The 264,724-nt window shown below is 45.3% G+C and overlaps 5 protein-coding genes, 3 non-coding genes and 2 pseudogenes across 22 annotated transcripts; 3 read left to right on the top strand and 7 right to left on the bottom strand.

The window, feature by feature from the left end:
- Positions 1-35,941: 35,941 nt before the first annotated feature.
- Positions 35,942-78,080, top strand: NDRG4 (NDRG family member 4). 5 transcript variants are annotated; one of them, XM_045988171.1, is made up of 17 exons: positions 35,942-36,067; positions 56,567-56,661; positions 60,929-60,973; positions 68,062-68,167; positions 68,388-68,508; positions 68,598-68,660; positions 68,802-68,862; positions 70,375-70,461; positions 70,568-70,624; positions 71,091-71,194; positions 72,038-72,094; positions 72,183-72,234; positions 73,199-73,246; positions 73,436-73,471; positions 73,582-73,633; positions 75,036-75,074; positions 75,919-78,080. In XM_045988171.1, exons 2-17 carry the CDS (start codon positions 56,590-56,592, stop codon positions 76,071-76,073), a joined length of 1,155 nt encoding a protein of 384 aa, XP_045844127.1. In that variant the 5' UTR covers positions 35,942-36,067; positions 56,567-56,589; the 3' UTR covers positions 76,074-78,080. The 5 variants fall into 5 exon arrangements, with proteins under 5 accessions (XP_045844127.1, XP_045844122.1, XP_045844123.1 ...); XM_045988166.1 differs by lacking the exon at positions 35,942-36,067 and adding an exon at positions 36,519-36,666; XM_045988167.1 differs by lacking the exons at positions 35,942-36,067; positions 75,036-75,074 and adding an exon at positions 36,520-36,666.
- A 1,247-nt stretch (positions 78,081-79,327) lies between these two features.
- SETD6 (SET domain containing 6, protein lysine methyltransferase) lies at positions 79,328-83,854 on the top strand. Of its 2 annotated transcripts, none has more exons than XM_045989221.1 (9): positions 79,328-79,415; positions 79,610-79,711; positions 79,798-79,942; positions 80,020-80,161; positions 80,296-80,490; positions 80,617-80,737; positions 82,014-82,194; positions 82,357-82,499; positions 82,648-83,854. In XM_045989221.1, exons 1-9 carry the CDS (start codon positions 79,389-79,391, stop codon positions 82,948-82,950), a joined length of 1,359 nt encoding a protein of 452 aa, XP_045845177.1. In that variant the 5' UTR covers positions 79,328-79,388; the 3' UTR covers positions 82,951-83,854. The 2 variants fall into 2 exon arrangements, with proteins under 2 accessions (XP_045845177.1, XP_045845178.1); XM_045989222.1 differs by having other exon boundaries at positions 79,329-79,415; positions 79,610-79,687.
- Positions 83,855-84,530: 676 nt separating this feature from the next.
- On the bottom strand, positions 84,531-191,296 carry CNOT1 (CCR4-NOT transcription complex subunit 1). 8 transcript variants are annotated; one of them, XM_045989212.1, is made up of 49 exons: positions 191,146-191,296; positions 163,574-163,849; positions 149,149-149,256; positions 148,458-148,556; positions 148,045-148,128; positions 147,908-147,962; positions 147,451-147,654; positions 145,639-145,807; positions 143,486-143,612; positions 143,227-143,337; positions 139,922-140,092; positions 139,194-139,321; positions 137,149-137,389; positions 135,259-135,378; positions 133,703-133,825; positions 133,358-133,509; positions 122,697-122,847; positions 121,302-121,503; positions 119,924-120,070; positions 118,664-118,788; positions 117,902-118,188; positions 116,482-116,560; positions 113,326-113,556; positions 112,869-113,009; positions 111,778-111,957; positions 110,111-110,227; positions 109,663-109,773; positions 109,015-109,092; positions 108,666-108,843; positions 107,715-107,845; positions 105,831-106,127; positions 105,020-105,160; positions 104,819-104,923; positions 103,662-103,781; positions 101,949-102,140; positions 101,191-101,333; positions 100,589-100,697; positions 100,315-100,484; positions 99,429-99,681; positions 96,767-97,015; positions 95,646-95,809; positions 95,338-95,455; positions 93,856-93,957; positions 90,509-90,682; positions 89,181-89,330; positions 87,975-88,155; positions 85,978-86,110; positions 85,042-85,176; positions 84,531-84,883 (listed from the first exon to the last, which is right to left on the bottom strand). In XM_045989212.1, exons 2-49 carry the CDS (start codon positions 163,673-163,675, stop codon positions 84,805-84,807), a joined length of 7,167 nt encoding a protein of 2,388 aa, XP_045845168.1. In that variant the 5' UTR covers positions 163,676-163,849; positions 191,146-191,296; the 3' UTR covers positions 84,531-84,804. The 8 variants fall into 8 exon arrangements, with proteins under 8 accessions (XP_045845168.1, XP_045845172.1, XP_045845171.1 ...); XM_045989216.1 differs by having other exon boundaries at positions 99,450-99,681; XM_045989215.1 differs by having other exon boundaries at positions 119,939-120,070.
- LOC123931945 lies at positions 110,961-111,098 on the bottom strand. The gene has a single exon (XR_006816363.1). It is a non-coding gene; the product is annotated as a small nucleolar RNA SNORA46 (small nucleolar RNA).
- LOC123931946 lies at positions 122,261-122,396 on the bottom strand. The gene has a single exon (XR_006816364.1). It is a non-coding gene; the product is annotated as a small nucleolar RNA SNORA50 (small nucleolar RNA).
- Positions 128,886-130,030, bottom strand: LOC123931169 (annotated as a pseudogene).
- A 27,268-nt stretch (positions 191,297-218,564) lies between the features above and the next one.
- On the bottom strand, positions 218,565-230,475 carry SLC38A7 (solute carrier family 38 member 7). Of its 3 annotated transcripts, none has more exons than XM_045989256.1 (12): positions 230,438-230,475; positions 229,703-229,841; positions 227,986-228,407; positions 227,110-227,308; positions 226,729-226,873; positions 225,645-225,743; positions 224,964-225,021; positions 224,630-224,744; positions 223,139-223,286; positions 222,561-222,760; positions 221,803-221,857; positions 218,565-220,516 (listed from the first exon to the last, which is right to left on the bottom strand). In XM_045989256.1, exons 3-12 carry the CDS (start codon positions 228,253-228,255, stop codon positions 220,414-220,416), a joined length of 1,392 nt encoding a protein of 463 aa, XP_045845212.1. In that variant the 5' UTR covers positions 228,256-228,407; positions 229,703-229,841; positions 230,438-230,475; the 3' UTR covers positions 218,565-220,413. The 3 variants fall into 3 exon arrangements, with proteins under 3 accessions (XP_045845212.1, XP_045845213.1, XP_045845211.1); XM_045989257.1 differs by having other exon boundaries at positions 230,442-230,462; XM_045989255.1 differs by lacking the exon at positions 230,438-230,475 and having other exon boundaries at positions 229,703-230,417.
- A 4,714-nt stretch (positions 230,476-235,189) lies between these two features.
- Positions 235,190-263,726, bottom strand: GOT2 (glutamic-oxaloacetic transaminase 2). The gene is made up of 10 exons (XM_045988983.1): positions 263,529-263,726; positions 250,375-250,531; positions 248,560-248,688; positions 245,614-245,673; positions 244,914-245,075; positions 244,585-244,689; positions 243,113-243,263; positions 242,466-242,631; positions 237,202-237,352; positions 235,190-236,406 (listed from the first exon to the last, which is right to left on the bottom strand). Exons 1-10 carry the CDS (start codon positions 263,615-263,617, stop codon positions 236,284-236,286), a joined length of 1,293 nt encoding a protein of 430 aa, XP_045844939.1. The 5' UTR covers positions 263,618-263,726; the 3' UTR covers positions 235,190-236,283.
- On the bottom strand, positions 252,213-253,088 carry LOC123931605 (annotated as a pseudogene).
- On the top strand, positions 256,861-256,979 carry LOC123931949. Its single transcript, XR_006816367.1, has one exon. It is a non-coding gene; the product is annotated as a small nucleolar RNA SNORA38 (small nucleolar RNA).
- Positions 263,727-264,724: the final 998 nt, after the last annotated feature.

Raw genomic sequence — 264,724 nt, 5'->3', positions numbered from 1 at the left:
AAGGGACTACCTAGTCCTCCTATTTAACTGACTGCTGTGTCCCCAGCTTCTGGCACATGTGGACCCTGAAAACATTTGTGGAACGAACGAATTTTGAATTTCTGAAATTTGTCTCTCTCATTCAAAGGTACACCATGGACATCCAGTCATGCCATCTAGCTCATTCTTTTTATGGCCGCATCGTGTCCTACAGAACGTGTGCGCCATTGTTGAACCAGACATTGGGCTGTCTGTGTGTTTTCAGTATTCAAAGCCTCAGCACCTGGGGGTCTGTTTCGTCACGTGGCAAAGGCCTTGCAGGTGTGAGGAGTTAAGCCTCCTAAAATGGGGCGCGCCTCCTGGATTGGCAGATGGGCCCCATGATTATAGGGTTCTGTGTAAGAGGAGTTACAGCAGGTGACAGGAGAAGAAGCAGGGCTCGGAGGATTGGCCTTGCCAGAAGGAGGCCACAAGCCAGTAGAACACAGACAGCTTCTAGAAGCCAGGAAACGCAGGGAAACGGCTTCTCCTCTAGAGCCTCCAGAAAGAATGCAGCCTTGCAAGCCTAGTTTGGACTTCTGACCTCCAGAACTGTAAGATAATCAGTTTGTGGATTTTTTTCAGATTTTTTTCCTGCAGTAAAATATGTGTAACGTAAAATTTACTATCTTAACCGTGTTTTAAGGATCCTGTTTAATGGCATTAGATACATTCATAATATTGTTCAACCATCAACACCATCCACCTCCAGAACTCTTTGGCTGGTAAAACAGAAACTCTAGACCTTCCTTCCCCCCCTTCTCCCCTTCCCCTTCCTCCCTCCCCACTGCCAACCCACATTTTTCTGTTTCTCTGATTTTACTACTCTAAGAATCTCACGTAGTAGAATCCTATCGTATTTGTCTTTCGGGGGCTGACTTTGTTCACTTAACATAATGTCCTCAAGGTTCATACATGTCGTGGGGGGTCAGAGTTTCCTTCCTTTTTAAGGCTGAATGATATTCCATGGTGTGGTGGTGGATTTCCAGGGGAAACCTAGTCAGGCGTTCTTAGCTGAGACCCCAAGAGGGGCAGCTGCTTCTAAGCAGAAAAACCAGCTGACAATGTAAAGATATCCAGGAAAAAAAAAAATCAGTGACGATTTTATCTAACTTGTGATATTTAAATTTAACAAAAGGGTTTATTACAGTTTTTAGAAGAAAATCAAGTCTGTTTTTAGTTCTGTTTTTTAAAAAAATACAAGTGGGTTAGAGCAAAGCTGACTTGATGTAAAATTCTTAAAAAAGCACGTGGTAACTACTAGGGGGTTCTACCAGCCACTGGAGATGCAAACATACTTGAGAAATTCTGTGCTCTTGGTGGGTCAAGAACTAGTGTGTAAAATCCTGGAGATGCTTTAAACGTTGAAAGAAAGCAGCTCCTTTCCACAGATGTTCTATAGATTTTGGTAGCTGCGGATTCTTTTAATTGCTGTGCTTTTTTTTTTTAAGATTTTATTTATTTATTTGACACACAGAGATCACAAGTAGGCAAAGAGAGAGCGAGAGAAAGGGAAGCAGGCTCCCTGCTGAGCAGACAGCCCAATGTGTAGCTTGATCCCAGAACCCTGGGATCATGACCTGAGCCGAAGGCAGAGGCTTTAACCCACTGAGCCACCTAGGCACCCCTGCTATGCTTTTTTCAGCTTTAAAATGATCCACTTATCTGTAAGTGGACATTTGGGTTTCTTTTGTTTTAGTGATTGTGAATAATGCTGCTATGAACATGGGCCTACAAATAGCTCTTTGAGACCCTGCTTTCAGTTCTTTGGGGTATATATCCAGAAGTGGAATTGCTGGGTCATGCAGTAATTATAGCTTAAATGTGTTGAGGAACCTTCGTACCGTTACGGATAACGCCTATGCCATTTCACATTCCCACCAGCAAATGCATAAGGCTTCCAGTTTCTCCTCATCATTACCAGCACTTGCTGTTTCCTGGGTTTTGATAGTAGCCATCCTGATGGAGGTGGGGTGGGGTCTCATTGTAGTTTTGTTTTTTTTTTTAAAGATTTTATTTATTTATTTGACAGAGATCACAAGTAGGGAGAGAGGCAGGCAGAGAGAGAGAGAGAGGAGGAAGCAGGCTCCCTGCCAAGCAGAGAGCCCAATGCGGGGCTCGATCCCAGGACCCTGGGATCATGATCTGAGCGAAAGGCAGAGGCTTTAACCCACTGAGCCACCCAGGTGCCCCTCACTGTAGTTTTTTTTTTTTTTTTTTTTAAGATTTTATTTATTTGACAGACAGAGATCACAAGTAGGCAGAGAGGCAGACAGAGAGGAGGGGAAGCAGGCTCCCTGCTGAGCAGAGAGCCCAATGCGGGGCTTGATCCCATGACCCTGAGATCATGACCTGAGCTGAAGGCAGAGGCTCAACCCACTGAGCCACCCAGGCTCATTGTAGTTTTGATTAGCACCTCCCTAACCATGAGTAATGTTGCACATCTTTTCCTGTGTTCTTTGGCTGTGTGTTTACAAGTAGCCCCTGCTTTTCTAAAGTTCATATGATGCCAATTTTCTTTTATGAAACCCCTACATTAGCACCTGTTCTCACTAATCGAAAGAAATGTGAAGAGGCTTTTCGCTTTTACGAGAAAAGGCAAAAAGCAGAAATAGCGTTGGGCACGTGTTTTGCTGTGAGCCTTCATAAAGGCACCGTGCAGCTTGAACAGCTCACAGGGGCCCACCACACTCTTTCTCAGGGAACCCCACTCAGCATCCAGCTGACATAGCTTTGAACTGTGTCTCTGAGCATCTGCACTTTACTTCCATTTATTCTGCATATCCCCTGGCAAGATGTGTCCTAAGGTATCAGAAAAGCCTAAGGAGCATTATATTTTGAGTCTAGGCACGCTCAAAAAATTTTCCGTATGAATTAATGGTAACTGCTGCTTTGCTTTTTGCCACATTAGCTTCCGAAAGATTTCATGGGAAGGCTTACTTCCGAGTCATGGGGGAAAACCTGTATCATCTTCGGAGAAATGTCTATTCCAGAGTCTTTTTGCCCATTTTTAAAATCAGGGTTTTTTGGGTTGTTTTCTCTCTATATTCTGGATATTAAATCTTAACCATACATTTGATTTTCAAATGGTTTCTCCCATTCTTGTGGGTTGTCTTTCTACACTGTTGATGGTGTTTTTTGATGCACAAAATTTAACTTTCATGAAGTTCAGTTGATCTGTTTTTCCTTTTATTGACTCTATTTTCGGTGTCTTATCCAGGAAATCATTGCCAAATCCAATGCCATGAAGCGTTTGTCCTGTTTTTCTTCTAAGAGCCTAACAGTTTTTGATCTTACATTTAGGCCTTTGATCCCTTTTGAGTTAATTTTGGTATGTGATGTTAGGGAAGGGTCTGACTTCATCATTTTGCATGGGGACATCCAGTTTTCCCAACACTGTTTTTTTAGAAAAAAATTGTCCTTATCCTATTGAATAGTCTTGTTACTCTTGTCAAAAGTCTTTTGACTTTTGAGGGTTCATTTCTGGGATTCTAGCCTATTGTTCTATATGTCTGTCTTCAGGCCAATGCCACACTGTTTTGATTACTGTGTCTTTGTAGTAAGTTTTGAAATCACAAATTTCAAAGGAGCTGATTTCAGGTCCTCCAGGTTTGATCTTCTTTCTCAATAATGTGTTGGCCATTCCAGGTCCCTTGAGATTCCATATGAATCTTGGAATAAGATTTTCTTTCTCTGCGGAAACATCACTGGGATTTCAAAGGATTGCAATGAATCTGCAGATCACATGGGGTGGTGATGACCTCTTAGAGGTATTAGGTATTTTAATCCATGAACATGGGATGTGTTTACATTCATGTCTCCTTTAATTTTCTTTCAGCATCCTTTTGTAGTTTTCGTTGTACAGATCTTTCACCTCCTTGGTTAGTTCCTAAGTATGGCATTCTTTCAGATGCCATCGTAAATGGAATTTTTATAATTAAAGATTGTTCATCGTTAATGGACAGAAATGCAACTAACTTTTATGTGTTGACTTTATATCCTGCTGCTTTGCTGAGTTCACTTATTCTAATGGGTTTTCTTCCCTTGTGTAGCCTTTAGTGTTTCTGACATACAAGGTCCTATCGTCTATGACTGGAGATTGTTTTACTTCCTTCCCAATTTGGATGCTCTTTGTTTCTCGGCTAACACCTCTGGCTGGAACTCTCAGTACTGCATTGAATACAAGTAGTGAGCGCAAACATCTTTGTTCTTCTTCCTGATCTTAGAGGAAAAGCTTCCAGTCTTCCACCATTGAGTATGATGCTTGGCTGTGGGTTTTGCATACATGGTTTTTATTATGTTGAGGTAGTTTCCTTCTAGTCTTTAAGTGTTTTTATCATGAAAGGGTTTGAATTTTGTCAAATGCTTCTTCAGCAGCGATGGAGATAATCATGTGGTTCCACCCCACCCCCCAGCCTATATTCTGTTAATGTGGTATATTAATTATTGACCAATTTTTGTATGTTGAACCATTCTTGGATTAGAAGAATAAATCCTCCTTGGTCATGGTGTATAATCCTTTTCCTATGCTGCTGAATTCAGCTTGCTAGTATTTCGTTGAGGACTTTTCCACTAATGTTCATAAGGGCAATTGGTCCATAGTTTTGTTTTTGTTTTTTATTTTTATTTTTTTTGCTTGTAATTTCTCTGGCTTCAGTATCAGGGCAATGCCAGCCTCCTAGAATGGCTTAGAAAATAATCCCTTCTCTTCAAAAAAAAAATTTTTTTTGAGAAGCTTGAGGAAGACTACTAGTTCTTTAAATATTTGGTAGAACTTACAAGTGAAACCATCAGATCCAGACTTTTCTTGGGGGAGATTTTTGATTACTGATTTAGTCTCCTTACTAGATACAAGTCTGTTCAGATTTTCTATTTCTTCATAACTTAGTCTTGGTAGGTTTTGTGTTTCTAGGAATTTATCCATTTCATCTAGGTTTTCCAATTTGTTGGCCTACAGTTTTTCATAGTACTCTGAGTCCTCCTTATCTCTGTAAAATCTGTAGTAATGTCCCTTTCTTTCAGCTTTGATTTTCGTCATTTGTCTTTTTTTTCTTAGTCCATCTAGCTAAAGGTTTGTCAGTTTTGTTGCTCAAAGAACCAACTTTTAGTTTTGTTGATTTTTTCCCCTCCCCTCTATTTTTCTATTTTCCTTTTTATGATTTTATTTTTATTATTATTTTTTTAATTTTTATTTTATGTAATATCTATACCCAGTTTGGGGCTCAAACTCAGAACCCTGAAATCAAGAGCCACATGTTCTACTGACTGAGCCAGCTGGGCTGCCTCTTTCTATTTACTATTGTCCTTCTTTGTTTCTTATAACCATTTTTTAAAAATATTTTATTTATTTATTTTAGAGATAGAGAGCACAAGCAGGGAGGGAGCAGAGAGAGAGGGAGAGAGAGAGAATCCCAAGCAGACTCCACACTGAGTGCAGAGCCCAGTGCAGGGTTCATTCTCAGGCCCCTGAGATTGTGACCTGTGCCACAATCAAGAGTCTGAGGCCTATCGGACTGAGCTACCCAGGCACCCCATCTTATAACCATTTTTTATTTAAACTCACTTTTGTCTGATATTAGTATAACCACTTTATTCTCTTTTACTATTTGTGTGGAATACCTTTTTACATTTTTAATCTATTTGTGTCATTGAGTCTAAAGTAGGTCTCTTCTAGACAGCATATAGTTGGATCACGTGTATTTAGCCCTTTTTGCCAACTCCGTCTTTTGACCATTTAAAAGTAACTAGTGGTAAGGAGGGACTTCAGTCATTTTTGTTTGTTTTCTATACAACTTAGAGCTTTTTTTGGTCATTCATTTGTCCATCTCATGGTCTTCCTTTGTGTTGACTTTTTTTTTTTTGATTCCTCATTTCCTTTTGTGTACAATTATTTTCTTTGTGGTTGCCATGGGGATGACACTTGATATCCGAAAGTTATAACACTCCACTTTGAATTTATACTGGATTCTATAATATACAAAAACTCTGCTCCTTTACAGCTCCACCCTTAATGTTATCACAAAATTATACCTTTATACATTATCTACCCCAAAATATAAACTAATAATTATTTTTAATGCATTGGTATATTTTTTTAAAGAATTTATTTATTTGACAGAGAGAGATCACAAGTAGGCAGAGAGGCAGGCAGAGAGTGAGAGAGAGGAAGAAGCAGGCTCCCTGCCGAGCAGAGAGCCCGATGTGGGACTGGATCCCAGGACCCTGGGATCCCATGACCTGAGCCAAAGGCAGCAGCTTAACCACTGAGCCACCCAGGCACCCTTGCATTGGTATATTAAATCACACAGAAAACAGAGGAGTTCCAAGTCATTGTTACAATAATATTAGCTTTTATAATTGGCCAGGTGTTTACCTTTGAGATCTTTGTTTCTTCATCTGGTCCCAAATTACTGTTCAGCATCCCTTCATTTCACCCTGTAGGGCTTCCTTCAGCATTTCTGGCAGGACAGGTCTACTGGTCACAGACTCCTTCCATTTGTGTTTATCTGGAAATGTCTTCATTTCTCTCTCCCTTTTGAAGGACAGTTTTGCTAGATATAGGAGGCTTCACTGAGTTTTTTCTTTAAACACTTTGGATACATCTGCTCACTGACGTTTGGTCTCCAAAAGTTTCCGATGAGAAATCTGCTGATATTGTTATTGAGAATCCCTTGTGCATGACAAGCAGCTTTTCTCTCCTGCTGTTTTTGAGATTGTCTTTGTCTTTGGATGGCTCATGTGTCTTGACCTGGGTCTCTTTGAATTCATTTTATTTAGTTTGTTGAACTTCTGGGATATTTATATTCGTGTCTTCCATGCATTATTTCTTCCAACGTTCTCTCTGCCTTCTCCATACCCCCCTGCCCTACCCAACACATTCTTTTTCTCCTTTTCATGCTGGCTTTTCCTTCTGGGACTCCCACAATGTGTATCTTGTCCACTGGATGATATCCTACAGGTTTCTCAGTCTTTTTTCACTTTTCTTCAATCTCTTTCTGTTTCCAGACTCCATCATTTCCTTCGTCCTATCTTCAAGACCATTCAAGATTCTTTTGCCCACTTAAATATGCCTTTGAATCCCACTAGTGAATTTCTCAGTTTGATTATTGTAATTTTCAGCTCAAATTCTTTTTTTCTTAGGTTCTATCTTTTTATTAATGTTTGAATTTTGTTCATACATCATTTTCTTACATTTCTCCACGTCTTCCTTTTAGTTCTTTGAATATCTTTAAGATAGTTCTCTTTAAAGTGTTTTAAGACTGTGGTTTTTTGGTTTTGTTGTTGTTGTTTTGTTTTGTTTGTTTGTTTGTTTGTTTGTTTTTTTAGAGAGAGACCATAAGTAGGCAGAGAGGCAGGCAGAGAGAGGCGGGGTGGGAAACAGGCTTTGCTGAGCAGAGAGCCCGATGTGGGGCTCGATCCCAGGACTCTGAGCTCATGACCTGAGTGGAAGGCAGAGGCCTAACCACCCAGGCGCCCCTTAAGACTGTGGTTTTTATCTAGTATCTCTGCCACCAGGTCTTTGTCAGAGACTATGTTGATAGACTTTTTTTCCTTTAGAAGGACTGTACTTTTCTATTTCTTTGTAGGCTTTGTAATTTTTTAGAAAAACTTAGGACATTTGAATTTAATAATGTGGTAACTGTAGAGATCAGATGCTCCCCTTTCCCCAGGGTTTGCCGGTGTTTTGTTTTTTAACTTTTGTTTATAGCTTTTTTCCCCCCTGTAATTATTATAGAATGTCTCTTTGCTAAGGATCACCCTAAAGTATAAATTTAAGGTCTTGGGTCTTTTTTAAGCCTTTCTTTGGGTATGCATGGTCATTTTTCATTTTTCCCCGAATATGCAGTTGTTTTTGAATGTCTGTGATGGGTTAATTCCATGTGTCAACTTGACTATAATAAGGGATGCCCAAATTGTAATGGTATACATTATTTTTGGGTGTGTTAGTGAGAGGTTTTTGTTTTTGTTTTTGTTTTAAGAGATTAGAATAGGATCAGTAGACTGAATAAAGAAGATCAATCCTCACTGATGTGAGCAGGCATCATCCAATCCACTGGGGATCCAAATAGAACAAGTAGGTAGCAGAAAGCAAATTCTCTCTTTCTTGAGCTGGGATATCTATCTTTTCTTGCCCTCAGATATTAAACATTCTGGTTCTTGGGTCTTCAGACTCAAGGACTCACAACAGCAGCCCCCCACCTCCTTGGTTCTTAGGACTTTAGCCTCAGACTGAATTATACCAGTGACTTTCCAGATTCCCCAGTTTATAGACAGATCATTGGACTTATAAACCACCATAGCATGAGGTAATTCTTAGATACACATATATAGGAGCTTTATTATTTTTACAAGTAACACATTGGTTCTTTTTCCTTGGAGAACTCTAATACAATGTCCCAGTCTTAATATCTGGCTCCCAAGAGTAGAAAAAGGTAAAATGGAAGGAGGAGAGCTGTGAGAGGAAGGGTGCTGGGCCTTTAAATCCCCTGGAAGTTCCTTCAGCTGGAGGGGGTGGGGTTGCAGTAACGGGGAGATGCCGCAACAGTGGCTGTCTGCACAAAAGCAGTGATCGGATCAAATCTGATCAAAAGCTGTACTCAGTGATCAGAGCACAGGTCTCTGCTATTTAGAGGACAAGGTCCTTTTTTACCCTCTCCAACCCCCAAAAGGTTATATAAGCTATTCCAGGAATATGGGCACAATGGTCTACCATGGGGATGGGGGATGAGTGCTTCTAAGCTCAGAGCTGAAACTGACCAAATTAATTGCAATTTACCTGTCCAAACCTGTGTTCTGGAAGTTACAAGCCTTCAACAGACTCCAGAGTTACAAAAACACATCAGACAGATTCTTCCAATGCAACTGTCATCTAGATGGGAAGACCTACTTCACTCGGGTACCTCCTACTCTACCATCCTTCAGGAGTCCTCTCAGTAGGTATTGCTTTAATTGACCTAGTTGCAGTAATTTGTTATAGCAACAATGAGAAAAGAATTCAACAGGAGACCTGAAATGACATTGCTGGTTCAAAAGATAAGGTCATTTTTCCATTAATTTATCATCCTTCATGTAACCATGGTTTCCATCCCAGGCCCTCCCCTCCAGATAATTTCTAAGGTATCTGTGTCCTTCTCAAAATGTCAAAAAAAAAAAAAAAAAAAAAAAAAAAAAGGTCAGTTCCAGAATGACCCATCATTCCAGACCCTGCTGACTGGAGCAAAGTAAGCATTTGGTAGATTTGATCAGTGCATCTGGGAATCTCACATTAAATTATGCTCATCAAGCTGGAAATGAACTGAACACCTAAAACTACTAACATCACATCTCTTCTGTCCCGTTCTTGAATCCTTGGTCTGCTTTTGACTTTGGGGCAGGACTCGACTTTGATTCCTCCTAAACTCCATGTCATCTAAATATACAGTGAAATATTAGAATGTCCTGCATCATGCTACTGACAAGCTCTTTGTTGCCATTCCACGTGCTTTTGGAGAATGGAAAGAGTAGTTAGATTTGGGCTCTTAAATCTCAGAGAAAGGAAGCTAATAGAGGCAACATCATAAATAATAGAGTAGGTAAAAGCCTCTCTATTAAAAAAAAAAAAAAAGGGCTCAACTTGAGGGCCCAAGATGTGATTTATATGGGAAAGCTTTCTAGCCTAACATGCTCCTAGCCTTGTGTCTTTCTCCATTTGACCTCAGAATGGCAGACAGCCTCACTCCCCGACCCCCAGTACTCCATTCCACAATGGCCAGGAGGAAGTAAGTCTGAGTGGGCCCCTGTCAGGGAACATGAGCACGAGATTACAAAGAAGTAACAGGGCCTGCTACCGAGGGCCCTGGTTGTGTCTATTCTGAAACAAAGGTAGACAAGGATTGGGGCTGTAGAATCTGCCCTAGGTTCAAGTCCTGGTTCTTCTACAGTTTTGGCCTTGTGACCTCAAGCAGGTAACCAGGCTGGCAACACTCTGGCCTTGGATTCTGCTGACCCTCAACACTGTTTGCAGAGCCTGTACCCTCAAATAGCACACAAATGTGCCAAGACATGCCCAGAGTTTGGGGCTTAAGCAGCCTACAGAGAAGGAGAAATCCTCTGCTGCTTTACCAAAGTGGCTGGAGAAGGGCCATATCAACTCCAAGGGCTTTCCCCTGACTGCCATTAGAGTAATTTCTTGGTTTCTCCATCCACTGAACATTGATTCATTTAGCCCGGGGTAAGTGGGAGCCAGTCAGTCATGCACAAGGATCTGTGGGCCACAGCGGTGGGCGGGACAGCTCCTCCTTTCTAGAGCTTCTCCTCTCACTGCTCTTGAGGCCCTGGAGCCTGCAGCTGACTGGCCAGGAAGAGCAAGCAAGTCTCTGACCCTCAGGATCAAGTCCACAGGAGACGGAGAAGGGAGGGTTAGTAGCTGAAACTAGACCAGCATCTAGTGAACGTTAAGTATCTTGACAGTATGATTGTATAATCATTATATTCTACTAGAGCAATAAACCCCCTCAGGGCAGGCCTGATATCAGACTCTTTGGTCTACAACATGAGCTGGAAGTACGCTGAATTTAGTGGCGGCAAGACTCAAGTTCAGTGACTTTGCCATTCTAGTATGTAATCATCCAAGACTCTGGATTGGGTTCCCACTCTGCTGGAGCTACAGTGGTGTGCACAGCAGACAAGGTCCCTGGTCTTATGGAGCTCACACTCCATGGGGAGCAAGAACCCAAAAAGTAAGCACCTCAGTTAATTTCCGAGAGTGATCAGGGCGGGAAGAGCATATGATGGCAGCGCAGGCAACAAGCAAGAGGGGCCGTACTTAGCATGGTCCCTCAGTTGGCTGCACCCAGACCTGGCCCGCTCCAAGGGTCGAGGGGAGGGAATTGGTGAGGGGCTATACAGAGGTGTGGGCACAGGGATGCAGCCAGGACTAGCCCCACTGGGACGCCAGTATCTCGCCTGGCTGAAAGGTTAAGGAGCAGACACCGAGAACCAGGAAGACTTGCAGGAGAGGACTCAGCCCCGCCAGACCAGGCCTGGAAGGCAAGGCATCAGGAGATGATTCCCACCTCCCTCCATGTCCTCCTTCCACTCTCCCATCAGCCTTCCCATTGGCCGTAACTACAAAGCAAGGGAAGCTGGGTGATGGAGGACGCAGGGGTCCCACGGCCAGGGCACGGAGTAATCTGCGAATGGAGATCAGCAGATCTGGAGAGGTAAATGAAGACCCCGTCAAGTCTGGGGGCCGAGTTGGACAGATAGCATTGCATATATAAAACCAGATGGAGCCTCTGGAACATAGCCCTTCGCTCGCCTGGGCCTCACTTTCCTAATCTGTAAAATGAGGATTGGAACCCAAAGAGCACGAGTTACCCCCTTGTGCTTATCTCCCGGGGACCCCAGCTGCTCCCAGGACCTGGGCTTCTGCTCTCTGTGCCCTACTGCACCTCGCAGAGAAGCAGACCAGCACGTGTTTTCAGGATGTGTGGGCGAAGTTGGCGCTTGCCTGCAGATGAGATGTACTGAATTAAAAGACCATCACTGCAAACAACAACTTATCTTCAAACGCGGAGCATGTATAGAATGCCTGAGTTAAAATTATAAGAGCAGGTGAGCATTGCAAAGGCAGGACTGGAAGGAAAAACAACCACAAAGGCTAACAGCCATGGTCCGCAAGTATTTGAGTTGAGTGTGGGAAGAAAAAAAAAAAAATGAAAGAAAGAAAGAAGGGTCAGAAGGGAAAGGAAGGAAAGGGAAGAAAGGAAAGTAAGGGCAGGAGAGGAAGGAAAGGAAAGAAAGGGAAAGAGAAAGAAAGGAAAAGAAAAGGAACAACTCTCTGCACCTTAAGCATGGGTTAAAGAGCTCTCAGCTGGGGCCAAATGTCCAAATCAGAGGTGCTCCCCACCCTTCCCTCCTCCTCCCCCACATCCACCATGCTCTGAGCCTGAGCTGTGTGGTGTTGCTAGAAATGCAGTGACCCAGGACAGGAACCTCTTGCTCTATCACCAACAAAGAAGATCAAAGCCTTTCTCTCTCTTTTTTTTTTTTCTTAAGTTTGGAGCCCCTGCTACGTGGTTTCTGGTCTCAGACAGACAGTAAGGCAGTGGTGGCACTTGGCCCCGGTCTTGCTTCCCTGCGGCAGGTCTGGCTTCCACAAGCCGCGGTCAGCATGGAGTTCTGGCCCTCTGAGGGAGGACGGCAGAACCCAACACTCAGCGTGTGGGCTTGCAGCCAGGTGAGGCCAGGTTCAAATCCTGGCTCTTGCCAGCACAGTCTCTGAGCCCTGGACCTGTCCTGCACCCCTCCGGTTTTAGCATCCCCATCTGCAAAGCTGCACAGGGGGCCATGTGGGCGAGACAGGATGCGGGACTGGAGGAACTCGGCATGTGTCGTGGACGGGAAGTGTCCCCTAGGTTCATATGTCAAAGTGCTCCCCCCCCCAACACACCGGGATGATGGCATTTGGAGGTGGGGTCTGTGGGCGGGAGGCAGGTTTTGAGGAGGTCATGCAGGCAAGCCCTCATGATGAGATTCATGCCCTAATGGAAGACAGAGCTTGCGTCTCTCCTCCCTACCTCTTTACGCACACTTGAAGAGGGATCTGTGGGCCTGCCACGAAACGGTGGCCACCCTCCAAGCCCAAAAGAGAGGCTCAGAATGAAACCTACCCTGCCAGGACCTTGATCTTGGACTTCTGGCCTCCAGAAGCGCCAGATGTACACGTCTGTTGAAGCCGCGTAGTCTCTGGTATTTTGCTGCGGCAGCCTGTGCCACTGTGGCCCCGCCCCGGTGTGGGGATGGGGTGCACTTCCATGGACTCTGGCTCATTTCTTCGAATAGGTTCAGCCAGGGAGCTGCAGCCACTGTCCATGTTTCCCTGGGGCCAGTGACTGGCACCGCAGCGCCCCTCTGCAATCCAGCCTCTGCACCCACCTCACCGGCCACTTGGAGTTAGGCTCCCTGTGCACAGCCCTGAGTAGGTGGGGTTGGTACCAAGTTCCTGTCCCCACAAGCCCAGCTCCAGGGGAAGCCCACTGTAGGGCTCCCAGGGATCTGAACCCGCCCTAGCACTTTCCCCTCTCCCCCAAGTCTAAAGGATATCTAGAACCTGCAGGCTGTGTGTGTGTGTCCCTAGCAAAAGAGGCTGGGTTCTTTTCTGACATTTCACTCCAGACCAAGCTTTGCTGCAAAAGCAGAGGGGAGGTTGAAAGGGGCTCACCTTTAGGACAGGACCCGATTTCTAGAGGGTGAGAAGCCAGGTACTGGGTGGCTTTCTAGAGAAAGAGGCTCTCCCACCAGGCAGGGGAGCAGAACACAGCCACAGGGAAGGCACTCACCGTACAGGTATTCAGTGGCTGCTGTTTGCCAGGCAGGGGGTGATGGGGGAAGGGAGGCCCTGGGGCATAGATGGGTCACATCCAAGCCTCACTCCCCGACTTAGCCTCCACGAGAAGCCATCTGTTGTTTTCCGTCACCATTCTGTATCCGCCCTTATATCTCTACCCCTATTGTCCTCTGGGAGACCACCTCTGTGACTCCTGTGACTCCTGTGGTCCTAGACAAGCCTATTTTAAGCCTAATTCTAGGGACAGAGAGCGCAGGATCCTCCTTGGCCCAGGCCAGTCCATGCCTTCCATTCCCCTGACCATGACCGGAGAAGGGGTATCACCTATCACCGTGTCTGAGCCCTGGGCGCAGCCCTAGGTGTGTTCCTGTGGACCTGCGACCAGAGAGTGGGTAGGGGCCCGAACTCCTGAGTCCATCTGGCCACAAAACAAAACCCAAAAGTGAAGTGAACGCAGGAAAAGCACAAGCCAGAGAGGAAGAGAAGCCAAGGCCTGATGGCATTGGTGGCCCGGGGTTCGCCACCCCCACCTCCCAGCTCAATGAGCAGATTAAGAGCTTCTCGAAATCATTTTTTAATTTAATTTAATTTTTTTAAAATTTATTTTAGGGAGAATCTCAAGCAGATTCCCCACTGATCACAGAGCCTGACGCGGGGCTTGATCTCACGACCCCGAGATCATGACCTGAGCTGAAATCCAGAGCCAGATGCTTAACTGACTAAGCCACCCAGGCGCCCCTTAAATTATTTCTTAGAAGCCTGTTTGTTAGATTTCTGTCACATACAAGTGTTCTAACACACATATCCAAACGAATTGCAGATTTCTTAAATGGGAGCACAGACAAGCCCAAGGTATTGCAGGTTGTGCCTGACTGCTCGGGGTTGGCGGGGACTATGGATAAGGGGTAGGTCTGGGATCAGCTTGGAGACTATCTGATGTCAGCAGAAAAGCTGCTCACCTAAGTGGCACCCGCGCAAGCCTGATCTTTGCCCCCCGGTGAGTGGCCCCAGGCAGACTGGTTACTCCACGCTACTTGCAGGCCCCCTCCCCGAGAGCCTGGGATGGCCCCAGCTCCAGGCAGACTCACTGACCCCAGGATTAAGGCAGTCTACTCCTCCAGGAACAGGATTCTCAGATCAAGAGAGGGGCCAGGAAAGGTACAGAAGTTTTTAGATGGAAGTTGGCAAAATAGCCAAAGGCCTTCCATGTCCAGATGAGGAATGTCAGGAAGCTGCTCGATCTCTGTCAGCTAATGGGGCTGGCTGCTGTAGGTGCTCAGTAAACTGGTATTTCCAAAGACATGAATGAATGAATGAGCAGACCTCCCCGAAGAGCAGAGTGTGGAGGTGGTTATTATGCAGGGAATTTCCCAAGACCTCAGAAGAACTTGGAACGTCACCTCTGGTGTAGTATGTCTCACATCTGTCATTCAGATTTTTTTTTTTGCCACATTTCCATGCCACCAGTTTTATTGCAAGTATCCGGCTTTTTAAAAACTTAAATGTGTGGGATGCCTGGGTGGCTCAGTTGGTTAAGCGGCTGCCTTCGGCCCAGGTCATGATCCCGGAGTCCTGGGATCGAGTCCCACATCAGGCTTCTTGCTCGGCGGGGAGCCTGCTTCTCCCTCTGCCTCTGCTGCCACTCTGCCTGCCTGTGCTCGCTCTCTCTCTCCCTCTCTCTCTTTCTCTGACAAATAAATAAATAAAATCATAAAAAAATTTAATAAAAACTTAAATGTGCTACGGCAAGTGCCTCTACAACACAGAGGCAATAATTCTAAGTCAGTCTCTCTTTGTTAAGAACAACTGGCGAGGGGCGCCTGGGTGGCTCAGTGGGTTAAGCCGCTGCCTTTGGCTCAGGGTATGATCTCAGGGTCCTGGGATCGAGTCCCGCATCGGGCTCTCTGCTCAGCAGGGAGCCTGCTTCCCTCTCTCTCTCTGCATGCCTCTCTGTCTACTTGTGATCTCTCTCTGTCAAATAAATAAATAAAATCTTAAAAAAAAAAAAAAACTTTAAGAACGACTGGCGAGAGGTTTTAAAGACCGCCAGCGCCAAGTGGAGACTGTCCCTTTGTATGATCAGCACTGGAAGGAGTAACTTCCCATGAGATTTCGCGCCACTTAAAACCATCTTGTGCATCTTGTGTGTCCTAAGAGGTGTGTGCCTTGGGTTGCGGGGACAGAACAGCCCAGGAATAGAGGACACAGCAAATCCATGGCTTGCAGACTCCAGGCTGGGGCCTCCCCAGCTGCTCTAGTGGCCTGTCCTGCTGCCCCTCTGAGCTGCCCTTTGGGACCATCCCCTCCCTCTTTCTTTAGGTTGAGGTCCTGGTCCTGGATTTCTCTGCTTGATTCACTGATGATGGACGGCAGAGGTGTGGGGTCCATGCTGGGCTGCTCAGAGCCCACCTGTCCGGCTCCCCATCTTGCTACAGGCTTATTAGCTGCCATCATTTCAAAGCAGCACTGAACAAAGTATTTCAAATCATCTGCAACAACGGTCATGTGGCGTGAAATGGTCTGGTGGCCCTGGACGGGGGCCCTGGATGGGGGCCCTGGCACTGTTGACACAGGGTTCGTGCCTACAATCAGTTGCACTTAGAGGTTCGTGGAAAGAAAGGTGTAATCTTTTCTGTTCATTGGCATAAAAATCTACATAAAGTGTAGATTTTATTATTCAGGTAGAATAAAGGCAAAGGATTAGGAGATGATTGCCGCTGGAGGGGTAGTGTGTTCCAGATTTCGGGGGGGGGGGGCGGGCGCCAACAGGGAGGCACTGGTGTCAGTCAGGAGGCAGAGGGAGCAGAAGGCAACCGTACCCAAGAGCCTGTATTGGGGTTTGGGTGGGAGGAAGCAGTGATGCAGGATAGACAGCCTTGCTTACGATCATCTCAGCGGCTCTGAGCTGAGGGTTTCCAGTTGTCTGGTACCTGGCCCAGGGGAAATGAAGGCCTCGGAATAATGACCCTGAGAAAGAGACGGTTGGCTTATGGTTTTAGATTTATATGGTTTTTGATTGAGAGATGTACTCACAGGCCTGGCGTTTACCAGCTCTCGGAATTGGCTAACACTGGGAGGGGCAGTCTCTCCGGAGGCTCGGCAACTCCCCAGATGTGAAAACATCAGGAATACCTCCCGAATACAGCCATCCAAATTCACAGGCCCCCGAATTTGACCTGGGGTTGCCAGATTGAGGATCCTATCTGAGAAACAACCCCCAAATGCAAAAGGCAGCATTAACACCTGAAAGTCAGAGATGCCAAACGCAGTGGCAGTGCCGTATGAGCCGTGTGAAGGACAGCCAGAGTGGGCTGTGGCACTCCCGCCCCACAAAGGCCAGTTGCTTTCAGCCCCAGCTGGTGGCTCCCCAGTATTGCCCAATCTTCTGAGCCTTCGGAAGACCGATACCTAGACTCTGTGTTGTGTTGTGTGTGTGAGAGAGAGAGACAGACAGACAGAAGGAGAGAGAATCCCTGATTTTTAAATGTTTGCAATTATTTTTTTAAAGTGAACGTTGCAGAAATAAATAAGCACATGTCTGAGCTGCAGGAGCCACCAGCCTTGGTTTGCCCCTGACCCGGTCTGTCTGCTCTCCCTGGGCCTTTCTCATTCACGGGGAAAGCTCTCCTCTTGCTGTAGGAAACCGTGTCTCCGATTCTGGCTTGGTTTCTTGTGCCTATGGGGTCAAGACCTCAGATATTTTTCCAGGTGTGATTTGTCCACGGCATTCCTAGGAGCGAGGAGGGCCTGTGGGGTGATACAGCCCAGCGTTTTATAGAGATTTTTCCTTTTGACTCTTAGAAGTCCAGCTGCAGGTCTCTGGCTGTGGGTTTCCTCACTGGTATGACGCAGCCGCGGACGACAACCCCACCCAGGCGGCAGTAGCTCCTCATAGTGGCAGTAAATGGGCCAAAACTGATGAGAGCTGTGAGCTCTTCCAGGTTGGCTCTATGGTTAATCCTACTTCGCTGACAGGGAAGCAGGAAGACCATGGACCTGCCTGTTAGCATCGTGAGGCAAAGCCACCTGTGCAGCCCTGGGGACCGGAGCTGGGGGACAGGGGCTGGAAGGTGTCCACACACCCCACCCAGGAACCTCCCCCCTGGACCTGGCTCATACCAAGAGGGAGGTGGAAAGTGAACAGAGAGGCAGAGGCTTCGTCATAAATAGGAAGGATCATCATCAGCCAGCCTACACTTGCTCGAGGGGCGTCCTGATGCTGTTACCAAGGTGAGCGCCCCGAGAACAGCATCTGCCAGGGTGCACAATGGCGGCCGAGGCCCTGCTCTCTGGTGAGGCTATACCAGCGCATCAGAGTTGCGGGAGCCAACGTCACAGACCCGGGGCCTCAGATAAGAGATGTATTTTCTCATCGTGCTGGAGGCTGGAAGTTCAAGATCAAGGTGCCTGCAAGTTTGATTTCTCCCTCTCTGCTTGGCTTGTAGACGGCCGCCTCCTCCCTGTGTCCTCATACTGTCTTCCTTCTGTCTGTGTCCATGTGTCCTCTTCTCTTTTTTTTTTCCTAAATTATTTATCTATTTATTTACTTGACAGACAGAGATCACAAGTAGGCAGAGAGGCAGGCAGAGAGAGAGGGGGAAGCAGGCTCCCTGCTTGCTCGATCCCAGGATCCTGGGATCATGACCTGAGCCAAAGGCAGAGGCTTTAACCCACGGAGCCACCCAGGCGCCCCTGTGTGTCTTCTTCTTATAAGGACCCCACTCTTACTGGATTACAGACCACTCTAACCACCTCATTTTAACTTAGTCACTTCTTTATTTTTTAAAGATTTTCTTTCTGGAGCGCCTGGGTGGCTCAGCCATTAAGCATCTGCCTTTGGCCCAGGTCATGGTCCCAGGGTCATGGGATCAAGCCCTGCATCGGGCTCCCTATTTCACAGAAAGCCTGTTTCTCCCTCTCCCACTCCCCCTGCTTGTGTTTCCTCTCTTACTGTGTCTCTGTCAAATAAATAAAAAATCTTAAAAAAATATTTTATTTCTTTATTTGACAGAGCACAAGCAGGGGGAGCAGCAGAGAGAGATGAGGAAGCCGACTCTCCGCTGAGCAGGGAGCCAGATGACAGGCTCGATCCCAGGTCACCGGGACCATGACCCGAGCCCAAAGCAGCTGCTTAACCGACCGAGCCACAGCCAAGGCTGGTGCCCCTTAATCAGATCTTTAAAGACACTCGCATTCTGAGGTCCTGGGGGTTAGGACTTTAACACAGGAATTTTGGGGAGGACACAATCCAGCCCATGACAAAGGCACCAGAAAGTGACACCGGGGACTGCTCACCGTTCTCCAGGGAGGCACCCAGTGTTGGGGGGAGAAAGGCATGGAGGTGAGGCAGAGCAAAGCCTCTCCTGGCCCAGACTGCCTGGGGCTTCAACAGGATGCTATAAAGCCCTCAAGAAACCCACCACCTCAGCTCGGTCCCAGGCCAGCTCACAGTGGCTCCTCTCTCCAGGCAGGCAGGACGTTACAGACGGTCCCATGTGAAATAGGCAAAAGACTTGAGCAGAGCCTTTGCAAAAGAAGATGGACAGATGGCCAACAGCACGAGGGCTTAGCATTGCCACTCATCACGGCAATGCCCATTCCAACCACAGTGAAAAGCTAACCTGCACCAGAAAGGCTAAAATCAAGAGCGACAAGACCGAACGTTGGCAAGGATGTGGAGCCAGCGCGACTCTGATAACTAGTTTGCAGGAATGTAAAATGGTTCAACTACTTAGGAAAACAGAATGATGGTGTCTTAAATACCTAATTATATACCTACTCTATGACTCAGCAATTCCTCTTAGCTATTTAGCCAAGAGAAATGAAGACATATGCTCGCTCAAAAAAATTGTACAAGAATGTTTATAGCAGCTTTCTTCATAATAACCCCAAACTGGAAATGGCCCAAGTGGCCATTAACAGGAGAGTGGATAGAGCGTGGGGTAGCTAGACAGTGGAATACTGTTCCGCAGTAAAAGAGGCACGAACAGGGGCACGGGGGTGGCTCAGTCAGTGAAGCGTCTGCCTCGGGCTCAGGTCATGATCCCAGGCTCCTGGGATCAAGTCCCATGTCTCCGGCTCCCTGCTCAGTGGGGAGCCTGCTTCTCCCTCTGCCTGCTGCTTCCCCCTGCTTGTGCTCTCTCTCTCTTTTTCTCTCTCTCTGACAAATAAATAAATAAAATCTTTTTTTTTTTTTTTTAAGGCACAGGGGCACCTGGTGGCCCAGTGGGTTAAAGCCTCTGCCTTCGGCTCAGGTCATGGTCCCAGGGTTCTGGGATCAAGCCCGACTCAGGTTCTCTGCTCAGCGGAGATCCTGCTTCCCTCTCTCTCTGCTTGCCTCTCTGCCTACTTGTGATCTCTGTCTGTCAAATAAATAAAATCTTAAAAAAATAATAAAAAATTTAAAATTTTTTAAAAGGCACAAACAATGATGCAGAGAACAACAGGATGAATCTCATAAATGTTATGTTAAATGGAAGAAGCCAAATGAAAAAGAATGTATTCCAGGTCTCGGAGAGGCTAGCCAAAGCTCAGGGCAGCCTCAAATATCAAAGAGTCACTTGAACCAAAATCTTAGTAGCCCTGAGGTTGAGAACCCTCAACTGAACTAACTCATGGTGGGGAAAAAAAACAGCAGTGGTCGTCTCTGGGAGGTGGAGACAGGGATTGCCTGAGGCTAGGCATGAAGGAATTTTCTAGGCTGATGTTAATGTCTCATATTTTGACAGCAACTTGGGTTCCCCAAATGCATGCATCTGTCAAAATTCAGCAAACATATGCTGAACATTTTTGCATTTCATTGTAAAGTTTACATGAAGAGGGAAACCAGGGAAAAAATTGAAGTTTAATTAATGGCATGCATGCTTCAGTGTGAAGGGGGGCGGTCTCATGGATGCCCCGTTTCCCTTGAAAGACAATTAAGAAAGAAGATGGTTGGATGGATGGATGGGTGGGTGGAAGGAAGGATGGACAGATAGATACACCTAGTTATTTCTTTTCTTAAATTCTTTCTATTCAAGTAACTGATGTGGTTTCTATCTCGACGTGGACCTTCACATGCACTGAGCTGCTATTCTAAAAAGCACATATGATCAGGCCACTTTGCTGCTTAAAACCTTTTTTTTTTTAAGATTTTATTTATTTATTTGTCAGAGAGAGAAAGATCACAAGTAGGCAGAGAGGTAGGCAGAGGCAGAGGCAGAAGCAGGCTCCCTGCCGAGCAAGGAGCCCGATATGGGACTCGATCCCAGGACGCTAGGATCATGACCTGAGCCAAAGGCAGCCGCTTAACCAGCTGAGCCACTGCTCCCCATCTCCAACCAGATAAACTTCTTAGCGTGTCACCTAAGGCTCTCCACCATCCAACCAGGGCATGCAAACACTTACTACTATCCTAAATCGTCATCACTGTCAGCAACTGGCTATTTCATGAACACATTTCTAGCTTTCCTACCACCCCCTCCTAGACCCAGGCAACTCTGCACACCTTCTCTTTACTTGGAATATCTTCCCACCTTCTCCTCCTGCTAAACTACTCTGAGTGTCAGTTAACTTCTCTTTGAAACCTTCCTTGACTTTCCCAGGCAGAGAAAAAGACCACCTCGCTTCCCCAATGCCCTCCCAGAACACTCATCCGACCAGCTGCTGTTGGCATAACTGTCTCCCTCCCAGACTAGGACGTGCTCAGGCCTAGGGATCCATCCCCATTCCTTCCTGAATCCTATGAGCCTAGAACATTGCCTGGCACTGGGCGAAGTTCAATCCATATTTGTTGCATGAAAAACATACAGGGACAGATCCACTCTACAGTGGTAAAGGAAAGTCATATCTCAAGTTTAACAAACACAGTTAACATTTTAAAAACTTAAGTTCTGGGGCACCTGGGTGGCTCAGTGGATTAAAGCCTCTGCCTTCGGCTCAGGTCGTGATTCCGGGACCCTGGGATCTAGCCCCACATCCAGCTCTCTGCTCAGCAGGGAGCCTGCTTCCTCCACTCTCCCTCTCTGCCTGCTTGTGATCTCTGTCTGTCAAATAAATAAATAAAATCTTAAAAAAAAAAAAAAAAACTTAAGTTCTAGGGTGCTTGGTGGCTCATTTGTTTAAGCATCTGCCTTCGGCTCAGGCCATGATCCCAGGGTCCTGGGATCGAGATCCACATTGGGCTCTCTGCTGAGCAAAGAACCTGCTTCTCCCTCTCCCTCTGTGGTTCCCCCTGTTTGTGCGCTCTCTCTGTCAAATGAATAAATAAAAATGTTTAAAAAATAATAAAATAAAAGCTTGGTTCCATTTTCCATTTTTTGAAAAATATAACAATTATTTAGTGAACATAATAGTTAGCCTGGGTCTTGTTTCTCTTTTTAAGCAGAGTTGGGCTCACTTTCTGCTTCTCTAACTGGCTTTAACAAGTTCATAAAAGTTCATCTGACAAGTTTATGGAAGTTCATTTCACAAATTCACAAAAGCCAGACTTGCCTTGATGGTCTGTCTGAGGGTCTAAATAGATTCCTTCAGGATCTGATGCACATTATTTTTAATGATAGTAACTTTATTCTTGTTTTATTATTGAAATCATACATCCTTTTATGTAAAAACCATGGTAAGTTAAACAGAGAAGAGACACATAAGAAGAAACTAAAAATTCATTTAAACCTTAATCTCACAAAACAAACTGGGGGTTGCTGGGGGGAGGTGGGGTTGGGAGATGGGGAGGAGGTTATGGACATTGGGTAGGGTATGTGCTATTGTGAGTGCTGTGAAGTGTGTAAACCTGGCGATTCACAGACCTGTACCCCTGGGGATAAAAATACATTATATGTTTATAAAAAAAAAAAAATTGGAAGGGGAGGTGAACCATGAGAGACTATGGACTCTGAAAACAACCTGAGACTTTTGAAAGGTCGGGGGGTGGGAGGTTGGGGAACAGGTGGTGGGTAATGGGGAGGGCACGTATTGCATGGAGCACTGGGTGTTGTGCAAAAACAATGAATACTGTTACGCTGAAAAAATAAATAAATTAAAAAAAAATTAACCATTAAAGACATTGTCAGGAAAAAAAAAAAAAACCCACCACTCAGAGGCACCGGGGTGGCTCATCAGTTGAGCATCAGACTCTTGGTTTCTGCTCAGGTCATGATCTCAGGGTCGTGAGATCGAGCCCACATAGGGCTCCATGCTCAGCACAGAGTCTGCTGGAGATTCTCTCGCTCTTCTCGCTCTCCACCTCCCACTGCTTCCAGGGTCTCTCTAAAATAAATAAATAAAATCTGAAAAAAAAAAAAAAAAAAAAAAAAACCAAAAAAAAAAAAAAACCTACCACCCCAAAATAACCACTGTTAGCATTTGGTAAACCAAATGTACCAGTAAGAGCCCAAGCTGGTGCCTCTTTTAAAAATGATCCAATGCTTTTTATCATTTTATGATTTCAGACTGTCCTGCCTGGTTGCTGAGCCTGGGCACACAGACAGAAGAGCCCTTGGTGAACAGACACTCCAGTCACAAGATGCAAGTCCCAGCTCTGAAATCCGAAGGGCTCCTGCGAGCGTGAGTTCAAACGAAAAACAGCATCAGTGGGAAAATGTCTGGAGGGTAGTAAAATGACAAACAGCCCAATGAACACATTTTAAAAGTACATTCACATTTGAAAAACAAAGTTATTAAATTAGCAAGAGAGAACACATTAGACAGGGCAGAGCTGAGTTTCCAAATGTCTTTCTGGAAATAATTAACTTCTGGCGGCAGGCGCTAAGTACGTTCCCTGCAAGTGGGAGGTGGCTCTGGGGCTAGAAACTGGAAGGTGGCCCTGGCGCAGGGCTGTGCGGGCTGAGGGTGCGGGGAGGGGCGGGCCCAGGCTCCCAGCATCACGAAGCATTTGGGCAGAATGGTAAGAGCACGGGCTGGGAGATCTGGGCCAGTATCTGCTCTCCCACTTACCAGCCGTTAGGATTGCCAGCACGTTTCTTAACTTCCCCACGCCTTGGTTTTCCCATGCGGCAAACCCAGATAATCTAGACTGCTACTTCATTGGATAGTGGTGACCAATATACAGAAGATTGCAGAGGAATTAGCAGTCTGTGGTGAACACTCAAGGCTTGCAGGGGAGCGCTGTGGTTGCTCCTATCGTGAATGAGACGGAACAAGGGCAGGCAAGCGTCCAGGAGGTTTGCAGCTGATGCTGGAGAAGGACGGGACTGAGCACCACGCAGCTCACCAAAATGACTTGGAATCTTAGAATTAGACTCTTGCTGATTCACTATAGGCAAGAAATCATGCGGTGAGGTTCAAAGCCGCAAAGCTAGCTCAAGAGCCTCTGGGGAAATAGATTGATCCTGGTGAACTAGTCAGCTATTGCTGCAATATTGCTGGATAACAACCATCCCCAAGTTCAGGGGCTTACAGCCAGCAAGGGTTTGTGTTTTGGGTTGGTTTGCTTTGCTTTGCTTAGGGGTCTGCAGACAGGCTGGTACGGCTCTGCGCTGGTCCCCAGAGCCTTGCCAGGCCTGCTCCCTGTGTCTTATTCTGTTGGCCCTGGCCTGTAGGCAGTGGCTACCCAGTATGCGTCCTTTTCAAGTCAACAGGCAGGAGAGCAAGAGCCACACCCCCAACCTGAGAAGCACACGGGTGGCCTCTGCTGACATTGCATGGGCCAAAGGAAATCACATAGCCAAGCCTGAGGTCAGCAGGGAAAGGAAGTTACACTGCCCTGGGGTGGGGGAGGATGGAGGAGGGAAGGAAGACTTGGTGAACAACACAGCAGTCAGTTTCTCCCAGCTGGAAGAAGCAGCCCTGTGGACCAGGAGGTGTCTGGGTCCATGGAGCTGGCGGCACCAAGTGCCAATGCAATGATGATGCTGGCACCGGGGGCTCCCTGGATACTGACCACACAGACTGAGCTGCCTCGTTGCTGGCAGGCAGGCTCTTCAACCCGTGCTCCCTTCCTTCTGAGGAACAGCATGTTGTGGATCTAGCTCCGTTCACTCACTCTCTTGTGCCTCCCGAGAGGGACCTCTGCAAGGCAAATGTCAGTTGCCGTGGGTCCAGCACAGTTCTGGTGATACAGAATCCAGTGATGCTAAGTCAGAGGAAGGGGGATGTGGCAAGGTTTGGGGAAGCTCATCCCTTCCATCAGCAAGGTCTTAGGATGGAGGAAAAAGAGCCCGGAAGACAGGACTCTGGAAGTGTAGGGCTCATTCTGGAGCCATCTGGCACGCTCTCCGGCAGAGTGCTTGGTCTCGCATTTCTCTCCGTGGGCCACCTGCTTTGGAATCACTGGAGAAGCTGATTCAAGACACAGGTTCTTTGGTAGCCCTAGCTGATCCTAACCGGGATCCCAGGGTCAGAGCAGGGGCTGTGTGGGTCACAGCATCTCCAGAGGGTTCTGAGAACCTCAGCCAGTCTCTCAGGACCTGGGAGTTTTGAGCTTAAAAGCAGGGAAGAGAGGGGCACCTGGCTGGCTCAGTCGGTGTAGCCTGTGACTCTTGATCTCGGGGTTGTGAGTTTGAGCCCCTCGTTGGGTGTAGAGATTACTTCTTTAAAAAATCTTTGTAAAAGAAAACAAGCAGGGAGGAGAAACAGATGCCTGCTCTCTGGTTTTATGTGCTACTTCCTTTTCCAGCATTCTGTGGTGCTAGCCCCCACTAAACTGAGGTACTGCCCACTTTGCAGACATGGAGACAGAGGGGAAGTTGGTGCTGCTGGCACCTTGAGGCCAGCCAGCTGGGCCTGTGGAACCCTCGGCTTCTCCGTTCTTCTGGGGGCCCTTCCTCCCAAGTGCTTTGATCCAAACCCATCCTTCCTGGCCCACAGGAGGCAGGATAGGGGGAACTGTCAAGACATTTATCAGCGTTTACTGTCCCTTGAGCTCTTTGCCGACTGCATTATGTACATTGTCTCTTTTAGTCCCGTAAGGATCCAGTGAGGTCGTTAATGAGGAGGAAAATAATGTGCAAAGAGATGGAGCGACTTGCTCAATGTCGCACAGCTCCCGGCTGTGGGCTGCGACAGCCTTGGAGCATCTTGTCCCCAACCTTAACCCTACACCTGAGTGCCTCTCCCGGTCCCGGTGGTGAGAAGGAGGAGGAAGATGAACCTTCCTCACTGGGCTTTCTGCTCCAAGACCCAGAAGAGGCAACTCAGACATGCCTCTTAGTGCTTTATCTCTTTCCCCACCACACATCACACACACACACACACACACACACACACACACCCTGGTCTCACGACACACATGCACACGTGCGCATGTACACTCACCGGCGACCCACACCAGCACACACAGCGGCTGTGTTGGGTGGGGGACGGTGAGTTTGGGCTTTGCTGCCGCCACTGCTTTGCTCAGAAAGCTGGGAGCCTGCTCAAAGTGTCGACTGGCTTGCCAAAGAGGAAACGCTCACAGGGTGGTTCTTGTGGGTGGGAAGAGGGGACAGGCTGTGCCAGACACCAGGATCCTGCTGAGACCCAAAGAAGCTGCGTGGGGGGAAGGGAGAGAAGAGAGCGAGGATGAGGGCAAGGAGCTGCCCTTGGTCCCCTCCGGGGCACACAGCGAGGTCGTAGCTCTGGCAGGCAGCATCTGGGTGCCTGCAGGAGGTGAGTAATGGGTCATAAATAATGCATCAGGGTAAGGCAGGGGGCAGCTGATGGAGGAGAGAGACTCTGGACTTGGAGTCAGGAGAAAGCGGCGGGAAGCCCACCCTTTCCTCGAAAGGCTGGGCGCCTCCCTCTCGTGAGCTCTGTTTCCCACAGTGTAAGCCTGGGGCACTAATCCTAATGACCAGATACTAGGAGGACAGCGAGACAGAATGTGTGCAAACAGAAAGGTCTGATCCAAACGGGAAGCAGTGTTCCTGCTATTACAGTTATTATGACTTCTAGAAAGGCAGGAGGTCGCAGTGGGCAGTAACAGAGACTCTGAAGCCACACTGCCTTTGTTCAGTCCCAATCACTGGCTGTGTGAGCAGGCACGTGACTTTGCCTGTCTAGGCCTCAGTTTCCCAATCTGTATAATGGACATAATGATAGCACCCATCACATGGAGCTATCAAGAGGACTGAAGGGGTTCAGGATGCTTAGCACTTGGAACAGTGCCCAGTGCAGTGAAGTATACAAGAGCTGCCTGTTCCGTCCTCTGGCCGATGGGCACCCTCGTGGTACTTCCGTGCTGGGGCCCGTTAGGACTGATGGTGTGCCTGCTCCCCCCGCCATTCATATATTGAAATCCTAATCCCCGAGGTGAAGGTTGTAGGAGGTGGGCCTTTGGGAGGCGATAAGGTCATGAGGGTAGAGTCCTCCTAAGTGAGGTTTAGTGCCTTCATAAAAGAGACCCCAGAGAGCTCTCTCTGCTCCCCACCATGGGAGGCTGCTGCTGTCTATAATCCCGAAGGAACCCTCCCCAGACCCTGGTCTCACACCTCCAGCCTCCAGAACTGCAGACAAGCCACCCAGTCTGTAGTACTTGTCAGAGCCACCAGAGATGCCTAAGGCGGGGCGGTTGAGCTGACGTGAGCGTGGGGGCGGTGGTAGGGTGCGCTCCAGACCCTGCCCGGCCACGCGTGCTGTCCCTAATGATTACGGAGGCAGCAGGTGCATTGCCCAGAAACGGATCCTTAGGCCTGAGGCTGTGGGTGGTCCAGAATGCCAACTCTCCCTGCCCAGCTTCAGTGCTCACAGGCCAGCCAGGGGCTCTGTTCCCCTAGAAGGCCGCTAGTGTCTTCCCTGTGGCCCTACCCAACCCAGCCCGCTGAGCCAATGGCTTTGTCTCAGGATGGAACTCTAACCCATCTTCAGACTTGCGACCTCCCAATTAAGTTAAGCCTCTGATGTAATAAACCCAAAATACCAAAAAAAAAAAAAAAAAAAAGGCACTTTACGTGTCTTTTTGGATGGGAAGTTCAATGGTCACAGAGTAAACGACCCCCAGGTGTGGTCCTCGGTGTCGGGAGGGACTAGGCCAGTTTTGATTGCTGCTGGAACACTGAGTGCATTCAGGGCTTAGGGCCACACAGATGTATTTCCTTACAGATCTCCAGGTCCAAAGTCTGAAATGGGTCTCACTGGGCCAAATTCAAGGTGTCCGCAGGGCTGCATTCTTTTTGGAGGCTCTAGGGGAGTGTCCACGTCCTTGCTTTTTCCAGCTTGTAGAGACTGTCTGCTTTCCTTGGCTTGTGGCCTTCCTTCATCTTCGAAGGCAGCGGTGCCTGCAAGCCACATCCTTCTCCTACCACCATCTCTGCTCGCTCCTCCATGTTGAAGGACCCTTGTAATCACATCTTGACCCCTCAGAAAATGCAGGATAATCTTTCTATGCTAAAATCAGGTGGTCAGCAGCTTCATCTCACCTGCTACCTTTGTTCCCTTCTGCCAAGTAACGTGACCTATCCCCGGGCTCCCGGGATTAGGACGTGGACACATCGGCTTGGGGGGGGATCGGTCCGCCTACCGCAGATACTAGCATTTGTGGGCTGTTTATGGTAAGCCCAGCACCGGGTGGGTGGCTTATAAACATTCACTCCCTCTCTTATTTCTTCAACAATATTGGCATATGAGGCCCAATGCCGGAGGCTAAAGCTGAGCAGTCAGTGAGACACAGTCCCTGCCCTCAGGAAGCTCACAGGACAGGGCAGAGAGGGACCCGTGCATAGACACTGCTGTATGGGCTTTAGGGAGGGTGTTTGAGTCATTTACTTAATGTGTCTACACCTGTTTCTTCCTGTGTAAAATCAGAAAATTAGTCTATGGCCATACCACCCTGAACATGCTGGATCTTGTCTGGTCTCAAAAAAATAGAATGGCAACTCTCTCTCTAAATGTTGGGAGAATCAAAGAGATAGCCTATGTACATACCCTCTTAGCAGTGTGCCTCCCACACAGTAGGGGCTTAATGAATGGTAGACTATTAATACTGGTATATTATTATTAAGCATGTGGTATGGTGGGCAACAAAGGAGGGGAGTCAGGGAATCAGGGAGTCACATGAGATCCAAATTGGCACCCGAGAGATAAGCAGGATTAGCCAGGAGAAGTATAGGAAGTGAAAGAAAGGGTCCCCATGCAAAGAGAGTGCATGTGCAAAGGCCCTGTGGTGAACAGGACCCTCAGTCCTCATGAGACCCTCATACCACCCCAGGTCTCTTGCCGCTACGTATGTATAGGAGTTGTGCTCCCTCCCCAGAGGTCCAGAAGCTATAGGGATCCCCTGGATTCTTAGCATCTAGCTCCCAGGTGGCTGGATGGGTCACTATACCTACTTTACTCATCAGAAGGATCCTCACTGGCGCCACACTTTGTGGCCTGGAGCCACAAAATCTGGCATCCTAACAGCCACTAATCAGTGGGCCCCAACAAGGTGCCAGGTCCTGGACCGGGGCCTCTTCAGTGCACAACTTCTCTCCTCATGGCTTTATAGTTAGACCCATGTGCAAGAGGAGGAAACTTGCCTAACGTCATGCAGGGAATAGATGGGGGAACCCAAGGCTGTCTGACTCCCCATCAGGAGGCCCGCACAGGCCAGCAGCCTAGGCTTTGATGGCTCAGCCCCAGGCACGGAGGCTGGACAGAGAAAAACAGGCTGAGGCAGAGACTTTTGAAAAATAGCTAGTTTACCCTAGATTCGACTTGGGGGGTGGGGCGCAGAGCCTGGGGTAAAGGCCAGGGCAGAGGCCAGGGCATTTGTTAAAAAGAACACACTCCTCTCTTTCCCAGGATAAGTTGCAACAGCAGCAAGCCCCAAGATCGGAAAGGAGACCCTGGCTTGGACGCTCAAGGGAGAGTCCCAGACTGCCCTCCCACCCTCAGCAGAGCCTGGCCTTTCCCAAGGGCGGGGACATCTGATCTCGAGCTAGTGCAGGAGCCAGAGGGAGCCTCTCAGTTATCTGTTCTTTACCTTGGGACAAAGCTGGATGGACTAAAGGGAAAAAATGCACATGTAGGGTTCCTAGTAGAGGGCAGTGGCTCCTGACCCCTCGTCCTCAAAGCTAGCAGACTTGGGCCAACTGTTCTCTCTTGGGGACCCCTGACCTGTATCACATCATGATATCCAGCCTACCTTCTTGGAGTTAAACTTCCCCTCTTTCATGAAATCGTGCTGATACTAGAAGGTAGTTCGTGTACACATATAGCGAAATAAATGACTGGGATCTGTGCAGTAAGGGTTCAGCTCAGCAGGCCTGGGTTGCTCAGATCCTGCACATTCTAAAGAAAGGACTTGCCTTCCCTCCTGCTCCTGGGAGGTAGATAACCTCTGAGCCTCTGGAATGTTCTCCCTAATTGCAGCTTGGGTGCATCTGGGGCCACGGGCCACACTGTATGGGTTTTCCCAGGTGGGTGACAGTAATAATATGACTTATGGAGAATGCTGATTTGGGATCGCCGAAGGCCCTGGACCCTGCTGCATCGGTGGGCCTCTTGGGGCCCAGAGAAGGATCGGCTAAGCTCAGTCATACTGGTGCTGTGTTCTTATGGGACCAATAAAAACTCTGGACACCAAGGCTCGGGTGAGCCTGCCTGACTGGTCCTCTGCACACGTTATTGCTCCTGGCACCTAAAGTAAGCCTGTCCCATGTGACTCCACTGGCTGGGGGGTGGCGGGCGGGGGGGGGGGGGGTGGGAGGTGCCCCTGGAAACTCACTCCTGCTGGCCCCGCATGCTGCTCCTGCACATTTTCTCTCTGCTGATGTGGCTCCATGTCGTTTTGTGAAAATAAGTGGTAATGATGAGGGGTGATGCTTTTCCGAGTTCTGGGAGTTCTCTGTGCAAATTGCTGAGTGCGAGGGTGGCCCTGGGGACCCTGGTTACTTCCTCAGTTTCTAGCCTCTGGTCATTATGGGGTGGAGGACTCTGCAGGGACACCATGGCCTGGAGAGGGGAGACCACCCCCCTCCCCCCGCAGGCAGTCCTGCCACAGGGCCGAGTCCTCCCCAAGTGTAGGAGTGGCACCTGTCTCGTTTAACTCAAGCCTGGGTGGGGCTGGGACAATGACATGCAGAAAGGGGGCCACTTCTCCCCAGAACTTTGGGACAGAGGATCTTCCAGCCATGTGTGTCCTCTTTGGAGAGAAAAATGACACTGTCTCCCCCAGAGAGAGCATCTCAACTTTCGCCTGCTTCCTGCCAGACTCCGGTCTATCTGGAGCTCCCTGGAGCCTGTAGGAAATCTGCTTCCTTCTGCCCTTTGGGGGTTCCCCTGCCCCCTAGAACTGGATAGAGGACAGCCTGGAGGGCCACCCCACCAGCAGGGCTGCCTTTCCCTAGAACAGTTCTTACCCTTGAGGGAAACTGAGGCAAGCTCAACTAAGCCAAACTTAGCTCTGGTCCTTATGACAAACTAAAAACATTGGTTCCTAAGACTGGAGCCAAATAGCTTACCCCCAGGCCTGCCTCGGTTTTTTCTTTTTTTAACTTGCTATTTGAAATGATTATAGATTTATAGGAAGTTGCAAAAAAGTACAGGAAGTTGCAAAAGGAAAGTTCCTGTGTATTCCTCACTCAGCATTCTGCAATGGTAATATTTTACAAGATCAAAACCTCTGGCTTTTTTTTTTTTTTTAAGACTTATTTATTTGACAGAGAGGGAAAGAGAGAGATCACAAGTAGGCAGAGAGGCAGGCAGATAGAGAGAGGAAGCAGGCTCCCCGCTGAGCAGAGAGCCTGATGCGGGGCTCGATCCCAGGACCCTGAGATCATGACCTGAGCCGAAGGCAGAGGCTTAACCCACTGAGCCACCCAGGCGCCCAAAACCTCTGGCTTTAAAATGATATCGGCACAATCAGGAAAGTGAGGGCTGGCAACCAGTTCGTCGGTTTCACTGAATGCCCCCCAAGAACTTGCACAGGTGTGAAGACACTGAGGGCTTTTAGGCATGCCTTGTCTCCCCTCTGAGGATGGATGGGCTGGCATTGGCAGAAGACGAAGACCAAGTAGCCAGGCAAAACGAGGCTGCAGAGTGACCTTAGGAGGTCATCCAAGAGATGTGGGCAAAGCTGTCTTTGGGAGGATTAGGATTGCTTGCAACAAGTTTTCAATAATGAAAACTTGGAAACATCCTGAATGCTCGGTGATTGAGACTGGCCAAGAAGATAATGACACTCCCACACAGTAAAGATAATATAGCTATTGTGATTACATTGTAGAAGAATAACTTTTATCAGGGTAAATGTTCATGATATACTGGCAAGGGGAAAAAAGAGCAGCAAAAATAATACAGGCAGTATGATTCTTTGGGGGATAACACACACACACAGAAACTGCTAAAGGATATAAACCCCCAAGATATTAACATGTTAACACTGGTTATCTTTAGACAATGGCATTATGAGAAATTTTAATTTTCCTTTTGCATCTTATAAGTTTTCTATTAGAATTTTTTATTAGAATTCTTAAATTCTATTAGGACTATTAGAATTTTTAAAAAATATTGCCAGATCCACCCTTTGTCTTGATGTAGCACAAACTCAGGCTCTGTGTGTCTGGTGAAACTTCCGGTGGGGGTTGGTGGGGAGGGGTCCTGCTGCCCTCTGGGGTGGGGGAGGAGACGGTAGGGTGTCCAGAGTTACCTGGAGAGCAAGGGCTGGTCCTGCAGGAGAGGGTCTTTGCATGCAGGAAAGAAAGGGGGCAGCAACATTGCCAGTGCATGGTCCAGGGTGGCCCAGGAACAGGGAGCAGGTAATCTGGTGCCCGCTGAAATTCCAGAGCCAGGCTGAGGCCTAATACTCACTTTCACCCACTTCCTGGTTCTTTACCTTCTGCTCACACACACCCTGCATTCTCTACCACCTTTCAGGAACTCCTGGCAGGGTTTAGCTCTGAGCCTTCCTGAGCTTTGTGGAAGGCCTGGCTGACCTAATGGATGAAGGATGAATGGTGTCTCCCCCATCATCCCTTTTCCCATCTCCATCCGCTGACTTTCCACCTCTCAGATGCCTCTTCCTCCAGGAAGCTCTCGCTGACTCCTGCAGGCCCCCACCACGCTGCATGCTAACCTCAATCACGCATTCTAGCAGAGTTGGCCTAGTACCTAGATTATGGGACTCTAAGCTGGTTTCCTCCAGTGCATAAACCTGGTCCGCTCTGGTTCACCAGTGCGCGCCACAGCACAGGTCTTGGCACCACAGAGGCACTCAACCAACCCCATAAAAGAAGAGAAAGGATCCACTCTTCTCCCCCGGAGGCCCTTTGGCTCACAGTGAGTGGAGATTGTGAGTGGGGGGTGGCGGGTGGTTCCTGCCTCACCCTCCCTGCCAAGAGAGCAAGATTCCGTGGCCCCAGGCTCTTCTGTGCCTCTGACCCACCTGCTAGTTCTTTCACTTTACTTTTTACTTGCTCCAGTCATGGTCACGAGGGGACTGGAGAGGAATGGTGACTCAGCCCAATTCATCACCACAATGGAAAAACCCAGTCACCTGTCCTCCTGGCAACAGGACCGGAGCTGCCTCTGCGTCTGGAAGGGCAGCAAGCCATACAGCTTTCAAGGTCCTTTCGTCTTTCACCTGCTGAAAAATCAAAGACGAAATACGGAGGAGCCCCACCGCGGGCACTGTAGACCTGCAGCGCCGTGAATCTCGGCGACCTGGGCTGTTGTGTTCCCCACACGGCAGCCTCACCGCAGCTTCACAGGTCGGAAGTGCACACTGTCACGCTTTTGGCCACCATCACCGGAGTTGCCCTTCCTACAAGGCAGAGCCCACCTCCTCCTAGAGGATCACAGAGCGCCTTCTCCCAGCCTCCCTTGCAGCTTTGGCAGACGACCTGCTCTGGGTGCCTCCAATCAGACACGCCCATGCTTGACGGTGATTTAGAAACGAGTGGCACAAGGAAGCCAACGCCACATGGGAGACCATGCTGGCAAGGACACAGAAGCAGCAGCAGCAGCACCTGAAGCTTCAGAGGCAGCCCTGGTCCCGCTGGATGGAGTGCCCGGTGTCCTTGCCCGTGGGCAGCGCCAACTGCAGCAGCTGTGCCCACGGATGGCAGTGGTGGCTTTGACACCAGACCAATGCTGCCGCATTGGGCCAGAGCTGCCTGCCCTCCTTTTAGCAAAGCCTTTTCTGCTTCAACTAGCCAGCGTCAGGCTCTATTTGCTGCAGCTGCCCAGACTGCGGCATTAGCTGGAATTTCCAGATGGGGAAACGAAGGCTCAGAGGCATCTTCAGCAAGGCTGTGTCTCGTCTGCTCTCCTGCAGGCTGCTCTCCTGCCCATTTTACAGACGGCAAAGGGGAAGTCCAGCAAAGGCAGTGACTCAGGCCGCACCTTTCAGCAAGGCCAGGGGATGAATCTTAGAGGCTCCAGTCCCAGCCACCAGCTTGGCCCTCTGCCGGGCTCTGCTCTCCTCTGTTCAAAAGCCCTGCCATCTGGCCCGTCCTCAAACAGCACTGCCTCCGGCACAGGGTGTTAAAGATGAAGGGAGCCCAAGAGCAGAAGGGACTGAGAGCTGGCCCTTCTGCTGACTCAGTAGGGGCTCCTCCTTTCCTGGCATGACTACCATCCCGTCCAGAAGGGGCCAGGGCCCCCCCTCTACCTGCTGGTTCCCCAAGCTAAGCACCTATGCTTGGCGCAACAGCCCCCTGCCCCAGGGGTGGGGAGTGGGGGTTCTTGCAATTATATTTCTTCACCATCGATTAAGTGTCCACTTTTAAGGGTTCAGACCTGTGACCTACCCCACCTAAATGCTCGCCTGGGGTTCGTGAATTACCTGAGCCTCCTGGATCGTGTGTCCCAGTTCAAGGCCATGGCAGATGCCATTCTACACACAGACAGACATGTCATAGTGTCAAAGCTTCTGTTAGGCAGCACTGAGACCCTCCTGGGGCCTGTGTTCCCCCCAAGGAATTCAGAACAGGCCCCATGTTACTAGAATAACCAGTTAGTTTTATCTGATGACTAGGTGTGAATTTATTTAAAAGGGCGGAACTCAGGGAAGCCTGAATCTCTAATACAATCATAACAATTTAATCATCAATAACAGCAACTATTCAGTGATCACTTAAACCACGTGTCAGACCCCACACTAAGCATTTTCTTCATGAGCCATCATTTAACTCTTTTTTAAAGATTTTCAAAATTTTATTTGACACACAGAGCACAAGCAGGAGGAGTGGCAGGCAGAAGGAGAAGTCTTCCCACTGAGCAGGGAGCCCAATGCGGGACTCCATCCCAGGACCCTGGGATCATGACCTGAGCTGAAGGCAGCCGCTTAACTGACAGAGCCACCCAGGCACCCCCCCATTATTTAATTGTTACAAGAACCCTCTGAAAGTTCATCACCCCAATTTCAGAATATGGCGTGAAAGCTCAGAGAGGGTGAGTAGTTTGCTGGACATCACACAGCCAGGAAATTAACCACCCAGCCTGTGCTCTTAAGGACTGGCTCCAGACTTGTATGTATAGAACCACAGTCTCCTGGATGTTTTGGTCACACAGGTCCACTCTGTCACCACTGACATCACCCATCCCCTTCACAAAAGTGGAAAGTAAGAGGCAGGGATTTCCCCAAGGTGAGCCCCAGGGCTGTAAGGAGAACCCAAGTTTGCTGCCTTCCATGTGATTTTTATACTGTACCCCAAGCAGGAGCATGCACCCCATCTCAGGCGGCCAAGTCTTACCGGCTTCTTCAAGGCAGGAGAGTCAGTTCAATGCCATGGCAGACTCCAACATAGCCTGGAGCTGAGGGAAAGCCATGACCTTAGCCCAAGGCAGCCCAGACAAAGGGGAGGAAGTGCTGTAGGATCTTCTTGACCTCCCACCCAATGTCATCCTGAATCTCCCAGATGACTGGTCCAACTCACTAGCTCTGCAAAAAAATAGGCTGGAATCCCGGAGAAGGCAGATCCCTGAGCAAGGTCACCGGCAGGGCCTCAACAGAGACGCCGTCTCCACAAGCACTGTTCTGAGCTGTCTTGCCCAAGTAAATTCTTCCAGGTCATCAGATTTCCATTCTCCCTACAGTTGGACTCCATCTAGGGGAATTTGGCGCTGCCTCATTTGGGGTGACAGGTGAGAGCAACGTCACTGGGCCAGACCAGAGTGAGCCTGAGGAAGACAGGGCTGGGCCAGTTCCCCTCCCTGAGGAGAGCAGAGACGCTGACACTCTGGGGGCCCAGAACACCTTTACCGGGAGACCATCACCCCCCATGAGTTCCCCCAAGGAAACCCTGGGGCTCTGAAAACTGGACAAGGCTCCAGGGCCCCTGAGCACCAGGTTCTTTCCGACCCCCGGGGGTTTTTCCCAATCGGCTCCCAGGCGGCGGCGGGTGGGGCCAAGCCGCACGAGCTGACGGAGGAGGCTGCTGACCCCACCGGCTAGCTAGGCTTCCCCTCGGGAATCTAAACAAAGACGGACGCAAGGTCTCCCCCCTTCCCGGGAGCCCGACGCCGCGCGACCGCGGGGGGACAAGCGGAGCGGGCGGGCGGGGGCCTCCCACCGCACCCCGCCGGCACTCAACGGCGGGGCCCCTTTTCCCCGGACGCCCGCTGGGCGCTCCCGCCACCGCAGGTGGTGGAAACCCAGCGCCCGGGACCGCCTGGGGCGCGGCCAGCCAGCGGGGCTCAGGCTGGCGGCGGAGCGCCCACGCCCGCCACACCCACGTGGGCACGCCCCCCGCGGCGCACCGCCCCCAGCAGCAGCAGCGCGGCGGAGGGGCTCCCGGCTGCCCGCACCTGCACCCGCGCGTTGGCTGCCCCGGCGCCGAGGCCCCGCTCCCCGCCTGCGCGTCTGTCTCGCTCACATCACCCTCGGTGAGTCGGCGGCGCCCTCGACCCTTCTCCCCCACTCCCCCCTTGCCTCGGCGGCTGAGGCCAGTCCACCCACCCGGAGCCTCCTCCCCGCGGGCCCCGAGACTCGCCAGCCGCGCGCCCCTTCGCTCCCGCCACGTTTTGCTTACGAGGGTGGAGCCCCCTCCCTCCTTTCCCGCCAGGCTCGGGGACCCCGGGTGTCGCGGTGGGGGAGGCGCGGGCGGCAAGTCTTTGTTAGGGCTACAGGCGCTGGGGGCCCCCGCCCGCCGCCGCCGGGAGTGTCACCCGCACCCACCCCGCGCGCTCCCTCCGCCTCCCCGAGCTCACCCCGACCAGGTGGCGGCGCGCGCCTTTTAGGGGTGCGCGGTCGTGCAATTGGTGGATTTTTTTAACCCGTTTTGGAGGGAGGGGGAGCGCGGCGAGGAGGGGGGGGGGCGGCGAGAGCGCTCCTGGCTCCCGGCCGCTCCGCCTGCCTCGCTCCTGGCTCTCCTGCTGCTCCTCTCCTCGCCTCCCGCGCTCCTCTCCCCGCCCGGCAGAGCGCGCTCCCCGACGCCGCAGCGCGGAGATGAAGGTGCTGGGACACAAGATCGAACTACTGACAGGTACCGCCGGCTCTGCCCGCGGCCGCCCCGGAGCGCGGCCCTCGCCGCCTGCTACTTTCCGAGTTGGAGCGGGAGCCTGGCGCGCCGGCCGGGGTTTGGGGCGGCTCGGGCTCAAGCCGGAGGAGGGGGTGCGGATGCCAGCTGATTCCGAGCTTGTGCGCTGTCTGTTCCTGTGCGGAGCCCCGCGGCGGGAGAGGACGTGGGGCTGTGCTCCGCCTGGCTGTGCTCCAGCCCATGGGGCCGGCGTTTCGCCGGCGGGAGCGCGGGCCAGGGGAGCGGCCCCTTGGAGTCTCCGACTAGCCGAGCACTAGTCAGGTCATCGAAAGGGAGCTCAGAGCCCCTGCCTTCCAATCAGTGTCCCCTGTAAAAAAAGGCTCTCTGGGTTCTCACCAGGACCCCTGCCAAAGGCCTCATATTTCCTGCTCCGCCGTGACGATCTGAGCGCCTCTCCCTAACAAGAGAAGTTTCTTCCTGGGAGTAGAGGCCAAGTGGTCTGGGAAGTGGGAAGCGAGATGGGACCCAGCTGGCGGGGACCCTGGGGCCCTCTGGAAACCACCTCCAGGTTGCTGTGGCTGGAGATCAACAGAGGACACTGGGTATGCCCAGAAGTGGAGGCAGAACAGAGAGCAGGGACAGGGGAGCTAGCATCTGGAAGATGGGAGGGCTCTCCCAGGCATGAGGTCATGGAGACTCAGGCAGGGGGAAGGGGGCTAGAAAGGGAAACATCCTGGACCCCCCTGCCCCAGTCTCAGGGCCTGGATGGTGGAGGTGCTCAGTCAGTGTGTACTGGGTGGATCTGTGTCCTGTACCCGTCCTTTGGCACCTGGCAGGCTTTGGTTCCTGACCTCCAGGACTGAAACCGTCTGGTGCAAGAGAACAGAGCACAGGAACCCTGGTACAAGACCGGGAAGGGCGCAGCAGTGTGGGGGTGCACTCAGGAAACAGGTTGGAGTCTGAGGTCGCTGGAGGGAAGCAGAGAGATTTGAGCGCATGGCGGTGTTTGAACTAGACCCTAAAAGACCATTTCTGTTGCTGGAGAGAGAGGTGGCATTCCAGGCTGCAGATGGAGAGACCTGCTGATACACAGGCCCTGGGAGTGATGCGGAGGCTGGAGGGGCCGGAACAGGGAGAAGGAGGTCTGGTGAGCTTTCAGGCTGTGAGTGAGAGCTAACTCACCTGCGGCTCATGACCGCTCACAAGGGAAGCGCTGGAAAATCTGCCCAGGTGCTCAGTGGGGCCACGTCTGAGTCCAGTTAGCCACCGGGGCTGGCCCTCCCCTCCCTTACCAGCTTTTCCTTGTAGAGCTCACTTGAGGCGGGCCAGCCCACAGGACTTTAAAGGGAACCGCACAGGCCACTGCACTTGCTAATGCCCTTGAGGGAAGTTTTTATAAGCCCGTGGGTGTTTGAGCCCTACATGGAAGGCAGAACTTCTGGGTCCTCCCCTTCCCCTCTTTGGCTTCAGAAGGGCCTGGAGGAAGAATGCTCTCAGGAGGCATGTGTGGGGGCTCCAATGGGGGGCCCAGCTTTGGGGTCCTGGGGGCAGTGTGCTGTTATCTCCTGAGTACTGGGGTCAGGGCCCCTCCTCCCTCATCAGACAGGCTTGAGCGTTCTGGCAGACTCTTTAAGCCTCCTCCCTGGCCCTCCCCGCTGGCCAGCTGGAACAGGATCCCCTAAGGCACTGTCACAGACCCCCACCCTTGCACCTCCACCAGGGCCTGAAAACCAGTGCATCCCTTCGCTCTCTGCCTTGTGGTCTTGGCAGCCATCCCCCCAACTCCTTCCTGTCCTCTTCTTTGTCCCACAGACAAGGGTTCAGATCCCAACCCCACTGCTCGCCAGTTTAACCTCTATGACTTCAGGTTTCTCCTCTTGGAGATGGAACTTCTGGCCCCTTCCTCTGAGAATCGGCATGAGGCTCTCTGAGGTAGTAGCACAGGTGAGGGGCCTGGCCCCGGTGGGCACCTCTGGGGCTTCATCTTCCTCTGGTTCCTTAACCTTTGCTGTTGCTGTAATGGAGAGCCCCCCCCTTTCCCCTGGCGGGTTGGCCCCTAGGGAGTTTGGTCCTGTCCCTCCTCCACCTTACCCTGTTCACATGCATCTGTGAGATTTTGACCCATCTCTTCTGTTGGAAGATGAGCAGGTCAAGGTCAGCACAGTGCCTAGTTTATTGTGGAGGCATACAGCAAGTGTCTCATAATTGTCGGTGGAACCCAGGCACACCTAGCATGTCCATCTGATATGTCTCCAGGATAATTTCTTAGAGACCTGTAACTCCCTGCCCCCCACGTCAGCATTAGCGAATTATTTCATTAAACCTGTTGGCTGAATTCCTACTTCTCTAGCTTGTTTATAGTTTTCACATTCTCCCCATTTGTTATTACACCCATTTTCCCAGTGAGGTCAGTCCCTTCATACAGCTGGGAAGAGGTGGAGCTCAGCTTCAGCCCTGAGTCCTGAGTCATCCTGTGTGTTCAGACTGCCTGGCTTCAGGCCAGTCTTTGAGCTGCTCTACACTGCTCCCATCTGTAAAATGGGATCATCACAGTACCTACCTGCTTGTGTTCCTCAGCAGTGAGCTGTGAGAACAGGCGTGAATGCTGAGTGCAGTGTCCGGCAGGCAGTCAGCAAATGGCAGTTGTAGGGCCGATGTCCCCAAGTTTTCTCCTTGTCCTGGGGTCTCGTCTTCTGGAATGTTCCAGTTCTTTCTCTGGCTTCTCCACACAATCCAGATTGCCCTGAGATGTGCCCCTGGGGGACTCTGCTAAGATCTCAGGTTCCTGTCACATGGGACGAATTGGGGCACGGCATCTGGAGTGACATCACAGCTCTCACATCAGGTGCGGAAGGCCAGGTGCCCCTCCCCTGTGGGGTCAGGAAGGTGTCCGGAAGGTGTCATGCGCAGCCTGAGCATGTCTGTTTGTTGCAGAGAGAAGCGGGTGCTAGGGGCCTTTCTAGGAAATCTCACAGAGGACTGATGCCCACGGTGACCAGCATTTTCCAGATGCCCTCGGTGTCTTGACGGGTGCGGAGGGCAGGGATTTGGTGACCAGAGAATGTTACGTCAGGGTCTGCTCTCTTTTTCTCAGCTCCTCAGAAAATTCTCAATTTCTCTGAGCCTCAGTCTCCTGGCCAGCAAAATGGGAATAGGGGCCGTCCCTCATGAGCACTGTGAGAAGGAGCCCAGGACGCTGCCAGGCCCACGCACTAACTTGCTACTGTCCTAGAAGGCAGACTCTCGGTGCCTTTTGTGGTGGGGGCAAGCAGGCAATCAGTCTGCCTGCACGGAGGAAGGTGATGGCTCGTGTGCGTTTGTACGCAAACAGTATGCTTCCAGAGTGGCTTGGACACTAGAGAGAGCTCTAGCAGGGCGGATTTAGGTCCCTGGTGTGGTCCCTTGGGAGCCTTGATATTGGATGCTGGAAGTGGCTTAAAAATGCCCGAATTTAATCACTTGATGTGTGATTAAAAAGCCAAACTTTTGCCTGTTCTGTCTGGAATTTCGGTGTCGTTTTAATGCATGGAATATTTAGTCCCACGCAATTTAGTAGACGACCTTTAAATAGTGTTTGAGCCTTGGCAGGTGTGTTGACCCACATTTTACATGTGGGGGAAAATGAGAAGCATAGATTTATCCCAGGAGGCTGAAAATAGGATCCCCAAACCTCATCTCCCGTTCATCCAGTTCAGCAAACGTCGCGGCTTCGCTGGGGGGCAGGGGGACTGCAGGGTGGGTGCGGGGGACACCCAGACGGGTAAGGAGGCTGGTCTGCAGACAGAAGAGACTTTAGAGTCAGCCCAGGGCCCCAGGTTGGGGGAAGGGCAACTTTTATGAAGGGCACGTTGGCAATGATGTATCAGAAGTTCAAAAATCTGTGTGATCTGTGACTCAGCAGTTGAATTTTTGGGAACAAATAAAGATGTGTGCAGAGGTGTTTGTTCAAGGATGTTTATCCTGTAGTTGTTTAGAGAAGAAGAAAAAAAAAAACTGGAACACTATAAGTGCCTAACAGCAGAGAGGGTAAATGGATGCGAGTGCCCTCATACCAGGGAACCCCAGCAGCTGCAAATCATACTACCTAAAGTGATTGGGCCACCTGAGCAGACGTTCCCTTGCATTCCTAATGATAATAATAACAGTGATGACAGCTCACACCTGTATGGCATTTGGCACGTGCTGGGCCCAGCCCTGAGCACTTTCTGTATATTCTAACAACCCTTTCAGGCATGTGCTGTTATTTCCTCCTTTTTAGAGATAAGGCCAGTGCGGCACAGAGAGGTTAAATACCTTTCCATATGTGGCACAGAGAGGTTTATTACCTTTCCATAAGTCACACAGATGGTGAGTGGCTAGCTGGAATTTGAACCAGGATATCTGGCTCCAGAGTCCAAAAACATGTTTCCAAACAGTGCGGGGTTTTTTTGTTTGTTTGTTTGTTTTTAGAAAAATCCCTGTTCAGCATGTTGATCAGCAGTGAAAAATGATGAAAGGGCATAAGTAAAAATGTCGACGGTGGTTTCCTCTGGCAAGTAGGGATTATATGTGCTTTTTACTTTTTTTTTTTTTTTTTTGCTTTTCTGTGTCTCTGACTTTCCTCAGGGAATGTGTGTTACATGAAACTCGAGTTCTATTTTTAAAAACTAAAAATGAACAAGCGTAGAGGGGAAAGTGCTAAGTGCTGGGATTCTGATGAAATCAACCCAGTGGGAACTCAGAGGAAGAGCTGAAGTCCAGGGCTAGGGAGGGAGTGTGTTCTTGGAAAACTTGAGGGCAGAGCCGTCCTTCAAGGTGGATATTGAAGTCGGTTTTCCATAAGTTCAGGGAGGAGAAAGCCACCAAGTCACCTGGGGCACAGTGAACAGTCTGACACACACAAGGACGGCCAGACCACAGCAGGGGTAGGGAGTGCACTAGGTGAGTAACGGCCCCCAAAGATACTCAGATCCTAACCCCTAGATCCTAGGAATGTTACCTTATAGGACAAGAGACTTTGCAGGTGTGATTCAGTTAAGGCACCTGAGATAGGGTCATTCTCCTGGAATAGCCAGGTAGACCCTAAATGCAACCACATGTATCCTTACAGGGGAGCAGGGCTGAGGGGGATTTGACCGCAGAGTGCGGAAGAAGGTGATGGGGCGCCTGCACCAAGACTTCTCCCTTGCGCGCTCCTGACCTTGAAGGTGGAAGACAGGCCATCCATCTAGGGGCACAAGGAACAGGGTTCTAGAAGCTGGAAAAGGCAGGAAAGCAGATTCTCCCCTAGAACCTCCAGAGGCAGAATGGTCTTGTTAACACCTTGATTTCCACCCAGTGCGATGGAGTTTGGATTTCTGACCACCAGAATGATACGACGATAAATAGGTCTTGTTTGAAGCCTCCGAGGTGGTGGTGATTGGCTAGAGCAGCCCAGGAACCCAGGTCCGGCGTGCAGAGCCGACTCGGAGCCTCTGCGGAGGCTGGCAGCATAGGGGGGTAGACAGACTGTGGGGCTGGTTGGGGGGAGCTGGTTCTGATCAGCCCCGGCCCCGTGACCCTGAGCCAAGCCGGCAGGGTCAGCTGAGAGAGTGCCGTGATGCTGTTCTGTCAGCAGAAGACCACCCCATGAGCATTGACACAAACCCGTCTCTGCATGGGGACAGAGAGCTCTGGTGGCAGTCATCAAGCGCTCAAAACCCCAAACCACAGACGAAAGGCACGCTCCAGCCAGAGCGACGGCACATGGCACATCGTAAGCCCCACAACAAATACCTTTGAGGACCTAATTGCTTTTACAGTTCACCTTTTGGGAGAGATAAGGCCAGGCAGGTGCTGCATGCCTGGTGATGCACCCTGTCTCCGGCAGGTGCGATGGGGGGACCCTAGCCTCCTGGGGGACTATTTCTGGCCTGTCTTCTCGCTAGCCTGAGGGGGGTCCCGTAGCCAAGTCTGCAGTTTGTAGCCAGGATCTTGTCCTGTGCCGCTGCGAGCGTTTCCTGACAGTCTGCTCCGGGGCCGGGCGTGGGAGTGCCAGAAGTCTTCCCCGTGTTTGTGTTGAGAAGTAGAGATGGGCTGCTGGGACCCAGGGCCTGGGAGTGGAACAGGGAGGCCAGCTGGATGTCCACCAGGCTGCCTGGAGAATCCCGTCTGCCCCACCCTGAGTCCTTGCACGTGCTGTCCCTCATGCCTACGGTGAGAGCTCTCAGCCCATCTCTCCTAAAGGCCTGGCCAGTTCCAGAATATTTGCCGGCGTCCTGGGACAGGGTGGAGGGGGCTGTCGTGGTCACCCGGAAGTCCCTTGCAATCTCAAGTGGTCATCTAGAAGGCCTGGAGGCCCCAAGATGTGCTGGGCTGAAAAAGCCCTGAGCAGCTGGAGTGCACCGTGCCGTTGCCATTCGAGTGCAGAGATGAACTCCTGCCTCCAGGTCTGTGAGCCTCCGACCCCACACCCCAGCCCGGCTGCCCGTGTGTGAGCGCCGGACCATGTGGGGGAGAAGACCCTAGACGTTGTGTGAGGACTCTGCTTTGCAGAAACGGAACATAGAGTGACACCGAGGGAACTGGGGGGTGTCTGTGCAGCACAGTGGACCCAGGACACACAGGGCCACCAGACTCTCTCTCCCCTCCCCCCCAACTCCTACCTGTTCAGTCCTTTGGGCTGGTTAGGTTCTAAGTCAGTCCCTGCCTCAAGATGGCGAGATGGCGGGGGCGCCTGGGTGGCTCAGTGGGTTAAAGCCTCTGCCTTCGGCTGGGGTCATGATCCCAGGGTTTTGGGATGGAGCCCCATGTCAGGCTCTCTGCTCAGCAGGGAGCCTACTTCCCTTTCTCTCTGCCTGCCTCTCTGCCTACTTGTGATCTCTGCCTGTCAAATAAATAAATAAAATCTTAAAAAAAAAAAAAAAGATGGCGAGATGGCGGCGGGCTCGCAGACCATCATCCTCATCACCTCTCTACCCCTAAGGAGGCCAGCAAGGGCCTGGTCCTGACTGGAGCTCGCAGCCCTCCCTGTCTGTCTCTGAGGCCAGGCTCTCTGTTGCATTCACATGGTTCCCAGCCCCCGTCTCCTGCCTCACGCCTGCTTTCCCCTCTTCTCCTTTTTCTGGGCTCACTCACCCCCTAGCTGGCCCCATCGGGTCTCATGAGTTTGGGCCCCAACTCTGTGGTGATGTCAGCAGCCCGGACAGGTGTAGCTCTACCCACTCAAGGTTACACCTGTCCCCAAGCTGTCCCCCAGCCTCTTGTTCCCAGCTGTCTTCCTCCAATAGCAAGAGTCACTGTTGACTCTTGTCCCTCGCTCATGCCCCACGTCCATGGCCCACAGCTCCCACCGGCCCTGCCTTGAGGACGCACCCGAATCGGAGGACTCTCCACCTCCACTGTCACTTTCGAGTCCCTCTGGATCTTTGCAGCTGGTCTCCGTGTTCCCACCCCCATGTCTGCTCCACACAGAGCAGGTGGAAGGAGTCTTTGAAGTGCCAGAACGCTCCAGGGCCCCTCACTCAGAAACCAGAGTTCTTCCAACAACATTCAAGGCACCATATGGTCTGATGCTCCTGCCCTTACTGCTCTGTCCCCAGGTCCTTCCCCACCACCGCCCCTCCAGCCATGCCGGCTTCCTCGCAGGTACCTGCATGCCAGGCAAACGGCTGCCTCAAACCTCTGCCCTTCTCTCTGCCCTGAGGGCTTCTTCACGTCCGCAGGGCCCTCTCCCTTACCTGCGCCGTTCAGACCGCAGCCCCGCAGCCCCCCAGCCCCGCCGTCTGGTCCCTTCTCTGACACCGCTTCCTCGGATAACTTGGCGCATCTGACACACTGTATTCATTTACTCAGACATGTCGATTGCCGCTTCCACTAGAAAGTTCCCCAGAGGCAGGATGTCTTGTCTGTAATGGTCTCCAGTGCCTGGAATGGTGCCCAGCACACAGTAGGTGCTCAGTCAGTATCTGGTGAGTAAATGAATGCAAGAAGGACTTAGGTCTGAGCCACGTGGTTGTGTCTGGAGCTGTGGTTCTCCGCGCCTGAAGCCCACGGGTTGAGAATAGAGCAGGGGGGCTGTCTCCCAAAGAGAAACCAGGTGCCATGACAAGAAGGGACCTGGGTGCTGAGTGGGTCCGACAAGGTCCCTTCTGGAGACGTTGTGTCTGGAGTGGAAAGACGCTAGGAGTCGCGTGGAGTGAGCCCTTCTCTGCTAGGGGAATGCTGTTCCTGGAAACACTAATGCATGATGGCATTGTGGGGGGGGATCGGGGCTTCCTGTGGGAAAATGCCCAGGAAGAAAGCTTCTTATTCTCTCTTTAATTCAGACCATATTGCAGCCCCCTGAGCTGGATGAGGCTTGTTGCCTTAGCTTACCTCTTTAAATCTTGCACAAAGATCCAGGACAAGTATATCTTGGTTTCTGGGAAATTTGCCAAATGAGGCAGATACACAGCTGAATTCAAGCGCTGGTGTTAAATCAGCTTGAGAATCTGTGGGGAAAAAGAAAAAAAAAAAAAGCCAAACTGGGCTTTTCAGCTAATTAAGGTAGGTCATGGTTACCCATATCAGCACAGCTACTGTGAGCCTATGAGGGGTGGGGGAGAAGGGGCTGGCTCACTTGCTGAAGAGCGACGGAGAGGACTGCTTCATGGGTTATGCTCCCCCCAGGAAAGGGGAAGCTACAAGTTCTGGCTGAGCTCTAGCATCCCCCTGATTTCCTTTGGGCAAGCCCTTTCCTTTCCCTTTGCTTCCTGCTCCTTCAGCATGTTAGGGTGGGCCTCCAAGAAAAATGTCCCATGTTTAGATAGTTTGAACAGAATGGGACAGAAAACCCAAGATAATGATAGATTGACAGGATAAAAGTGTATTTATTTTGAATTTTTTTTTAAATTTTATTTATTTGACAGAGAGAGATCACAAGTAGGCAGAGAGGCAGGCAGAGAGAGAGGGGAATCAGACTCCCTGCTGAGCAGAGAGCCCAATGTGGGGCTCGATCCCAGGACCCTGAGATCATGACCTGAGCTGAAGGCAGAGGCTTTAAACCACTGAGCCACCCAGGCACCCCAAAAGTGTATTTATTTTATAAACAGCATCTGAAGATAGGCCATCCAGAATGATGGCTTCATGATTCTCAGGTACCCAGACTCCTTAGTATCCTACCCCAGGGTCCAAAACAGCTGCTGAAGCTCCCACCATCACATCTATATTCCAGTCAGTAGGAAAGGAGGTGGACTGAAGAATGGCACGTCTCCTCCCTTTAAATCACATGTTTCCATTTACATCTCTTTGGCAGAATGTTGTCATGTGGTCATAGATTAAGTTTTATCCCTGTGATCCACCTGCCCATCTGAAATGTAGGGATGTAGGAGCTCCCAGCTCAGTCAGTAGAGCATGCAGTTCTTGATGTCAGGGTCATGAGTTCAAGCCCCAGGATGGGTGTAGAGCATACTATAATTAAATGAATAAATGAATGAGTGAGTGAATGAATACCAAGTTTAAAAAAAAAGAAAGGAAAGTATAGGGATCTATTCTTAAGGAAGATGGGGAGAGCTGATATTGGTGGACAATTAGTCTCTGCCACAGTGGGACTCTCTTATTGGTTTCCTACAGCAGTTGCCCACGTGAAATGTGTTACTGGGATTCTAGTTCCATCTCTCCTTGGTCCTGGTCTGGGATTGGAGGTTTAGTATGCCTGTGTTTTATCCCTGGAGCCATGACGTGCACCGAATCAGAGCTTCCACACTCTTGCCGAGCCTCAGCAGAAGGAAATTTTATGAAAGAGTTCTGTTATGTCAGCTCCGAGACGCGTATCTTTTCCGTGCTTGAACATCTAAAATGCAGTCTGTGTTGGTGGGGCGGGCTCAGCAGCTGTCCTTGCTGCCTCCTGCATCTCCGAGTTCTCAGTGGGAGGAAAATCCTGGGGATGATAGGGAAGCCCTGATGTCAAATGCTGACGTCAGAGGAGCAGGGACTGTGTGGAACAGCATGCGGCTGCAACAACTTCGAGACAGAGTGACTTGGGCATCGGACCCTGAATGTAGAGAGGTTTTAGGAAGACCTTAAAGAACTTATTTCATGTGTATGTTCCTTTTTAATTTATAAGAGTGATAGATGCTTTTAAAAATCTGTATCTGGGGCATCTGGGTGACTCAGTCTGTTGAGCGTCTGACTCTTGATTTCGGCTCAGGTCGTGACTAGGGGTCCTGAGATCAAGCCCGGCGTCAGGCTCCATGGAGCCTGCTTCAGATTCTCTCTCTCCCTCTCCCTCTGCTTCTCCCCACCTTTCTCCCCTTCTCAAATAAGGAAACAAAAAGTTTAAAAATCTGGGTATGAGTCTAAAAGAGTAAAGGACAAAAAACTAGATAAAGTATGTACAAAAATTTCTGGATAATAAGAACTCATTATATGAGCAGGACTTCTAAAATTACTTCGTGAGGACGCCCGGGTGGCTCTGTGGGTTAAGCGTCTGCCTTCAGCTCAGGTCATGATCCCAGGGTCCTGGGATGGAGCCCTGCACCGGTCTTCCTGCTCAGGGGGGACTCTGTTTCTCCGTCCTCCCTTCCCCACCACTCGTGCTCTCTCTCGCTCTTTCCCCATCTGAAATAAATTATATCTTAAAATATATATATATATAATTACTTTGTGTGTATCCTAGGAGTGAACAAGTAAGCAAAAATATTATGGAGGATGAGGGCCAGACTTCTTACCATGGCAGAAAAAAATTACAAAAAAGGGGGAAATTAGAAAAAAAAAATTTTTTTTTTAGCATGCCACTCTTAATCTCAGGGTCATGAGTTCAAACCCCATGTTGGCTGTGGAGCCTACTTTAAAAAAATTAAAAATTTCTTTTAAAAAAACTAGTGTTGAGTTAGAATGGCCAAAATTAGCAAGACAGGAAACAACGTGTGTTGGAGAGGATGTGGAGAAAGGGGAACCCTCTTACACTGATGGTGGGAATGCAAGTTAGTGCAGCCACTTTGGAGAACAGTGTGGAGATTCCTGAAGAAATTAAGAATAGAGCTTGCCTATGACCCTGCAATTGCACTGCTGGGTATTTACCCCAAAGATACAGATGTAGTGAAAAGAAGAGCCATCTGTACCCCAAGGTTTATTGCAGCAATGGCTATGGTCGCCAAACTGTGGAAAGAACCAAGATGCGAATGGATAAGGATGGATGGATAAGGATGATGTGGTCCATATACACGATGGAGTATTATGCCTCCGTCAGAAAGGATGAATACCCAACTTTTGTAGCAACATGGACGGGACTGGAAGAGATTATGCTGAGTGAAGTAAGTCAAGCAGAGAGAGTCAAGTATCATATGGTCTCACTTATTTGTGGAGCATAACAAAGAACATGGAGGACATGGGGAGATGGAGAGGAGAGGGAGTTGAGGGAAACCGGAAGGGGAGATGAACCATGAGAGACTATGGACTCTGAAAAACAACCAGAGGGTTTTGAAGGGGCGGGGGGGTGGGAAGTTGAGGAACCAGGTGGTGGGTAATAGGGAGGGCACGTATTGCATGGAGCACTGGGTGTTGTGCAAAAACAATGAATACTGTTATGCTGAAAATAAACAAATAAAAAAAAAACTGGTGTTGAATTGGGAATTGAAGGTATCAGTATAAATTTCAGATTTGTGCACACACACTCGGATAGATACAGAAGCGTGTGTGTTAATGTACTGACATACATATCCTAACTCTGCCTGTTGAGACCACCTAGAACAGTGGCACCCCAGTGGCAGTGAGCATCCCTAGTGCCTAAATCTTGGTTTCTAAACAGCACCCTGCAGTACAAGGAGACTGGGCTCCCTGGAGAAGCGGTCGATTCCAGGATTCAGGCAGAGAAAATATGAAGTGAGTTTTGAACATCATAAGGGACTAGAAAATTAGAAACTACTCAGAAAGTAAATGGTGTGAATGAATGATGTGGGTTAAAGAACCCACCTTGGAGGTGCCAACGTTTGGAGAAGCCTGCCCCGCCATGGCCCAATCTGACACAGTTTAAACAATGAAATAATGATAGCAATGGATTACAACCCACTCCATACAATAACTATCCCTGAGTCCATATGGATGTAAACAAGTAATTGAATGAAGAAGTAAATGGAAGAGAAAGGAGAGCTCTTTCTCACAGGAGGACTCCAATTAATAAATAGAGAAGGGATGCTCGAAACAGAAAAGTATCCTAAGAAAACATGACAGTAATAACTGTCGGCAAGAGGCGTCCATGGCTGCTACGATTAGTGGGGGAAACTGTGATGGGAAACAGGAGGTTGCCTAGTCTGAAAGTGTCTTCCCACAAGATACTGACTAATTACAGAGAGAAAGTAGTAACTTCAGAGAAACCTACAGACACAACCTGAATCAAGGGGTCAAGGTCAGCATCCCCAGCAGTAAAACAGACTGACATCACCTACTTACTAATGGAATGCAAGGAGAAGGGCACATGGTGTCTGTTCTGTTCTTGCCAAAAATGCGTAACCTCGGCCTGAGCCTCAGGAAGTGACACGCAGGCCCGAAATGAGGGGCGTCCTGAAGAGGTAACCAGTCCGCATTCGTCACAAGTGTCAGCATCATGAAAGACAAAGACAGACTGAACGACGGCCCCCAAGTTGACAAGAACTACCAGCAACGTAGATCAGGGATTGGGACATAATTGAGAAGACTGTTGAAATTGATGCAAGGTCTGTAGACGACGTCACAACATCGTGGCGTGTTTTGTTTCCTGCTCTCTCTAGTTTCTCCTAGCTGTGTTACAGTCTTGTAGCACGGTGACATTAGGGGAAGCTGGGTGACGGGGGTGTGGGCAATTTCTGTGCTTTGTTTTTTCTTCACTTTCTCTAGAAAGTTGAAATTCTTTCAGGATAAAATGTTTAAAGTAGGGGATGGGTTATGTCTCAACTGGCAATGTTTTTTTCTCTTCTGTCGGTACATAAAATGTTAGTGTGACTTAGAATCAGTGGTATCTTACATTTGATCAAATCTGCCATGTGGAGTAAAAATCTCCTGCTCTACCTTCCAAACCATATCCTTCCCTAGAGACAAGCACTCTTACAGCTCCCCAGACTCAGGTGAGGACTTATTTTAAAAAGATCTTCTTTGTTGGGGTGCCTGGGTGGCTCAGTGGGTTAAGCCTCTGCCTTCGGCTCAGGTCAGGATCTCAGGGTCCTTGGATCGAGCCCCGGATCTCTCTGCTCAGCAGGGAGCCTGCTTCCCCTTCTCTCTCTGCCTACTTGTGATCTCTCTGTCAAATAAATAAATAAAATCTTCTTTTTAAAAAAAACTTCTTATTTGTTTATTTGAGGGAGAGAGAAAGAAGCACTGGCGGGGAGGAGGGGCAGAGGGGGAGGGAGAGGCAGACTCTCTACTGAGCAGGGAGCCCGATGTGGGGCTCGATCCCTGGACCCTGGGATCATGACCAGAGCTGAAGGCTGACTCTTTTTTTTTTTTTTTAAATATTTTATTTATTTGACAGAGAGAAATCACAACTAGGCAGAGAGGCAGGCAGAGAGAGAGGAGGAAGCAGGCTCCCTGCGGAGCAGAGAGCCCGATGCGGGGCTCGATCCCAGGACCCTGGGATCATGACCTGAGCCAAAGGCAGAGGCTTTAACCCACTGAGCCACCCAGGCGCCCCTGAAGGCTGACTCTTAACTGACTGAGCCACCAGGTGCCCCTGCCTTTTTTTCTTTTTTTAATTTGCAAATATATGTATTGTGGTGCACATATGTTTTGCTTAAATGGGTTTGTTTATACTTAATATTCTGTGATATCCCTTTTTATCTTGACTGCGTATTTTAGAATGCTTTCCCCATTTCAGCGGAAATACAGAAATACCGCATATTTTAAATAGCTTACGGTGCTCGGGGTATAGATGTCCCATTCTCCTGACAGTCATTTGGGTGTTTCCACCTATTTTCTCCTGTTCCAAACAATGCGTCCTTGCACACCCTGCCTCACCGTGTAGCCTGTAATTAGGATAAACACCTACAGACAGACTTGCAGAGTTGACAGATATTTCCATTTTTTATAAACTACCAAGTTCCGCTCCAAATAAGCTGAGCCCACTGCAGTGCAAGCAAGAGTATATAAATCCAGCCTTCGAGTCTATAAAACCCTGCGCTGTTTCCCCACAACCTCACCCATGCTGAATGCTATCCGTCTTTCGATACTTTGGAGTCTAAAGTGAAGAATCAGTCATTCATCTCATTCAACCAAAACATATCAGGTGCCCTCAGAAAAGATTCATGACTGTTTTTGGGGTCATGGAGGGAATGTGATGGAGAAAGGCCTTCCAGCTGGAGGGAACCGCACAAGCGAAGGCACGTGCTTCCTGTGGGTAGAAATGTGCCCACTGGGTCAGCTGGGGGCCTTAGTTGTGAGGGTCAGTATCCACATGTGGCTGCCTTAAGCCCAGTGGAATGTGCCGGAAGGGTGAGGGTGTGCGTTGTTAGGGTGGCCGTGGTTATGGGGCAATGGGAATTCATAGGCCCAAGTCAAGGGGAAAACAGTGCTGGCCTGGTCCAGGCTGGTATGAATCAAGGGACCATGGCCAGAGAGAAGATCTAGAAGCCTGGGCCAGCAATAAGTGCTATCCTCTGTATCCTGCTGTCGGGCATCTACCGAGGGAGGCAGAAGGTACATGGAGTGTGGGTTCAAGAGCACAGGCTCTGGGTTCCCTTCCTGCATTTGCCACAAGGGACCTACACCTGTCACTCCTGCCTTGCGCCTTCCTTTTTTCTCATCTGTGGAACAGGGATGCTGAAGGAAGGTCTCATCCTATCCGGGCTCTGTCCCTGGTGCTGTCCAGCCTTTTGAGGTCAACATGGGGACAGGGAGAGGGCTGGAAGGGGCCAGCTACGGGTATGGTTCCAAATTCCCTAGATAGTGCATTCGGGAGTGGAATTCCTCATTTCTGGGGTCGCCCCAGAAATTTCTTGTCCCCCGGTTTCTGGGGATTCTTTTCAAACTAGTTTGCTGGCATGGGGAGAGCGGTGGAAAGGCGTTTGGGTGCCCAGGCTTGGACATGAGTCACAAGTGCACCTTCTGCAATGTCATTGTCTGTCGGTGGCCCAGATTCCTCCCCAGCACCCCAGTGCAGCTGCCAGGCCCCCTCGGACTCTGCTCCTGGTTGCGACTTATTTCATTTGCTTGTGGCTTTTCCCATAATAATGGGATCTTATAACCAGGACTTTCAGGAATGCAGTATCCACAGGGAACCTTGGACCGTGACCTTGACCATGACCTGCTAGAGGCCCCCTCACTCTTAGAGCTGAAAGACTACAAACCATGGCACAATCCTGCCCCTTCTCTTTCAGTCCAGTTTCTTCCTGCCCCACAAGGTCTGGCTCACCTGGAGGGCTTCTCCTGCCTGTGCTGACTTCATTCTCTGTCTTGCCGTTCTGCGGCTTCAGTTCCTGTGTGGCTCAGTGGGACAGTGAGGGGTTTTCTGGGGTGGAGAGCGATTCTTCATCATGCAGCACTGTCCCCACATGGCTCCCTTCTCCTGTCTGGCTCCTGGGCACTAAACACTTGTAGGGGTCCCCAGTTGCTGAGACAACAAAGCTCCCCACAGTATATTTCCAGACATGCCCTTCCACTGTCTGAGCAGTGTTTCCATTCAGAAATTGCTTTATTAGTTGATGTAGCTACCGCTGATCACTTTAATGGACACATTGAATAGTTTCAGGAATGACCGTAGTAGTCACTTACATCTTATATATATATATATATATATATATATATTTTTTTTTTTTTTTTGAGAGGTGGGAGGGACAGAGAGCGAGAGAGAGAATCTTTAGCAGACTCCATGCCCAAGCCAGGGCTCAGCCTTACAACCCTGAGATCATGACCTGAGCCGAGATCAAGAATCAGGCACTTAACCGGCTGAGCCACCCAGGAGCGCACCCCCAATCACTTATATTTTTAACCCTAACTCATCTGAGGGTTTATAGAGCCCAAGCCTCAGCATAAAATCACATTTAAAGAAGCACACACCAGGAACCAAAAGTAATTAATTTTTTTAAAGATTTTATTTATTTATTTGAGAGACAGAGATCACAAGTAGGCAGAGAGGTAGGCAGAGGGAGAGGAGGAAGCAGGCCCCCCGCTGAGCAGAGAGCCCGATGTGGGGCTCCATTCCAGGACCCTGGGATCATGACCTGAGCCGAAGGCAGAGGCTTAAACCACTGAGCCACCCAGGTGCCCCGGAACCAAAAATAATTTAAAAGAAGTGCAACTCCTCTTAAAGAATCACCCCCATTCGCACTGCCCAGGAGCCCCTGTTACCACTCCCAGATCTCCTCTGTGCTGACAGGTCTCTGTCACCCAAAGAGGCCGTTTCCCTCTATAGAGAACATTAGTGTAGCCTCCCTGCCAGTAGGCAGGGATCCCTCCTCCAGCAGAAGACAGCAGGAAAAGAGCTCCAGGCTTGCCCTCAGTGTGCAGAGGAAGTAAAGGACGCCCCCAGTGCCCTATTCTCAATTCTTTTTGTCTCATCCTAATGGGTACCAAAATCTTCCTTTGAAAAAGCATTTTCTATCTACTGTCTCTGACGCACCTCTGAGGCAGGCAGAGGAACCAGGAACGCTCAGGTTCCCATTTTGCAGATAAGCATCCTTTCCATGATTCGCCCAAAATAAAGCTAGGCAGCGAGTGAAGAAATATCGGCCAGCGTTCCGATGACTCCAGGCCTCAAGATGGAGAGAGCACGAAAGCGGAGGGTTAGAATGGTCCCAGGCTTGTTTGGATCGAACACTCTGGGTTGTCTTTAGGGAATCAGGGATCAGAGGGGAGAAAAAAGGATGGGGTGAGAAGAACCATCACTGTTCCTTTCCCAGACCCCTGGGGTCGTCCCCCCACCTGCACCCCCAGCTCCGTGCACCGCCCCCACCACCTGCCACCTGAGCCCGGGCTTCCTCTGCAGGAGGTTGGTAGGAATCTCTCTCCTATCCCCAGCTTAACTGAGATAGAATTGCTATTTAATATTATGTACATTTGAGGTGTACACTGTGTTGATTTCATAAGGAATTACATTTTTCTTTAACTTAGCATCTAGGTGCTTTTCTTTCTTTTTTTTTTTTTTTAAATCATAACTTTCCTGGGAAGAAGCCTCTATGCCAGCCCAGTCGGAATGTCTCTGGTCTGCAGCCCCACATCACCACCTGCTGGGCTCTGGGCTGCCTGTGCTTTCCCTGGGCTGCCGCGTTCCCAGCTCCCTGGATTATCAGGTTTCTCTCCAGCCCCCTTCCCCACCACCCCCTCAATCCTGGGCCATCTGTCCCTTTGCTGCCCACTCTCAGTCCTCTGAATAGCTCCATCCTTGGGGAGGAGGGTTTCGTAACCGGCCTGGGTGAGGGGAGGGACACCCCAGTGCTGCCAGGGCGTTCGGTCGAGGTGGTTATTCACGGAAACTGGCAGCTAAAAAAAGTCCTAATGGGGGAAGAGTTTTCCAAGGAGGGGGCCCTTCTTTCAGCTCCCCGTCCCCGCCTCCCCCCCTCCACCATGGATGGATGAGTGTGCACACATCAGAAAGGATGGGAGAGAAAGGGGGGAGGGGAGAGGATGCCTTTCTAAAAATACAGCCCATCTGCCCTGTGTTAGCTGGTTTCCCCGGAAACCACTGGGAAGAGAGTGCACCCCGGGAGGTGCGGGACCTGGGGCCTGAGCGGGCAGGGACCTCCCTGTGCCGGGGACAGGGCTCTCCCAAGAGCTCTCTGTAGCTCTCCATTAGCCGTCCCCGTGAGGCCTGGGTGACCAGCAGCTCCCAGCCCAACCTCAGCCTATTTGAGCCCCAGACTAGGGTCCGGTGGGGACTCCCATGTAATCTCAAGGCACTAGCTTCCTAATCCTGATGCTTCCTGCTTCTAACAGGAGGGAAGGAAGCCCAGGGGAGGTCTGGAGCTGCATGATGGTGTCCTGACTGTCTGTCACAGAAATCGGTTCCATCTGAGGTCCTCTGTGCCCTTGGGTCCCCGGCACCCACCACGTCAACTCCGCAGTCACTGGGCCTTCTGCAGGGAGAAGGGACAGGCAGGGGCAGGCTGGGGTGGCGCCTTCTGACCCACCAGCTGGTGGGACTGTCAGCCTTTCCGGGCAGAAGGGAAAGTCTAAGGGCTTCCCCCTTGAGAAGATGAAAATAGAATTGAAGCAGGACAGACAAACGGGAGGAAGGCTAGGAATCCATCCTTCCTGGTCAGGGGGCTGTGGCCCCTAAGGAATGAGCTCCAGACCCAAGTAGGAATCCAAAGACCCCGTTTCCAGGCCTGGCCCCATCTGGGCATGCCGTGGAACCTCTTGGTTTCCTTATCTCACTTTCCTGGAGGGTGAAGTTAAATAGCACAAGGAAGTACTTCATGAGCTGTGAAATGCTTGCAAGAAGGAACTGACGATGCTCTTCATATCGTCTCTAAAAATTGCTGGTTTTTCTAGATTTCAGAGTGCGGACCCCTGTTTCCAGTCCTCCACCCAGGAAGGGTGCCCATACACCTTACGATGTGCATCCTTCCAGGCTTGTCTGCGGGGCTGGTCCTGTTTTGTCATCTCAATCATCTTGTATGTTTTATAACTTCTTCTTCCATTTATTAGAATACAGTAATTTCCCCCATGTTATTACATCATCATTCACAAGTGATTGACCCACAGTTTGTCTGGTGCCTTCTTCATGGACATTTAGCTTTTTCTAGTTTATTATTATTATTCGAGAAAGCACTGAGGTGAGCATTTTTACAGATAAATCACGAGGTACCCTGTCTGGTTTCCTTAGGAAATGCCTTCCAGGGAGAGGACTGCTGAGTCCCAGACCATGAACCTTTTAAATCACTTTAATTCATTCTGCAAAACTGCCCTCCAGAAAGAGGTAGCCGTTTCGACACCCACAGGTGGGACGCAAGAAGCGCTGGCTTCCATGCATCATTACCAGCACAGCCGACACTGTGCCAAGTCCATGGGCAAAAAAGAAAAAAAAAAAAAGTATCTTGTTTTTGTTTTAATTTTAATTTCTTTGACTTCTCATGAGCTTTATTTTCTCGTGTATTTATTGGTCAATTTTAATCATTTTACAGATTTCCATTTCACCTCCTTGGCTAATTTTTCTCTTAGTGCGTTCTAATCCGTGCTCTCATAAGATCCAAGCGAGGATCACGGGTGTGTGTGTGGGGGGGTGGTCTTTGGGGGGGCTCCACAGATTGACTCCTTCTCCCTCACCACGGCCTCCTCCAAATGTACACGCCCAGCCAGACATGCACACACACATGTGCACACGTAACCGTTTCCTGAGGTTCAGACTGAAGCCTTGGTCTCCCAGGGACACCCAGCCGTTAGGGGTTGGGCGCTCGTATCTGGGGGCTGTGGGTTGAGCAGTCATCCCTCCCTGTGGCTGGAACATTTAGCTCCCCAACCCCTCTTTCAACCTCACTGTACGCTCTGCCTGCCATGCTCCCAGGGCCATCCCCAGCCAGGCTTTTCCTCCCAAGCCCCAAGGCAGCCCTTGATTCTGTTCCTCCCTGTGCCCTCCAGGACCCCACTGTCCACTTCCAACCACAGGGGGCTTCTGTCTGCTTCTGCGCCTGCATTCGGCTTCCCCACACCCATCCCTCTTCATCTCAATGAATGCAGAATTATTCTTGAAATTGTTTTAAGAATCATCCTGTGGTGTTTTTTCTCTTCTTTATTCTTTCTTTCTAAGCGTGTTTTAACTTTTAAGAGCAAATAATGTAATGACAACCTCTGAGCTAAACAGGCGGGTCTTGCAAACGCAGCCTCTATGCCCCTGCGAAGCCCCGCGCTGAGGGGGCACTTAGGGACCAGGAAGGGAGGGGGTCCGGGGGTTCCAGAAATGAAGTGATGGGTGTTATCCCCTGCGCCCCTGCACGGTGCTTGTGCTGCCCTCCTCTGCGCCGGGGAGATTCAGCAGTAGGGCCCAACCGTCGTCCTCCCTCCCTAGGGCTCCTGCTCCACGACGTGACCATGGCGGGGCTGCAGGAGCTGCGATTCCCGGAGGAAAAGCCACTGCTCCGGGGCCAGGACGCTGCCGAGCTGGTGAGTGGCTTTTTGCCGTCCTGGGGTAGAGGGCGCCACCTCGTGGCCAAGAAGGAAACCACGTGCCTTCCCTCCAGTCTTGCTGATGGCCAGGAGCCCAGGGACCTCCTTGGGGAGCTGGGCGCCTGGAGTCCTCCCGCCACCCCGAGACCCAGCCCACTGCGCTGTGGCTTTTGCTGCCTTTGAGGTGGGGAGGCTCTTTAGGAGAGTTAGTCCCATTTCAGTGATGTGAAAACTGAGGCACAGAAAGTTAACTGACTTGGCCAAGGTCACAGAGCTGTTGGGAAGGAAGCCATGCTCAACTTGGTTCTGGAAGGCCATGGAGCCCCAAGAGGGTACCCGCTGGGCAGTGGCAGGGACTTTCCTCCTCTGCGGACTTCTCTGTCCTTCCTCACAAGCTTCTGAGGACCGAGGGCAGCTATAACCAACAGTGTCATCCGGAGCAGTGGGACTAAGGCACTTGAGATTGTTTTGTCCCCAAGGGTCCCCTCCCGGGCACTGGGTGTTAGACTCCAGAGTTGTTTGTACCCCACATTTTCTTGTTGTGGTGATGCCTGGCGCAGCCTCCTTTTCCCTCCCTGCAAAGAAAAGCTGTGCGTCCCCGGCTCAGAGAATCCTTGAGCGTGGGGCCCCCGGGTCTCTGCTGATTGTGCCGCTCACCCCTCAGTTTACAGGTGGGGAAGCCAGGAGCCCCATCCCCAAAACCTTGGCACACTGGTCTCTGCCCTGCCTTCTCATAGCCTCCGGCCGGGACCTCGTGCCAGAACGGCTGGGTGCCTTGTGCTGGGACAGAGTGGCTGGCTGGGGCTCCAGGGGCCCAACCACACCAGGCTGGCAGTCCCGCCCCTTGTCTTCAAGTAAGAATACTGAAGAATTCAAGTAAGAATACTGAATACGTGGGGGCAGCCCCCAGGAATGGTCAGGGAGTGGCTGGTGAGCTGCCGCCTTCCTTCTAGCTGTCTCTCTGGCCTGTTCCAAGGCCCCCCATCTCCTGTCTCGGGGCTGCCAAGAGCCTCCCTAGTGCTCTCCTTACCCTACAGCCTTTTAAAATACATGAGGTCACTTTCTGCTTAAAGCTGGCCAGTGCCTGCCACCTGGCTCGAGCTGCAACCACCGTCCTTCCCAGGCCCAGGAGGAGGTCTGCACCCCACCCCCAGTCTCCTCTCCTGCCCAGGGGCCAACTACTCTTCCTTGAATCAGCCACTCCTGTCCCCAGCTGCTGCTTTCCCCTGGGGTACCTTGCTCCAAACTTGTCCTCACTTGATTCAGGCTCTGTCCCAATGCCCCCTCCTCAGAGAGGCCTTCTCCAACTCCAGGTCCAATACTGACCGCCTAACAGGGATCCTGTCTGTTTTATTACTGGTCTCCCCAGGGCCTAGTGGAGCCTTGCACACCTAAGGCTCTCGGGTCATCGCAGATTGTGATGTGTCTCAGAAGAAGGAAGTTTCCCAGAACTTCCTGAAAAAGTCCCCCCCCCCCCAGCCACCCCCATTTCAAGGCAAGCAGAGCCTGGCCTGCTTGCAAGTCTAGGTGGGTAGACAGTGCCCTTGGGGACCCCTGCACCCTGCTGCAAGAGCTGAGGCATGGGGGTTCCGGAGCAGCTGCCCAGAGGCGCTGCCTGCAGGTACCAGGTGTCTGTGGGCAGCACAGAGATCTGAGGGTACCCTGGCCTGGCTCTCCCACCTTCCGCCTCTGCAGGACACCCCAAGAGATGCCCCCACACCCCTTCCCTGCCAGCCTGGCCCAGTCCTTACTGCCCCTCGTGCCCTGACTTGGTGAGCATGGCGCCTTTGACCAGCAGCCTGGCTCTGCCTTCTGTCTGCTGCTTTTGGTGTCCCCCTTCATCCCTCCTGGACCCGGACCCGAGTTTGCCACCGTGTCATGCCCTCCCTGCCAAAAGGAGGCGTGCGTTTCAGCCCTGAGCTCCCCACTGCTTCTCTCTTCCCTCGGCCTGGCACAAACCTCGTGCCCTAGCCCTGGTCACATGGGCATCAATGGCCCCCCCATCCCCAATCCCCGCCCCCCAGAAACCCGTGTGCTCCCAGCATGGCCACTGCAGATTCTCGTGACCTCACTCTTGGCCTTCCAGAGCTATTCTGGCTCTCTCTTTCCCAGCCGTTCCCCGTTCTCTCTCCTAGCTGCAGCGCAGGAAGGTGTCTGTCCCTTCGCTTCTTAAACCTTCTGAGGTCTGCTGGGTGCCAACTCTTTGCGTCCAGTGGGGAATGCAGAGTCCCACATCCTTACCCACCACCGAGCTCACCATTCCAGGCTTGCTTGCCTTGGAGGACCCGGACGCCAGGCGTGTCCAGGGCTCCGCAGGGGATTTGTTGCTCCTTCTGCCTGGGCCGTGTCCCCATCCTCCATCTCCCCCAAGCCGCTGCTGGGCCTCCTCCCAGCTGGGCCCTCTCTCCCACCTGTCTGCCTCAGACTGTTCGACTGTTCCTGCTCTCCTTCTAGGACCTCCTGGGCCCTGGGTTGGCGTGTATCATCGCTGCTCTTTCTTCGTTTAGCTCCTGACCCTCCAAGGCCTTCTCATCTCCCGGGGACCCCCCAGCCGGCTGGAAGTGCACAGCATGCCCCGCCATTATCTGCATCATCCTTAGTGTTGATTTTATTTTTCACAAAACTGCCTCCTCCTCTCCACTCTTAGGGTCTTGAGTCTAGAAATCTCTCCAATCTCCCTCCCTGCCCTCCGGCTTGGGTGTGACCTTCCAGTGAGAGGCTTCATCAGGCACCTGCCTCGTCCCTGACCCCCGTCCCCTTCCCGGAGACCACCATCCCCTCCCTCAGAGGTTCGGAGGTGCTCTCCACCCCTCCTGCAGGCAGAACCCCCAGGCCCTGGAGGAGCTGGGAGGTGAGGCCAGAGGACAGCCACTGTGTATGCGACAGTCCCGGCCAAGGGAAACCTGGCTTTCCTCTTGGGGTGGGAGACCCCCTAGAGCCGGCTCACTCTGTCCACCGCCCCCACCACCCTAACTGCCAGAAAGCAGGGGGTTGAACTTATCCTTATGTTGAGAGTAAAACATCTGAATTGCTGATTTTCATTCTTTTCCTTTTAACTCCCATGATTTGGGTCGTCTTCCGTCTTGTCCATTAGCCGCACAGCCCTTGTCTCGCCCTCCTCGGATAACATCCTGGTCCTGATCTGACTGTCTTATTTATCCATGTACTCATGGGTAGAGCCTCCTGGAGCTTGTGCAGCACAGAAGGTCAAGTGCAGGAGTATAAAGGACAGAGTGACCTCGCTTCTCTTTAATCCTCGCGGACATGAGGCCGTGAAGTGAGGTGGCCTGCCCTGTTTGTCACAGCCGAGGTTTCTAGACAGGCACAGCAGAAAGCAAGGCAGAGGGCCAGGGTCTTTGCTTTTCCTGGACATGTACCACTTCTCTCTTCACCTCACAAGGTTTCCTTCACTAGACCAGACCCAGAGAGGACACACACGTGGGGTTCTGGCCCCCTCTTCCACTCCACATTGTACGCTGCTGCCTTGCAAACAGTGGGTGCTTCCAAGCTGCTTCCCCTCATTTGCCAAAACAGACACTCACCCAGCTCTGTCTGGGTTTGGGGAGCCCATTCCGGCCCAGGCTTTGTGGGGAGAACAGAGCCGGACGGGGTCCTGCCCTCATGGGACTTGCAGCCCAGCAGGAAGGATGGGCACCAGCGACTCCCACTGTACGGTGTCAGTGAGCCTGAAAGCAGGGGACCTCTGTGCTTTGAGAGCACAAAGCAGGCAGGTCTGGAAAGGTGGGAGGAGCTGCGGACCCAGACAGAGCCTTTGTGCAGCTTGGAAAAGCCCCAAGTTCCTCCCTCGTGGGGCCTCAGCTTCCCCATCCCTAATGTGGGTGTGTTCGTCCTGCCTCCTTCTACCCTCCTTCTCTGACATCCTCTGCGGTGAGGCCCCAGTGGTCTGACCTTGGGGGGGCCAGCAGGGCAGAGGGACGCCCAACAAGGATTTGGTTCCAGAGTTCCCACCACTTTCTGGCCATGTGAGTCAGCCTCTCTAAGCCTCCCCCTTTCCCACCTGTAAGATAGACTTCTCCACATTTTCAGTTAGTAGGTAAAGTTGGTCTGAGTAGCTGCTTGTAGGCTTATCCACCAGGCACTTAACTTGCCCGCTGCCTGGCAAGCCCTGGGTCACCTTTGTTAACATTAAGCTGGACGCGGGAACACGGCAAGTAAGTCTGCTCCAGGCTGAGCCGCCTGAGCCCCTGGAGCCCCTGGGCCAGGCAGGGCCTAATGTGTCGCCCCTCTCTTTGCCTTCCCTCAGGAGAACTCCGACACCTTCCTCTTGGCCGTGGACACAGACTGGAAGGTAGGTCTCCGCTCCACTTCCCCAGATGGGGGACTGCCTGCTGCCAGCCCCTGACCTTGCCCAGCCTGGTCCCAGAGGAGGGTCACCGCCCTTCTCACAGCCTCCAGGACCCCCCCTCTCTTCACCGCAGCTTTCCCTGCTCCCTGCTTGGGTGGAGACAGGCCTCCGCTCCCCTGCTGGGACCAGAGCAAGGGTGAGGCCTGGGGGAAGCTGGCGTGGAGCTGGGATGCTGTCATCTGAGTCAGCACTTTCCTCCAGTGAGGCTGGCGCTCCGAAATAGCTCCCGTTTCCGTGGAAACCGTTGCCGGGACAACTGTGTCCTCTTGAGTTTGATGCCAGGTTCCCTGTGAAAACTGAAATTGTTCTTTGTGTTTATTCCTCTACACGGTGCCGTTCTTTGCCTCTGAGTCCTGTTGTCGCCCTATTTCCGGGCCTCAGAAAACATCTGAAGGCAGACGCGGCGGGAACCTTCACGGGTTCCAGAGCGCTGCTGGCCATCAAAAGCTGCTGAACCAAATCAGACGCTTCTAGGACCTTCCTTCTGGCTGGCTGGAACGGCCCTCTCCTGAGCCTGCCTTCAGTTCGGTTTGGTCTCAGAGCCCCCACCCCCCCCCCCCCAGCGTCCCGGTCTGGACGCCAGGGTGACGCAAGGTGGGGAGGCCGGCAGGCTCCTCCCCCCGGCACCCTGTGCTGCAGCAGGGACCCGGATCCCAGGCCTGTGCGTCAGACCCTGGGTCATGTGTCCCTTCAAGGACACCAGAGGAGGCCTCGGAGCAGCCCGTGTGCACGTGCTCCCTTCCCCTGGGAGCACCGGTTCCAAACACAAACGGCTCTGGAGCTGAGGACAGGATGGGGTCTGGGGAACAAACGGGAGCCCAGGAGCAGGGAGAGGAGGGATGTGGCCAGGAGATGGCCCAGACCCAGCTGGGGATCTGTGCGGGTGCCTCTAGGGGGACTTCTTGTTCTCCCAGCTCAGAGGAGGACAGGACAAACAGCCCCTTTTGCGCCAGGAGGGGGCTGAAGAAGTAATATCCCCAAGAGGCCAGGCTAGACCTGGCTGACAGCAGGTGGGACCCACCAGACCAGTAGTGTTGACCGCCAGCCCCAAATCACAGCTGGGGAGTACGAAAGGGGCCAGGGGAATCCTGGGGTCCTTTGCACCTGTGCCCCCATGGGCCAGGCTGAGCTGGCTGGCCAGCTGTGTTCAGGCCCCCTTGCTCCATAAAGGACAGCAAGTGTTAGAGGCTCCCGCCCCTCTACTCCACTTACACCCCCAGAGGCTGCCGCCTCTTTTTTCTTTTTCTTCCTTAGAAAAGCGGCTGAGAGGATGCATGGCCCTTATCTGGGGCCAAGGCCTGGCAGGAATTTTATCCCCTTTTCATTCCTTGCCTCAATGGACCCAGCCAGTGGGGGAGGCAAGACAAACAAGAGCCCAACAGACCTGGGTCCAGGGCCTGTCCCACCCACTTGTGGGTCATGTGACCTCCAGCACCTGTCACTACCTTATCTGCGCAGTGAGGACGGAGAGCTCAGATCTCCCCGGGAAGTGATGCCCGAGGCCCAGCACTCAGATCCCGAGCTCCCAGTGACTGTGGCCTCCAGAGCGTGGAGTCAGAGGCAGGCAACCTGGGTGTGGTCCCTGCTCCTGTGTGGTGTTGGGCAGGTGACAGAAGCTCTCTGTGCTTCATTTTCCTCACCTGTAAGGTGGGTGTTAAGGAGACAAAACAAGGTGACATGTGCAAGGTGTTTGGAAGAGGCTGGCAAGGGGGAGATACGCCAATAAGCATTTGCTGCCCTTAACAATGTGACCCCAGGCCCTGAGTGCTCAGGTGCTGGAAAGCTCCGTGCTGACTAGCTAAGTGGGACGTAAACTTCTCTGTGCTTTAGTTTTTCTATCCTTTTCCATAGCTGTGTGAGGACTATGTGTTATCCTTGCAGCTGTCTATGCAGACAGCACAGCTGTTCTCCCATTTACAGATGTGGAGGCTCAGAGAGGTTGACTGACTTGCCCAGGGTCACACAGCAGAGAAAGGGCAGAGATACAGCTGGAGCCAAGGTTTGGCTGGCTAGGACCTGACCCTGCCTTATCCGACCACAGTCCAGGGAAAGGACCACAGTGTGGAAAGACACACGATTACCCTGTTTCTCCCCTTAGGGCCTGGGCAGGCACGAGGTCAGCTCTGGAGCCCCTCGCAGAGCTCCTGCTTGTTTTCACAGCAGCTCTTCAGGAAGGCTGGATTCCTGTGTTGTGGTTGAACCTGAAGCACAGAGAAATTACAAAGCCTTACCTGGGGTTTCCCGGCTAATGGGTGGGGGAGCCGGGACTTGAACTCGGGTCTGTGGTTTTGAAGCCAGCGAGCTGAGCGGAAATGGGGGCCTTGGCTGGGAGTGGGCAGTGTCCAGGGTTAGCTTCTCACCGGGGACCAAGGGTGGCAGAGCCCCTCGGAGGTCAGAGGTTGGACTAGGCATAAGGTTGGATGGGGACCACAGAAGAGCAGTGGGAGGACAACCCTCGTCCCCTTTAAGGAGCAGGTAGGAGGAGTAAGTGAACAGGGCAGGGGCTGGGCTGTGCCAGAGTGGCCGTGGGGACCAGGGAGCATGGCCCATCTCTAAGGCGCAGGGGAACACCCCATTCCGCACCCTCGCTGTGCCGGGAGAGTGCAGAGTACGGGGTCCCCAGAGCCAGAGGGCACAGATGGGGCAGGGAAAGTTGTTGGTGCGCCCAGGGCAGAGGATGTGGCTGGGAATAGCACACATGGTAGGTGTCGACCAGGTCACTGGACGCCCAGAGAGGGGGAGGCGACCCCCTTGCCCCAGGGCTGCCAGCCGGCATGCAGGACTGGCAGAGCAGGCTGGCCTGAGTGGCGCGTTCCCTCATGAAAGAGACGGAATGAGGGCACAGGCGCCCAGCACCCTCCTCTGAGTCGTTCCTGCTTCTCTCAGTCCTTGGGCCCCCTCCTAGGCTCCACTCCCTGACCCATTTCCTCTCCTCTCCTCTGCCTCCTCCTTCCCAGTTTACTCTATCCGTGGGTCTCTAGCCAGCTCCCACACAAGTCCTTGCTGCTCAGGAGGACAGGGCACGGGCTGGCGCTGGCCGTGCGTCCTGCCAACCCCCCCCCACCATGGGTTGGCCCCAGGACAGAGAGCAGGGGCGTCTGCAGGAGGGGGGCATGGCCGCTTTGGCAGGCTGACTCCTGTTCCTCTTCTCCCATGGTGGCCCCCAGCCCCTTGCTGCAGGATGCAGATGGGAGGGCAAAGCTGGTGTGTGCCCACCATGCCGCTGGTCCTGCCAATGGCCCTGTGTGCATGCACGGGGCATACATGTGGATAGAGTGGGGGCTGCCCTAAGGGAGACCCTGGGGAGTGGAAGAGGAGCAGGCCCTGGAACAGGGTCACCACAGAAGGTTGCCCCAGATAGCCAGTCACCCCCCCACACCCCATCCTGTCAAGGTTAAGTGATCCAGACCTACCTGAGGTGGAGGCTGGGCTCCCAGCCCTCTCAGGCCCTCCCTGCTCCCCAGGGAACGGGTCAAGGGCTGTGCCATCCAGGGCATTCCTGTGTGCCCTGCCGTATGTTGGGGTGCGTGTCCATGAGCGGGTCCTGGGTCCCTGACACAGGACACACCTGTATGGGTAGATTCTTGTCTCATCTTCCCAGGATCCTGCATGCGGCTGGGGGGTAGGGGGTGCCTCTGTGCTGGGGGTGGGCAGGATGCAGGGCCTGGGGACCAGCAAGGATGCTGTGTTGCTGGGAAGCGGGGGAGCAGGAGGAGGAGCAGGAGCTGGGGTGAGCGAGGACTTTGGAAGCCAATGAGAGCCGGGTTCGTCTCCTGCCCGCCAATCTGGAGGCAGGGGCTGGGGAGAGCGAGTGGCTGCTCAGGAACCCCGCAGGGAGGCGGGGCGGGCCATCGCCTGGGCTCTGCATATAAATGGCCCAGGGAGCAGCACCCCATCACAGCACCGCCATCTCCCCCTCGCTCTTCCCCCTCCCTCTGGACCCGGTGACTCAGGCCTTTGTTTGCCCTGCCTGGTAGAGGCGGATCGCCTTCTCGCTCGGCAAGATGCCGGAGTGCTGGGATGGGGTGAGTGAGGGCTCTGGGGGCGGCCAGGTGGGTAGGGAGGAAGGGACAGCCCGGTGCCTCTGGTGGCGGAGGCACCTTGGGCATCACAGAGGCAAGGCTGGCGGCAGGTTCTAGAGTCCCTGATGCCCCTGGCCTGCAGCAGTGGCTAGGGGTCAACTGCTAGTCAGGGCCTGCGGGGAAGGGCCAAAAGCCACAGAAAGCGAAATGAGCTGTGCGACCTGCCTGCAAGCCTGGGCGCACGCACCTCCCACTGATGGTGTGCCCTTGGCCTGGCAGGTGCCCGGCTGGCGTCTGCCGCGGGCCTGTGACCGCCTCAGCCTTGCGGGAGGCTCTCTTCCCTGCACGTGTCAGGGTGTCACTCTTCCTGACCCCGCGAGGGTTGTCCTGGTTGTTTGGGTGGCTGCACCAGAGTGAGAACAGAAGGACGGCCTCTTCCTTCCTTCCTCTGCTGCGGTCCCCAGGGAACTTCGGTGCCAATCTGGTTGAGGCAGGGAGGTCTGGGCCGGCCGCTATCACAGCCTTCAGGCCGAGGTCCCTGCGAGAGAGGAGACGAGGAGGGGTTGCGGTGTCTTATTTAGAGGGTGGGGAAAGGCAGCGCTGGAGCCATGATCCTGCTGGGGTAAGGGCCCCGGGCAGCAGTGCCCAGGGTTACTGTTCTTCCTCAAAGAGGGAGAAGCCAGGGCCCTAGTCCTCCTCCACCCCACTCCCAGCCTGCCCTGCTGGGGCACAGCACCACTCCTCTCCCCCTCCGCTGCCCCGCACCCATGCAGCACGTCAGCGCCTACCGCAGGTGGTCGGCTCAATAGCTGATGTGGTTGATGGCATGAATGGTACTAGCCGCCCCCCTTAGCCCCTCACCCCGGCCCACATGCTGAAACCCAGCTGGGACCACCCGCCACCCCAGCTCTCAAGGTCATGAGCGAGGGGAGACGGACCCACCAAGAGAGGACGTCAGAGCCCCCGCCTCCAGGTGGGTGCCCGCCCTGCCGCTGCAAGGGAGGGGGCTCTGACGTCACCGGGAGCCAATGAGAGGGCTCGGCCCTGGGGGCTGGGGGCTCACAGCGCATCTGGCTGCGGCCCTCCTGTCGCCCCTCTGGTGCTGCACCCCGAGGGACGGGGACACTCGGCTCCTGTCTGGCAGAGCTAGGTCGGAGCTCCTGGGTCGGTGGGGGAGGGTACGTTCAGCCAAGTCACTGGGCCCCATGGGACCAGCCTTTGGGGGAGGAGAGCACTGTGCCTAAGTCCCGATGCCCAAGGTCTGCTGATGGTGATGTGCGGTCACACCAGGGCTGGAAGCGGGTAGACACCCCCACGCACAGCAACGGGCAGCGGAGGTGTGCGGGTGGATGACTACTGCCCTGGGGCCCTGACTGGTACCCCCGGGGCCAGCGCTGACCCCCACGGAGAACCGCCCTTCACGCCGCAGGAAGCGCATTGCAGCTCTTGTGTGCATCGGTGCCCCTCCTGCCTCCCACCCCCTGCCCTCCAGAGCTGAGAGAGTAGTGTGGGGGCTGGGGGATGAGGCAGAACGGCCGCCCAGCAGGGACAGGCGGCCGTGGAGAGCTGCCTGCTTGGAAATCTCTGGAGCGGAGCCTTCAGGGCATACTCCTGGCCTCGGAGGCTGGCACCTGGCAAGGCCCAGCTTACCCCTTCTGGGCTTGACCTTGAACAAGTCATTTCTCCTTTCCCAACCTCAGTTTGCTCCCAGGGCTTGGGTCCCTGTGAAAAGTAAATGAGACACACGATGGTCAGCCATCAGTGAGCAGGAAGTGTTCCTTGTTTTGTTGGCCCTGAGGACAGGCCTTGGATGTGGGGAGTCCGTGGTGGCCCTGGGCCCACTTAGAGGACATCAGGATTATTGAACAGGGCCTCACAGCAGAATTGTGGCTCCCTGGGTGTGGCCTTTGGCTGTGGGGTTGATGCCACCTTGTCATTCCCCGCTGAGACACAGGGGTCCTCTGAGCCCTGACCCAGGAAGACGAGACCCCAGGAAGCTGTCTCCTGCCTTGAGTTCCCCCTTTTCCATCAGGAGCAGGAGCTTGGCTTCTCTCTGAACCTAAGTGTCCTCCACGTGCAGAAGGGAAAAATGCATGCATAACATGCTTGGCACTTGGCGCACATTTGGGGGTCAGTCACTCTTGCCCTTGACCTTACTTAGCCCCACCTCCTGCTCACAGGGCCAACTCACACCCGTGGTGCAGGGCAAGGCTGTTAATTCAGCTCTGACAGACCCTCCTGGAGTCTGACCATCAAGTCACCAAAAGTGACTAGTTTGCAGAGAGACCAGTCCCCAGGGCAACTCCCTGAGTCTCAAGGATGCCTGTGCACATCGGCCTCCTCCTACAGCATCCAGCGCCTATTCTCAAAAGACTAGCAACCCCAAGCCACAAAATCAAGGGAGTGAACCAAGAGGATCCCAGAGTGGTCACTGCAGAAGGCCTTTGAGGTTGGGTTCTAACCACGCCCTGCCGGAAGCGAGGCCTTGGGGGTCATGGGGATGGGCATTCAAGGTGGAAGGAAAAAAACGTGAGCAAGAGTCTGGAGGTGGGAGCCAGGGACAGTGTGGGTGCCAGAGGCTGGGCTTGGCTGGGGGGTGGCGGCTGTGACTGCAGATTCCAGGAGGGGCTGTCCAGGCCATTGACCTTCAGCAGCAGCCCTGAAGGATTCTGAGTGGAGGAACACGGTGAGGGTGGGACTCAGGCTGGAGTGGCCGTGTTGTCCTGGAGGGGAGGCTGCAGTGACTTGGAGAGAATGAGCTTCACTGGACCCTGCAGGGCTGAGAGTGGCAGGGCCTGGGCAGTGGCAGGCCACCTCACTGGTTAGCAGACCTCCCTGTGCATGCCAGCCATCTAGGAAGGGTGCTTCAGCCGGTCTGCTCTCCTGGGGGGCTGCCTAGGGCAAGGTGGGGGGGTGGTGGTGGAAGGAGAATAAGATGCCCCCTGCTGGGAGGTGGGGGCCCCACCACAGCCAGGAGTAAGGGCTGCCCCTGTGCTGTTTTCCCTCCAGGAACATGACATTGAGACACCTTATGGCCTGCTGCACGTGGTGATCCGGGGCTCTCCCAAAGGGAACCGCCCGGCCATCCTCACCTACCATGACGTGGGCCTCAATCGTAAGTTCACCCCAGCCCCATCCTGCCTGCCTTGGCATTCCCTCCTTCCCCACAGGGCCGCCGACATCCCCACCCACGCTCAGCTCTGTGACGTTAGCCGTCTGGCCTCGGTGTCCCTGCTGGACCACGAGGCTGGTCGCCTCCACCTTGCCCTCCCTCTCAGGCCCACAGGCCTCCCCATCCCTTTGCCGAGCCACAGCTGCCACGTGTGTCTTTGCAGACAAGCTGTGCTTCAACACCTTCTTCAACTTCGAGGACATGCAGGAGATCACCAAGCACTTCGTGGTGTGCCACGTGGACGCCCCCGGGCAGCAGGTGGGGGCGTCGCAGTTTCCCCAGGGGTAGGTACTGGGGAGCACTCCCCACTCCAGATCGCCCCAGCTCCATGGTCCAGGCCGCGCCCGGCCCTGACTGCCCGCTCCACCCGCAGGTACCAGTTCCCCTCCATGGAGCAGCTGGCCGCCATGCTCCCCAGCGTGGTGCAGCACTTCGGGTGAGTCCCACCCAGACCCTGGCCCTGGGCTGGGGGCCCGAGGGTGCCCTGCGCCGCCGCAAAGCCAGCAGGCACCAGCTGAGGGCAGTCTCGGGCAGCACCTCCCCTGGCCCTGGAGTGACCAGCCATGCTCTCCGCCAGGTTCAAGTACGTGATTGGCATCGGAGTGGGAGCTGGAGCCTACGTGCTGGCCAAGTTTGCCGTGAGTCTCCCTCCCCCCAACCCCCTCCCAGGGCTGGCCTCTCCCTGCAATGCTTCAGCCACAGCCACAGGAACATTTACTCTTTCTTCCTGCTGCTCCCCCTCCCCCTGCTTCCTCTTCCCTTAGAAAATCCCCCCTTTTTTCTTTCTTTAATCCCAGGAAATTTAAAAAAAGTTATTTTTCCATACATTTCCTCAAAAGACTATAAATGATAACTTGCGTAGCCATTAGCCAAAACCCAAATTTCTGCAAGCCACAAACTCTACAACGAATTGGTCTAGCCACTAAGCAAGGGTTTTCCTAATCACTTGCACACAATTAGGGTAATATTTACCCTTTTACATTCCTTTCTTTTTTTTTCCAAAGATTTTATTTATTTATTTTGCAGAGATCATAAGTAGGCAGAGAGGCGGGGGGGGGGGGGGGGGGACAGGCTCCCTGCTGAGCAGAGAGCCGGATGCAGGGCTTGATCCCAGGACCCTGGGATCATGACCTGAGCCAAGGCAGAGGCTTAACCCACTGAGCACCCAGGTGCCCCATACATGGGAGTCATTTCTTAACCAAAAATTACACTTATGTTAAGTTTGGAAGAATTATTTTTTTTTTCAAAATGTCACATTCTAGTGGCCATTCTGATATTAAAGATTTTATTTATTTGTCGGAGATGCAAGCGCACAAGCAGGGGGAGAAGCAGACTCCCGGCTGAGCAGGGAGCTCCATGCGGGGCTTGATCCCAACCCCAGGATCATGAACCAAGCTGAAGGCAGATGTTTAACCGAATAAGCCACCCGGACATCCCAGTTTGGAAGGTTTAAAGGAAGTTGCATTTCAGAAAGATCACGTTGAGTAGGAGCCCATAGGCTTTTCATATCTGAAAACAAAAACGTAATTTTCGAGATTCAAAAATTTTTTTCTTTTTAAATATTTCTTTTTGCAAAAGAAAAGGCCATGCATTTTGAACTCCAGTGTGGTTTTCAGCACTTACCGCTTGTTAGCTGCCGACCGTTCCCTGTCCCCCCCAGGAACACTGACAGGATAGCAGAATCGTATGTATATCACTGCTTTCCACTGAAGAAATCATTCGAGTCTCTTTCACTTTCGAACACAACACAGGCTTTGGAAAGGTCGGTTTCCTTCTTCACTAGGGTTTTTTTTCTCTGTGAAAGCAAAGAAACAAAATGCTTCGTTGAAGATGTTTACTCCTCAGTTTTACATCAGCAACATAGTCAGAGACTTATTAAAAGGCGTGGAAAACAACGCCACAGACATAGATTCCAAATCAGTCAAAGAATTGTGAAAGGTTAGGGGAAGGGAAGAGGACGGGGAGGAGGATGAGCAGGGCCTAGGCGGGGGAGCCCAGGCAGGGCCCCAGAGTCCTCTTCTCCTTGGACCAACCCCCCCCCCCCCCCCCCCCCCGCCCCGCCACCTGCGACATAGGCAGGGCAGGCACCTTAGAGCCAGGCTGCCTCCACACCCTCCCGCCTCCCACGCGCTGTCTCCCTCTCACTGCAGCTCATCTTCCCCGACCTGGTGGAGGGGCTGGTGCTGATGAACATTGACCCCAACGGCAAAGGCTGGATCGACTGGGCGGCCACCAAGGTGAGCTTGGTCCTGGTAGACAGGGCTGCTGGTGCTGACGGCGCCCTGCGGGGGGTGTGGGGGAGGGTCAGCACTCACACGGCCTCCCCCCCCCCGCCCCCCACAGCTCTCTGGTCTTACCAGCACTTTACCGGACACAGTGCTATCCCACCTCTTTAGCCAGGTAAGGGGGTGGGGCCCCCGTGGGAGCCGCGCTGGGGGCTGACCTAGGGGTCTTGGGAGCCTCTAGAGGGCCTGGTTCCGCCCACTCTCCGGGGTGCCCAGGGATTGTACCCCCTCACAGCCAGGCAAGAGGAGGACGTCTGGGTGGGCGTTCTGGGGCATCTGACCTGTCCCTGCTTGGCTGAGACAGATGGGGGGGTCCTCTGACTGCCAGATGGAGCCCTCCCCTCACTCCACGAGGCACCGCCCCATCCCATTTTTTTTCCAAAATGTCACATTCTTGTCGCCATTCTGATATTAAAGATTTTATTTATTTGTCGGAGATGCAAGCACACAATTCCATGGGAAGAGGGCTGCAGGCTGTGCTACCTGCAAGCCCCCTCTGAGACCCCATCCCCATCTGTCCGTCTGTCCGCTCCCCTCCACTCCCCTCCACGCACCTCCCCTGTCTGTCCCGCGGGTTCCAGGAGGAGCTGGTGAACAACACAGAGCTGGTGCAGAGCTACCGGCAGCAGATCGGGAACGTGGTGAACCAGGCCAACCTGCAGCTCTTCTGGAACATGTACAACAGGTGCGGGCGGGGCGGGGCTCCGCCCTGTGGCCCCAGGCACTGAGCACTCGCTCCTGGGGCTCGGGGGAGGCGGCAGGCCGGACACGTGCGCTCCCCGGTCTGCAGGTGGGCAGCTGGTGCAGCTCTGAGAAGAGTCACTGCTGGCTCAGGGTCACCCCCCTTGAAGGGCAGACGGGGAGCAGGGCTGTGGACGGACTCGGGTGCTTGGGCTCTTCTGCGCCTTCTCCCGGGGGGCACTGCGGTCCTGCCGGGACGGTGAGGGATGCCAGCAGCATCCCTCACCCCCACAGCCTGAACCTCCGGGCTGACATCTGTAGGTGGGGGGGAGGCTGGATGAAGCCCACGGTTTTCAGGCTGTGCTCCTTGGAGCCCACTGGCCTTCCCTCCTTCCTTCCTCCTACTAACATTGATTAAGCTCCTGCTGTGTGCGTGGTGCTGGGGATACAGTGAGAGCCAGAGGACCAGGCCCTGCCTGCCTCTCTGACCTTGGGTCCGCATGCATGGGCGGTGGTACATGTCGGGGCCGTGCTAGGAGGGGTAGCGACAGCCAAATTGAGGGCCCACCTGGCATGAATTGGGGGGTCCAAGAAGTCCCATATGAGGGGGCGCCTGAAGACCCCCTATTTGTGCAAGCCATGTCCCTGTCTCCCTGTCTGTCAGCTGGGATCTGGGAGGCCTTTTCCATAGCTGAGACAATTCAATAACCAGAAGCCCCAGTTCTGGGCCCAGACGTGGACGTCGGGCCCTATTGCCATTGTGGGACGCTGGGGTGGGGCCTGGTGCACATGGCCCCTGGCATCCCATCCTGAGCTGCCTGTCTCTCCTCTGCCTTTCTCTCTGCAGCCGCAGAGACCTGGACATTAACCGGCCTGGAACGGTGCCCAATGCCAAGACACTCCGGTGAGTGCCCTGTACCCCCCAGGCTACCCCTGCCCCCTCCTCCCCCGGCCCAGGCCAGAGAGACAGCCCTTTTCCTCTGTGTCTGCAGCTGCCCAGTGATGCTGGTGGTGGGGGACAACGCACCCGCTGAGGATGGGGTGGTGAGTGAGGGACTGTGCCCTGGCTGGGGTGGGGGGGGGGAGGTGGGAGTAAGAACATCATTGGCCTCTGGCTGGCGGGACCAGGACCTGGATGTTGGACTCCTCAGCCCACCTCCCCACCATCTTGCCATGCATCTCCACGAGGCAGGCCCCACCCTTCGGGTGAGGGAGGCATGTAGATGGAGGGAGCTGGGGCCAGACCACCTGCCAGTCTCCCCCTCCCTCCGTCCCCCCCAGCAGTGTAGCCCCATCCCAGTCTCTGCCCACCTCAGGCCCAGAGACTGAGCGCTCTTCTCTGCAGCCTCGTTCGTTCACTCTGCAGTAATCCCTGAGCACGGGCATCCTGGGTCTAGCCATGGCTCCTGTTGCCTTTGGGGACTGTTGCCAGTGGTCCCCTTTCCCACTGAAACTCTGGAAGCAGGCAGCCCAAGGCTTCATGTCCCCGTTAGCACAGAGCCCTTAGGGTCCAGGAGTACCTGGGGCTGCCCTCGGTGTGCCCAAAGCAAGGACACCGCCCCTGTGCCCCAGGGCCCGGAGGAATAGGGTGTAGGAATAGGGTCCAGACTGTCTGGACCCAGGCAGAGCACCCCCCCTCTGCCCCTGCCCCATCGCTTAACCATCCTTGACCCTCCCTCATCTCATCTCCTGACCCCTGTGGGCCCTGGAGCTCTCCCAGCCACACCCATCGAGGTGGCCCCCGGCTTCCCGTAAAGATAGGGCCCAGCCCCTGCCCCATTCCTGCCCTGCCAGCCCTTGTGAGTGGAGTCCAAGAGTGTCGGGTCCCTCGGGGTGGGGGTGGGGGACCGCTTCCTGATCGGCAGGGGCTTAGACTTTCTGAAGGCAGCCTGCATGCCCTCCCTCACCAGTAGAGCTTCCCAGCTCTGGGACCAGAACCTGCCTTAGCAACTGGGATAGGGGACTCCCCAGGGCTGGGGCTGCCTTACTCTGCTGACCTTGTCCTTAGGTGGAGTGCAACTCCAAGCTGGATCCGACCACCACCACCTTCCTGAAGGTGAGGCCTTCCTCCCCTGCTGGAGGCCAACTTCCCACCAAGGGCCCACCCTCGGAGGGGCGTGCCTGGGGTCCCATCTGAGGCAGGAGCAGACAGTGTGTCTGCTCAGGGCAGCCTATTTAGGTAGACAGGGCCTGGGCAAATTGTGGGGTGACCCCTGCTCAGCTCACCCCCCTCTCTTCCCTGCAGATGGCAGATTCCGGGGGACTCCCCCAGGTCACACAGGTGAGACTCCTGGCCCTACTTCCCTTTTCTAGCCTGGGTGCAGGAGGCTTTCCTTCCCCCCCAGTCTCAGGCAGCCAATCAAAGCATGTGACTTTCTCTCTGTCCCGCAGCCAGGGAAGCTGACTGAGGCCTTCAAATACTTCCTGCAAGGCATGGGCTACAGTAAGTAAACCTCCCCTGACCCTGCCCTAGAGGCATTGGGGGGGGCAGAAGGCAGAGAGGGGCTGGCGCACCGTGTGGGGTGATGGCGAGCAGCCAGCTGGCGTGTGACTTCTAGGTTCGCGGGGCCCAGAGGCAGCGCATCTCCCCACACGCTTCCACCATGACTGGGAACTCCAGGGCGTCTCCACCTGAGTTGTGAGGAGGTGATCCCAGGCTGTGTCGGGCTCTCCTGTGCCCTCTGGGAGGCTTTGGGACACTGTTCTCATGGCAATGTGGGGTGGTAGGCTCTTCTTCAGGCCTGGGGGACCCGAGCCCGGGGCTGGGTCCTGCCCACGAAGCCCACGTAAAGCTGAGTCCTGCACGCCACCCCGCTCCCCCGCCAGACCCACAGCACCTGAGAAGGGCTTTTGCCACAGGGTGGCCCATGGTATCGGGGGCGTCAGAGGGGGGGTTGGGGGCTGGGGCCTGAGGAAAACATGTGGGAGAGCTAAAGGCAGCTGAACCTGGGGGCGGCACGGGTGAAGACCCCAAGGTAATAGGGGCTGTGGGGTGGCAACGGCCACCCTCCCCTCTGCCGACTGCCCCTTAGCAGGGATGAGATGCCCAGACTGCTCAGGAGTGCCTCCAGCCCGCGCGCGCGCGTGCACACACACACACACGTGCACGCACAACCTTCTCATCTCCTTGATTCTTCCCCTTCCCCCGTATACCTGGCTCTCCTGCTGGAACTCCTCTCCCTGAATTTGCGTCTCCCCCCAGCCTTCAGCCTCTGGAGCTTGTGCCTCCGTGGAAAGACGGAGGGAAGACTGTGAGGGAAGGCTGGGGGCCCAGCCAGGGATGGGCCTGCCGGCCTCTCTGGGGAGAAGTAGGGCAAGAGAGGCCCGAGCCGACAGAGGGACACAGCAGGAGCTCTGAGGCTGGGCCTGAGCTCCAGGGGCTCCCACCGAACGTCTGCGGGTTGGTGGACGGGCCCCGCCTGGTAGGCTGGGACCTGTTCTCAGGGCCCTGTGAGAAACGCCGTCGGGCAGCCCAAGAGCCGGGCAGGATTTCGGAGGTGGTGCGGGCCTCCCCCAATCTGGACCTGGGGAGACTGAGGCCCAGAAGAAGGGGGAGGGTGCTGCCGCTGATGATATGGGCCCCAAAGCCCCTCTCGCCATGAGGCCCTCGGTGCCGCAGCCCAGACTAGAGAAGTGGGGGCAAGAGGAGTGTCCCCAGCGTGGTGTCCAGGCTCCCTCAGGGGCTGCTTTGGTGGGCGGACAGGATGGGCTTCCTGAGGCTGTGGCCCGGCCCGGCCCGCTCTGTGCCTCCTCTCCCTGGCCTTGTGGGGCCACGCTCTTCACCCAAGTTCTGTGTCTTCCCCACCCCTCCCACCCCGCCCTTCTGGCTCTGTCTTCTCTCTTAGTTGCGTACTTGAAGGACCGAAGGCTGAGTGGAGGAGCAGGTAGCCCCGTGCCCCCTCCCCTGCATGGACCTCTGCCCCACAACCCCCCTGCTCCTTCCTCTGTGCGGTGCTGCAGCCGGGCCTCATCTTGCTGGGCTTGGGAACTTTCTTGTGTCCTGCTTGCCTCCGAAGTCCGAAAGAGTCCTGCTTTGTCACAGATCCTGGACTCTAGTGGGCTGCGTCCCCTGTTCAGGCTGTAGAGTGGCCGGGGTTTAGAGCAGTCTGGCTTATGGGGTGCCGTGGGCCGTGTGGCTTTCAGAGCTCGGGCTGTTGGAACCAGAGCCTCACAGCGGAAGCCCGGGCCTGGCCCTGGGAGCAAGGGTGTCCGGCCATGCCCAAGCTGGATGGATGGCCAGTTGCATTCAGAAAGGTGGAATTCGCCCTGCGAGTCTTGTTTGTGCAACTCTGAGTACAGATAGAAACTGGATTTAAGGCAGCCTGTGGCCTCTGCACCTTGTCCTCCTTGACAGAAGTAGTCATGCTCCTCTGTTCCGTGACCCTCTTGAGGGAGCCATCGTGGGAAATACGTCCATCCCTGCACCAGCTCAGGGGGCCCCAGTCCAACCACCCTGCTCTAGCCGTAGCTCTGGCCGGCTGTCATGAGATGGGTCCTGCTGGCCTCTACGGGGGCCGCCGGTCCCCCGCTTCTTGGGCTCAGTCACTGGTGCTGGTGCTGCATGCCCCCGGCTTAGGGTAGATGCCAGAGCCGCGGCTTGAGACGGGCCCCCGCGCCGTTGGAAGAACAGGTCTGGCTGGCCGCTTCGCTTGCGTCAATCCTTGTCCCACCCACCGGGCCCTAGCCCTGCCTGCCGGCCCTCATGCCCGCTCCCATCTCTGTCCACAGTGCCCTCGGCCAGCATGACCCGCCTCGCCCGCTCTCGTACAGCATCTCTCACCAGCGCCAGCTCGGTGGATGGCAGCCGCCCGCAGGCCTGCACCCACTCGGAGAGCAGTGAGGGGCTGGGCCAGGTCAATCACACCATGGAGGTGTCCTGTTGAAGCCCTTGGCCCGGCAGAGACACCCGCCTGCCCCTGCCCGCCTCAACGTCCCACTGCCATCCTCGCGCCGGCTCGTTTTCCTTTTAGTTTATTTTTGTGAAGGCCAAGGGGAGGAAACGGGTTTACTTCTCTTTTGTTAAAAAGATGAGGGGATCCGTCCTAGATGCTGCAGAACAGTCTCCAGATGGTTTTGAGAGACTCACTCCTCCCCACCCCCTGCTCACTCACCTTGTCAACTTGGCTGACTTAGACCCCTCTTCCAACTCCCCACAGTCAGGGCGGGGTACAGGGAGGAAGGGGATTTGCTAAGGAGAGAGTTCAAGTGCTTCTCTGGGCAGGATCCAGGATAATATCCTAGACTGAAGAAAGCACGGGATGGCCCCCTTGGGCAGGCAGTTGGAGATGGCACGTGGTTTTGAGGTGGTGTGCTGGGACAGCAGGAGCCACAGGGTCCAGCTCAGGTACTGAGGGGACAACCCGGAGGAGACACTGGGGGGCACCGGGAGGCAGGAATCCTGGAGCTCTGCAGGCCCCTTTCTCCCCATCTCCTCCACCAAGCACATCTGTTTCTTTTTGCACTTGTGACAATCATCTGAACCGTAGCCACAAGGGGGCGCTTCAGCAGGCAGCAGTTTTCCTGGTGCTCTCTGGGCTGGCCTGGTGATGTAGGGCCAGGCAGGCAGGGTCCAAACGGGGTTTCTCTGCCCAAGGAAGACAACACAGAGGACCTAAGAGGCGGGAACCCCATAGACTGTCTTAGTCCAAACACTCTACCACCTCCTGGCCTTGGCCCATGTCTGAGCCAAGGCCCAGAGGTAGAAAGTTGCCTGATCCTCGTCTCCATTGGGACCTGATTTGGGGACTGAGCTTAAATGCTGGGGTAGCCCATGAGGGTTGGATGCACCCAAGAACTTCATGGTGTCTGCCTTTGGGAGCTAGTATGTGGCTGGAGGCAGTGGTGGCTGAGAGTCCCAGTTCCACGGAGGACAAGATTTTTGCCCAGTTTCCGTGGAGGACAACTCTGTCAGCAGCAGTGTGTCCAAAACCACCAGAAACATGGTATTATCTCTGGTCCTGGTCAAGCTATGCCAGTATTTTCTGTGGGCATCACTAAGAAAGAGAGTTTATTTGGAGAGAAATGGTCTAAGGTAGCGAGACTTCTGCAGGCCCTCACTGCCATCTCAGGACGTCTGGAGTGGCTTGGGCTGGGGCTTACTGGGTCCTGGGGTGGGAAGTGAAGGTTCCTGAAGTGACACAAGGGCCAGGCAGAGGAGAAAAGCTCTCCACACACCCTGGTCTCCTCCTTTCACCTGAAGCCCAGGACTGTGCCATACACATCCCACCCACCCACACTATCAGGGAGAATCTCCTGGCCCAGAAACCAGAGTCACTGGTCTTGGAGCCTACATCAGTTGCCACACAACCTGAAACAAGAGGGGAGAGAGCAATGCAAACTGCAGGGCTGTGGAGGGGACAGTTGCATGTGGGGTGCTGAGGCTGAGCGGACACCTGCATCCACCTTTCCTTGGCGCATATCACCCCCTTCTAGAATCTTAAGCCATTACTAGACTGCTCTAGAGCCTGGTGGAGTGTTAGTCTGTCCCCAGTTCTATTCACTCACGTGCTTCCTTTGAATATCAAATGTGACTGTTTGAAAAGCTGGTAGAATTAATCTCTCTTACTGTAGATAGCGCTGCAGACCTTGGATTTTTTTTTCCTGTGTTCTTTCAGATGAGATATCTATAAATATCTATACATTATATATATATATATATATGTACATCAGGTCTTCCTGCGTGTGGTTTTCCATCAGAGGTTGTCTCTTTGGTCAAAGTAACTTTTAATGGAGTTATTTTCCTCTCTGTATAAAGTGAAGAACCTAATTTTGTGTATTCCAGTGGCTGATGTCATGAAACTTTGAGATGACAAAATGTAAAACAAATAAAACCCTTGTCAAAGTAGAAAGTTAACTGTGCTGGCAAACTAATAAAGAAATGAAGAATTTGAGTGTGGTGACGCCAGGCCCATCACAGGAAGCTTTCCAAAAGGCAGACTTGAGGTTGGTGCTTCTTGGGCTTAGGTGGGACTGAAAATGCAGGAGTTCCCATCCATGTTTCTATTTCCAGTTTTGTTTTTTTGTTTTGTTTTTTTTTTCCCTAAAACTCTACCCCCACCTTGGGGCTTGAACTCAGGACCACCGGGTGATCAAGAGTCACCTGCTCTACCAAATGAACCAGCCAGGTGCCCCACTTATTTCCAGGTTTCCTCACATTATCTTACTAATTCTTCCATTAAAAAAAATAATTATTTGAGAGAGACTATGAGTGGGGAAGGGGGGAGGCGGAGGGAGAAGCAGAAGCGGGGGGGGGGGGGGGCTGGGCCATCCCAGGACCCTAAGAACCCGACCTCCAGCTGAAGACAGATGCTTAACTGAGCTACCCAGGTGTCCCTCCAATCTTTACATTAATTCCACTGGATATATATAATCATAGTTTACAGGTGAAGAAACGGAGCCTCAGGATAAGGGATTTGCCCTAAGAAGCAGCCAAGCTAGGAGCTGGCTTTAGCACTGCAGGACTTCAAAACCCTGCTTCATTTTCTAAACTTAACAGCATGCTACTTTCCTATGTTTAACCACCACTTCTAACTCATTAACTCAATAAACATAGCGTCCCTGCTACGTGTCAATAAAGCACGTAAATAAAAATAAAACCCACCATATGCGTATGATGAAAAACAGAGGGATACACCAGCGAGTGCGTGCAGAGGTTGTTTATTCCAGTTCTGAGAACCCTTCCCATGCCCCTCGGAAGCGCATACAACCTGCCCCACGGCGCCCGGGCACGCAGGCGCGCGCACCCCAGCTCTGCGCAAAGAACATCTTCGATTATCCTGGCTAACGACCAGACGCGATGAGGAAGGCAGGCTGGCCGCCCACCTGGGTGCGCTCACAGCCGGTCACCCGGGAGGCCCTCGCGCTGGTATCCAGAAACTGAATTTTGTTCTCCGAAATGTCTCAGCTCTTGGAGACAAACGGGAGAGAGTTGGGCCTGGCTCGGAGCCAGGCTCGAGGCGATACAGGGAGACATCCGACCTCCCGTTTCCTAAACCCAGCTGCGAACTCTCGGGCTTCAGAAGGACGTTCCCCCGAGGAGTGATTAGACCAGGTGCAACATCCTACTCGTCGGAGGCACGGGCGAACGTCACGTAGCGTCGGGGCGGGGACATAAGCCCCGCCCCGCAAAAGGCCTTTTGCGGGACGCCGGAGACGCCGGAAGCGCCGGCGTAGAGCTCCTGACGCTCGCGGTCTCGGCCATGGCGACTGAGGCGAAGCGCCGGCGGGTAAGTCGCAGGAGACGGGAGCGGGCGCGCCCCTTTCCGCCGCTCCCCTGCTCCGCTCACTTGCGGGGGTCCCTGGCTGCCCTCCGCGCCCCCTCCCCCTACCGAGAACCCTCCCTCTTCTCGCGCCTCCGTCTGCTCCCCCGTCCCGCGCGTTCTCCGGGGCGGGCCCTCTCCACGGCGCTAGTTCGTTCCAGGTGGCGGGGCCTGTAGGCGGCCGCGACGCGGACGCGGATGCGGACCCGGTGGCCGGTTTCCTGAGCTGGTGCGGGCAGGTGGGGCTGGAGCTGAGTCCCAAGGTGAAGAGGCGGGGGGTGCGGGCTGGCGGGCGCGACGGTGGGGGCGGGGGCGCAGGACTTCTCTGACCCGCGGCTGCCCGGTTCAGGTGGCGGTGAGCCGGCAGGGAACGGTGGCTGGTTACGGCATGGTGGCCCGGGAGAGCGTGCAGCCCGGGGAGCTGCTGTTCGCCGTGCCGCGGGCCGCCCTCCTTTCGCAGCACACCTGCTCCATTGGCGGCCTGCTGGAGCGAGGTGGGTGCGCCGGCTAGGACGGGACGAGGAGGCGGGCCGCGCAGCGGCGCGGGTTTTCACCTCCGTGTCTCCCTCAGAGCGAGACGCGCTGCAGAGCCAGTCGGGCTGGGTGCCGCTGCTGCTGGCGCTGCTGCATGAGCTGCAGGCCCCGGCCTCGCCCTGGAGCCCCTACTTTGCGCTCTGGCCGGAGCTGGGCCGCTTGGAGCACCCCATGTTCTGGTGAGCGCCTTAGTAGGGGGGTGGGGAGCACCAGCACCGGAGCTTGGCTGGAACCGCCCTGGCTGGGGACCGGGTCCCCAGGCACTAGCCCCGGTGGGGTGTGTGAAGGGAACTCGGGTGGGGTGTCACTGCAGGCCTGAGGAGGAGCGCAGGCGACTGCTGCAGGGCACAGGTGTACCGGAGGCCGTGGAGAAGGACTTGGCCAACATACGCAGCGAGTACTATTCCATCGTGTTGCCCTTCATGGAAACCCACCCGGATCTTTTCAGCCCCAGGGTTCGATCCCTGGAACTCTACCGCCAGCTCGTGGCTCTTGTGATGGCCTACAGGTCAGTGAGCAGAGCCTTGAAGGACTTTTTTTCTTTAGAACTCTTGGATAAGAGGGGAAAGAACAGTGAACCACACCCCAGTCTCTCACCCTACACTGGGCTTTAGCGGAATTCTCTCTGTGGCAGCTTTCAGGAACCACTGGAGGAAGAGGAGGATGAAAAGGAGCCAAACTCCCCTTTGATGGTGCCTGCTGCAGATATACTAAACCACTTAGCCAATCATAATGCCAATCTAGAATACTCTCCAGTGAGTGCATCCCTGTTACTGTTCTTATGTGCACTGATGATCAGGCATTCGATTCAAACCAGTGCTTGTCATTTATGCTGGTCTGAGAAGCTAAGTGGGCTCCGTTCTCCTCATGGTAAAAACAGGTGAAGTTAGCTTTTCTTGTGATGTAGGTTGTTTGCATATTCCAGACAGTTGGAACACAAAACCTCAATACGTGCAAAGAAAGTTGTGGTTATTTTTCTAAGCTACTGCCATCATTTCCTTGGTGTCAGAGGTTGGCTATACTGTAAGTACTTTGTGGGGAGAAGCAGGGAGGGGAAGGGGATGGTCATACCTAAGGTCTTAAGATAATACCAGGGTTATATCAATTCCATTTACTAAGTGGAAAGTTGTAAGAAAAGATCAAGTTTATGGAATTAGGGAATGGCTACTTTTTAATCCTGTCCTCCATCTGCCATTTGCACTTGGGGTTTAATAGTTCCTTTTTAAAAACAAGCAGCTTTTTAAGTACTGCAGATGACTGAGCAGAGATTCACCTAATAAAGCAATGAGGCTGAACTTGACCTTTTGTAAGTCTCACCTCTTTGATTCTACTGTATAGGCATGTTTCACCTCAGATACTGTACTTTTTACAAATTGAAGGTTTGTGGCAACCCTGTGTTGAGCTAGTCTGTCGGTCCATTTTTCTTTTTTTTTTTCCTTTGGGAGCAGCAGGCTTCCCGCTAAACAGGGAGCCTGATGCAGGGCTCTATGCCAGGACCCTGGGATCATGACCTGAACCGAAGGCAGAATCTTAACAGCTGAACCACCGAGGTACCCCCTAGTACCATTTTTCTAATGCCGCTTGCTTTATGACTGTGTGTCCTATTTTGGGAAGAATTAAAATTGCAAAAATTGCAATATTTCAAACGTTTCCATTATTATTATATTTGTTTTGGTGATCTGATTAGTAATTACAACTCCCAGAAAGCTCAGGTGGTGGTTAGCACTGTTTAGCAAAAAAGGTATTTTCTGAAATACATTTTATATGCACTGGGACATGAAAAAGTTCATTTGACTCATTTTTTTTTTTAAAGGGGTATTTACTTTTTTGTGGTGGTGTGGAACTGATCCTATACAATCTGAGGTATGCCTATACAGGACTTTAATAGGAACTAGAAGTAAAATGTGGGTAGGTGTATCATCAATTCTAGTGCTGAACTGTACCCACTGGGAAGATCTTCCAAAGAGGGAATTAATCTTCATGGGGCTGGCCATGGAAGGGCCTAGTCCCAGCTTCTCCCTTCCATCCCAGAATTGTCTTCGGATGGTGGCCACTCAGCCCATTCCTAAAGGCCATGAAATTTTCAACACTTACGGGCAAATGGCTAATTGGCAACTGATTCATATGTATGGTTTTGTTGAACCATATCCTGACAATACGGATGACACAGCTGACATTCAGATGGTGACAGTTCGTGAAGCAGCATTACAGGGTGAGTGTCTGGTTGATCCAATCTTGGACACCAGTGGGTATGTCTCTGTGCCCACCCCAGGTGCTCTTAAATAGCAGCTGCCCCATTTTTTGGAAACTGGGTAGTAGATTAAGAAAGGAACTGCTGAGTATATGGAGATGTTAACACTATTACTATCTACAGGAACAAAAGCTGAAGCTGAAAGGCTCCTCCTGTATGAACGCTGGGATTTCTTATGTAAACTGGAGATGGTTGGGGAAGAGGGAGCCTTTGTGATTGGGCGTGAGGAGATACTCACTGAAGAGGAACTGACCACCACACTCAAGGTAAAGGGCTGAGAATAGCCAAAAAAATACTTAGAGCTTAGGTGATAAAGGAAACATGGAACAGAGGGAGAACACACTTAAATGCTGTCGAGGTAGGCTTCTCTAAATTTAGAAATATACAATTAAAGGGCCCAATGATTGCTTCTAGGTACTGTGCATGTCTGCTGAGGAGTTCAGAGAGTTTAAAAACCAGGATGGATGGGGAGATAATAAGGAAGAGGACAGCTTGACAATCACAAATATCCCGAAACTCAAAGCATCATGGAGACAGCTTCTTCGGGACAGTGTTTTTTTGACCCTGCAAAACTATGCCACAGACTTAAAATCTGAACAAGATTTACTAGGTAACAAGGAGGTATACACCAAATTGAGCTGGAGGGAACAGCAGGCCTTGCAGGTTCGCTATGGTCAGAAGATGATCTTACACCAGTTGTTGGAACTGACAAGTTAGCAGGTTTTGTGTTGCCTGAAGGAACATCAACAAGAACTTTATTCTAAGCTAATATTCACTGATGCTTGAAAATAATGAAAATTTGGATCTTCTGCTTCACTTTTCCTTTCATTAAGTGCCAAAAGGAAAAGTAGCAAAGGTGGTGTGTTAGGGTTAACTCTGAGGTAAGGCGAATTGTTCGAAGATTGGGCACAGTCTTTAAATTTAAATTTAGAAACTTTAAAATTGGAAACTGCTGACGGTTACTAAGACCAATAAATCGTTTAACTGCTTTGTTCTCAGTCTGAACTAGAGTTAGTAGAAATGTGATAGTAGTAAGGTCTTGCATTTAATAACATGGACTTTAAAGTAGACCTGGGTCTATTTTGAGCAAGCTTCTTCCCTCCAAGACTGTTTCCTGTTTGAGAGGGTTTGATGAGCTATATGGCGCTGGCACTCAGCAACTGTTTTACTTCCTCAGCAATCTGAAGTTTGCTATAGAGGGCACAGCTCACCCTTAAGGGAAGAAACCCTAAGGTAACACACCAATGACATTCAGACCTTGTTAAAATTTCTATTCTTGAACCCTATTGTCCTCTGTGGCCATGAAACTTGACAATCAAAGATATGGCATAAAGTTTAAATATATCAAAATCCCACGAGGAGAAAGGGTATGAAAAATCTTTTGTAATTCTTTCATCACAGAAACCTGCTCCAGTGATTATCTACTGTTGAAATACGCCAGATTAGTGGGAAAGATCTCTTATCGTTCAGCAAGAAGTGATGTTTCCTGATGGCCCCAGGCTCTGTGAGACTGGGCCGTCCACTTTCCTCCTCACCACCAGCACTGGCTGCTGCTACTGAGAAAGGCACAGTGGACTCACACGTATGTCATGACTTTAATGTTTTGACTACAGTATGCATACACATACAAGTAAGGTAGCTAGAGCCCAGGAACTAGAAAGGCTACAAAATACAACACGTGGACCAATACATTTACAAAACATTCAAAATCTTTACAAAAGGGGCTGTATTGGTCCTTTTGACTTTTTTGTTGTTAAACATAGCCTATATGGCTATTCACTGGGAAGGAGGAAGGGCAATTCATACGCTATTAGTCCCCTTTCCCACAATTTACAAGTATGAAGAGAAACCTAGGGGCACTTGTAGGCATGATGTGGTTTCCCTTTATAAAAAGAGCTGACTATCTTGGGGCCTAAAGGGATAAGTTCTCCAGTTGAAATGAGAAAATGATGCTCTCCCTGCAGTCAGCTTCAGATTTGGGGAAGAAGCAAAACAAAAATCCATGGGATCTCAATTGTGAGTTCTTCCCATGTTCCCTAAGCATACCAAATAGCACATACACATTTTTAACAATTTTGTGATTTTTAGGGTCCCCTGTCCACATTAAAAAAAATAAGTTACACAATATTTAAACTGGCTTTTTTTTTTGCTATTCTTTGGGACACCAGGAATGTCAGAGACATGGAGCTATGTTATATCCCCAGACAAGTGCATGGCATCAACAGCCTTCAGTTACAAGCTAGGCAGGTACCAAGTTTACCTACTAGCCTTGGACACATTTGCACAAACCCAAGAAGTTCCAGACAAAGGTTTTATCTTTCATATATTTACACAGTTCAAAATGATATTCACAGCATCTTCTAAATTTTGGCCAAGAGTCAATAAAAAGCATTTAAACTTTGGAACGTGCCCACATAGGAAGCTGACCCAAACAGTAATTGGGGCAGGTACCCGGAAACCAAAGGGCTGGGAAAGTCAGGAAGAGCTGAAAGGATTCTTCAGCCAGTTTATAAACCTGGAACAGTGGGACCTCCAGACTGTGACACATTTACAGCAGAGATGCAGTTCCATCTAACTGGCACCTGTCCCTTCCATTACTTGCTGAGCCTGCTTCTGTCCCATGCAGCACTGTGCAACCGACTGGAATAACCTGAAAACAGAGACAGTTAAAAGTCTGAGAAAAACTTCAGAACTGGCAGTATCTTGGGTCACATGAGCTTTGGCTATCATTAACCTTCTTAATCACCCATCCCAGCTAGAGCCATCATCTGTTTCTCATTCTTAGATAAAAAATTACTTTGAACTCACTTTTCAATTTCTGGGGCACAGTGTACAAACTCGTGGTTCCAGAACTTAAACGCTGGATTTTTAATCAGCTCAATGAAGGTAATAAGAAGACCCCAAGGATGTGGCCTATTTACAATCAACCGTTCCAAGAGAACCCTGGAGGGGAAAAAAGATTAGTTACTGCACAGAGAAACCTACAAATTTATGACTTTTCCTTTACTTTTCCTAACTTTTCTCCGTGATTATGAAACTACATGCAAAAGTTAGTAGCTTTACTAATGACAAGTGGATTAATGTCTATATATATAGTATGGTTAATGCAGGTGGATTCTGGAATTAGACAACCTGGGTTTGTATCTGCCCCTCTTCCCATTAGTGAGCCTGGAACACTGAGTTAAGGTAAAGATAACAATATCATATAACAGTCTGGCCCACTTTTTACGATGTGTGTATCTCTCACCAGAATCTACCCATTGCCCAATCTGTGCAATCTGCACAGATTCCTAACTACCATTACATCAAAAGAGGGGAAAAAAAAACCCCACTTATGATTTGGTTATTTCTCTTTCAAACTTCTCCTAAACTAGACAATAAAGAAAAGCCCAAGTTCTTTAGATAGCTTTTAACAGGCCTGTGTGGATTCAGGACTCTGGACAAAAAAACATCACCACCACTACCACCACCTGAGAGAAACTGCTGACTTTCAATCAAAATGCCAGTACCCTTTGTTAAAAACCTTTTATTTTAGCAGTGATTAGAATTTGTAATTCTCTACTTGTCACTATGTGTCTATCAGACTAATCAACTGCTAGGGCAGGAACCATGTCCATTTTGCTCACAACTGTATCTCCTATTTAACAGTGAAAGATACTCAATACTGACTACATGGGGAAAAAAATCTTCATAACAAAGGGGAAGAGGCACCACTTAGAATTATCTGGAAAACATCTCCCTTACCTTGTAATCTGTTCTTGGATAGCTTCAGTGTTGGCTTCTGCAAAAAGGTACAGCATGGTACAGCTGAAGTAGTGAGTGTGGCTATTTGGGTACCGCAGCTGATTTGCAATGGCATTCAGGAAGAGATACCGACCTAGAAATTCAGAAAACTCATTTCAGACCTGTCTCACATGAAAAGCCAACATAAAAAGACAAATCATTCTGAGGGGCTACAGTTTGGATTTCTGCAGTCAAATGCTCTGCCACTGAGCTATTTGCGCTAAGGTGTGGATTTCTGATACAGGTTTTCACAGTATCCTTTAGTTTCAACCAGTTGTTCTTGAGTCCCCAGTGTTTCCATTTCTGGGGGTGGGCGGTTGTTACTTTGTATTTTCATTTTTTATAATATTTAAAAACAGACCCACTGCATATAAGCATTTAAAAAAATTAGGGAAGAATATCACTTTTAATTTCACAGATTTCTTTAATGTCGCTTAACAGACAGCTGGATTCTTCTGCCCCATGTTCAGTGTGTTCCAGTATTATGTTTTATGTAGGCCCTGGAAAACGCCACTGTACACTCATGACAACTTGAGTACACACACTTGAGTATACACACATATCATTACTGTGAAAGTAGTTTTGGCCTCATAGCTCTTATGTAAAAGGGTCTTGGGGACACCCCTTAAGGGCTTTCACTCCACATTTTGAGAACCACTAGTTTAGACTATATTGGAATAAATACCTATTAACTGGGTTCTGGTTGTCTGCCTCTGCTTGATTATTACTCATGTTTATAAGGCTACCCAAGTGAGCTTTAACACTAAAGGCTATGCCCCCCCCCACTTTATTTTTTGCTGAGTGTGGACATAATGGTGTTCAGTCTTGTTAAATCTTGATTTTACACTGTTTCAAATCCCTTCACAAATAGACAAACAAGCGTTTGTATATCAAGATTAACTATCCTCTCCAGAACTGATAACAGCAAAGTTAAAAGTAGGCATCCTTTTTGAAGTATATGTATGTTAAGGGTGCCTGAGTGGCTCAGTTGGTTAAGCATCATCCAGCTATTGATCTCAGGGTCACCTGAATTCAAACACCTGTAGGGCTTTTTTTTTTTTAATATTTAATAATTTTTTAAAAAATTTTAATATGAAGTACTTTTAAATAAAGTACTTTTGTGTTAAAATAAGCAAGTCTATGTAGTTGATTAGTACCTACTGGGGTCTCTATTAAGAAAGAATATAGAAGACCAAAAGAAATCTGATTCGACCAGGCAAGATGCAACCTTTGGGAAGAATTATATACTGTCAACTTTCTGAAAAGCAGGTTAGGGAAAATCCTATCTGTTAATTTTTATATACCTAACATTTAAGAAGTTGCCTGACAGACACTAATAAATGCTGGGGAGAAAGGTAGGCTAACAAAACAATCTAAGATGAGCTTATTTTTAAAGAGAGGCTAGTAAAAAGAAAATGTTCACTTTCACACTAAAAAAAATAGTGTAATCATACACACTGAAATATTAAGTAATGTGGTAGGGATTCTGGACATTTCTTTACATTTTTCCAATTTTTTTGCATTAAGCAGATACTATACAACTAAAGATAAAAGACCCAGCAGAGAAAGACAAATACCATATGATTTTACTCATTATGTGAAATTTAAGAAACAAGCAAAAGAAATAAATGAGAAAGAGTCAAAGCAAGAATCAGACTTAATTTTAGGGGAACAATCTGGTGGTTACCAGTGGGGAGTGGGTGTAGAGATGGATGACAGGTGATGAAGATTAAGGACTGCACTTACGATGACCACTGGGCGATGTATGGAACTACTGAATTACTATACTGTACATTTGAAACTGTGGTAACTGGGATTAAAATAAAATTTTTAAAAATACAGCCATAAACATACTGGTAAAATAACTCATTTGTCTGTTGTGGCTTAAAATATTTTTATGATCAGACTGGCAAAAGGTGCAGAGAACTTAACTCTCAGAATTGGCTGGCCTCACTCACCTTCAGTGTCCAAGTCCACAGCTAGGTTCTGGAAGATGTCCATGTGAGCCGAGTGGGTGATCGTGCTCATTGATGGCGTACTACCCTTGTTGTGGATGTGTGCAATGGCCTGAGTCCCTACATAGAGCACCAGTGCATTGATGAGCTGGAGGTTATAACGATTGCCAGGCTCATTGGATACCTAAACAAAACAAAGCAACTTATTTTCACAGAGGATTTCACAGTATTTCTAGCCCTTTTTATGCCTTCATAGAAGAGCTGAACTGCTCTCAACATTTGTGATTTAAATTTTAGAAATTTGCATGACTTTGTGAGGTTGATGAACAAATACATAGGGTGGCTGGGTCAGTAACAAAAACATGAATTCCCTTTGGAAGCCAAAGCTTTAACAGGTATCAGCAAAAAAGTAAAGTTTGTAAATCAGACTATGCATTATCTTAACTACATAAAATATCTGGAGGGGCATCTGGCTGGTTCAGCCAGTGAAATGTGAGACTCTTGATAACTGGGCTACGAGTCTGAGCCCCACATTCATTTTGGAAATTAATGAAATCTTAGAAAAAAAAAATATTTGGAGGGGAAAAAGTAGTTTTCTGATATGGAAAGATAACACAATTTTAAGTTCTCTTCTGTACACCCAACAACCAGAATCCATTTAGAACAACAATCCTGGGAGGACTGACAGGGACTGATTATCAGCAGTATTATTCTTAAAGAAAGCAAGCCTATTCCCTGGTTGCCTCTTCCAAGGCAACAGCTTTGTGTCAGTGATAAAATGAAGTAGTAAAATGCATAATCCAGGTAATCTCATATAATCTCATCCAACATTAGTATATGTGCCGTGGAAGCGAACACCTCATCCAACATTAGAAATAACATTTATGTTTTAAAATTTTTAAATCCAGTTGAAAACACTAACTCCCAGGTGTACCTAAGTGGCTCAGCTAAGCATCTGCCTTCAGCTCTGGTCATGATCCCAGGGTCCTGGGATTGAGTCCTGCATCAGGCTCCCTGCTCAGCTAGGAGTCTGCTTCTCCCTCTCTCTATGCCCCTTCCCCTGCTTGTGCACCTCCGCACTCTCTCTCAAATAAATAAAATCTTAACAAAACAAAACAAAACTCATTCCCAAATAGGCCATCCACAGGACTATGCCTACAAAATGCTTTCTATGAAAGACAGCTAAAAGTTTAAGTCAAACCAGTTAACCTGTAGGTTGCTTCGCAAATCAGACAGAAAAGTGACCGGTGATCGAGTTTTAAGATAGGAATCCAAATCCTTTTTGAACTGAGGTGGCATCACTCCAGTAAAATTGGTAAGAATCCGGGGTGCAATGTTAATTTCACTCAACATATCCACCTGCAACAGACAGATAAAATAATCAAAACCATAAGTATAGGTAGAGTTAACAGTAAATTCTTTGTCTCTGCCTTAAAAAGTGGTAGGGTTATTTTCCCAAAACTGTGCATTATAAATGTCCTGATGAGGGCTGCCACTTTTTATTAATCTTTAATTAAAAGAATCTATCTCCAAAATGATACAAATCTCTCGTTCTATAATAAATTTTCTTATATATATCTTTCAAAATTAAGGCAGGATAAGGTAGCTTTTGCAACGAGGTCTAACGTATACCACTAAAAGTTTGTTTCCTGGACTTGGATTTCAAAAAAGAATACAGAGGAGATTCCTCACCCTAACAGTTCTAGTCTTTAAAAAGATGCCCCAGGGGCGCCAGGGTGACTCAGTGGGTTAAGCCTCTGCCTTCGTCTCAGGTCATGATCTCAGGGTCCTGGGATGAGTCCCGCACCCAGCTCTCTGCTGAGCAGGGATCCCGCTTCCCTCCCACCCCCGCCCCTCTGCCTACTTGTGATCAAATAAAATCTTGGGGGGGGGGGGGGGGCTGGGTGGCTCAGTGGGTTGAGCCTCTGCCTTGGGCTCGAGTTGTGATCCCAGGGTTCTGGAATCGAGTCCTGCATCGGACTCTACTTGGCAGGGAGCCTGCTTCCCTCTCTCTCTCTGCCTCTCTGCCTACTTGTGCACTCACTCTCTCCCTGTCAAATAAATAAAATCTTTAAAAAAATTTAAAAAGCCCCAGCAGAACAGAACATAATACTTGCTCCTTAAAAGTAAATAAATAATGCATGTGAAAGAGGAGTACAAAATACATAAAAATTACAGTAGCCACATCAGGGCTACACATATAAAAAACACCTTTGAAGTATGAACATTATAAAGTTCTGTTCTACAATTCTGTGCCACCAGGCCACCCAGCAAATAACTGGTTCAATACCTCTATTAAGATTCTATAAACTTACTATCAAAATTAATTTAAAATAGCAGCTAGGCAAATACTGTGAACTAACATTCAGCAAGCTTAATAACGTGATATCCCCCCTCCCCCCACAAACAGCATCCTCACCTAACAACTTGTGTGTGTATATGCCTGAGAATAGAGGGGTTAAACAGGTCTACCACTAGAGAAAGGGCTCAAATTCTAAGATATAACTTACTTCTCCTTGCACTGTTTGGAACTTTACCTTCAGATTAGGAGTGAATGGGTCTGGGAGCCTCATGTTTCTTGGGAAGGCACTCAGGATGAGATTTCTTAGCTGAATACAATTAGGTGGGATCACATCACAGAATCCATAATGGTAATCACAAAGGAACTCAGGGAAATCATGCAAAAGAACCAGAAGCACTCTCAAAGTACCCTATTTAAAAAAAAAAAGAAAAGAAAAACAAAACATTGGCTGTTTTCCGCATTGTTAGGAAATGAGAATAACATTTATACTACTGTAAGTAAAAAAGACAAAAGTATATACTACAGTAACAAATTACAGGCTTTTTACCAAAATATTTACATCTGGAAATCACCAAAAACCAGCTTTGGGGAGTTTACACCTTAAATGTGTATGCTTTAAGAGGCTGGCAAAAGTAAATTAATTAATTAAAAGATTAAAAAGTCTGTCTTCAGAAGCTGGAAAAAAACAACTAATGAAAACCAAGAAAGTAAAAGAGCAAAATCAATTACATGTTCTAAAAAGTACTGATGGAGGGCAAAACAAAGCTGGTATCCTTGAAAAGATATCCAGGCTTAGATGGCTTTATCAGCAAAATCTTCATTATAAGTACTTAAGGAAAAATGAATATAATTTTCACAATCTCAAAAATAAATTTAAAAAGATCATTTTTTCCAATTCTTTTTTTTTTTTTTAAAGATTTTATTTATTTATTTGACAGACAGAGATTTCAAGTAGGCAGAGAGGCAGGCAGAGAGAGAGAGAGAGGAGGAAGCAGGCTCCCTGCTGAGCAGAGAACCCGATGCGGGGCTCGATCCCAGGACCCTGGGATCATGACCTGAGTCGAAGGCAGAGGCCTTAACCCACTGAGCCACCCAGGCGCCCCTCCAATTCTTTTAATGAGATTTGCATACTTTTTTTTTTGACAGATCACAAGTAGGCAGAGAGGCAGGCAGAAAGAGGAGGAAGCAGGCTCCCTGCGGAGCAGAGAGCCCAACTATGGCAGCTTAAGCATTTGATGTAGTTATTAACAAAAAAATTTTTCATTTTAAAAAAGCATTTAATATAACAATACCCATTTAATGAAATTTTAAAACTCAACAAATTGGGGGCGCCTGGGTGGCTCAGTGGGTTAAAGCCTCCGCCTTCGGCTCAGGTCATGATCCCAGGGTCCTCAGATCGAGTCCCGCATCGGGCTCTCTGCTCCTCACGGAGCCTGCTTCCTCCTCTCTCTCTCTCAAATAAATAAAAAATTTAAAAAAAAAAAACCTCAACAAATTATAAATAGGGCATTTCCTTATTCAGATAATGGCATCTGCAAAACAAAACTGTAGATTTATAAAAACATAATGGTGAATTACTGAAAGCTTTCTTTACCATCATTAAGGAGACAAACATGACATTATTACCATCTTCTACTCAACACAGTTGTGGAGTTACTGGCCACTGACAATAATGCAGGTAAAAGTAAAGCAAAAATCCACTGTTTTATATAGATGAAATGGCTATGTATATAGAACACACTTCCTGGGACGCCTTGGAGGCTCAGTCAGTTAAGCCTCTGCCTTCAGCTCAGGTCATGACCCACATCCATGTCTGCATTGGGTTCCTTGCTCAGCAGAGAGCCAGCCTACTTCTCCCTTTGCCTGCTGCTCCCCCTGCTTGTGCATGTGAGCAGGCTAGTAAATAAATAATCTTAAAAAAAAAAAAAGAATACACTTCTCCCCACAAAGGCACAGATAAACTCTCAGAAAAAGTAAATTTAGTTAGGTAGCTAGATACACAGCTACAATTTAGCTGGGCAATATAAAAAAAAAAAAAATCAGTTTTGTTTCTATATGCTGCCAACAAATAAGAAAAAATTTAAAAGGTATTTTACAATTTTACAAAAAACATCAAATAACTAAGGATAATTCTAAAGAAAGAGGCTGAGAACCTCTATGCTGGAAAACTACAAAGCATTACAGAGTAAAATTTAAGACCTAACTAAATTGAAACATACATGTTCAGGATTGAAAGGCTCAGTATTATTAAGAGGTCTCTATTCTCTCCAAAGTGATCTATATAGATCCACTGCAATCTCAATCTAAATTCCAGTCAGCTTTCAGAAGTCAAGCTGACTATGCAGTTCTTTATGCAATGGCAAATGACACAGAATAGCCAAAATAAAAAAGAGCAGAGTGAAGAGGATTTACTCTGCTCATTACTCTGGCTTTATAGTAAGTCTTACAAATCAAGACAGTTTGGTACTGGCTTAGGAACAGATAAACAGATCAACTAGAGAGACAGGCATATACAAATGGCCAATTATTTTGACAAACGTGCCCAATCAATTCAATGGGGAATAAAAAATGATACTCAAAAGCCTTATATTACTTACTGTGGGATGGCAGTCCTAGGAAGGATGAGGAAATGAACCTCACCCATACACAATAATAAATCTGAGATAGATCATATCACAGTAAGACATAAGCCAGAAAAACATAGGTTCTTGGGCAACGAACAGTGTACAAGCAGAATAGATTGCAATTTGGGATTGGCAAAGCCAACAGGAGATACAAAAGCCAACATTTAACGAAAGCAAAAACTTGTATCACTTTTTACTACATTAAATTAAAAAGTTTCCATTCCTCAAAAGACACCTATTTTTTTTTAAAGACACCTATTTTTAAGGGAATAAAAAGGTAAGCCACAAGAGTGATTTGGAAATATCTGATTATGTATTAAACAAAGGGCTCATATCCAGTTATATGAAGAATTCCTATTAAAAAAAATAAGAAAAACACATAATCTGGTGAAAAGACAAGCAAAAACTATAAAAGGAACATCACCAAAATGATACCCAAATGGCCACTGTACTCATTAAAAAATCAAGGATATGCAAAATTCACAGTGTGATCCTAACTGCACAACTGCCAAAATGGCTAAAACAAGAAGCAGACAATACCAGGTATATGCTGGTGTAAGAGTTAATGGACACATATATTTTGTAAAACTAGCAGCATCTACTGAAGTTGAACCTATGAATACCCTTTTTGGGGACTGGTTATGAAGTACATTTGATTTTTGTGTTTTCCTGAGAATCTGTTATTCTTTAAAAACTTAACAGGAAAATTGGTGTACTTGGGTGACTCAGTCGGTTAAGTGACTTCAGCTCAGGTCATGTCCTGGGATGATCAAGCCCTGGATCGAGTCCCCTCTCCCTTTCCCTTTGCCCCCTCCCCCAATGCCCTCTCTCAAATAAATAAATACAATTTTTTTAAAAAAGCATTAATAAAAAAAAAATTAGGCCTCATATTCCCAGTTGACAGTGTTCAAAATTTTAAGTTTAAAATATTTTAATGTGTTAACTGCAAATTAATTACCTTATAGAGGATTTGCATAGGTTTGGTGAGTTCCACATTTCTAAGGAAAGGCGCTAAATATTTGAATAAATCAATCAGTAGCTGTGCATACATAGGCCATCCCTGAAAGAAATAAATGTACATGAGCCGTAATTATACTCAGCTGCTGTTCTATCACCACAAAGTTGCCCAGGCAGCTACACTGTGATTTATTATCTTCTTCATACTAATTTAACTAGAGAATATGGACGTTAAGTTCTGCAGTCAAAGACTGGCATGAAAAGGGACTAAGCGTGATTATGGCAACCGTGAAAAATAATATTTACAACAAAATGGCTCCAGGGGTGCCTCAGTGTCTCAGCTGGCTGAGCACCGGACTCTTGATGTTGGCTCAGGTTGTGATCTCAGGGTCAGGAGACCGAGCTCCCTGTCCAGCACCTCCTCATGGAGAGTCTGCTTGAGCTTCTTTCCCTCTGCCCCTACCCCCGCCATGTATGCATATGCTCACACTCTCTCTCTAAAGAGAAATAAATCTTTAAAAGGGGTGGGGGGGAGAGAGGCGTGCCTCCAGAAATTCCAGGATATATAGAGGTCCTTGTTCCTATAAGCAAAATTTAAAGAGGACAAGGAAACTCATAAAACTCAGAAAATTTCAGACACAAAACAAAACACTTAGTCAACTAAGAAACTGACAGAGGTCTGTTTTCTTAACTCCTTTTTTAAATTAAGTCCTAGGTCTCAACCATTTCCTTTCCCACTTCCAATTCCTGTCCAGTAACTTGCAGTTTATAAAAAGTTCACAACACAAATCTCAGCCAAACATGGCCTGTCATCAGCTCCCAAGAATACAAACTATGCTCTTTTGGACAAGTTTATGTTACTGTGTTCCTCCTCCTGGAATACCAAATAAAACCCACTCCATTTAAGGATTTATCTCACTCTCTTTTTTGCCAACCACGTAAGTACTCACATTTTCTTCTTAAGGGCTAATCAGGGATGCTTTCAATTCATTTGCCATTAAATTCCAAGATGGGAGAGAAACCTCTCGTGTTAACTGTGTTTATTTGTAATTACACTTTAAAAACTCTTTACTAGAACTTGATACTAACTTCTTCAAATATAGACCAGTGGTCTTCATCACTCTTGAGAGTGAAAGCGTTCGCATTTAGAGTGAGAACCTGTAAAACTGGCAGGTTCTAGAGCTCCATTACCCAAGTTTTATTTAAGGTACTCCAAGGTTTTGACTTTTTAAAAAAAGTTCTTAAGCAAGATAAACACACTGCTCACAACAGACCTGGAGGAGCAATACCCTAATCACTGAGGAATGGCTTCTAGGCACAGGCAGTCAAGTACTTGTTAAACCTTCTCCATAACTTCACTCCACATTAAATAATTCTTGACTAAGCCTGGAAGGAGTACAGTTGTTACTAAGTGACTAAGAGTGCTAATAATAAGCCCAAGTAGTTACAGTCTTCATCTGTAGAAGATAAACTGCAGCCACACCTTCTGCTGTGGCGTATGTGCCAGCATTCTTGCAATAAATATCCGATGAGAGATCAGTTCAAGCCAGGCATACACAAAGCCAGGGGCTTTGGTAGGCCTCAAGATATGGAATGTATTGCTGAAAGACAAAAACCTTCGTCAGAAGCAAGGTCCAACTTAAATACAAACACATCAGTGTAAGCAGAAAACATACAAGCTAGTTTTTAAATCAACATGCCTCAAATCCACAAGAGTACTACTTCTCAAATTTTACCACTAAGAACAGCAATCCTTAAAGAGAAATCTCTATCAAATTCAGTAATACTCACCAGAAAGCTGTAAGTGTCTGGAAATTAATGGTTTCCAATACATGCTCAGGTGCATTGAGTTCCAAGAGCAACATGATAAAAATTCGATGGTAGGGAAGCTGCTGAAATTCACTTTGCCGAACATCATGGTCCTGCAGGAGAACTCCCACTACTATACCAAGGACCTACAGAGTATACAGATTAGAGCCTGTAAATCATGAAGATAATTCACTTTTATCACTCTCTAGACATGCTTTCTTTTCATAGTCTTATGCCCCACATTAAAAAAGATACATGCGATGTGACATTATATGCTGGCAGCCAAAGGGGCCATATACTGGTTTGATATGGCCTGCAGAATTTTGTATTTTCTTTGAATTTCAATAATCTTCAACCAGAACTGTATACTCTCCACAAACCCACTGGTTTTTCTAGAGCTCTGGAAATAGGCATGGTACATCATATTCCATTGTATTAATACAATCTAAAAACCTAATTTTTCTGATCTGATGTGAAACTGATGAGGCAAAATGGTTTATACTTCTCTTGACATTTAGGAGGTGGAGGGGCCAGGGACGATTCTGGATTGCAGAAATGTCTCATACAAAGAGCCATCCTGCATTCCACTTAATCTTCCCACCGAAGAGTATGGGACAGGATAACCTGTGTGTTAATTACCCACAAACCCCAAGTTTGTTTTTGTAGTTTTAATAGTCAAATTTCCAGAAACTCCACTGTGTATGTCAATAGCAAACTAGTTTGCTCCTTTTCTGAAAAATCAGGACAACTGCAACGTTACTTCTGGTGTTTGAGTTGCTAATCTATTATCAGCAGACATATCTAGCCATTCCATTCACAGTGATTCTGTATACAGGCAAAAATTTTATACTATCTAAATATCTTCCGATGTAGTCATTACCAAACATTAACATACTGAAATATACTGTTCCCCCTACCACCTGTGGTCTTAAGTTAAAGTACTATATTCTTCTAAAATTTAGTGAGTATGTCTATACTCCTACCTACAAATTTAATTTCAGGACTGAAGGGATCTTACAAAATGTTCTGGGGAACAGGCTGGACCCTGAGAACCACTGACGCAGATTTCAAGTATACCAAGACTAAGGCAAAAAAGTTCAGACCTTGTTCAGCAGATTAATCTTTGTGACAGTGTTGGTGGCCTCCCCTGAGTGCTTTACTAGCAGAGCAATGAGTCGGACAAAGGCATCCAGGTTGTGATAGCACTTGGCTCGGATCATGGTGGGATTAGCAGCAGGATTGTGCTGCTGCTCTGCCTGAGCACGGTAACTGATTTCAACACACATTTCAGTACACAGACGAAAGAACCTCGTTATGAGGTCATCAGTCTTCAGGATTCCCTGTTGGTGCATCTACCAAGGGAACAACAACAAAAACATATATAGATAGATAAATAGATATAAACAAAAAAACGAGATAATACACATCAATTTTTAATTTTCATGCTTAAGAGGTATTCTCTTAGTCACTCCTTGTCACATTTCTAATTCTTACTTTAAAAAAGGTGTCATGAAAATGACTTCTCCATTAAGGACCAATGACAGAATTCCTCAGTTTTAAGTTTAATGGAGAACAGCAAAGATGGAACAGAAGAGATAATAACATGGCAATTCTGAAAGTCCACAGCCAAATAATGTGGAAATTTAAGTAGACAAATAAACCAACTTTCAGGAGCCCACTAAAATCATATAAAGACATTCTAGCCAATTCATACTTCCCCCATGTAGGAAATTAAATGCCATATATTTCATATTTTACTTTCCCACAGAATTTAACTTCTTCCAACTGATTCAACCAATAACAAAATTTTTGAAACTCCAGCCAGCTGCAACAGGAAAATCAATTAAGAATTTGTATGATAAGTGGGTACCAAAAAAAATAGCCACAGATCTTATCTGGCTATTTTAATGAAAACTGAAGCTTATTTTAAAGTAAATTCAGTTTAAAATAAAATGTTCTTTTAAAGTATAAAAGTACAAACTTTATGACATAGGATTTGGAAGTGAAGCAGAGCAGAGCAGTTATTTGGCTGGTATGAAAGAAGACAGTATAAAAAGAGTTAAGGGTGCAGAGAGAGAGAGGGAGGTCAGTGCTTACTTAAAGAAACCAGGCCCAGAATGAAAACTTGACCACTATCTTGGAAACTTTAAAACAAATCACTGTCCCTTGATAAGCAATAAAATAACTGAACTGACATTAATGTACTCTAGGCAAGACAGAAGAAGGTCAGCAGAGGGACTTCTGGTACACTGAAATCTGAAAAACTAACGGGGTTAAGGTAACAAAAACAAACGGCTGTGATCAAGAGGGAACACAAGGAGGAAAGAATTCTCAAAAGGATACAAAAGAGAAGAGAAAAGTATAAATTATACTTTTTTAAGCAGAGAGAAGAAACAAGAGCAAATAAGCCAACAGGAAGAGCTGAGACAGGTGCCACATCCATACCCATGAAATATTGATGATCACAAAAACCAAGTGATTCAGAGTTCTTCTATCCAAATCAGAAATCAAACTATAAACATTCAGTAACACCCATGCAATAAAGTATATTTTAGAATTTGGTTGGGTACAGAGCTACTGTACTGTATGATTTATTTAACTAAGTTAAAATTCATCTTAAAAAGTAAATCCAATTTCTAACTTCTAAAATTTAAATCAGCTCTTACACACTGTCATTTATCTGATAATAGAACTAATTTGCAATCTTTCTTTGGCAGTACTCCTAAACTTCCATCTCGGTTTAAACAAATACAATGGTCAATCTGCAGAAATTAGCAGATAAACAAATATCACTCTCTGAATAAACATTACAATAGTTCTACTAAGGGAATTCTAAGGGCAGTCAGCACAGTCAGTACCATTCTTGCCATTAAGTCGTATGATTAGGACACACTGACTATTGCGTATGAATCCCTCCAGTGGTTGAAAACAGACAGTAATGATCAAAAACAGAATGCTAAATGGTACTACAGCTCTCTTTTTCTACATTTTCATCTGTTCCTCCTGTTCACATTCTTTCCAAACCTCATTATTCTAGGAACTTGCTTCCTACTTTAAATCCAAGTTCAATTTAGATCAAATCAAATGAAAACTAATACAGTAAACTATTTTCCAAAAGAACATGTTAGTCAGTTTTAGGTAAATAAGCTACTTAATTTAGAACATATAACAAAAGGCTCCACCCATTTAAGTTTTTAGTGTTTTCTTATTTTTTTTAAAACATGAGCTAGGGGCGCCTGGGTGGCTCAGTGCGTTAAAGCCTCTGCTTTCAGCTCAGGTCATGATCCCATGGTCCTGGGATTGAACCCTGCATCAGGCTCTCTGCTCAGCAGGGAGCCTGCTTCCCCTCCTCTCTCTCTGCCTGCCTCTCTGCCTACTTGTGATCTCTATCAAATAACAAAAATCTCTTAAAAAAAAAAAAATGAGCTATTGTGAGAATTTTGTTAGCCCATAAGCCCCTAGTTATCAAGCTAGTAAAATTATGACATACATCTGGCAATTTCATTATTCATTACCTGATCCCATACTTTGTAACTATGACAACTGAAATGGGATAAGTAGAACAAAAGGGAACATGAAATGTTGAATTTACTGGTTAGCATCCAAAGATGAGGAAAAGAAATAAGCTTTATCAATTTAACAGAGTAACGATGGTGACAATTTTTGGTTTACATGAGTATGGAGGTAACTGTCTGACCACAGGTACGTAATACTGAGCTTAAATATTGGAGGCATCACACCCTACTTATGTTGAATAAAAAGCACCTTTCTTTCCAAAAGCTCTACCTGTCCAACAAACGCAGAGAAAGCTTTGGTACTGTCACGGCCAGCTGCTGCTGAATGGTAGAGATTCACCCATTCCCTCAGAAGATACTCTGCCTTCTCCCTCAGGCCTGGAGGATCATCGTACTCTGAGGCTTGAGAGATTCCAGAATGCATCATAAAGTTAGGGCCTCCATGAGCACGATCAATCATTGCTTCGTAGTTGGATCGCACTACTTCCATCAGCTGGGGCAATCTAGTACAATAAATCCAGAGTGAAAATCAGTCTACTCATGGTTGCAATTTCACAGACATACACAGTTGGACAATTTGTTTATTTAATAGAAACCACAACAGTGATTTCCATATTTAAACAAAACTATCCTCGGTCTCTGTTTACTCATAACCACATAATACACAAGTAACTGACCTTGGTTAAGCCACTTCTTAACACCCCAAAAATGGTGCCTGTTGAAATGGAGCTGACTGATGTTCACAGTCAACAAATATTCACTGTGCGCCTACCATGTGCCATGGTTTGTTATTTATCTTAATTTCAACAATTTTTTGATATACTTCTATTTTATTCAAGAAGAGGTAAGTCAACTTATCAAAACTCAAATTTTAAAGTGGCAGAGGCAGGGCTTAAACACAGGGCTCTTGACACCAAGTCTAGTACTGTAGTACTGCTTGCTCTAGAGCAAGAAGGCTGGGCAGTTAGTTAAGGTTTCATACTTAAAGGGACAATATTAGGCCTCACTAAAGCTTCCCACATTCTGTACGTACGGCAAGTTTTTACAGGTAATATTACTTATTAAGTCTGCACATTCATTTTTAAAGCTCCTTCATAGACTGAATACACAAAGATCCCAAAACACTTCATCCTCACCCTTCTGGAGCATTGCCTCTGGAGTGAGCATTAATCCTCATGAGAGTTTCAATGGTGTGGAATAGATCTGCCTCAGTAACATGAGCAACACTCCTTTCATCCACCAACAGGATTTTTACCAATTGCATAGCAAATGCCACGGCCATGTAGTTTAAACCATTCTCCATTGACTAGCAACACAGAAAGCACAATGTAAGATAGACAATACTTACAGCAAACACACTTCCCAACTAACCAGAGTACCTTTTCCTGTTTAAGAAAATTTCCTCCATACCTGAGCTAGGTGAAGATCATACTGCTGCATATTAACCAAATGATTACGAATGAGCAACTCCACTGCTTCCACATTGTATTTATATTCATCCCGACATTCAATTAGGCACCTAGAAAAAGTATTTCTTTAAAGGCCTAACCATACTGTATCAAATAAACAATTTTATTCAAAGGTAATTTATTCCAAATTAAGGATGCTTTGAGAACCAACAGCAAATTAGTATCTAAGATTCAAAACAGTCAATAATGAAATAGAAAAGACAACCAGTGTTAAAACTCAAGCTTTGCTCTCAAAGTCTAGGAAACAAAGGATTCCATTTAAGACAATGAAATATTTATATACGAACACCACTGCTATGAAATCACTAAAACCTTTAAAAACCAATGATATACAATTTATCCCCCAAAGCAAGGTACTGGTTCTTCACATTCATCATGGGCACCAAACTGGAAAGGGCCAAGCAATCAACAATTCTCACTACTCAGGACTGGGACAAATGTCTCACTTAACTTCTAGAAAAAGGAAATGTCTGGACATAAACAGGGCATATACGTTAGAAAACAGTCCAATAAACAGTACTCTTCTCTAAGATGGTTACCGACCTTGTGATCTGTTTGTTACACCATGGAGACCCGTATGCTCGGCCATCTTGAAGAGCTTTTAAGACCAAAAGGTGGCACTCCCTGTAGCGTAGCAAAAGGTCAGCATCAGCACCACTTGTGGCATCTAGTAAACCCTCTACAGCCTATGGAAGAAAAACAGTATTCACAAACATGGATAATATAGTACTTGGCCCAACTATCAAAGCCAAAAAACAAAACCTTAACAAAACCTTAACAAAAACTACAACACACCTTCTAAAGCCTCCAGTGAACAATGTCTGCGCTCACCAAAACGCTTTTCACTTACCCTAACACACACACACACACACACACACTCTCTCTCTCTAAATTCTATCTAGTTTATGTTCACTGTGTCCTTCACATGACAGGCCCACTGTCCCTACACAGTCAAAGTCTAATGCTCCCCGCCAACCTTCCCACATCACCCAAGTACTTGGTATCAACCTATTCCTCTAAATCTAAACTGCTCTCTTTTTAAAGTTTAACTGTATTTTTTAAAAGATCTTAATAAAAAAACAAACAAAAAAAACCTTTCCCATTTCACCATCAGTAACTGTCACAACTACATTCTAGAGAAAATTACCTTATTACCAAAAAGAACTTATTTTACCTTAATTTTAAAATCTTCAGATAACCTAAGGAGATGATGGCAAGGGTCACTATATTTACAAACCTAGTCTCTTCCTGCACTTGCTTCAAACCTAGTCTCTTCTTAAAAGTAACATTTAAGAACTAACCTTCTGGAGCAATCCAAGAGCAGCTATGGCATCCCGAGAGTTTCGAGATAATACCACAACCTCCAAAAGACTTCTAAGAGCCTGAGCTTGAGGATTCATGGCCAAAGTTGGCGGGATGGCATGTAGGTGCTGCTCCAATTCTGTAATGCACTTATCATAAATCTGAGCTACATCATCTGTTGCCCAAGCTTGCTGTTTTAGAAAAGGAAACAACCAAGAAGAGATAAGCAATAATTTTTAAGATTTTTTTCACTGGCTTATATAGCAATTATAAAGTCTTTTATAGTATGTTTACACCCCTGAATTCTTTTGTTTTTAAAAAAACAACTCCCCTTGGGGCACCTGGGTGGCTCAGTGGGTTAAAGCCTCTCCCTTCAGCTCAGGTCATGATCCAGGGTCCTGGGATCGAGCCCCGCATCAGGCGGGGAGCTGGCTTCCTCCTCTCTCTCTCTGCCTACTTGTGATCTCTGTCTGTCAAATAAATAAAATCTTTAAAAACAACAACTCCTCCCACCCTGAAGATTTTATTTATTTATTTGAGAGACAGAGATAGCTAGTGAGTACAGCAGCTGAGAGGAGAGGGTTCAGAAGTAGGTTCTTCACCAAGGAGGAAGCCCAAACGCAGGGCTCGATCCCAGGACCTTGGGACCATAACCCGAGCCGAAGGGAGATGCTCAACCAACTGAGCCAGACAGGAGCGCCGCCCCCCCCCAACTTTTTTTTTCTCCCCATCAAAACATAGAGGGGCTCTTCCAGTCCCCTTCCTGAACTATTTGATCTTAATAACATTAGGTGGGGCAGTGCAAGGCAAGGATGAGGGGAAGGGTATTTCACTTGATTGAGGAAAACCCAGCAGACATCAACACAATCAAATAATCAAAGCAAGCAAAATAAATAATGGGGTAGGACACAGTCTAGGAAATTAGGTAATCTGAACAATGGAAAAATATAGTACTCAGATCAAGTGTCAAAGCATGATAGAATAACAACACAGCATCATTTCTGTGATAAATATATCAAAGATACTGGATCTGAATCTATTCCTGACAACATGTTGGACAAATGCAAATCAGGCCATTCTACAAAATAATTGGCCTATATTCTGCAGAAGTGTTTTAGTCATAAAAGAGGAGGAAAAAGTGAGGTGCTGTATCAGACTAAACTGGGGTAAATTTTAAAAATAAAACTAACTGAAATGTATGATTCTGAAATAGGTCCTTTTACTATAAAAAGGTGATATTGGGACACTTCATAAAACCTGAATGAGGTCTAAGGATTAGGTACTGTATCTGTGGTAACTTCCTGATTTCAACAGCTATACTACAGAATGTCTTTTTAGGTAACACACACCAAAGTTTTCAAGAGTTACTTGAAACTCAGGGTATCTTGTATTCAAATGGTTTAGGGGGGAAATGTTTCCCCATCCCTACATCTTCAACTTTTCTGTATATAGTTCAAATCCTTAGAAAATGTTTTTACAAAATACAGGCAAAGCCGTGGGGGTCACCATGTAAATTCCTCTAGTTAGACCAAACATGAAAATGAACCTCATGCATTTTTTTTAAAAAATCCCTCATATGAACACAACACATATGCTATACTCAGTAACTGTGGGTACATCACTTGCTCACAGGAAGGAAGTGACAGATTAACACCTAAAAACATTCAAATCAAAATGTTAAACATTCAATTTAATCCCAGGAAACAATTTACCTTCATGGGTTGAGCTAAAAATCCTGTGGGCTGACTTAAATCATTTGTGGGCAGGAAGCCAGGCACATTGCGTGCAAACTCTTCGTAAACAGCCAGCTGCTTTGGGTCCACACCACCAACCTGTGAAGAAGAAAACCTATTTTGACAGGATCCTCTTCACAAACTGAAGGCAAGTTTTTTGAAAGTGCAAAGTATGCATGGGAGTAAGCACAGGGGTTCTTCTGAGAAGGGAGTTACTACAAAATATTGATGCTGGATGCATGGCTCAGTATGCACGCATCTGCACACAATTCTCTGTGTTTCCCATTTCCCTGAATCATGTATAGAGTGCCCTTCATTTATAAATTCATTTGAGTTTTTCCACTGGAAAATGCCTCAAATAAAACCATACCAGTACAATTCTCCAATGGAACAGGTAAAAATGATCAGATTTCTCATATCATCTTCTCACCAACAGGTAGCAATAAAAACTTAAGTATCAGAAGGGAAGACCAAGTTGTGAAACACAAAAACTAACAGGGACATGAACTCTTTATGGGAGCACTTCAACAACTGGGAGGTATATACATCTAAGGTTATCTGTATTTATATATACATACACACACACACACCCCTTTAAGGATTTTATCTTTAAGTAATCTCTTAAAGTAATTTTATCTTGGGGCGCCTGGGTGGCTCAGTTAGTTAAGTGTCTGCCTTCAGCTAAGGTAATGATCCCAGCTCCTGGGATCGAGCTCCCTGCTCAGCCAGGGAGGCTGCTTTTCCCTCTCCCTTTGCCTGCCGCTCCCCCTGCTTGTGCTGTCAAATAAATAAATAAAATCTTTAAAAAAGAAGAAGAAATCAAATATCCAAAAAAAAAAAAAAGAGAGAGAGAGAAGGTAATTTAAATTTAATTTTAATCCCTCATGTGAGGCTTGAACTCCATCCCTAAGATCAAGAGTCACACACTCTACCAACTGAGCCAGCCAGACACCCCTATTTAAGGTACCTTCATGTGTTCTCCACAGATAGCCTTCAAATGATAGGCTGAGGTGGGATCTGTCTCAGAAATATCTAACATTTAACTCTACTGTCTTAGTCTTGGTGAAGAGTTTAAGCAACTAGAGCAGAAAGAAAACAAAGATGGGCAAGAGAGAGACAAAGCCCCCAATTCTCACTTTTAGCCTGATTTGCTCTGGCATCCGCTCAGCTTGGTATGTTAACACAACAGGATCACAGTACCTGCGCCCTTCTTGCCTAGCATGTTTTCTCAGTTCAAATTCCTGCAAATAAAAAAAAGTCACTGAGGTTCTTGTTATGAGGCATTTTCTTAAACAGGAAAAAAAAAAATACTTAAATGGCAAACGCTAAACACTTACAGTTGCTAATCTCTTGTCCATCTCAGGGCCTGCTTTTTCTACTGCAGTCTTCTGAATAAAACAGCAAGCTAATTCACAATTGTCCTGAGCTAACTGAGCAGCTGCCTGATCCATCATTTCCCTTTGTTGTGGGGATGCAGTCTATTGGAAGGGGAAAAGACAGAATGAAACAATGTAAAGTTTTCTGTGGATGGACAAGACAGATAAGAAAACAGGAAATGCAGTGCCTAGACAAATTTTACATGTTCTGACTTATGACTCATTAGCTATGACCATGAAATAGCCTAATAATCATCTTCATCTGTATACAAGATGAAAACAGTACTCACCCCCAAAATTTTACTTATCAGGCTATTATGAAAATGGTGAACAAATATGTGAACAGTAAAGCAGTTTAAAAAAAAAAGTCATTATTAACCATGACATGTAAGACCCAAAATTAATATCTGAGTTACTTGAAGAAAGAGTGTATGTTTGTGTGTGTTTATGTGTATACATACAAAGTCACTTTCCATTGTTTTGTATTGTCCTATTCCAAGTGTTTTAATCTAAATTCTTAATGATAAACAGAAACAAGATTATGAACTTAAGAATTTTTAAAATTCTTCATTTCTTTAAACAATATTTGGTTATCTACTACCTGCTGAACACTATGTTGAGGGATATAATAGTAAGCAAAAACAAACATGATGCTTCACCTCACAGAATTTACAATCTAAGAGAAAGGAAGACTTCAAATTTGGTGATATGCGAAGAAAAAGGTCTTTCAGGCAAGCAGTAAGATACTATACCAAAAACATAACCAACATACACGAAGGGCTGATGCAAAGCTGTTTTTCAGGTTGGTAGATATGCTCATTAACAAAGGTTCCCTGCAGGTAATCATAGCCATTCCAGCTGTTAAATTACGCATCATGTGATGAGCTGCTATTCGCATTCGAGATTCCTCAGAATCCAGGGCAAAATCCTTCCTGACTATTTGTTCACAAGTAGTCATAGCAATCTTAATCGATCGATCCACCACAGGATGGACCAGCTCCTGGACAGCCCGTTCAATTGCCTGGCGCACACACTGCTTCAACTGTGGATGGGCCTGAAACAAGGGAATCTAGGTGGGAAAAAACAAGTCAACAGCTTATTTAAGTAAGACAACCCAACTTTCATCAGTAATCACACCCATGATTTTGGAAGTTACTTCAGTATTAACCATTAACTACCAATTTCTACTTTAACCGATGAAAAACACAAGAAATAGAAGCTAAGCTACAAAGAGAGCAGTATTCAGTACACCTTATGATATATAAGAGACAGGTCTTCAGTTTTTTAAAAGTCTGATGGGCAAATTTTTTATTATTGGATGATTACCTGCTTCCCTAGTTAAAATTAAAATCTGTGCCTTAAGTACTCTTTTGTTCAAGATTTTTATTTATTTATTTGAGAGAGAGAAAGAGAGAGCATGTGAGCACAAGAGCCAGGGCAGGAGAATAAGGAGAAGCTGACTCCCCGCCAAGCAGGGAGCCCAACATGGGGCTGGATCCCAGGACTCCGAAACCATGACCTGAGCCAAAGGCAAATACTTAACAAACGGAGTCACCCAGGTGCCCCATGTGGCTTAAATACTCTTAAAGAAAGTGACTTCTTTAGCTGCTTCGAGTAATGCAAATGAATCAAATTTACAGAGAAAAAGATTTCTAAAAAAGCACTACTACAAATAAGTCCTCAGAATAGCAAACATTTTACACTACCATACACTGAAGCCATTTTGCTTTACTTGGAAGATTATTTCCAATCTTTTATCTCTAAAACAAACTATGCCCTAATACTCACTTGGTCTCTTTAACTCAATGACCTTGTAAGAAATTTTTAAAAATACTCATGATGGATACATAAAGTATTTAGATTACTGACAGTGTTATAAAGGGAACCACAATTTGTAGACACAGCCACCAACCCCAAGAAAATTTGGATGAGGGTTAAAATATCTCTTTCAAAATCCTTTTATGTTCTTTAAATAAAAAGGGGCTCACTGTATTAACATTACTCCCGTATTTGTGAACATTTTCAGTTTCTAAAAAACAAAGACCATGAATACTCCAAGTACCTGATTTTGAATTAAGTGCTAAGCAGAATAAAAGATAATCATCACACTGAACATACAGAATAACACACTACCTTTCAAATGTAGGAATTTTACAGACTTCAAATCAAACTTCCTTCTAGAACCAGGCTAGAGAAATATAACTAAAAGTGTTAAGTTAAGTCCCACTTCTAGACCCTGGCCTGGAGATTTCACATACACACATGGGAATCAGCTCAGTTCAAACTGTCTGCCAGGAAAGGTCATAATGCAAGGCTAAGGGTGGCATGATAATGGAAATAAAGAGCACAAAGCTGTAAACACACTAAGGATCTTTTGACCTGTGGAAGGAATTCCTGGCGATTGTGATTAGACTGCCAACTATTTACTATCTCAGGGTTTGGATATGAGGAACAAATATAGACGATGTCTAGTCACAGTAACTATTTTTAGAATAGGAAAAAAGCCAAGCTGTACTACAGAGCAGTTCCTAATTCCTGCTCTCTGCACAAAAGTCTACACACTAAGAATCCAGAAGAAAGGGGGAAAAGAAAAGGAAGGTGACCAGTTCATCTTGTCACAAAGTAGTAAATGGGGTATGGAGCAGTGTTTACATACCGTTGGATTTAGGGTAATGTGTGGTGCCAGGCCTGCAAGGGAATAGACGTTGATGTCGTGGTAGCTGTACTGCGGTTGTGGTGGAACCGTGGCTGTACAAGTGGTACTGGTAGCTGGTGTTGTAGAAGTTGCTAAATGTTAAGAGAGAAAATTAAAGCAAATAAAAAGCATACTTCTTGATTTTATTGTAACATTAGCAGGCTATCAAAGCAGTCTTTCACTAAATTAACTAGATTAGTCTCTTGGAGGACTTGGGGGAATGGCACAGGTCACATTTTTTCCACCCTAAATTACAAGAAAACTTCTATTGTTTTAACAGACATTTGAACAAACTATGTAAAACTATGTCAGTGACAGTGCCCCAGGGCAAATCATCAACTGTGAGGACATGCTTCATTAAGAAGTCCAAGCCTTGTTAGATTACTCTTTCTTACAGGTATCTATTTCCAGTCTAGGCTGTTCCCTGGTTTTACTTGGAGATTCTTAGCCATTGAGGACTGTGAGAGAATGAAAGCTGGTTTATCCTAACACACCTCCCAATCTATTTTCCCAACACTTCTACAGCTCCCACACTTCCAATCTATATGATCCAAGTATAATAATTCACCCCCCTCAGCCCCCGGCAGATCTAACTGGTTGTCTGGCCAGCCCAAGATTTGAGGAGTAACAGAGACCATCATACCATTCAGTTTCTTCTGAGACCTCAAACAATGTAAAAGATAACCTTAGTTGGGTTATGATTAATGATGCTTAATTAAGAATACCATATGAATTCCAACACATAAGACAATGCCTACACATAACTAACTTTTCCTTAATTTAGATGACTCACCAAAAAGTATATAAAATTTTAGTACCTCAGTACATGGAAAATTACAACTTGCTGTATGCATGAAGACGTATCATTTAAGAAAACCTTCTGGTAAGGAGAGGGCTAATTATGACACTTACTTGTGGTTGTGATAGGAGGGAGTTCTTCTGGCTGCTTGACATCTTTCTTTGGAGCAGAGAGTTGCTCATCTAAGTTCTTTAGGCGATCTTTATCCTTTAGGAGGTTTCCAGGTTTTAGCTCATTGATGTCTAATGCAAGGTTCTTACAGAGGACCTCAATCTCAAACTTCAAGTTTAACTGCATAATTCAAATATTCAAAAACAATTTTTTTAAATGTAGCTTTATTCACAATATATACTACTCTTACCCAAACGTTAGGGTTTACCCCAAATATACCCTACACTTCTATAAATTTTAATAATGTGATGGCACAGAATGTTCTAAAGGATAAAGCAGCAAGAAATTTACCTTTAAGTCATGTTCTTGATGTAGCTCTGCTAACACATTCATAATTGCCATCGTCCACGGGTTGGGTGGCCTAAAAACCTAAAGAAAAGCTATTATGTTAAGGGGGCCACCAAAATCATCTTTTAGTTTGTATTACTTAAAACAGCTATCAGGGGCACTTGGGTCCTAATTCCTTAAGCATCTGCCTTCGGCTGGGGTCATGATCCCAGGGTCTTGGGATTGAGCCCCGCATTGGGCTCCCCGCTCAGCAGAAGTCTGCTCCTCTCTCTCCCACTCTCCTCGTTTGTGTTGCCTCTCTTACTGTGTCTCTCTCCGTCACATGAATTTAAAAAAAAAAAAAAAACTTAGAAAAAAATAGTAAAATTTTAAAAATTAAAAAAAATAAAGTTACGCAACTTATACCCATATGGCCATAACAAAACCCTTGGGTTTCCCATCTATATATTTTAGGAAAACACCAAAACCCAAAGCCATCCTTTAAAATCATGCTACTTTAGCCTCTCATACTCGAAATCCGAGTTTCCCTGAGGAAGCCTGACTAAACTGGCTCTGTGTTCACAGAAACTAAAGGCATAATCTTTTGCACTTTTGCTGAAACAAACTAACTCTTAAAAATCAACCACCGGTAAAATATTAAAATCTACTCACCACACTACGAATGCTAGATTCTAAGACTTTGGCAACAAAGGGAACTACGTAGAGCAACTCTTGCTGTCCTTTAACATAAGCCTCAAGCAGCAAAGACTTTACATCCAAGTCCTAGAATAAGAAAAATATTTTTTTTAAACTGGGAATGTATTTCAAAACCCCTCACAAAGTACCAAAAGAAAAGTATCTTGCCAAACTCATTCCCAAATTAGGAATCAATATAATATGACTCTTGCCTTACAGAAAGGGATGACAGTCAGACCTTACTGGCTTCTGTTTATCCTGCTTAATAATGCAAGATCCTGAGCATGCAATTGGATTCAAAACATGGGCCAAACTCTTACAAACACCCAATCATCTTTAAAATAGCCCCCAATAAAGTCAAGATTTTTAGACATAATATGCTGTATGAACATTCTCAAGTTTTACATGGACCCCTGAAACTCACAGTGTGTAAGATGGGTTTATTTTTAGCTAGTGTGATCATTCCTAGCCAATGTCCCAAATTCTTCAGCAAAGAACGATCTGAAAAATTCGCTGCAGCTTTATCAGAAGTCAGGAGCACCTGAAATGGTACAGGATTAAGAAAGACAGAAAATGAGCTTAAGAAAAAAAAATTCTCAACTGAATGTTTGAATTCCTCCTTATCCTACATTAAAAATGAGCCCTCAATTCTGAGAACATACCCCACATTAGATCTATTCCATATTATCAGAGTATAACTATGCAAGGTTAAGGGGTCATGTATAGTCCTACAGAAAAGTATTTGAAAATTGAAGATTTTAGTGAGTTTTGAAGCAGACACACAACTGCAAATCTAGTTTTGAAGAGCCAAATTCAATTTAAATGATGATAAATCAATGCTTCCAAGTCATTCAAGACAACAAGCATATGGAGAAATGTAACCAATATCACAGTCCTTAGCATTATCTAGGTCACTATGTATCTCTACAGAGAACTAAAATAGCTTTCTAAAATACAGTATAATAATGCTTAAATCCTTCTTTTAAATTTTCTAGAATATCTATTCATTTCATTAATACGCTTCTTTTAAAATTTCTAGCATACCTATTTCATTAATTCTCTAGTTGTTACTTTCATAAGGGGGATATAACCACTGCACAAGTATGTTTTGGGGTACGTACACACATCCATGTGCAACACGTTACACCTTAAAATATGGCTATCAAATTGTAATTTCAATTTGTTTAAAAGAATCTTGAAATTTTGTTCCACAATATGTGCGTACGTTCCTATCCCAATCACAATTTTAATCAGATAAAAAAGGATGAATATAGTTATGTTCCTTAACCCTATCCAGCAACAGCAGAATGGCACAAAGTCAGCTGTGCAACAGAAAGAGCCAGGAATTCTTTTGCACTACAGCGTAACCAAGAATGGGGAAAATTCCCATCCACAGGTTTAAATATAGTGCTAGTTCCTAAACCAATGCCCAAGTTATTCATCAAAGAATGATGACAGCTATATGCTGGTTTTCTTGATTATTCTTCCTGAGAAATAAAATACCTACTTTTATAGAACAAGTGTTAGCACATTAGGAAAACTCGGACTCTGAACTGCTAAGAATCCTTCACAACAGCTATTCCATAATTACGGCTACAGTACAGAGATACATGGCACTTAAAAAGACATCAAAGACTCACTGCAACACTGTCTTTGTAATACATAAAAGTTATTAACGATCTAAATATTCATTAGCAACAAATACACAGACAATGGATTTCTGTAAGACAACTAAAAAGAACCTGAGGGACTAGAGCTCAGAGCATATTACAAATATGAAGAGGAGACATTAACAGAGGGCTAAGATTTAAAACCATGCATGGAATGATGAAAACAAAATCAGAATAGTAGAATTACTTTCAAAGTAAACAGTACAAGTCTATGTAACTAAATTCTTCATGAAATTAGTTCCGTATCTGAAACAAACCTTAGAGCAACTTTCACAGATAACCTAATATAGGCAACATATAAAAAAACAAAACAAAAAAAAAAAAAAAAACAGCAACACCGCCCCGAAATTTCTATTTGTACAATCAAGTATTTCCAAATTCAAAGCAGTAATGAAAAAAAACCAGAAGAACTAAATCTTACTTTGATGTTTCTGTAGGTCTCATTCAGAACCATCTTATTAAATTCAGGGTTCTTCAGCGTGTCAAGGAAGTTTGAATAGAGGCTGTGAAAGTTTGGCTCAATACTGACTCTCTTCATAACCAGGTACTGTGAAACCCAAGGCATAAATTCTTCCTTCACAGTTTCCTTTAATTCTTCAACCTAGCCAACCAATGCAACACAGGAAGTACACAATTAAAAGATAATACAGTTTTGTGGGTTTTTGTTGTGAATACTACAATATGTAGCATGTGGCTCCTTACAAAATCAGATGCTCAAGCACACTTCATCTCCCCGCCATCAGACACATGCTATGAAGTACAGCATATTCAATTCCATGTTAGTATAGTCATCTCTCAAACTGTGGGTTGATTAGGACTAAAAATCTATAGCCCCTTTCAGCTTTAAAATTATAAAACATGAAGTCCCTCACCCCCACCTTTCCCAACTCTCCATTTGACCAAAATTGCATAAGTTTAATAATCTTTGCAACCTGCCATTAAGAGACCTAACACCAGAACTATGTTTTCCTAAATTTCCAACTCCAGGAAACTTCTCTTCCAAAAGGACACTAAAGCCTTAACCCCCAATCAATTCTGGAGGATTTTGAAAGATGGTTTATGTGTAATATCTCAAAAATTACTTGTTCAGGCTAATATTACCAGCTAACACAGGCATTTCCAATGCCTTACATATAATCTTGAAAAGCAATGGTCATTTCTTGTGCTTTGTACAAAGTTACCTCAATTAGACATCTAATAAAAGCTCTGAATTGGTCTCTGGGAAAACATGACTTGCAACATGGTACAAATGAAACCCTCCACCATGACGAGACCACTGAGTTTATTTCAAAAGCCTGTAAAACTTGCTGCAAAACTAATGCTACTTAATGTCTACAAAAACCACAGCCACTAGTTGTATATCCTCATTCCCTTTGTTTTGATTCTATTACTTCCGCCTTTAAAGTAAAGTATTACAAAGGGTGCAGAATATCAAGTATAAATCACCCAACCCATTAGGGGTAAGAACAGACAGCATTCACAATGGTATATAAACCATTACATCATGCTCACCTTTTGGGTCATATTCGACTGTGAGAGATTATTGAAGATAAAAGCAATTTTCTCTTGGATATTTTCTGGGGGCTCTACAATTCTTTCAGTTTGATCTGTGGCCACAAGCAACGTGTCTATATTTGTAGTATTAATAGAAGGCTAAAACAAAACAAAACAAAACAAAAAACCATGAACTGAAATGCCTGCTTAACAAATCCCAGGAAAAAATGTATACTGATTCCTTCAGGAAAAAACATACACATGATATATACAGCTATATACTCCAAGTGTTGGCCAGAATATGTACTGATATAGTGCCTGTCTTTGGGAAATCTGGGGAGGGGAGATACAGAGGGAGACATGCTGGTCTTTATACTTTCAGTAGGCATGTATTACTTATAATAAAATTAAAATACATGCTCACTACTGGAGACATACAACATTAACAGACCCAAGGAAAGAAAGATTTACTTACTGGCACATCTTTCTTAAAGCTGACTCCGGTTGGCCTGGTGACTGTAACCGTTTTAGCAACAGTGGTGGTTGTTGAGGTGGTTACCATCGTGCTAACCTGACCAGCAAGGGGAGCTTTTGCTGGAACCTGGGCCTGAGCCTGTGCCTGAGCCAGTGCAATACTTCCAGGGGTTGTGATAGAGCCCTGCATTTTCACAGGAGGATCTCTAGACTGTTGTCCATATTCAATATACTAGGGGAAGGGAGAGGATAAGACATAAAAAGACTTTTTAATGAAAACTGAAAGTGCTAAGTTATACTCCTCTAACTTCTGAGAGGGGATATCCCTTACTCCCTGCCCCATTCGGGTCCATATTCCTATACATAATATACGTAACTAGATACCATAGGGCTCTCTGGAAGGTAAAACAGTATGTCTTACAATATTACAAGGGAACTAGACCAGCAAAACAACTTTCAAAACAGCCACCACCAATGCCTGCATATATACTTTCATAAATTCCTTAATATATGTAAAACTTTAACATTTTAAAATTTCTATACTAATTTTTAAAAAAGATTTTATTTATTTATTTGACAGAGCAGGAGAGCACAGGCAGGGGGAGCAGGAGAGGGAGAAGCAGGCTTCCCACTGAGCAGAAAGCCCAATGCAGGACCTGATCCCAGGACTCAGACCATGACCTGAGCTGAAGGCAGCTGCTTAACCAACTGAGTCACCCAGGCACCCCTTAATTTCTATACTACATTGATCTCTTTTAGTGGATGCTGATGAGAAACCTAAGGACCAAAAATGAGTTATTTCTCAGTAACTATATTACTATGAAACAAAGAAATACACTGTTGAAAGCCAAGTCAGCTAGACCCAAAGAAGCAGGAAGGCAGACTTCTTTCCATTTCACAGACCACTCAACCTCCTTTCCACACACAAATTAGAAAACTGATATAGGGCTCCTACCCTATTTCAACAGTCCATGCCTGAACAAAACAAAAACTACTACCCAGCCGCACCAAGGTGGCTCAGTCAGTTAAGCATCTGGCTCTTCGTTTCAGTTCAGGTATCATCTCAGGGTTGTGAGATCAAGCCCCAAGTCAGGCTCTCCCCTGGGTGAATAGCCTGCTTAAGTTCCCCACCCCCACCCCCGCCCCTTCCCAGCTCTAAACAAACAAACAAATGAACAGATAACTACTATCTAGATATATAACTTTATTTAAAAAGAACATTCTCAAGGCTTCTAAGTGGCACAGTCAGTTAAGCACCCTACTTTTAGTTTTGGGCTCAGGTCATGATCTCAAGGTCCTGAAATCGAGCCAGGTGTTGGGCTCCATGTTCATCAGGGAGTATAGGCTGCATAAGACTCTCTCTCCTCTAACCCTTTCCCTTGCTTTTGATAAAAAAGAAATCTTCAAATAAAAGATAAATAAAGGGCATTTTTAAGTAGGAAAGACCATCTCTGAATAAAGCATAGCACTTCAAATTGACTAAGGGGTGCCTGGGTGGCTCAGTCATTAAGCATCTGCCTTCAGCTCAGGTCATGATCCCAGGGTCCTGGGAGAGTCCCACATCAGGTTCTCTGCTCAGTGGGGAGCCTGCTTCAACCTTTCCCACTCCCCCTGCTTATGTTCCCTCTCTCCCTGCCTGTCAAATAAATAAAAATCTTTTAAAAAATAAATAAATAAAATAAATTGACTAAGTACAGAAACACAAATAACCTTTCTCTCACCCTCTATCTTGTTATAGGAGGTACTAGGAACCACTGCTTTGTGTGATCATTTCCAGGCCACCTCTCATCTCCACACTTCCTAGGTCTATATTCCCAGCTTTGAATTCCAAACACATTTCTCATCTTGGCCTTACAAAACTCTGCTTTCCTGTACTGTACAACAGTAATGGCATATTCCCCCCAAACCCCTCATGTGAATGAGTAACACTTGTGGCTCCCCTCCACTGGTCTTTTAGGTTAACCCATCACAAAAAACCTGCCCTCCTACAAACAAACCCAGCTGGATTAGGTGAAAACACTGGACTAAATTCTAATAAAAATTAAAAGTAGATTCATACTCTGATCTTTCTGATTTGTGTAAATATGACATTATAAAGCCATTTCTCTGATTTACGCAAAACAAAGTTAATAAAGATTAATTTTCTTGTTCTCTATAAGCAAGGTTTTGACCAAAGGCAAGACAAAGGTAGGAATATTAACCAATTAATCTAAAATCAATCACTAGAACAAAAGCTTACAAATTTCATGAATAACCATGTAAAGTGGCTTTTAACATATAATATCTAGGGGCTTTTAACATATAATATCTAAAGTGGCTCAGCTGGTTGAACAACTGACTCTTGATTTTTTTTTTTTCCTTTTTTTCTGACTCTTGACTTTGGTTCAGGTCATACCTCAGGGTTGTGGCACTGCGCCCCACATCAGGCTCCATGCTCAGCGCAGAGTCCACTTGACCCTCTCCTTCCGCTTCTCACCCGACCCCACTCACATGAGCACTCACTTTCTCTTTCATAAATTAAAAAAAAAAAATCTTTAAGAAAATGTACACTATCCCACGTTCATTTCCTCAGGGACTGCCTCCTTTTTAACAAGTACATCAAAGGAATCTAAGCAGGTGGTAAAAAGACTATATATTTTTTTAAGTTATCTCTACACTCAACATGAAGCTTGAACTCGCAAATCAGGCAGGAATTTTTTTTTAATAGGATTTTACTTATTTGAGAGAGAGCATGTGAGTGGGGAGGGAAAAAGAATCCAAAGCTGACTCCGCAATGAGCACAGAGCTCAGTCCTGAGATAATGACCTGAGCTGAAAACAAGACTCCGACGTTCAACCGACTGAGCCATCCAGGTATCCCATGCAAGAATTCTTATTAACAGTAGAAGATGTCTATACTTTAATAGCAGTATCAGGCTAAAATAACTGATAAAAGCCTTTATTAAATGAAGCAAAACCACTGCTTAGAAAAGATCATCCAAAAACAATTTTTTTCATGACCTATTATTAGGCCGCAAAATGAGCAACAAATAGTATACATATTATAGCCTATATAGTGCCAATCATTAAGAAATCTTAATGCCAGTCCCAGCAAATCCAAAATCAAATTAAAGTAAGCTCTCCTACTAAAGAGATTTTAGGTATTAAAAGACACTTACCTCCTGTAAATGATGTGGAAATTGCATAAAGTGACTGATAGAAGCCAAGTGCTGACAATACTGGGGATAGTCCTTCAATCTGCCAACAAAAACATTCATTCATTCATTCATCACCTCATGTACAAACAGAAGCAGCAAAATTAACAAATTTTCGTTCAAATGCTAGTCTAGGCCACTTGCCCCATTCTACCTAGGAAACACCTACTTGAAGAGATTGCCAGATAAGAGCATGGAAGTAAGGGAGAGAAATATCTATGAACTTCTTTTTACATCAGAAAACATTATCCTTTGTTTTTTAAAGTTCCTATTTCAGTTAAAATTTGATTACAACAAGCCATTAAAATCACTATCTGGGAACAATTTCAAATGCTCATTAACAGGTAAAACGAAAAACAATTCATAGTTAATCCATACAATAACACAGTTAACCCATACATACACAGTTAATCAACACAATTTTAAAAAGGAACTACTGAAACATACAGTAAAACAGATTAATTTCAAAAGCATCAGCCTAACTGCAAGAAGTCAGACTCATACACAATCTCTATGGTTCTGCTTACAGAACACTAGGGAAAACTAGAAAGAAATCAGATTCAGGATTGCCAGGGGTCAAAGAACTACAAAGGGGAAATAAGAGAATTGCTTAGGAGTAACAAATTTTCAAGATCCTGATTGTAATAGTGGTTCTAAATTCTGCGAAAATTCAAAGAACTGTAATCTAAAATGGTGCCTTTCTGGGGAGCCTGGGTGGCTCAGTGGATTAAAGCCTCTGCCTTCGGCTCAGGTCATGATCCTGGGGTCCTGGGATAGAGCCCCGCATCGGGCTCTCTGCTCAGCGGGGATCCTGCTTCCTCCTCTCTTTCTGCTTGCCTTTCTGCCTACCTGTGATCTCTGTCTGTCAAATAAATAAATAAAATCTTTAAAAAAAATTTTTTTCTTAAAAAAAGAAAAATAAAATGGTGCCTTTCACTAAAGTATACTTAAATAAACAACAACAAAAACAGTATGTCAATTTACACTTTTCCTACCACTTATTTGATAATTGTAATGAACTGTTTTCGCTTCCTCCCCTACTTCATACAGATGTTAAGATACATATAATAATGGGGCATGGCAAGAATTAGTTGATAAATGAGTTATTATTTCTTCTTGTATTAAATAAAGATGCTTCCGGGGTGCCTGGGTGACACAGTCAGTTAAGCATCGGAACCCTGGTTTCAGCTCAGGTCATGAACTCAAGGTGGTGAGATCAAGCCTCATGTGGGGCTCTGTTCCTCGCAGGGCTTGGTGTGGAGTCGGCTTAAGATTCTCTCCCTCCCTCTCTTTACCCCCTCCCATTCTCCCATCCCCTCTCTCTCAAATAAATAAATCTTTAAAAAAGGGAGTTAAATGCTTCATAGGAAACCTATTCACTCACCTATTTTTAAACCTATCTAGTGCAGCAATCCCAAAATAATACATTTTGGAACCAAAAGGCTTGCGTAAGGCTTCAAGAACATATCGCAGGGCCAGACCTAGTGCCATGTAAGTGACCAGTCCTTTTTCAATTATCCCACCAAACAGGCAGGCTGTTATATGTAACTCTTTATCAGGGTACTGGGGGAAAAACCGATATTCTTCAAACAAGTTCCTCAGCATACAGTTAAAGACTTCTCGTTCCCTCTTTATGGTAGAATCTTTAAACCTCTGTAACATTTCTAATACCTAGAAAAAGCAAGACAAAAACAAAACATGCATAAAGGAAACTATGATGAAAAGCATTCCTTAAATATTCTTCAAAGAATTGTTAAAAAGAATGTATTTTTAAAAATAAAATCTTTAACGTGGGGGGAGACCGGCTGGCTCAGTTGGAAGAGCATGCATCTCTTGATCTTGGGGTCGTGCATTCGAGCTCCACATAGGGTGTAGAGTTCCACACTGGGTGTAGAGATTACTAAGAAGAATAGATATACTTTAAAAAAAAATAGATATACTTTAAAAATAGATATACGATATATAATCTTTAAAAAAGGATTCTTAACCAAGATATTTAACAATATACTGAGCCTGAGACGAATATTAAATCTCAAAGGGTATACATACACATACCAGAACACTCTGAGCTGAATTTCTAAAAACTTTGAAAGGGAATTTAAGATTTATATAAACCATCAAGTATTAGAACATCCTAGACACTTACCTCATCAACAGACATAGTTGGATGTGGTGGGTGATTATATATTCTCTGAAAATAGCTGTTTGCTTCATCATCTATTTCTTTACTAAAGTGCTGATTTGCCTCTGGCCACACCTGAGACAGGTCCGCTGTTAGAAACAGAAAGGCAATCAGTGGGCATTTAAGCTCTTTCCCCAATCGTCCACTTTTATACAGAGAGCCAAAGAGAAAAATACCCTTTTAATCTTAAGGGAAAAAAGAAATAAAAGAAAATGAAGAAATGATTAAGTGGTCAAAGATCAATATTCAAGTATTCTGTGTACATATAAAAGATTTTAACAAGTGCCTTAGAAATGTAGTTCTACCTTAGTATTTTATCAGGTTTTACCAAACCATGAAAATTCACTACATTCAAATCCACACTGCACTTGTCCTTAACACAACCTCACTTGACATTAACAAGTCTTTACTACTTATAATAAAAATGACATCTAACATATAAGAATTATCAATGCATGTGCATAACACACTGATGTAAACACAAAGCATGCTACAAAACATAACATTCAGACAAGCCTTTCACACTAACGTTTTTAAGTCAACTGTTATACTTTCAAATCCTATATAACGAATATCGGGTCCCAACAACAAGGGTATTTATAGGTAAACGATACCTACATATTTACAAAGAGGACTTTTGACTTTGAGAATTAATTTAGTAAGGAGGTGAAACTTTAAAAGCTGTTTTCCCAAGTTACATCAGATATGTCATGCGATGATTATTACATATAAGGCTACATACATCATAAAGCTTTAACCTTAAAATAAATTGCCTTATATAAACGGTCAGGTTGAAACAAAAATTTGAAATTTTCATAGCTGCTCCTGAATTGTTTAAAAACAACAAAAGAACACCACCAACACATTTTCAGAATAAGTATAAGATTTATATACATACATTTAAATGCTAAAAACCGCTTCTTTTTACTGTATTTCTTACTTTTAGAGTAACGCCCCTAAAAGAAGCTACCTCTTATTAACCGTCATACTCTTCTAACAATCCAAATCAATGGTGGAGAAATAACTCAATTTTTTATTTCAGTAACTCAAAGTTTGTCAATTAATTCCCACTGACCTACAAGGCACATCAAACAATTGCCCCTACTAACAATATGTTAAGTCAGTTTTTTTGTCCACATAACTGTAGGGGCAACAAACTGGAAATCTAAAAAGCTTTATGTACATCAGTCACACTTCACAATCACAGACAACACTACCACTTACAAGGTTTCATCTTACTCTGCTGGAATGTAGGCTGGTTCAATCCAGAGGTGCCCAGTTTCCTCTGTACAAAAGGATCGTTATTCACCGCAGGGAGTCCAAGAGCCCCAGTTCCTATACCAGTCAGGCTGCCTGTGCCAAGACCACCTACTAGAAAGAAGGAAGGCAGCCAGAAGTCTTATCATTACTCATATTCTTTACTTACATCAAAGATCTAGGTTTTTATTTAGAAAGACAGTGTCTTTGTAAATTTGCTTACAACAATATTTAATTTTATACAGATCTAAACTAATAAAAGTAGATAAAAATGGGCAAGGTGGGGCATCGGGTTGGCTCAGTTGGTTAAACACCTGCCTTCGACCTAGCACTTGATCTTAGGGTCCTGTGATCCAGCCCTGTGCCAGATTCCCTCAGGGAGTCTGCTTCTCCCTCTCCCTTGGCCCCAACCCATTTGTGCACACATGCATGCTCTCGCTCTCAAATAAATAAATCTTTTTAAAAAAAGGAAAACACAAAAATGTCTTCAGCATATAGAATTATACATTTATTTATATTCTTAGTAAGACTAATATACAAATCTTTAACTGTACATTCTCATAGGTGATATGCTATATAAGATAGTCAAACTAAGAGGAACTGGTTTGCTTTTAACGCTGATTGAAAACTAAAGAATTTCATAGTATCTTCTAGTTAGCACGAACCAGGACTTACTTATTCTACTCAACTCTAGCCAACAGAATTTATAAGAAGGCCTTATTAAGGAAATTAATTTTGACTTAAATAAATCAACAATCAGGGCTAGAACCATACAAAAGAAATCAGGTTACAGAGTCATCACATTTTCAGTTCTTAAATTTTGGTACACTGAAACTTATACCCTGAAGATAAAAGATGCAGATAGCTTAGGAGGAAACGAATGGGTACAGGAGAGGGGGGAAAACCTAACCTTTACTTCAATATAAAGTTCAAAGCCAAAACATTTGAAATAACTAAAAAATTTTAGGGATTTACTATCATTTCCAAGGTAGGTGAGGTATAACGAAGCAGAACATATACCTGAATCTCCTATGTGAAATATTTTCTACCTTTATTATTTACTGAATGATTCATAAAGCTGTGAATTCTTTATCTGAACCTCCATCTTTCAGAATGTCATTAACACACTTGTTTATATTATCACTTGGTAAAACAGAATCCTTATAATCTAAATTAATTAATATTATAATAGTACAGTTTTCTCTTCCCAGCTTTGAAGAATGAAACCATCTCACAATTTAAACAGCTTTCATTACAACAGTGACTCCTAACACCTTACCCCACACTAAAGCACAATGAGATTTACAAATAATCTGCACTCTCATCCACCACTGCTCCCCCTTACCTGGAAGCTGTGATGAAAGTCCTCCAATACCACTGAAAGCAGTTGTCTGATTTGGGGTTGAAAGGGGTGGAAATGCTTTTGCTGGTGATTGAGGGGTACTGAATGCAGAACCCAAATTTGGAGGAAAACCCTGCATACTCTGGGTGTGAGGGGCAGCTGAACCACCTATACTAAGAGATGCCATTCCACCAAGAGGGTCAATCTAAAGAAAAACATTATAAAAATGTATTAAACATACTTTATGAACATACAGACATATGATACAGGTAAAGAAATCTTTAGCTCTTCATATGCTTAATCAGTAAACTGCAAAACCCCGAGCAATCATAATACCTAAATCCTCAAATCAACTGTGCTAGTCTTTTTTCTTATTATATCACAGAGTAGGTTTCAAGAGTTAGCCTCTGCCAAAGTATCAGAGCCATAATGAGGGATACAAAACTTCAAGAATAACACTTAAGATGAACTGCCCTGCAGCCAGCACTCAGCAGTGACACAGAACAGTTGTTAGGTCTTCAAAATTTCCAATAAGCCCCTTTATACCAGAAAAGAATCTCTCAAACTACATTATTTCACTTTCCACACAAAAAAAACTTAGCAATCAGAAATAAATCTTCCAGTCAAAACAAATCAATCTACTCAAAATGTGAAGATCTTGAGGGCTGGAGGAGATCAGCTCTAATTTAAAACAAACAAACAAAAAAACAAGGTAAGCTATTTGCCAAAAGATCTTTTAAAATATCTATAACTGCATTTTCAAGCTTCTTAGTTTGCGTCATTATTTCAGACGTTCGTGACATAGAAAATGGTACACAAAATGCCTTTTATAAAGTGGCCCCTGAAGAATCACTAAACATTCTTTTCTTAAACCCCAATCTGCCAATCAATGCAGATGAAAAGAGAAGTGGAATATGTTGCTCCCAGAGAGAAGGGGGGTGGTTGGTGTCAGGGAGTAACTTAAATGTACCTTGTTTTTAAAAGAGCAGTTCAGTTGAGAGCTGAAGAGCCCCAGTTATAACAAGTCCTTATGCTCTAGCACTGTTGCTTGGCCCGTGAAGCTACAAACAAGACACATCAGGTTCAAAGGCAGTGCTTATTTCTCAAGTCTAAGTTACTCTTATTTTAAAAAGAAGCCCTTATCATTTACCTCAATAAGTTGTTTTGTACCTTTCCTCTCAGAGTCATGTTCTATTTAATGATTAAAGTCTATCCTCAACTATAATGCCTATTTATGGATCTCCTTTAAAATGTAGTAGTGGATGTTAGACATGCAGGTATCCATAAGGTAATAAATTTAGACAAATTTTCATTTGACAAGTTACAAATGATGTAGAAGTTTATTCTATTCCAAGTCTATGAACACATACAGATGTACCAGTTGTAGGATTCATTTACCTGAACAGGAGAAATGGCATCTAAGCTGCTAGCACTAGGAGGGCGTCCTTTTGGCATAACTCCAGGTGGAGGCTGTCTGGCCTTGTTCATAACATTACTGCAATTGGCCACCATGGTAAGGATGGTTTCAGATAACTCCTGAGAAACACTCCTAACGACAGAAGAGAAACACAAAATTTCACTTAGTCAGAACACCTAAAGAAACAAACCTGATTTTCTTTTTCTTTTAAGTAGGCTCCATGCCCAATGTGGAGCCCAATGTGGGGCTTAAACTCACAACCCTGAAATCAAGACCTGAGCTGAGATTAAGAGTCGGATGCTTAACCAACTGAGTTACCCTGGCACCCCCATACCTAATTTTCTAATAAAGAAAACCTGACAGAACATATGCCTAAATTTCCACCATACCCCATGTCTTTGCATCCATCACTAAACAAGGGTTTTCTGAGCAATGGCTCTGTCGTGGAGATACCTAATTTAGACCCTTGAAACTAAACCTTTTGTATGGTACAACAAATGTATTTTAAAAAACACTCCAAGAAACATTACATATACTCATTATATACTCATTTTGCCAAAAATTATGCCCAAACCTGAACACAGCAAAGCCAACAGATAAGAAAACTTAATACTAGTTTCTCATATATACAAAACATTTATTTAAGTATAGATAAAAATACCATATACATGTAGTCACTACACCTGTCAAGCACATAAAGAACTGATTCCTAAAATGTCAAGTAGGATAAATGTTTAATGAAAAACCCACCTTCTCATCTTAGTAGAAAACCCTTATACTCCTAAACTCTACACAAACTTTATTCTGTCTTTAATCTTTCCTCCTAAATTCAGAATATTACTACTGCCATCAAGAAGTAAAAGTAGTCAGTCAGAGAAGACCATTATTTCATGTTTGGGAAATGAAATATAAAACTATACATCAAATCACTACAGTACAATCTACAAAATTCTTGCTTGAACCAATATGAGAGACATAGTGGCTCCAACATGGATTATGAATTTAAATAACAATGAGTTGGGGTTTTTTTTCATCTATTAAAGCAGGAAAGAAAAATATTAACAGATCATGTAAAAGAAGAGGGAGATGTCAAGTACTACAAGTGTGAGTTTACTTATTTACTTTAGTACTGTTAATTTCCAGAAGATGCTGCAAACAAAGACATTCCAAACAGAAAAAAAACACGACTAGCTCTCTCTAGCCTATATATATCTAAGTTCAAAATACCTACTCCCATGCAATTAAAACTTCATGGACATACCAGTGTGATCTCTTAGATTACCAAATATTCCACTAGCAAGGCTATGAGGAAATAGACATTTTCACTGCTGGTGGTTATACAGAATGAAAAACTTCCTAGGGAGGGAAATTTTCCAGTAACTAATAAAACTATACATGCATTTCCATTTATTCCAATAGGCTCTGCTTCTAATGGTCCCAAATATATACTAGCAAAGATGATGGCTACAAACACTATTTACTGCAACACTACTTATGATATATAGCAAAAATAATCAGAATGTCCACCGATCAGAAAATGGTTTAATAAAGCACAAACATCTACTCAATGAAGTACTATGCAGTAACTACAAGGAATAAGAAAGCTCTTTGATTCTATGGAGTAAACTGCAGAATACCTGATAAAACGAAAGCATGTTGTAATAGAGTATACAATATTCTCCCCTTCACTGTAATAAAGAGGAAAATACACAAATACTTTTTTAAAATGCAAAGATAACCCCCAAATATAAATGAAAATGGTTACCAAACAAGAACAAGGTGGGGATAAGAGCCACAAAGAACCCTTTTAGTTAAAAAAAGAAACCATAAATAAATAAATAAATAAATAAATAAGGAATCATTCCAAAGACATCTATGCCATGGGTTAATGGCTTATTTGTGGAGCATAAGGAGTAACACGGAGGACATGGGGAGATGGAGAGAAGGGAGTTGGGGAAATTAGAGGGCGAGACAAACTATGAGAGACTGTGGACTCTGAAACACAATCTGAGTATTTTGGAGGGGCGGGGGGGGTGGGAGGTTGGGTGAGCCTGGTGGTGGGTATTACGGAGGGCACGTATTACATGGAGCATGGCATAAACAATGAATGTGCATAAACAATGAATGTTCATAAACAATGAATTCTGGAACACTGAAAAGGAATTTTAAAAATAAATAAATAAATAAACCATGCCAAAGACATGTATGCCATGGGTTAATGGTCTCCACTAGTAAATAATAATCACTATGTTGCAATGAATACAAGAGGCGTTCAATTTTAAGACACGATATTTTATGTATTACACAAAGAGGAAATAAACTAATTTTAACTGTTAAGACATCACTAATGATATGAATCATTTCAGATGTTAAAATATTAAACGGACTGACAAGCTATGGTTAATTAAAATATTCCTTATTATTTGGAAAAAACTTTCTTATATTCAACACAATTTCAAACTTAAAGAGATCAGAATATTATGAGGGACTCCCATAAATGCTTTACTCACCAATTAGTTACATTTTGCCCAATTTGTTTAGCCAATCTCTCTATACTCTCCTCCAAAAAGTGTATGTGATAACGTTATCTTTTGTCCCTAAATACTTCACTACGTTTATCCTAAGAACAAGGACATTTTCTTAAAGAACTACGTAGAATAATATGTATCAGGAAGTTTAACACAAATAAGCCATATTCAAATTACATCATTCCCACAAAGTACTTCACTGCTATTATTCCCCTGCATCATGATCCAATCCACTGCACTGCTGTCACTTCTTTTAACTAGAGAAATTCATCAGCTGTTATCTGTCTTCCTCCAACTTGATTTTTTTAAAGTTATTTTATTCAATATCCCTTGATTTGAGTTTGTCTGATATCTTATATCTTAGATGCATTTGTTGCAGGACTACCACCTAAGTTACATTATATTCTTCTCTGTGCATTTTATTTTTTGTTTTTATTATTGTTTTAAGTAATCTTGATACCCAATGTGGGGCTTAAACTGAAAACACCCCAAGAACAAGTGTCAGATGTCCCTTCAGTGTATTTAATTAGGATGCATATCATACAGAGAGCTGGTGATCACTTTGATCTGTAAGTTAATGTGGCATATGTCAGGCTTCTCCACTGAAATGTTATTTCTTTCCCCCTTTGCTATTATAAGGTAATTTGTGGGGAGACACTCTGAAATTAGGTGATTGTCCTGCTCCTCAAACATTCTCTACGACTTTTAGCAGCCACTGAAGTTTGTAACTCCATCATAATTATTTCTATATTTATTAACTAGAACTTTCCTTCTTTGGCATTTACATGCATCAATAAATCCTTCAACAAGATAGGTTCTTCTAATACAGCAACAAAAGAAATTAAAACCTGGAGTTGGGTAAACCACCTCCTTACAAATAAATACAAAACATTTTATCCAATTTCAATATGCCCTTAAATTTCCAGTATTTAATTCTAGTTTACTTACTTCCAGGTGGATTACAATGTACAAATGTGAAAGGCAAATTCTAAAACTAAATTTTAGAACATTAAGAACTTACAGAGCAGGGTTTCTCAACTATTGCATGATCAGTACTATGGACTGGGTAATTCTTTGTTGCTGGGAGGCTCTACTGTAGACTGTAAAATGCTTAACAGCAACCCCGGCCTTTACCTACTAGATGCCGGTAACACATTTCTCTCTGCTTGTACCAATCTATAACGATATCAAATGACTCTGAGGAAGAAATATACTCCCTGGTTGAGAACACCCAGTTGGGGATATATGTGTGAAAATTTCTCAAAAAGCATAGAAATGCAAAATAAAATTCAAGATCTACATGCAATAGCTTACGAAAACAGGACTGGAGAGCAAGACAAAGTTTGCTCCAAAAATGTTATGGGTTATGGGCACAGTAGACTCATAGGTGTTTATTATGCTTCAGAACTTACAAAAAAATACACAGTACATAAGCAAAGGGTGAAATAAAAAATCTCCAAATATTCTCTACTCTATAAAAGCAACTAGAAAACTGGCAAAAATTATTAGAATCAACTATATTAGAACTCTTACATATATGATACATAACATATATATATGAGATACATGAACTCTGATATATAACAATCCAGAAATTTTTATTCCAAAAGACTGAATCTTGGTAATAAAAGCTTTCCAGTATCTCAATTTGCTTTACTCCCATGCCGCCCCCTCCAGCTGGACAGCAACCTTGAAAACCTATAATTATAGAGAAAAACCAGCAGCCTGACAGTCACAGGACAGGGCTCAGAACTGGCTTGGGGCATCTCCAAAGCCTCATTCTCAGAGAACCCTGTGAGACAACAATGGCAAGATTACCTCTATCTGACCTAAGAGCTGGCCAAGCACAGCTTTTCCCTCACAAGATATTTATTGATGCGTTTAAAGGGAACTGTTTTAATTTTCTGGCTGCCTAGGGTAGAAGGTAACAGTTCGAGCAAATAAGAGGTTAACCAAAAAGCTTAAAAGGAAAATTTGGGGAGTAAGTTTCCCATGGGTGAAATGGAGAACTCTCATTTTCCCAGAGAATCAAGAAGTCCGGACATGCATTAAGCAATGCCAATATGTCGATCTGTGATATTACCACAAAAAGACCTGAAACGGACCAAGCTCTTACCTCAAGTTGAGGTTCAGGCTCTAAGAAGGAAATAAAGGCTAACAAGGAGTTGTCAAGTGATTAGTGTTAAGATGTGCCCCAATATGCACACTTTAAAACCACAGGATAAGGAGTAACTTGCTCATTCTGGCATTTAAGAAAATCACCCAATCATGATCTCAGGGTCCTGGGATCAAGCCCCACGTTGGGCTCTCTGCTCAGCAGGGAGTTTGCTTCCCCCTCTCTCTCTGCCTGCCTCTCTGCCTGCTTGTGATCTCTCTCTCTGTCAAATAAATAAATAAAATCTTAAAAAAAAAAAAAAATAGCATTTAAAAACTATCCTGGGAGGAGCACCTGGGTGGCTCAGTAGGTTAAAGCCTCTGCCTTCGGCTCAGGTCATGATCCCAGGGTCCTGGGAACGAGCCCCACATTGGGCTCTCTGCTCAGCGGGGAGACTGCTTCCTCCTCTCTCTGCTTGCTTCTCTGCCTACTTGTGATCTCTTGTCTATCAAATAAATAAGTAAAATCTTTAAAAAAATCATAATTTACTAAGAAATTCTGGCGGGGTGGGGGGTGGGGACCACCTGTCCTGAGAAAAAGACATGCTGGCCTTAGTAGACAAAGACTTAAATCACTTATTTCAATCACTTATTTTAATATGTTTTAAGAACTGAAGTAGGGGCACCTGGGTGGCTCAGTGGGTTAAAGCCTCTGCCTTCAGCTCAGGTCATGATCCCAGGGTCCTGCAATCAAGCCCCACACAGGGCTCTCTGCTCAGCAGGGAGCCTGCCTCCCTCTCTCTGCCTGCCTCTCTGCCTACTTGCGATCTCTGTCTGTCAAATAAAATCTTTTTTTTTTTTAAATCTTTTTTTAAAAAAAAGATTTTATTTGACAGAGATCGCAAGTAGGCAGAGAGGCAGGAGGAAGCAGGCCCCCTGCCGAGCAGAGAGCCCCAGGACCCCCAGGATCACAACCCAAGCCGAATGGCAGAGGCTTTAACCCACTGAGGCACCCAGGTGCCCCTAAATAAAATCTAAAAAAGGGGGGGGGGGGGCGCCTGGGTGGCTCAGTGGGTTAAAGCCTCTGCCTTCAGCTCAGGTCATGATCCCAGGGTCCTGGGATCGAGCCCCACGTCGGGCTCTCTGCTCAGGAGGGAGCCTGCTTCCCCCTCTCTCTCTCTGCCTTCAAAAAATAAAATATTAAAAAAAAAAAAAAAGAATCCTATATTATAAAACTATCCTTGAAATAAAAGAAGAAATTAAAAAACTTTCCCACTTAAACCAAAACTGAGGGAATTTATTCTTAAATAATCTACCCTAACAAGAAATAAAAGGAATCCTTTATGCTGAAATGAAAGGACACTGCATAGTACCCTGAGTTCATATATAACAAGTAAGAGCACCAGCACAGTGACAGTGATAAATACAAAACACAGTGTGTGTTTTTTAATTTATATCTTTTAATCTCTTACTTGATTTTTCTTTTTCTGACTTCTAAGTTTATTATTGTCTTTACCTGAAAAATCTTCATAGAAATTATGGTTTGGTTTAATAGCTCTCAGTGGCCTACTCTTAAGCTCTGTGAAAGTTTGAGTTCTTCTGAGCTACCTCATCTTTCCACCTATTCTAACTTCTTTCTTAGGCTCCTTCTCATAGACTGGATTCTCTCATACAGCAGCATGAGCTTTCTTACACATCTTCACCATGTTTAGAGTTACTTTGTTCTTTATATATTGACAGAATTGTCTTTTTTTTGTTGTTCTTAAAGTAATCTCTGAGTATGGGGCTCAAACTTACAACCCCAAGATCAAGAGTCAAATGCTTCACTGATTGAGCCAGGCAGGTGCCCTCAGAATTGTTTCATGTCAGCATCTTCATCTTCTTCCATTTGGTAATGCATAAAATCTGCAATGTTCTGACCCATGATATGCTTCTGATGTACTTCTGCATTGAATTCCTTGCTTTCCAAACCAGGGAATCATTTGGTACTATGAGGGACAGACAAGTTTCCATCCGCAGGTCCCTTGAGGGCCACAAAAACTTTATTTCCAGTAGCAGTTCTGGTTAGCCCTGCATCCAAAAAGCAGGTGAAGACACCAGGTTGACCGTCAATGCTTTCCACATTGTATTCATCTCCAGTCACTTCCACCTGGCCTTCACAGATCTTGTCTGTGCCAAACCTACCAAAGGCCAATAGCAGACCAGTACAATAAGGTGTAGCGTAATTTTTCAGGTCAGCCTTCACACTGTACTTTGGGAGTTCATGAGCGTAAGCTGAAAAAACAATCATATCTCCTTCTATACTGGCATAAGCAATCTGACAAATGATCCTTCTGTTGGCTACTTGAACTATCATTCTATTATTTGGATGTGTTGTATTTATTTTTGTCCTAAATTACCAAGTGTTTCTGAGCATAGTAATCAATTACACCCTCTCATCTTCTAACCTCCATTTGGTATCTCTTAAAGCAAGCCTTCCTCTTGACAGTTTTAACAAACTCCACCCTGCAGAACAGAGAACAGCATCCACAGCTTGTCAGAGACCTACCTCCTGCTTGATTTAAAGGATAATTACCGCACAAGGTAATAATTATACCTTTTCTGATGATAACACTATGTAGAAAGGTGTAATCTAACAACAGCAGCCCAATGAAGGAGAAAGAGGACAGAGCTGTATGAGTAAATTTTTGCATTCTATTGAAATTCAGTTGGTATTAATCAGAACTAGGGTGTTTTAAGTTAAGATGTTAATTTTAACAGGTTAACTATAAAGGGAAAACAACTCAAAAGCATATATTCAAGGAAACAACAAGGGAATTAAGATGATACACTACAAGATATCTGTTTAACAGTGAAGGAGGCAGTAATGGAGAAATAAAAGAAAAAAAAGACATAAAATATACAGGAAAATAGAAATGACATGAATAAATTACCTTATCAGTAATCACATTAAATATATATAGATCAAATACTCCAATTAAGAGATGATCAAATGGATTAAAACAATAATAATAATCCAACTATATGTTGTCCAGAACTGACTCACACTTTAGATTAAGACATCTATAACTTGAAGATAAAAGATGAAAAAAGATACCATGCAAACATTAACAAAAAGAGGACTACATTAGCTCCACTAATGAGAGACAAAATGTGGCCATAAAGTAAAAAATTAACAGGAACTAAGAAAAGGATTTTATAATAATAAAGAGGCCAATCCTTCTTACAGGAAGACATGTAATAATCATAAGCATACATACCTTTAAAAACAGAGCCCCCAAACACATGAAGGGAAAACTGAAGGGAGAAATAAACAACTCAAAAATAGTTGGAGGCTTCTATACTCTATTATCAATAACTGATAGCCAGCAATACTGTATTACATACTTCAAAGTTGCTGAGACAAGATATTGTTACCCACCACAAAAAAAAAAAAGAAATGATAATCACGTGGTGTGCCAGAAGGTTTGCTAACACTATTTTAACTGTATATTGCAATATATAAATGTATCAAATCAACACATATACGAACTGACACAATGTCAATTATACCTCACTTAAAAAAAAAAAAAAAGGATAGAACCACAGAGCAGTTAAACAAGGAACAGAGACTTCAACACAATTAAACCAACTAATCCTAACAAACATACAGAACACCCTACCCAACAGCAGCCTATATACATCCTTCTCAAGGGCACATGGAAAATTCTCCAGGATAGACCATGTTAGGCCACATGATAAAACTCAGTAATTTCAACAGACTATAAAATCATGTAAAGCATATTCTCCACTCACAACTGAATAAAACTAAAAATTAGTTATGAGAAACTAGGTATTCCCAAATATATGAAAATTAAATATAACAAACTTTTATGGGTCAAAGGAAATTACAAAATACTTTCAGATGACTTAATAACAAACTTAAAGCATTTCAGGTGGAAATTCAAAGCCATAAAACCCCAAATTAAACAAGAACAATCTCAAACAGAAAATCAAACTCTTCACCTTAGTAAGTTTTAAAAAGTTCAAACTAAACACAAAAGAAGAAGCTGAAATAAATGGAAAAAACAAAAACAACAGATAAAAACGAAACCAAAAGTTGCTTCTTTGAAAAAGGTTAACAAGACTGACATGCATTTAGCCACAATGACAAGAAAGGGGTGGTGAGGGGAAAGGGAAGAAAGAAGAGATTCAAATTACTAAAACCAAGAACTGAAAAACGGGATTTTACCACCAACCTGAAAGAAACGAGAAAGAGTGTAAGGACATAGTATAAAGGAACAAGATGGGCAAACTCCTAGAGAAGACACAAATGACCAAAACTGATTAAAAAGAAGGAAAAAAAAAAATTTCCCTAGGGGCACCTGGCTAGCTCATTCAGTAGATCCACGTGACTCATGGTCTCGGAGTTTTAAGTTCAAGGCACCACTGAGTGTACAGTCACTTAAAAGTAAAAATCTTAAAAAAAAAAAAAAATCTGTATACATCTGTTTACATCTGTAACAAGATACAGAAGCTCAGGACCAGATGGCTTCACTGCTTAATTCTATGGAACATTTAAAGAATTGACACCAATTTTTCTCACAACTATTTAAAGAGGAAAGGGAAAGAACACTTACCATTCACTGCATGAAGCTATTATTACCCTGATAATCAAAACCAGACAAAACAAGAAAACCACAGAACAATATCCCTTAGGGATACAGACACAAAAACCCTCACCGAATACTAGCAAACTGAATTCAGCAACATATAAAAAGTAGTATACACAAAGACCAAGTGAATGCAAGATTTTTTAACATCCAAATCTCACTTAATATGCATAGACAAAATAAAAAACAAAAACCACACAATCACCTCACGAGATACAGACAAAAGCATCTAATAAAATATTTTCATGATAAAACATGCAACTAACTAGAATTAAAGGTAAGGAAACCTCAACCTGAAGGGTATCTAAACCCACAGCCAACATTACACTTAATGGTTAAACACCCTCTAAATTCAAGTACAAGACAAGAATGTCTGCTCTGGCCATTTCTATTCAACATCAGACTGCAGGTTCACTGTAGAGGAAAAAAAAAAAAAAGATGGGAAGGAGAAAAAACTATTCGCGCATTACCTGACTTGTACAAAAGAAACTATACATACAACAGAAGAAGATTAGGACTTATACACTGAAAAGGACAAAACATCACCGAAAAAATTAAAGACCTAAATAAAATTCACGAATCACAAAACTTCGTATTATAAGATGGCAATACTTCCCAAAATGATATAAAGATTCAATGTAATTCCAATGATCTTCACAACTCTGCAAGAATTCATATGGGAGGGGTGCCTGGGTGGCTCAGTGGGTTAAAGCCTCTGCCTTCAGCTCAGGTCATGATCTCAGGGTTCTAGGATCGAGTCCCACATCTGGCTCTCTGCTCAGCAGGGAGCCTGCTTCCCCTTCTCTCTCTCTGCCTGCCTCTCTACCTACTTGTGATCTTAGTCTGTCAAATAAGTAGGTAAAATCTTAAATTAAAAAAAAAAAGAATTCATATGGGAATAAAAGGGACCCAGAATAGCCAAAACAATCTTGAAAAGAAACAAAGTTAAAAGGATTCACACTCCCCAATTTCAAAACTCACTGAAAAGCTACAGCATCAAGATGGCATGGTCCTGGCGTTAAGGATCAAAATATATAAATCAACAGAACTGAGAATCCAGAAATAAAACCCCCACATTTCAGGCAACTTTTTGGAACACAATTCGAAAGAGAGTAACAAATGTGTTGGGACAATTGAACATCCATATGCAAAGCAATGAATCTGAACCTCACCTTACATTCATATACAAAAAAAATCAACTCAAATGGATCTAATACGTATTTTTAGTATAGCACTTTGGATTTTAAAATGACTGGATTATCTAAGCTGCTGTCATTTTTAATCATTCAAACCCTCTTTCCCCAAACAATTTATTCATATAATCCAATTCCAATACTAAACAGTCCTATGTAAACATGCTCTTCTTACCCTGCACAAGCTTGTAAACAGGCCAACATTGTCGCCAGAGTTTCTGGAGGAAGTTGAGCACTTTTGGGCTGATCTTTCTCTGGAGCAAGTCCACCCAAAATAGAAGGGCACCGTCTCTTTAAAAAAGTCATACATGCCTGGATAAAAGGCTCCTAGAAGAAAGAAAATCTTTGAGTTTATGTGTAACTGATCTTAACTGCTTTGAGGCTTAAGATAAATTGCTTTCAGATTAAAGACTATTAAAAGACAGAATGACTAAAATCCACAAGATACTATCTTCATTGCCATTGTTTAATTAAGCCATCAAAATTTTAAAGCAGTAATAAATGGACAAATCCTGCTTACTCCATGCTCTCGAATTTTATCTGTGAGCCACTTATCAAGTTTGAGGTATTCACGACGTGAAGCAAGTGCAGCAAGGTCAATAACAAAGGCAAATGGAGTACCATTTAGCAGCATTGACAAGGCCTAAAACAAAAGAATATCAGAAACTTTAAGTCAGAATGCCTGGATGGCTCAGACAGTTAAGCCTTACGACTCTTCATTTTGGCTCAGGTCATATCTCATGATCAGTGAGATCAAGTTCCACAACAAGCTCCCCACTCATTAGAGAGTCTACTTGAGATTTCTGTCTATCCCTCTCCCTCTGCCCCTTCCTCCCCCTTCCCCAACATGCACACACCCTCTCCCTCTAATAATCTTTTTTTAATTAATAAATCTTAAAAAAAAAAAATGCTGTTAAGTCAAGCAATTAAGTATCTTTCTCTCATTCTTTCTATTCTCTGTTCCCTGCTTTTACTTTCACAAACAAGTCTAAATAAAACGTATTGCTAATATTTTCCTGGTCATTATTTTTTAGGTAGCTTAGTATAATTCACTGGTGATATTAGTTTTTAATAAAAATAAGATCACATTTCAAAGGTGGACAAACACATGACTTTACCCTGTGCTTCTTAAAATAACTCAACCTAAGTTAGAGCAAGACACAATGCATAAAAATGCATGAAAAACAATCAATACCCCATGTTTAAAAATTTAACACAGACTTATTCCAACCTAAGCACAACTTCAACACCAGTACTATGCACCTACTGATCAAAGACATCAAGTGTCAGACTACTTGTCAAAAGATACCATGAATGCTAATAAAACCTCCAAAAGGGTAAAACCCAACCAGTTTCCCCACAAATTATATCTAACATACTACATGAAGTCAATTATCATTTGCTTTAAAATAGCCTTGCAAATATCATAGAAGACGAAACAAAACTCAATCAAATGTACCAAGAACTGAAAACATTTTCTTCACTTTTTTTATAAAGATTTTACTTATTTATTTAAAAGAGAGTAAGAAGCAGGGCTGGGAGCGGGGAGACAGAAGGAGAAGCAGACTCCCCATTCAGCAAGTAGCCCAACCCAGGGCCCAATCTCAAGACCCTGACCTGAGCCAAGAGCAGATGCCTAACTGACTGAGCCACCAAGGCGCCCTCATTTCTTACCTTTCTAAACCACTTTCCTTCCAAACCCTTTGTACTTAACAAGGCAAACTGTAACTATCAACATAATCTAGCTAAGAACTAGTTAAATTTTAAATATTCCTAAGGCATCAATGTTACATGAAAATGTTTTCTGGGGCGCCTGGGTGGTGTGCAGTCAGGTAAGCACCCAACTTGATTTTGGCTCAGGTCATGATCTCAGGGTCATAAATCCAGCCCTGTGTCAGCCCCCACACTCAGCAAGAAGTCAAACTGAGTTTTCTCTCTCCCTCTGCCACTTCCCACTTGCCCTGCCCCACCCTTGTTCATACTCCTCCTCTCTCCCCAAAACAAATGAATCTTTATTTAAAAAGCTTTCTTTTCTCACTAATAAATAAAAGTGTTAACCTGTCCCTCCAAGCTCACCTTCAAGTCCTGGGCCACATCAAGTATTCGAGACAATTTGGCCTGATCATACTGCTCCCCTCGCATGTACCATTCTGCCATCGCGTGCATAATAAGTTGGCGGATTGAGGGAGACTGTCCCTAAAAAAAGAAAAACAGGGGTTACATATCAGTACTGCTAAACATTTTCACAAGCACTACTGCAAACACCCAGCTAATTTAATTTGTTATATATATGTAAAATTGAGGTATATCAGTGCAGACTTTAAGTTCAATCCTCAAGCAGTGACTGCAGAGACATTCTCTGTAGGAAAGTCAAGTTATTTCCAGATCTTCCAAATGAAAGCCTGTCCCTAAACCTTGAGTCACACAGTCATTCATTAAAAATTTATCTTGTAAAAACATCTGCCAATACATTTTCAAACAGAAGAGAATACGATGTGAACATGAGGATACATCAAAATCTGCATAAATTCCTTATTATTAAATTATATAATTACTGTTCTGTAAGCTTTTAAAATTGGTTTAAGGTAATCACTTCTCATGTTGCACAGTGTAGTATTCTAGGAATGGTACTCATACATTTTACAACATCTAGCTATTTTCACAAATGAGAATGTTTGTTTTTCTGTAATTATCCAATTTCCTTTATTTCCAGAAAACAGCCTGGCTTTGAGGACTGATCTAAAGACCTGCAGCTGAATGAAAGAAATTAAGTTGGAATTTAGTGACTAGTTCTCAGAGAAGGAATGGCAAGGCAACTGCTATCACTATACCTAAATCACTTTCCAGTTACTGTCCTAGAGCAACAGAAGATCCAAATGAAACAAGTACTGAACAAGGAGTGAGGAGATGCAGCTCCTTTTCGTCTACCCTTTCTACCTTATAGCTGTGGTGATAAAGACATAAAAATATATCTGGCCTGCAAAGCTTTTGGATAAATGCTTGTTAAACATTCTGTAAACGCTAAGTTAACCATGTAATTTGAGTCTAAAAATGGGAGGCTGACTGAATAGCATAGAACTAAAGCTAACATTTTTAATATAAATGATTCGTAACAAATTTTTTTAAGTACTTGTATATAATGTGAACTAGTGAGAATAAAAGTGACTAAAGAAAAAAACAGCCCAAAATAAAGGCACTTGAGGGGAGCCCTGGTGGCTAGCTGGTTAAGCGTCTGACTCTTGGTTTCGACTTAGGTTATGATCTCGGGGTCAGGAGTTTGACCCCTGTGTCGGGCTCCACAGTCAGTAGGAAGTCTGCTTGGAGACTCTCTCCCTCTGCTCTTTCCCCTACTCTCTGTCTCTCTCTCAAGTAAATATTAAATAAATCTTTAAAAAAGGAGGCACTTGATATAGATAACTGCTTTTTCTAAAGATTCTGAATTTGTCATTATTAAAAATATAATAGGGCATTAGGGGAAAAAATTCAATGAACAAAATATATTTACAGATTAAATCAATTCTAGACTTAGGGAAGGAAAGCACAGGACTTAAAGGGCATTTCAGCAGAATCTAAAATAAAATGTAGATGCTGGATATGAATAAAAGACAAAATAATATCAAGTAAATTGATTTAAAATCTTCTTCTGTTTACTGTTAAAAAGTGACATGAGCACCTTCTGGCTCCATGATCATTAATTAAGCTCCTTACTATTATCAAAAGCATACTGGTGCCCTTGTAGTACAGAGCTTTCGTGGTACTGAATTATTTGTCTGTTTGTTTGTTTATTGCTTCTTCCCTCTTGTTCTTTGAAGTTTTAGACTTTAACATTCATATGATGCTAAAAGATAAAGTAAGCTTTGTGGAAGTGCCACTTTTCGAAAGTGTCATAACTGAAGATTGACAATTTAGTTGAACATGCTCCAAAGAATGTCAGTTATCAAGAGAAAAAAATGTCTTATGTCTTACCTGCCCATGCCATGCATAGTGCAAAATAATAGCAGAGTTAGGATGGTTTCCGAGGAAAATTGGCATCAGAGTAGAGATGAGCTCATGGCGCAAGGTGTGCCAAGAGGTGTTGATTTGTAGTAAGGCCAATACCAGCATGTCTGGACAGTGTTTAATAGGGAAGCTGAAGAGCTGTTTGACTTGCTCATATTGCCCCACCTCTGCAAGCCTCAGCAGAGATTCAATCAAATCCAAGCTCTTCCTAAGAAGAATGGAGGTAAGATACTGTCAATGAAAACCTAAGTACACAAAAATATATTTTCCAAATAAGTGTTACCAGCTATCACAATAAAACTGAGTTGTTGTCAACTCGAAAAGTGTTTAAATTGGTGGTGTTCATATTAAAATCATATGCTGGTATACTTTCATACCAATTTCAAAGGCGGTCTAAGTTGACAGTAAGTGGTTTAGGAGAGGGGACACCACAGACCACTTATATAATCACAGATCATTCTTACCAAGAAGATACCATCAAAGAGTTTTGTGATTGGTATAAAAAAGAGAAACAACATCACAGACTTTACTTGAATAGTCATAAACCCAAAATATAAACACAGACCTAATTTATACACACGAAAAAATTCTATACAAAAATAGAGCCTGAGAACTTACTCTGGTAATGCCAAGGTCTAACTTAAGTGCCTTCTGATGTCAAGCAAATTCAGAAGTCCACAGCATCCCCTATGCATTATTCTTGCCCCAAGAAGCTGAATGTGCTTGACTTAATCAAATCTCAGTATCTTACTCTACCCTTAGTCTAGGAAAACTATGGGGACAGAGATCAAATTAAATGCCATGAGGAAGCATATACCCCATACCATGGGATAGTTCAAAGGATAAAAGATCCTATTACTTCATCAAATCAATGGCAAAATTGTATTTCAAAAAAGAGAATGAGAAAAGGTAGACTTATAGAATGAAAGAAACCATATAAACCCTGTCTGGACTCTTCATCATACAAACTGTTAGACATTTTTGAGACAAACTTGATGTTAAGGATTTCTTAAATGCGCTATGACATTTCAGTTTTATAAAAGAAATACCACTATACACTTGGACTTGACAGAGAAAAAAATATCAATTAAGCCTGCATATCCAATGTTGCTAGCACCTGAGAAAAGGACAAACTTTAGAACAAACTACTGTTTGGGGATCAGCAAACTACATCCACAAAGACCAATCCTACCTACTGTCTGTTTCAGTAAATGTTTATATACAATAGTCAAGCAGTTGCTACAGAGACCATCTCACCAGAAAAGCCAGATATTAACTAACCTGTTACAGGAAGTTTACCATCTCTCCCTTTAGAAATTCTGGCAATACCTAAAGGGCTTTAAAGTGCCCTAAAAATCCCACCCAGAGCCCCCAAAATTCAATCATTTGTTCCATGTTGGGAAAGGGCCTCAGAAAACTGGTTAGAAATAAAGTAAGAAACAAAGCAGTTACCTTTGGGGAGCAATCCAGCCCATGTCCCCCCCTCCCCCACCGTGTGTGTGTCTGTGTGTGTGTGTGTTTTTCAATAGTAATGCAAGTACTTTCACCATCCTTACCTCACATTCCTAGAGAGGAGTGACTTGAGTTCCAGGAGAAACGTACTGGGCCAGAGTCAGATTCTCCCTCAGAAATTAGGAATTGGAACTCAAATAAACTAGGTAATTTAGCTGAAAGGATTAGAATTGATGGGTTGGCCATCTTGACTACTTACAAAGAAAAGAAAGCAAGCATATCTGTAGACAGAAGAAAGGGGTCTAAACTAAGGAGAAGTACAAACTTCCTTCCAATATTTGACAGTTTCAGAGAATACCCACTGGCAGACCTTACAGAGGAAAAACATAACTTATCTAGTGATAAGGAAACTAAAAATACACTTTATCCATCAACAACACTCTATAAAAATTTAAAGTTTAAGTAGGCTCACTAAAAATACTGTTTCAGTAAAATTTTTAACTACATAATTGCTCCCTATTAATTCTGTATTGCACGAAAAGCTAGAGGAGAGTCTTTACCATGTGGCAATTTCTCGATTGTCATCCTCTGGTGGTGCTTTCAGAATATCAGTGGCAACCGTATGACAGGGATAGTCAGCAAAGCAGAAGATCTCTGGATTTATAAGGGAATGCTGAATGAAGGAGAGCTGGAACAAGAGAAAAAAGTTCTTACTACCATAAATGAATGCAAATGCTATGAAAATGTGAAGTATTTTCATAGGCTAATCTTAATGTTATTAAAATGACAATTTTTTTTAAGGTTTTATTTATTTATTTGAGAGAGAGAGCCAGTGAAAGGGAACACAAGCATGGGGAGTGGGAGAGGGAGAAGCAGGCCTCCCACCAAACAGGGAGACTGACACAAGGGCCCGATACCAGGACCCCGCCATCATGACCCAAGCCAAAGGCAGATGCCCAACAACTGAGCCACCCAGGCGCTCCGACAATTTCTGTTTTAAATCTTAATTACCTGCTCTTCAAAACCACAGACAATTCAAACACATGAAAGATATGAGATAAAATGGTCTTGGACAGAAATAGTTGGGAAAATGGTTTGCTACACTTTGAGTCTGACTAGTACTCAACTATGATGATCTCCTTTTCAAAATACTGATGGTCTCTACTATTCTGCACTGCACAAAACAAATTCACGTTAAAAGATTATTTTAACCAATGTACAGAAGACACTATGTAAGGAATAAGTGATTATTTGCCTCCCCTTCAACAATTGAACACCAATCACTTACCTGGCCTTCTGCATGTTTCCAAGGTCTATATATGAGGTCTACTGGGAACACTTCCATACCTAGACCCCGCTGAATGCCATAAACCACATTATGAAGTCCTTTACTGTCACGAATTTGAAATCCAGGATGGTCCAGTTCATAAGTTACTTCCTTAAAATTCAAACTCGGGTTCTAAAACAAAAACATTTCAAAACCTAATGAACAAAAAGTATACACATTTCTATGCTTTATCCAAAGAGCCAAACTGATCGGAAATTAAAGTGTTCTAATTATAAACTCAAAATAATCAGGACCTGGAATTTATAAAGACTTAGAAAAAACAATTCTTAATATTTAAAATAAACTGGTTCTATTAGCAAGGCACTCCAACCTTTTAGTTCATGACATACTTATAGCCATGGGAGTGGGTAACCAAGTCCAACAAACAATCCCATCCCAGTTTGGCAAAATTCCTCAATTAATGCCTCTCTGTTTTTACACCCAAGATTCCACTACCTTGGAACAAAGTTGCAAAGATACATCAATTATCCCAAATACCATTTTTTTAAAAGATCTGACTTACTGAGAGAGATAGAGAACACATGCACTCACGTGTGGGGTAAGGGCAGAGGGAGAGGGAATCAGAGAATCTCAAGCAGACTCCACGCTGAGCATAGAGCCTGACACAGGGCTCAATCTCACAAGCCCGAGATCACGACCTAAGTCAAAATCAAATCCATCCTTAACAGACTGAACCACCCAGGCACTTCCCAAATACCATTCTTAATTAACTGAAGATCTCCCCTACAAAGTATACCAAGTATGCATCAGGAAAAGTGGTCTAAATTTTTTATGTCAAAATGACTGAAAATTCCATTAAAAAATGTTCTATGAAAAGGTATTCAAAAAAAGCAGTATAAGACTCCTTAAGAAAACATCAAGCAGGGCGCCAGGGTGAATCAGTTGGTTGAACAACTGCCTTCAGCTCAGGTCAGGATCCTGGAGTCCCAGGATCGAGTCCAGCATCGGATCCCCTGCTCAGCAAGGGGTCTGCTTCGACCTCTGACCTTCCCTCTCTCATGCTCGCTCGCTCTCATTCCCTTTCCCTCTCAAATAAATAAAAATCTTAGAAAAAAAGAAAACATAAAGCAAAGGAAACAAGTTTACAGAAGATAATTTACCTGCACAAAGTACTAAGTTTATTTTATGCTTGAAAAGAAAAGGCTGTCCACACTCTGTACTTAAAAATCCTCAAAGCACCATGGACAGTTTAGTTTTGCTTAAGGCAACTCCTTGCAAGCCATGAAGACATTAATGCTTGTATAAAGCATGGGTACAAAGAACAAACTTCAAAAGAAGTATTTACTCTAAGGTAACAACAACATTCAGAAAATAAGATTTTCTTTTCTTTCTAACATTTGTTTCAAGTACTGACTCTAACAGAACAGAACCAATAATGTATTATTACACAGCATTATCATAGAGACAACTTAGTAAATCCAGAGGTAAGTTTGGTAAGATGTAAGAATCCCCTTGGTTTCTTCCTCTCATCTTTGGTGGGCAATGAAGAAATCAAATTGTTGACCCAAACTGAAATTGTCTTCTGCTCCCTGCCCACAAAAAGTACGTAAAAAACTCTAATATAGGAAGAAAAAGAAGGAAGAAAAGAGATTACTAACTCAACTATTCAAACCCACAGTGCAGGCTCTCAATTTTACAGCCTTTTGCACTCTCTGAAAACAGCAAACAGGATTAGTAACATGAGATACTGCCCTTATCTGCAATTTTAAAAAGAGATTATTTTCAGTAAGGCAATAAAGTACAATGATGGAACTACTGAGTGAAAAGGGCATATTTTTACTTTTGCATGACCACCACAGGATAAAATCAAAACAGTTAAGTTGGGGGGCACCTGGGTGGCTCAGTAGTTAAGCATCTGCCTTCTGCTCAGGTCATGATCCCAGGGTCCTAAGACTGAGCCCCGAATCGGGCTCCCTCCCTGCCAAGTGGGGAGTCTGCTTCTCCCTCCAGCCCTCACCCTGCTTGTGCTCTCTCACTCTGGCTAGGTGCTCTCCCTTAAATAAATAAAATCTTTAAAAATAAAAAAGTGGTATCCATACATAATGAAACTGGCTTTTCTTTTTTTCATTTCCAAATTTTCTCCCATGATCAAGTTTTATTTTTTCCTACTACTAAAGGAGAATAAATCTGAATACTATAAATTACCTACTATCAAGAAAAATTTAAAAATCCATGAAAGTCATACAGACAACTGTAACCCAATTATATCTATAAATCACTAACACAGAAAACTAAAAATGAGAATTAGGATCAATGTCGTGAGACCTTACAAGGAATATTATGTTGTAAATATACAGATCTAGATACAGATCTATATATTTACATAGATATATCTACATAGATCTATCTATCTATATATATATATATATATATATATATACATATAGTCTTCAAAGTTGTATCTTGTTCCTAGACATTTTATGGACAAGAATGAAGATATTACATACATCCTGACTCCACTATTCACCCAATGACTACACTCTATCACTCCCAATTCTCAAGGTTTCATTCCTACATGTTTTACTTAAGCATTTTAACATTTTAAGAGAGGTACTTTGTTTATTTCGGGGCAAATTATTTAGTTTGTGGATATTCTTTAAGTTAAAGTAGTAAGAGAAATGCGAATTTTATTATCCTTATCCACCATAAACAAGACAGAATTTTTATTGCACTTTCCACAAAATTCAGAAGGCCTCCTCAGTAATTCCTTATATAATCATTACTTTGCACTAAATTTGTTTCTTCAAAATAACCAGACACCAGGACTCCACCAAACTCCTCAGCAGTGTCACTCAGAATTGAACAGCAACAACTCCTAATGAACAAAACAGGTAGGTGATTATGAACTATCTCCAGAAGATAATCACTTTATAAAGTTCATTACTTTGGAGGCAGTGAAGTTGGGAAACCCCAAAACATTGCTGCTCTCATTCAGCTAAGCATTTTATTTATTAAAATTTGCTTTCTTGGGGCGCCTGGGTGGCTCAGTGGGTTAAAGCCCCTGCCTTCAGCTCAGGTCATGATCCCAGTGTCCTGGGATCAAGTCCCGCATCGAGCTCTCTGCTCTGCAGGAGCCTGCTTCCCTTCCTCTCTCTCTGCCTGCCTCTCTGCCTACTTGTGATCTCTGTCAAATTAATTAATTAATTAATTAATTAAATTTAAAAATTAAAAAATAAAATAAAATCTGCTTTCTTTGGGCTCTATCTTAACATCATGAATATAAAAGCATGATTACATGTACTCACCAGTTCTTTGAGAACATCAATCAAGACTTCTACATTCCATGTGTGTGCCTGTGCTCCATCACTTTTATCTTTTCCATCACTCCAGATCCCACTGCCAGGAGCAGAGATACTCTGTACAAGTAAAATTTGAATTAAACAAACCCAACTACTTAATGTGTTCAGCTCTGGTTGGCAGATCAATCATACTGTAATTTTATAAAGAAAATAAAGAGGACAGGATATTAATTCACACTGTAAAATAGCTGATTTCTATATTTACCTGTAATGGAATTCCATCTGTCAATCCTGAATGAGTTCGAGCCATCATCCCCAAAACCCTGGCAACCTGGGCAGCTGTGACCTCCCGAACACCAAACTGCATGATTATATTGCGACATTCTTCAATACTGAAACAGAAATTAAACCTCAGGAAAACGCTTCCACCTTCAATACAAAGGTTAAGAAATGTTAATATGCAAAAGCCCTGAGTGAAATCCTTGGACTTTTCCTAATATGACTTTATTCCATATTATTTTATACAGCTAGAAATATAAAAAGTACCTACTTAACTAAGAAAATGGGAAAACTTTTCCTTTTCACTGTATCTATATGAGAAGATCATTTTCCAGTATATGTAAATCAAACCATATATGTAAATCAAACCATCATGCTATATGCTTGAACTTGTACAGTGATGTATATCTATATCAATTATTTCAGATAAAACTGAAAGAAAATGGGAAAATGGAAAAGGTTTAAAAGATCAATGGAAGAAAATACAAGCCAGGAGTAATGATTATCTTTCACAAAAGCAAAATTAACTTCCTCCATCTTCAATGGAATCAAGTTTATAATACTGATACTTAGGGCACAGCTAGGTGGCTCAGTTGGTTAACTGTAGACTCCTGATTTCAGCTCACAATACAATCTCAGGGTCATGACATAGAGCCCAGTGTGGAAATTAAGATTCTCTCTCTCCATCTCCCTCTGGCCCTCCCCAGCTATAAAATATATATACATTTTTTATATAAGATGAAATGCTGAAACTTGAGGTGAGTTTGATTATTTTGATATGCACAAACCCTTGAAAATGTATCCTAACTCTTCTACTTTGCTCCTTGAAGTTTAACTAAATAAAAGTTTTATGCCAGGCACACAGTCACACCCGACAAATGTATTTTCAAAATAAATGGAAATTTGGTTTCTGTGAAGTTTGAAAAACATTAAAAAGTCAAAGTCAAATCAGAACACAGTAATACCCTTAATTAACTCTCAAGAAAATACTGAGTCTGGCGCCTGGGTGGCTCAGTTGATTAGGCAACTGCCTTCGGCTCAGGTCATGAGCCCCGACTCCCGGGATCGAGTCCCACATCAAGCTCCCAGCTCCACTGGGAGTCTGCTTCTCCCTCTGACCTTCTCCCCTCTCATGCTCTCACTTTCATTCTCCCTCTCTCTCTCTCAAAAAAAAAAAAGAAGAAGAAGAAGAAGAAGTCTACAAGAAAATACTGACAATCCACTTTATCACAGTAATAGTGATAGTAAAAGGGTGAAAAGTATTTCCTTTGGTGTCCCTAGCAAGAGACAAAAACACTGAAGCGGCAGCTTTGTTAAACAAGAAAAGGAAATTGGAGAAAATGAAGGTACAGCGAGGGAAGAGAAAAGAGAAACACATCAAGTAGGAAATGATAGCATTTCCATGAAGACTCGCCTCAATGCTCTCTCTCCCATAAAAGCTAGAATTGTCTATCCGCAACTAGACTAGGAACCTATGATTTCTAAATTTGAGAAACTAGGGGAGGAGAAAGAGATAAAAATTTAGCCACCAGAATATTTATATATATATAAATATATAAATTAATACAGGCATACCTGGGAGATTTTGTGGGTTTAGCTCTAGACAACCATTAATAGATCAAGTCAAATGAACTTACTCATTTCCCAGTGTAAGTTATGTCTACACTATACTGCAGGTCTACTGCATGTACAATAGCATTACGTCTAAACAAAATGTACATACCTGAATTAAAAAATACTCTTGATAAAAATTGCTAACTATCATCTGAGCTTTCAGTGAGTTGTAATCACTGATGACAGACCACCATTAACAAATATAGTAATGAAAAACTTTGAAATACTGTGAGAAATGTCAAAATGTGACACAAAGACACAAACTAATAAGCAAATGCTATTAGGAAAATGGTGGCAACAGACCTGCTGGACACAGGTTACCACAAACTTCAGTTTGGGGAAAAAGTGCAGTATCTGTGAAGCACAACAAAGTGAAACATACAAAATGAGGTATGCCTCTGTGTGGAAGATTCAATTTAGAAGCAAAACTCAGAGGCAAAGATGAGGGCACATTAACTAATCCTGGGAACTCGCCTTAAAGAATTATTACATCATATCTGGCACAAGAGAAATCAGTATACCAACCTTGCACAAAAGCCATAGCCTACTTCCTGCATAAAATCAGCCAAGGAGCTCTCCATCATGGTTTTAGCTACCCCTCCAGAATCAGGCAGGATCCTGTCCATTAGAATGTCCCGTTTTTCAGGGTATAAAAGTGGTGCAAGCACCACAGGACAGCGTTCCTGGGGAAAATCTGAAGGACAAAAAGAAGATTACAACTGCTATACTGATTAAAAACAAACTATCCTTATTTACTCTTTCTAAAAGCCCCCAAACCTGAATCTTCCACAAGTTCATTTTCAAAGTTTTTTTCCAATCCAGCTAGTCCAAGTTAGGACCTTAACAGCAATTCCAAAATATGGATGTTTTTGCTTGGGTATATATTTTTAAGTTTTGTATTAGGATCCTAATACAACACCTAGTGCCCAAGTCACATCCTAAATATTCCTTCATATTTTCACAGTAGGACTATCAGTTTCCATACAAAGAAGACATCACAGATAATGAGAGCATCATTGTCAATTTCAGGAAGAAAATTACTTATCACTGAGAAGTTAATGCAGTTTAAAATTAAACTGATGCCTGGGTGATTGTCAGTTAAGTGGCTGCCTTCAGCTCAGGTCATGACCCCAAGATCCTGGGATCCAGTCCTGCATCTGGCTCCTTGCTCAGCGGGGAGCCTGCTTCTCCCCTTGCCTCTAACAAATAAATAAATAAAATCTTAAAAAAAAAAAAAAAAAGTAGTTGTTTAAAAAAATTTTAATTAAAAAAAATTTTTTTTTTAAATTAAATTCAACTATATAGGGGTCACTTATCTAGCTCAGTTGATGCATCATGGGATTCTTGATGTCAGGGTTGTGAGTTCAAGCCTCTCATGGGGTGCAGAGACTACTTAAATAGATAAGCGTACTTTAAAAATATTTTAAATTAAGGGGTACTTTGGTAGCTCAGTCAGTTAAGTTTCAGGTCAGGTCATGGCCTCAGAGTCCTGGGACTGAGCTGGGCACTCAGTGGGGAGGCTGCTTCTTTTCTCCCTCTCCCTCAGCCCTTTCCCCCAGCTGGCGTGCATATTCTCTCTCTCTCAAGTAAATAAATCTATCTTTTAAAAGATTTTTTTAAAAAGTAACAGTGAAAATGAATAGTGGTTAGTGTATAATCAAAGATTTGTTTTAAACAGACTACTCAGGGGCTGCCTGGGTGTCTCAGTGGGTTAAGCCTCTGCTTTCAGCTCAGGTCATGATCTCAGGGTCCTGGGATTGAGCCCCGCATCAGGCTTTCTGCTTGGCAGGGAGCCTGCTTCACCCTCTCTCTCTGCCTGCCTCTCTGCCTACCTGTGATCTCTTTGTCAAATAAATAAGTAAAATCTTTAAAAAAACTTTTTAAAAAATTAAAAATAAATAAAAATAAAAATACTCAGCTCCACAAAACAAAAATCAGAGAACAGAACATCAACAACAGGACCAGGAGTTATCTTAGCATAGCAATTCAAATAGTCTAAGAACTAAGTGGGCATATCAATAATGACCAATTTTTTCCAAGTAAAAAGAGTATGTCACAACAATATAGTCTCCATCACCTTAAAGGAGAAAAAAAGACTATATGAAACATACCAAGTCTTAACCAAGATTGTTATCTACAGGACAAGATTATTGAAGTTACATTCATTTTATACCTTTCCTATGGGGCTTTAATCACTTTCATATGTGAAATTACAAAATTTTCTCTTAAAAAATGAAAAGTAAATCATGGTCTTCATGTGTATTCTAAAATCCTTCTGTCATGTGTTTGTGTTCATCCTAACAAATCACCTTTTGTAAGCAATAGATACTCTTTTACCTCTGCGCAGCGTCTTAAGAAAAGCGTCTATTTGTTCCTGTCCAACTCCAAAGGCTCCCTTCTGCCCAAAGAGGAGATGGGAGAGGAGGAGATGTAGGACCTCTATTGCTATATCTTGGAAGCCACCTTCTTGATTTCCACTGACGTCTGCGTCAATGTAAGAACGCAGAAGATCAGGAAGCTTCTGTTTGATAAACTGGGCAGCTAGAAGTCAGGTAAATCAAAAACCGCAAGTTACTTTTGCACCACAACAGGTAAAAATTCATATCAGAACACAGATGACCATCATCTTCATTCACCAACTCACCCCTCACCCGCTCATGTTTAAGATAAACTAAAAGAAAATAATCTTAGATTATTTTACTAAGTCTAAACTATGAAGCCTCAAGATTCAAAAACTCATGGATTTTAAAGAAATAACTTCACTACAGTGATCTTTAAGAAAAAAGTAACTTACCAAAACCTCTGAGATCTGAGCTGGAAGAATTCAAGAGGGCAAGGCCAAAAATTACCTGAAACAATAGGGATTAGGTTGTTCAAAGAGTCAAGTAACTGTTTTAATTCCAGTTTTGCCTCTCTTCTTAAATCACTTACCTCTTGTACTTTGCTTAACTTGAGAACTTTACTCAGCTGGGCAAATAAGTGGGGTGCAGGCTTTAAACTCTGAAACAAACCAAACTATTTTAAAACAAGAAGAACTTAAAAAGAAAAAAGAACTTAATGATTTTCAAGAAAACATCTATTCACTCAATCATGTTACTACACAGAAGTGACAGAATTCTGTAGTCATGTCAGAAACAATACCCCATGTCCTAGAATTGTGAAATGACAATCTTAAGACTTCACATGATCTGGCTTTATTAAGTCTACTTATTATCAAACTGTCTTGATTTTGCTAGAAAATTTTAAAAACTGCAAACTACTGAAATTTTTAAATTAAGACAGATCACTAGGAGATCAAGGTTTACAGCCTTTTTTAAGACTACTAAGATAAAAGCAATACCAACCTTCTGATAGTGCAATGGATTATCAATGGCATAGGACAGCGTCGAGATAAAATTTGGCTTTGTAATCAGCGACGCACACTCCTGAATCAGAAACTGAGTCTTTAAAAATAAAAAGTGAATCTTCATTAGCACTAATATTCATCTTCTTCACAGACGCAGAGGTACTCAGAACATTAAAGTGTAATCCAATACTGTATATTGTTATTGTTAATAATTGTATATTGCTAATATTGTTATATTTATTAGCTCTTTAAAAATCCCATTTAAACTACTTAGAGTCTACTAGCAACAAGTTAAACATCAACACCTTTACAAAATAGTTTCCCTTGACAGATAACTGTAAGAAACAATACACTGACAAACCATTACCAGACTGAAAGTCAAACCAAAGAAATTCTATCTAGAAAAGAGATCCCCTCTCTGCCTTACTTACTTGTCAAGCAGGACTTCCCCCATTCCTATTTCCCACAGGCAGGTCTGATCCCCAGCAATCTAAGCCGAACCTAGGTAGCTATTAATGGTCTGCAGCCAGGCAGGAGAGGGGAAGGACAAGTCCCAATACCTTTCATTCATTCAGTCAGCTAAGATGATCTCTGGATGACTTGTAGGTGTTGTTTGCTACACAATGCCCAAGATGCAATTCACTGAACAATTAAATCTAAGTAAACATAAATTCTGTAAGCCCCAATACCTGATGAAAATCTTTGCCACTGCTTTTACCATCGCCACTGAAATCCACATGTGAAAATAGGCAGCGTAATAAATGCCTGTCTGCCTCAGGACCGTGCCGATTCACAATCTATAAAGACCAAAAATATAAATCTGTAGTCACCATTAAGGAGAATTAAAAAAAAAATTCTCTATGCAAAATCCCAAATTACATTAATTGTTCATTTTGAATAAGTTATAGGAATTAATAAAATGGAGGTGCCAATATTTTATAATTGTTTTTTAAATGTTTCCTATAGTCACAGACAGGAAAAATAGAAGAAATTAATTAGTCCATATACATAACTATGTGCACTTTGGTCAGTATCTAAACCAAAACACAAAGTAGCAAAAATGACATGTAATAAGAATAGAGAATGTTTTTTTCTTTTTTTTTAAGTTATAAGCCAACAATTCTGTAACAAACTATTTATTAGAGTTTCACTTCTATGCATTATAAATCACTCTAACACACTGTAACTCCTTACAATAGCCAACAAGGCAACGACTTAAATAAACCATTCTGGGGACCCCAGGTGGGCTCACAAGGTCAAGCATGCCGCTCCTGATTTCAGCTCAGGTGTTGATCTCAGGGTTTTGGGTTCAAGCCTCGCTCTGGGCTCCACACTGGGCATGGGGCTTACTTAAAAAAATAAATACAAAAAAATAAAATCTGACTTCAATACTTTAGATCTTTAGATGCTGCCCCCAAGCTCCATTAGTTTCTTGCTGTTTCTCAAATTTACCAATGTTGGTACTTGCTATTCTAATTCAAAGTTTTAGGCATCTACATATGGGCTGTTCTCTCAGTTCCTTTCATAGCTACATGACCAGCCCCACCATCCCCCCTTTACCCTGCTTTACTTTTCCCCACAGAGCTTATGGCCACCTGATAATTTCTGTTTATTTTCTATGTCCTTCACTAGACTAAGGTGCACAAGAGCACAGAATTTGTGCTGTGGTGCTCACTTTTTCACAGCTAGAAAAGAGCTTAGCACACAATAAGTACAGAGTAATCATTTGTTTATCAAATGCTTTTTAAAGATATTACAAGTAATATTTTCTTACACTTTAGGCTAAATATGGTACTGAGATTCCTTGGTTTTATCTTCAACAACTCCGTCAAAATTTACTGCAATTTTATAGATGAAGAGATGAACACTTGCATCAGGCTATATGAGCCTTAAATCCCATAGTGGATGAGCTGAGAAATCAGAATTCATAGTACAACTCCAGAGCCTATATGCTTTCCACTGAATCCTAATTATGTGGTACCTGGTTAAATTTACTTATTTCAGTTTCAGTTTTTCCCACCCCGAAAACACACAGAGTTAAGTAAGACCAATTTTTACACTGTCCCACAGACATTTAAAATTAAAAACCAATAAAATCAAATAATAAGAACCTCTGCATCTCAAAAAATTACTGTGAACCTATTCACAATGCATTGGTTCTATGGGCTCTTACACTTCCTTAAGTCCTATAAAAGCAGAGATTATTTTTTTTCCTATCCCCTAGAATACTAAAAACATCTTAAAGAGGCAATTCAAATTAATCAGGAATAAAATTACTTAAGCTCTAACCAAATGGACTTCTCCCTAAAATGAACATTAATACTTGGCTTTGGGGCACCTGGGTGGCTCAGTCTATTAACCCTCTGCCTTTCGCTCAGATCATAATCCCAGGGTCCTGGGATCAAGCCCACAAGGGGGGGGGGGTCCTCTGCTCAGCAGGGATCCTGCTTCTCCCTCTCCCTGGCGCCCTGTCTGCAGGAGTGTGCTTGGTTTCTCTCTGTCAAACAAATAAATGAAACCTTTAGGAAGAAAAAGAGATTATCTGGCTTAACAAGTATTTGACCACATACTAGATACTATGCAAGGTACAGCAAATGTAACAGAAGAGACCAGTGGGCTCTATAGCACTCATGAAGTATGATCTCACAGAGGAAAAAAGTAGTATGAAGAATTTCTGATAATATTGACGGTCATAGAAAAAAACAAAACAGGGTTATGTGACATGGATAGGAGGGGGGAGTGGTGCCTCAGAAAGGCCTTCCCTAAAGATTTAACATATAAGCGGAGACTTAAAATACTGAGGTGACAACAACCACAGATAGAGCTTAAGGAGAGATCATTTCAGGCAAAAAGTAAATAATATGCAGGGGCGCCTGGGTGGCTCAGTAGGTTAAAGCCTCTGCCTTCAGCTCAGGTCATGATCTCAGGTCATGAGATCAAGCCCCCCATGGGGCTCTCTGCTCAGCGGCAAGCCTGCTTCCCCCTCTATATCTGCCTGCCTGCCTGTCTACTTGTGATCTCTGTCAAATAAATAAAATCTTAAAAGAAAAAAAAAGTAAATAGTATGCAAATAGATTTAATAACCAAAAAGTCAGAGGGAGTCAAGTTCAAGAGTCTAGATCATGGTTAAGGAACCTACCAACTCATCTGCTATTACACCAATCTAAAAATGGAAGAGATATTCTGCTAGACTGTTAAAGGCCAAAAACCAAAACAACACACACAAAACAGGGGCACCTGGGTAGCTCAGTCAGTTAAGCCTCAGGCTCTTGGTTTCAGCTTGGGTCATGATCGCAGGGTTGTGGGAAGTCTGTTCAGATTCTTTCTCCCTTCCCCCTCTGCCCCTCTCTGCTCGCACTCTCACTTTCTCAAATCAATAAATAAATAAAATCTTTAAAAAACAAAAAAATATTTGTTTTTAACTAGAATAAACAGAATCTTCTGACCATCTCTTCTCATCCTTCCACTCACTTCTACAGTATTATATAATTTTACAATTGCTTTTACAGCCACTCAATCTTACCAACAACCCTAGGAAGGACAGACAGACAATACCACATTATTACAGATAAAGATTCTTTTCAGAAAATCAAGGTTGCAATGACTAACAAATGTCACACATATCTTGCAGGATAATGGTACGATCCGAAGCTGTGTTTTGTAACTGCTAGGTGAATAGAATGTTCATTCAGTGATACCATGCTGTCCCTTCACTAGAAGAAAACTTTTTGTTTTGTTTTCCCTGAAACTAAAGTGCTATTTTAAAAGCATGATCTTGGATTGCAAAGATGTTTAAATAAGATTTCATTGCTCCCACAAAATCAAGTCCTATCCATTTTCCTTAAAATTTAAACAATTCCACCCACTGGACAGGGGAGATCAGTAAAATAATTCAAAGTTGGATAAATACATTACAATCTGATAATGAAATCTTTAGGCTACACTGAAAATAAATTAACTGTATCAAAAGCAATTTATAATACTTCTATAATCATCTGATCTGTAGCTAGAGTAACAAATTCTCATCTAGAGTCACATATTAAGAGGAACATTAACAAACAGTGCGTTTACAGTGGTAGAGATTCAGAAAACCATGTGAAATGGTTAGAAAAATGGGGCACTATTTGCCCTAGAGAATACATGAGAAAGAATTAAAGACTTAATTGTGTGAAGGGTAATTACATGAAATAATTAATCCTATACAGAGAAAGAGCCTCAAACATTTATTTTAGCTCATTATAAGAAAATTCCTAATAATGTCCACAAATGGTAATGATTAATCTTACGAGGTAATCAACTAACTTCCACAGTAAGAAATAACAAAAATCCCTCTCTATTAATACTTTTTAAACCCTTCTTTGGGTGGAATATTGATAAACCAGCAGTTACCTGATGATTTATGCCTGCAACATAGCTCTGAAAAGCAGATTATATATATATATATGTGTATATATACGCATATATATATACACATGTATATATACACATATATATGGATATGGATTTTCACACAAAAGCTCAAAAAGACTTAAATAAAGAAAAATATAAAACCTAACTAACAGATTATCTCAAAGGTAAAAACAAAAACAAAAAACAAGATTCTAGGGGCGCCTGGGTGGCTCAGTGGATTAAGCCGCTGCCTTCGGCTCAGGTCATGATCTCAGGGTCCTGGGATCGAGCCCCGCATCGGGCTCTCTGCCCTGCAGGGAGCCTGCTTCCTCCTCTCTCTCTGCCTGCCTCTCTGCCTACTTGTGATCTCTCTCTCTGTCAAATAAATAAATAAAATCTTTAAAAAAAACAACAACAAAAAAAAAAAACAAGATTCTACACAATTACGAAGTACGAATTTTGAGGCACCTGTGGCTCAGTCGGTTAAGCTCAAGTCATCATCTCAGGGTCATGAAAGCTCCTACTCCTTTCAAAAAGAAGTATCAGATTTTTGAAATTTAAATTGAAGGCAGTAACTCTATCTTACAATAATCACAGTTTTAGACTGCAATATGCTCTACAGAGGTAATGAAGCATCTTCATATTTATCATATTTGTTAAATAATTTTAACTTTTAAAAATATTGATTTTGGTTTTTATTATCCTATCTGTATAAATAACTCTGGGTTTCTATGAAATATTTTGGGTTTACTTGTATCCATTTCAATATATAATATATTTCCAGTAATGGGTGCCTGATGGGCTCAGTTGGTGGAGCACACCACTCTTGATCTCAGATAGTTGAGTTCAAGCCCCACAATGGGTGGGCATGGAGCCTACCTTAAAAAAAAAAAAAAAAAGAACAAAACAACAACCAAAAACCACATTTCTAGGAAGACTAAATTGCCTTTTTTTTTTTTAAAGATTATTTATTTATTTGACAGAGATCACAAGTAGGCAGAGAGGCATACAGAAAAAGAGAGAAGAGGAAGCAGGCTCCTCACGGAGCAGAGAGCCCGGCGTGGGGCTCGATCCCAGGACCCTGGGATCATGACCCGAGCTGAAGACAGAGGCTTTAACCCACTGAGCCACCCAGGAGCCCCACTAAATCGCTTATTTGAATAAAAGTTTTACAGATAACTTTGGGAACAAAATTTTACATAATTACCAAGCAAAACTAAATTATTAAAAAATATTCTCTAAATATTTAAAGTAATATATCAACAATGAAGCCAACACTATATCCACTTGGTGGTATAACTATGCCGAGAACTACTCTAAATAACTTTAATATAGTAATCTGATGGTACCTCATTAGTGAGATACTAGTCATATCTCATTTCATTGCACTTTGCAGGTAATGGTTTTTGTTTATCGAATTGAAGGTTTATGGCAACTGTTTACAATGCCATTTCTACAGAAACATTTGCTCACTCCTTGTCCGTCACATTTTGGTAATTCTCACAATATTTCAAATTTTCCCATTATATTTCTTACGGTGATCTGTGATCAGTGATCTTGGATGTTACTATTAGAATTGTTTCAGGGCACCATGAACTACGCCCATATACAAGGGCAAACGTAGTAAATATCTTGTGTATTCTGTCTACTCCACCAACTGGCTAATCCCCAAACTTCCACCTTTTACCTGAGACACAACAATACTGAAATTAGACCAATTAATTACCCTACAATGGCCTCCTAAGTGTTGAAGAGTCAAACACATCTCACTTGAAATCAAAAGATAGAAATGATTAAGGTCAGTTGAGGAAGGCATATTTAAAGTGGAAACAGGCCAAAAGCTAGTCCTCTTGTGCCTAAGTTAGCCAAGGTGTAAATGCAAAGAAAAAAATTCTTACAGGAAATTAAGTGTTACTCCAAAGAACATACAAAGGATAAGAAAGCAGAAGAGTCTTATTGCTGGTACGGAGAAAGTTTTTGGGGTCTACATAGATCAAACCAGTCAAAGCCCTAACCTCTCTCCAACTGTATAAAGCCTGACATAGATGAGGAAGCTGCAGAAGAAAAATATGAAGCTAGCAGAGGTTGGCTCATGGGGTTTAAGGAAAGAAGCCATCTCCATAAAAGCACAAGGTGAAGCAAAGGCTGATGTGGAAGCTACAGCAAAATATCCACAAGATCTGGCCAGATAATGAAGGCTGCTGCAGTAAACAACAAATTTTCAATGAAGATGGAAACAGACTTCTATTAGAATGAGATGCCATTTAGGACTTTCACAGCTAGAGAGAAGTCAATGCCTACTTCAATGGGCAGGCTGACTCTCTTGTTAGGGACTAGCACACCAAGAGCCTGTAAGTTGAAGGCAACATTCATTCTGAAAATCCTTGGGCCCTTACAAATTATGCTAAAGTGACCCTGCCTGTGCATTATATAAATCGAACAAAACCTGGAGGACAGCACATCTGTTTACAACATGGTTTACTGAATATCTGAAGCCCACTGTTGAGACCTACTGTTCAGAAAGAGATTTCTTTCAAAATATTACTGATCCTTGACAACGCACCAGGTCACCCAAAAGCTCTGATGAAGATGTGTAACAAGATTAATATTGTTTTCTTGTCTGCTAACACAACATCCATTCCACAGTCCATATGGATCAAGCAGTCATCTCAACTTCCCAGTCTTACTATTTAAGAAATATCTTAATATTTAAGAAATACATTTCTTAAAGCTAGAGCCACTACAGATAGCAGTATTTTTAATGGATCTGAGCAAAGTAAACTGAAAACCTTCTGGGAAGGATTTACCATTCTAGATGCCATCCAAGAACATTCAGGATTCATGGGAAGAGGTCAAATATCAACTTTAACAGGAGTTAATGGAAGAAGTGGATTCCAACCCTCAAGGATGACTTCAGGGGATGAAGACTTCAGTGGAAGAAGTAACTACAGATGTGGCAGAAATAGCAAGAGAACCAGAACTGATGATGTAACTTAACTGCTGCAATCTCAAGATAAAACTTTAACAGATGAAGAGTTGATTCTTTTGAATGAGCAAAGTTTCCTGCAATGGAATTTGCTCCTGGTGAAGATGTTGGAATGACAAAAAAAAGGTTAGAATATTACATAGATTTAGCTGATAAAGCAGAAGGGTATGAGAGGATTCAAATATATTTTTAAAGATTTTATTTATTTGAGAGAGAATGAGAGAGACAGAGAGAGCAAGCATGAGAAGAGGGAAGGTCAGAGGAAGCAGCAGACTCCCCACATAGCTGGGAGCCTGATGTGGGACTCGAACCCAGACTCTGGGATCATGACCTGAGCTGACCAACTGAGCCACTGAGGTGCCTGGACGCAAATGTTTTTTTAGGATTTTACTTATGTACTTATTTGAGAGAGAAAGCATGCACAATCAGGAGGAGGATCAGAGGGAAAGGAACAGCAGACTCCACCCTGAGCAGAGAGTGCAATGCGGGGCTCCATTTTACAACCCTGAGAGGTTTCTGGGATTTTTAAAAAATATTTTATTTATTCGACAGAGAGAAATCACAACTAGGCAGAGAGGCAGGCAGAGAGAGAAGAGGAAGCAGGCTCCTTGAGGGGCAGAGAGCCCGATGCGGGGCTCGATCCCAGGACCCTGGGATCATGACCTGAGCCGAAGGCAGAGGCCCCAATCCCCTGAGCCACCCAGGCACCCCCAGCTCTGGCCAAAATCAGGAGTCAGGCACTCAACCAACTGAGCCACCCAGGAACCCTAGGACTGACTCCAATTCTGAAATAAGTTCTACTGCAGGTAAAACCCCATCAAAGAACATCATACACTACAGAGGAATCATTCATAAAAGGAGAATCAATCCATGTGGCAAACTTCACTGTTGTCTTATGTTTAGAAACTGCCACAGCCACTCCAACTTTCAGCAACCAGCAACCACCACCCTGACCAGTCAGCAGCCATCAACAAAAGGTAAAACCCTCCACCAGCAAAAAGATTAACTCTGCTCAAAGGTTATATGATAGAAAGCATGTTTTAGCAATAAAGTATTTTTTAACGGAAGTATGTACACTTTTTAGACATAATGATATTACTTACTTATAGGCTACACTACAGTATAAACGGGACTCTTAAAATTCACTTGACTCACTTTATTGCAATGATCTGGAACCAAACTACATTATCTCTGAGATATGCCTAGGAATACCTCTGGGATAGCCTAAGGGCTTCCCTTCCTTCCCCCCTACCTCCTAAAAAAGTAAACTGGGGCGCCCTGGGTGGCTCAGTGGTTTAAGCCTCTGCCTTCAGCTCAGGTCATGATCTCAGGGTCCTGGGATCGAGCCCTGCATCGGGTTCTCTGCTCAGTGGGGACCCTGTTTCTCCCTCTCTCTCTGCCTGCCTCTCTGCCTACTTGTGACCTCTCTCTCTCTGTCAAATAAATAAATAAATATTTTTTTTTAAAAAGTAAACTATTTTCCATAACCATAGTGCTATTAACAACGTCAGGACTGTTAGTCTGAAACTCTTGATTGTACAGTGTGTGGAACAGGGTAAATGGCTTTTTATATCACTGAAAATGGAATTTTGTGCATGGGGAAAAAAGGAAAGAGAGAGATTTCAGATCATGAATTGAAAGTAAAGATAAGGGGTACCTGGGTGGCTCAGTCGTTAAGCAACTGCCTTCAGCTCGGGTCATGATCCCAGGGTTCTGGGATCCAGCCTGGCATCAGGCTCCCTGCTCAGCAGGAACCTGCTTCTCCCTCTCCCACTCCCCTGCTTGTGTTCCCTCTCTCACTGTCTCTCTCTCTGTCAAATAAATAAATGGAACCTTAAAAAAATTTTTTTTTAAAGTAAAGATAAATTGGGAGTATCAGTAGTATCAGTATGAACTCTTGGTATATTTGCTCTTTCGCTTTGTCCATCGAAAGGCCTAATACTGAACAACTGATCATCAGTGAGCAAACGCAAGTGCTGAAATAACTTCCTAAGCCCAAAATGGTGTCATTACTACCCAGGGTGCCGTGTCAACAGATCAAAATTTCGGTAACTTTCAAATCTCTATAAATGCTCCACTCGACCAGAAATGCTGTATATTTATATCAGTATATCAGTTAGCCAATAACCAAAGGTCAAGCCAACTCTGGGCCTTCTCACCTTAAATAAGGTTGACTATGTGGCCCCAACCAACCAGATGTTTTCCATATGTCTCTTCCTTGTTTTTTATTTATTATCCTATAAAAACAGCTTCTTTCCTTCTGCCCCATTTTGCAGTTCTCCTAAAGAGGACTGTCCACTTACTGAAGTACTAAATAAAGTTTTTTCACATCACCTAAGTTGTCTCTCTTAATCAGTTTTTAACTCAAGAAACAATCTCCATATCCCATTTCCCACTAAATAAAACCAAGGCTTCTTAGAGAAACTGCTAATTCCAGGTCCAAAGCAAAAAATACACAAGATAACTCTAGAATATTTTAGTTTCCAGTGTTTCTGAAATGATATCAAGGACTATAAATATCACAAAATAGGAGGACAGGGGACTCCAAAGCCAACAAGAATAAGCATTCACCAGCCAAAGAGTTTCATCAGTAATACTTTTCAATAAACTCAAATATATCAAATATGTTAAAAATACATGAGTTCCTGGGGCATCTGGGTGGCTCAGTAAGTTGAGTGAATGACTCCTGATTCTAGCTCAGATCATCTCGGGGTAGTGGGATCGAGCCCCACATCGGACTCTGAACTGAGGGGAGTCTGCTTGGGATTCTCTCCCTCTACCCCTCCTCCCATCCACACACGTGCATGCATGCATGTTTGCTCTCTAAAAAGATAAACCTTAAAAAAAATACATGAGTTCCTAAGAATACTAATAAACTCATTTATTGGTCATGTTTGGAAGATGCTCAGAAAGAAGTCACTTTGATAACTGGCAGATAAATAGAGAATCAAGCACTGATCTGCCCTTCCTATATACAATGTACCTCAGGTAACCATATAGTTGGTAAGGGCAAGTTTCCCTTTATAGAACTATTTCAAGAATGCTTAACAGTAAGAGTACCAACATTTCACAATCCCTAACAAATTAATGAATCCAGTCAATGAACAAAGCCTGCTAAAAATCACAGAAGTAGAGGCAACCAGACATTGCAAGCTCCTGATGAAAGTACACACCATCATCAACTACAAACCGTCCTAAAAGGGAAAAACTCTTTATCTAACTGCACTTCTAAATTTACTAACTTACAGAAAACAGAAACTGCACCCAATAAAAGAACATGTTAAACACCACCACAGCAAAATTCACACTATGGATAATTACAAGACAAACAATCTGATTTAACAAAATAATTACTACAAGAAAAAAAGACTGAGGGAAAACCAAAGATTTTAAGAGATCTGATAAGAGTCAATGCAACAAACATATTATCTGGATCCTAATTCAAACCCAAGTGTGATAAAATTTTTTAGATGAGGCAAAACAAGAAATGTGTTAACTAGATAGTACATGTTTTAAAAATAGTTTTGTTTTGTTTTTGTTTTTAAGAGAGAGCAAGTATGAGCCCATGAAAGCTGGGAAGGGGCAAAGTGGGAGAGAAAGAGAATGCCAAGCAGGATCCACACCCAGTGCAGAGCCCCAAGTAGTGTTCCTTCTAATGCACCCTAAGATCATGACCTGAGCAGAATGTTTAACCAACTGAGCCACCCAGGCACCCCATAACATGTTTTAAATTAAAATGTGAGAGAGGGAAAAAATAAAATAAAATGTGAGAGGGGGCGCCTAGGTGGCTCAGTCAGTTAAGCATCCAACTCTTGATTTCTGCTCAGGTCATGATCTCAAGGTTGTGAGATCAAGCCCTGCATTAGGGTTCACGCTCAGCATGTCTGTCTCCCTCCCTCTTTGCTTTTCCTCCAGTGCATGCACATGCTGGCTCTCTGTCTCAAATAAATAAAACCATTAAAAAAAAAAAAAAAAAGCTGACTAAAAAACTAATGTGGTACATAGCAGATGATTAAATAGTAGCTGCATAAAATTGTCAGGACACATTCTGACCAACACAGCTTTCAGAATTTATCCTAAGGAATTAATCTAAATAAAGGAAAAAAGGTTGGTAAGTCTTCAATGATGAGGTATTACTGGATTTGTTTCTTCAAAGATGAAAATTCCAGGATTTAGAAGGACTTAAAGGGCCCTGAAATTCAGATTGAGGAGGTTAGATTTTGTTCTCTACTAAAAGGACCCCTGAATGTATTAGAACAATGAATTTAAGCACTGTAATTCATCAAAGCATTAATTGCAATAAACCCTATAAGCATAAAAAGCTGATTATTACAATATACTATATATACTGAAATACTACATGAAAAGAAAAATAATCAAATAGGAAATGAGTAATTCCAAGAATTCAGGTCTTCCATTAGAAAGGAAAGATGAGTAGCCCAAGATTGAATTTCTAAGAATTTATCCTACATAACACATACATGTAAAAAAAAAAAAAAAAGTTATAATGCACTGTCAATAGCAAAAGCAAAAAACAAGGTATATAATCTAAATGTCCATAAATAGTGAAATAAATTATGTTTCATCCATATGATGGTTTCCTATACAGCCTTAAAAGAACCACCTTTGTATATACAGGATAATGAATAATTTTTTTTTAAGGTAGGCTCCACGCCCAACTGAACTCAAACTCAAAACCCCAACAGATCAAGAGTCAGATGCTCTACTGACTGAGCCAGCCAGGCACCCCAAGAGTAATTTTTAAGATAGACTGTAAGTTAAAAAGGAAACAGGGACACTTAAGTGGCTCAGTCGGTTAATGGTCTGCCTTTGACTCAAGTCATGATTCTGAGTCTTGGGATCAAGTCCCACATCAGGCTCCTTTGCTCAGTGGGAAGCCTGCTTCTCCCTCTGCCCCTCCCCAGCTTGTGCTCCAACAAATAAATAAAATCTTTAAATAAATAAAATTAAAAAGAAACAATCAAGATACAGAAAACTACCATATGCCAACATGTGAAAAAAGAATGGAAAGTATTTTACTAAGTTTTTTCTTTTAACTTTTTAAAAATAGTTTTATTTAACCTGATTCAGCTTTATCAGAATAATATTTTACTATTTTCTATGTGCAAGCATCTTTGGAAGAACATTTAAGAAACAGCAAACATCAGTTGCCTGTGGGCAGAGAAAAAGTGGGTAGCTGGGGTAATCAAGTTAATATATTGCCTATTTTAAAGATAAAATTAGGGCGCCCAAGGGCATCTGGGTGGCTCAGTCAGTTAAGCATCTGCCTTCAGCTCAGGTCATGATCTTGGAATCCCAGGACTGAGCCCTGAATCAGGCTCCCTGCTCAGCAGGGAGTCTGCTTCTCCCCCTGCTCCTCACCCTGCTAGTGCTCTCTCAAGTAAGTAAATAAAATCCTTAAAAATAAATAAATAGATAAATAGGGCGCCTGGGTGGCTCAAACTGTTAAGTGTCTGCCTTTGGCTCAGGTCATCTCTGGGTTCTGGGATCAAGCCCCCACATCAGGCTCTCAGCTCAGAAGGGAGTCTGCTTCTCCTTCCCCCTCTACTTCTCCCCCCAACTCATGCTCTCTATCCCTCCTTCCCTCAAATGAATAAATAAAATCTTTAAGAATAAAAAATAGGGGCGCCTGGGTGGCTCAGTGGGTTAAGCCTCTGCCTTCAGCTCAGGTCATGATCTCAGGGTCCTGGGATCAAGCTCTGCATCAAGCTCTGCATAGGGCTCTCTGCTCAGCAGGTAGCCTACTTCCTCCTCTCAGCCTACTTGTGATCTGTCTGTCTGTCTCTGTCAAGTAAATAAATAAAACCTTAAAAAAATAGAATAAAAAAATTAAATTACCTCCAAACACACACCTCAAAAACAAGGAAAGGAGAAAACACTCCCAAACAATTAATTCTTAGATTTAGCTCAAATAATCAGGCACCTATTTCATTTATAAGCTTGTACTTATGTACTACCTACCTTATGTAACAACTGTAATTTATAAGGTAGAAAAAGGAGAATTTCCTTTTTTAAAAATAATGCTTAGGACAGGAACTGTACTAGGTGCTCTTAACTTCATTTAATCCTAAGAAGGATGTCAGACAAATTTTATATTTTTCCTTATTTTGCAAATGAGGAAAATAAGGTTCAGAGAAGTCACCTGTCACACAACAGTAGTGAATTTTAATTTAATAATATATGCAATTTTAAGTATAATACTCCACTTATTATTATTGAGAAGGGGTACCATCACTACAACTAAGGTATAATATACTATTTAACTTTCATAAAGATTAAATGAAATGCTCTATAAAACAAACTTGTACTTGAGAACAGTTCAATTTTTTAAAATTGGGGGATCAGGACACCTGGGTGGCTCAGTCCATTATGCATCTGTCTTCAGATCATGATCTCAGGATCCTGGAATCAAGCCCCACAGAGCCCGACAGCAGGCTCCCCATTCAGCAGGGAGTCTGCTTTCCCCTCTCCCACTGCCCCTCCCCCGCTCATGAGAACATTCACACTCTCTAATGAATAAATTAAATCTTTTTAAATTAGTAAATATTGAGGGGTCAATGGCAAAAAAACTAGGGGGCAAAGGACGAGAACTGACATTTTCTCCAAAGATACACAAAATGCCCATGAAAAGATGTTCAACATCATTAGCTACATAAGCAAAATGAGATACCTATTCACATCCACTAGAATGGGTATAAACAAAGACATAAAATAACAAGTGTTAGTGAGGATGAGGAAGAATTGGAACCCTCATTCACTACTTGTGGAAATGAAAAGTGATCAGGTGCCCTGGATAAAGTCTGGCAGTTCTTCAGTTAGAGCTATCCTATAACCCAGCAATTCCATTCTTTCATATATGCCCAAAAAATTAAAACCAAATATCCATCCAAAAACTCATAAACAAATGCTGAAAGCCACAGTACTCACAACAGCCACAAAATGCAAACAAATTATATATCCATTTTACAGATAAACTGGAGAATATTCAAAGAACTATTATTATTATAAATAATATTCACATCATATTATTACTCATAAAAAGGAATGAAGTACAGACAGACTCCAACATGGATGAATCTTTTTCTTAAGGGGGGGGGAGTGAGGGAGAGAATCTTACTCCACACCCAGCACAGAGCCCAAGGAGTAGCTCAATCTTGCCACCCTGAGATCCTGACCTGAGCCAAAATTAAGAGTCGGGACATTTAATGGACTGAGCCACCCAGATGCCCCAACAAGACATATGAATCTTGAAAGCACGGTGCTAAGTGAAAGAAGACAGGCACAAAAAGCCACATCTGTTATGACTCCATCAATATGAAATATCCAGAAGGGCAAATCCGTAAAAGCGGAAAGATTAGTGGTTGCCAGGAGCTGGAGGATTCAAGTATTTCTTTTTGAGGCGATGAAAACATTCTGGAGTTAGTGATGATTAAGTAACTTTGTGAATCCACTAGAAACTACTGAATTGCACATTTTATAAGTGGGAGTTTTACAGTTTGTGAAATATAGATGTATCTCAATTTTAAAATGTAGATAAGAAAAAAATGAGACTAAACCAAGTCAGGTATTTCATAATTTTTACAGAAAAAATTTATATCTGTGACTCCTTAAAAAAAAAAATTGGGATAAAATCTCTTTTATATACTAAAGCTGAGGAGAAAGTTCTTTCTACTGTACACTCATTCCTTTAATGGTACTTGTTTTCTATGTTTACTTACATGTTGTATTTCCTGCTGGCTGGCTCGGTAGTTTTTCTTGGTTAAATTGTCCACCAGGTAGCTGATTTGAGACAAGGCCAGCGAGAGCGAGTCAAGATTCATTGCTGGTTGGGGCGGAAGCAGGCGGCCGAGCCCGGCGCAAAATCACCATTATTCCCCTTTAGTCACCTCAGAGGCAGGTTAATGCTTTCCTTGTAATTAGCCTATATCTGATGTCTGTACAGTGTCTTCAGTTCTTCTTTACCAGGGGTATTACTCTGTTCTGAAACATGGCACCTGTTTTAAAAAAAGAAAAGGATAAAAATCAGATTTTTTATTTAGTTTTTTATTAGGGGAAACAGAGTTAAAACATTATCATTTCTCCATGTTAGTGCCTGAAATCCCACTAAGCATGGTGCCTGCTTAAGATCCTCTCTCCCTCCCTCCCACGCTAAAAAAAAATAATAAAAATAACTTTTTTTTTTAATTTAAAAATTGAAGGGTGCCTGGGTGGCTCAGTGGTATAAGCCTCTACCTTTTGCCCAGGTCATGATCTCAGGGTCTTGGAATCGAGCCCCAAATCAAGCTCTCTGCTCAGCAGGGAGCCTGCTTCCCCCTCTTTCTCTGCCTGCCTCTCTGCCTACTTGTGATCTGTCTGTCAAATAAATAAATAAAATCTTTAAAAATTTAAAAAAAAAATTTTTTTTTTAAAGAAATGTCCATGCCAAGGGTGCCTAGGTGGCTCAGTGGGTTAAGCATCTGCCTTTCGCTCAGGTCATGATTCTAAGGTCCTGGGGCCAAGCCATGCATCAGGCTCCTTCTCCCTCTAATCTTCCTCCCCAACCCCCACCCTCCTTGGTGCTCATGTGCTCTCTGTGAAATAAATAAAATCTTTTAAAAATTTTAATTAAGGGGTGCCTGGGTGGCTCAGTGGGTTAAGCCACTGCCTTCGATCTCAGGGTCCTGGGATCGAGTCCCGCATCGGGCTCTCTGCTCAGCGGGGGGCCTGCTTCGCTCTCTATCTCTCTCTGCTTGCCTCTCTGCCTATTTGTGATCTCTTTCTGTCAAGTAAATAAATAAAATCTTTAAAAAAAATTTTTTTTTAATTAAGGGCGCCTGGGTGGCTCAGTGGGTTAAGCCGCTGCCTTCGGCTCAGGTCATGATCCCAGAGTCCTGGGATCGAGTCCCGCATCGGGCTCTCTGCTCAGCGGGGAGCCTGCTTCTCCCCCTCTCCCTCTCTCTCTGCCTGCCTCTCTGCCTACTTGTGATCTGTCTGTCAAATAAATAAATAATCTTTTTTTTTTTTTTTTAAAGATTTATTTATTTGACAGATAGAGATCACAAGTAGGCAGAGAGAGAGGAGGAGGAAGCAGGCTCCCAGCTAAGCAGAGAGCCCGATGCGGGGCTCGATCCCAGGACCCCGGGATCATGAGATTTTTTTAATAAATAAATAAATAAATAAAATGTCCATGCCACTCAAAGCCATGTAGATTCAACACAAACCCTATGAAAATTCCAATGGCATTTTTCACATAAATAGAAAAAAAATCCTAAATTGGTACAGAACCACAAAAGATCCTCAAAAACCCAGGTAATCATGAGAAAGAGAACAAAACCAGGAGCGCCTGGGTGGCTAAGACAGTTTAAGCATCTGCCTTCAGTTCAGGTCATGATCCCAAAGTTCTGGGACTGAGCCCTGCATCAGGATCCCTGCTCAGCAGAAAGCCTGCTTCTCCTTCTTTTGCTGTTCCCCTTGCCTGTGCTCTCTGGCTCTCACCTGCTCTCTGTCAAATAAATAAATGAAGTCTTAACAATAAAAAAACAAAACTGGAGGCGTCACACTTCTTGAACTCCAACTGTACTACAAAGCTACAGCAATTAAAACAGTATGGTACCAGGATCAGAACAGACCCACAGACCAAAACAACAGAACAGAAAGCATATACAGTCAACCAGTACTTTGTAAGGGAGACAAGAACAACCAATGGAGCAAGCATAGTCTCTTCAATAAACAGTACTAGAAAAACTGGATAAATACATGCAGAAAAATCAAAGTGGACCTCTATCTTACACCACTCACAAAAATTAACTCAAAATGGATCAAAGACTTAAACAGAAGACCTGATACCAAACAAATTCCTAGACAGAAACATACAAAGGAGGGCACCTGGGTGGCTCAGTGGGTTAAAGCCTCGCCTTCGGCTCAGGTCATGGTCCCAGGGTACTGGGATCAAGCCCCATATCCAGCTCTCTGCTCGGCAGGGAGCCTGCTTCCCACTCTCTCTCTGCCTGCCTCTCTGCCTACTTGTGATCTCTGTCAAATAAATAAATAAAATCTTAAAAAAAAAAACATACAAAGGAAATTTTCAGGGCAAGTCTTGGCAATGATTTCTTTTTTTAACATACCGAAAGTACAGCAAAAGAAAAAAAAATAACATGCAACATCAAAAAGTTTCTTCACAACCAAAGAAACAACAAAATGGAAAGGCAACCTACAGAATAAGAGAATATTTGCAAAACATGTACCAGATAAGAGGTTAATGTACTAAATTTATTTAATATCTTATTTATTCATTTGAGAGAGAGACAAAGAGAGTACAAGCAAGAGGAAAGCCAGAGGGAGAGAGAGAAGCAGATTCCCTGCTGAGCTCAAAGCCAGACATGGGGCTTGATCCCAGGACCTGGAGATCATGACCTGAGCCAAAGGCAGACACCCAACCATCTAAGCCATCTAGGCACCCCTATACTAAACTTATTTTTAAAAATTAAAAAAAAAAAACCTCCTAAAACTCAGTAACAAAAAATCAAAATCCAATTAAAAAATGGGCAGAGAGGGGCGCCTGGGTGGCTCAGTGGATTAAGCCGCTGCCTTCGGCTCAGGTCATGATCTCAGGGTCCTGGGATCGAGCCCCACATCGGGCTCTCTGCTCCGCAGGGAGCCTGCTTCCTCCTCTCTCTCTGCCTGCCTCTCTGCCTACTTGTGATCTCTCTCTCTGTCAAATGAATAAATAAAATCTTTAAAAGAAAAAAAAAAAAAGAAAAAAAGAAAGAATTTATAAAGAAAAAAAAAAAAAGGGCAGAGAACCAAAATAGACATTTTCCCAAAGACAACATCAAACTAGCAAACAGGTATCTGCAAAGGTGTTCAACATCACTAATCATCAAGGGAAATGCATATCAAAATCAGGATAAAGTATCATCTTACACCTGTAAGAAGGGCTAGCAACAAAAAGATAAAAGAGTTAACTGTTGGAGAGGATATAGAGAAGAAGGAAACTTTGTGCACTGCTGGCTGGACTGTAAAGTGGTTCTACAACTATGAAAAACTAGTAGAACTAGTAGAAAAGTAGAACGGTGCTGAAGAGCCTCAAAAAAATTTAAAACAGGGGTGCCTTGCTGGCTCAATCAGTACAGCATGTGACTCTGGATCTCAGGATTTTGAGTTCAAGCCCCACTCTGGGCACGGAGCCCACTTCAAAAACTAATAATAATTAAAAATAAAACTACCGGGGCGACTGGGTGGCTCAGTGGGTTAAGCCTCTGCCTTCACATCAGGTCATGATCTCAATCTCAGGGTTCTGGGATCAAGCCCTGCATCGGGCCCTCTGCTCAGCAGGGAGCCTGCTTCCCCCCCCTCACCTGCCTACTTGTAATTTGTAATCTCTCTGTGTCAAATAAATAAATAAAATCTTAAAAATTAAAAAAAAATAAAAATAAAACTACCATACAATCCAGCAATTCCACTTCTGGGTATATATCCAAAGATAATGAAAAGAGGTTACTGAAGAGATATATGCACTCTGATGTTTACTGCACCAATACTCTAATAACCAAGATATGAAAACAACCAGGATACATGGATGGCTCAGTTGGAATGTGTGACTCTTGATCTCGAGGTTGTGAGTTCAAGCCCCACACTGGGTATAGAAATTACTTAAAAATAAAATGTTTAGGGGTGTCTGCCTTCGGCTCTGGTCATGATCCCAGGGTTCAAGGATTGAGCCCTGCATCGGGCTTCCTGCTTGGTGGGAAGCCTGCTTCTCCCTCTCTCACTATGTGAGAGACGGATACAGAGGTATTGGTATTATATGGTTGTGTTCCCTCTCTCACCGTGTCTCTCCCTGTCAAATCAATACATAAAATATTAAAAAAAAAAAAAAAGAAAAAGAAAAAAGAAAATTAAATCACATTTAAAAATAAACTCTTTAGGGGTGCCTGGGTGGCTCAGTGGGGTAAGCCTCTGCCTTCAGCTCAGGTCGTGATCTTAGGGTCCTAAGATCGAGCCCCACATCCGGCTCTCTGCTCAGCAGGGAGCCTAGCTTCCCCGTCTCTCTCTGCTTGCCTCTCTGTCTACTTGTGATTCCTCTCTATATATCAAATAAATAAAATCTTTAAAAAATAAATAAATAAATAAATAAACTCTTTAAAAAAAATTTATGGAAACAACCTAAGTGTCTGTCAATAGATGAATGGAAAAAGATACACACACACACAGAGGAATACTTTTCAGTCATGGAGGGAAAAAAAATACTGCCATTTGTGACAATATGGATGGCCTTGAGAACATTATGCTGAGATAAATCAGACTGAGTAAGACAAATATTATATAATATCCATTATTATGGGATCTTAAAAACAATTCAGAAACAGAGAATATTGTGGTTGGTGGGAAGTGAAAGGGGGTGATGGTGGTAGTGGTGATTATGATGAAGGTGGTCAACAGGTAACTTCCAGTTGTAATCATTAAATCCTAAGGATGTAACACAGGGCATGGTAATTACAGAGTAAATATTAAAAGTTCTCATCACAAGGGAAAAAGAATTTTTTTTTCTAACTATGGGAGGTGGTAGATCTGTTGTTCTTTTTAAACAGGCGCCAAGCCCAGGGTGGAGCCCAGCGTAGAGCCCAACACAGGGCCTGAACTCAAGAACCTTAGATCTAAGATCTGAGGTGAGATCAAGAGCTAGACACTTAACAAACTGCACCACCCAGGTGTCCCTGGATAGTGGTAGATGTTAACTATATTCATCAGAGTGATCATTTCACAATATACAGAAATACTGAATCATTCTTTATGTTGTACACCTGAAACTATTATAATACTCTATGTAGACTGTATCTCAATCTAAATAAATAAATAATTTAAAAACCAAACTCAAGGGGTACCTGGGTGACTCTGTTGTTAAGCATCTGCCTTCAGCCCAGGTCATGATCTCAGCTTCCTAGGATCAAGCTCTGTATCAGGCTCCCTCCTCAGTGGGAGCCTGCTTCTCCCTCTCCAGCAACCCTGTACTCATGTTCCCTGTCATAAATAAAATCTTTGGGTGCCTGGGTGGCTCAGTTGGTTAAGCAACTGCCTTCAGCTCAGGTCATGATCCTGGAGTCCCGGGATCGAGTCCCGCATCGGGCTCCCTGCTCAGCACAGAGTCTGTTTCTCCCTCTGACCCTCTCCCCTCTCATGCTCTCTCTGTCTCTCAAGTAAATAAATAAATAAAATCTTTAAAAAAAAAAAAAATTAAAAATAAATAAATAAATAAATAAAATCTTTAAAAAACAACAAAAAAAAAAACCAGAGTGAAGAAGTTATCAGGGGGTGGAGAAATAAGTGTTTAAGGGTAAAAACTTGCAACCTACCAATAAATAAGTCCTGGAGATCTAATACACAATACAGTGATTATACACAACAAAACTGTATCATAGGGGTGCCTGGGTAGCTCCGTCAGTTAAGTGTCTGATTCTTAGTTTTGGTTCAGGTCATGATCTCATGGGTGTGGGATAATCAGTTTCTACACTCAGCAGGGAGTCTGCTTGAGATTCTCCGTCCTCTCCCTCTGCTCCTCCCCCAACTCATGCAACTGCATGCTCTTTCTCTCTCCCTCTCTCAAATAAACAAATATTTAAATTTAAAAAGTTGATTCATGGGGCACCTGGGTGGCTCAGTTGGTTAAGCGACTGCCTTCAGCTCAGGTCATGTTCCCAGAATCCTGGGATCGAGTCCTACATCAGGCTCCCAGCTCTGTGGGGAGTATGCTTCTCCCTCTGACCTTCTCCCTCTCATGCTCTGTCTCTCAAATAAATAAATAAATCTTTAAAAAATTTAAAAAAAAAGTTGATTCAGCCAAGAATCATCAATCCCTTAAACACCTCAGGTGAAAGGTTGCTGGCACAGCTGCACACTACTACCCAACAAATTACCTACTAATTGAAAAAGGAAAAAAATGTCCCTTTATAATACAGCTATGGCAGTCACTACCTTAACTAAAATAGTACTTTATTACTAATGGTAAATCTGCCCAACATATGTATCTACTGATTTGCTGCAGTATGAGGTTATCGCCTTGACGTATTCTTGCCAAAAACGATTAACATAAACATAAACCACGTTAACATATGGTTAATACCTCTATATCTATCAATTCCCAGGAAATAAAAAGGTTAAAGGGACAGGTTTAAACTACACAGGAGATCTTATCAGATAAATGCAAGTACTGGTTCATTCTACCAGGCCACTGGCTTGTACTTTTTTTCTTTTTTTTTGGCCTGCACTTTTCAAAAGGTCAGTAGAGAGAGAAAAAATGGGGTCTGTTCTGATTATGAAACCACAATACAAAAGCATAATGTGAACCTTAATGAAACTGTGACTCAAAAAAGTTATTAAAAACAGGTAGCAGTCGGTTGAGTATCAAACTCTTGGATTTGCCTTGGGTTGTGATCTCTGCACTTAGTGCAGAGTCTGTTTGGGACTCTCCTGCACTCAAATAAATAAATAAATCTTAAAAGTTGTAAAAGCTATTCTTAAGGCAACTGGAGTTTTTATAAGAGTATTTAATATTCTTAGCTGTAGTGTGTCTATGCAAGAATGTCTTTTTTAAAAAAAGGATGCCGGGGTGCCTGGGTGGCAGTGGGTTAAAGCCTCTCGGCTCCGGTCATGATCTCAGGGTCCTGGGATCGAGCCCCGCATCGGACTCTCTGCTCATGCCTGCCTCTCTCTCTGCCTACTTGTGATCTCTGTCAAATAAATAAATAAATTCTTAAAAAAAATAAAAAATAAAAATAAAAAGATTAAAAAAGGATGCCTCGGGCACCTGGTTGGCTCAGTTGGCTACGCGGGCTGCCTTCAGCTTAGGTCATGATTTCAGGGTCCTGGAATAGAGACCACATCCAATATCCTGCTCAGCAGTGAGTCTGCTTCTCTCACTCTCCCTCTGTGCTCTCCCTCTCTCAAATAAATAAATACTTTAAAAAAAAAAAAAAAGGATGTCTTAATTTGCAGGAGATATAAGCGAGTGTATGTATCTTCAAACCAGTAAAAATATATGATAGGGATGGGCAAAATGATGAAGGGGAGCAGGAGGTACAGAGTTCCAGATACAGAATGAATAATGAAGGAATGAAAGGGAAAGCGTATAGAATATAATCAATAATACGGTAATAATGTTGTATGTTGACAGATGGTAGCAACACTTGTGGTAAGCGTAACATGGAACTGTCACATCACTATGTTGTACACCTGAAATTAACACTGTCCAATATACTTCAATAAAAAATATATGAATAACAGGGATGCCTGGGTGGCTCAGTTGGTTAAGCCACTACATTCGGTTCAGGTCATGATCCCAGGGTCCTGGCATCGAGTCTTGCTCCAACAAGCAGGGAGCCTGTTTCCTCTCCGCCTGCTTGTACACGTGCTCTCTGACAAATAAAATCTTTAAAAAAAAAGAGAGAGACAGAGAAAAATATACGAATAACAGAAAAAGTTATTCTGGTAAGATGTCAATTGTTGAATCTAGGAAGCAGTTATGTTGCTCTACACTGTACTATTTTCGTCTTTCTGCACATGTGAAATTTTTCTTAATAAAACTGGGGATAGGACACCTGACCTGGGTAGCTCAGTTGGTTGAGCAACTGCCTTTAGCTCAGGTCATGATCAGGCTCCCTGCTCGGAGGGGAGCCTACCTCTCCCTCTTCGGCCTGCCACTCTGCCTACTTGTACTCTCTCTCTGTCAAATAAATAAATAAAATCTTAAAAAAAAAAAAAAACTGGGGATAAAGGACATGTTTACTTTTATAACTTAAAACAAAGATTACAAGCATGTAATGTGATTTCCAAAAACTGACTTTTTTAAAAAGATTTTATTTTAGAGAGAGCAAAAGAGAGGGAGAGCACAGAGGGAGGGACAAAGAAAGAATCTCAAGCAGAATCCTTGCACCACACTAAGGGCTCAATCCCACAACCATGAATCATGACAGGTACCAGATGCTCAACCAGACTGAGCCACTCAGGTGCCCCACAAAAGCTGACTTTATACTCAATAGTATTTTAGTTTTTAGGACTATAAAGTAGTTTTTATAAAATGAAAGTTTAAGTAGTAGCAATTTTTTTAAAATCCAAAATTTAAACCCACAGGACAAGCAACTACACATAACAAAAGGCTAGATCAACAAATGACTGATCCAAAATCTCTAAGGAACTTAGCAAACTCAACACCCAAAGAACAAATAATCCAATCAAGAAATGGGCAGAGGACATGAACAGACATTTCTGCAAAGAAGACATCCAGATGGCCAACAGACACATGAAAAAGTGCTCCACGTCACTTGGCATCAGGGAAATACAAATCAAAACCACAATATCACCTCACACCAGTCAGAATGGCTAAAATTAACAAGTCAGAAAATGACAGATGCTGGCGAGGATGCGGAGAAAGGGGAACCCTCCTACACTGTTGGTGGGAATGCAAGCTGGTGCAACCACTATGGAAAAACAGCATGGAGGTTCCTCAAAAGGCTGAAAATAGAACTACCCTATGACCCAGCAATTGCACTACTGGGTATTTACCCTAAAGATACAAATGAAGTGATCCGAAGGGGCACGTGCACCCGAATGTTTATAGCAGCAATGTCTACAATAGCCAAACTATGGAAAGAACCTAGATGTCCATCAACAGATGAATGGATAAAGAAGATAAAGAATACTATGCAGCCATCAAAAGAAATGAAATCTTGCCATTTGCGACGACGTGGATGGAACTAGAGGGTATCATGCTTAGTGAAATAAGTCAATCGAAGAAAGACAACTATTATATGATCTCCCTGATATGAGGACGTGGAGATGCAACATGGGGGGTTAGGGGGATAGGAGAAGAATAAATGAAACAAGACGGGATTGGGAGGGAGACAAACCATAAGTGACTCTTAATCTCACAAAACAAACTGAAGGTTGCTGGGGGGAGGGGGGTTGGGAGAGGGGGAGTGGGGTTATGGACATTGAGGAGGGTATGTGCTATGGTGAATGCTGTGAAGTGTGTAAACCTGGCGATTCACAGACCTGTACCCCTGGGGATAAAAATACATTATATGTTTATAAAATAAATAATAAATAAATAAATAATTTTTTAAAAATGACTGAACATCTATACCGTTCCCTCCCATTTGTAAAAAATAAGGCCTCATCTAAAGCAGAGCTTTCCCAAAATGGTAGATCTTTAAGGGGTAAGAGGTAGAGCAGAGAGATAAGAATTTTCTAAGGCCTCAAGACAGTCTCCTAGATTGCTCTGGAGAGCAGCTCAAACTGCTCTCCAGAATATTAAATACTCTAGGCTCAAACCAGTCTACCCTCTGATAACATCAGCTGGTTAACAGAAGGAAGTATTCAGGACAAGCAAAGTGGATGAGATAAATGCTCTATCATCTAACATCTGCTATAAGAGTTTGCTGAAAAGCAAGTAGCTGTCAATCTCTGACGGAACTGTTGGAGAAGTTTACATATGCCACAGAGTATAGCCAGGCCGGCCAAGATGAGACTAACCACCATGTGACTAACTGGTCCAGCGTGATGATATGGAAAGGCTGAGTAAGCAGGTTCTTAAGAGAAGGAACTAAAACTCCTAAATCTCGTCTTCTCTGTTTTGGTGACATGTGAGATAGCTGTAACGTCTTACAATGTGCAATGTACACAAATTCTTATATTAAATGTTTATCATTACTTTTACTTAATTATTTTTACTGCTGGGCTCAAATACATTCAAAAATTTTTTTTAAAAGTCAACTATCATATTTTGTCCAAAAAGAAGATGAAGGGCCATCACCTTTAAATATTTCAATTTTGGGCCGCCTGGGTATAGTGTATTGAGCATCCAACTCTTGGTTTTGGCTCAAGTCATGACCTCATGGGTCCTGGGATTGAGCCCTGTGTTGCCTCCACACTCAGCAGGGAGTCTATTTGAAAATGTTCTCCCTCGACCCCTCCCAGCTGCTAACACATTGTAGGGGTGCTCTCTCAAATAAGTAAAATCCTAAAAAACAAACAAACAAAACCCCAAAACCTCTCCCTCTGCCCCTTCCCCAGCTTGTACTCTATCTCTCAAATAAACCTTAAATACTTCAATAAACCTTAAATACTTCAACTTGAAGTCTTTGAATGGATCTAAAAATATCTTAAATATACCACCTTTATGCAAATGAAATTTCTCTCTGATGATGACTGTCAATAATCTGGAGATCATTAAAATGTATGTAGACTTACATCTCTCTCTGCCTGCCTCTCTGCCTACTTGTGCTCTCTCGCTCTGTCAAATAAATAAAATCTTTAAAAAAAAAAAAAGTGTATCAAACCGGGTGCCTGGGTGGCTCAGTAGGTTGAGCAACTGCCTTCAGCTCAGGTCATGATCCTGGAGTCCCAGGACGGAGTCCTGCATCCAGCTCTCTGCTCTCCGGAGAGCCTGTTTCTCCCTCTGACCCTCCTCCCTCTCATGCTCTCTTTTTCTCTCTCAAATAAATAAAACCTGGGTGGCTCAGTGGGTTAAAGCCTCTGCCTTCGGCTCAGGTGGTGATCCCAGAGTCCTGGGATCCTGCCCCACATCAGGCTCTCTGCTCCGCAGGGAGCCTGCTTCCTCCTCTCTCTCTGCCTGCCTCTCTGCCTAGTTGTGATTTCTCTGTCAAATAAATAAAATATTAAAAAAAAAAAAAGAAGTGTATCAAACCTTAATGCAATCTCTACTAAGAAGACAAGGAAAGCCCTTCACATCTGTTCCTTTTTCTCCCCTTAACTTCCAGTTGGGCCAAAGATAGCTCTGTAAAGGCAATTTGGTCTCCCATTGCACTGAAGCCAGCAATCTTGGTATTATCACAAAACCTGCTCTAGATTTAAATATCAACAGGTACTTCAAGAAACCAAATAGGCAAGACCCAAGGCTACCAGTTTATTAAAACTCCAACTTCCAACATTAAAAATATATGGGGGACGCCTGAGTGGCTCAGTCAGTTAAGCATACGACTCCTGATTTCAGATGTAGATGTATTTCCATAATTGGAGAAAATGAGAAAAGAGATCGCTCAGCTAGAGTACTCCTAAATTGGAATGGTACTTTTCAGAGTTGAGAATTTTCAAGGTCAAATTATAGTATTATGAGACTTAAGTATTTGTTCACTTTTTTTTTTTTTGGATTTTATTTCTTTATTTGATAGAGAGAGTGCACAAGCAGGCAAGAGTGGCAGGCAGAGGGAGAAGGAGAAGCAGGCTCTCCACTGAGCAAGGAGCCTGATGCAGGGCTTGATCCCAGAACCTGAGCCAAAGCCAGACACCTAACCAACTGAGCCACCCAGGTGCCCCTGTTCACCATTTTTTTAAAATATTTTTTTTTTAAAGATTTTACTTATTTATTTGACAGACAGAAATCACAAGTAGGCAGAGAGGCAGGCAGAGAGAGAGAGGAGGAAGCAGGCTCCCTGCAGAGCAGAGAGTCCCATGCGGGGCTCGATCCCAGGACCTTGGGATCATGACCTGAGCTGAAGGCAGAGGCTTTAACCCACTGAGCCACCCACACGCCCCTCACCATTTTTTTTTTTAAATTTATTTTTAAGGAACCGCTACACCCACCATGGGACATGAACTTAAAACCCCAAGATCAAGAGTTGCATACTCTACCAACTGAGCCAGCCATATGCCTCTCCATATCTGTACCTATACATATCTATATCTCTATGCTTGCTTATTTTTAGAAAGAGATCTTCCAAGCAAGCGGGGCGGGGGGTTGCCCTCAAAGGGAGAGGGAGACAGAATCTTAAGCAGGCTCCATACCCAGAATGAGCCCAACTGTCTCACAACCCTGAGATCATGACCTGAGTCAAAATCAAGAGTCAGCCACTAAACTGACTGAGCCACCCAGGCGTCCCTAAGACAATATTTAAGAGAACATTAAAGAACTGGACAGCAGAGGTAAGATGATTTCAAAAAAAACATAAAACAAAAACCCCCATGTTGCTCCTCCAAAATCACTGCCTAAATAATTGTTTTAATACCAATTTCTAAAAACAAGCAAACTGTGGTATCTCCAACCTTACATAGAAGATGCGTAATAAGAGTTTTAGAACCCTAAAGCCCCAATTCTGCACTGAATACTCAGCAGTCACCTTTAATTCCCTTTTCCTCCATGAAACAAACAACTATTTAATATCATACCATGTGAAAATGACCTAAATATCTATCAAAAGGGCAATGGTTAAGTAAATCATGAAAAGGAATATTATGTAATAATTTAAAAAAGGAGTTAGAATGGAAATTATCTATTGAGAGGAAAGCAAGTTACAGAACAGCACTCTGCATATATATATGTCCTTATATGCAGAGCATCTAGAATGATACAAAAATAACTATCTGAAAGGATAGATGAAAGGAGCTAGGAAGGGAACTGTAATTTTTTTCTCCTACTGAAATAGAAGTAATTTAAGTAAAATATCAGGTCAACAAAGTTTTGCATATACCAAGCTTATCTATACAAAATCCCTTTCCATGGAGACCATTCACCTCACTCACCGAGCAGAAAACAGTTAACACAGAATGCCTGAGACTGCTATCCTTAGACATACCAGGTTGGCCTTTGGTTGCTGTCATAACTTGATTTGGGGAAAACTAATCCCCACTCCCAGAACTAATTAAAAGTGACTCCCTGTGCCTAAACTGTATCCAAAAAATGTGATTTATGCTGAACACCTGCCTTCCTTCTGAGAACCTCGAATTTTAGTATGTGGTAGGCAAAAGGTGCTCACATGACAAGTCCCCAATAACAATCCTAGGCATTGATTCTCTAACATGCTTCCCTGCTGGGCACACGTGTGTTGTCACAATTCCTTGCTGGAGGAATTACATGTGCCCAGTATGACTCCACTGGGAAAGGCACTGGGAGAGGTTCAGCTTGAGAGCATGAGTCTAGTTTTCTCAGACTTCACCTCAAAGGACTTTTCCCTTTTATTTTGCTCTGTATCCTTTTGCTGTGATAATCACAGCCCTAAGTACAACCCCCACACACTAACCCTGCCACTGACCAAAATGAAATGTCTTCTGGAGTTAATTGACACCCAATTTGTGGCTTTCCTTTCTCATACGTATAGAACCCACTTCAGACTACTGGCATAAAGATGATCCTGGGGGTCACCTGGGTGACTCAGTCAGTTGAGTGTTTGCCTTTGGCTCAGGTCATGATCCCAGGACTGAGATGGAGTCCCACATCAAGCTGCCTGCTCAGCGGGGAATCTACTTCTCCCTCTAACCCCTTCCCCCAGCTTGTGAACTCTCTCAAATAAATAAAATCTTTAAAAGGGGGGGGCGCCTGGGTGGCTCAGTGGGTTAAAGCCTCTGCCTTCGGCTCAGGTCGTGATCTCAGGGTCCTGAGATTGAGCCCCACATCGGGCTCTCTGCTCAGCAGGGAGCCTGCTTCCCCCCCTCTCTCTCTCTGCCTGCCTCTCTGCCTACTTGTGATCTCTGTCATATAAATAAATAAAATCTTCAAAAAAAAAAAAAAGACAATCTTATTGGTTTGAATATATTTTAGGGGATAAGTGACTAGGGGAAACTAGCTACATGTTCACCAAATCTTTTCCCTCTACCCGGCTAAATTGCTAGATTACATTTCTCAGCCTGTCTTGCATAGGTGTGGCCAAGAAACTGAGTTCTAGCCAATGAAATGCAGGCCAAAAAATGATACCAGCCACTTCCAGACCTCGTACATAAAACCTCCTACTCTGGACCTCCCTCTAGAGAAAAGCAGTGAGGTAAGATGGAAGGAGCCTGGGTTCCTGAATTAATCACAAGAAAGGTAACCTAATGAACATTCTCAGTGAAAATTATCTGATTAGAAATATCTACTCTGTTAAGCCACTCGTATCTTGGGGTTGTTTGATACAACAGTAACCTGCTTCGCCTACTAACAAAGGACAGGATCAGGTAAAAAATTTTTAGAGGCTAGACGCCTGGATGGCTTAGCCAGTTAGGCCTCCGACTCCTGATTTCAGCTCAACTCATGATCTCAGAGTCCTGAGATCAAGCTCCATGCTGGGCTTCCCCGCTGAGCATGGAACCTGCTTAAGTTTCTCTCTCTTCCTCTCCCTTTGCCCCAACCCCTGCTCGGGCTCTCTTTCAAATAAATAAAATATTTAAAAATATATATATTAGAAGGGAAGAGAAGTGAACGCATTTAGGAGGGAATTGCAAGGACTCTGAAACTGAATAAGCAAGAAAGGTGAACCAAAAGAAGAGTCAAAAACATTTCCACTAAGCATCTGGGTTCCACTTACTTCTGACATGAAACTGAGAAGAGAAAGTTTACATGGCAAGAAAGAAAATGAGGAATTCTTTTTTTTTTTTTTTTTTTTTAAGAAAATGAGGAATTCTATTTCGGACATATCTGGAGTGGCACATACAAATAAAACCCACTGGTTGGTTGAGAATTTCAGCCTGCAGCACAGCAAGGGTGAGCTGCAAATAGGTTTGGGAGTTATCAACATTTAAAAGAGATATCTGAGCCTGCATAGCTCAGATGGTTGGGTGTCTGCCTTCGGCTCAGGTCATGATCTCTAGTCCTGGGATCAAGCCCCATGTCAGGCTCCCAGCTCAGTCGGGAGTCTGCTTCTCCCTCTCTCTCTGCCTCTCCCCCTGCTTGTGCTCTCTCTGTCTCTGTCTCTCTCCCAAGTAAGTAAAATAAAATAAAATAAAAAAGAAACAGCAAAAGAGAACTACAGAAAGAAAATAAGGGTTTTAGAATCCTAAAAAAGCTTAGCATTTTAAAGGTGGCTGGAAAAGAGGAACTCGGGAATGCCTGAGTGGTTCAGTCAGTTAAGTGTCTGCCTTTAGCTCAGGTGATCATTTCAGGGTCCTGGGATTAAGTCCTGCAACAGGTTCCCTGGAACCTGCTTCTCCCCCTCTGCCTCTGCCTCTCATGAATAAAAAAGTAAATAAAATTTTTTAAAAAAGAAAAGATAAAAGAAAAACTCAAGGGAAATGAAGAGTAGCTAGACAGGTAGAAGAAACTTGGATTGCCTATTATCACAAGCCAAGCAGAGTCCTCTACTTAGTGGTAGTAAGTAAAACCTACGAACAGGTAACATTCCCTAAAAAGAGCTCCAAGGACGAATATTTGGCAAATGTCCACTGTGGCAGGCAGCCTCTAAAATAACCCCAACAATCCCTGCCTAATAGGTCTATCCTTATGTAATCCTGTCCCCTTACAAGTGGGATGGACCTTAATTAAGTGTGGCTTCAAAAGAAGAAAATAGTCCTTTAAAAGATTAAACTACAAAAAGACTGACTTCTACCTTCTTTACTTCTCTCTGAACCTGTGCCCCAAGAAAAGCAAGTTGCCATGCTGTGAGTAACCCTATGGAGAAGACATGACAAGCAAGAGATGTCTGCCAACCGCCAGCAAGGATCTGAAGCCTGCCAACTGCCAGGTGAGTGAGTTTATAAGAACTCTCCACCCTTCAGCCTTGGGCTGACTACTGCCTGTGGATACCTGCACTGCAACTTTGTGAAAGACACTGAGTCAAAAGCAATCAGCCAAGTGTGTCTGTGAAATAAAGAACAAGAAAGTTTTAAATGGCTGAATTTGGGGGTACTTTGCTATGCCACAACCAATAATTAATACGTCCATACGCTATGAAAACCATGGGGGAGAGATTTTTAAAAGGTATAGTTGTCAGGGGCGCCTGAGTAGCTCAGTTAGTTACATATCTGACTCTTGATTTTACCTCAGGTCATGATCTCAAGTCCTGTGATGAGCTTCCTACTAAGCAGGGAGTCCTTTTTTTAAACTTTATTTGAAAATTTTGGTTACAGTGTCATTTATTTTCTTAACAAGTCTATTGTTTAATCTTTCAGGATAAAAAAAATTATTAAGATTCTAAAGAATTAAACAACAAAGGGATGTCAAGGGAATAAGCAGGGAGTCTTTTTGAGATTCTCTCTCACCCTTTCCTGCAGCCTCTCCCCCCTCACCCCGCATGCACATGTGTGTTTGCTCTCTCAAAAATAAAAATATTTTTAAAAATAAAGGTATAGAGGCACCTGGGTAGCTCAATCGTTAAGCATCTGCCTTCAGCTCAGGTCATGATCCCAGGGTCCTAGGATGGAGCCCCATGTCAGGCTCTCTGCTCAGCGAGAAGCCTGCTTCTCCCTCTCCCACTCCCCCTTCTTGTGTTCCCTCTCTTGCTGTGTCGAATAAATAAAATCTTAAAAAAAAAAAAAAAAGGTATAGTTGGCAGTGTACAAAAAGTGCATGGGAATTATAAATTACCAGAATTAGCAACTAAATGATCATTAATAACTCTCAAGAGCGGGAAGTTAGTTGTTACCAGGAGGCAGGCTAAGAATCCTCTGTAAGTGGACAATGCATGAGGTAGTAAGACCAGGGTCTAGCTCAAGTTCCAGCCCCTCCAAAATCTCCCAAACCACTTCAGATCATCTACAGGATAATCTACTAATCTATCTGTCTTCCTCTTTAGTATGTATGATGCACTATAAAATTTAATCACACTGCTCACTATTGTTTCATGTGCATTGCCCTTTACACTGGCTCCCAAAGACACACATGCCTTGGGTTTATTCCACAGATCTTCCTCACCATCACTGCCAACCGGCTTTGAGGGCGTTGAATACATTCCAGAACCCTGATAAATCCATTATTGTATCAATTTCTAGTTCCCTAAAATACAATTTGACTAGATACAACAGCAAGCAAAATGTAGCCAAAGTTTGGGAAACTTCTTCCATTTTCATCACCCATGAAATAGAGATAATTTTCCATAATCTCATTTCAGGTTAGTCTTTGTTTTGTTTTTGTTTTTAGTAGGCTGCATGCCCATGCCCATACCCAGCATGGAGCCCAACACAGAGCTTGAACTCACAACCTAGAGAGATCAAGACCTGAGCTAAGATCAAGAACCGGATGCTTAACCAACTGAGCCACCCAGGTGCCCCAAGACTGATTAGTCTTTAACTACAGCAGCATCTCTACTTATGTGTCTCTAAGAAAGTTTATTTGGTAATACTTTTCTTAGAACATCAAACATTCAGGTCCCCAAATATGGGTGGGCACATTATGTGACTGCCTTCAGCTCAGGTCCTGATGGTCCTGGGATTGAGCCCCACATCAGGTTCCTTGTTCAGCAGGGAGCCTGCTTCTCCCTCTCCCTGCTACTCCACCTGCTGGTGCTCTCTCTGTCAAATAAATAAAGAAAAATTAAAAAAAAAAAAAAAGATTATGATACATCCAATTTCAGAGTCGTTAAAATGTTGACAATGCTTTAGAATCAGTGAAATACACTATTCCTTCTCTTCATGTAGTCTTCTCATTTGGGACACTCTAAAATTAAATTTTAAGAAATTTGTAATTTACACCAAAAGTAACTGACTCTAAAGTAAATAGAAGTGATGAAAAGAAATCTTCCTCAAGAGGTTATTTCCTGGAACAAACTAGAGGGCAATGTAATCTCCCAAAGCATTCTGAAATTTATAGGAGTGGGAGAGCCACTGGCACTTAATGAGAATTAGAGATGAAATAACCAAAGATGGACACCACCACGAACAAAGAACTATCCTGCCCAAACACCAACAGTGCCCTTACCAGGAAAATGGCTTTGCATCTATTTTCTGTACGGTGAGCCCTAGATGTGAACACCTCAAGTCTGGCTTTCCACAAAGTTAACACAAAGCCAAGTACAACTTAAATTCATCAGACAGTAAGAAATAGTATACGACTTATATTAAGTGGCTACCACAACTTATCACAGAAAGCAGTTTAGGTACCTTTATTATACGTTATTAACCCAGTCAAATAGTTACTGAGTACTTACATGTGTCAGGTATTTGAAATACATGGGTGAACATTCATAAATTCCTGCATTTCCACTGGAGGTGAGAAATAGTAATCGTAAGAAATAATGAAAGGGGGGAACCTGGCTGGCTCAGTCAGCAGAGCATGTCTCTTCATCTCAGGATTGAGTTCGAGTCCCACATGGGAGGAGAAATTACTTTAAAAAATGAAAAGAGCCGCCTAGGTGGCTTAATTGGTTGAGCATCTGCCTTAGGCTTGGGTCATGGTCCCAGGATCCCTGCTCAGAGGGGAGTCTGCTTCTCCCTCTCCCTCTGCTGATCCCCCTACTTCTGCACGCGCGCTCTCTCTCAAATAAGTAAGTAAAATCTTTTTAAAAAATGAAATATTTAAAAGTACATATGAGGGGCACCTGGGTGGCTCAGTCATTAAGCGTCTGCCTTTGGCTCGGGTCATGATCCCAGGATTCTGGGATCAAGCTCCACATCAGGCTCCCTGCTCAGCGGGAGGCCTGCTTCCCCCTCTCCCACACCCCCTGCTTGTGTTCCCTCTCTTGCTCTGTCAAATAAATAAATAAAATCTTTAAAAAATATATATGAGAAACATGTTAGGAGATGCTAAGTACTACAGAAAAAGAAAACAGCAAGGTAAAGGGAACCAAATAGGGAGACTGAAGGGCTGCAATTAGTCTAATGGCCAGAGTGAGCCTTACTGAGAAATAAGTCTTTTTTTTGTTTTTAAAGATTTTGTTTATTTAGGGGCGCCTAAGTAGCTCAGTCATTACATGTCTGCCCTCAGCTCAGGTCATGATCCCAGGGTCCTAGGATCGAGCCACGCATCGGGCTCCCCACTGCGTTGGAAGCCTGCTTCTCCCTCTGCCACTGCTTGTGTTCCCTCTCTCGCTATGTCTTTCTCTGTCAAATAAATAAATAAAATCTTAAAAAAAAAAAAAAAAGATTTTCTTTATTCATTTGACAGAGAGCAAGCCGGAGAGCACAAGCAGAGGATGCAGCAGAGGGAGAGAAGCAGGCTCCCCGATGACCAGGAAGCCTGAGATGTTCAGGGGTTAGCCATGCACACGTATCAGAGAAAAATGTTCTAGGCAGAAGGATTGGTCAGTTGGTGCAAAGGCTTCCTAAGACAGTGTGTGGCATGTGTAAGGCAAAAAGCAAGGAGGCCAAGGGTACTCGAAGGAAACCTATTGGGGCGAGGGGACAGGAGGTAAAGAGAGTAAGTTGGGGAGAAGGCAGAATATGTGAGGAGGTATAGGGAAGAGTTAAATCCTGTAAATAACGAAGGACTCTGGGTTTTACTAAAGACAAATGGAGAATCAACAGGTGGTTTTCAACAGATGACAAGATAGGATTTTCAAAACATAAGAATCACTTTAGATGATGAACTGAGAACAAACTATAGGGAACCAAGGGTAGAAGCAAGGTAGATAATAATAGCACATTATGAGAGAATTAGTCACTGAAATCCAAACACAGAAGACCTCTACAAAGTTTTATACAAATATTCCACAACTAAGTTAGTTTATTAAGGTATTGTACCAATGTTTTGTGGTTGCCATAAGGCTTAGTGATTGGGCATGACCAAATATATTCACATAATTTCTACATTTTACATTTGGACAGATAACCTCAATGCCTACAATCTCTGGCATGTTTGCCTGTTTGAAGAGGGAAGAGGAGTATTTAAGTTTTTTTTCATTATTATTTATTTAGAGAGAGAGGAAAAGGTGTGGGGGAAGGGAGAGAGGGAATCTTAAGTGGACTCCATCAAAGCTCAGAGCCTGGATGCAGGGCTTGATCTGACAACGCTGACATGAAATCAAGAGTCGGTCACTTAACTGACTTAGCCACCCAAGCTCCCGAGATTTTTTTTTTTTAAGATTTTATTTATTTATTTATTCGACAGAGAGACAGACAGACAGACACACTAAAAGAGGGAACACAAACAGGGGGAGTGGAAGAGGGAAAAGCCTCCCACTATGCAGGGAGCCCAATGTGGGGATTGGTCATGACCAAGACAGACACCCAACCGACCAAGCCACTCAAGCGTCCCCCCGAGACTTTATTTTTAACCAATCTCTATACCCAACATGGGGCTCAAACTTACAACCCCAAGATCAAGATTTGCAAGGTCGGGGTGCCTGGGTGGCTCAGTCGGCTAATCATCTGCCTTGTGCTTGGGTCATGGTCCCAGGATAGAGCCCTGCGTCTGGATCCCTCCTCAGCGGGGAGTCTGCTTCTCCCTCTCCTTCTAGCTCCTGCTCCATCTCTCAAATGAATAAATAAATAAATCTTTTCCTTTTTTTTTTTTTATTTTAAAGAAAATCTGAAACCTCTACCAACTGAGCCAGTCAGGTGTCTCCCTTTTTTTCTTAAACACTATTTGTTTCCTTTTTTAATATATAATCTCTACCCCCAGTGTGGGGCTCGAACTCATGACCCCAAGATCAAGAACCACAGACTCTACCAACTGAGCCAGCCAGTCACCCAAGGGAAGGGGAATAGTCTTAAGATATTCATGCCATAACTGTGGGTATACACATGGTAGACTTAACTATTACCCAAACTAAAGAGCACAAACAAGTGGGAATAATCCAATCATGAACGTCCCAGTATTATGTATTACTGAGCTCAGAAATGCCTAGTATAAAACTTTTTCTTTGGAACCCACCTGACAAGAGTTAAGGAAATATTCAAAGGTATAATGGTCAGCAAGTAGTAAACAGGTGTGAAATGAGGTAGTAACAAATGGAGCAAGAGCTGAACTGCTTCCTAACCATGCCACTTTAAACAAGCAGTTTTACCAGATTCCATAGAATCTTAATACTAACCATTAAAGAACATTTAAGTACTTTTCAGAATTTTACAAGACTTGATCCAATCCATACACCAGCACAGTATGACATAGTTAGCAAATAAATCCCTATCTTTTTCATTTTTTTTTTTTTTAATTTATTTATTTGACAGATAGAGATTACAAGTAGGCAGAGAGGCAGGCAGAGAGAGAGAGAGAGGAGGAAGCAGGCTCTCCGCTAAGCAGAGAGCCCGATGCGGGGCTCAATCCCAGGACCCTGGGATCATGACCTGAGCTGAAGGCAGAGGCTTTAACCCGCTGAGCCACCCAGGTGCCCTTCATTTATTTTTTTAAGTAAGCTCTACACCCAGGGTGGGGCTTGAACTCATGACCCGGAGACATAGAGACCCATGCTCTACAGACTGAGCCTATCAAAAACCCCAATAAACCCCTATTTTTTAAAAACTGAGAAAGTGAACCAGAAAAGTATGTCTACTCCAAAATCAGAAAACAATCAAGTTCCTGATCTGGAATCAACTGAATATTCAGAAGCATCTTCCCAGTAGTAATTACAAAATTATAAAGCTACATAGTCAATATACTTGACGACTAGAAGTATCCTTCTTTGAGCTACCTTTAAAAAAAAAAAAAAAAGATTTTATTTATTTGGCAGAGATCACAAGTAGGCAGAGAGGCAGGCAGAGAGAGAGGGGGAAGCAGGCTCCCCGCTGAGCAGAGAGCCCGATGCAGGGCTCGATCCCAGAACCCTGAGATCATGACCTGAGCCAAAGGCAGAGGCTCAACCCACTGAGCCACCCAGGTGCCCCGACTTTGAGCTACTTTAAAAATATCACTACATTGAGGTGCCTGGGTAGCTCAGTTGGTTGGGTATCCAACTGCTTGTTCTGGCTCAGGTTGTGGTCTCATGGGTAGTGGGATTGGACTGGAGCCGGGCTCTCTGCTCAGGGAGTCCATGTGGGATTATTGCTCTCCCTCTGTTCCCCCCCCTTACACACTTACACATACTCTCACTCTCTCAAATAAATAAATCTTAAGAATATAGATAGGTTAAATATATACATATTAAGTATATAATGTATATATATTATATACATATTAAGTATATAATGTATATATATTATATACATATACAACTATACCAAGAAAAAACTTATTCATTAAAACCTAAATCCCTCCCTATCCTTTGGAGATCTTGAAGTGCAAGTTAATTTACACTGAATTAAATAATGACCATTCACAATAACTGTAACAGGAAAGACCACCTTTTTGTCAGTTATGAGTTTTACATTTTCACACTGAAGAGAAGAAACATTCAAATCTTCTGTCTTGTCCTACAAAAAAACTGCTGAAGAAAAAAAAATCTTTATTTGCTTTGGTCACAACTAAGAAAATCTCTTCCAAAAAAAAGAAAATCTCATCCAAATAAATATTGGCAGTATCTCACGATATATCTAGGTCAAGCTGTTACACTATGCATATGAAACTTATACAGTGCTGTGTGTCAATTATTTCAATAAAATGGGGGGGGGACACAGATTAGGAGTAAAGAAAAAAAAATCTCCCTAGGTAATTACCTAAGAAACAGTTTAATTCTGTAGAATTATTAATAGAGATAGTCATGATGTGCTAAAGACTCCAGAAATTTTAATTATACAATGACACTCTCAAAAAACAAATGGTTAACCACGAAGACTATGCTCTTTTTTTTTTTTTCTTTTTTTAAGAGCGCTTGAATTCACGACCCTGAGAGATCAAGACCTGAGCTCAGGTCAAGAGTCAGCCGCCTGGAGCACCTGGGTGGCTCAGTTGGTTTAACATCCAACTCTTGATTTCGGCTCAGGTCATGATCTCAGGGTCATGGGATCAAGCGCATCATTGAGCTCTGCACTTAACAAAGTCGGCTTCCCCTCCCCTTGCTCTCACGTGTTCTCTCAAATAAATAAATCTTAAAAAAAAAAAAAAAAAGAATTGGACACTTAACCAACCTTGCCACCCAGGTGACCCTATGCTCTTTTTTGATGAATTCATACATCTTTCTTTCCCTTGTACTGAACTCAAGCGGAATGTGGAAAGACAGAATGAACATTAGGGTTGAGCAGGAAAACCTGGTCTGCCTGACCTTAAATTAAGAAAGTCACCTTGGGGTGCCTGGGTGGCTCAGTGGTTTAAGCCGCTGCCTTCAGCTCAGGTCATGATCTCAGGGTCCTGGGATCGAGTCCCGCATCAGGCTCTCTGCTCGGCAGGGAGCCTGCTTCCCTCTCACTCTCTCTGCCTGCCTCTCTGCCTACTTGTATCTCTCTCTGTCAAATAAATAAATAAAATCTTAAAAAAAAAAAAGTCACCTTACTCTCCTTGGCTTCACTTTCCTAAAGGATGATACCATAATTCTATATGACTAGCTTTTAAAGTTTAACCATCTAAAAGATATCAATAGAATTAGAAATATACAGTCCCAAGGAAAACACTATAAATCTACCCAAGTGTAATAAATGAAGCATTACTCAATTATAATTCAGGACAATAACATGCTGGGGGGGAGGGGGATTACCCACTATGAGGCAGAAAACTTATAAGGCAAAACAGTATATGCTATAGGTAAGTGAAACTGCCCAAGAGGTACAGGAAAATCAGGGCAGAGATGTATACAGACACATACGAGTTTGAATGACAGATGTTTCGGTAGACACGATGACATTACATACAAAAGAGGCAAAGATGTATTAGGAACCACTGTACAACAGTCTTGTGACTATAGCGTAAGACAGTAATATGATGCCACAGGTAGGGAGGGATGAACACTTACACAGCGCCCAGCATGGGATGTGAAGGACTTCTGAGCAGAGGATCACTATTTTCAACCCAGCAATTTAGGAGGCAATTCGGCAGTAAAGAGTTAACTATATTCCTGGAATTATTTACATTTGGAATGAATTCACATATTATGTATGTAATTAAAAAAACAATAAACAAATCATGAGGGAAAGATACTGAAGATTAGTTAGAAAGCTACTGCAAAGGGGTGACTGGGTGGCTCAGTCAGTTGAGTACCGACTCCTGATTTCAGTTCAGGTCAGGTCACCACCTCTGGGTCTGGGATTAAGCCCCACAATAGACTCCATACTTCGCGTGGAAGTCTGCTTGGGATTCTCTCCCTCTCTGTGCCCCCTCCCGCTGCTCACTCATGCACTCTCTCTAAAATAAATAAGCTCTTTCAAAAGAAAAAAAGCAAGAAAAGAAAGCTAGCTACTGCAAAAAAAGGCAAGCTGGGGGGGGATAGGGGGGGACCTGGTTGGCTCAGTAAATAGAGCATAGGGCTCTTGATCTTGGCATCATGAGTTCAAGTTGAGGATAAAGGAAAGAAAGGGTCTGAAACAAAGAGTTAACTGTTCTTATGATTAGTCTAAAATTTTAAAACTAACATTGCATTTCAAAACTGAATTATAAATCCAAGGTGACAAACTTTAAAACTATCTGAAATGGAAAATGCTGAGCTCTTGATGAAGATTAAGAACAGTAAGTAAGATGAGGTATTTCGAAATACGCCTTCACTCCCTTTTATATTTTATATAATTAGCACCACACACACACACACACACACACACACACACACACACACACTTACTTCTCCTGCAGACAGTTTAACAACTCAGTCAACATTTTACGAATTTCCTCCTAACAACTGTTAACAAAATTAACCGAAACATTTTATCCTGGAGGTTTATGCTGAGCTTTCCAATGTTAAACACAGAAATGCATTTCTCAAATCTACACTTCCAAAGATGCTGCATTTCCTTCAAATCTCAACACAGGGTTTCAGATTAAGTCTACATCTCTAATTACTGAGTTCTTAAAGGTGCTTCCCCCCCCCCCCCCCGATTTTATTTATTTGTCAGAGGGGGAGAGGGAGAAAAAGGGAGAGCACACAAGGAGGAGGAATGGCAGGCAGAGGAAAAAGCAGGCTCCCCACTGAGCAAGGAGCCTGATAGGGGACTTGATGACCTGAATGGAAGGCAGACACTGACCAAGTGAGCCACCCAGGGGTCCCTTAAAAGTGCTTTTCAATAAACAATTTGTTTTATTTGCTTTGCTACATTCTTACCTTAAAAAAAAAAGTGAAACGTACATTAAAATAAACTATTGCATAAAGGTTCTGAGCCCATTTTAGCTTTGAAACATGCCTCTTAAAATTGTGAGCAAACAGAAAAGGAACTGTAGGATTTTTCTATATATAAGGTCTTAAAATAAGACTCAGTGGGATGCCATTTTGAAAGGCCCCAGCAGGAAGTTCAGTTTGGTCAGAGAGCCATTTAAAAAGTGCCTCAGCTAATATTTTTAAATGACTTGAAAGTTAGTTTTGTACTTTAATAAAGGATACTAAGTTCATAAAATACAGCATTTCAAAATGGCAGGCTATTATTTTTGGTTATTCCAGAAGCATAAACATCTTACCAAAAATTAGTATCTTAAAGAACATGTGAGCATTCAATTAGAATTACTATGGATAAATTCCCTACCATGGCACTGAATGCCTAAGACTTGTTACCTCGTAGAATGAAATAAAAATTCAAGTTCATCACCTTAGGCTGGTTAAAAAGAAAGCTCTTCATGACTGCATATCAGAATCCAACCAAAGACATGCTTAGAAAAAGCAACATGCAAGAGTAATATGCGATTAGTCTTTAAGCAATGTCTTGAAGGGATAGCATTTCCTCACCTGCCTTCACACAGTAGGTTGTTTTTAAATGACATAACCCAAAGTTAGAAGAACGTCACAGTACTTAGCCTGACAAGATTCCATGTTGAAGAGACCGGGATTTAAACTAGCCCAGCAGAAACTCAGAGACTGGAGAGAGAGAGATTTAAAAAAAGAAAAAGAAAAAAAGAACAAAACCTAAGCCAGAAACTAATCCATCTGAGTGTTTAGAAACCAAGTGCATTTCAGTTCAGTTCCACCACATGCCACAAAACCCTGCCTTAGAACTTCTAAGGTTACATACAATCTTAGGCAAGAAAGGGAAATGTTTTCAGTTATTAATGGTCAAGTCTTTGTGCCTTGATTCTAGAGTTAAGTTTCCAATGAAGGACTTGGGACCCACACTTGTTGAAAAGCGACCAACCCTCTCAACTCAACAGGTTTTATCAACATGCTACCATTTCAAAGTACAACTAGATGCCTAAAACTTTATGTATCATCAGCTCACTTTCTCCTTAGACAAGGTAACAATCTGCAGTGTCCTAAAACAAGACAATTTAAACTGTTACCATATATCTTATTAATAGCTAAAATACTATCCCAGCCAGCTTTACAAGGGTGAGAATGTCAACCTGAGCCACAGATTACTAACACATTATACTCAAATACCTCAACATAAACAGGTTTGTTCTTAATGTTTGCCCTGCTTTCTAATTTTCTACTTGTCCTCCCCCGCCCCTTTTTTTTTGGTCTATGTATTCCTATCAAACGGACTGTCATGAAAGCAATGGCCAGAATTCCCCACCCCCCGGCAAAATACTCAAGTATATTTACTCAAATTACTCGCCGTTAAAATAAATCTCCCAAGGCAATAGAATTATACAGAAATAAGGAGAAAAATTAAGTATCATTACTCAGCTTACAGGAAGAAAGCAGACTTTTTATTAGAGTCCTAAGAAACGTGGCGTTTGATTGGGTGGCTTCAGGGTAAAAGTTTGCTTCTCAAAGTTTCTTTTAAACACAGCATTTCCAAACCCACAGCTATCAGGCATCTTTTTTTATTTTTAACTACAAATCGTACTCCTAGCGGGAGTAGTCATCTGTGTGAGGCTAGTTGGTTGAATACTACAGAGGACTGGTATGGAATCAGTGTGTGTGGTTTGGCCTTAAGCAACCTCCCTACACGACCTGTAGGAAGGAAATCTCTCCCCAGCGTCGAGGCCTACAAACGTTCGGCTCACTAAGGGGACACTTCCCGTGGGAGAGCAAAACCGCCACTCATCTCAAACACCGGCTCAAGTGGGTGAGGGCCGACTTCGGAGAAAGTCTGAGCGCCCCGGCGCGCGAGTGGAACAAAACCTGTGGCAAGAAGTAATGAGGAAGTACTGGCTCCCGCCCGCCCCTCCCACCGGCGGACACTTGAAACACCGGGGGTTTGACAACGTGCTGGGGGCAGAGGGAGGAGGACTGCCAGCTCCAGGTCGACCAGAAAAAACCAGGAACCTGTAACTACTCCAAACACGGACCCTCGCCTCTGGAACTAGGCCTCGGGGGCCGAAGCCCACTCCACCCATCCGGAAGCCCAGAGAGAAAGGGGCAGTTGAAGAGCTCGTGGGCTCTGAGAAGGGTGCAGCCCGCGCGAAGCGAGGCCCAGCCGCCCGAACTGCCGCCACCGCCGCCCTCAGAGCCTCCAGGCCCGGGCCGGGGACCACCCCGCACTCTGCCCTCAGCTCCGTGAAGCCTTCGTCCCGGCCTCTGCTCTTCAGAGCCCAAAGACTCCGCGAGCCGTGAGAAGAGTCCGCCCTCTCGCGCCTCGCCACTTCCCCGTCCCGACTGCCCCTCACTCCGCGGAGCTCCGGGAAACGCTCCCAATGGCCCCTGGACCACCCCCGTTCCTTCGCCCACCGGCACTCGCGTTCCGCAGCTGACACCGCCAGCCGGCCCCAGCCACCGACCCCGGCCCACCTCACCTCAGGCGGTTCCGGCAGCGCTGGACACAGGAAACTCCTGAGTCCCCGACTCCGGCTCTCCTCGACCCCCTCTTCGGTTAACTCCGCTTGTTTCTCTACAAAATGGCGCCGGAGGTCGCGCGCTCACGTCGCGGCCTTTCCCCTCCCCGTTCCCATTTCATCATTCGCTGCCCGCCCGAGGAGGGATGGCCCGAGCATCAGCCAATGATCGTACCCAGCCCGTGACTCCCGCCCAATCACCGCCAGGTGCCCGCGGATTTAAACCAATCACACACTTTCACTCGCAGAAGTCAAGGAAGAAACCAGGCTCCTGCTAGCAACTACCAATCCGGACTCCTACTTCGCGGGCTTTGGCCAATTGCCGCTCACCCGTCCCTGGGGACTGAAGACGGCGCCCTCGCGCCTGCGCTCGACAGGAAGACCAATGGGGAAACGCAGATAACTTCGATTTGGGGCTTCACAGACTTCCCACCTGCCCTCGAGGTTTTCGACCAATAGGGGCCTGGCATTGCCTCTGAGAAACAATAAATAGGGAGGGGGCCTATAAACCCTCGCCAACGTGCGCGGGAACTACTTTGAGTGGGCTTGAGGCACTTTCCCCGCCTCTTCTTCCTCTTTGGAAGTGTCAAGTCCGGTACACAGCGGGGCTACTTTCCCGCCCCGCGCCCCTTTGGCCAAGAACGCCAGTTACCCAAAAGCAAGCCGGACTGTAACTAGAGTGGGGGCGCTTTGCGTTCTGGGATGTGTAGTCGTCCCTCATCCCCGCGCCCCATTCCTGGCGCTAAAGTATCGCGTCTTCTTTCGTCATTGACTGCGTCCTAAGAGAGCAGTACGTGCTGGGGAATGTAGTCTCCTACTTTGGTCCCAGTTTGCCTCACTTTATCAGAACTTTCTCCTTATCCAGTTCTGCCTATAGAAGAAGCGACCGCTTACAGAAAGTTAGGAAGCTAAGATTCTCTTTTTTGGCTTACGCCCTGTGAGCGGTATCAGAACGGATACCTATCAGGTTATCAGAGAGGCTCTCAGAAGAAAAAGCATAGAAACGTAACTTTGCTACGATTTATCTATAGCAGAATATAAGATTTTAGGGTCACCTGTTCCCAGACAAAGGTGGGAGGGCCGGGAACGAATTGTGGACTGGTTGGGTTTTTTCTACGTTTTGGAAAAAACCTACCCTCCTCATCACCCCATCCTAGGCTAGACTCAGCTTCTCTCCCAGCCATCTGTCTCACTACCTCTTGTGTCTAAAAATACTTCTTTTTTTAAATTGTGGCCAAACACTTAACATAAAATTTACCTTAATTATAATAAATGTACTGTATGGTAAGGTTAACTATATGCATTACTGCACAACTGATCTCTAGAACTTTTTCATTTTGTAAAACAGAAACTCTTATACCCATTGAACAACTACCAGTTCCCTCCATCCAGTCCTTGACAACTGCCAAATACTTTCTATTTCTAAGAGTTTGACTACTTCAGATACCTTATATAGGTGGAATCATGCCGTATTTGTCTTTTTGTAACCGGCTTATTTCATTTAGCATAATGTCCTAAAAATACTTTTTGACATCTGCCTTTCCTTGGTTGAAGGCCAACTCTTTGAGCAAACATTTACTCAGTGTCTTCTGTTTTCAAGCAACTGTATGAGACCCAGAGACCCCACATACAGCAAGGGCAGGATTGCTTTGGTCTAATTCATAGCTATATTCTCAGCACCTAACACAGCACCTACCAGGTGGTAGACACACAAACGAATGTTGAAATATGAGGAAACAGAGAAGAATTACATTATAATATTATCAGTGAAAGGCCCCTTAAACAGACCAAGGCTAAAGAATACACCTTTGTATTCCATGTTGTCATGTAAAATTGCCAAAACCTCTGTGGATAGCAGCATTTGGGCCAACTTTCTCAAAACTGAATGACCAGTAATTCCATGTCTAGGACTTATTTCACAGGTGAATATTGCAAATTTGTAAAGATAGGAATGTATAGAAATTCACTGACATATTGTGTAGGGGGCCTCCCAAAATTGGAAACAATAGGGAACCAGTTAAATCAATGCATGCTACATTCATATAATAGAATACTATGAAATTTTTAAAAAGAATGAGGCAAATAGGGGCGCCTGGGTGGCTCAGTGGGTTGAAGCCTCTGCCTTCGGCTCAGGTCATGATCCCAGGGTCCTGGGATCGAGCCCTGCATCGGGCTCTCTGCTCCACGAAGAGCCTGCTTCCTCCTCTCTCTGCCTGCCTCTCTGCCTACTTGTGATCCCTGTCTGTCAAATAAATAAAAAATTAAATAAATTAAATAAATTTAAAAAAAAAAAAAAGAATGAGGCAAATAGGGGCACCTGGGTGGCTCGGTGTGTTAAGCCTCTGACTTCAGCTCAGGTCATGATTGCAGGGTCCTGGTATCGAGCCTGGCATAGGGCTCTCTGCTCAGCAGTGAGTCTGCTTCCCCTTCTCTCTCTACCTCCCTCCCTGCCTACTGTGCTCTCTCTCTCTCTGTCAAATAAATAAATAAAAATCTTAAAAAAAAAAGAAAGAGGCAAATCTATATGTACTGATATGGCATGATTCCAAGATTTATTGTTAAGTGAAAAAAGGTGCACAATAGAAAAAATAGCATAATCAGTACATTCCCATTTCTGTAGGAAAAAATAACTTTGTCCCTATTTACATATTACTGAATACTTTAAAAAAAAATTTAGAAAGGAGCACCTGGCTGGTTCCATCAGTAAAGCATAGGACTGTTGATCTTGGGGTTGTGAGTTTGAGCCCCACATTAGATGTAGAGATGACTTTAAAATAAAATCTTACAAAAAAAAAAAAAAAAGAAGGGGTGCCTGGGTGGTTCAGTGGGTTAAAGCCTCTGCCTTCGGCTCAGGTCATGAACTCAGGGTCCTGGGATCGAGCCCCGCATGGGACTCTCTGCTCTGCAGGGAGCCTGCTTCCTCCTCTCTCTCTGCCTGCCTCTCTGCCTACTTGTAATCTCTCTCTGTCAAATAAATAAATAAAATCTTTAAAAAAAAGAAGAAGAAGAAGAAGAAGAAAGGCTTGGGAAGATACACATCCCTATTAAACTGACACCAGTGGTTATCTGGTTATCCCTGGGGAGGGCAGTGGAATGGGGAAGGGCAAAGGGAACTTTCGTTTTTATTCTATATATTACCATACTGTTTGAACTGTTTACAAAGAGGATGTATTCGTGTTTTGTTTGTGTAATTTATGATTTTTCTTTAAAAAAAAGAAAAGACAAAGTGAGACCCACAAAGGTCAACTTTCTAAGGTCGACTCGATAATTCTACAACTAGTTCAGCCTCAAACAGAGATCTCCTAAAATAAGTTGAAATAAAACTGAGTTGCCTTTCCCCACTTTGGCCTGCCTTTGCCAGGAAAATGGTTTGCTACTTTATACTGGGGCTGTTCCAGGACATTCTTAAACCCACTGCCAGTCCCTGCCTTGAAATAACATGAATAACACTCCTAGAATTTGACTTGTCATGAGGACTTAGCCAGGTACCTGCAGGATTCACACAACAGAAGATCAAAGTCCTTCAACTGTGTGTTGTCAAGAATTCTGGGTGGCTTCTGTCCCTACTAGAAAGCAAGGAGACTGATAGAATGTTCACAAACTGTAAGACGTGATGGAAATCACCTGGTGTACCTTTTTCATTTTACTGAAAGATATAGTAGGAAATCACGCCAGACAAACTATTTTACTAGAGACCTTCACAAAGGATTCACTGAATCACCTTATGTAACTCAGCAATTATGTATCGGGGGTTCAAACATATTTAGAAACAGGATATTTCAGCCAGCTGTTAATTACTCACCTGGCCTCCTTCCTCAGCCTTCCTTCACCCTCCAATTAATTGTGCATCCCTGGCTCTGGAAGAACTTTACAAACTCTTTAAATTGTTTCCTAAAATAGCCTGGAGGAGGAAACCTACCTGTTAGGAAACAAAACCCTTATGACACCTTATTGAATTGGGTTGCAAGTGGTGGAGGTAAATTTACCCAGAAGACAAAGGACTTTGAGACTTTAAGATCTTTGTGAACTTTATTAATTTGGAGGTGCTTGGAAGAGGGATAAGCAGAAATATAAGCCTTATTATTTCATGCTCCTGTTTTTCAGTCCCATTTATCAGGCGATTCAGTAAATTCAATTCACAATAGTTTTGACTACCTTACAATTCTCCGTCCTATCCGAAGCAACTCCCTGACATCCTAACCCTAAATTCTGATCTCCTTCCAGCCTACCACTACTGCCTCGCAACAAAGTTGTAACTCCCCAGGTGCACAGGCTTTGGTATTACTTTGGTGGCTCTGTCCTGAGGGGAGGATGTTCAGGGAGGCGCACTGCAAAAAGCTCACAGAGAAATTCTGAAACCGAGTCCTAAACCAGGCTGTCCCCCTAACTTTCTGTGTAACGTTGGGAAGGTCACTTCCCCTCCCTGGACCATTTTTTCCCTCTTCTTCTCTGCTCTGAGAGTATTGGACAAGCATTACATGGTTCCCAAATGGTGAGCTGTTGACTCTAGGAAGCCAAGGACTTGCTGTGCGGTGCTGGAATTCTTATGCATGTGCAGATTTCTTCAATTAACTCATATGTTCTTTTTTAAATTTTATTTATTTATTTATTTATTTATTTATTTATTTATTTGACAGAGATCACAAGCAGAGAGGCAGGCAGAGAGAGAGAGAGAGAGAGAGAGGAGGAAGCAGACTCCCTGCTGAGCAGAGAGCCTGATGTGGGGCTCTATCCTAGGACCCTGAGATCATGACCTGAGCCGAAGGCAGACACTTTAACCCACTGAGCCACCCAGGCACCCCCCATATGTTCTAAAAGTACAATTTTACATGCTTTGTCTCATCCACACATAAGGACCTTGTGAGGTAGGGACTGAGTTATTTACCCCATTTTATAGGTCAAAAAACCGAGGCTTAGATAGATTGAGTCCCTTACTTGAAGTCAAATACCTAGTCAATGGCAGACTAAAGTTGGAACCCAAACTGTCAGGCTTTGGGGCTCACATGCTCAGGCACATACTCTCAGCTGTAGTTCAGAAAAACTCCTGCCCAGGTCACCTCCTAGCCGTAGCGTTCAATGGTCCATTAGCAACCAGATACTCTCCAAACCAAAAAAAAAGGCAACATGTCATCCGACAGGGTGTTATGAGTTAGTGATACAGGTTTTGAAAATACTGTTGTGTGTTTGGTGTTTTCCAGTTGAGTTTACGTTTAAATCATTAGATCCTCTCCTTAACAGGAAATTTGTCCCAGGACTGTATAGGAGTTTCTGATTTAATTTAAGGTTATTTATCCCCCTGCCTCTTTTCATGAGAAAACAAGGAAGAAGCTAGGAAGTAAAAGGAAAGGCCACACATCAACTCCTCTGGTTCACAGATTCTTTAGAATTATCTAAATGGATGCTTGCAAACAAATTGGCGCAAGTCTAAGCCTGCCTGGGCTCTAGGCAGATGAGTACAACTTAGGACACTGACAGAATTCTGAGCTGGACAGAATCTGTGGCTCTGCTCTAATTTTCTGTGTCGTGCCTGATTACAGACGTGCTGTTTGAAGTGATTGCCTGGAAGCTGAACCATGAGCCTAAACTCTTCATCCTTTGCCCATCTGGACCTCTCCTTTGGCAGTTAGTTCATTTATTATTAAGACTTCTCAGGGAACTATCTCAGCCCTAACTTAGACATAACATTTTTTTCTGTTTTTGCTCCCTTCCCTGGACTTAACATTTTTAACCTAACATTCATCTCTACTATCATATTAGGGAACTTAGAGACCTAAACTCACATTGTATCCTGAACGGGAGGTGGGAGGAGAGCAGTAAGTCAAACTCCTCTTCAGCACTCCGTATTTCCCTCATTAAGGTGTAAGTCCATCAAACATTTAATCTCTGCCAAATACAGCATAGTTTTAGGAATCTGAGGGGAAAAAAAGGTCCCTGCCTTTTGCAGTCATTTGTAGTTGCTCTTTGGAGGAGCAAAGACAAACCAGGTAAAAAGTAGTGAGGAAAAAAAAAAAAAAAGTAGTGAGCAAATGAAGGCTGTATGTTACCAAATGGGTCAAACATCTCAATACTGGGGGGCACCTGGGTGGCTTGGTCTGTTAAGCATCTGACTCCTCATTTTGGCTCAGGTCATGATCTCAGGGCTGTGGGATCAAGCCCTGCGTTGGGCTCTCTGCTCAGCGGGGAGTCTGCTTCTCTCTCTCTCTCTCTGTCTCCCTACCTATCCCTCTACCTCCCACCCCCCCCTCCATCTCCCTTTCTCTCTCTAAAATATACAAATAAAATCTTTAAAAAAATTTTTCAGGGCAACCTGAGTGGCTCAGTTTGTTGAGTGTCTGCCTTTGGCTCAGGTCGTGATCCCTGGGTGCCGGGATCAAGTCCTGCATCAGGCTCCTTGCTCACTGGGGAGCTTATTTCTCCTTCTCTCCCTCTGTAGCTCCCCCTGTTTGTGCTCTCTGGCTCTCTCTGTCAAATAAGTAAATAAAATCTTTTAAAAACAAATCTCAACACTGGAAAATGGTCCAGGAGAAATACTTTTGCTGAAACTCTTCCAGGATACATACATTAAACTAATCACCTGTCCCTGCTCCCAAAAAAGGTGGGCTAAACAGCCAACCCCACTGACCTGAAAAGAATTTTCATGATCAGGAATCCTTAAACTCAAATATACTACAAGGGTCCTATGAACAGCTTTCAGTATTTTAAAATGCATATCCTTCTCCACTCTTTTACTAAATTCATTAATTTCTGGTTGGTAAAAATTCCCAAATTCAGAACCCGCAGGGAAAATAATAACAAAAGATCTCTAGAATAAAACATAGGCCTATTTTGATGCCCATTCCAGCTCTAAAATCTGAACTTAAGTAGCCTCATTCACTCACCTGAAAATAGGTATATGCCCATACTTGTCTTTGTTGCCCTGTGGTGCTTGGTTTGTTTTAGAGTAGTGAAAGATGAAACAAGGTACATGACAATGTTCAGATTCAAATAAAGAAGAAAGTGTTTTGAGAAAGGTCTTAGTCCACTCAAGCCGTTATAACCAAATACCAAAACCAAGCAGCTTCTGAACAACAGAAATGTATTTCTGACAATTCTGAAAGCTGGGAAGTCCAAGATCAAGGTACCAGCAAGTTCGGTGTCTGGTAGAAGATGGCCATCTTCTACTTTTTAAAGATTTTATTTTTAGATATGCCTGTGTAGCTCAGTCAGTTGAGCTTCTGCCTTCTGTCTTCAGTTGAGGTCATGATCCTGGGGTCCTGCGATCGGCCCTGCAGGGGGCTCCCTGCACAGCAGAGAGCCTGCTTCTCCCTTTCCTTCTGCTGCTACACCCATCTTGTGTGTGCGCGCGCGCTCGCTCTCGCTCTCTCTCGCTCTTGCTCTCTCCTAAATAAATAAATAAATAAATAAATAGAATCTTAAAAAAAAAAAAAAGATTTTATTTTTAGGCAAACTCTACACCCAACATGGACTTCAAACTCACAACCCTGAGATCAAGACTCTCATGCTCCACCCACTGAGCCAGCCAGGCCATCTTTCTGACTTAACCTTACATGGTGGGCAAGGGAGTTCTCTGGGGTCTCCTTCACAAGGGCACGAATCTCATTCACAAGTGCTCCATCCTCATGACCTAATCATTTCCCAAAGGCCCCACCTCCTACTATCATCACATTGGGGGTTAGGATTAACCTACAAATTTTGGCAGACACAGACATTCAAGTCTATAGCAATAAGTTTACTTGTATTTTGGGCTATTTAATTTTTAGCTATCAGCCTCAGGATGGTAATTGACTATACTAGGTGTTCTATCATATGGAATAAATAAATGAATAAATGAATGACTCTTGAAGAGAATCAACTCCAGAGAATCATTTCTTTTTTTTTCTTAAAGATTTTATGTATTTATTTGAGAGAGAAAGAAAGAAAGAACAGAGGGTGAGGAAGAAGCAGACTCTCTGCTGAGCAGAAACCCCGAAATGGGGCTTGATCCCAGGATCCTGAGATCATGACCTGAGCTGAAGTCAGATGCTCAATCCACTGAGCCACCCAGGTTCCCCATTTCTTTCTTTCTTGTTTTTTTTTTAAGATTTTATTTCTTTGGGGCCCCGGGGTGGCTCAATTGGCTAACTGTCTGCCTTCGGCTCAGGTCATGATCCCAGGGTCCTGGGATGGGTTCCCACATGGGGCTCCCTGCTCAGTGGGGAACCTGCTTCTCCTTCTCCCTCTGCTGCTTCTCCTGCTTGTGTTCTCTTGTTCACTTTCTCTGTCCAATAAATAAACTATTTTTAAAATAATAATAAATAAATAAATATTTTAAAATCTTTTACTTATTTATTTGAGAGACAGAGAGTGCACATGACTAGGGGGAGAGGCAGAGGGAGAGGAAGAGGGAACCAGACTCCCCACTAAGCAGGGAGCCCAACCTGGACTGGCTTGTGCAGGGCTCCATCCCAGGACGCCGAGATCAAGATCGTTACCCAAGCCAAAGTCAGATGCTTAATCAACTGAGCCACCCAGGTGCCCCAAATAATTTCTTTTTTAATAGGCTGTTGATCATATGCAATATGTAGTCCTGTTATCTTGATACAGACAATAGACAAAAACAGAAACATCTGTTCAAAAAAGAGGGGATGGGTAGAGGTATGGGAAGTAGCTTTCAAAGTTAATTTTATGTGAGAAAGCCTCTTAAAGTGAGACTGTGTTAAGGTTTACTCTTTCCAAAGCAATGTCAAGGATCAGATCCCTCCCATCAGCTCTGGGAGGCAGGATAGAGCCAGAGAAGTTTTCCCGTCCCTCTGCATGTTGGAAAATAGAGACTCAGAAGAGGTTAGTGACTCTATTAAGGTCACATAGCAAATGAGGGGCAGGACCTTGCCTGGAATCCAGCAGCTTCTGGAGACATCTGGACATCTGTCTATCCTCGTCACACAGACCTTTTTTGTCTTTCCCTTTCCCTCTTCCCAGATTTCACTTTTTTTTTTTTAAGATTTTATTTCTTTATTTGACAGAGAGATCACAAATAGACAGAGAGGCAGGCAGAGAGAGAGAGAGAAGCAGGCTTGCTGCTGAGCAGAGAGCCCGATGCGGGACTCGATCCCAGGACCCTGAGATCATGACCCGAGCCGAAGGCAGCGTCTTAACGCACTGAGCCACCCAGGCGCCCCCCAGATTTCACTTTATTGGTGAGAGCAGCATGGAGCTTTGGAGAAGAGGAGTGAAAGTGCATGGAAGGGGATACACCCCAAAAGAAGCAGACTTCTGGATGCCTGGGTGGCTCAATGGGTTAAGCCTCTGTCTTCGGCTCAGGTCATGGTCTCAGGGTCCTGGGATCAAACCCCACATTGGGCTCCCTGCTCAGCAGGGAGCCTGCTTCCCCCCTCTCTCTACCTGCCTCTCTGCCTACTTGTGATCTCTGTCTGTCAAATAAATAAAAATCTTAAAAAAAAAAAAAAAAGGAGCAGACTTCTGCTTCTGCACAGGGAGGAAGACTCCAGCCTCTGGGGAACCTTACCCCCAGCGGAGGAAGATCACAAGAAAGGGTTGTTCTTCAGGAAGCACCTGAATGTCTCCAGAGCCTGAACAGGTTGATATTGGAGAACTATGACACCTGAGCCCTCTTCAGAAGAAAGGTGAAATAGTACCAATTATCTGGCTAGTATATGTTTCCGTAGAGCAGTGTTTCTCAAGAGTGTGGTTCCCTACTCACCACCAGCAATACCATCCGGGAACTTATCAGAAACGCACATTCCTTTCTGCTCTAGCTGGGACCTCCCAAACCCTGTAGGTGGAGCCCAGTGACCCACCACCCTCCTAGTGATGCTGATATGTTTTAAACTTTGAAAACCACTATTCTCGAATTCCCATTTTATAGAAACCTTTTTTTTTTTAAAGCAGAAAAAGTAGTAACCTTTTTTTTTTTTTCTTATTCTACAGAGGCCTGGATAGAGAGAGGGGAGGACACCGGAGAAGTTTAGGGCTTCTTGGGGAAGGTGGTATTTGAATAGGGACTTTATGATCCTCACCTTGGTCTTCCTAATTGTATTCTCCAAGCAATGGGGACTCTAACTGCATCTACTTTCCTCAGTTCCCCAAACTGCCACTGTCTTTAGGTCCAGAACACCAGCCCTGATGGGATCTCAAACCAGGACTCCAGTTCTTTCTGGCTGGGTCCTATTTGGCACCTTTCACTCACTTAAGGGTGAAGAGCTTCCCTCCCTATTGCCAAGAGGATCCAGCCCAGACTGAGTCCTGAGTCATTTATCCTGAGCAGGTGCTGGTAAATGGTTAGGAGTTGGGTGGCCCTATCTTGGTTATGAGGAATGAGATCTTCCCCTGTTTTTTAAAGCCAGCAGCCTGTTCGTTCTAGAACCAGGGATGGCAGGGGCTCACCATTGGGAAGACCATGGAAGTGGGTCACTCAGCAGCTGTGTTCTCCACAACCTCTGCAAGGAGGTTTCTCCTTAAAGTTGCCTTCAGACCAACTGACTCCTCTTTGGGTTTTCTCTCACAGCTTCTGGCTCTGAGGGGATTCAGAGCTGGAACATTGGGTACTTACAAGTCACCACGCTTCATCCACCGGGGCAGAACTCTTATTTCTTCCACAAATAATCATCGATGAGACATCCACTGTGTCCTAGAATGTAGCTCAGAAGAGTACAGGCGCTTCAGAGGCTGCTTGCTGCCGCTCACAGACTAGCAGAGAAGCCAACTGTCAAATAACGAATTGCCAATGTTAATAACGAATTGACAAAGGTTAATATGTGGAAGGACACGGGCGCTGGGGGGCTCAGTTGATTAAGCGTCTGCCATCGACTCAGGTCATGATCCCAGGGTTCCAGGATCGAGCCCGGTATCAGGCTCCCTGCTTGGTGGGAAGCCTGCTTCTCTCTCTGCCCTCAGCTCGTCCTCCTTGTGCTCTCTCTGACAAATAGATAAATAAAATCTTTAATAAAGTAAATAAATTAAAAAAAAAAATAGATGGGGAATCACAGTGAGCTTCGGGGAGTCTACAACCCAGTCAGGGATCCAAGGACTGTCTAAGGAGCTGGAAGGAATTGTTCTTTGGATAGAGTGACAGAGAGAGGATGCATCCCAGCAAAGGACTGAGCCTTACAGGGATGATGCTGGCATCTCAGAACGTCTCTGAGGAATTGCGAGGCCAGGAGAGATGGAGCTAGAAAAGCAGCAGGCTGCAGGCCTGCCAGAGCCGCCTCAGTCAGCCCTCTGTTAAGGGCTTGGGGGAGGGGCGCCTGGCCGGCTCAGCATGTGACTCTTGATCTCAGGGTTGGAGCCTCACACTGGTTGTAGCGATTACTAAAAATAAATCAAGAAACAAGCAAACAAACAAACTAAGAGCTCTCAGAAACCTTTGAAGGGCGGGGCAGAATAGGTGACATAGTAACACAGGCATTCCTGAGAGACTAACCAGGAGGCTGCTGCCAGAGGCCAGAAGTGCGGGTGGTGGTGATGACAGAGGGACGTGAGGTCACCAGAGACGTGGGAGGTAAAAGTGGGGGGCTTTGGCAACTGATGGGGTGTGAAAGATGAGTGGGAAAAAAGCAAAGGATTATCTACCCCAGGTGACTCCCCCCTCCCCCGAAGCAGGGAGACCAGGAGTGAGTTTGGGGGCAGGGACGGTGGGTTCAGTTTTGGGCTTGAAGTTACCCGTGATTCGCCCAGTAGAGAGATTGAGAGGTCCCTGGGCTAAAGCGACTGGAGATAGAGCTGAGGGTAGGACTTCTGACGGGGACTAAAGTGACCAAGAGGAGGGCTGTGCTGGGGAGGTGGGCTTCAAAGAGCAGAGGCCCCAGGACCCTGAGAAGAGCTGCTGCTTTGCTCACAGTTAAGGAGGGAAGTTCCCCCGGGGCGCCTGGCTGCCTCAGTTGGAAGGGCATAGGACACTCGATCTTGGGGTTGTGAGTTTGAGTCCCATGCTGTGTGTAGAGCTTACTTGAAAAAAATAAAATCTTTGGGGGCCTGGAGAGCTCTGTCGGTTAACCCTCCAACTCTTGGTTTCAGCTCAGGTGTTGATTTTAAGGTCATGCTTTAAGGCGCATATTAGGCTCCATGCTGGGCTTTGAGTCTCCTACTATACAATAAATAAATAATTTAACCTAGTAATGAAAGAGAAAAAATAGGGGCACCTGGGTTCAGCTGCAAGTACAGGGTAGGGCATTGATGCATCAGGAGGTTGAAGGCAGTGAGCGGAGGAGAGGGTTATGAGGTGGAAAGCCTCAGCTGTTCCCTCCCTCCATCCCACTATGCCACGCTCAGGCCCCGCAAACTTAGTGAATCCCATAGAGATGTTCTTGGAATTCCACAAACTCTTTCCACGTTTTATACCCCTGATCCATTTCTGTAACTCTGCTCATCCCCTTCACATACAGACTATGTTTTCTCCCTTTTCTAGACCACAGAATGAATGCCCTCTGCAAAACGGAAGGGTTGACTCAAAGGATCTGGAAGTCCTTTCCACCTGGAACTGCACTGTCACAGCTGCCCAGGCCCCACCCTGTCCTCCGACGGGCAGTTTTCAGAAGAATTACCTGGGGAGGCAGGACAGAGAGAGGGGCAGCTAGATCATTCCTGCTTGTCCTGCTCTCTGCCTTACCATCACCAAACGATAGTCCCAAGAAATAAGGACTCAAGGACACACCAGCTCCAGCGGGGGGAGGGAGGGGCCCCGGGGAAGGGCTGCCTGTCCTCTGTTCCCACCACCCTGAGTGCCACACCCTCCTGATTCCTTTCAGGTTCAGACCCTGCTGTCCACCGTCCACCGTCGCCCTGGCACAGAAGCACCCAAGTCCGCCTCCTTGGAGACATATTCCAGCTCTGCCCTGGGTGGGGTGACCCAATAGGGTGGAGGCAGGTGGCAGGGCAGGAAAGGATTCACCTGAGGCAGAACAAAGAGACAGCCCATCATCTAGTGCACTGCAGGAGAGCAGTGGGCAGGACAGCCAAGGAGAGACTGTCTGCCGGGAAGCAAAGGAGAGACTGGTGGGGTCTAGGGTTAAGGGGAGGAGTGAGGAAGTATAGGAATGTATAAAATGTTCCTTTTTCGGTCTCTGTGTCCAGTTGTAAGTAGTCTGTTGATCAGCGAGGGCCTGTGGGTATTTTGAGGTGGGCTGCCTGATGAACCTGTTTGCATTCAGCTCGGTTATCACCGTGGACCGGCGGCCTCACTCAGCTTTCCATTCCTCAACGCTATTGCCTAAAAGCAGCCTCTATATCCCCCCGCCTCCCCGCCCCGGACAGATTGACAGCGACAAATCTTTGGCATTCGGGTAGAGGTCTCATTTTCAGTAGCTGCTTCATGCTGGACCAGGCGGCAGGCGAGTAGAGGGGAGCGCGCTGTCCTTACCTAAATTTGTTGGTCCCTGGGGGGTTAGACCAAATGCATGGTATATTAACGTGCTAATAGGTGATTTGAGTGAAACTCCTTTGTGGCCAGGTCCACGGGATCCTCCAGTGGGATGGGCTGGAATCTTGGCTGAACCATCATCATTTGTACGTGGAATTGTTGGATTTTAGAAGAGATACATTTAACAAAGAGATTAAAGAGAGGGAACCAATAACTAGGAGCACAACTATTGAGGCCAGGGGTCCTAAGGGAAGAAGCCAGGATTGCCAAGACCAGGTTTCTTTTCAGGAAAACCGTCTTTTGTGTTGCGAAGTCCCAAAGGGAGGAAGCCTATTGAAATCAAATTATGGACATTTTCTTGTATTTGTGTTTATAAAAAAGAGTTCCATGGAGGGGCCCTACCTCTTTTTTTTTTTTTTTTTTAAAGATTTTATTCATTTACTTGACAGACAGATATCACAAGTAGACAGAGAGGCAGGCAGAGAGAGAGGAAGGGAAGCAGGCTCCATGCTGAGCAGAGAGCCGGATGTGGGGCTCGATCCCAGGACCCTGAGATCACGACCTGAGCTGAAGGCAGAGGCCTTAACCCACCGAGCCACCCAGGCAGAGGGGCCCTACCTCTTGATCTGGGAATTTGCACTGGGGCCAGGAAACATTACATAAAAAGATGAGACATTTTTCCTTAGGTCTTTGCGAGGAGGCCAAATTTGTTCCAGTTTTTAAGATTGCAGCCAAAGGTGGGGCACCTGGGTGGCTCAGTGGGTTAAGCCTCTGCCTTAGGCTCAGGTTGTGATCTTGGGATCCTGGGATAGAGTCCCAAGTGGGGCTCTCTGCTCAGCAGGGAGCCTGCTTCCCTTTTCTCTCTCTGCCTGCCTCCTGCCTACTTGTAATCTCTCTCTGTCAAATGAATAAATAAAATCTTAAAAAAAAAAAAAAAAAAAAAGATTGCAGCCAAAGGGAGAGGCTAAAGGAATAAAGGGGATTTGTCCCAAACTGGGAGGGATTCTCAAAGGGGTGTCCCACTAAAGGGAATGGAGCGCCAACTAGTGGTCACAATTTCAGTCGGGGCGCCCTATTCACCTGAGAAAGGACTTTTTTTTTTTCTTTTCAGCCTAACAGTATTCATTGTTTTTGCACCACACCCAGTGCTCCATGCAACACGTGCCCTCCCTAATACCCACCACCTTGTTCCCCCAACCTCTCACCCACCACCCCCTCAAGACCCTCAGGTTGTTTTTCAGAGTCCATAGTCTCTCATGGTTCACCTCCCCTTCCAATTTCCCTCAACTCCCTTCTCCTCTCCATCTCCCCTTGTCCTCCATGTTATTTGTTATGCTCCTCAAATAAGTGAAACCATATGATAATTAACTCTCTCTGCTTGACTTATTTCACTCAGCATAATCTCTTCCAGTCCCATCCATGTTGCTACAAAAGTTGGGTATTCATCTTTTCTGATAGAGGCATAATACTTCATAGTGTATATGGACCACATGGATACCATTCGTCCGTTGAAGGGCATCTTGGTTCTTTCCTGAGAAAGGACAGGATTCCGTTCGCAGGGCAACGGACTCTAGTGGGGCAACCCAGCAAGGAGATAAGGTGGTAGCAAATGGTAATTGGAATCCCTGCTGGGGTGTCCTCTGCAACAGGGAAAGCTAGACACGCAGGGAGCAAACTGGGTCGGAAAAAGGACGGGGAGGACCCACCACTGATTCTTAGGAACATATTCTGCCCACAGACCAGGATGGCTGCTGACCCTCTGGGAACAAAGGAAGAAAGGTGAAGCCCTAAAGAAGCAAGGTGGCTGAGAGGCAGCCAGCGTCAGGAAAGGATCCCAACTGAGTCCAGAATGGGTGCAGATTCACCCTGGACGAGATGCTGCTGCCAGTTGAGCCACACATCGGGAATGGAGGCTTCCAGAGGGATGGAGTGGGAGAGGTGAGGAAGGCGGTCCTTCAGCATCCCGGGCAGGGACAGTCCAACCCCTTTACCTTCAGATCACACTTGGGAACCACCCTGCCAGAGATCTTCAGTCATCTGAGGAGTAATAGGGTTAGACCACCCAAGGGCCTAAGGAGAGGGAGGGAAGGATCCCTCCAAAGGGCAGGAGGGGAAATCCCTCAAGCTTTTTTGGCAAGGGTGGTCTGGCAGGTTCCCCCTTGGACTTCACGTTGGAATAACCTCAGCAGAGACTGTCAGTTCCCTGAAGAGTACTAGACTCAGTCCCCTGAAGGAAAGTCCCCAGAAATACCTGGAGATTCTGAGGAGAGTCCCCAGGGTTGGCAGAGGGACCCCGTAAGGGCCACCAAACATGGGGCACCCCAGTTGGGTGGAGGCCATGGCACGGGCAGTGAAAGGATTCACCTGAGGCAGAACAAAGATAGAAGTTTATCTAGTGCACTTCAAGGGAGCAGTGGGCAGGGCAGCCAAGGGAAGACTGTCTGCTGGGAGGCAAGGGTAGGGGCTGTAGTTAAGGGGGGACAATGAGCAGGTATGGGAATGTACAGAATTCCCTTTTTTTGGTCCCTGTGCCTGGTTGTAAGTACCCCATTGGTCAGCGAGGACCTGTGGGTATTTTGAGGTGGGCTGCCTGATGAACCCGTTTGCATTCAGCCCGGTCATCACTGTGTACCCCTGGCCTCACTTAGCTTTCCATTGCTCAAGCTTGTTGCCTAAAGTGGCCTCTATACCCTAGGTAACCTTGCACTATGATGAAACCTCTCTAAGCTTCGGTTCCTTCATCTGTAAAATGAGGATAACAATAGTGGAGGTTCTTTGGAGGGTAAAATAAGACAAAGTCTGACAAATACTCAGTGCTGGGCATAGGAGGACTTCATTTATTCAACAAATAGTCATTCAGTGCCTCCTGTGTGCTAGGCATTGGGAAGGTAGCAGCAAAAAAAGCAAGTTCCTGCATTCGTTGATCTTGTACTAAAACAGGGAGGGGCAGGGGATAAGTAATAATAAATAAATAAAGCAAGTCAGGCAACCAAAGTGCTGTGAAAAGTAATGAAGCATAACAAGTTGCTGGAGTGACAAAGGAGTGGGCAGCTACTTTTGTTTGGGGAGATCTCTCTGAGGAGGATCTGAGCGGAGATCTGAATGAGCTGAGCAGGCTTCTAGTAGCACAGGGTTCCAGGCAGGGGACCAGAAAGTGCAAAGGCCCTGAGGTTGACATCTGGTGAGTCTGCAGGTGAGGCTGAACCAGAGCCGTGATGGTGGTGGTTTCAGTGGTGATGGTCTTGTTGGTGGTGGTTGTAGTCATGGTGGTTATAGTATTGTTGTGTCAGAGGGTTTAGTTCTGAGTCTTTCTGGGAAACAATGTGTGATCTATAGATATACAAAGAAAGGCTGAGTTAATCAATCACATAAACTAAAGGTGCTTGCTTAAAAACACTATGAAGGAGGTGCCTGGGGACACAGTCAGTTGGGTGTCCAGCTCTTGGTTTTGGCTCAGGTCATTACCTCATAGGTCGTGAGATTGAGCCCAGAGTCTGGCTCATGCTCTGTGCGGAGTCTGCTTCAGATTCTCTCTTCCTCTCCCTCTGCCCCTCCCCCTCCTGCACAACTGCTCTCTCTCTCTCTCTAATAAACAAATCTTTAAAAACTACTAAGTTGGCTGGAAGGGCTAAGGCAGAGGTTTTAGAATCACCAAATTAGAGGTGCCTGGATGGCTCAGTCAGTTAAGCATCTGTGTTCAGCTCACGACATGATCCCGCGGTCCTGGAATCCGACATGGGGTTCCTTGCTCAGCGGGAACTGCTTCTCCCTCTGCCTCTACCCCCCACCTGCTTGTGCTCTCTATCTCAAATAAATAAATAAAATCTTTTTAAAAAATCACCAAATTAGAAGGATATTATAATAGTCTAGGCAACAGATGAAAGTGAACTGGACTTGCTGGAAAGGTGGGGAGAAGTGATACCGGTAATGATTTCCAGACCAGAGGGCACAGCCCTAACCATCTTATACCCACCGACCAACCACTTACTGGGGTGGCCATGTGATACTGGTATCTTCAGACAGGGTTGCTCATGTTGGCAGCATCACACCCCTGGGAGCCATGTGTCCCCCAGCAGGGTGAGTAGAGGTGGAGGGTGTTAAGGCAATGCCCGGAAGCATGCGGGAAATTTCTAGAACCTGCAGAGAGGAGTCAGTCCAAGGTCCTTCTAGGGTTAAGGGTAAAACCACAATATACTACACTTCTGGCCACAGGGTCCAATTATTTTGACACCCAACATGCTGAAAACTTACAGTACAGCCCGTGAGACCTGAGCTTGCGCCCTCTGGCCTCTCAGAGCCGGGGAACACCTCCATGCCATACCACAGGGAACTGAAGGCACCGCTACAACCCACTCCCTGGAAGACAGTTACCAAGTACCAGCCAGCTCTGACAAGCCAGTCATAGACAAACTACTATTCTGATCTGGGGGAAGAGTTCCCAGTTTATGTTTTACAATTTGGTTCACTCAGATGGGGGCGAAAGCTTTCAGGTTCTCTCATCCCACCTCTTCCCACTTCTTGTAGCTTTCCAGCAATCTCCAGTTGCGCACGCGCTGTAGGAACTTGGTGGGGCTGGGCAGAAATCTGAGCTCGAGTGCCCAGGAAATGCTCCTAAAGTGTTCATTCCTGTTTGAAAACCAAAGTTTGGTGACCTGTAATAGCTCCCTGGATACAGCAATCTTTTGTCAACGGTCAAATGAAATTGCAAATAAATAAATAAATAAATAAATAAGTAAACAAACAAGTAAAAGGGTGAGGCACTCCCTATCTTGGGATTCCTGCAATGGCTAATCAGAACCCTGAGGGCCGAGCATGGGAAGCACAGGCAGGAACACTCTCAGGGCTACCCATCTCCTCTGAGTTGTCACACGCTCCTGGTGAGAGACATCCTGCTGCTTGTTTTGTTTAAAAACAACATAGCGTGCTGGGGCCCCTGGCTGGCTCAGTCGGTAGAGCATGTGACTCTTGGTGTCTGGGTCCTGAGTTGGAGCCCCAAACTGGGTGTGCAGCCTATTGGGGAAAAAAAAAATCACAGAGTGCTGCAGTTGGCCTGAATCACTTAATGATAAAGTCAGAGTCAGTTCGGAGTTACCCCTAGACTAACTTATATATTTGCACTTAGATATGTACACTCTCTTGGATGGGAGAGACAGGTGCAGTGTGACAGCAAATGCTGCGGGTGAAATCACCGACAGTCCTCTCTCATGCATCAGAGTGAGTGTTCTCTCCGATGTAGATCAGGGTCTCTCTGCTGAGAGTTTTGCCAAGGCCTTTGCAGTTTTCTTCTTGATTAGCTCAGGGTAGGAGGCAGGGTCCTTCTGCCAGGAACCTGTACATCCAGGGGGACAATCCTGCCCTTAGACACAAAAAATTCTGAATTCCAGTCCACACTCTGTTTCTTAATGCCTGGAAGGCCTCGGGGTAGTTTGTTCTCCTGTCTATAAAGTGGGGATAATAATGCCTATTCTAAATAATAAAATTAACCGTGGAGTACACCAAACTTCTCTACGGTTTGAATTCTCTCTCTTTTTAAAAAGATTTTATTTATTTATTTGACAGAGAGCTAGAGAGGGAGAGCATAAGTAGACAGAGCGACAGGCAGAGGGAGAGGGAGAAGCAGGCTCCCCACTGAGCAGGGAGCCTGACGTGGGGCTCAATCCCAGGATCCTGGGATCATGACCTGAGCCGAAGGCAGACGCCTAACTGACTGAGCCACTCAGGTGTCCCTATGGTTTGAATTCTTAATAAGGACAATCCTTAATAAGAATAATATATAAGGACTTATATATTAATAAGGAATATATACATTTGCAATTTAAAAAGCAAAAAGAAAGGGGTGCCTGGCTGTCTCATTTGGTGGGGTGTGCGACTCTTGAACTCGGAGTCATGAGTTCAAGTCCCATGATGGGCATAGAGTTACATAAACATTAAAAAAAAAAAAAAGGAAAAAGAAATCAAACTTTTAAAAAGATCACTGTATTTTGTGAAATGATTATCACAAGTTTAGTTAACATCCATCACCTCACATAGCTACAAACATTTTTTTTCTTATCATGAGAACTGTAAAGGTTTACTCCACCAACAACTTTCAAATACACAATACAGTATTTATTATTAACTTTGCAACCATGCTGTTTATTATATCCTCAGAACCTACCCATCTTATAATGGATAGTTTTTACCTTTTGACTACCTTCCTCCATTTTCCCCACTCTCCAAAAATAAGATTATTTATTCGTTTATTTTAAAGACTTTATTTTGTCACTGAAAGAGAGAGCACAAGCGGGGGAGGGGGGCAGTAGAGTTAAGCAGACTCCCCACTGAGCAGGGACCTCAATGTAGGACTTGATCCCAGGACCTCATAGTCACGACCTGAAGGCTTGCTGCTTAACCCGCTTAACCGACTGAGCCACCCCTGGCATTCTCAGCAAGAGGAAGCCTACCCTTGACAACCACAGCAGGAAGAAAACAGATTTCCTTTTCCTCCAGCAACAGCCTAGCCAATGAGAGACCGTCACAACTCAGCCAATAAGAAGTCACAACACTTCATAACTCTCAGTTTACTCCAATGGACTTTTTTTTTTTTTAAGATTTTATTTATTTATTTGATAGAGAGAGAGATCACACGTAGGCAGAGAGGCAGGCAGAGAGAGAGGCAGAGAGAGAGGGGGAAGCAGTCTCCGCCACTGAACAGAGAGCCCGATGCGGGGCTCGATCCCAGGAGCCCGGGATCATGACCTGAGCCGAAGGCAGAGGCTTTAACCCACTGAGCCACCCAGGCACCCCTCCAATGGACTTTCAGTTTACAAAAGCCCCTCCCAGCTCTCCATGTTCCTCTGGAAAAGGCGGTTCTCCCTTCTCCCCACTTGCCTCTGGTTTTGCCATTAACTTGTCAGTTCTGAGTTGCAATTCTCTGCTATTTCCATATCAACCCATCTTGCTGGCAAAATAACTGACAATTTTATCATTAAGGTTAACACAGGGTAGGGGGAATAAAGATCAAAATTAGAGAATTATCTTTATCCTCCAAATTCCATCTTCCCATGGATCTCCATCTCAGTGTTCTCATTCTAGTCCGCATGTCACTGTCACCTCTGCCTGAACCACTGCAATAGGCCAACCCTTGAGTTAAACACTTTTTTGTTTGTTTGTTTAAAGTGAGCTCTATGGGGACGCCTGGGTGGCTGGGTCATTAGGGGTCTGCCTTCAGCTCAGGTCATGATCCCAGGGTCCTGGAATCAAGCCCTATGTCAGGCTTCTAGCTGAGCTGGGAGCCTGCTTCTCCCTCTCGCTCCTGTTCCAGCTTTCTCTAATTTTTTTTTTAATTTTTTTACAGATTTTATTTTTTATTTGACAGAAAGAGACAGAGAGCAAGTGCGCAAGTAGGTAGAGTTGCAGGCAGAGCGAGCAGAAGCAGCCCCGCCCCCCCGCCCCCCCCCCCCCCCCCCCAGCCCACAGCCCCACAACTGAGCAGAGAGCCTGCCGCAGGGCTCCATCCCAGGACACTGGGACCATGACTTGAGCCACTCAGGCACCCACCTCCATTTTTTTTAAAAGTCTGCTCCACCCAGTGTGGAGCCCAATGCAGAGCTTGAAGTCATGACCCTGAGATTAGGACTTAAACTGAGACCAAGAGTAGGACACTCAACCGATTGAGCCACCCAGGCACCCCTTTCTTTCACCTCTGAAGGATAATTTCATAGGGTACAGAATTCTAGTTTTTGTTTTCTCTCAATATTTAAAATATTTTATTCCACTCTCTTCTTGGTTGTATGGTATCTGAGGAGAAATCAGATGTAGTTTTGTTTTTTGTGTGTGTGTGTTTTTTTTTTTTAGATTTATTTACTTATGTGAGAGAGAGGGAGAGAGAAAGAGAGCGAGCAAGCGCACAGAGGGAGAGTGAAAGGGAGCAACAGACTGCCCTCCGAGTGGAGAGCCCATGCGGGGCTTGATCTCAGGACCCCCAGATCATCACTCATGCCAAAGGCAGACAGTTAACTGACTGAGCCACCCAGGTGTCCCTCAGATGTAGTTCTTTTCTTTCTTTCTTTTTTTTTTTTTTTTAAGATTTTTGTTTATTTATTTGACAGAGAGAGAGATCACAAGTAGGCAGAGAGGCAGGCAGAGGGACAGGAGGAAGCAGGCTCCTGACCGAGCAGAGAGCCTGATGCGGGGCTCAATCCCAGGACCTGGAAATCATGACCTGAACTGAAGGCAGAGGCTTAACCCACTGAGCCACCCAGGCATCCCTATAGTTCTTATCTTTATTTCTCTATAGGTGTTCTCCTTACCTTTCCCCATCCCACCTGCCCCAGCTCTATTAGGATTTTTAAATTTATCTTTGACTTTTTGTATTTTGGAAATGATATGACTAGGTGTCATTTTTTCTTAAAGTAACCTTTATACTCAATGTGGGGCTCAAACTCACAGCCCTAACATCAAGAATCCTATGTTCTGGGGGCATCTGGGTGGCTCAGTGGGTTAAAGCCTCTGCCTTCAGCTCAGGTCATGATCCCGGGGTCCTGGGATCGAGCCCCGCATCGGGCTCTCTGCTCCGCAGGGAGCCTGCTTCCTCCTCTCTCTCTGCCTGCCTCTCTGCCTAGTTGTGATTTCTCTCTGTCAAAAAAAAAAAAAAAAAGAATCCTATGTTCTACCAACTGAGCCAGCCAGGTGCCCCCAGGTGTCATATTTTTTCTTGGCATTTATGCTGCTTGGTGTTCTCTGACCTTCCCAGATCTGTGATTTGGTGTGTGACATTAATTTAGGGGGAATTCTCAGTCATTATTTTTTCAAAATTTTTTTTTCTGTTCCTTTCTCTCTTCTTCTGGTACTCCCATGATGTGTTTGGTAGTCCCTGATAGTTCTTGGATTTCTGTTTTTGTTTTTAGTCTTTTTTCTATTTACTGTTCAGTTTTGGACATTTCCATTGAGAAATCCTGAAGCTCAGAGAGTCTTTCCTCAGCTGTATCTAATCTACTAATACACCCATCAAAGGCATTCTTCAGGGGCGCCTGGGTGGCTCAGTGGGTTAAGCTTCTGCCTTCGGCTCAGGTCATGATCTCAGGGTCCTGGGATTGAGCTTGTGATCTCTGTCTAATAAATAAATAAAAGAAAAGGAAAAAAAAGGCATTCTTAATCTCTCTTCCAGTGTTTTTGATCTCTTGCATTTTTTAAAAGATTTTTATTTATTTATTTGACAGACAGAGCTCACAAGTAGGCAGAGAGGCAGGCAGAGAGAGAGAGGTGGAAGCAGGCTCCCTCCTGAGCAGAGAGCCACCCAGGCACCCCGATCTCTTGCATTTCTTATTGGTTCTTAGAATTTCTATCTTTCTGCATGCACTGTCCACGTATTCGTACATGCTATCTACTTTATCCACCAGAGCTCTTTTAGCCTATTGGTTATCATTGTTTTAAATTCCTTGTCTGGGGATGCCTGGGAGGCTCAGTTGGTTAAGTGTCTGTCTTTGGCTTGGTCATGATCCAGGACTCCTGGGATCAAGCCCACTATATCGGGCTCCTGCTCAGCCCTGCTTCTCCTTCTCCCTCTCCCCCCTCCCCACCACCCTTGCTCATGCTTGCTTTCAAATAAATAAATAAAATCTTTTTTAAAAAGTAAAGTAAATTCCTTGTCTGTTAATTCCATAATCCTTGCCATATCTGACCATGTTTTTGGCCCTTAATTGGTCTCATAAATTTTTCTTGATAACTGGACATAATGGACTGGGTGAAAGGAACTTCTGTACATAGGCTTTTCCTTTTTTCTTTTTTAAAAATATTTATTTATTTATTTATTTATTTATTTGGGAAAGAGCAAGCCCAAGCAGGGGGAGCAGCAAGGGGAGCAGCAGAGGGAGAGGAGAAGCAGACTCCCCACCAAACAGGGAGTCTGATATGGAGCTTGATCCCAGGACCCTGGGATCATAACCTGAGCTGAAGGCAGACACCTAACCAACTGAGCCGCCCAGGCACCCCTACATAGGCTTTTCGTGAAAGAGTGACCAGGTGTTGGAGGAAGGGCAGTGTTCTGTAATCCTATGACTCAGCCACAGGCTTCATTGATTCTGTGTGCCCCTGGCCTGTGAATCCCACACAGGGTTCTCATTTCTCTCCCTTCTCTTCTCTAGATGGGGCGGAGCCAGTAGAGTGGGCTGGACCTCTCTATTCCCTCTCCTCCACAGGGAAGGCTAGATCTGGCTGGGGTTGGGTATTTCCCTTCTCTTATGTCAGTTAGGCTCTGATAAAAATCCCAGCAGGTTAGGCTCTGGTTAAATGTTAAGTTTCCTCAGAGGGCAGATCTTGTTCAAGAACAGAATGCTCTGGCATGTTTCAAAACAGTATCTTCTACTCTCCCCTCCTGGAAACTCTAGGGGATTTTCCTCTGACATTTCCTATGAGAACCTGCAGAGCTCCAGGAGGTAAAATGACCAAAGTGGGGCCCCCTCCCCATGACTGGGCCCCCCTGTGTTTTCTCTCTTAGATTTGTGCACACTGAACCTCCAGCCATTCATCAGCTACAGTGGTGGGGCCCTGCCCTCGCATGGGTTTTTCTGCCCACAAGGGCTTCTGCCCTGTAATTGGATGTCACTCTCTCCAGTTTTGGGGGGCGCAGCAGGGTGCCCTGTAATCTGGCATCTTACTCATCTAAGAGGAGTTGTTGGCTATAGCTTGCTTAGCTTTTTACTTGTTAGGATGGAGTGGCCACATCCAAGCTTCTTATATGCTGGAGTGGAAACACATGAATTTCATTTTTAATGGAGGAATGAAGAGTCTTGTGCCTCTTCCCTCCCAGGAAACACAAAGTGTTCCTTCAGGGGACAGTGTGTCTGCCTTCTTCCTGGCTACAATGTCTCTGGCCTTTGTTTACACCTACTGAAATTTTTTTCATTGTATCAAGCAGTGAATTATTACCAAATCTGGATTTGGAATATCTAGTCTGTATCTAGCATATGTACCTACGTCACTGGTTTCTGGGATTATTTGATTAACCTGATTCCCCCACCAGACTGGAAAGTAGAATCTAGAGGTGGTCCTGCCCCCAATTTCAGGGCATCCCTCAGGGGTTCTAGGCATGAGCCAAATCACAAGGAGCTCTAGTGACTCAGGGAAGAGGAGTCTCCGGTTTCATGAGAAGAAACACACAAAAGTGACCTCTATTGACCAAAAGAAGACACTGCAGTTACTTTTCCTTCTAGCAGAGGGAAAGGATCAACATAATCCCACCAGCTTCCAGGCACTTCATGTGTGCTTATGCCACTTGTCCTTGGATTTACAATGTTGATGTCTACAAGGTGGGCACCATCACTCCCACTTTAGAGCTGAGAAAAGCAGGGTTGAGAGATGGGAACTGATTCCGAGTTTCTGCAGTGTAAGAAGCGTGGCTAAGATCCACCCCCCAGGTCTGTGCGAGGCCAAAGGCTTGCTCTGCCCACCAGTCCTCTGTTCCTCAAAGTGGGGTCCAAGGACCAGAGCCCAGGCAACATGGGGAGCATTAGCAATATAGACTTCATGGGGCGCCTGGGTGGCTCAGTCGGGTGAGCCTCTGGCTTACGGTTTCTGCTCATGTCATGATCTCAGGATCCTGAGACTAAATCCCAGTAGATTGTCTGCTTGGGATTCTCTCTCCCTCTGCCCCATCCCCTCTCTCAAATAAATAAATAAATCTTAAAAAACAAAACACAACAACCATCAACACATCCTTCAGACCCAGGCCTACTGAATCAGAATTTGTATCCTAAGGAGGACAAATAAAATAAATAAAAATGTTGTCTGTACCTTAAAGCTTGAGGAGCGCCCTGCCTCCTGCGAAGTGGTAGGGGAGTCCCTGTTCATCTTCCTGAAGAGATACTGAGTTCTCATAGTTATTCTGTGAATGTGGATTTTTGGCTACAAAGCACTTCTGTCATTTTCCCATGTACCGTCTTTACGTTGTCTCCCTTTTCCCCTGGGAGGCAAATAGGGTCTGCGATTATCATTCTGATTTGAGAGCTGGGAAAACAGAAGCCCAGACGGCTGCCACAATCTGCCCAGAGCTACCAGTCAGCAGGCCTCCCAGCACTTGGGACGGACTGGCTGGGAGGACGAGCTGAAGGTTCCAAGATCTGGGTTTGCTCCAGCACGGGGTGGTAGGTTCCTGAGCTTACCTTCAGGGGTCAAAAAGGCCAAGGCCGGCTCTGAGAGAGCTGTCAACTATAGGACAACCGCTTACTACGTGCCAGGCTAAGACACCAGGTGGATAAAAGTGTAAAAATGAAAACCACAGGCCCGAGGTGGAGTCCTTTGCCTCCAGATAGCAACCTGAGACCAGTGTTGTTTCAGCCTCCCCCAGAACTGTCTTAACTGATGATCCAGGAATTTCTGGTCAGCACCAACGAGGCAATCTGTCACCTAGGCCCTCTCCATCCCCCAAAGGAAGATGAAATAATCCCCCTCAGATGCCCTGCCTTTCCCTTTAAGGGAAGGTGACTTTGCCTGAAGCAATCCTTTCTTTTCTTTTGCTAATAACCATGTTGTCTACTCCCCGAACCTGCCATTTTACACAACTCCTTGGAGCATCTTAGTACTTGATAGGATACTGCCTGATCTATGAATTGCCTAATAAAGCCTACTTGATCTTCAAATTTACTCAGTTGAATTTTTTCTTTTAAGAGGGAGGGGTAGTGGAGAGGGGCAGATGGAGAGCGAGAGAATTCTAAGCCGGCTCCATGCTGAGTACAGAGCCACTATGGGGCTCCATTTCAGCCCTGAGATCATGACCTGAGCTGAAACTGAGTCGGACACTTAACTGAACCAGCCAGGTACCCCTGAGTTTTGTTTTCTGAACAGGAGCTATGCCCTTGCTCCCATGGAGATTACAGTGTAATGGGGACCTAAGATCAGTGCTTACTTCCACATATGGTGAACAAGATGGGGAATATCTTGAGGATCATGATGAATGGATGAACACGGCTGTTTGCCTTTAACATAGGTGAAAACCCTCGTCCTCTCTGTTCACTCAGAGAACGTGAAACCAAACCTCAAGCTCTGGTCTTCATGGTCCCTTGTAAAGTATGACCCAAAGCTGTCTCACCCCTCCAGCCTTTCAAAAGTACTAGGCCACTTCAGAAGTATTTTCCTGGAGAGTCCCCATTCCCACCAGGAGGGAAAGGCAGCGCGGTGGAAGATGAGCTGGTTAGACGTCACCCTATAGGCCAGTCTCCTCCCTGCTGCTCTCCCACACCCAGGCAATACCGGTAGACAATGCCCACTTTTCAGTTCTTTAAATGCCAAGTACCAAACACCAGATTCTTCCCAGCAGGGCTTTTGCACATGCAGTTCCCATGGCCTGGAAAGGTTTTCCTGTTTTCATTTAGTTTATTCCTACTCATCATTCAGGGGCCAGCTCAAATGACGCTTCCTCCAGGAAGGTTTCGCTGACTCCCCCAGACAAGTTTCAGGCCCCCAAAGAGAACATTCTCTATATTTTCTTCTTGGCACATGTCATAAATTGCAAGTATGTACTTGTGTGACCACGTGCTTAGCATCAGTCTTACCCATCTGTCCGAGAGTGGAGCTGCTGTCTTGCAGAGTGGCTTCCTGCCAGCCTTGAGCAGTGAGTGCCTGGGCTCTGTAACCCGGGGCCAGCTCAACACATGCCTCTGAAGGGATGACGGTGGTTGTTCAGGAGTTTGAAGCTCATCCCACAACGTGAGGTCAATCAGACACGCAGCATAGAGCCCGGTCTGAAGCCATTCGGTGTGGGGAAAATTCAAGGAGGGCTTGAACCAAGGCAGAGACAGCGGGACAGGAGCCCAGAGGCAAATCCCCAGGTTGGCAGGGAAGGGCTGGTGGGATGTGGAAGAAAGGGGAGGCCTCATGAACCACTTGTATGTTCCCATCTCGATGAAGGGAGCATGGCAGTACTCACACCTGAGACGGGTCAAAGTGGATTAAGGCCAAAAGTCCCCGCCTACCCTCCCCCAACCCAGCCTACCTCCCTCCTGTCAGTGGCCTGGACTCTGTCCCCAGCACCAGACGGAGGCCACACAGCTCAGCAGCATAGCCTCTTTTTATTAACCGTCTTCCCTGGTATGAATGTGCATGATAGAAAAGAAACCGTAAAATACCCTGGCAGGGAGGGCAGGGCAGGGGGCTCCTGAGGTTAGGCCAAATGGCCAGATGCCAGCTCCTTCTCCTGACAGGTCTGAATCTGTGCAAGGACTCCCCCTACATCCCCCTATCCCTTAGCTGAAATCCACCCTCAGGGGGCTGTGCAGCCCTGCTGACTGGATCTCCTAGCCTTGGCAGGGATGGGCGCTGGAAGGGCCTGGCACTATGCAGGGGCTGAGAGAAAGCAGCAGCATGGGTCTTGCCTGAGGGGCTGAGGGTGGGTGAAGGGGGGTAAGGGAATGTGAAGAAAGGTGGTCATCCAGGCCGGGAACTGAACAGAAGCCTACTTCGCCACCAGCCTGCCTCTGCTTCTGTGAGCTCACTGCCCTGAGTGGTGGGCTGCTGGGTGGGGGTCCCGCTCACCTGTGCTATGGAGGTTTGGGGCAGGAGGGGCTGAGGAAATGCTGAGTTCCAGGTGGAGGAAGCCCGATACAATGCCTGGGTTTGGTTGAAGTGAACAGCCGGAGAAGGAAAAATGGGAATGCAGATGAGGAGAACAGTGTCCCTCCTCATCCCATCTGGGGCACAATCCATGTGTGACCTCAGTGTGATTGACGGGCGGCTGAGGCTGGCCCGGTGGACCTCTGGAGCTGCAGAAGCGGGCAAGAGAAGGGAGGCCTACTACCCCCAGGCTTATGTGAGGAGAGACTGAGCTAGAAAAATGGGGTAAGGGGTGAGGAAACAATGACGGGAGGGAGCAGACCAGATCTGGACTGGAAGGGAAACTTCCACACTGGCGTGACTATACTCAAATGTTGCCCAGTGACAACTCAGCTGCTCTTCTCTGAGGGCTACCCTGCTGGTCTGACAGGGGAGAGGTGACTAGAGAGCAGGCAGAAGCGAAGTAGTCACTGAAAGAGAAGCTATCAGAGAGGCTCCCCTGGACCCTGACTAGCTCAGCCTGCATGGGTTTGGAAGGTTCCAGCCTTCTCTATCACCCAACCTGTGCCTCTGAAACGAGGGGCCCATCTGGAATCGGAGAGAGAAAAGCAGATGTTCTGCCAAAGGAAAAACCAAGGAGTCCTCACAGCACCGTGGTGGCACGGCACGGCCCCCGGCCTCTGGTTCAGAGCCGGGCTGGCACCGTTTGTAAACATTAGACTTGATGATGTCTGCGAATGGAGGAAGACAGGGATGCCTGGACCCTCAGGTTTGGGGAAAGAGGCTCCAGGATGGGGTGGACAAGGCATGACTCTATCTACCTCTGTGCATCTGTATGACTTTTGTGCTACCTTTGGAAGTTGCCTGATCCCAGAGAAGCCACTGTGGGCCAAGCAGCTGACAAACAGGCAGGCACGGAGTCCCAGGGTGACGAGCGCAGCTCCTGCTCAGGACAGGCTGCTCTGTGGAGGATGGCAGTGGCCCTCTGCCCACATTCTTTCTCCAAAGTTAAGTCAGACTGGGTTCTTTTTTTCTGAGATGTTCTGACACTCTTTCTGTGTTTTTCAGGCATGGAGAAGTTGAGATCTGGAGGACAAGAAAGGTTCTTCTGTGACCCAAGACCTTCCCCTGCCCATCCTCGCACTGCTGGGACTGGAAAGCAGGAGGGGAACCAGGTTTGAGCTGTCCAGAGGTGTGAGGCCTGATCTCACTCCAGAACTGTCCCTGGATGTCCAGATGTCATCCCACCAGTAAAGGGGAATGATGTTGGACTCAGGGTGGCCCCACAGCTTGAAGAGATGGGTTCCTGGGTCCAGTGGCAAAGGCCATGTGTTGCCTGGAGGCAGTGGTTATACCAAGAGATCCACGAAGATGGCGTTGGCTGTGGTCTGGCCGAAGATGAAGGCTCCCAGGGTGACTAAGAGGACACCATAACTGACCAGAGCCCACCAGCTGTAGGGCAGAGGAAGAGAGAGGCCTAGTCAGTCAACCCATTCTTGACTTTGCAGACTTTATATCTATCAGTTAATTATTGTAATAACTTATACCACTTCTCCTGTGGGTAGGCACTTCCTACTTCTAAGTGACTTCTCATACAAAGGTATGTGGGACCAGATTATATGATCCCTAGACTACGGGTCAGTAGACCTAGACCTAATAGGATTCATGGACTGGTCACAGCAAGCCAAGGGCAGAACCAGGATTAGAATGCATGTGTCCTGATGGAAATATGTTCAGGGAAAAGCAGTTCATGTGGAATGTGACCCATTCCATTTACAAAAAAAAAAAAAAAAAAAAAGCAGACATCTGGAAATCAATGTACCAAAGAAAGCAATAGGGCATTAAGAGGGTACAACAGGGTACCGAGATTCAGAGTGATTTTAATTTTCTTCCTTAGACTTATATTTTTAAAGTTTTTTATAAGGAATATTACTTGCACATTAATTTTTTTTTTAAAAAGCTTGCAACCAGTTTTCAATCTCTGTGCTATTCAAGAAAACGTGGATATTAAAACAATGTCATGCTTTTCATTTATTAGACTAACAAAAATTTAAAAGACTGTTCCATACCAGACTGGCAGGGCTGTGCAGAAGAGGCACTCTCACTCTCTGCTGCTAGGACTCTGACTGGTACTGCCTTTCTAGAGGGAGATTTGAACCCATGTGCCAAAGTCAAAAGGAGCACATCCCATGATCCAGCAATTCCCTTCTAAGAATTGATCCTACTAAGATCTTCAAAACAGGTGTGCCAAGATGCCCGTGTCTAAGAGTATTCACGCATTCACAGAACAGAACACTCTGCAGTCCTCAAAAGAGGGAAGAAGTGGATGGATCTTCCTGTGCTGACCGTGATCTCTAAGACACATGGTTAAGTGAACTGCAGATGGTAGGAAAGTCTGGCATGAAGCCATTTTTGGAAAACCCCAATTAGACACAGAGCGTCACATGCTTGTGCATACACACGCATGCTTCACGCACACAGCGCTCTCTCAGGAGGAGGGATATGGTGGGGAGGGCGCTGCAGGGGCAGGAGAGACTTCCACGCTCTTCTCTGAAGTCCTCCAGCAGCATCAAGCTGTTACAACCAACATGTGCCACCCATTTAAAAAGGGATTTAGAAAACTCTTATGGCTTTCAAGTTCACAGGTCTCTTGATCCCTGTTTCCGGCCCCCTGCCCCCGCCGGACCATCCCTCATCCAGCACCTCCCTGACAGGACCACAGGGGTGCCCTGCTTTACCTGGCCGGCTTGACTTCTTCCATCTCAGACAGTTTGGCTTGAATGAGGCACAGTCCTGGAAGAGAAGAGGGGGCCCCCAGAGCTCGGGTGGGTTTCTTCACTGGGGCCCACCCTCCTCCTTTATCAAGAGGTGGTGACAGTGAGGCGAGAAGGGCCTGTGTATGTTCCTCCCGATACCCCATCTCCGCCTCCACTCCCCACACAGCTGAGGCACCTGACAGGCACCCCGTGGGCTGCACGCGAGCTGCAGAGCTCAGGGGCAGCAGCCCCCACCACACCCGGGGCCCTTCCCCGTGCCCTTCAGAGCAGGTGTGGCCGCCCCTGCTCCAAGCAACGTGGCAAGGCCTTTCCAGTTGGTCTCCCAGAGAGGAGTAAGGTCAGTACAGGTAGAACTCGTGGCTGGGCCCAAGGGACCATTTCCCAGGGACCTGGCGGCAGACATCACGTGTCTGACATCTCCCGACCTCTGCATCAGTGTGCGGCAGCCACCAGACCCCATCAGCCTCTGGGCTATCCCGGGCCGAACCAGCCCGACCCCTCATTGTCACGCAGCAACCGATGCGTTAAGGAAAGGTTAGGAGTGCAGGCTGGGTCAAATAAACTGCTACTCAAGCCTTGAGTCTGTTGACTTCCCCTCATCGCCTCATCAGCAAAGTGGAGAAAGTATCTGGACCTTCTTTTCAGGAGGGGTGGGGCTCAGCCACCGGGAGACGGGGAGGGGGGCAGGGTTGTGGGGGGAGGGGGCTGGGGGTCCCCACCTGGGAAGACAAAGATGAAGCAGGCAGCCAGGCCTCCGATGACCGAGATGACCTTGCCGATGTCAGGGATGAAGAGCGCCAGCAGCAGGGTGAGCAGGAACCAGACGAGGGTCTGCAGCACGCGCCGCCGCCGCTCACGCCCCACGTCCTCCTCCACGGGCATCCCCTGATAGCGCAGCCATAGGCCTTCGACGACCGCCCTGCCCGTAAGGACATGGCTCAGAGGCCCCCCTCCAGTTCCCGGAGCTAGACCTCCGAGCCAGTAGACAGGGCATATGGCCCTAAGCTCTGTGCCTGTTTCCTGTTGTGTGAAGTGGGCCTGGCGGTACTCCATGGGGACGGGAGGGGATGATAGATGTGATACGCTCAGTGCCCGGCCCGGCCTGGGATGTCTTTGCCCCCTGGGAACTGATGCTATTATTCTCCTGGGGTACCTACAAGGCTAGGTGTTCAGAAAGATCTGGACTACAGGTTCTTAGAGGACTCAGAGAAGGTCAAAGGACCATGTTCAAAGGGCTTTCAAAAAGGGAGAGGGGGACAGGGAGGGAGCACCACCATGGGGTGGGGAGGGTGCTCACCGCCCACAGAAGTGCAGGATGGGGTAGGAGGTGAGCACGCTCAGGATGATGAAGGCGCGGGCAACGGCCACAGCCATGTCCTCGGAAGGATAGGACAGCAGCACGTCAGGGTCCACGGCAGCTCCAAAGGTCAGGAAGCCACAGATGCCTGAGGACAGGGACAAGAGGGCTGGGCAGAGGTGATCCTGGGAGGGTAAGGGGATGGACCGTTTACTCCTGGGTGCAGCGTCAGATGGGGAGGGTGCTGGAGCAGCTCTGGAGGCTAAGACGGTGTCGGGCTGGGACCCGAGGCCTCCTCCCTGACTTCTCCCATGCCATCCCCACTGCCACCTTTGTCATCTTGAGCTCGCCCAGCACATTCCCGTGTAGAGCCTCTGTACGAACATTCTGTCTGTCCAGTCCTTCACACCCCCCTCCCCTCACCTTCAGGTCGCCGCTCAGATGTCCGTTCCTCAGAGAATGCGCCCACCAGCCCGTCCACAATGACCCCCGGCCCTGGCCACTCACTCACGTCACCCTGCTCTATCTTCCTCAGACTGCTACTTTCTCTCTGCATTTTCTTTTTTTTAACACTTGTTCATCAAGTGTCTCCCCAGCCAGAACTTGAGCCCCAGGAGGGCAGGGGCTCTGCCTATTTGCCTTTCCTGTTCCTGGCTTTGTCTTCAGAGGTAGAACAGTGCTGGCCCCATAACACCTGCGGAAGGAATCACAGGGCCTGGGCTTCCTTGTCTTCTGGTCCTGCACTGTCATCCAAACCATTCCCTGCGTGGCACCCATAGCCATTTTTTGCCAAGATGTGCCCCTGCTTGAAATGCTTCCTCTCTGGCTCCCAACAGTCCTCAGGCCCAATAGGCTCAACAGGCCCTGTCTGGTCTCCCTGCCTGCCCCCACCTCTGTCCACTCCAGACCTTCCTGTGCCTGCCTCAGGGGCTTGGCATTTTCGGCTTCTCTGGAATGCTCTTCTCCCAGCCCTTCAGATTCTGGCTCCTCATCACTGGGGCCTTCCCAGCTGCCACCCGCTCAGGGAGGAGGCTTCTGTGAACCATCCCCTTTCTGTGATCCATGGTGGCCATCCCCACCTCTCCCAGTCCCACTCACAACTTCCCTGTTTGACGGTCATGGTGGCACTCACCACTGTCTAGAATGTCTTAATGATTCCTGATTTACTGCATAAGGCTCTCTCTGGCTAGACCATCAATTCCATGAGAGCAGGACCATGGCTGTCAATCTTCACAGCATCCCCCATGCTGGGAACAGTTCCTGGCACTTACTAGAGACTTACTGAGACCTGCTGAATGAATGCGTGAATACATCTCTCTCATTCGGGTGGGAGGAGGCCTAAGGCAGCCCGAGTTCAAGCCAACGCCTACAGAAGTGTTTGATATGCTGGAAGTGCAGGGCTGTCCCCCAGGAGAGCTGGGCCAGAGGACACAGAGACAAAGAGGGAAACTGGGAGCACTCCAAGTCTAGCCATTGGAGGGGAGCACTCACCCGTGCCCATGTAGACAGCGAGGGCGATGACCATGGCGGCTGTCACCACCCCACCCCAAGTCTTCACCTTGGGCTGCCGCATGCTGTTGAAGACGGGCACGCTGCTCACGTGGCACTGTCAGGATGAAGGTCACAGTTATGAGGCAAAGTGATCCCTTCCCTGGTTTCCAGAGGGAGGTACGTTGGGGGACAAAAGCCACGGGGACAAAGGACAACCCCCAGGGCCCTGACTTTTGTCTTTCCTCCCAGAATGTACCCATCTTCCCTGTAATGTGGGTTCCAGCCCGGGGTGGGGAGCGAGCTGAGAGGGTGACAGGATCCTTGCAACCGGCACCTGAAATCCGAAGCAGATGGTGGGCATAGCATTGAACACGGCCACCCAGGAAGCTGGCCTGTGGACAAAGACACAAGAATCTGCTGCATGTGCACCCCACGCAGAGCCACCGATCACCCCCATGTCCTTCTGCTTCACTCAGGCCACCATGACCCTCCCCCACCACTATTCTACACATTCAACTCCCCTAAGTCTGGAAACAGGGAGAGGACACATCTCCGTTTCACAGGTCAGCAAACTGGGGCTGTGGAAGACCCTGCAGAGACCCAAATCCTGAATTTATGGCTCCTGTACTGGGGCTTTTGCTTTCTTTTCTTTCTTTTTTCAAAAACAGGAAACTTTTTTTTTTGTCTTAAATGACAAAACCGGTTTCTCCACATACAGAAGATAAAGAAATTAGACGAGCACAAATTGCAAAAATGTGCAAGTCCACTGTGGTAGTCTCTGTAACCAGAGGTCTTGTCTCATGACGGCTCATCTGTTGGACATTGGTGGCAAAGTCTCCCCGTCCCTGGTCCTCACTCTTCCCTCCAATAAAAAGAGATAAGGACCTCCCGCCTCCTTCCTACAATGACTGATGAGTCAAGCTATGGTGAGCCAATGAGCCTTGAGAAGAGCACCTATGTGGCCCAGCACCTCCTGGGGCCCAAGTGGTGGCTTCCCCCGGGGGTTCGTACCCACCTGGTCAGGATGTCTCCTGGAGTCATCTCTTTATCTGGCCAGATATATTTGATGATAATGATGGCAGTGACGTACCAGGTGCCCACGACGCTCAAGAAGCTGCCAGAAAGAATGGACTGAATTTCCTCTTCCCCAGCTTCCCTCTCTCATTTCACCCCAGGGAGTATCCACCCTCAGCTCTAGTGACCACAGTGTCTACTGAGTGAACTGGGGGACTATTCCAAACAAAGATTAAAAATAATGCACAAGAAATAAGTTTTAGAGGGGTGCCTGGCTGGCTCAGTCAGAAGAGCATAAGACTTTTGATCCTGGGGTCATGAGTCCAAGCCCCATGTTGGGTTTAGAAATAAACAAACTTAAAAAAAAAAAAAAAAAAAGAAGAAGTTTTAGAGAAACTGGTCACAGCTCAGAGGGAGCTGGTCCCCAAGAGGGGGCCAGACTGACATTTCTAACCATGAGGAAATGCACTGGTTCAGCTCCATGGCTCAGAGGTCTGGGCCTCAAAGCCCATCTGTTACTTCCATTAGTGCAGCCCCGCTTGGTGACAGCTGCGAGTAGGGCCCTTGAGAACTAGGAGGTGCTGGAGGGAAAAGGGCTGGGATGTCAACATGAAAGGGGACCCCGGAGATAGCTGAGTGTGACCCTGTCAAATATAGATTGCAGGAAACAGCTCAGAATCACACAGCTTTTCAGACCTTGAGCCAGGAAGCCAGTCCTCTCCCCTCATACCAAGCTGCATGGAACACCAGGCCAGGCTTGACAATATCAAATGATCAAAAATCCACTCTCCCTGGGAAAACCACAGCCCTGCCAGGAAGCTGCCTTCACACTCCTGATTATCATCTGTCCCTTCTTTGACAAGGACATTTGGAGCAGAGTCTCTCACTGATGCAAAGGGCCACTGTCTTCCTTGTGGCTGACACAAAAGGAAACCTTAGGCCAGAAGCCTTGCAAGCCCTGCTCCACCCTGCCTTGCCCACTCTTGCTGCCCCAGAAGGAGAGGGCTTCTCCAGCAGTGCCTGGGTCTCTAGCTGCCTGTGACAGGAGCTTCCGTCTGGCCTGGGCTGGGGTGGGGCCTCCGAACCTGGCATATTTCTGGAAGCCGATCTCTCTGGGGATGGAAAGGGGCAGGATGAAGAGAAAGGCCGTGAGGCTGATGGTGAACTTTCGGTCTGTGTACCAGGGGCTGCCACCGGCCCCCTCAGGCTCCTTTGCCATCACAGCTATAACTGCACAGGAAAGAAGGAGGGAATGTCACTCCGGGCTCCTGCAGGCTGTGGCCTTCCCCTCCGGTGAGCCTCAGGACCTCCATCAGTGTAATGGGCTCAGCAGCCAGGAGGGAGGATTCGCAGAAGAATGCCGGACCCAGGCCAGGCCCTGGGCAGGTGTTTGTGCCTGTCCCCTCCCCCCGGGAGCACCAGCGCTGAGGGGGAGGGATGAAGTAGGTCCCGAGGGGGTGCCTCACTCTTGTCTTGTTGGTCCCCAATGATGATGAGGAAGGCGATGCAGGTGCCAAAGGTGTAGATGGCAATGGTCACCTCGCAGAGCACTCCCATCAGCTTGCCACACACGGCCCACACCACCTCCTGGTAGGTCCTCTCGTTGCTGGCCTGGGAGCAGTAGGCCAGGATGACGAGGCCGCTGATGATGAAGACCAGCATGCCCTGCAGGCAGGACAGAGCCAGAGGCTGTGTGGAAGCCTGGCAGCAAACGCCAAAGCCTGGCAGCCCAGGCTTGCACAGCGTTGACTAGGCCAATGCCCTAAGCCGGTTTGCTAAATGAGTCTAATCTTGCCAGCAACTTTACCAGATGGTTGGAGGCTGCCGAATTGAGGTTTTCTCTCACAACAGAAATAGTTTTGTGGAAAATTTCAAAAGTACACAAGAGTAGGCAGGATGGTATCCTGAACCCCCATTTACCTGCCACTCGGCTTCAAAAATAACCAGTTCATGGCCCATCTTGTTTCCGCTGTGCCCCCTCCCACTCTGGATTATTTGGAGGGAAATATAGGCTACCAAATTATTTCACCAATAAATAATTCAGCATGTAGTTCTAAAAGATAAGGGCCCACTTTTAAGACATAAACTACACAATTATTCAATATGCAGCTGATGTCCAAACTTCCCTGACTGCTGGGAAGCGCTCTGAAGCACTTTCCTCTGGGCTCAGAGGAAAGAATGCTGGAATTGATTAGTACTGTCTGCCAAGGGTGCGGGTGGGGACAGAGGTGGCAGGTGTCACCTATCACTATCTCAAATGCAAAACCCCCCTTCTGAATGAAGTCAAGAGCCTTGCCCCAGCCCCTGAACTGCATTTCCACTGGACTAGCGAGCGCACTCACCATCTGCAGCGCGACACCAGCTGCCACCCCCCCTGCCGTGCTGAAGGCGGCCGGGAAGTTGAGCAGCCCTGCACCTAGGCAGGCGTTGACGACGATGAAGATGGCCCCAAGTGTGGAAGTGGTGCCTCTGCCAAGACCCTCAGGAGAGGCCTCCCCTTCACTCTTGGGGGCTGTGTCCACACAGGGACTCTGCAGCAGACGGGCCCGCTCCCCAGAGTCCATGCTCGAGCCCCACTCGCCGAGGTCACTGTTGATGCTGACCTGGGCCATGGCCCCGGGAGCCTGCTTCCCGCGGGGTCTGCAGATTTGGCCTCACAATCACATCCCTGGGGCAGCTGAGGGAACACCTTCAGCTGGAGGGCGGCACCAGCCTGTTTGGGACTATTATCACAGGTGGCCTGTGAGCCCCAGCTCTTCTCAACCTAGATGGGAGAGAGAGGTACTACTATTATCCTGAGAAGGGCACAGAAAGCTGAAACGACATTCTGAAGGTCAGATGGCTGAGATTCAAACCCAGGTGTGCCTCTGTGCAGAACACCTCGCTGGGAGCCAGAGTGTAGGGTGGCAGAGACAGAAATATATCCCATGCAAATCCTGCTTGCTTCAGGCTTACAGACCCTTAGGGTCACTAAGAGATAAACATAAAACAGAGGCATACTAACATATCAGCACTACAGAGAGGCTACACACTGGGCAGGAGTATTACAGACATGTCTTACCTCTCTTTTCTAAAAAAAATTTTTAAAGATTTTTATTTATTTATTTGACGGACAAAGATCACAAGTAGGCAGAGAAGCAGGCAGAACCAGGCTCCCCGCTGAGCAGAGAGCCCAATGCGGGGCTTGATCCCAGGACCTCGGGATCATGATCTGAGCCGAAGGCAGAGGCTTTAACCCACTGAGCCACCCAGGTGCCCTGGACATATCTTATCTCATTCAATTCTTACTGTAGAGGTCATAAGGTTGAGAGAGATCATATCACTGACCCAGGGTCACATATTAGCAAGAGGGAGAACAGGATTTGGGTCTCTATCAGCCTGTTTCTACCCCACAGGGTTGCAAGAATAGCCCTCACCTAGAACTGTCAGTATTTACGTGTATTACAGTCCCATACACCTCCGTCTGGACCAGAGTCTAAATTCTGCGTAGCTTCCAAAGCCCTTCAAAATTCAAGGCTAATTCTTGTTCTTCTCCCAAGTGACTGACCTAACCACTGCCCATCAGAGGCATTCCTCTGATGCCCTCAGTACATGGTGGGGGGGTTTAGAATGGCTAATGAGCGCCCCTAGATCGTCAGATGTTTTTCATTTCTCCTCCTGGTGATGGCTGAACAAAAATGGGAATCGTACACTCCTGAGAGGTTAAAGGAAGAATGTGGGTGCTCTCAGACAACCATCACCAAGCATGCAACCAAGGAACCCAGCTCCAGAGGAAATCTCTCTCTGCCAGCTCCAAGTCCAGAAAGATCAGTCAGATGCCACAGGGCTTCCTCTTATTGGGACCCGTTACCCAACCAGTAACTCAGCCAAAAATCAAAGCTGTGGGTAGTGGAGGTAGAGTTTGGGGCTCCCAGCTTTCCAGCACAGCTCGAGAGAGAGAGCCGTGAGACCTCCTCATCCACCCTCCTTGCATCTCAGACACAGAGGTCTCTGCACTGGTCCACGATTTCTCAGCTCTCCTTCCCCCAAAAGGCCTCAGCTCCACAACCCCCAGCTTACCTGCTAGTTCCACCTGATGGTCTATGGTGGAGGGTGTGTTGCTCCTTACAGCTCTTTCTCTCCAAAGATCTGGGATCTGATTTTCCTCATTTCCCTCTGGCCCCAATTTCTTCTTTCTCAAAACTTCACCTAAAATCTGCTGTCAGCAGGAAGAAGAGTTTGAGTTGTTTCTGTGCTGGTCAGCAGAGGAAAGGGAACTGAGCAGCTGTGACGCTAACTCACAGATCGGAGCACCACACCAGTGAGGGGATCAGGCCCGGGGAAGGAAAAGGCTAGAGTAATGTCACAGCCGGTAGTTGCCAGAGTCAGAACTACAAGCCTGATGTCCACAGGCTCAAGCCAGAGTTGTAACCACTGCCTTGGGCCCCCTCACATTCCAATGGGAGTGGGCGCCCAGTCCAGCCTGTGGCTGGATCCCAGAAACACGCAGGGTGGGCTGCACTGGGAAGTGGGCCAGGGCGCACCCGGGGCTCGCCTCAGGCACCAAGCAAGGCGAAGGGGCTGCTGTGAGGGAGGACAGGGAGGCGCTCCCGTATCGGATCCCGGCCTAGCACCAGGTGGAGACAGACCGGGATTACCGCGCGGCAAACCCAGCCCAACGGAGGGCGGGCGGGGGACCCAGGACTTCGGGTTTCAGAGCCCTGCAGGGAGTGGGCAGGACACTGCCGCAGCGGGGACCCCAGGTCCGGGACTTAACGCTTCCACCCTCTACACCCTCTACCTCCTGCCGCCTACCTACAGTGCTTCACGCCCGAGCCGGCAGCAGGGACACGTGAGCCATGGTCATATGACCGCCCGAGATCCAGCGGCGAGGGAGACGCTGGGAGTTGTAGTTTTCCGCCGGCTTTAGTCTTGGATGGCGCCAGCTGCATGAATCCTCAACCCCACAGTAATGACCTGAGGTCCCCTCCGGGCCCAGCTCACCATGCTGATTCTGTTAGTTTTAATCCTGGGTGGCTCCGCTGTTTAAGCGTCTGCTTTTGGCTCAGGTCATGAGTCTAGGGGCCCCGCGTCAGGTTCTTTGCTCAGTGGGGAGTCTGCTTCTTCCTCTCCTTCTGCCCCTTCCCTTCTTGAGCTTTCTCTCTCTCTCTCTCTCCCAAATAAATAAATAAATAAAAATCTAAGAAATAAAAAAGTTATATAAATGGAACGAAACAGTCTGTACTCAGGATTGGCTTTCTGTATTCAGCATAATCCCCCAGAGATCCATCCAAGTTGTTGTATATCAACCTGTTTTATTACTGAGGAACATTCCACGGTGTGTATATACCAGTTTGTGTAACTAATCATTTGCAGGATATCTGAGCTATTTGCAAATTTTTGAAACATAAGTAACTATTGGACTTGAGGCACTTTACCATACATTTCACCCTTTTTATTTTTTAAAAAAAGATTTATTGGGATGCTTGGTGGCTCAGTGGCTTGTCAGCCTTCTGCTGATCCCAGGGTCCTGGGATGGAGTTCTGCATCAGTCTCCCTGCTCCATAGTTAGACTGCTTCTACCTCTGCCCTTCCTTCCACTTGCTCTCTCTAATAAATAATAAATAAGTAAGTAAAATCCTAAACAAAATTAAAAAAAAAAAGATTTGTTTTAGAGAAAGACACACACAGAGTGAGCAGGGGGAGAGGTGTGGACGAGCTCCATGTGGGGCTTGATCTTAAGACCCTAGGATCATGACCTGAGCCAAAATCAAGAGTTGGATGCTTAATGGACTCAGCCACCCAGGAGCCCCCAAATTCAACCTTTTAAAGTGTCTACTACAGTGGTTTTTAGTATATTCAGAGTTTTGCAACCTACCTAATTTCACAACACCGCTATCACTCTTCCTAAAACTCAGTCACTATGAGTAGTCACTCTCCACTCCTCCTGCCTCTAAGCCCCTGGAAACTGCTAATCTACTCTGCTTCTGTGGAGTTGGCCATTCTTGACATTTCATAAAAACAGTCATATGTGACTTTGTGTCACAAGAACATGCACCTCAGACTGATATACGTGACCTTTTCGTTACCTAGAATATTTGCCTCCTGCTGTTTTCAAGGTTCCTCCATGCTGGAGCATGTATTAGTACTTCATCCTTTTTTATTGCTGGTTAATAGTCTATTGTTGAGCTATTCCCCATTTTGTTTACTCTTTGACCAGTTGACTGGACATTTGTGTTGTTTTCAGTTTCTGGCTCTTGTGAATAACAGTGCGACAAACACTCATATGCAGGTTTTGTATGGATGCATGTTTTCATTTATCTTCAGTATTTACATAGGAGTAGAATTGCTGGGTCAAATGGTAACTGTTAAAACTTTTGAGGAATTGCCAGACTGTTTTCCAAAACTGTTGCTCCCTTTTACATTCCTAGGAGCAGTATGTGAGTTCCCAATTTCTCTATAGTCTTGATAACCCTCATTATGTTCTCTTTATGCTTATACTCATCCTAGTGGGTATGAACAGATTCTCATTGAGTTCTTGATTTGTACTTCCCTGCGTTAGCAGCTTATTGGCTATCAGTATGTCTTCTCTGGAGAATTATCTATTCAGACCCCTTTTCCAGCCATTAATCGAGTTGTCTTTTGATTATTGATTTGTACTGGTTCTTTATATATTCTGGATACAAGTCCCTTATCAGATATGTAAATTGAAGTATTATTTAAAAAATAGTATTTAAGTAGTATTTAAAAAAAATAAGATTGTTGTTTTGAAAAAGTTGGTCTTTTAGTTACTGGTTGTAAGAGTAAACTAGTGGGACGCCTGGGTGGCTCAGTTGGTTAAGTCTCTCTGCCTTTGGCTCTGGTCATGATCACAGGGTCCTGGGATCTGAGTCTTGCATCTTGCTCCTTGTTCAGCGGGGAGTCTGCTTCTCTCTCTGCCAGCTGCTCCTCTGCTTGTTATCTCTCTGACAAATAAAATCTTTTAAAAACAGTAAACTAGTAATTTGGGGGAAAAAACCCAAAAACCGAAAAAAAAAAATCCCACCAAATTCCCAAGCCTAGGAGTAAGGAAAGAGTTTTAAAAATTCTTTTCAAGGTGGGACTCCTGGGTGGCTCAGTCAGTTAAGAGCCTGCCTTCAGGGGCGCCTGGGTGGCTCAGTGGATTAAGCCGCTGCCTTCAGCTCAGGTCATGATCTCAGGGTCCTGAGATCGAGCCCCGCGTCGGGCTCTCTGCTCCACAGGGAGCCTGCTTCCTCCTCTCTCTCTGCCTGCCTCTCTGCCTACTTGTGATCTCTCTCTGTCAAATAAATAAAATAAAATCTTTAAAAAAAAAAAAAAGAAAAAGAGCCTGCCTTCCGCTCAGGTCATGATCCCAGGTTCCTGGGATCGAGTCTGCATCCAGAGATGCAACTCCCCCCTGCTTGTGTGTGCATGCTGTCTGATGAATAAATAAAATCTTAAAAAATTGTTTTCTTCAAGGAGTATGAATGAGCTGGGCTTTGGTTTAGATGCAAGCCTGAAGCAGTCTCGTCTAATGGTGTCTAATGGCTGCCCATGGGTCAGCTATATATGAATCACCTGGGAAGTTTTCTTTCTCTTATTTTAAAAAAGTAGATTCCCAAGCCTTATTTCAGAAATACTGAGTCAGAATGCCCAAAGGTAAGAACAGAAAACCAGTATTTAAAAAATCAACACAGATTTGGGAACTACTATACCTTAAATTGCAACAGAACAAAGACATGACTCTTCTGAGTGGGCAAACCACCTCCCCCATCACGTGCAAGAACGCTAACATCTTAGAGCCTGAGAAACTTGGAAGGGGTGAAGCAGTCTGAACAGTGGAGAGAAGCATCAGGTCTGTTTTCAGTGAGGAATGGGACTTAGTCCAGGGTGTGCTGGTAACACGTTTAAAAATAACAAGTCAGCAGGGTGGTTAAGTTCCTTTTTTGGTTGAGGTCTTGGCAGCCAACTTTCAACCTTTGGCTCCAGACAGGAGACTTAGCAGGCAGTCCCTTTATGGATCAGTTGCTATTATTTATTGCTTTTCCTTTTAAGATATTTCCAAGACACCCACTAACCTGGGTTTACTTCCTTTTCTCTTTCACTTCCTTTTGCCGGGTTATTTCCATTAGCAAGAGGAACACAGAAGAGCCCCCTGCTCCTCGGTGTACTCTTCCCTTTGGGGAGCGAAGAAAAACAAGAGCTCTTTCCTCTCTCCCCCTCCCTGTCAAAACACTGTGGATGGGCCTGAGTCCTGTTCCACTGTCTGATCAGTAGCTGGCCCATCTTCAGTGGTTCCTAGCACTAAGCAGAAGGGACAGAATAATCTTGAGCAGGACTGATGCTAAGCAGGTGCCACTGCTAGATGTCCGCTAACAGAGCACACTTCATGTTAAAGGTTGCACACTGGCAACCTACTATCTGCATCTTGCTTGCAAATCATTTTACAACAAACTGAATTAGTTGCCAACTTTTAAGCATCTGTAGACCTCCCATAGAAACCACAATTTCCGGGGCACCTGGGTGGCTCAGTGGGTGAAGCCTCTGTCTTCGGCTCAGGTCGTGATCTCAGGGTCCTGGAATTGAGCCCCACATCAGGCTCAGCAGGGAGCCTGCTTCCCCGACCCCCACCTCTCTCTGCCTACTTGTGATCTCTCTCTGTGTCAAATAAATAAAATCTTTAGTAAAAAAAAAAAAAGAAACCAGAATTTCCATTTTTCTTTTTTTTAGAGATTTTATTTATTTGACAGAGAGAAATCACAACCAGGCAGAGAGGCAGGCAGAGAGAGAGAGGGAAGCAGGCTCCCTGCCGAGCAGAGAGCCCGACGCGGGACTCGATCCCAGGACCCCGAGATCACGACCCGAGCCGAAGGCAGTGGCCCAACCCACTGAGCCACCCAGGCGCCCCCAGAATTTCCATTTTTATTTAAAAAAAAGTTAAAACCCGAGCGCCTGGGTGGCTCAGTTGGTTAAGCGTCTGCCTTCGGCTCAGGTCATGATTCCAGGGTTCAGGGACGGAGTCTCCCATCAGGCTCCCTGCTCAGTGGGGAGCCTGCTTCTCCCTCTGCCTGTGCTGTCAAATAAATAAAATCTTAAAAAACAAAAAAACCACAAGACCTACAATCCTGAACTTTCTCTTGGTGCTGTCATTTCCCTACCACTCCCCAACACTGAGGACGGAGGCTGCTCATCAGTAATCTATTTCACAACCCTTTTTTACTTTACATTTACTGTTTGCTTCTGTTACCTACTTGGCTCCTGTAGACTAAACTTTTTTAAAGTCGCCACTGCCCCTCCATTTTTTCATCCCTGTTCTATCTATAGTTTCTTTCAAGGTATTCCACTTGTTCCCCAAAGTCCAAAGGATTATACCCACATTTTCAGCATTGTTGGACTGGAAAAGCCAAATGGCAAGACCAAGACATGGCTTTTGTTTACGTTTGGAACAGCTCATACACCTCCTGGCTTACAGGCAGCTGAATAGGCCAGGCTGGCAGACTTCTGGGACATCCGGCCACTCCTACCCTTTCCTTCCATTAAAGAAAAACATACCACAGGAGACAGCGGTGGGGTCTGCAGTAACTTTATTTGAACAGAGAAACCAGGCTGCAAGAAGTCTACATGACTGGAGCAGATGGTGGTTATCTTTCCAAAGGGTAAAGCCTGGGCCCAGCTGGCAGCACATAGAGGTTAAAACCGAAGCGCAGGGATCCACTCTCCTGGTTCCGCCCTGCATCACCTGCTCATGATGTGAGATGACAGACCGCACAACTGCACTCAGCAAAGGGGTCCAACCGGGCAGAGGCGACAGCCAACAGCAGACAACCAATCACTGAAGATGATGCTGGTCTCAAGGGCCGTTACCTACTCTGGGCTATTCTCTGATGAGTTAAGGTGAGGGTATGGGAGGGGCAGTAAATGATCTTCTTCATTCTTCAAATAAGGACAGCCTATAGGATGGGGCAGGTGGTCAGTCAGGCAGTAGCACAGGATGAAAATGCAGGCTAGTTTTAGATCTCTGTGGCTAAGGAAAAGAACAGCAATGATAAGGGAAAAGAGAAGAACGTTAAAATGCCTGAAAGTACTGAAAAGAACCTTTTTTTTTTTTCTTAAATAAGACAGGAAACAGCATCTTTTTATTTTCCTTGCTGCAGCGTTAGACTTGCTGGTTTTCACGAAACATCATTTCTGTCACAAGGTCCATTGATAAGCTTGCTGGATCGCGGGGGGACACACACGAGGCTGCCTGTGAATGTCAGAACGGGCTCTTCCCACACACCTCTTGCAGGTGCTGTTCTCATGCCGGATCTAGAGGTGCCCCAATGCCCTAAGGTGCCGCAGTTAAAGCTTCTGGAATATTGCAATGGCATGATCAACAGGGTTTCTGTCTTCCTCGTACATGTAAACTCTTTTGGAATAGCTGAGGTTCAAGGATGAGCAGAAGTTTGGTTTTTGAGCCACAAAGTTTCAGCACCCGCCACAGATGCCTCTGCCCTATTTCACTACGCGTTCTTTTCTGCGAAACACATTCAGTGGTTGAGTGTTAACTACTGTGGTTGAAAGAAAGGACCTGCTCACCACCATCCACCCTCCTCTTCTCTCTGTGTGAATCTCACAACAGCAGGGGTCGTAGGCAGGAAGGTTGTCTCTCACCAGGGAAATTACTTGGTGACCTGGTGAATGGCATGGGCAAGGTAGCCCACATTGCCAGAGGTGACCCCTGCTACAGAGATGCGGCCATCCTTTGTCATGTAGATGGAGAACTCCTTGGTCAGCCTCTCCACCTGCAGAAAAGAGAGTTCAGGAGCATTCCAGGCAGTGGGATTTGCCCAGCCCAGGCATTAAAACAGGAAAACAGAAACTCAATTTTCTTGCTTAAACCCTATTCCCAGAATCTGGTGGGCTAGCATAGACAGAAGGATAAAAAGCCATCTTAAAGTTGGATGACGAATGTGAGTTGGATGAGGTGTGAACAGGTGAAAACAAATCTTAGATCCAGCATTTGAAGAAAAAACAGATCCAGAATCCAGCTGTGGAAGAGCTCAGCTATGTCTCCTATCAATATTCAGGCTCCTGCTTGTTCTGAATCTCTACAGAGAAGCAGCAGTGGTCCTAAGAATGACCAAAACCCGCTCTGCTTTTCAGCAGTTTGCAGCCTCACGGGGGATACAGAGAGGGAAATGACTATTAACAAAACAAAATGGGGGCGCCTGGGTGGCTCAGTGGGTTAAAGCCTCTGCCTTCGGCTCGGGTCGTGATCTCAGGGTCCTGGGATCGAGCCCCATGTTGGGCTCTCTGCTCAGCGGGGAGCCTGCTTCCTCCTCTCTCTCTCTGCCTGCCTCTCTGCCTACTTGTGATCTTGATCTCTCTCTCTCTCTGTGTCAAATAAATGAAATAAAATCTTAAAAAAAAAAAACACCAAAAACCACCCAAAATGAATGCTACACTCTTCCTTTACCTAACAGGGTTCCAAAATGACCGTTTTAATGGTAACCTGAATAGGTAGGGGATCTGTGAGGAATTCTTGTTTGTGAGGACTGATTAGTTGGTCAGCTGAGGAGAAATCAGGGCCCTCTCACCTGCTCGGGCTTTAGTCCCGTGAAACAGAACATGCCAATCTGGTCAGTGATGTGCTGCCAGTTGTGGGAGGAACCCTCCTTCTTGAGGTTGGACACCAGTTGAGTCCGCATGCTAATAATGCGGTCAGCCATGCCTTTTACTTCCTGCAACCTGTAAAACAAAAATCCCAAAAAGAACCCCGGGATGCAGCTCAATTCTAGACAAACACCAACAAATAAGACAGAGTTCACAGCAATTTTACGTTCCTTGGGTGTTTCCGCAGTGTGCCTTAATTCTTTGTCCTAGCCCAAGGCAGATGCTGTCACTGGTTCAGCAAGTAAAAAGCCATTTTCCCGCATTGTTTTCTATCAGTACACTGTTCTGAGCAGGCACCTAATGACTAATGTGATGCAGTTATTAAGATGATGAGGGGTTCGGGGCACCTGGGTGGCTCAGTGGGTTAAAGCCTCTGCCTTTCGCTCAGGTCATGATCCCAGGGTCCTGGGATCGAGCCCCGCATCGGGCTCTCTGCTCCGCGGGGAGCCTGCTTCCTCCTCTCTCTCTCTCTGCCTGCCTCTCTGCCTACTTGTGATCTCTGTCTGTCAAATGTATAAATAAAATCTTAAAAAAAAAAAAAAAAAGATGATGAGGGGTTCAAAACCACAATGAGATACCACCTCACACCAGTCAGAATGGCTAAACTTAACAAGTCAAGAAATGACAGATGCTGGCGAGGATGCGGAGAAAGGGGAACCTTCCTACACTGTTGGTGGGAATGCAAGCTGGTGCAACCACTCTGGAAAACAGCATGGCGGTTCCTCATAAAATTGAAAATAGAGCTACCTTATGACCCAGCAACTGCACTACTGGGTATTTACCCTAAAGATACAAACGTAGTGATCCGAAGGGGCATGTGCACCTGAATGTTTATAGCAGCAATGTCTACAATAGCCAAACTACGGAAAGAACCTAGATGTCCAGGGGCACCTGGGTGGCTTAGTGGGTTAGGGCCTCTGCCTTCAGCTCAGGTCATGATCCCAGGGTCCTGGGATCAAGCCCCGCATCGGGCTCTCTGCTCTGCAGGGAGCCTGCTTCCTCCTCCTCTCTCTCTGCCTCTCTGCCTAGTTGTGATTTCTCTGTCAAATAAATAAAATATTAAAAAAAAAAAAAAAAAAGAACCTAGATTTCCACCAACAGATGAATGGATAAAGAAGAGGTGGTGTATATATATAATGGAATACTATGCAGCCATCAAAAGAAATGAAATCTTGCCATTTGTGACAACGTGGATGGAACTAGAGGGTATTATGCTTAGCAAAATAAGTCAATTGGAGAAAGACAACTATCATATGATCTCCCTGATATGAAGAGTGGAGATGCAACATGGGGGGCTTGGGGGGTAGGAAAAGAATAAATGAAACAAGATGGGATTGGGAGGGAGACAAACCATAACAGACTCTTAATGTCACAAAACAAACTGAGGGTTGCTGGGGTAGGGAGAGGGTGGTTGGGTTATGGACATTGAGGAGGGTATGTGCTATGGTGAGTGCCGTGAAGTGTGTAAACCTGGCGATTCACAGACCTGTACCCCTGGGGCTAATAATACATTATATGTTTATTTAAAAAAAAAATGATGAGGGGCGTCTGGATGGCTCAGCTGGTTAAGCATGTGACGCTTCATTTCAGCTTAGGTCATGATCTTGGGGTTGAGGGATTGAGCCCTGTGTCAGGCTCTGTGCTCAGCATGCAGACTGCTTGGCATTCTCCCTCTCCTTCTGTCCTACCTCAACCCTGTACTCTCAAACAAATGAATAAATAAATCTTAAAAAAAAAAAAAAAGAATGAATGACTCAAATCTAGGAAGGCTAAGGCTCTCTATCATTTATGCAGTGGGAAAAGTGGAAAAGTTGTGTTTTTTTTTTTTTTAAGATTTCATTTTATTTATTTGGGGGAGGGAGAGAAAGAGCGAGCAAGTGTGAGTAGGGGAAGGAGCAGAGGTAGAGGGAAAAGCAGCCTCCCCACTGAGCAAGGAGCCTGACGTGGGGCTCAATCCTGGGAGCCCAGGATCATGACCTGAGCTGAAGGCAGATGCTTAACCCACTGAGCCACCCAGGTGCCCCCAAAGTTGTGTTTTAAATAGTAAACTATGACCTTTTTTTAAACATGGATGGAATACACACTCCTGCTATTGCAGTTAAGACAGTGCAGTGGAAATCTATGATGTGCCAAGCCTTGTGCTAGGCGGAGAGAAGGGAGGGTTCAGACATGGTCCTTGCCTTTAAATCTTAAAACCAAAACTGGGAACAAACCTGTGAACCACCAACTATGGAACAAGGCAGGACAATTTAAGAACCAACAGAACAGTGCCGCATTGAAAGCCCAGGGAGGGAGGGTCAGTTCTATCTGGCAGCTGAAGGCAGTCCTCTGATACACATGGCTCACTTGATTCTGGACATCTCGCCTTCCTTAGAATCTCCTCTTGCCATTAGACCTATGGCTCTAGGGGAAATTCTTGCCCAACAAGATGACTAAAAATATTTCTAGTTTACCTCCCTGTTCTAACATGTTCATGTTCTTAAACCATCTATGATGATGTCATACACAGTTACAATGGGTCACAACTGCCAATCAGAAGTCAAAGAAAGTTAGTATTAGTAATTTTTATTTGACTCAGATAAACATTTAAAATTGGGCACTTGCACATAGAAATGGGTTCTTCCTCTCTGGAAAAAGCTGGCAACACTTTACTAGCAGCGTGATTCCTGGCTGGAGCTCTAGCTCCCGACTCCTCTAGGGACGACAGTTGATTTTAAATTTCCTATGGTCCCATCTCTGTCCAGCTCCATTTACTTTCAGGCTGGCGTCCTAAAAGCATGGAGGCGCTGACCATAGCTAGATCCAGGGCAACTCCAGCAAAACCCTTCCGTGCTCACTGGTGCCCAGAGAATGAAGTTCTGACTTCTAAAGATTTTGGTGAAGGTGCTTCATCACCTGCGCCCAACTTCCCAGCTTTGCTGCTTTCTCTATCCTCCTCCCCCTCAGAGTCAAGGCCACAGAAACTCCCTGGGACTTCCAAAGCACGCCCTACAGGATGCACAATGTGCTCCCATGCCTGTCCTCAAGCACAGCTCTGTCCAGTTCTCCTTTACTCTTTATTTGGTTGGCGGGGGAAAGACTTCTTCTCCCTTCAAGGCACAGCTCACAGGCTGCTGTCTTCATTATATCCGCCTTTATACCCTGCTAGAATCAACAGCCCTTCCTTTGGTCTGCCTTTATTCTTTGTCTCTTGCATCAATTCTGTTTGTGTACCTTTCTCACCTGATAATAAACTACCCACAGGCCAAAATGACTCACTCATCTAGCACAGTTCCTTTGTTATCTTTGTACACGACAGACTTCAAAGGTGTACTGAAGTGCACACGTTAAAAAAATGACATCTTGGGGCGCCTGGGTGGCTCAGTGGGTTAAAGCCTCTGCCTTCGGCTCAGGTCATGATCCCAGGGTTCTGGGATCAAGCCCCACATCAGGCTCTCTGTTCCGTGGTGAGCCTGCTTCCATCTCTCTTTCTGCCTACTTGTAATCTCTGTCAAATAAATAAATAAAATTTTTTTAAAAAATGACATCTTGATAACCATTAGGAAATATAAAAAACCACTTAAAAATATGAAGTTCAAAAAAAGAAAAAGCTTAGAATAACTCAAAGAGACAAAAACACCACCAAACCTACAACATAAATAGGAGTAAAGTACACGGTATGTTACCATGATGGAAAACAGTGAACAAAGACAAAAGGTGGGCTTTAAATTTAACAGTCAGTTTTTTCCCTCTCCCAAACTCTCTGAAATATACTTACATATGAATTTTATAAACGGGAAAAAAGTATAAATAGAAAAGTAGTTTCTTGGTAAGCCCTGCATGGGTATATTTAACTAAAAAGAACTACCCTGAACCAGACTTAGTTCAATGTTCCACAGGAGTAATTTAAGTTAGAAAGAATAGCTGTCAAGTGATAAGCTGGGGGGCTGCAGATAAAGTTTCTTGGAGACAGCAGACAACAGATTTAGCTTTTCTCCCTGAGAAGCTGCTCAGGGATCTTCTAGCCTCTCAATTAACCAGCTATAAAGATAAACGCTTACCTGACAAATCACATTGTTCATGGGCATCTTGGCTTTTTATTAACTTTGAAATACACAGAGCAGGGGTTGGCAAACCTCTCATTTCCAATTTTTTTTAAGTTCCAGTACAGTTAACATGGCAAACTTCTTATAAAGGGTTGAATTATAAACATTGTTAGGTTTTGCAGGCCATTTGCTCCCTGTCACAACTACTAAACCCTGCTTTTTTTTTTTTTTTAAAGATTTTATTTATTTATTTGACACACAGAGAGAGATCACAAGTAGGCAGAGAGAGAGAGGAGGAAGCAGGCTTCCTGCTGAGCAGAGAACCCGATGCGGGGCTCGATCCCAGGACCCTGAGATCATGACCTGAGCCAAAGGCAGTGGCTTAACCCACTGAGCCACCCAGGTGCCCCCTAAACTCTGCTCTTTGACACAAAAGCAGCCACATGTAATTCATGAAAAATGAGTGTGGCTGTGTCCGAATAAAACTCTGTAAGAACAGGGGGCAGACTAGATCTGACCCACAGAACAGTTTGCCAACCTCTGATCTAGAGTAAGTTTTCTAAATTGTGTGGCATGACCCATTAGTGCTCAAGTAATTGGATGCAACTGGCATTTAGAAAATACTAGAACACATAAAGCCTAAGTACTGAATTTTTGACAACTGTTTCAGTTACGTGTACGTTTACAGGGATGTGGGTTCAGGGTCACGATACAAAATATGTCTTATGTGGACTGTGGTCAAAGAGACTGAGCGACACTGAGTTTGAGCACAGGTGCCAAGAGATTCAGATAGAAAGGCTAATAAAACCCAAAAAGCAGCAGAAATACTGATTCAGAAGTAGCTATTATTAAGATAAAAACAAAAAATACAGTGTTCTTAAAAATTTAAGTTTTCCTATGTAAGATACTTCAATTTGAACCTCAGGGGGCAGGTTTTACTTAAAGTGGAGATAATGGAATAAAAAAACCCTGCCGTTTCTGAATTATGTTTGTCTCCAATGTATCTGAATGAGCTAACAGAATCACACCCCTCTCTCCTCCTCCCCGTCCACATACGGAAAGCTGGGTGATACTGTACATCACGACTTGCCAACTATAAACAAGCTCTGAAAGCTCAGTGGCAGGAAAGGCAGGTGGGGTAGGGGGCAGCAATGAGCTGTTACCATTGTTTTCGAAGGTCAGGGCTGGTCAGGATGGTCGAGGCAATCCGGGCCCCATTGATGGGAGGGTTGGAATACATGGGACGGATCAAGATCTTCAACTGGGACTCTACCCTTTTGGCTTCGTCAGCATCTTTGCAGACCACAGTGAAGGCTCCCACACGCTCACCTGGAAAGACACACATGGACCTTGTCGTTTAGTTTTCCAATCTAACATGCGAAAGCAAGTCATGATTCAATGTGCTACATATTATGCTTCCATCAGAAGTGCCCCAAAAATATCTGTTAAAAAGCTTTCGACAACCAGTAAGGTGAATCTAGAGACAACAGGAAGTCTGAGTACTCAAAGGTCTCTTTTTACGACAACCATCTTCTTGGCTTGTGGAGCTGTCATTTCTTGTTTAGAGAAGCAGTTATTAGTTTCCTCTGCTGGAGGAGTTCAGAGACATGAACGAAGATGTGACTAAGATAAGTAAAATCCACGTTACCTGTCTTCTCTGTTAACACACACACACACACACACACACAAACACACACACGGACACAGGCACCCCCCGCCCCCCACAACTGGTATCTCTGTGGCATCCTCTTCCAGCACTTCTTCAATCTTATCAGGACACACACACCATGTGCTGGATCCTTGAGCTTACCGTATAAGCCCATGTTCTTGGCATATGATTGGCAGAGACAAACATTAATGCCCTGTTCGATGAAGTGGCGTACAGCCCAGGCATCCTTGTCACCGTCGCCACTGGCAAAGCCTTGGTAGGCCATGTCAAAGAATGCAAAGAGATTGTTTTTCTGGAAAGGAAAAGAGAAGAGCAAAGCTTTACGCAGTCCCTCTCAAGATGTCCCACATGCTTGTCTGTGCTTATGGGGACCATATCTGCCTCATACAGAGTGAGCAGTCTTCTCCCCTGGTGGCAATTTGGAGATGTTTAATGTTCCTTAAGACATCATCATGTATTTTTCTTTACTTTGGTGGATATGGTGCCTGAAGAAGACATTAAGAAAAGGTACTCTTAATTTCAAACTTCCCAGAAAGCTGCTTGATCCAATAGGAAGCTCTTTTCAGGCCCAGAGGAGTCTGGGTAATTACTCTGGTCCAGTCAACACAGGACCAACATCAGTCTCTTCTGGGGCTAATGTAACTCTGACGGTCTCATCTTTTACCCAGAACTCATGAGAATCATCTCATCTTCAAAGTGCTCTGTGAATGCTCTTTTTCTCTTTCCCCGCTCTGTTTCATTCTGTTTGAACCTTAGGTTTAACAGAATGTAAAGAGAGAGAGACCAAAAGAAGCGAAAATGGAGACATAGGGAAACAGGAATACCTTCCTCTACTGGAATTTTTTTTTTTAAAGTGAACTCTTCCTCCAATGTAGAGCTTGAACTCATAACCCTGAGGTCATGAGTCGCATGCTCTACCAACTGAGCCAGCCAGGCACCTCTCCTCCCTTGAAATTTTGACTAGTGCTTTCTCTGACAGTTGAGCCTGTGAATGATAACGGCCATGCTGAGGAAACAGGCCAGGCCAGGAGACACGACAAAGTGTATAAAGGATGAACATGTAATCCTGGCCAGGACAAATGTAGGTGCCAATGACAGACATCCTAGGGCCAGTGGATGCCCACTGGACAGGCTGGCCAATGATAAGAGTCCTCAGAATTCCCCACATCCAGGCTGAGGAACAGAAATTATCTCCAAGCTGCTCCTGTACCATCAATTAAGAACTGCTAATTATGCAGGGCGCCTAGGTGGCTTGGTTGGTTACGCGGCTGACTCGGTTTCGGCTCTAGTTGTGATCTTGGAGCTGTGGGATCAAACCCCGTACTGGGTTATGCACTCGGCAGAGTCTGCTTGACATTTTCTCCCTTCCTCTGCACCTCCCCCGACTTGCATGCATGTACGTGCACTCTCCCTCTCAAATAAATAAAGATCTTAAAACACAAAACCAAAACCAACACCAAAACCCAAATTGCTAATTAATAAGTAAGCAGCTCTTTCCTGACAACTTAATGTGGGCTCAAGGGTAATTAATTCTCATTAAGATTTTTCCCAGTTAAGCATCTATGGCCAGTTAATGAACACAAAACTGTCGCTAGTCAGCTCACTCTCCTTACCTTCACCACTGTTGCTATCTCCTTCCACTGCTCAGGGCGGGGGTCCACTCCTGTGGGATTGTGGGCACAGGCATGCAGGAGAAGAACACTTTGCTGTGGCATTTTCTAAAGAGACAACCAAGAGGTGACTATGCAGCTCTGAAAGGAGATAACTTACCCGAAATGCCATAGGGTCACTATTTTGGATCAGTAACAATCTGAGATCTGGAAATAAATTCATTCCCAGTATTTTTACTCAGATACTGAGACCCAGCTATGAAACATCGCATCTCCCCAAGGAGGTTTGTTTCTTGTTCCTTCACCCCTCTTGCCCTGAAAGTCACACTTACCGAAATGTCCTCTAGAGCGCCCGTGAAGTCAAAGCCGCACGTCTTGGGGTCATAATATCGATAACCATGTAGCTGCATGCCTGCGTCCCTGAAGATCGGTGTGTGATTTCCCCAGGACGGTTTGGGCAGAAAGACATCTCGGCTGAACTTAAAAAATCTTTGCTAAAAAATGGGATGAAAGGGAATGGATAAGTGAAGAAGGAAGAGGAAAAAAATAAAAAGAGTTGATACATTTTAGGAAGAAGACATTAAGAGGAAGACATTTTTCTCTATTGAAACTCATCTTTATGAGTGAGAAATATTAATGACTCAGCAGCAAGACCGTGTGAGCTGGAATGTAAGCTCTGATGAGTTCGCTGTGTAGCCAAGGGCTTGTCTGGGCCTCACTGTCTTCATTTGTAAAATGGCGGTAAATCAATCTTCTTCATAAAGATTAAATGATTAAATGAGTTAAAACAAAAGCTGGTAGTAACAGATATGTGCTCAATAAATAAGATTTATTATTATTATTATTCTATCTTCCTTGCAATTTCTTCTAAGTATCTTTACTTTTCTTACCCCTGATTCCATTTGTCAGAGAATAGGAACTCTTCCAACTTTGGGGAGAGAGGTCATCAAACACACAGGCAATAGGAAACCCCACCATCCTCAACTTATAGACTCTCTTATGGCTCTTCCCTGAAGCAGTTTCCAGACTCACCAGAAAACTGGCTCCGATCCTCAAGGCCCCAGTTCCAGAAATGGTCTGCACGGTGGCATACTGAAGGAGAGAGAGCACGGTCAGTGAGGTGTGATACTCTCTACAGGCCCATAACAGAACTGAGGCCAAGCCCAGAGAGGCACTGCCCTGTACACTCAGTCTCCTTCCTGCTTCAGAAGCTGAAGACGTTTCAAATGGTCCTGGGAAATGAGAGAATAGCTCTACTGTTTCATTTCCCCATTTGCTAAGAGACAGACTGACTCCCCTTGTGAGTTCTCAAAAGAGCCATCTCTTCAGTTTCCAACATCTTTGTTGACCGAGAAGTTAAATCCTCATGGCCTGTTATCAGTATCATACCGTATAGTAGGAGAAATGTTCAGGACACAGCTGCTCCCCCCACATGAGAAAGGGCTCATTTATACAGAGAAAAAAAGACACTAAGAAAAGTCACTACATTACTGAACGATTCTTGAACATCAAAGTTCCTTGAAAAGCAAGTCAACTTATTATTATGACAATAATAAGGATCACTACATTTTAAAGGCTCAGAAGTTCCATTCTCTGAGTTTTCGTAATCTGAAAACATCTTTTGAGTAACAGGAAGATGACTGAGGTAATCTGTTTCTTCGAATCAGTCAACTTTAAGGAATAAGAAATCACAGATTTTTTTTTTTCTATGGCACTATAGATGTTTAAGGTTCTCTTAAACATAAACCTATTTTCTGGCCTGGGAAGGCAGGAGAAGAAACGGGGGGTGGGGAGGGAAACGTAACAAACTCTTTATGGAACAAAGTTTGTCCCTGCGAACTTTGCATGACAGAAATAAAAATCTAACTGTGGGGGAAACAGGCGGGCTTAGTTGGTAGAGCATGGGACTCTTGATCTTGGGTTTTTTTTTGTTTTTTTTAAATTTTATTTATTTATTTGACAGACAGAGATCAAAGTAGGCAGAGAGGCAGGCAGAGAGAGAGGAGGAAGCAGGCTCCCTGCTGAGCGGAGAGCCTGATGCGGGGCTTGATCCCAGGACCCTGAGATCATGACCTGAGCCGAAGGCAGCAGCTTAACCCACTGAGCCACCCAGGCGCCCCTCTTGGGGTTGTTTTGAGCCCCACAGTGGGTGAAGTGGTTACTTAAAAAATAAAATCTTTAGAAGACCCAGAAAAACCAAACAAACCTAACTGTGGATCTGATAATACTAATAATTCATAAAGGCACACCAATTTATGAGACAAGCTGATGTTATTTTAGCTAGACAGAGATAAGCAAAAATTACAGAAAAAATGGAAACTTTCATGAGGGGTTAATAGGCTGTTGATTGCATGGATATCAATCAAACTGTGGATCAGGATCATTACTGTCTCAGTAGGAGGTTGTAGCTTTACTCTTGAGCTTGTGATTTAACCTGTGGGCTTAGACCAGCCTTGTGAATAAACTATTTATTCTGGTCTCTGGGGTGGAAGGGGAGAAATGTTGGCTTAGTTCTGCTACTTTTGTTTTTCTCGGAACTTGCCCAGGAAAACAAATATTTAAACATACAAATGTATCCATTAATAAACATTTGTTTCAAAGGAAAGTGAACTACGGTGTTTGAGGCCCCTGTCACTGGGCTGTTGAATGGCCTGGAGGTATCCCAGCCACCTTGGGCTTGCTCTTCTTCTACAGGAAGGGCTGAGCCTGTGCATTCTCTGGGGGTGCACACAGACATCTACTTGTGCGCAGTCTGTGTACAGTATCGTCTTCTTCTGCCATAAGAGGACCCCCAAGGAGACATGTGTGCTCCCCCCTCACAGCTGCACCATGCTCTCTGGACCCAAGAGACAAAGGAGGCAGCAGGGAGAAGAGTGTGCTTTCTTTTAACGTCTAAACTGGCTGCGAAGGGGCAGCGGAGGAGTGACAGACTGGTCCTGGCCCCAGGAGCTGTGCCTGTGTGCTTCTTCCATCTGAGCTGGAAGCCGAGAACATGAGAATAGCAGCTAAATATAGGCCTAAAACTCGGCATAATTTGGCATTTCTTCTTCTTCTTTTTTTTTAAAGATTTATTTACTCATTTGAGACAGAGAGTGAGAATGAGCAGAGGGAAAAGGCAGAGCGGGAGGGAGAAGCAGGTTCCCCACCGAGCAGAGAGCCTGAGACAGGGCTTAATCCCAGGACCCTGGGACCACGACCCAAGTTGAAGGCAGACACCCAAATGACTGAGCCACCCAGGTGCACCTAGTTTGGCATTTTTTTTTTTTAAGATTTTATTTATTTATTTGACAGACAGACAAGTAGGCACAGCAGCAGGCTGAGAGAGAGGGGGAAGCAGGTTCCCCGCTGAGCAGAGAGGCCCGATACGGGGCTCAATCCCAGGACCCTGAGATCATGACCTGAGCTGAAGGCAGAGGCTTAACCCACTGAGCCACCCAGGTGCCCCGTAGTTTGGCATTTCTAAAGCATATTCAGTATAAAGTGAACGTAAGCACACAGAGCAGGGTCAACTCTTGAGTCAAATTACTATTCCACCTTCAGGATTATTGCTACCTTTTTGGAATGGGTGTTACATGAAATATATATATATATATTTAAAAAGATTTTATTTATTTATTTGACAGAGACAGAGATAGATCACAAGTAGGCAGAGAGGCAGGCAGAGAGAGAGGGGGAAGCAGGCTCCCTGCTGAACAGAGAACCCCATGTGAGACTCGATCCCAGCACCCTGAGATCATGAACTGAGCTGAAGGCAGAGGCTTAACCCACTGAGCCACCCAGGCGCCCCTACATGAAATGTTTTAATTTAAAAGTACCAACTTACTTTCTCAAGAAGAAATATTAGCAATAGTGTGGTCACCTCAAAATCATCATCACACACAAAGTGATATATCTTATTTATTTAAATTATTTCAAATTTGTTTAAACTGTTAAATTTAAAAACAGACTCTGTATGATGCCAGAGTCTGCTCTGCTTACCCGGCTACTTTTCAACACTTCGTTGTTCTCACCCAGGGCCAGCTCTGCAGATGCCTTACAAAACTCAGCAAGTCCCGCGATGGGCAGATATTCTTTGTCCAAATTTTTTGCAGCAATCTGGGCCTCTGCCTAGACAAGAGAAAAGGTATCTGCTTAGTTTCTTCTCCTTACCTGGAATTATGATGATTAATATTTAATGTTTAATAAATTTAGTTTATATATTAAATATAAAGGAAGTAAAGCCTTGTTTTTATTAGGAAATACTGTTCAAGAAAAAGGCTAAGTACTACACCTGAAACTAATATGACACTGTATGTAAAGGAATTTAAATAAAAATTTGAATATATACACACAAAAAAACCCCCTACAGGAAAAAAAAAGAATACTTGGTATTTTATAATGTAGAATACAAATATTTGTGATTTTAAAAATTGTATTTTTTTTACAGTTAGGTTTTACAAGGGTGGGTACACAATGTTTTCTTGGTTAATATTTAACATATGGCATTCCTGGAATGCACAAGAACAAGGTTTATGAGCAACACTTAAAAGAGATATAAGATGATAAAATCAAACTAAATACATAAGAAAGTATTTCAAGGTATGATGCCAGTCTAAGAACTTCAAAGAGTTAATTGTACTAGCCACATCTCTTCTGCTTTGGAGACAGAGGTGAGACCAACCCTCACTAGTTGTGTGACCCTGAGCAACTTAAATTAGTAACCTTCTTGAGCCTCAGTTTCTTCGTCTGCTAATGGGGGGACAACTGTTGCTACAACTCTCACAACTGGCTGAAGACCTGACAAAGGAATGCACGGAAGCATGTGGTGGTATTCTAGCTCGCAAACCAGCAGACTAATTCTTGCTGAATACTTACTTCCAACTGTTGGACTGAGACCAAGGCAAACCCTGCATGACCTGAGCCCCAGCAGCCAGCAGTTTTCAATAGGTCTTCTTATCACAATGGTTTCTCGAACCCGTTTGTCTACTCCGAGAGCTCTAGAGGTGACCCTTAACTCACACTCCCACAGACTTAGACACTTCTTCTTTCAGGGGTTCATTCAGTCCATGTTCTTACTTCATTGGCTCCTGAGGGCCTGAGCCCATGGGCTGCAGGGCGGTTAGCTCAGATGATTACCCAGTGCCGTACCCTGACCTGGAAGTACTCCTTTGTAACTTTCACTCATGGTGCCCAGTTCTGCTCTATGGAGGAAGGATGCATCACCAGCCCACTTCGGAAGTGACAGAGCATTCATAGATCAACAGAGGAGGTGTAGATGGAAAGGGAACACATGCTTTCCTTAAAAAAACTGTTCGAAGGGAATTAACTATTTAAAGTTATAGTGATTACCAATAGAAAGAAGAGCGATAAAAATGTCATAAAAATAAAACGAATTATTCTGTAGTTCAGTATGAAGGGACAGAGCATGCCTGTGTGAGAGAGCTTATTAAGGCCATCAAGATGAGAGAAATGGAAAATAATGGCAGTAACCCTCAACCACAAAGGGCTATTCCTATTACCCAGAGGCAATGTTTAAATTCTTGGTCCTTTTCTGCACCCTCAGGATTAAACGTGACACTATGCCTGCTTTACAGATAATCACTTAAGTTCAATCCTGAAAAAGACCACATAGTTCCAATCTGTCACTTTTACTGCAAGGAGACCAGAGCCCAGAAACCCGAGTAATTTAAGCAGTCGGTGCCAGAACTGGAACCAGGTCTCCCGACTCCCAGCCTAGCACTCTTTCTGCCACTCTCCAGGAGCTCTCTTCAGTTGATCCACCCCAAGAAGGCAGGAGATAGATGGCAAACTCACCTTCCGAACACTAGGGAGCACATACGGCTTTCCATTATCATCCCGGTAGGCACCAACTCCCAGATTCATCTTTTTGCTGTTGGTGTCTCTCTTAAAGGCTTCTGTGACTCCCAGGATGGGATCTGGGGGCCCCATTTCCACATGGGTCCACCAGGAGCTGAAATGAGAAATAACATACAGTAGCTAGATTTCCATGGTCAGAGACATCTCAAATCTGCCAGAGCACTTTGAGGAGGAGGGCAGAAGACCAAATGCAAATGCAATGAGGAGCAGAAGAGGGACACCCCAATCATTCTGGGGAGGACAGGGTGCATATGTAGGCTTTCACAGTCCAAATCTGATCTAAATTCCCAGGCAAAGACTACTTCATGTAATTTGGCTGTGAGAAACTGAGAGTAGTAAAAGATAACATAAGAGAAGCAAGCAAGGGGCACCTGGGTAGCTCAGTGGGTTAAGCCGCTGCTTTCAGCTCAGGACGTGATCCCAGGGTCCTGGGATCGAGTCCCGCATCGGGCTCTTTGCTTCGGTGGGGAGCCTGCTTCCATTCCTCTCTCTCTGCCTGCCTCTCTGCCTACTAGTGCGGTCTGTCAAATAAATTAAAAAAAAAAAAAAAAAGAGAGAGAGAGAGAAGCAAGCAAGGACCATTGCTTGCTTGGTCCTTGAATGTTATGTGACCACCCCCCACCCCCACAAAGGTGCTTGGGTTTTAGCCTGTTCTCAAACTTGTTAAAGGGTAGCATTTGCAGAGGTTGTTAAAAACACAGGTTCCCATGTTCCAGCTTGGATATAGTGAGAACATGTACAGTTATTGAAGTTTTTTTGGGGGCAGGGGGAGGTGGGTTGATCAGGTAAGTGGAGTGACATGAACAGCCTTGCCTTTTTAGAGCCCATCTGGTCACAAGGTGGGGTACTGAATGTAGAGTGTTAAGAGCAAATGCAGAAGGATCACTGGTTCATTACTTAGCAAAAGAGATAAAGGGATTGGGGCCTAAACCAGGACAAGGCAGGAGGAGTAGAGAGAAAGACAGAATTTCGAGGTATTTTGGAATTAAAAATCAGCAAGTACTTGTAACATCCTACTGATCCTCTTACTTACTGAATTAAAATGCTGGACAATGTTTATTATTCTATATTATAAGAATCATGATTTTGCCTTAAAAAATTATCCCCTGGGGGGGGCGTGAGAGGATGGGGTAACTGGATAATGGACGTTAAGGACAGCATGTGATGTAATGCGCACTGTTATGGAAGACTGATGAATCACAGGCCTGTACCTCTGAAACCAATAATACATTATATGTTAATTAATTGAATTGGAATAAAAAATGTTTAAAAAAATTATCCCTTAACAGTCTTGGGTGGGTGGGGGTCATCCACCTGGGCCAGATGAACTATATTGTTAGGGAAGTACACTTCATCTTTCTTTGGTGTCCTGAGGTAATCTCAAGAGGCAACAGAACTTTATTTTCTTGGGACCCTAGGTGGCTCAGTCAAGCATCTGCCTTCTGCTCAGGTCATGAACCCAGGATTCTGGGATTGAGTCCCACAATGGGCTCCTTGCTCAGAAGGGAGCCTGCTTCTCCCTCTGACTGCTGCTCCCCCTGCTTGTGCTCTCTCTGAAAAATAACTTTTTTCTTGGGGAAAAAAAATTACTTTTTTTTTAAAGAGTGTTGGGGGGGAGTGTAGGGGAGGGGCAGAGGGAGAAAGTCTTAAGTAAGCTTCACACCCAGCGCCGAGACCGACGTGGGGCTCAATCTCCCAACTGAGATCATGACCTAAGCCAAAATCAAGACATGGGATGCATCACCAAGTGAGCTACCCAGGTGCCCCTCAAAATTACCTTTATTATAAGGAAAATACACAGCACAACAGAGCTGGAAGGTGGTGTGGGTGTATGATCTGGAAAAACTTAATCAGCAAACAAGCTGCCCAAACATGGCTTCTTACTTTGTGTGTGGGGGGGTGATTTGGCCTTTATCTTTCCTGTTTTCCCTGATTCCAAGAAACCTGCTCTTGGCAGGGCTGGGCCCAGGGAGCCCTATTTTCTAACCTGTTCTCTTCCCTGGGAAGAGAAAGGTTGGCGAAAGTTGTAGAGCTTTCAGGCTTATACATATGGAGAAGGAAAGGATGTTCTAGCCCTTTGGGCCAGCGTGATTCCCAGTCCCATCCCTCAGTATTTGTTGATGCCAATGACACGACGCCCATGGAACTGGATAACTTAGGCAGCAGTATGCTGAGCAATGAGGCTGTGCAGATGAGGTATAGAAACTAGCCAGGAGGTAGAGGACAGTTTGAGAAATGCTGAGGAATTTGCAGGAAGAGGTAAACTGGAGCCTACGGTCCATCTGTTCCCAGTGTGTCACCCCTTGGTGAGGGGTTTTAAAGGGTGTCCCTTTCACTGTATACTGAGACGACATACACAACCAAGTTATGGATGGCGTCCATCAGGTCCAAACAGGAATGCAGAGTAGAACATGACGCAGTCCAACCAAGACAATGCAGGCCAGCCAGATGCCCTGACTTCATCACAAGCGCTGGGGTTTATTTACTTTGCTGTGCGCCACCCTGACCTTCATTCTCCTGCGTTCAGAAGCCCCTCCAGCAGAGGCAGGGCACTGGCTTCCACACGGTGGTCTCCAGGAAGAAGCCTGAGGCAAAACCTGTTTCTCTGGCTTGTTTCCTACTGCTACTAATCTGGGGCTTTGTTTCTGGTTCACCTAAGGCCGATAAGCCAGTTCTCATCAGCAGCAATGATGGTAAATCTGGTTTTATGATCTCATCATTCAGTAATCTCTGAAAACGGTAGCAGAGATCTATTCTCTGCTGGGTGAGAGATGATGCATAAACTGGTTTGTTGTTTGGTTTTGTTTATTTGAAACTTAAATCAAGAATTTTGCAGCTCTGGGGCGCCTGGCTGGCTTAGTTGGTAGAGCATGGGACTCTTGATCCTGAGGTGGTGGGTGGGTCTGAGTCTCACATTGGGTATAGAGATTAGCTAATAAAACCTTTTTTTCAAAAAAATTTTAAATGATTTTATTTATTTGAGAGAGGGAGAGCATGAGAGGAGAGAGGTCAGCGGGAGAAGGAGACTCCCTGCCAAGCAGAGAGCCCGATGTGGAACTCAATCCCAGGACTCAGGATCACGACCTGAGCCGAAGGCAGTCGCTTAACCAACTGAGCCACCCAGGCGCCCCTTCGTAATAAAATCTTAAAAAAAATTTTTTTTTGCAGCTCTTTATCCAAATTGTGAGGTTTTTATTTGCGTTCATCCTTGCTCTGTGGCCAAAGTTGTAGACCTGTAGAGCTATAAGACCTCAATGTGTCAGTAATTCAGAAAGGTTTTTTTGTTTTCTTTCTGAGTGAAGGTGAAATGTTTTCCAGCTCTGTCGGGTACTGATAAATTTAGATCATAAAAATCTTGGGTAAACTGGGTGGTTCAGTCCATTAAGGGCCTGACTTTTGAACTCAGCTCAGGTTTCGATCTCAGGGTCCTGAGTTCAAGTCCTACGTTGGGCTCCACTTTAAAAAAAAATCTCAAAGGTGCTGTTCTTTTTTAAATTTTTTTATTTTTTTATTTTTTTTAATTAATTAATTTATTTTTTTTATTTATGACAGAGAGAGATCACAAGTAGGCAGAGAGGCAGGCAGAGAGAGTGAGAGGGAAGCAGGCTCCCTGCCAAGCAGAGAGCCCGATGCGGGACTCGATCCCAGGACCCTGAGATCATGACCTGAGCCGAAGGCAGCAGCTTAAACCACTGAGCCACCCAGGCGCCCCTCAAAGGTGCTGTTCTGACTGTGTAATAAAGACTGTATTTCTAGTAGTTTAAATGTGCTAGACAAAAGTTTTTTTCTTAAATAAACTAACTCAGAAATGTTTAAAAAATTCAAGTTCACAACAGTGATATAAATCCCTTTGAGACTAGTTTAACTGATTTAATAGAACTAGTTATGTCTTTTATTTATTCATGTTAAGTATGATACAAGCATACATTTTATTCTATGTGGCTTTGCTTTTCCTAAATTTACATTGGTTTACTGGGCTATAAGCTAACATGTTTTTTTTTTTTTTTAAGATTTTATTTATTTGTCAGAGAGAAAGAGAGAGAGGGAAGTGAGCAAGCACAAGCAGGGGGAGAGGCAGGCAGATGGAGAAGCAGGTTCCCTGCCAAGCAGGGGAGCCTGTAGTCCATCCTGAGATGGAGCCTGAGATTATGACCGAAGCTGAAGGCAGACACTTACCTGACTGAGCACTGCCCCCTTTTATTTTTATTTATTTATTTTTAAGGATTTTATTTATTATTTGAGAGAGAATGAGTGAGTGAGAGCATGAGAGGAGGAGGTGGTCAGAGGGAGAAGCAGACTCCACAAGAGCCGGGAGCCCGACGCAGGACTCGATCCTGGAAGTCCTGGATCATGACCTGGGCCGAAGGCAGTTGCCCGATCAACTGAGCCACACAGGCGCCCAAGGAGCCCCCTTTTAAAAAGATTTTTATTTATTTGAGGAGAGAGGAAGGAGGGTACATAAGTGGAGACTCCCTGCTGAGCAGGGAGCCAGCCGTACTCATGATCTGAGGACCCTGAGATCATGACCTGAGCCCAAGGCAGATGCTTAACTGACTGAGCCACCCAGTGCCCCTATTTTTTCTCTTTTATTAGATTCATTCATTCATAGACTTTACCCCCAGCATGGACCCCAATGTGGGCCTTAACTCATGACCCCAAGATCAACCCCAAGAGTTAGAGGCTTAACCTTAGAATGAGTAACCCAGGCACCACAGTAGGTTAAATTTTTTAGAAGCTTTATTTTTTTTAGAAAGATTTTATTTATTTGAGAGTGAGAGAGGGAAAGGGAGAAGCATATTCCCTGCTAAGCGGAGAGTCCAATACGAGGCTCAATCCCAGTATCCTGGGATCATGACCTGAGCTGAATGAAGTCAGATGCTTTGCTGACTGAGCCACCCAGGCATCCCATCCCATAGAAGAATTTGAGATTTACAGAAAATTAAGCAGCTACTATAGAGTTCCCAACACCTGCTCCCACTCCCCTCAAGAATTTCCTCTTATTACTTACATTTTATATTAGTAGAGTACATCTGTTACAAGTAATGAACCAATATTGACACATTATTAAATCCACACTTTATTCAGATTTCTTCAGTTTTCACCCAATGTCCTATTTCTGTTCTAAAGGTCCACCCAGGATATCATATTGCATTCACTTGTCATGTCTCCTTGGGCTGTTCTTCATGGTGGCAGTTTTAGACACTTTTTGTTTTTGATCACTCTGACAGTTTTGGGGAGTACTGGCCAGGCATACTACAGGATATCCCTCTACTGGACTTTGATATTTTGCACATTAGACTGGAGTTACGGGTGGTTAGGAGAACAGTCATTTTATTTTCCAATATGTCTGCTTGAAGATAATTTCCAAGATCTTTAAGTAACTTAAAATCTTAGACTAATATAATTATGAATTAATTAATGGGTTATTTAATTATTGGAAACCTAGATAATTTCTAAGTAAGACAGGTTACAGACACACTGATACTAAGCATAATTTTTATATATTTTATTTCCTATTTTTATATGTGCTTGAGAGGTTATAGCCTTGGGTGATTTTATTAATTAAAACAACTTTGGGAGGGGAGGTTAAACAACAGAAATTTATTTTCTAACAGCTCTGGAAACTAGAAGTCCAGAGCTTTTGGTCACTTTGGTGAACAAGTTCTTTGTTGTCATTTTAAGGGGAAAAAATATATATACGCATATATGTATATGTGTGTATATATATATACACACATAGAAAGTTTAAAAAGGATATATGTGTGGCTGTAGAAGCTGAACTATGTGTGTTGACTGGTCTGCTAAAATGCTTGTGTAGGACTGACATTAGAGCCCTCCCTTCGGTTTTGTCTGTGAAATGGAAGTTACTTTGGTTAAAAGTTATTACTAACAAGTGGCTGAGAATATGGATCAACTGTGACAGAGATATGCAATGTTGTATATGTTTTTGTTTCCAAGGAAAAAAAACCGTGTTGTCCTAAAGCAGAGTCCTCAAGCATTTTGGTCTTTGGATCCTTTTTTATTCTTTAAATTTGTTGAGGGCCTGAAACAGCTTTTATTTATGTGTAGTGTAACACCAATATTTTACTGTATCAGAAAATAAAACTCAGAAACTGTTACACTATGTTGAAGTATCAGCTTGTTCTAAATAAATATGAAAGGGCATTTAAGGACAAAACTTGGAAAATGAATTTTGTCCTGATTCATTAGAACTGAGTCTGAAAAGAAGCTATGAAAGATTTTCTTTATGTATTTGAGAAAGAGAGTACAAGCAGGGAGGGAGAGGGAGAAGCAGATTCCCTGCTGAGCAGAGAGCCCAACGTGGGGCTTGTTCCCAGAAGCCTGGAATCATGACCTGAGCCAAAGGCAGACACTCAACCAACTGAGCCACCTAGTTAACATTTTTAAAAGTTGCTCAGTCTTCCCACCTGCAAAGGTGTGTCCACTCTCTGGACACGTAAGAATTGGAGGTAAAGAAATGCAGCCCTGGAGAAGTCTGGGGCCAGCTTGCTCCCCGCAGACTCAGGATGAACCATACAACAGGGAAGAAAAAAAAGTTTGCTCAGTCTTCCTTGGTTTAGTGATTAATGAGTTTACCTGGAACACAAAACGTTATTTATTTATTTATTTTTTAACCTCCTGTGTAATCTGCCTAGGTAGTGGAGATTCTTTGTTTTACTAGAATATTTCTCTATGTTTTGTGTTGACTCTCCTATGTCCCTGTTAAAGGAAAAAACAAAACACGAAACATAGTTCCTCACACATGAAATGGTTTCATAATCATGTTACATGTTTAATTTTAAAGTTCTGTCATTTTAATTAAATAGGTAAACAGAGATTAATTCTCAGGCACTCACAATCTTATCTTAATCAAGTGATCAAATATCTAACAGTTTTTTTGATTTGGCCTTCCCATACTGAATCCTAAATATAGAAAACATAAACTTTCAGGCTATCTTTCACCTAAAACTACTTTGAGATTTCTAAGAGGGCACCTAAGAAGCTCCATTCATGCTTCCAATAAACACTCTCTTGGCACCAGGCAGCATTAATATATCAAAACTGAGGTTTTACTCATGGTGAATTACTGTTCTGAAAAAAAGATTATTCTACTCCTTTTCTTCATGGCAAATAAGCAAAAAGCTTTTTACAGTTTCATATTATAGAAAACAAAGTCTTTATGATCTCCTAAATCCCAGTCACTGAGCACGTGCTATGTGCGAAGAGTCGGGAATGTAAAGGAGAGTAAAACCACCCCTCACGACTGCATTAGCCCAGGGGGTGACCCACAGGGAGTTCTAAACAATGCAGGCTGCATTGGGGGGGGGAGGAGGGAGAACGTACAGTGATAAAGTCAGGCTCAGAGCACAGAATATTATTTTTCATAACCTTGAGGACAGGTCCTAATAACCTGGGGAAGGGAGACAAAGAACAGGCTTAGGGAGGCTTCCAGGAGGAGGTGACATATGAGGTGAGTGCTAAGGATGACAGGAGCAAACAAGGCACTCCCAGCAGAGACGTAAGAATAAAGGTTAAAGGTGAAAAAGAGCTTGGTTTGGGGGGGGGGGTATGTTGAAGTGACAGGTGGAAGCTAGGGAAGCCATCTTAACCAATCAAATGTTTTAGCACAGCACAGTGAGAGTTCTCTGTGCTCACCATGCTGACAAGCTCAGTGAGAACTTCCTTCTTGAAAATGGTTTTCTTGTTGAACTTGTCAGTGGCCAGTGAGCACTCATGCACCTCACTCCTCCATGAAGCACACTGGATGGCTCAGCACAGCACTAGAGTTACATTTATGCTCTTCTGACTCCTTGAAAACTGCCCGAGTGTTAGCAGCTGTAATTGATACATATAGTTAATTCTGTTAATGAAGGATAAATTATTCCATTTTTGGATTTCCCAGGCTTTTATCAGCTTGCCTTAGAAATGTTAGTACTGGGGGCACCTGGGTGGCTCAGTGGGTTAAGCCGCTGCCTTCGGCTCAGGTCATGATCTCGGGGTCCTGGGATCGAGTCCTACATCGGGCTCTCTGCTCACCAGGGAGTCTGCTTCCCTCTCTCTCTCTCTCTCTCTCTCTCTCTCTCTCTGCCTGCCTCTCTATCTACTTGTGATCTCTCTCTGTCAAATAAATAAATAAAATCTTAAAAAAAAAAAAAAAAAAGAAATGTTAGTACTGGGCAACCTGTATGGATTCAAGTAACAGCTCAGCTGCCTTCCAGCTTGAGTGAGCACAGGCAAGCCAATTAAGTTCTAAGTCTCAACTTTCCTTATCTGTAAATTGAGGTCATAGTAGTCCCTATCCTATAGGGTTGTTAGAAGGATGAAGGGAGGTTTTTTTTGTTTTGTTTTTTAAGATTTTATTTATTCATCTGACAGAGAGATCACAAGTTGACAGAGAGATCACAAGTAGGCAGAGAGGCAGGCAGGCAGGCCTAGAGAGATGGGGGAGCAGGCTCCCCGCTGAGTGGAGAGCCCAATGCAGGGCTCGATCCCAGGACGAAGGCAGAGGCTTTAACCCACTGAGCCACCCAGGCGCCCCAGAAAGATGAAGGGAGTTATTAAATATAAAACACTAAGAGCCTGGAACAGAGTGAGTGTTTGCTGTTAGCTGGTATCATTGTTACTAAATTATTACTTCTATGCTTTCATTTCTAACTATCGTGCCCTGAGTATGGTGTCTGATGAGACAAGTATGTGGATAAAAGTCAAGAAGCATATGGTCATAATTTTTATGACCAAATACAGGTTTTCTTGCTTTTCAATTATTTCTTCTTAGTTTTTCTACAGTCCTGGGGACATTATAACCATCCTTTTCCCACACTGTCTCTATTGCCAGGACTCAAAATCCCTCTCTTCTTTTTCATTGTTGTAGGATGCTTAGCTGTTCCAGTGTCTAAGCAACAGTAAGAAACAGATACCGTGAAGCAACTTCTGACTTGGGCCTGAATAAAGCTTCCTTTATTTCCTACCCACAATTCAGATCCTGAAGACATGTAGCCACCTGCCTCTGTACATCACTGTCATTAACTGATGAGTGAAAGGAATACTTTGAATGTCAAGGACATATTATAGAAAACTTCCAGTAAGCAACTTTCATTTTTAAAAAAGAGATCTCTGTCTCTAAGGCCTTTAACCAATAATGACAGGACTGCTGCCTCAAGCTACAAGGACAGAAGGCACCATTCTTACTAAATGGTGTGAAAAGTACTTATTCATCAAGTTCTTTCTTTTTTTTTTCAAAAAAGATTTTATTTATTTGACAGAGAGAGAGAGAGATCACAAGTAGGCAGAGAAGCAGGCAGAGAGAGAGAGGTGGAAGCAGGCTCCCTGCAGAGCAAAGAGCCCGACATGGGGCTCGATCCCAAGACCCTGAGATCATGACCCAAGCCAAAGGCAGAGGCTTAACCCACTGAGCCACCCAGGCACCCCCATCAAGTTCTTTCAAAAATTTATTGAGCACAGAGATTCTCATTGAAGCTATACCCTTGAGTTTTCTGGCAGAGCTCTCATCAAGAGTGGTATCTTTTAAAATTTCTAAAAGCAATTTTACAATATTGAATCTTAATCTAAATATAGGAGCAGGGATACTCGATTCGATTAGTTCTACATCATGTTCAGAATCTCTGTGCCCTTCATCCTCCATTCCTTAAAAGGGTAAAGACTGTGCACACAATGTAAGAACCATGATGTTTTCAAGGGACAGTAATAGATGAAAACAAGAATGTTCTAGGGACAAAACTGATGGTGATAACCTGTGGCCTACAAACTGACTCCTACCAATGTACTTTGGACACAAATGCAAAGCCTCAGCCATTGAGCAATGCTGACCAGCAAACCAAAACATGTTAGGTAAAAACTATTCAAATGAAGTATTTCTAATTCAGAGGCCTTGCAATTTTTCTGGGAACCTCTCTGGTGCTTTGTAGTTTAAAATATGCTTTTCCTCACATTCCTCTTTTTTTTTTTTTTAAAGATTTTATTTGAGACACAGAGAGAGAGAACACAAGCAGGGAGGAAGGTCAGAGGGAGAGGGAGAAGCAGACTCTCTGCTGAGCAGGGAGCCTGATGCGGGGCTCGATCCCAGAACCCTGAGATCATGACCTGAGCCGAAGGCAGACGCTCAACCCACTGAGCCACCCAGGTGCCCCTCACATTCTTATTTTAAAATAAGGAGAAAAGTTAATTTGTTCATGATCAACGAGCTAAAAATGGCAAAGATGATACTATAATTCTGATTTCTAATACTGGTTATTATACTACTATTGTACACTGCCTTCCCCCCCCCAATATTTTTATTCATTTATCTGAAAGCGAGATAGTGAGTGTGAGGGTAGGGAGGTGGAGAGGGAGAGACTCTTTAGGCAGACCCTCCACTGAGTGCAGAGCCCAACTATGGGGTTCAACTCCACGACACTGAGATCATGACCCAAGCCAAAAAAACCGAGTCAAACGTTCAACCAACAGAATAACCCAGAAGTACCCTCCTTTTTAAGATTTTTACTTATTTGAGAGAGCAAGAGCACACTGCCTTTGTAAAAGGTCTCATGATACTCCTTTAGTTATTTCACTAAATATTAAATGACCCGAGTAATTAAGAACAGATCATTTTATAAATCAAAATACAAGAGCATATTTTTCCTTTCTTCACTGACCTGGGATTAAGGCTGATCTCATGTCACTACGTTTACACAGCAGTCAGGAAGATAAGGTTAAATGTTGAGTGCTTTCTGTTTAAAAAAATGCAGCTAAATGAAACATTTGAACTTAAGTTCCATCTAAATGACCCAACACCAATTAACTATTTCATAGGATAAATCCTCAGTTCTTTAGAATAGTGACTGCCAAGGTTGAATTGTAAAATGAGCTCTTTATTTATTTTTATAGATTTTATTTATTTATTTGGCAGACAGAGTTCACAAGTAGGCAGAGAGGCAGGCAGAGAGAAGAAGGGAAGCAGGCTCCCCGATGAGCAGAGAGCCAGATGTGGGGCTCGATCCCAATCATGACCTGAGCCGAAGGCAGAGGCTTTAATCCACTGAGCCACCCAGGTGCCCCAAAATGAGGTGTTTAAAAAAAGAAAAGAAACTTCAATTAGGTGAGTTTATTTTAAATGTTTTCGCTTTGGATTTTGGTAAAGATCACTTTCACAGTGGCAGCAAAGCAGGTTCTCACTTCCTTGTTGTCTGAACAGTTAACAGTCCGCCATATACGGAATCTGGCTCTATCAATCATGTATCATTGTTTAAACCTGAACCATACCTTCTCAGCTTCAGATGCTATATATTTTAAGACTTTACATCCGTGAACAAAGTTGGTAAGGTTTCTGCTCTCACGGAACTTACCTTCTCATTGTGAAAAGACAGAAAAGAAAAGTGAGTCAGCCACTCAAAGAATGACTAAAAGATCACACCCATAGGGATTTTCACCAAGCACTTTAAGCTTTAAGCCACCCAACCAAATCTATGCAACAGTAATTACTTTAAGATCACTACAATGTTGAAAGACTTTCTCTTGCCCATCATTTCAGACACCCCTTTGTCTTCTCCATATTAGTTGCATAAATGATAAACCCTCTCTAAATCTGGTCCACTAGATAGGCTGGCTTAAAGAGCATACCTTGACAAGGCGCCAAGGGGAGCTAAATCAGGGAGAGAGAAAATGTGAGAGCCCAAGCAAAAGCAAAACTGTACTGCCAACAGTGTGAGGCTGCATAATGGACAAACTGTTCCCCTGGCTTGAAGACGACATGCAAACAATCAAGGCACCCATAACGGCCAAGGCTTTGCTCCTTGTAGCCAGTATCTAGCTGCAGGTGGGTTGGAGACTAGGTTCCTCATTACGTGGTACTTTAGGATACTGTTCCAAATTGCAGCCTTCTTCTTTTTTTATTTTATTTATCTGACACAGAGAGAGAGATCACAAGTAGGCAGAGAGAGAGAGGAGGAAGCAGGCTCCCCGCTGAGCAGAGCCTGATGTGGGGCTTGATCGCAGGACCCTGATATCATGACCTGAGCCGAAACCAGAGGCTTAACCCCCTAAGCCACCCAGGCACCCCCAAATTACCTTCCTGAGTGAATTAATTGCCTGGCTCAGGTCTCCACTGGGAAGGAATTGCTAATTTGTCCTAAACTACGTACTTCTTTGTTGCACCACTTAGCACACAGTGTGAAAGTACGTATTTGAAATTGTTATGAGCAACAGACACCTGTCTCTCGCTCAAACTTAGCATCTGATCCAGCACCTGGCTCTAAGAAACAGGTGACGAACTATTTACTTACTAAATGAGTGCAGAGTGAGGTGGAGAGGAAGAAGGGCGACCTCCCTACAGCCAAACAAAAGGGAGATGAACTACACCTTGACTCTTTTCCATGCGAAGGCCACAGGACCCAGGGGTCACCGGCACCTGAGGCAATAACACGGGGTTGGAGTGGGGGTAGGGAGAAAGGATGCCACGCACCAAGGTCAGTGGATGCAGGAACGAAAGCTGGGCCTGAAAGCCGGAGCCCCGGGAGCCTTCCTGCCATGTACTTCCTATCCCCGGGCCCACGACCGGCAGCACGCCCCAGGCCTGCCTACCCTGCTCAGGCCCGAACTAAGCAGGACAGGTGAGTCCCGCCATGCCCCAGGGTAGCCCATCAAGGACACCCGCGCCCCTCCGCGCCGCAGCCAATCAGCGCGAGGCAGTCTCGGGGGCGCAGCCAATCGGCGCCAGGCCGGCCGGCACAGCAGCCCCGTGTGTTCTCCCCTCGCCACCCCTCCCCCACCCCACGGCGCGGACCCGCGACCCCCCCCACCCGTGAATGGGAGTCCGGGTGCCGTAGAGGGCCACACTTTCTAACCCCCGGTGAACGCGTTGGCACGCTCTCCTACGGTCCTGGGGGCGAGGGAGGAGAGGGCTGCAGGACCCTGACGGTCACTTCGAGGCCCCGACGCTCAATTATCAGCCCCCGGAGAAGCCGAGGGGGCGTCAGAGAAAGCGTGTGTGGTACTCGCGCTTGTGCTTGGGGGGCGGGGGTAGACGTCCCGGGGCGTCCGCAGCCCGTCTGGGCAGGCCTGTTGTCCCCGGTTCCTTCTCCGTCTCCCCTGCTTACCTGGTTCTGGCAGAAGCCGCAGCAGCGAGGCCCGGGTGGAAAGCGGCGGCGACCCCGGACAGGACGCGGCCAGAGTGCAGAAGGGCCATGGTGGGCGACAAGAAGGCAGTGGGTAGCTGCAGGACGGAGTGCAGAGCCAGCGGACGCAGACACGGAGGCGCGGGCTCCTGCAGAAGGTAAGGACAGCGAGTTCCCCGGGGCGGCTAGAGCGGCCGTCCGTCGTCCCGAGCGTCGTCACAGCGCACCCTGGCGCCGGGAGCGCAGACAGCGAGGCCTCCTGCACCGTGCGGTGTGTGAGCTCGCCGCGGAGTCTGCACTCCCGCGGCACGTGGTCCCGGAGTATGGTGACCGTGCGGTTTGTCGCGATTCGCAGCGCCTGAAAAGCTTTCGTTTGATCACGACGGACCAGACAGTACAGCCGCTATCACGCCAGTTTGAAAGCTGGGAAAATGTAGGCTGATGTAGGCGAAGTAATTTGCCTCCTGCCGTACAGCCGGTAGGCAAGGTTGCCAGTCCTCAATCTTTAGGGGGATATTCGCAAAGTGCAAATCGCCTCACCTTCTTCCTGAGTTTCTTTATCCATGTTTGTAGAGGATAACGGGGCCGTCTCGTGGGGGTATTTGTGAGGATTAAGTGAGATTAGCCGATTATGTCTAAAAACGGCCTGGTTTAGTAGCACAAGATAACCCGTGGTTATTAATGACAAACTTGTGTTTGTCAAATCCTTGCAGTGTGTGTGGAAGGGAGTTAATCATTTCTGAAGGAAAAAGTGAGTACATTGGCGATATCAGAAGTTGAATGATTCAATCAAGCCTGCTCCAAAGAACGGCTGTTTCTCTGACACTTCTAAAAACCCCAGTAGAACTGTGTCCCTTTCCGATTTAATTTATCTCCTTGCCTGAATGAATAATCCAAACACCTATCCAAGGTCGTATTCTAGGTCTTTCCCAGTCTGGCCCACGCTGACTGTCCCAGACTCATCTACTCTCTCTGGCCTTAACCTATGCTCCCAGAGGCCAGGACTTTTGATTCTAGCACTAGATTAGCTTCTTACAGGTGCTGTAATGAAGTACCACAAACTGGATGATTTGAAACAACAGAAACTTATTCTTTTACAGTTCTGGAGGCTAGAAGCCCCAAATCGAGGTGTTAGCAGGGGTCATTCCTTCTGGAGTCTCTGGGATGGGAATCTGTTC

The sequence above is a fragment of the Meles meles genome, chromosome 19 (assembly GCF_922984935.1).
Source record: "Meles meles chromosome 19, mMelMel3.1 paternal haplotype, whole genome shotgun sequence".
NCBI lineage: Eukaryota > Metazoa > Chordata > Mammalia > Carnivora > Mustelidae > Meles > Meles meles.
Note: the sequence above shows the minus strand (reverse complement) of the source record. Positions and strands in the feature narration are given on the sequence as shown.

Bases quoted from the DNA above. Each gene is read 5' to 3' on its own strand.
- NDRG4 (XM_045988166.1), top strand. From the start codon at position 36,630: ATGAAGGTGCTGGGACACAAGATCGAACTACTGACAG. The intron at 36,667-56,566 runs GTACCGCCGGCT...CTCCCTCCCTAG, and splicing joins CAAGATCGAACTACTGACAG to GGCTCCTGCTCCACGACGTG. The intron at 56,662-60,928 runs GTGAGTGGCTTT...GCCTTCCCTCAG, and splicing joins GCCAGGACGCTGCCGAGCTG to GAGAACTCCGACACCTTCCT.
- SETD6 (XM_045989221.1), top strand. From the start codon at position 79,389: ATGGCGACTGAGGCGAAGCGCCGGCGG. The intron at 80,162-80,295 runs GTGAGCGCCTTA...GTGTCACTGCAG, and splicing joins TTGGAGCACCCCATGTTCTG to GCCTGAGGAGGAGCGCAGGC. The intron at 80,738-82,013 runs GTGAGTGCATCC...CTTCCATCCCAG, and splicing joins CCAATCTAGAATACTCTCCA to AATTGTCTTCGGATGGTGGC.
- CNOT1 (XM_045989212.1), bottom strand. From the start codon at position 163,675: ATGAATCTTGACTCGCTCTCGCTGGCCTTGTCTCAAATCAGCTACCTG. The intron at 145,808-147,450 runs GTAAAAGAGTAT...TTTGTCCTTCAG, and splicing joins TCTTAAGACGCTGCGCAGAG to ATTTTCCCCAGGAACGCTGT. The intron at 121,504-122,696 runs GTAAATGAATCC...GTTTTTCTTTAG, and splicing joins ATGCCATTTCTCCTGTTCAG to ATTGACCCTCTTGGTGGAAT.
- SLC38A7 (XM_045989256.1), bottom strand. From the start codon at position 228,255: ATGGCCCAGGTCAGCATCAACAGTGACCTCGGCGAGTGGGGCTCGAGC. The intron at 227,309-227,985 runs GTGAGTGCGCTC...TCCTGCCTGCAG, and splicing joins CTGGTGTCGCGCTGCAGATG to GGCATGCTGGTCTTCATCAT. The intron at 225,022-225,644 runs GTGGGTACGAAC...CTTTGTCCACAG, and splicing joins CCAGGAGACATCCTGACCAG to GCCAGCTTCCTGGGTGGCCG.
- GOT2 (XM_045988983.1), bottom strand. From the start codon at position 263,617: ATGGCCCTTCTGCACTCTGGCCGCGTCCTGTCCGGGGTCGCCGCCGCT. The intron at 245,076-245,613 runs GTGAGTCTGGAA...CCCATTTTTTAG, and splicing joins GGATCGGAGCCAGTTTTCTG to CAAAGATTTTTTAAGTTCAG. The intron at 237,353-242,465 runs GTAACAGCTCAT...TTTGTTTTACAG, and splicing joins CCTGACCTTCGAAAACAATG to GTTGCAGGAAGTAAAAGGCA.